This window comes from Xenopus laevis, chromosome 3L (assembly GCF_017654675.1).
Source record: "Xenopus laevis strain J_2021 chromosome 3L, Xenopus_laevis_v10.1, whole genome shotgun sequence".
Classification (NCBI taxonomy): Eukaryota; Metazoa; Chordata; class Amphibia; order Anura; family Pipidae; genus Xenopus; species Xenopus laevis.
This window is the reverse complement of record NC_054375.1, coordinates 150856422-151144779: the sequence shown is the minus strand read 5'-3', so window position 1 is coordinate 151144779 and position 288358 is coordinate 150856422. Positions and strand designations below refer to the sequence as shown.

The following is a 288358-nucleotide window of genomic DNA, read 5'->3' as shown; positions in this document are numbered from 1 at the left end:
TATTACTGAGTATGTGTCTTGCGCATGTTACATTGAAATGATAGAAATGGGAGAGGACTATAATGAATAGTCTTTTTTTTACGCAAAACTGAGCTGGAAATAACCAAGATATCAAAAACAGAAATAATGAACTCTGTATAAACAACGTCCTCCCTTCCGTCCTTTGGCTTATGTTCCATGGTGACACTGAGTGCTATTTGTCCAAAATCTGTTGGGCAGGCAATAACAGGCAGATGCCATTTAAGTCACTTACAGTTATCATGAACAGGACCACTATTGGCATTTCCTTCACATGTGCCATCAGCCATGGTTATGCCTGGTATACACATTAGCACAGTGTTGGACGGGGTTGGATGCCAACTGAAAACTTCACCACAAGGGCCCCTCACACCATCATTGAGACCCCATTGCCCCATCACTACCCCCTCTTGCCCAACAGGATTTTTCCCAGTGTCTCAGTGGGCCAGTTCAGCCCTGGATGGGCAAGAATTCATTATGCATGGGTTTATCTGTATAATCTGTTTAACTACCTTCTGTTCATCCAACAATTGCTCATAAAAACCAAATGGAAAGCGCTTTGGTTTTCCTGTTTAGCCAAAGAAATAGCAAAAAAAAACTATAGATTTGTATTCAAGACAACTAAGAGCAACCTTTATTTGTTGCACTCATATTCGGAAAATACTGTCCCTGTATTAGCTGAAACTAAACTATAGAGTCGAAGAACTTTGGTGTGTGGCTGGTTGCTCAAGGTTGTATGAAGAGATTGCAGTTGGAACCTTTGTGAGTGATTTGTACTGTCTACCAGTCAGATCTGCAGTATTTAGTCATTTTAGTATGTCAAGTAAAGATATAGTCAATGCTCACCCGATCTTTGAGCTGTATTGATACCAAAGGAGGTCTGTAGAGCAAGCCCAGCGTCAGAAAAGACCCCCTCGCTGTTTGCACCGCTTCCAGGAGTGCAGCCAATGTCTGACTTCTCCACTGAATCCCATACCTGAACAATGGGTTTATATCAATATGAGGCAAAAAAACAACTAGGAAGGTTATATTGTGTGAGATTGTTAAAGGAAGCATACTGCAACATGGGGCATTTTTAGCAGGATAATTCAGATATCTGTGTTACCCCATATGTAACCATGCATGGACTCTTACCTTCTTTTGTGTGATCTTAAATTTACTGTTCAGCACATAGACACCCTTATCCACAGCCACCAATCCCACATAGGCCTTGTGGTCTGCTCTCAGCTTCAGCTTCATTGGAGAACCAGGAGTTTGTATGGCATTGTCCCTGTCCTTATCTCCAGTCACCGTCAACTACACAGGAACATCATCAACATGTTAGTAAATACATCATACAGAAAAGTAACCACGCTCTTAACGGGGCATTTATCTTTATTAATATATGTTTCTTACATTTTAGAATACATTGTATAATTCCAATAAATCCAAACAATCAAGACATGATTGATCCTCTTTAAATGTACAGACCCTTCTCCACTCCTATTTACCATGTGGTAGAGACTAGTCAACGAAGCCTTGCCATTTAACAAACTCATGTATTGTACATAAGGAAAGGGTTCCCCTACCTAGAGAAACATGGCACATGGCAAATTTAGGATCAGTGCTCTCCTATGTGTGCCTTTTTCTGTCCATCTTACTCAAATAACCCCCTCCCCTTTGTTCCAAAAATTTGCCTTGAGATCCAACATTGGGTGGGTTTTGTATGGATGTTTCTATGTATCTGATACCTAAAATGTAGTTCAATAAAGCACTGTTAGCTCTGGAGGAAATACAGAAGATGTCACCTTCTCTGTATAAGAGACCCAGTGGTCTAAAACCTGAAATTAATCATTTTATTTATTGAGGGATACTTTCTCTATCATGCCACACTTACTGTGCCCATGCAGTCATCAACCACATCCACCCAAAGAGAGTCAGATACAACATCACGTGATCCACCAACATTGACAATGTAATATGCCACAATACGGAAAGATGGTATCAAGGTATCGGTAACAGGTAGAGACATTGTGACAAAAGGCTGACCAGGCTGCCGTTGCTGCCTTCCCACCTTTAGAATCCTTCCCCTACTCATGATCTGCAACAGAGACAATACACTTAGTTAAAGGAACACCTGGGAAGGGCAAACTCCATAATTCTCCCAGAGATGCCAGTGGCATCAAGATCAAAATGTAATTTGAAGACCACACCCCTCAATCATGGTGGGCTTTTAAAAGTTGATAACTTTGGTTACCAGATATGTAAAATGTTGTATTTGGTTCTGGACGCCCGCATCAGTGTTTCGGATATTAAAGTTCACAGGGATGTTTTCTCCAGGTTTTATATCTGACCCAGCAATGCTGATATGCAGGTAATTCCCATGCGCTTTTGAGGGTCGGTAAGCTGTAGCAGTCATGGTGGCAGTTGCTTGCCGCAAGGGAGGCAAAGTTGGGTCCCTTGTTTTCACCTGAAAACAGAAGAAAAAAATATAATGAGACAACTATCTTTGGCCTCCTTGATATACATGTTTGGCACAAGTTGTTCCTGCATTTAAATAGAGGTGCATATACTTTAATACGTAACCAAGTGTATGTCTTTGGGGAACTGTATCATTAGTCCTGGTTCCTCTAAAAGCCAGAATGCATTTTTAGCTTACAGCTGTCCTACCCCACATCTTCACACAAAATTACAATTCAGTTGGGCTTATTAACTGTAACTTGTAGCTCTAGTCGAGTCAAACTCTTGACCAAAGGTAAAACATTTTATCATAGATATTTACTAATAGTGATGTGCGGGTCGAGAATTCCTCAACCCACACCCGACCCTAACCCGCCCCATCACAATCCACACTCGGGCCGGACCCGCTGCTGCCCCTCTATTTATAGACCTTTGCCGACCTGCCCCGCAGTCATGTCCCAAAAGGGACGGGGCAAGTTCCACGACGGAAGCCGGAAAAGCTAGGTCGCAGGAGAAGAGCACAACCCGGCCCCACCCGTGACTGAAAGATTTTGTGCAGTAGTGTTGTGCGGGTCGGGGTTAACCCGACCAGCACCGGCCCGCCACACGGCTTCCTTCCACATGCGCCCGCTCGACTTCCGGGTTCCTTTTATAGACCTGCCCCACCGATGATGTCACAAAAGGGGCGGGGCCAGCTGAAGCAGCATCTATAAAAGAAGAACCCGGAAGTCGGAAGCCAACATTTAAAGGTGGCCACAAACGAAGAGGAGTGCAAGGTCGGCCCGAACCCGCCTGACCCGCGGGTATCAGGCCGGCCAGCACATTACTAGTTACTAATACTCACAGTTATGGGCAAAACGTTTATATTTGCGGGTGTGTTCATTGTCAGCCTTGTGGTTCCATCTCCTTGAGTGGTCCCTTCAACATTTCCTGGCTCAACCACCACAGGGATACGACGAGCGGGAGAACCATCGGGATTGGTTACATAGACCTAAAGCCAAAAAAAAATTAATATCTGTAACTGAGAAGGATCTCGGTTTTGAGAGGAAGACATTCCACCATGGCAAAATCCCACTTATATTTATGGTTCCTAAGTATCAGCCATGGACCTAACACAAACATGTGTAAAATAGGGATTCAATTATACAACGGACCTTATTGGACATATTTCCCTATATCAACCGTGGAGCCGTCCCTCTTTGGGTGGACCAAAGGAGGAAAGGGGCGTCCAAGCTAGGGAGTCCAGCTAGGATTGAGAATTTATTCTTATTCTCTCGGATATCTGGCTCTCTAAAGGGTAACTTTGAAACCCTAATTTTATTATCTCTACTACCTTTCTGTTAAAAAATAGTGTGGCATTGAACCCAACATGCAAGCAGTCAATGGCATATGAAAACAGGTACACCCAGGGTGCTTAAGTAGGTTATTACCATCATATCAAAAGGCATTCCAGGCTTGAAATATTTGGAGGTTTTGGTAAAGAGGATTTTGTATGGCGTCGTCACAATACTGATATGCTCTATCTCAGCCTCCACCATGTCGCTACCTGCAATAGACATGAATGTTATATGGAGAAGAGCAAACATACTCAATATACAGTAAACCAGACACCTTCTAGCCTAGCACCAGGCATTTATTTATTATTTTCTAGGTAGAATTCTATAATAATAATAATAATAATAATAATAAGAGCTGAATGTGTAATTAGTTTCCTTAGTATAAAGGAAATTATATGCTCAACCTGCCATTTCAACCATGCCTTAGCAGCCATCATCTCTTAGTATGTCTGGCCAAAAGACTTGGCATCTTCTTGGTATATGACTAGTCATCCTCTGGGTCTGTTGGCATCATATTGGGCCACTTGTTCACACACATTATACATGAATGTCAAATTTGAAGTGATCTCCATCTCCATCTGTCATCATTGAAGTTGGGCCTCATATACTTATATTTACTTATGAGCTACTGGGCTTCATTGGCCACTCTGATTTTCTATATTACCTGATGGACTATAGTTCAGTCATGTTAGTGTCAGTAGGAAGAATTTACTGGCCTGGTGTTTGAAAGCAAACATTTGATTTGTTGCTACTGGTTACTAGACCTGTTATTACATTCCATGAAATGTTCTTTTTTTTTTGATTCTTGATAGGAGCATTATAGTATATTGCAGTATGCTGATATGGCAGACTGCTTCTCAAACTGACATTCCATTATGCTTCAGTGCCCTCCAACTAGAAGGACCCAACTGTCCCCTGCTCACCTGTTTCCGTGACAACAGAGACAGTCACATACAAGCCGAATTGTAGCATGTCCTCTGGTTTCTCAAAGTACTTCACTAGGTCTTTCCTTTTCAGCTCAGCACGACCTTCTCCATCATCAATCTGTGCGAGAAGAATGGGTACAGAGGAGCAAAATGTCAAGTCAAAGTCTAGTAACATAGGAGAAAAAAAATAGTCCAGTAATTGTCCAATAAAAATGTAAGAGACCGATAAAGGAAGAAGAGCTGAGTAAGTAGAACATTGTTATATTATACCCTGACTCTTGTCAGCGACTCTGGGATTCCTTTCTTTACATTGTCCTTCCTTATGCCAAAGAGCACAAACGCGTATCCATCCACGTGTTTCCCATACAGATACCTGGCGATGAGAACATAGGGATATGAGATACAGTGTACCACTAATGAATGCTGCAGGCACCAAATCTACAGAAATAAATGTGTTATTTGAAGATCTGCCACTCCCACAAAAACCAACGAGGATGGAAAGGTCATTTTAATTTCACTATTCTACACAAACCAGTGCAAGAATGGTAAGAAAGTAAAAGAAGTCAAACTGCAAACTGTTTCAGAATACCAACTTCCCCAGCATAATAAAAGTTTATTCATGAGTTGATCCCCAGTTACTCACTGGGCCTGAATATCCACTCCGAAAGATTCTGCATCAGCATAGAAGTAGTTAGTGTCTGGCTTCAGAATAATTTCTATTGAGGGTAGCACTGCAGAAGGAAATAAAACAGACACAACCAGATAATTAGAATGGTCACTACAATCTGATACAATATACTGATATTGATTATCAAAGGATGGACATTTAAGTGAGACAAATGATTTCAGAACATGGGTCCCCAACCTTTTTTTACCCATGAGCCACTTTTGATGTAAAAAAAGTTGGAATGCAACATGAGCATGCAAAAAGTTCTTGGGGTGCCAAATATGGGCTGTAATTGGCTATGGTAGCTCTTATGTGGGCTGGCAGCCTACAGAAGGTTCTCTTTGGCCATACACCTGATTTGTTTTGTTTTTTTGCAACCAAAACTTGGCTTTAAGTCAGAAACTTAAAAATAAGCACCTTCTTTGAGGCCACTGAGAGCAACATCCAAAGGGTTGGGGAGCGGCAAGCGCCACTGGTTGGGGATCACTGCTTTAGAATGACTAGCCATGAAAGTTCTACCATTCATAGAAACCCACAACAAACTCAAAGGATTTTGTGTATTCCACCAAACTGGTGACTGGGTAAGAGGTTCCATTTTAATCTGAGATACTTGCAGCAGACCAAGAAGTTCTATGTATAGCAGGTCCCATGAATTCTACATTCATTCTTTTCTCATGGCATGGCCATGTACAGTAGCTTGTATGTCTTACCATATTCTTTCACCTCAAAGTTGATGGTGTAATTCTGTTGAGGGGTGTCTTCATACTTTGCTGAGATAGTCCACACTCCAAGGCTGTAAGTGTAAATGTGGTAAAGGTGTATTAGGTACTACAAACTATAATGTATAATCCCATGATCGATGATGTAAAAATGATTATAATGACTAATATGAGAAATTTGGATGGCACAAAAGAGTCTCATATTTGAATGGAGGTCAAGGTCCAAGTAATTTTTATAAACCCCACAAGTGTGGGGTTAGGGCCCCCAAATGTCTTTCTTCTGGACATGTGGTATGTTGACTAAATGGCTTCACTAGATGTCATAAATCATCAAGTGCCTTGGAAGCAAATTAAGCAATTAGACTAATAACTGCTGCATGACTTTATTTATCTTCATGATCATCAGATGTCATGACAAAAGGGTGACCGTAAAGGCCGATGTTTGATATATGATCAATTGTCATTTGTAAACGTATATACCTATGTCTATCATCAATAAATCTGATCCATAAAAATGTGTAGGGTTGACTGCCTCTTGGCGTTCCTCAGTAAACCAACTGATGAACAAGCAGTTGGCGATAGTTTGAAAACACAGGAAGATGTTTCCTCTTATTTGGTATGGGAACCCATATGATGGACATTCATGGCTATTAAGAGTGTTAATATTGGACACAGGTGTGACTTACCTCAAAAGTTCTGGCAGTTTGTGGGACTGTGAGATGATACCAGATTTGCTGTCTTGGAGGATGGTATCTCTCTTCACGATAATACCATCTGGGGTCTGAAAGATAATAAGACTTAAATTCAAGCTCAATGGTCATCTTGACTTTAACCAGACAACAAAAACACTCTCCAATTCATTAGCGCAGAGGTCCAAATTTTGGTCAGTGCCCCTATAGCTCATGGTAAAATTAAAGATATACAAATCCTGTTGTAACAGCCATGCAGCTGTTGGCTTGAGGATATTTAGCACAGTGTCACCTCAGTGCTTTGGCTAATTGACATTCATGCTGGACTTCCAGGAATAACAAGGGGAGCCTAGAACTGTCCTTCATACTGGGCCCATCAGCAATTGGACTGGGCTCTCCTTGTTGGCAGAAAGCCCTGCAGTTTGACAACCACTGCTTTAAAGGCTGAATAAAACGTAATATACTGTAATCTTATAAAATACTAACGCAATATGGAAACATTGCAGAGCTGGCAGGATATCTAACTCTAGTTCCAAAGAGAAAGCTGTATTAATAACCAGTTTAATATGTATCTAATAACTATTTCTGGTTTCTTCTGGCATTGCCCCAAATTCTGCTGACCTTCCCTTTACCCTCTTCTTTTTTGGGTAAAATTCAAGGCTGCCATGCAAAACAAGGAGCAGTTGTGAGCAAAAGGGCAAACAGTCAAACAGAAAATGGGAATCATAGACTTACCAAAAATTCAATGATGAGCGTTTTGGAAATAGGCTGCATCTTGTAGTTCATGGAGTAAATTCGGTACAAAACTGTGGAGTTATAAATAAGGAGTAAGTCAAGGGGGTTTGGACAGAAGGGACAGGTGGATAAGGCAAAGTACAAGATGGACAGAGAGGCATCAGAAGAGGCATGACTTGGCCTAGATATGGCTTTTTCCAAAAAGGAGATGACGAAGTGCAGGGAGAAGGGAGTGTTCAGTAATATTTCTCTGCTTTCCTTCTGATTACAGCCTGGGACAAGACTGCTTATATACCCCAAAATACAATTCTGTGTGTATTGGACAGTTCATGACAACCCACACATGTGTTGCTGACCAGCTACAAAATTACCCAGTTCTGTTAAATGACCCTCAGTGTCTGTACCTGTAGATCCTGGTGTGTAGATAGTCTTGTCAGTCTGAAGGAAGATGTAGCCACTGTGGTACGACAGCAGCACGACTTTCTCCAGGGCACACACATTTGATTTCACGCTGACATACACATACTGCTTGCTTTTTGTATCTTTGGATAAATCTCCAGAGGGAATCTGACGGGAGAACAGGGCATGAATATGATATAGGCCTCAAACAAACAAAAGGTCCCACAAAAAGTTGTGTGCTTTATTATGCAAAATATAGAGCATGGGCACAAGCGAACGCTCAAATTACTGGCAGCCTGGTAATGGTGGTAATTCCATAACCAAATGACTTGCACCAAGAGAAGTGGATGCTAATACACTGGCACACAACTGGAATAAGCAAAATATGTCTTAATGAGAATGACGCCACTTCCAGCAGGTCAGTATCCGTGACATTGATTGAGCGTCATTAGCTTGGGGGAATGTAGTTCTTCCACAATGGCATTCTACCCCTACTTGATGAGCTCCCAAACTGTGTCAAGGGTAGTCAATGCATCGGCCAACTATAGGGGCATTTTTAAAAAATTCCATCTCACCTTTAACGTGGCCGTCCCAAGGAAGCCATTGTTAACATTCAGGGGGACTTTGGTGCTGACTAGATTGAGTTTCTTCTGAGGGAAGTCCTGGATGATGACCTCAGCTTCAAATGGGGCATTTTGCCCTTGAGCATCTATCACAATGGTCTCCTCACTCTCCACACGCAGCAAGTTGGGTGTTATGAGCGTACATCTGTAGGAAGAGTCACAAATGAGGACACCTTCATTACTGTATATCCAAAATGAAGCTAGGCCCTCCATATATGCACATTGATTGAACTCAATTATGAAAAGGATGGTTGGCGGTATGTATTTCCTGTTATTTTAAGCATCTTAACTTTTTCTCTTTTTTATATACGTGGGAGCTACCATAATGCTAACTCTGCAGAGGTAACATGAATATCATTCAGAAAGTTCAAAGAGACAGCGCTACCTAGTGGCCAGATATGCAGGTACAACTGAATGGCTCGTCCCAAACAATTACCTTGATGTGAATATCCTTATAATACACAGGAGCCATGAATATCCTGTAAATTTCATCCTTATAAACGGTGACTAGTGATGTCATCAGTTATAAACGGTGAGTAGTGATGTCATTTTTGTCACATGACTCCTAAAACTTGTGTATTATAATAAATAAAGTACCCCTTGTTGGAAAATATGAGGATATTAGAAGTAACCTTGGAGTTCCCTGCCCTGGAACCCCTGGGTGACTTATAATATCCTTATATTTTACAATGGGGGGTACTTTATTCACTATATTACATGAGGCAGGGAATTGACATATATACTCTCCGCAAAACATATTGCCAGTCATTAAGCACATGACAGAGCTCCGTTAAGGGGAAACTCCACCCAAAAATGTACAAATAACTTTAAGGGTTAGGCCACACTGGGCGTTTTGGGGAGATTTGGTCGCCGAACTTCGGGCGACTTTGGAAAACGAATTGCCGAATGTGATTAGCGCCGGCGTTTTTTCATTTTAGCCGGCGCAGAGTGAGGGAAAGCGTTTGGGGAGATTGGTCGCCGCAAAAACGAGGTGATTAGTCGCCAGGCGACCAAATCTCCCCAAAACGCCCAGTGTGGCCTGACCCTTAAACCACTTGGAAGGACATTTTCTTTCATTATGCGGCACACAGTTTTTGGCTGGTGTTGCTTCCTAAAAAGGAAGAGGCATAAGAAGGTTGCTGTCTATGCTTCTACAATAGGTGACCTCCTTATGAAGAGAACATGGAGAAAACATTGTGAGAGAGAAGGCAGCACAGATGGGGAGCCAGGGAAGAGGTCCCAAGGAGTTATGAGATGCTCTGGTGGAGGAATATTTCTGTGCCATCCTGAGACGTGCCATTGTGCACAAAATAAAGCAGTGAGTTCTATTTAATTCTTCATAAAAGAGCATTGCACAATGTGGGAGCCGGGGGATGCACAAGTCCTGAATATATTCTGAGCTGTTGGCACAAATCCTGGGGCTAGAGGTGGGGGGGGCAAGGTGCAAAGTGCTAAAAACGTGGCACTTTGCTCCTGTTTTTTTGCCCTTTGCACTTTAGCACAACATTTTAGAATCTCATCATCAGAAGAAGGGACCTTCCCATCCCGTGTCCTAGAACAAGAGGAAAAACTCACAGAGATAGCAGGCTGAAGTGATGCTAGAATAGGACACTGGGCAAAGGAGCTTACCATCCAATACTGCCGATAGCAAAGAGAACCAGGTAATCTACATCTGACCGGCAGGGTTATGGGAGACTGACACTGCTGCATTTAATAATGTTGCACCTCTACAAATCTAAGCCCACTAATTCTTAACCTATGGGTCAGAAGCAGCAGCTGTTTACGGTGGGTTCCCACGCCACGATTCCATCTAATACAGTCAATTATTTTCCCCAAAAACAGAGAATAGCAATAAAAACAAGGTGCAAAGACTGATTCTAAAGCAATTCACAGAACAAGAATATTTGGGAGAGGGGGGTCAGTACTCACGGCGTTTGGGCGTAGGACCCAGAGACCAGTAGCAGGAGAGACAGGGAGAGAAGTCCGCACCCCATGATGCAGACTGGAGAATGTGCAGACAAGGGCTGGACAGGGGATTTAAATGAAATGCATCTGGGAGGGCAAGAGCCTTCAGCAAACAGCCCTATCAGTGACGGGGAGGAGCCGCAGGGATTTCCAAACTCACTCATTTCCAGTAAATGCAACAATTGTGCAAAAACAACACACACAAGGTGCAAATGTGTGACCTTCGGGGGACAGGTACACAGAGTCCAAATACAAACATATAATCCATTGATTATTAAAAGCAGTGAATTTTGGGCAATTTCAGAAACAGAGGGGAAAATTCACTAAAGGACGAAGCGCCTAACGCTACCGTTAATTCGCTAGTGTAGCCCATTTTCGCTAATTCGCCGATTCACTAACGGACACTGTCTTAAATTCGCTAGTGTTACTTCGCACCCTTACGCCTGGCGAATTTGAGCAACGGACGTAACTACGCAAATTCATTGAAGCGTGCATTTTTCTGAACGCTACCTTTTACGCACTTCGCCACCTCAGACCAGGCGAAGTGCAATGGAGTAGATAGGGATTGCTTCAAAAAAAGATAAAAAAATTTCTAAGTCCCAAAAAACGCTGGTGTTTTTTCTTTTTTTATGGGTGATAGGCTGAGAAAAATCGAAAAAAAATTTGCGGCTACCCTCCTTCCCCCTACATTTCCTAACTCATGGCAACTTAACTATATGTTATTTGCTGTTTTGAAGGTTTCCCCGGCTTGTGTAGTGATGCTTCATATACCTCCATTGTAACTTTAATTTGGCGCCGTATGCAAATTAAGCATCGCTAGCGTAACTTCGCTTTGCTTGGCGAATTAACGCTAGTGCAACTTTGCAACCGTACGCTTCCCCTGAGCGCAACTTCGGATTGTAGTGAATTTGCTTAGCGCTGGAAAAAATACGCCTGGCGAAGCAGACGCTGGCGCAACTACGAATCTTAGTGAATTTGCCCCAGAGAGTGGCCCCGCTCTGCTAAACTGTGGGCACCGTGGCTCTTCTTGATGTTACTAAATCCTTTGTCAATTTGTGACATAGTGTGGTCACCATTGTCCTGAACAAGACACATTTGGTTATTTTAGCAGATGCGGTGGGTGATGTGCTACTTAAAAGCCAGCTCTGGAGGAAGCCATGTTTGTTTTATTCGAATGCAAGTGAGTAGTGATGGGCGAATTTCACCCGCTTCGCCGAAAAATTCAAGAATTTCGGTGAGAAATTTCCGAAAATTTTATGAGACTCGAAAATTGACACCCACGCAATTCCGTATAGTGTTAATGCACTTCGATTTTGAAGAGATCGACTTTTTGGACGCAGGTGTTTTGCGCATTTATTCGCCGGCGGTGAAGCATGGAAATTCACAGCAAAGTAGCGCCAGGCCAATTTATTCGCTCATCACTACAAGTGAGCAATGATTATTGTTTTGCACAGTAGCATGAAGTTATTGACTCGGGTGTATTAGGTGCCTGGTATGGTTAGAAGTTGACTCGCGGGTCCTTAGTGGAAGACTCCATTAGGAAAGAAGGGGGAAATCTGCCTAAGGGCCACCTTTGGTGAGAAGCAGCAGGAGTTGGGGTGGTTGTAGAGGACACAGTGTTAGGTCCCAGCAGGAGGGTCACAATAGGTATTGTGTAGTAGGAACATTTTTATTTATCTCTATAGAACTTACTGGTTAAACAATAGTCCGCCCCACCCCCAGTTTGACAACTTCCACCATTGCAAATGTAGAACTACAACTCCCAGTATCCTGGAGGAAAGATGCAGCAGCCGGAGACCAAGCCAACAAGCCCAGATACATAATGTGGCCTATATTATTGGCAAATTTCCAGAAAGGATCATTCACTACGTGGTGTAATATTCAAAGTGCATAATTTCAACGCAGACTTCCATGGTTTTTTTTTTTTTTACTCAGAATGCAGCATTTTTCTCCAGAATTGGAGTTTTAGGTCTTAATTGGATGAGCTGGGGGGAGTGATAGGAAATTACAAATCCCAGCTTTGGCTGGCGTAACCTTAGGGTAAGTCCACACAGGGCATTTGGGGAGATTTGGTCGTCTGGAGACTAATCGCCTCGTTTTTACGGCCTTCCCTGATATTTGGCAGTTTATGGCATCTTAACAGCAGCCTTTATGGCATTTGCCAAGATCTAAAGAATAAATACATAAGCAAGATGGCTGACATAATAATTATGAACCCAAACACCAAATAATTAGAGTTTTGATATGCATTAAAAATAAATCATTGCTTTTGAAACTTTCCTATAGTTTACATAAAAAAGCGACTGTGTAAGCATGGGGGCACCCATTCAAGTTGAAATAAGGCACTAGGGCTCATATTTATACAGCAGATAACAGATAAGCTCTGTAGAATACTATGGGGTTTAGTTCTTACACAGGGAGCAGAGATTCACAAGTGAAGGAGATTATTCTTCCACTGTACAGAGCACTGGTAAGGCTCATCTAGAATATGCCGTACAGTTTTGGTCTCCATCACTCAAACAGGACATTATTGTATTAGAGAGGGTACAGAAAAGGGCAACTAAGCTGGTAAAAGGTATTGAAAATCTTAGCTATGAGGAAAGACTGGCCAAATTGGGGATGTTCACTCTGGAGAAGAGGCGCTTAAGGGGTGATATGATAACTATGTATAAATATATAAGGGGATCATATAATAATCTCTCTAATGATTTATTTACCAGTAGGTCTTTCCAGCGGACACAAGGTCACCCATTCCGATTAGAAGAAAAGAGGTTCCAGCTAAATATTGGGAAGGGGTTTGTTACAGTGAGAGCTGTGAAGATGTGGAATTGTCTCCCTGAATCAGTGGTACAGGCTGATACATTAGATAGGTATAAGAAGGGGTTGGATGGTGTTTAGCAAGTGAGGGAATACAGGGATATGGGAGATAGCTCATAGTACAAGTTGATCCAGGGACTGGTCATCTTGGAGTCAGGAAGGATTTTTTCCCCCTCTGAGGCAAATTGGAGAGTCTTCAAATGTTTTTTTTTTCTTTTCTCTGGATCAACTGGCAGTTAGACAGGTTATATATAGACTTAAGGTTGAATTTGATGGACGTGTGTCTTTTTTCAACCTCATGGGAATTGGAACAAATTCACTGGCACACAGGGAATGATGTTAGGAGGGTGAACCCTTGTAAAGTTTATTGTGGGATGCAGGCCCGGACTGGCATTCTGTGGGATCTGGCAAATGCCAGAGTGGCTGCTATATGTTCCCATAGAAAGTCAGTATTTAGTGGGCTGGTGGAGGCTGTTTGGGCCTCTGTGTGGGCTGATTGGGCCTCTGTGTACCTGAAATGCCAGGGCCTATTTTAATTCTCAGTCCAGACCTGGTGGGATGTAACGTTTTTGGGGCAAAAAGCCCTTTTGTCATGCATTGACATTGAGGATTTTTCCTCAAAATATTGCAACACTGCAATAAACTGCAATAAACCAGTCAATTTGTCCCAATTCCATGTGGTTGTGAGGTGGCCGATACCTCTCTCACTATGTACCAGGGGTTCATGTCTTCGGAGCACCAAGGTGTGCTTTCTTTTTTCAACCTAACTTACTATATTACTATGTTACTAGATAAATGCAATTCATGTCTCCCTACAGGACTATGGAATGAAACCTTCTCTCGTTTCTAATGGGACATTCGTTGCCAAGAAATAGTTTCACTTTATGGTGTTACTGATCCTTTAAAAAGAGTCAATATTTGTTGTTTGTGTTCAGCAGAAATGGACTAAGGGGGGTCAGGGACCTGAAGTTGGGCTAAAAGATTAAATTGGAACCAAGAGAAGTAAATGATTTATAATGGATGTCGGAGAGCAAAGAAAAAGACATCAAGAAATAACAGAAAGAGGAGGCCAATATAATTATATGCAAAACAGTTTTTGTGGCAATTATGGAACCCTTACATGTCCCACACCCTGCAGTGTATCCCACATTTTCAGTCACATGCAATTGGCTTAGAAGGCTGGTGAGATAACCGGTGATTGGTAATTGGGTTTGATGACGTTCTTTACAAATTTTTCCAAAGACAAAAAAGCTGAATAATCTGCGTATTATACACCATCTCACTAGAGCAGAGGTCCCCGACCTTTTTTACTCGCCACATTCAAGTGTAAAATAATGAGCAACATAAGCATGCAAATGTTCTTGAAGCTTCCAAATAAGGGTTGTGCTTGGGTATTGGTAGCTCCTATGTGGGCTTAAATACAACAGGAGGGTCTGTTTGGCAGAAAATCTGGTTTTTATGGAATTAAAGCTTGCCTTTAAGCCAGGAATTTAATAAGAAGCACCTTCTTTGTGGCCACTGGGAACAACATCCAAGGGGTCGGAGGGCAACATGTTGCTCATGAGCCACTGGTTGGGGATCACTGCGCTTGACAGTTATAGTAGAACTTGTAGAAGTATAAGAAAGGCACCTGGGAATAGACAAAACATCACTAAATTCCCAAAGGGAAAGGGCGCAAGAGACACTGTATATAGCCTAGATCAGTGATCCTCAACCAGTGGCTCACAAGCAACATGTTACTCGCTAATCCCTTGGATGTTGCTCCCAGTGACCTCAAAGCAGGTGCTTATTTTTGAATTTCTGGGTTGGAGGCAAGTTTTGCATAAAAACCAGGTGTTCTGCCAAAGAGAACCTCCTGTAGGCTGCCAGTTCACATAGGGGCTACCAATAGCCAGTCGCAATCCTTATTTGGTTCCCCAGGTAAAGTTTGTATGTTTTTGTTGCTCCTCAACTCTTTTTACATGTGATTGTGACTCATGGACTATTAAATGTCAATTGCTTGTTACAGTGACCCAAGTGAATGAACCTTCCTTGGTCCTTACCTGCTGATTCTCCACTCCATTTCACCACGTTACCAGCTTACTTCTCTTGGTCATCTCCTAACTTTAGCATGTTCTACAGGCATGGACCCCTTACTGTCTTCTAGACTGATTAACTAATGACTTGTCCATAAGGAGCTGTACATATAGACAGGCCCGGACTGGCAATCTGTGGGTTCTGACAAATGCCAGAGGGGCTGCTGTAAGACGCCATAGACAGCCATTATTTATTTGGCCGGTGGGGGCCTCTTTGAACCTGAAATGCTAAGGCCTTTTTTGATTCTCAGTCCAGACCTGCCTACAGACCATTTGTTCTGCACATGTGAAAATCCATTCTAATATTTCTAGAATCCAACATAGAATGTTGCCATGTTCCTCCCCAGAATATCTTGCATTTTGGTACATAAATAACATAAACCAGAAACCATTAGGGTAATGGGCCAAGGGGCAATTCCTAACCCAAAAGGAGACATAAAAACAGTTCACACATTGACAGTAGCCTTTGAGAAGATATGTCATGTTCTTTAACATCACAGTTTTGTACTACTTACACTCACAGTCCTCAAACATCAATACCCATAGAGGCCAGAATACCATTATATGATTAGGTTAATTTGTTCACCAAAACTATACATCAGAACATTTGCAAAAGCCAAAGAGAAGTTTGTCAGTAGGACTATAGTAGAGACTATATAGACCTTCTAAAGGTCATGCCTCACAAAAAGGCAAACACAACACTGTCACGGAGTCTGAGATCTCTATTTCAGATGTGTTGCTTCCTCGCGCCAAGGGATGATCAATAAGTTCCCGTTTGGAAGCACCAGTAGTTACTGGAAGTGTGTAGGGTGCTGGGCATTGGCCTAGAAAAGAGCTGATACGCAGTCGGTCATTTCAGAACGACTTGCACTCTGACTTATAAACTGTTTGTTCATGAAGAATCAGGGATGCACTGATTTCACAATTTAAAGATTTGGCTGAATCCACCACAAACCAAATCCTAGGCATGGATATGGAAAATAAAAATAAGCAAAAAAAATGTCACATTCTGGGCTCAAGTCATGTGATAACAAAAAACAATTACCTTATAATTAGGGTTCAGTTTATGTTTGGCAAGACACTCAGATTCAGTAGAATCCAAATGCTAAAATTGGCCGTATCCCAAACCAAATCGGAGGTTAGTATAATATAACCTGGGTCAGAAATATCCAGGTGTAACATAAGCCTAAAGGTGATCCAAACATGCCTAGATATGGTGCTTTATTGGGGTTCTTTTGAGGTAGCTCATACATGCACTGATAAAATCACACCTATAGAATCCTGGAAAACAATGTTCTGTAGGACTATTAGGGGCTGATGCACTATGGGTCGAATATCGAGGGTTAATTAACCCTTGATATTCGACTAGGAATTGAAATCCTTCGACTTCGAATATCGAAGTCGAAGGATTTAGCGCAGAAAATTCGATCGAACGATCGAAGGATTATTCCTTCGATCGAACGATTAAATCCTTCGAATCTGACGATTCGAAGGATTTTAATCCAACGATCGAAGGAATATCCTTCGATCAAAAAAACTTAGGCAAGCCTATGGCGACCTTCCTCATAGACTAACATTGAGCTCGGTAGCTTTTATCTGCCGAAATGGGGGGTCGAAGTTGTTTTTTTAAAGAGACAGTACTTCGACTATCGAATGGTCGAATAGTCGAACGATTTTTACTTCAAATCCTTCGATTCGTATTAGTAGTCGAAGGTCGAAGTAGCCCATTCGATGGTTGAAGTAGCCCAAAAAATACTTCGAAATTCGAAGTTTTTTTACTTCGAATCCTTCACTCGAATTTAGGGAATCGGCCCCTACGTATTAGTATATCAGTGTATGGTGGCCCGTTGATACTGGCTGATAATCATGTACTATGGATATCAGTTGGTTGAAGGGTTGGCCAATGTTGGGCAGTGGATGATGTTTTGGCAGATGAAGAAGTGAAGAGGGGCCACAGCACCCCTCAATTCATTTATGAACACTGCTGCAAGTTATTAAGGTACTTCTGTCCAAACACACATTTTTTGACATGGTTGTAAGTATGTCCATCCTTGGTGGTGTCACTAAGGGGGAGTAGGGGGTGTGATTACACTTGGGCCAACACCCCTTGAGGCCAGAGGTGCAATAAGGCTTATCATGTGGACTGGGGAGCAGGAATCCAGAGGAAGGGGGGCAGGTTGTACATCCAGCACCCGGCCCAGCCACCCCTAGTTACTCCACTGTCCACCCTGTCTCTTCTGATGCTCAACTGTAACATCCATCTTCTCCATTTTGGAATGCTGGGAAATCAGGATTAGCAAACTCAAATTGGCACACACTGTAAATATTTTATGAAACATATGGGGAAATATAGAGCAGAAAGTACAAAATGCGTGTAACACACGAGAGAGGAAATCATTTTATTTAGCCTTAATCCTTTAGTGACTCTGTTCTTTTATTAACATAAGCAATGGTAATGTTTTTCAACCATTTAGATTGTAAGCTTTTGTGACCTTCCGATCCTATTTTTATTCTGTAACCCCTGTCTGTTAAATAATTCAGCCCCCCCCCCGTTTGTTATATATCCATGTAAAGTGCTGGCATTATATCAATAAATGATTATGCTGTTGTTATCTTAATTTATATAGTTCTACTCGTCTACACAACACTGTACATATTGACTTTGCATTTATAGTGCAGACAGGTGGAACAAACATTGCATTAAATAAATATAAATATACACACGGATTTAACAGACACAGCAGGAAAGAGATCACTGCCCCACAGAGCTTACATTCTATAACAGTTTGGCATCTTTCTTTTGGCCGCATAAATGCCTGGGATTCTGTAGTCCCTGGGTAGTTACGGAGTTAACTCGGGCTTTACTGGAAGGGGAGTTTCTGGCAGCTAGTTAGGATTTATGTGAAGGATTAGTGCTGGTGAAATTGCCCAATGTTGCTCAATGTTTGCCTGAGAATAAGATAAACAGAGATAAGGAGATATCAGAGCTACAGAGAAGAGAACTTTTGCCAAACTCCCCCATCTCCTGTGTATTTGATACAGGGGTGAGAGATGGAGGGGCGAGAAGGGGGATATGGCTCTTCAGTGAGTTTGTGGCTACAACAAACATAAAATATGAATATAAAGAAACATTTGTATAAACAGTGAAGTTACATGCCTCGATGCAGAGGTTTAAGCCTCTGCCTGTACATGTCCTAAATAAATCACTTTTTTCACATTAGGAACCAGTACTGGGTTGGACTGGGCCAGTGGGAAAAAACCCGGGGGGCCCCAGCTCTTTTGGGCCCTGCCGACCCAGACCCGCTCCCTGCAACTTCCTCTCTTTACCTCCCTGATGCTGACGCTCGCTATAAACAGCTGCGCACAGGAGGGGAGGAGTGCGGAGGCTACTGGGGGGCCCAGGGGATGGTGTGGGGGGCCCCTGAGGCTGCAGGCCCGGTGGTCCCTGGGACCCAATCTGACACTGGTCACAAGCGGGTGGGCGGGTGGTGAGAGAACCAGGTATGGGCTGCTGGGCTCCACCAAAGATCTTTTCTTTTGCAGGAGGGCCTAATGCACTTTTATTATGCTACTGAATTGCCCGTTGTGCTATAGGCAGGGGTGTAACTACAGAGGAAGCAGACCCTGCAGCTGCGGGGGGGGGGGGGCAGGGTGTAAAGGGGCCCCATGAGGCCCTAATTCATATACAATTTTAAAGAAAATTGGTCAACACATTTTGGGGACCTGAAAAATAATTTGCTGTGGGGCCCAGTAAAACCTAATTATGACACCGGCTATAGGCTCTTTATAATAGAGAATTAACACACAATTGCTACTGATCTGAATCCCATTGTTAGCAGCAGTACCATCTTGCTTTATGGCTGAGATTCCACAGATGAATGTAATGTACAGTGCAACTGTGGTTTGGGTCTCTCCCTGTGCCATAACTATGGAGGAAGTGGAGGGGATGTTTTCTCTGTATAGGGGGCCCACATGTGACCCCCAAAGCTTGCAATGGTCCCAGGTCACCCACTATTTTATGTGCATCGTAGGTGATATTTTGTGTGCCTTGGGTTACCGACGATTTCGTCACATGTAGGGGGAGGGCCTGGAAAAAATCTACCAGGGGGCTCAGGATCCAAAATTGCACCACTGGTCTCTCTAAAGGGTCTTTTTACTAAAGCGCAGTCAATTTGACAATATGTTTCCAACATGTTATCGCTGCAAATATTCAGATTTCCCCCAATCAAACATGTAGGCATCATATAAATCCACATTTCAATACATCCAGTCACAAGACTTACCCCCTGCCAATAGAATCATGTAAATAAAATTCATAAACAAGTTTTACCAATAAATCTGTGTGCATCATAGAAATGTAGTTTAATGTAGGCTGACGAAGCCTTTGGTCCCTCCCAGCCATAATAAATCCTCTTTCAGCTAAAAAAGCTGCAGTAACATCACACAAAAGAATAATCCAAAACATCTTTGATTATCCTGTCCCTTCTCTCTTCTCCTGTCAGGAATGGCAACAGGAACAGCATGATGGGTAAAACAAGGTGTTATGGGATATTTCCTGTCCCCTTGAGAATTTTCTGGCGAGAAAATTAATTATCGCCACTATATAGATGGCGGTAAAATTTTGTGAATATTCCGGCATTAATTTTGTCTTTCACTGTTTAGTAAACCAGGCATTAATGTGTACGTAGAGTTGTTTTCAGCAAATGCGATAACTGGCGAAAACATATTCTGGAGCAAGAAAATTCTCAAATTTATATTTACTGCAGGTTAGTTAACTGGCGAAAACATATTCGGCGACAAATTTGTCTATATTTTGTGCGCAGTGTCGTCATGTGTCTGACATATACATAGGGCTGCCACATGGACGGTGTTTTACTGGCCTGGGCGGTAAAAATGATGGTTGATCCCAATGTTATTAATAGGGAATAAAGATAAATATATAGGAAGGTCAGTGATCCCAATGTTATTAATAGGGAATAAAGATAAATATATAGGAAGGTCAGTGATCCCAATGTTATTAATAGGGAATAAAGATAAATATATAGGAAGGTCAGTGATCCCAATGTTATTAATAGGGAATAAAGATAAATATATAGGAAGGTCAGTGATCCCAATGTTATTAATAGGGAATAAAGATAAATATATAGGAAGGTCAGTGATCCCAATGTTATTAATAGGGAATAAAGATAAATATACTGTATAGGAAGGTCAGTGATCCCAATGTTAATAATAGGGAATAAAGATAAATATAAAGGAAGGCCAGTGAACCTAATGTTATCAATAGGGAATAAAGATAAATATATAGGAAGGTCAGTGATCCCAATGTTATTAATAGGGAATAAAGATAAATATACTGTATAGGAAGGTCAGTGATCCCAATGTTAATAATAGGGAATAAAGATAAATATAAAGGAAGGCCAGTGAACCTAATGTTATCAATAGGGAATAAAGATAAATATATAGGAAGGTCAGTGATCCCAATGTTATTAATAGGGAATAAAGAGAAATATATAGGAAGGTCAGTGATCCCAATGTTATTAATAGGGAATAAAGATAAATATATAGGAAGGTCAGTGATCCCAATGTTATTAATAGGGAATAAAGATAAATATATAGGAAGGTCAGTGATCCCAATGTTATTAATAGGGAAATAAAGATAAATATATAGGAAGGTCAGTGATCCAAATGTTATTAATAGGGAAAAAAGATAAATATATAGGAAGGTCAGTGATCCCAATGTTATTAATAGGGAATAAAGATAAATATATAGGAAGGTCAGTGATCCCAATGTTATTAATAGGGAATAAAGATAAATATACTGTATAGGAAGGTCAGTGATCCCAATGTTAATAATAGGGAATAAAGATAAATATAAAGGAAGGCCAGTGAACCTAATGTTATCAATAGGGAATAAAGATAAATATATAGGAAGGTCAGTGATCCCAATGTTATTAATAGGGAATAAAGATAAATATATAGGAAGGTCAGTGATCCCAATGTTATTAATAGGGAATAAAGATAAATATGGGAAGGCCAGTGATCCCAATGTTATTAATAGGGGATAAAGATAAATATATAGGAAGGTCAGTGATCCCAATGTTATTAATAGGGAATAAAGATAAATATATAGGAAGGTCAGTGATCCCAATGTTATTAATAGGGAATAAAGATAAATATATAGGAAGGTCAGTGATCCCAATGTTAATAATAGGGAATAAAGATAAATATATAGGAAGGTCAGTGATCCCAATGTTATTAATAGGGAATAAAGATAAATATATAGGAAGGTCAGTGATCCCAATGTTATTAATAGGGAATAAAGATAAATATATGGGAAGGTCAGTGATCCCAATGTTATTAATAGGGAATAAAGATAAATATATAGGAAGGTCAGTGATCCCAATGTTATTAATAGGGTCAAAGAGATAAATATATAGGAAGGTCAGTGATATGATCCCAATTTTATTAATAGGGTCAAAGAGATAAATATATATGTAGAGAGGGGTGTGTGTATGGATGCTGGGTTTTCATTTGGAGGGGTTGGACTTGATGGACTTTGTCTTTTTTCAACCAGATTTAACTATGTAACTATATATAGGAAGGCCGGTATTTTTTTCCAGAAAACGTGGAAACCCTACGTGTACACTGAAGCTGTGACTTTAGGCCAACATTGGCTATTGCCCAGCCTTTATCTACCAACGCCCACCAACCACAGTTAACTCCATAAAGCAAATGAGAAAAGCCAGGATATTGCCAAGGTTGGAGCTGGCAGCCTTTGAGTATACCAGGAGAATAAGACAACACAGACAGTAGGTAAGAAAGGTCAGGGCACAACTTGGACACGGGATTATTAGATCAAAGCACTCCTAGGCTGACATCACTAAACAGGTAACATCTTGTACAAGATATTCATAGCCAGACTCTCTTTTGTTTGCCTGCAGATGTAATTGCCGCAATAAAGTAATAGAAAAGACTAGAAACTAGAGGCCAAATATCTATTGAGCTTGTAGTAAGGTGGCACTTTGCTGTTAGGGCTTGGGTTGCCACCTTTTCTGGAAAAAAATACCAGCCTTCCTATATAATTATCTTCTTTTCCTATTAATAACATTGGGATCAACCATCATTTTTACCGGCCAAGCCAAGAAAAAATACCGGCCAGGTGGCAACCTTAGTTAGGGCTGATACTGATGGTAAGGCAGAAATATGAATGTAATGGTATTCTTGTCTATCAACATGCCTGTGGCTTAGCTGCATAAGTCTTGCCCCTTCTCACACCACCTTCCTTCTCTGGCATAAATCCTGTGTTGCTTTGTTGTCCATAATTTCAGGCAGAACGCCAGCATGAGAAACTTGATCGGCTTGTGTGTATCAAATTCACTTACTCAATAGTAATTATCCAATGTTCTTTTTTCTATGGAGCGTGTTTTTTTTTTAAGAATGTGGGATGTTATATCTTAATTATGTCTGTCCATAAGGTCAGTTGGATTTGGAAGAGGTAATAAGAGGATAATGTGGAGCAACACAACCCCCAGAGAGCTAGGAGAGAAGCTCCACAGAGATATTGTATCATTTAAGGTAAGGACCTACAGTATGTACTTGGTTAAGAGTCAAGACAAGTCATTAGCCATTGGCCAGTTAATATGTCTCGGGAGGAATGACTGAATAAAGTCACATCTATAACTCTTTGTGAAGGCAAAAATTTACCTACCGCCCACATCAGTCCTGAAACATCCAAAAGAAATTCCACACCCCTCATTTAAATCTATTGGAAACCTCCCTCTCATGTAATTATTTTGTTTCCACTCCCATGACTGTTGGTTCTGGTGGTCTGCTCACTTGTGCTTTAGTAAGTACAGACCATTTTTTTTTCTTAATTCCCTACTGTTTTACAGTCAAGTTTATCTGCTCTAGGGTAGTACTATGTCACATTTATATTTCCTAGAAATATTTATGCTGGTCCTGGAAGAAGGGTTTAGCAAAAATACAGGGAAAGGAAAGATCCCTGAAGAAACTTTTAGAAGCTTGGTACATTATTGTGCCCCGTCGTCTACCAGTTTGATGAGGAACTCAGAACTGGAATATTTTACTTGGAATTTTAATAAAATGCCTGGGCATGCAATATCTGCATTCTTTGTATGTTCTATCTGCCAGTCATTGGTGTTGCTTCCCATTCTCCACCCACTTTTAAAGACCTTTTCATGGGTCTTCCTCATATTCTGGATGATTCTGGATTATTATGGAAATTCTGGATTCTATTGCTGAAGGAAATCTAAGGCATTTAGCAAACTGGACAGTCCTGCTTCAAAATGTGAGGGTTTCTTCGTTCTTCATTCTTCATTCTGTGATTTAGAGGTTTATCATGTAGGATAGTCAAGAAATACTGACTGGTTAACCAGTACCACTCTCCCCAGTAGCACCCTGGGAGACTAATCTATAAAGTGTAACTCATTGGTATAGTCAGTTATAAACACAATGGAGTTGAATGGACATGCCTTTCAGATGCAAATTCCTCAGCCTTTGGTGCAACCAGGAACTTTCAACATCAGTAGCTTTTTGGGAATTAGTGGCTCCAGGGCCAAACTATTCATTGAAATTGGAAGATATCTATTCTGGGATTTCCCACTACAAAAGAAAATAAAAAAGCCTTAAGGGGTAAGAAAGCTAAAGGATCACATCAAAGGTTCCATGAAGACCTAGTAATTAAAGGGCAATTTCAATGGGGCAGTTAAGCTGCTTCCCATAAACTGAGTCTTTTCTAACTGAGCTTTATCATTATTGGTGTCCCCAGGGGTGCTTCGCCAATGGGGCGAGTTGAGGCTGTCGCCTCAGGCAGCAGGGCCCCACTAGGTACCAAGGGCAGCAATTTCTGGAGGAGGGGGGGCAGCAGCAACTGCTGCTGCCTCAGGCGGCCGAGGGGCCAGGATGTCCCCTGGGTGTCCCTGGGGGTCAGTGACATGTGGAACCTAGAAATATCTCTGCAGGGACAGTAATTAGTGGATTGAAGAGCTGATTTAGTCATTAGCCTGAAAATGGGCAGTAAAGCAGAAGGGGGATTCTGGGAATTGTTGAAACAAAGAGAAAAACCATGGAAAACAAAGTCATGGTCAGAAAGTCCCTATTTGCCCATCTCTGCTGCCCATGGGAATCACACTAAGGGTTAGTCCACACAAGGAGATTCGGGGAGATTTTGTCGCCTGGTGACTAATCGCCTCGTGTGCATAAGCGCAGGCGACTTTTCATTATAGCCTATGGGAAAACACGCTGAGGCAGTTCGGGGAGATAGTCGCTCAGAAGATGAAAAGATTGGTCACCAGGCGACAAAATCTCCCCGAATCTCCTTGTGTGGCCTTACCCTATGGCAGATGTGGTGGTGATCTGGTGGTGGAGCTACTTGGGGTGTGATTGCACCTGGACCTCCAAATCTTGGAGCCTCCTGAAGCCTTGTGTGCATGGTTCAAATCTGGTCCAAAATTCCTGTCTGAAGGAGGGGGTCCCAGCTACAGGTCCTGCACCCAATGATAATTCCATTACTAAAACAAATAGGTTTGTACCAGTAGCGCATAGGATGCCTGTTCCACTGCTTCTGTCCCAACTTGAAGCGCATGTCAATATACATAAAAGAAGTGTGTGGAAGGCAGGCTCAGAAACCTCAGATACTGTGCTGCAAGGTTTATTTTAACACAACATGTTTCGAGCAAGGTGGCTCTTTATCAAGTGTTAGTCAGTGCACATGTTACAATAGGTATTTGTAGCCCTTTGATGCCACCCCCATATTGTGATAGGTTACGAGATAATTGGGAAATGAAGGTCAATGCAAAGGGGATATTCAAGCCTGACCTCCCAAAGTGAACATTTAAAGCAAAACATTTGTGAGTCCATGATGTCCATAGTGGTCACCAGTCCATTTTTTTATCCAGTATCAAGTCCATGAAAATAAACCTTGCTGAACAGTGTCTGCGGTTTCTGAGCCGGCTTTCCACACACTTCTTTTCTGTATAATTCCATTACTATGGTGATCATTAATGGAAGTGGTGGAGTGATCAACTGATAACATCAGTGCTCCCCATGCCCTTGGAGACTGTGCCAAGGCTGATTTGCCATTTAGATGGTGCTTTAGCCTTGACTTCTTCTGACCCAAACATCTCAGGGACGTCCTTGTGCCCAAATAATTTTGGTTCAAACAACTACTGGCCCAGTATATGTTTGTAAGATACAAATGGTTTTGGTCCTCACGCACCCTGCCCTCTTGGCTGAACAAAGATGCCTGGTGCTCACAGGTGGAGGTCCGGCCACCTCCCAATGTTATAGCAAACAAAAGAATCCAATGGCACACAGGACTAGTGCAACACCTTAAGGGGCCCATTTATTAAGTTCGAGTGAAGGAATAGAAGAAAAAAAACTTCGAATTTCTAAGTGTTTTTTGGCTACTTCGACCATCGAATGGGCTACTTTGACCTTCGACTACGACTTCGAATCGAACGATTCGAACTAAAAATCGTTTGACTATTCGACCATTTAACCATTCGATAGTCGAAGTACTGTCTCTTTAAGAAAAAACTTCGACCCCCTAGTTCGCCACCTAAAAGCTACTGAGCTCAATGTTAGCCTATGGGGAAGGTCCCCATAGGCTTGCCTAGATTTTTTTGGTCGAAGGATAATCCTTCAATCGTTGTATTAAAATCCTTTGAATCGTTCGATTCGAAGGATTTAATCGTTGTATTCGAAGGATTTAATAGTTCGATCGAACGATTATTCCTTCGATCGTTCGATCAAAGTATTTGCGCAAAATCCTTCGACTTCGATATTCGAAGTCGAAGGACTTTCATTCTCCAGTCGAATATCGAGGGTTCATTAACCCTCTATATTCGACCCTTGATGAATTTGCCCCTATGGGGCCGATTCACTAACTTCGACCATTGAATGGGCTACTACGACCTTCGACTACGACTACGACTTTGAATCGAAGGATTCGAACTTAAAATCGTTCGACTATTCGACCATTCGATGGTCGAAGTCTCTTTAAGAAAAAACTTCGACCCCCTAGTTCGCCATCTAAAAGCTACCGAAGTCAATGTTAGCCTATGGGGAAGGTCCGCATAGGCTTTCCTAAATTTTTTTGATCAAAGGATATTCCTTCGATCGTTGGATTTAAATCCTTCGATTCGAAGGATTTTATCATTCGATCGAAGGAATAATCCTTTGATCGTTCGATCGCACTATTTGCGCTAAAATCCTTCGACTTCTATTGTCGAAGTCGAAGGATTTTAATTCCCAGTCGAATATTGAGGGTTAATTAACCCTCGATATTCGACCCTTTGTGAATCGGCCCCTAAGTGTCAAGCAAAGGGGTCTGCCCAAAACGTTGCACCAGACTCGGCAATAAACACTTAAGGTGTTGCATTAGTCCTGATTGCCATTGGATTCTTTCGTCCAGTATATCTTTGGGCACCTTCTCATGTGTTATTTCTTCTAACCACAAATCATTAAATAGGACTCATAATGAAAGCAAACTTGTCAGGGGCTATCACTGACTACTTTTGGTTCACAAAACATTCTCCCTTGTGAAAAATGAGCCCCCGTTCTATCTGACCAATCAGATTTCAGCATTCCATAGGGTTCAACCGAATGCAACAAAACATGTGCTGGTTTTTAAAGGTGCTGAGGTCTAATTTGCCATCCCTTTTACCCCAAAATCCCGCACCTGCCTGCTGGATAAATCCGATTGTGACATTTTATTGTATTGTAGAACTGCTCAAGGAAAAGGCGATGGCTTAATTCTGCTATCTGTTCACGCCAAAATCACATGCTTCCTTTCTGACCAATCACTTGCTCTGTTTCATAATGTTGCAGAACTACTCATTAGTACATTGTGACAAAGGACAAATCATATAACTAGAGGAGCTGAGCTTCTGTCATGCCTTTACCTCCAAATCCCCACCTGCCCATCAGGTCAATCCAATTGCTCCATCATACAAAGTACCTTTGTGTGATGGTTCAAAGAAGCTGAGCTTCAGCCTTGCCATCCATTCAGCCCAAGATCTCGTGCCCCCCATCGGACCAATCAGGTTGAGCCATTCCATAGAACTTAAGAAATACTTAGAAGATTGTGGCAAATGACAAAATATGCACCAAGATTATGTGTCAAACTTGATGGTCAAGTGGTCAATCAAGTGGTCTTCAATGATTTTCCCCCAAATCAAATTCTTTCCCATGTAACCAGTGAGAAAAAGCTCAGGTTCAATTGTATCAAACAGGAGAGAAAGTTTTCTAATACAATCCAGGAGCCAGAGTGGGTTACCAACATTATTATACCAATGTGGTTTGAGATACATTACCTGCCTGTGAGGTACCAGCTCCAGCATTTCTCCTGGATAAACACAAAGATTCATAAATGAAAACAACTATTCTGAGGTTGGGCAACAACTGCTATAATTATGCTGCCTGATTTATTTGGTGCTTCTGTGGAACAGCAGGAAAATCTTTCACAGGCTTCTGCCTCCTTCCTCGCTGCATTCTTTGCATTAAATTATTTATTGGCACAAAATCATTTCCTTCTCCTGAGACAGGTTCAAATACAACACCTGAATTTGCATTGGCACTTCTTCTACTCTTGTTCCACTCAAAGCCGGTTCCATTCATTATAATGATATTTGTACAGTGTAATTATTCTTCCATGGAGCAGTTCTCACGGGAGACTTAGAGTTCATGGATTCGTTTCAATAGACACCCCCATATTTCCTAGTAAAAGGGACAAAGGGATAGAGTATTGGACAGGGTAACTAATATAGTGAATAAAGTACCCCCTCTTGTAAAATATAAGGATATTATAAGTTATCGAGGAGTTTCATGACCATATAAAAACACGAGGCCGAAGGCCGAGTGTTTTTATACAGGTCATGGAACTCCGAGTTAACTTCTAATATCCTCATATTTTACAACTGGGGGTACTTTATTTATTATAATACACAAGTTTCAGTGAGTCATGTGACAGAAATGACATCAGAACTCACCGTTTATAACTGATGACATCAGAACTCACCGTTTATAAGGATATTATTTACAAGATATTCATGGCTTTTGTGTATTATAAATGTATACGAATAATGTACCATTGTTGTAAGATATAAGGATATTAGAAGTCACTGAGGGGTCGTTCTGTGACCATATAAAGGCACAAGGCTGCAGGCTGAGTTATACAGGGAACTCTGAGTATCACTCATGTATTATAAGGGATAATGTACCCCCTACTGTAAATGATAAGGATATTAGAAGTCACTGAGGGGTTGTTCTGTGACCATATAAAGGCACAAGGCTGCAGGCTGAGTTATACAGAGAACTCTGAGTATCACTCATGTATTATAAGGGATAATGTACCCCCTACTGTAAATGATAAGGATATTAGAAGTCACTGAGGGGTTGTTCTGTGACCATATAAAGGCACAAGGCTGCAGGCTGAGTTATACAGAGAACTCTGAGTATCACTCATGTATTATAAGGGATAATGTACCCCCTACTGTAAATGATAAGGATATTAGAAGTCACTGAGGGGTTGTTCTGTGACCATATAAAGGCACAAGGCTGCAGGCTGAGTTATACAGGGAACTCTGAGTATCACTCATGTATTATAAGGGATAATGTACCCCCTACTGTAAATGATAAGGATATTAGAAGTCACTGAGGGGTTGTTCTGTGACCATATAAAGGCATAAGGCTGCAGGCTGAGTTATACAGGGAACTCTGAGTATCACTCATGTATTATAAGGGATAATGTACCCCCTACTGTAAATGATAAGGATATCAGAAGTCACTGAGGGGTTGTTCTGTGACCATATAAAGACACAAGGCTGCAGGCTGAGTTATACAGGGAACTCTGAGCATCACTCATGTATTATAAGGGATAATGTACCCCCTACTGTAAATGATAAGGATATTAGAAGTCACTGAGGGGTTGTTCTGTGACCATATAAAGGCACAAGGCTGCAGGCTGAGTTATACAGGGAACTCTGAGTATCACTCATGTATTATAAGGGATAATGTACCCCCTACTGTAAATGATAAGGATATTAGAAGTCACTGAGGGGTTGTTCTGTGACCATATAAAGGCATAAGGCTGCAGGCTGAGTTATACAGGGAACTCTGAGTATCACTCATGTATTATAAGGGATAATGTACCCCCTACTGTAAATGATAAGGATATCAGAAGTCACTGAGGGGTTGTTCTGTGACCATATAAAGACACAAGGCTGCAGGCTGAGTTATACAGGGAACTCTGAGCATCACTCATGTATTATAAGGGATAATGTACCCCCTACTGTAAATGATAAGGATATTAGAAGTCACTGAGGGGTTGTTCTGTGACCATATAAAGGCACAAGGCTGCAGACTGAGTTATATAGGGAACTCTGAGTATCACTCATGTATTATAAGGGAGAATGTACTGGAAAAGTTGGCAACCCTTCATCCAATACAGAAGAATAATGAGCTGTTGTGGGGGAGAACTCCTTTACTTTACATATTTGTTAGATATTACTGTACTGTAGAATATTCTGGACATAGAGCCTCGGTTATTTGAATATTTCTGTTTATTCATTTGAGAGGGAAAAAAAATTGTTTCCTTATTCCTGTAAATTCCTGTAAAGCAGCCCTCTGGTGGCCACTGTACTATACAACATATAGAATTCATTATTATCTTTATAAAGCAATTTTCTGGAATAATAAGGCGGTAACTTCTGTTAATCATAATATTTTTTTAATGTTTCAGTCCCTATTTAGCTCCACATCACAGAAATACCTTGTATCTGGAAAATGCATGTATTCCAGATAATAGATCTTAATAGGTATGTTCTGCTCACTAACTTTGATTTACTTTTTCTTGTTCCTTTTTAAGTGAAATGAAACCATCATCTTCAGAGGAAGGTTAAATGTTGCACTTTGAACACGTGTGTAAACAGTGTGCGGGTCTGTCTGACTCACTGGCCAAGTGGATTGGGCCTTGACACCCCGTCCATATCCAACGTGCAAAACAGCAGAAGAATAGGAGGCTATTTTTCACCATTTACGGTCATTCTTGTTGACTATCATGGGAAGGGGGGGGTGGGTGTGATGAAAACTGGATTAATGATACACCAAAGTTGTAACCCAAGGCAAACACTCCGCAGATAGCGCTGGACAGTAAACTTCAGCAAGAATAACAAATGCAAAATTCTGGGAGGTACATTTTATCCAGGTTCTGAAGGGTTCATATCAGACTCAACTGAGATACACTAAGCAGGGTTCTGGGTGAGGAGGAAAAATAGATTGCAGACCTTCTTTTTAACAAAAGACTCTGGGGAATTTGCCTTGGGGAGGGTCAGTGGCACGTCTGGAATTTCATTTTACTTAGAAACCTCAACAGGGGACCAGGAGCTGGTAATGTCCTCTCCTGAGTTTAGCATCAAAGAAGGCTAAGGGTTTTTCTTTGTTTTTCTTTGTTCATTTGGGACATGTGGACCTGAAAAATTTCCTTCTGAGGAACTGTCTCCCTGGCTCCCTGATTACTGTTGGTGGAGGTACACTGTGCCCCAATTTTACTTGGAGGCAAAGAAGCTATTTTAAGGGACAGACAAGCAAGCTACATCTATGCATCAAGAAGCTACCAGAGACCATCAAGAGGACATAGCTAATGAAGAAGAAACCAACAGCCTTCTAACTGCACGAATAAATGCATGTTAGGTCACATGAGCCAATTAACAGACAGAGTTCTGTATTTTTCTTCCACGCTTCTTCCTGTTACAGTTAGAGCTGCAGTATTTCTGGTCAGGTGATCTCTTCCTGTTACAGTTAGAGCTGCAGTATTTCTGGTCAGGTGATCTTTTCCTGTTACAGTTAGAACTGCAGTATTTCTGGTCAGGTGATCTCTGAGGCAACACACAGACCATCACAAAATGGTGGCTCAAGGCAAGAGATGTAAAAGGGCAATATTTACTTAAATATATATTCCAGTTTGGTAAGATTCTTTAATATGCCACTTAATTTGATATAAACTATCTGTTCATAAATATTAATTTTGGGGTATAGTTTTCCTTTAAATTAAAAGCATTATTAGTTTGTTTTGTCCATACACAATTATGCATAAATAGCCTTACGCATTTTGTGCCACAAGGAGCACTGAACTCAAACATCAAACACTCACTATTTAAAGGAACATAAGCAAATGACAATTCAGAATAGAATGACCAATCAGAGCTGGAAAAAATCTTTTCTGATTGGTTTTTCTAAAACCTGCATGCCTATTGGTTACTACTAGAACAAAGTTAATTGTGTAAGATAACAAAACTTGAATCGATTTAGCATTTTCCAAAAAAGTACAATTCAAAGTCAAACATAACAAGAGGTTCAATCCTTCTGGTCACCTAGTACCTAAAAAGAAAGCCATCTGGTTTCTTTTTTAACTAATAAAAGAAAGATATCGGCTGGAATTGGGCCAACCTGTATCACGTTTCTTTGTCCTGGTTTAGCTTCCAAAGATAAAGGTCTGGTGCTTGAAAACCCTGAAACACCGTAGTAAAGGGTAAGCAGTCAACTCACATCACCACAAGACTTGGTTTATTTTCAATTGTGCTTAACATTAACAATATTAGCTCCAGGGCAATACTTTATGGATTAATGCATGAGAGACCCCTAGTGACCAACAGAGTTAATGTACACACTATAAAGAAGAAATACTCATGGAACTACAAGTAAAAGATCACATTTATTATGTCCGGTAACAGTTTTCTAACAGACAATTATTAGCACCCAGATTATACAATATCCATATTTTAGGATGAACTAAAAAGAGCCAAAATTATTTGATGATGGCTTGTATGATTTAGGAAATAGGAAGCTTCTGTCAGGCGCCCAAAGCAGGTCCTTCAGTTGTTGCAACCATATATCTCCAGGGTATGAGAAAGGATGTCAAAGTCATCACAGAGATCCTTGTTCTCTTCTTGCTCACACTCCTTCTCATTGGGCCACCACTCAATCCATGTGTCCTTCCCGATGGTGTAGGAATATCTACAAAAAAAATACTCAATAAATGAAGCACCCCCTAAACACTACCTACATTAGGAACCTTAACTAATCTTAATCTGCTAAATATTCTCATCCAATCACTGGAATGCTATGGGGGGGAATTCACAATAGTGGAGAGAGCCCAGTGGAGAGAGCCCATTTTTGGAGTAAAAGTGGTGGTAAACTGGAGTAAAATACTTTCTCCAAATTCACAAAATCTGCCTAAATTCCGACTCAACTGCCACTTTTAATTTTTTTAGTGAAAGAAAGAGTTTACAGACACTTTTATGAATGTCTTTCACAGACATAAAAATGGTGCAAAAACGTCATTTTAAACGTCATTTTCTCCCGACATTTTAAAAATGAATTAAAGATCAGTGTAACTCTTCCCCATGTGTCAATTCTAAAATAATCTGTTCTGCTCTGGTTCGTTCATTTCACACCTCTTGTAGGCGCCCCATTGGGGAGTTATTAGCATATTAATAGGGATTAACATTTTATAACCAGGGCACAAGTTTCTGTCTAACTAGGTGTAAAAGTCTCATTAACAAAACAAGTAAAACACTGATTAAAGGGAAAAAAAAGTGTGTTTTGTACAATTTGACATGTTCAAAGTTTTTAAACTCACACTTGCATTATTTTACTAGTTTTAAATGAATGAATGAGGCAATATTAGCAATTTAAATGAATATATTATCCAAAGGAAAAGTAAAGCTTTCCAGGCAATTTTATTTTTAGCAGACACTTGCCCTAAGATAATAAGGGGCAGATTTACTAAGGTTCGAGTGAATTTTCGAAGTTTAAAAACTTCGAATTTCAAAGTAATTTTTTTGGGTACTTCGACCATCGAATAGGCTACTACGACTTCGACGTTCGTTTCGAAGTAAAATCGTTCAACTATTCGACCATTAGATAATCGAAGTCTCTTTAAAAAACTTCGACTTCAATACTTTGCCAACTTAATCCTGCCTAAGTGCTATGTTAGCCTATGGGGACCTTCTACAACATTTTTAAAGTCTTTACACATCGAAGGAAAATCGTTCGATCGTTCCTTTGATCGCAGGATGGCCAAATTTGGTGAAAAATGCTTCGAAGTCGAAGTATTTCAATTCGATGGTCGAATTTCGAAGTATTTTCAACTTCGAAATTCGACACTTGATAAATCTGCCCCTAAAACATATTTCTGATACAAATCCCTATATTATGCAAAATAGCATTTATTGTATTTAGACCCTTATATCGTGTTACAGAATTGGAATTACACAAACGTAAACAGATTTAGAAAGCCCAGGTAATCCTGAAAAAATGATGTATAATATTCCTACGTAAAATAAACCCCTTCCCCCAGAAATTCCAGTTTTATAGTTGACTGACGGTTTAGTAAGAGCTAAAGACAAATTCAAAAGAAAATTTGTAGTGCAAATGACAAAATATGAAAAGTGTCTGTTTAAAAGGCAAATTCACAAAAGTGTAGATAGGGGTTTGTGAATTTGTTGGGAAATCCGACTTTCTTATTTCCACTTTTATTTTGTCAATGTCAGAATTTTTGTTAATTTTCCCATGATCAAAAAGGCACCAAAAGATACCCGTGGTAATAGATTGAAGTTTTTTATCCTTTAGATTAAACTGAGGTCTGACCTAGGTCAGTGTAATATATTTCACAATGTTGATAAGGAGATAAATCTAATTAACTCAAACAGGTCACTCCCATAGGTTATTAATATAACTTTATCAACAGATTAAGATTAAAGGGATACTGTCATGGGAAAAAAAAAAAATTTTCAAAATGAATCAGTTAATAGTGCTGCTCCAGCAGAATTGAACTGAAATCCATTTCTCAAAAGTGCAAACAAATTTTTTTATATTCAGTTTTGAAATCTGACATGGGGCAATTTCCTAGCTGCCCCCAGTCATGTGACTTGTGCTCTGATAAACTTCAATCACTCTTTACTGCTGTACTGCAAGTTGGAGTTATATCACCCCCTCCCCCCCCAGCAGCCTAACAACAGAACAATGGGAAGGCAACCAGATAACAGCTCCCTAACACAAGATAACAGCTGCCTGGTAGATCTAAGAACAGCACTCAATAGTAAAAACCCATGTCCCACTGAGACACATTCAGTTACATTGAGAAGGAAAAACAGCAGCCTGCCAGAAAGCATTTCTCTCCTAAAGTGCAGGCACAAGTCACATGACCAGGGGCAGCTGGGAAATTGACAATATGACTAGCCCCATGTCAGATTTCAAAATTGAATATAAAAAAATCTGTTTGCTCTTTTGAGAAATGGATTTCAGTGCATAATTCTGCTGGAGCAACACTATTAACTGATTCATTTTGAAAAAAATGTTTTTTCCCATGACAGTATCCCTTTAAAGAAATATTTATATAAAACCCATCAAATATAAACTTAATACTATCAATCACTTAATGAAGTCATTGTTTTATTTTAAAGTGCAGGGCAGAAAATGAATTCATCCCAATGAATTGATTCAAATAATGAATTAGAAAATCCCACAATTTTAAAGGTTAAAAAGGTCCCCTTAATGGGTTCTGTCTTCCTTTAGTGGTGCAACAAACTTCCTCCGATCAATAATTACAAATCAATTCGTTGATTACAACACTGAGGACAACTTTAAACAATAATTAGAGATAAGTGATTCATTAATAATATACTAATGATATAAAGTGCAGTGCTCAGAAATAGAAATTAATAATTTTCCAAGTTGATTATGATGGTATGATTAGTACATAGTGACCATTAATTAAATAGGATTAAATGCCCCACTGCTCGATTTCATAAAGTAGGAAAATGGAAAAATAGTAGGTGGCGTTGTCCCGATTTCTACAGCTTGATAATTTCTATCCCTGGGACACCACAAAGATGGAGGAGGCAGAGTAACTGGGACTGTGGTCTCAAATTTTAAAATAAGCCCTAAATTTGTGGAATCTCAAAGATCAATAAATAAAGCTTACCCTGGAGAACCTTAAAACCATTGTCTTGTTTTTATTTCAATTCACACAACATGTTTCGAGTCCAAGGACTCTTCATCAGGTGCTTAGAAGAGTCCTTGGACTCGAAACATGTTGTGTGAATTGAAATAAAAACAAGACAATGGTTTTAAGGTTCTCCAGGGTAAGCTTTATTTATTGATCTTTGAGATTCTATGACTGGACGGAGTCATATACCCTGTTTGAGAGCTAATACGTATTTATACAACGTTGCAAGGATATCACCTAAAGCATTGTGATTCATTCCTAAATTTGTGGAAGGCTGTTCTAATCTACAAAACCACAAATCCACGGCCTCTTGAGATTGTAATAGAAGGAAGAGTAAAGACAAATAATATGAGCCGAGCAGCAGGCTAAAAGTTCAACCACCCCCCTATGAATTAGGATTTTCAGATTGCTTTAATAAAAAATTACCGTCTAAAAAGTTTTTAAATTAGTAAAGGCAGAGTAACGCCGACGCATCTTACGCAATATGAGCTTTGTCAAAGACCACCCGGCATTCTCACAGAATCAAGAAGGAGTCTTTCTGGGTTACCTTTGGGCTTCTCTGTTTTCTATGACACTCCAAAAACATAGTTAATGGGCTCCTCATGGATTTATCCCTAGGGTATGTGAATGTGATAGGAACATTATATTATAAACTCCACTGAACTAAACTAAAGTTAATGACTCAGTTCAAGCTAACGTTTCAAAATATATCAAACGTTGTACAATGTGAATCTGTCACTGGCCTGAAGCACAGTATAAAGGAGGTCCCTGTTCTATTGAGCTCACACAGTTTATTCCCCACTTTCTCACTTACCTAGTCCTAGATGGTGTGTGCCAAAAGTCACTAGTTGGACCAAAGATCAGGTAATCTTGGGCAGTCTTTAGATCTAAAGCTTTCTGACATACGATGGGACTGATAAAGGTCCGTGTCTCACCCAGAGGAGCTTCATCACCCCCTCAATAAAAAAAACATAGAAAATCTTGTTATAGGGGCAGAAAACAAAGCCAGTATTTCTTCATTTTAATGCTCATCCACCTTCCCCTTTTCTGTAATAACAACATAACTCACCTTCCTTCATAACCTTTTTAATTGTCATTTTGTAATAGTCAGCCTTCTCACCATGCTGTATGTCCACGAGAGAAGCCTTGTACACTGTGGAGAAGAACCATCCAAGTCAAGAATAGACATCCCAGACACCATCTGTTTCACTTTCATAAGCACAACAATCAAGGAAATAATCCTTTGCAAAGACCTAGTCAACATTATTGTCAAAAGTATGTGGGCCGTTGTTCTATTTATTCAAATTAGTTATTTAAGTCCCCATCATTGCCAACCCAGTAGGCACTAAATCATACAATTCCTGATAATTCTGGACTTTCTTGTTTACATAACAGTTTGGAGAAAGCTCTTTTCTGTTTCAGCACTATATTGCCCCACGCACAAAGCCAGGTCTTTACATAATGGGTTTACTGAGATGGGAATTACATAGTTACATAGTTAAATTGGATTGAAAAAAGACAAAGTCCATCAAGTTCAACCCCTCCAAATGAAAACCCAGCATCCATACACACACCCCTCCCTACTTTTAATTAAATTCTATATACCCATATCTATACTAACTATAGAGTTTAGTATCACAATAGCCTTTGTATTATGTCTGTCCAAGAAATCATCCAAGTCCCTCTTATAGTCATTAACTGAATCAGCATCACAACATCACCCGGCAGTGCATTCCACAACCTCACTGTCCTGACTGTGAAGAACCCCCTACGTTGCTTCAAATGAAAGTTCTTTTCTTCTAGTCTGAAGGGGAGGCCTCTGGTACAGTGATCCACTTTATGGGTAAAAAGGTCCCCTGCTATTTGTCTATAATGTCCTCTAATGTACTTGTAAAGTCTAATCATGTCCCCTCGCAAGCGCCTTTTTTCCAGAGAAAACAACCCCAACCTTGACAGTCTCCCCTCATAATTTAACTCTTCCCTCCCTCTAACCAGTTTAGTTGCACTTAGTCTCTGCACTCTCTCCAGCTCATTTATATCCCTCTTAAGGACTGGAGTCCAAAACTGCCCCCATACTCCAGACGAGGCCTCACCAGGGACCTATAAAGAGGCATAATTATGTTTTCATCCCTTGAGTTAATGCCACAGAATGACACTGCCCAGAATTAGACAACGTGTTATCTATAAAGACCCCTAGATCCTTCTCATTTAAGGAAACTCCCAACACACTGCCATTTAGTGTATAACTTGCAGTAGTAAGTAGTAAGGGAGTAGAATACTTGACTGGCCTGCACAGAGCTCAGTGGCCTCTTTTACAAAATGCAAAGATGGTGGAAAGTGCAGAACAAATTGCTATTTTTTTGTACTCTGTCCTGTACTTTGCAGAATAGCAAAAGGGACTGCAAAGATCCACACCTGCCTCATGAAGTTTTTTATTAAACATGAAAATTGGCAAATTGGAGAGGCTTCAGATGTTATTTTTTTTTTGCCTTCCTGTTTATCAACTGGCAGTTAGGCAGGTTAAAAAAAGTTAAAAGGTTGAACTTGATGGAAGTTTGTCTTTTTTCAACTTAACTTACTATGTTACTATGAAATAAAGAATTTAAAAAAAAGTTTTTCAAAAACTTAGAATGCTCTGTTCCCTTGCTTTTGATCAAGAACATTGAGCTGTCTGTATTCAACAGCACTATATTCATGAGTGACATCAAAGTAAATCCCATCAACAATGTCCAACATCAAACGTTAATTAACCCTCGATATTCGACCATCGAAGTTAAATCCTACGACTTCATATATCGAAGTAGAAGGATTTACCGCAATTCGTTTGTTCGAGCGATCGAAGGAAAAATCATTCAATCAAACGATTAAATCCTTCGAATCGAACGATTCCAAGGATTTTAATTCGTCGATCGAACGATTTCCCTTCAATCCCAAATTGCTAGGAAAGCCTATGGGGACCCTGGTAGGTTTTAGGTGGCGAAGTAGGTGGTCGAAGTTTATTTAAAGAGACAGTACTTCGACTATCGAATGGTCGAATAGTCGAACGATTTTTAGTTCAAATCATTCGATTCGAAGTCGTAGTCGAAGGTCGAAGTAGTCAATTCGATGGTCGAAGTAGCCAAAAAAAACTTCAAAATTCGAAGTATTTTTTATTGTAATCCTTCACTCGAGCTTAGTAAATGTGCCCCCAAGTGAAATGCCTCCTCAGTAGAATAGAGTGTAATGGCTGTTTCATCAGCCGAGAGAAGGACAACTTCAAATTTATACCCTTAGATTTGAAATAAGTTGTTGGACAGTCAGGTGTCTCAATACTTTTGTTCATGTAATGCATAACAATGTGAAACGTTTTTAAATGTATGAGATGTTGCTCTGCGTCAACGCAAACTACTGCATGCAGCGAATAATTGCCATACATAGTGCCCTATGGGAACATCTTCCTCACCAAACTCCAAAACCCAGATTTTCATCATCAAAAAAAGGGAAATAGCACAACTACAAAGTCCTTCCCTGGGAGAGACCTTATTGACCCCCTCAATGAAGCTTTAGAATTTTTGACTGTTTTTAAAGTTTTTTTTTTAAATTTTCATGAGCAAGTCAATTACAAAGCAAAACAAGGTGAAAAACAATCCAACAGACCCTGATAAAATGAAAAAAGAAATATTTCCAGAAAGAGTTTTGACTGTTATCCTACTAACTGTTGTAAGTGATATGTTGGGAATGATGATGTTTATGTGTGTTTTTACACCAGTGTTAAACTAGTAAACCTTTAGCTCCAGGGAAAATGTATGTTGCTGCAGCAAATACGACTGTTTTGTCTAACGGCTCAGGAAAAGCTGGATAAATGGGTCCCTGGAGGGTATGGAGGAGAGCAGGGTTCTTACTCCACTTAGGGTTTTGCAGATGCCCAGCTATTTGATTAGGCTGCAGATAAAAGAGGTGTGGAACTACACCTCAGTGCCCCCTGGAGACCTCCTTGTGCTGAAGTTGTGTTTGAGTAGCTGGGAAGGAGATTGGGGACTGTTATACTTTGTCAGCTTGAGAAAGAAACCGGATGGTCAGAATCGTTGCTGGAGTTGCCGTATGAAATAATAAAGGCAGTTTTATCTTTACAAGATGGGAGTCCTGCTATCTTTTGACTGAGCTATAAGGAGACTGTGTTTCCCCTCTGAGCTGAACAACAAGTGACTGGAGAGAGGAACCCCTCCTAAGAGACTTGGTTAAGAGAAAGTCTAATAGAGGAATCTGGGACTACAGAGTTGTCCCCCACTGTTGCTCTTCATCTATGTAACAAAGGCTCGAAAGGAGAAAGGGAACCACTTCTTGCATTTAACAAATATTTCTAGTCTGTATCAGGTTGTTCCAACTTTGAATTGTATTGTATAAGCATAGGGGCTTATATCTAATTATTTGTGGTCATGTAACTAAATGATACTCACCATAATCCACTCTTTTGTCACAAGCCTTATACACTCGGAAATAAGATGTTATTTCATGCTTATTTTGTTGCTGCTTGAAACAGTTCTCTGAAGATGAGGAGAGTGAAAAGTTTTAGGTCAGGTATTTGAAAAAAACAGTCGCTCGGTATCTTTAGAATAACATGATACTACCCGTTAATGCCTCCTATTGTTCCATCTAACACCCCCCTATCCTCCTATTTGTCCATATAATTCTCATATTATTCCATATAACCTTTGCAATAACTCACAATAACACTTTATGACTTCTCTTGTAACGTCCATTGTTGAATAAAACCCTCCCTACAAACTCATTCATAACCCTTCTGTGCCACAAAATGATAGCAATATCTTGACTGCTTAGTCCGTTTACATAGGGGCCGATTCATCAAGAGTCGAATATCGAGGGTTAATTAACCCTCGATATTCGACTAGGAACTAAAATCGTTCGACTTCGAATATCGAAGTCGAACGATTTAGCGCAAATCCTACGATCGAACGATCCGAAGGATTTTAATCCAACGATCGAAGGAATATCCTTCGATCAAAAAAAAACTCAGGCAAGCCTATGGGGACCTTCCCTATAGGCTAACATTGAGTTCGGTAGCTTTTAGCTGCCGAACTAGGGGGTCGAAGTTTTTCTTAAAGAGACAGTACTTCGACTATCGAATGGTCGAATAGTCGAACAATTTTTAGTTTGAATCGTTCGATTCGTAGTCGAAGTCGTAGTCGAAGGTCGAAGTAGCCCATTCGATGGTCGAAGTAGCCCAAAAAACACTTCGAAATTCGAAGTTTTTTTAATTCGAATCCTTCACTCGAGCTTTGTAAATGTGCCCCATAGTGTTTACAATGAAAATGTGGTGTTAAATGTCCTGACTAAAATATGATAATATATAATTTATCACTAAAATGATAAATTAAAACCAATTTAGACCTGGTTGTATAAGTTTGAGCATATTGGTATGTGGATGAACTGCCTTAATACAATGTATTATCCATAGATTAATGGCCTATAGAAGAACTGTCTTTTGACTATCTCAGATATGAGTATGGTCTGAGGCTTCAATAACTTAACCATGGAGAATGCTAAGGTGCTTGCTGGAAAGATCTCTGTTAGTAATCTTGTTTATCAACTCATACCCAAATCAGAACAGGAGTGGTGACTAAATATAACATGTGTAAGTATTTAGAGGAGCTGGAACATCATGCAGAGGGTACATTCCCTTTAGGTTACAGAATTTAATTTTATAATTCAACAGTAACAACTCTGGACTCACCAACTGCACAACGGCATACATGTCCTTGGCAAATTGTGGTCAACAAGTCACTGCCCTTATTCATATGGTAGAATTTAGTACTGTGGTTTGCTATTAGGGAAGAATATGAGATAAAGGAGATTATGGAGGTCAAGGAGTCTGCTGTCCCTATGGTTCTTCAACTGACATTATACTGTTATACTCACCTCATCAGTTTGCCCTGTATCCTTGGTCCGCTCCAGTTGAAATATAGATTTTCCAAGCCAGGACCAGTTCCTAGACCAGATAATATCTAGTACTAGGCCCGGGATTCTACAGTTCCAGCATTTCTACTGATGGTCATCACAGCTGCAACTAAATTTCACTCTCCCCATTGTGACTAACCTAAACTTTATCACCTAATTCATTGCTAATGACACTAACGGTTCCTATCATCTGATGTGACCTGGTCAGGGAAAGATGGATAATTCAAGAGCACACTAGACCATGGGTTCCAAAAGCCCACTAGATCATGGATACAAAGAGCCCCTTCTGTGGCCCCCCAGATGCTGTGTCTGTTTAACATATGTAAAATTTAAAATGTATCACTACAGAGATTAACTGGCCCCTGCATTGTTTAAACCTCAAATTTAGACTAATCCCCTGTATTGTTCACACCTGTGATCCCCCTGTATTATTCACACTTGTGACACCTCTATTGTTTATATCCTAAAACCCTGTACTGTTCTACCTGAGACCCAGACTGAAACTGCCCACATTGTTCACCTGTTCACACTTTATTCAAAATGCTAATGGGGCACCAGCACTGTGTCACTGTATGTAGTACATATTAGACTGATAGGTTTCCTTGTCGCCTGCTCTGTTCTGCCTTCCCTCCCTGCAGGGCCAGAACTAGGGGCAGGCAGAGAAGGCACCCGCATAGGGCACATTCATGGGGGGCACACTTTAATGGGGAATTTTCTTTCTTTGTTTTTTAAACCCTGATTTGCTTGGCCTTTAATAGTTTTTCAACTTTATAAATCTCCTGTTCCAGACAGAATCACTCCCAGCTCCCTTTTGGCAGCTGCTGGCACAGGTACATATTTGTGGGCAATATCTTGGCTGCACAGGTAAACAGATGATATGATGGATATTTGGCTGCTGCTGGCACAAGTACATATATGGAGGCAATAGTGTGGATTTCTTGGCTGATGCTGGCACAGGTACAGATTGGGGACAATATAAGGGATTGACTCAGGTACATGGGGCAATATGTTTGAGGGAAATATGATGGATTCTTTTGGTTGCCGCTGGTATAGGTACAGATTGGGGGTAAAAATATGATGGATGTTTTGGCTTATGCTGGCACAGGTAAAGATTGGGGCCTGGGGGCAATATGAGGGATTGACTGCCATTGGCATACGTACAAATGGAGGCAATATGATAGGTGCTGGCACAGGTACAGGGGCTATATGACTGGTAAGGTGGGAAATGGTAATGTAGGACTGGGGGGGGGGGCACTGATTGAAGCCCTTGCCTATGGTGCAAAAATACCTTGGCCCGGCCCTGTCTCCCTGTGTGTGCCATTCTCTGCTTGCCCAGTACTGCTTGTGTTTTCATTCTCTGCTTGCCCAGTGCTGCTTGTGTGTTCATTCTCTGCTTGCCCAGTGCTGCCTGTGGAATGTAAGCAGTGTCAAACTGGGACACCAGGGGCCCACCAAAAAACCTTTGACTAGGGGCCCACCAGTTAATCTTAGACCAGGGGCCCACTCTCAGTACTATTATCCTTCCTCTCCTCATTCAGCCTCTATTCTCCTAATCTCTTTTCTTTACATACTATAATATATTATTCCATCTATTTAGCCTCTTTTTCTCATAGAAATAGGGAATAACCATGAAATAGGCCAAATGTTTAGCAGCATGAGGGCCCACTGACACCTTGGCCCACCGGGACCTTTCCTGGTATCCCGGTGGGCCAGTCCGACACTGAATGTAAGCCTGTTAGGGGTTTGTTCTTGGGGTTTGTTAGCATTTGGAAATTGTTGTTAAGGGCCCCTAAGGTGTTTAATCATGTGTTGGGGGGTTGTTGTATTATCCACAGGGGAGGATGAGGCATATGGATTTAAGGGTATGTTTTTAACATGACTTCAATTTTTCACATATGAGTGATGAGGGATTTCCCTGCAGTGAGCACCAGCCATTTGGTTTTTTGGTGTGTTACCACCGTTAATGTGGATATGATCTTAAAAGTTCTTGTGGTAACATGGGTGTGGTTTAAAAGGGGGAATGGCCACCACTGACTTCCATTATAGGCCCATCTCCACATAGGCCAGTAAAATATTGGCCCTCGGTACCACAGAACTTGGACAGCACTCCTCTAGATCATGGATTCCAAGAGCACACTAGATCATGGATTCTAATCTCCCCCACCACCTCTGCATATATCTCTGTGGACTTTAGTTGATTGCCAAGAGAAAAGCATTAAGATCAGCTCAACTAAACTTATTGAGCATGATCGTTTTCTATTTGGCCATATCTTTTTCAGCATAACCTCTAACATTCCAATTCTTTGCTACTTGACTGGTTAAAACAGAAAGAAGTTCTTACCTGGAGAGTTAGAATCGTACACTGTTACAGAGGCTGGCTGGATGAGACCCACTCTGAAGAACTGGTGAGCATAAAATTTGAAACATGCTTGTTTTGTGTGTGAGATCTAAATGTTGAAGAAGAAAGATATATCTAAGTTGTATAAAATAATTTGAACAAAACAAAAAAAAGTTAAATACTAAGGGGGTTTTAGAGTTATTAGACCTCTACTCAAATAAACTGACAACTCGAATGGTTTCTAATTTAAGAAAAAACTCGAATGGGATAAACTCGAATTGGGGTTAACAACCCAAAAACTGAAATTGATCGCGTTTTCGGCAGGAAAATCTTAAATTGCTCTAATTGATTTAGTTCTTTGGCAATACCCTCCAAAGAAAACTTGAACATCATGAATGCTATTGAGTAATGATGCACTGAATCCAGGATTTGGTTCGGGATTCGGCCAGGATTCGGCCTTTTTCAGCAGGATTCGGATTCGGCCGAATCCTTCTGCCAGGCCGAAACGAATCCTGACCCTAATTTGCATATGCAAATTAGGGGCGGGGAGGGAATTCGGGGTATTCGGCCGAATCTTTCACGATGGATTCGGGGGTTCAGCTGAATCCAAAATAGTGGATTCGGTGCATCCCTACTATTGAGATCCTCAAATGGTTTAAGAGACTTCTTCCATTGCCTCTTACATGACCTCGACAGGTTTTAGATGGTGTATTTTCAGATTCAAGCTATTTCCAGGGCAGGCCCGGACTGGCAATCTGTGGGTTCTGGCAAATGCCAGAGGGGCTGCTATAAGGTCCCATAGAAAGTCAGTATTTAGTGGGCTGGTGGGGGCTGTTTGGGCCTCTGTGTGGACTGATTGGGCCTCTGTGTACCTGAAATGCCAGGGCCTATTTTAATTCTCAGTCCGGACCTGTTCCAGGGTCTGGGTATATTAAATCTCTAAAAGTTTTTTTTAACACAAAAAAACTATTTTTGACTCTTAAAATAACCTCGAAAACTCAAACCTTAATAAATCTGCCCCTAAGTCTTTTTATGGAAGACTAATGACTTAATTCACACTACTATTTTATACCACCTGAGACTGATTAAAGTCACTGGGACAAAGTTCAGGCAGCAAAACATTTTGGTTTAGGTGAATTTTCAAGAGAACACGTTTTTTTTCGTGTGACTTCCCTCAAGATAACACATTAGTGTCTAGGTGAGCTGTTTTTCTAGAGAATGGTTGGCTATTTATTAACATTCACATTTTTTCTGCAATTTGATTCTTTTATGTACTGAATATCATAAATGTGAATAATGGTTTCAAAAACATGAATTTTTTGATATTTATGTAGAAAAAAAACCCACAAACAACTCAAATGTAAAACTTGGGAGGTCATGTTGAATCCAATGGGAGCTGTCCTAGCCAAAATTTAAATCCTTTATCCATTTTGTGAGTTTGTGAACTCAATAAAAATGATGAGTAAAACATGAATTTGAGGTATTTCAGATCATAAGGTAACTTTTTTTTATATTGTGAGTTTATTCAACGTAGAAAAAACATCTTAAATTACATTAGTGAATTTTGATAAGCAGGCCTCCCAGGGTTAGATGTTTTTTTGTCGAGAGAACACAGTGTTTATGTGGCTATTCTCAAGAGAACATGTTTTAGTGGGCTAAACACATTGGTTTTATGTGGCTTTTTCCAAAGAGAATATGTTGGTCTTTAGGTGGCTTTTTCCCAAGACATTGTTTGTTAGGTGACTTTTCTCAAGAGGACACAGCATTTAGCTGGCTCTTTGTGATGCTTGGAATAAAAGTGAACAGGGTTTTTAGGTTAATTACCTCAAGTGAACATCATTTTTAGGATTTTAATCCAAGAATTCTACACATTTCCACATGGGGGAATTTACATGGAACCCGTTTTTATGTTGTTTGGCATATTTTATTACATGGCTTATCTTTTTACAGCAGTTGAGCCGACTTGAGCAGTTGGGTGAAGACAAAGCATGGCGGCAGTAGTTGGCAGAACTACCAGGATAAATCTGTTCATTCATATAGAATGGCTTAGTAGTGGGTCAGTATCAATACAGTATAGGTGTGGTATAACAAACATGGAACGTGGAACTCACTTTGTCTAAGATAATGATAAGGTTTGTTTTTTCCTTGGCTCCTTTGTTGATTTCATACTTAGAGATGTACTTGTCCACCCCTTGCATTAGCTGCAGGTAACAGTAAGAAGCAATTATCATGTGTCAGAATAAATCCATAGAATAGTCTTAACAGTTTCTGTATGACGCTATTTTAAAAAATTAAAGTATCAAAATCGAGCAATATTTTGAGTTTCACCAATCTACCTTAGAAGAAGATCTACTCTAGATGCTTAGGGATGAAAGCATTCAGTATTTATTTGGCACTTACTTTCTCAAGCGAATCAACATCTGGGAAGAAACCAGTCATCAAGGATACGTCAACAATGGGCATGGTGACATCACCATTTCTGAGATACCTGGTATGAGTACACTAATGAATGTCTATCTAATATTACGTTTTAGAGAGAATGAAACCCCTTAAAACCTGAAGTAAACATGCAGCTGTTTCTCTCTCGCATCTCATATTACAGAAGTATTGGTGGTGGGCACAGGCCAAAGGTTAACATCAGAAATAATGGCCCCACATATTACTTAGTTAGCAGGACCCTACACATTCAGGGCTGCCATGGCCCATACAACACAAATCTACTCTGGCAATGCCTTAATACACACAGAACACAACCATGATCTGACAAAGCCCACCCACAAGCCCTAATCCCTTGCAGATTTGTTCATTTCTTAGGCCACCATCTGGTATGGCACTGACTGGAATTCACCGTCTCCCTCAGATCATGAACCTAATTCCCTATTTTGGAACCTTTTTCAAATCAGAAATCTTCCTGCATAGGGTTTTTTCTGTCCCTTAGCTGTTATGCCATTGGACTGAGAAGCTTCAACACTGCTATCTCCCTTCAGACCCCAGAGCAGTGGCATAATATTCATGGGGAAGAAGGAACCCAAGGCAGAATGGTTTCCGGCCGAACACCTACATTGAGAAATAACCTCATGATTGTGCGCTATCCTGTGTTCCCTGATCTCATACAAGGTCATTTCTAGTATCCCTGGTCAGAAGTGTGGGGGTTGCAAAAACACATCTGTTAGTGCTCATGCACAGAGTAGTTCTGCCTATGGACTGGCTGCACTCTGGTATAGTGTAGCATTGGTGGTCAAATACCAGCCTTGCCCTTACCCTTTGCCATATGGTAAGTACAGGGCCCAGATGGAACCTGCATTTGCTGCTGACCCCTGACTTGTGCATATTAATGTCCCCTCCATATGGGATGGCAACAGGTCTCTGTGCTCTGAAGCACAAAAACCTGTGGGAATTCTTTCAAACAAGAAGGCAGCAAGCAAAGTAAAAAAATGGTGGATTTCGCCCATGTTTTGCTCTTTTCACACTACCTTCCCTTTAGTAAAGCACCCCTTAAATATAAAGAGGTTATTTAGCTACTTCAGATATTTTATGTGTTGCCCTCGTCACTAGGAATCTGCAACCTTGTGGGCCATCTTCTTCTTTTGAGCTTCCCTCTGCAATACTAGTAGTGATGTGTTGAAAGGAAACTTTCGTTTCCCCTATTTAAAGGAATGTGGTGGAAGCAAGGAGAAGTACTGGAGATGCTTTTCCATGTGCAAAGATGAACAGTATTATCTTGTTCTGAAGAATGGTCATCAAGCTCCCAAAGTACAGTGACAAATCAGAAATGCAAGCATCATGGTTTCCTTCATTGTGGAATTGGTCAGAAGTGGAGCACCATACCTGGCACAGACTTCAACAGAAATTGTAGCCTTGGCACCTTCAGGGTGCTGAACTGTTTGAAATGCAAAAAAAAGGCAGAGTCAGAAAGAACAACTAAAAAAACTGTAAAAATGACTAAGACTAACAACAGTTTGGTGGAACGGTATATGGGATAGTATTTTAATGAAATCCTGACAACTCTGACATACCATGGATACACAATATATTCTTCATACCATGGTCATGTCATTAAAAAGATAGTTGACAGCTCCGCCCTATTGCAGTCATATGATAACATGACTGGCTTATTGCTGGGTGACCACTCAACAGGGAACTGGGGGCAGGTAGAGTAGACAGTAACCAGGGCACATACCTTCTCTGCCTCCTACCCCATGTCTGGTCCCCTCTCTTCTGCCTGGCCATGGATAGTGCACTTGTGCCTATTCGCATGTGCGCCTATTTAGTGTAGTGACCAGCCACTTTGCCTAGGGAGCCTGGCCAGCCTGACCCAGCCACTCAATTCTAAATCCACATTCCTTGAAAAAGCCCAAACTTGAATTTAACAGGACCAGACAATGAGTAGCGCCATGAAAGTACTGCACAGCCTAACTATTTTAATGGATAATGCACTCTCTACTACAGCTTACAAGAATGCCATCTCGTCATCTTGTCTGTAAAATTCCCCAAAACTCTGATGATTGTTCCACTAGTTTTGCAGGACAAGCCCTCAGCCACAAGTGGTTGGGTATTCTTGTAAGAGACACTATAATGGCAGTGTGAGTACTATAGAAAGGACATTAAATAAGTACACTTTGATGGTTAAAGAGTTTCTTGGTGATAATTCTGGGACAGATTCACAAAAATGTTTGCCATTGGTGAATTTCACCAATTGTGGCAGTTGTAAAACATAAGTACTATACTGTCACTAGAAACTATGGAGGACCTTTGTTGGCTGGTGGTGATGTATGTATGTATGGTAATTTCTATTTACAGTTATTGGAAGGGATCCAGTGATCTGGAAAGGGATCTGTTTTGGGATACTCTCTGGCTATAGTACTCCCTGTGTAATGTTAGTATGAAGGAAAAAGCTCACTCACTCAGTTTCTCTTCCTTTACATTCACAGACATGTCGAAGTCACTGCTTGACCTCTCATTCTCCGATACAAAAGCGTAATATATATATACCACCTGCGCAAGGAATAACATCATCAGGATATCAGACAGATGAAAAGATATGCAAGATTAGGGGAGTTAAGATTAGTTATAAATGTAAATTAAAATAGTGAATAATATGTTTATAAAAAGTGTTTGGTATGACTAATGTGAAAGACTCAAAGTAACATTATCGGATGCGACATATGATATATTTAGTTTGTAGTAAACTTACCTTTAACGTACACTTTCCCTTGCCTGTAGCTTTTACTACAAAGTCTTTGTCTGTGCGTGTCTATAAAAAAAATGGACTCATCATTAATGTGCAGTATAAGGAAGGTTAATGGTTTTCTAGAAATGTCAATACTAACGAGCATTCTTCTTGCCATCACAGATAACTGAATTCGGTATAGCTGTCTAAATATCCCATGCAAAGTCCTGCTTCCAGATGATTCCAGAATGATGATGATGATGATGATGGTTGTTATTATTATTATTATCACTGTTATCATCATTATAATAGCATTATATCATCATCATTGTCATCATCATCATCATCATTATTATAGTATCATTATAGCATCATCATCATTATAACATCATTATATCATCATCATCATTATGGTATCATCAGCATCATAATATCATCAGCATCATAGTATTATCATCATCATCATCATCATCATCATCATCATTATAGTATCATTACATCATCTTCATCATCATCTTTTTAATACCATCATCATCATCATCATCATCATCATCTTCATTATATTATTATTATCATCACCATCATGTTATTCTTATTTATTTTTATCGCTGTAGTCAAACCCTCTCCTATTTGACTAAAGAGCTAGAATTCCAAATTCCAAGACCAAAAAATGGGCACCAACTGAATGAATGTTTTTTAAAGTATGCTCATACTTACTTCATGGACACGAGACACCATAGCATTGGAGGGGTTGAGCCTATACGTTATGAGCGGTCTCTTGTCTAAAAAGTCAATGGTGACATCCATGTCAAGCTCATTGAGATGTTGGGTGTCTGTGTGATACTGAGCCAGAGCTTGGAACATTATCATGGTGGCCTGGAAAATGGAAACAATGGAAAATACCAGTCATACCAATAAAATCACACACTCTTTATCAGCCCATGGCCCCATGAGAGACTTATAAATAATATGTTTGTGTCCACCACTGGTTATACACCAGCCCCATATAGCAATACACTACACCAAAAACCTCAGAAATCAGTGAACTTGCTGACCTGGAAGAAGCCTACATGGTTGTACAAGAGCATGTACATAATACGGGACATGTGACATGAACTGTCCATGAGTTCACTATTTTGGGCATATCTTTCATGAGCAGATTTGTCACCACACCCCTTCAAAATACTGAATCGATAATGAGCAGTTTGGAATCACTGCTGCTCTTGGCTTGACTGAAACAGGGTTATTTACTAAACTCTAAATTTTTGTCACTTTTTTTTTTTATTAAACCAAGCTTAACCAAACTCCCTCCACAATTTTACCTTACGTATCATTAAAATAACTTGAAAAAATCAGATTGCGGAAAGACTCGATAAAATCGTGTGAAAACCTGAATTTTGGGATTATTGACCGAGTCCCAAATTTTTCAGATTATCGGACTAAACCCTATGTTCAAAATTGGAATAGGGACATCTGCCATTGACTTCTGAATGACCTCGACAGGGTTGAGATGGCGGATTTTCGGTTTCTGACTTTTAGCATTCCCTGGGTATAATAAATCTCGAAAATTTTAAGTTTTCCCCTTTAAAAGCCTCACCAGAAAAAATTGTGGTTTAATAAATAGTCCCCCTTTATTGTTAAATGGAATACTTAGACAGGCAGCTCCTGCTCCAAGCACTATATGGATTAACAACACAGCCTAAATGTTCTAGTTGCACTACATTTAATTGGCAGCAAACTAGGAATTTTGATGAGAGGGGAGAGAGCTGACCAATAAGGCTCCTGTGATGAGATGGGAAAGCCAGGTGAAAAGGTAATGAGAACAAATAAGAAGACTCATCAACTTGAAGTTTCTGGCTCAATTTCCAACAGAGCCTTATAGAGATGTCCAAGGCCTACACAATTTTAGAAGGAGGAATAACTTAATGGTATATACAACTACACAATGCACAACTCACCTGAGTGGCTCTGAAATTTTCTCCCTTATATTTCTGTCCCTTGAGCCAACGGACAATATCATGGGCTGGCTGGTATTTCTTCATTTTAAGGAGGGCTAGAAGAGCATATGATGTGGCCTCCACAGAGGTTAAAGGTGAGTCTGATTCCACCCAACGGCTCACATCTACATGATAAAAGAGAATAATGTATAACAGTAATGACCTTGGTACACAAAAAGATTTCAGTGGCAAAGCCGCTGGGGGGTTCTCTGACCATATAAAGGCACAAGGCTGAGTTATACAGGGAACTCTGAGTATCACTCGTGTATTATAAGTGATAATGTACCCCCTACTGTAAATGATAAGGATATTAGAAGTCACTGAGGGTTTGTTCTGTGACCATATAAAGACACAAGGCTGCAGGCTGAGTTATACAGGGAACTCTGAGTATCACTCGTGTATTATAAGGGATAATGTACCCCCTAATGTAAATGATAAGGATATTAGAAGTCTCTGATGGCTTCAGTGACCATATAAAGGCGCAAGGCTGCAGGCTGAGTTATACAGGAAACTCTGAGTATCACTCATGTATTATAAGGGATAATGTACCCCCTACTGTAAATGATAAGGATATTAGAAGTCACTGAGGGGTTGTTCTGTGACCATATAAAGGCACAAGGCTGCAGGCTGAGTTATACAGGGAACTCTGAGTATCACTCATGTATTATAAGGGATAATGTACCCCCTACTGTAAATGATAAGGATATTAGAAGTCACTGAGGGGTTGTTCTGTGACCATATAAAGACACAAGGCTGCAGGCTGAGTTATACAGGGAACTCTGAGTATCACTCGTGTATTATAAGGGATAATGTACCCCCTACTGTAAATGATAAGGATATTAGAAGTCACTGAGGGTTTGTTCTGTGACCATATAAAGACACAAGGCTGCAGGCTGAGTTATACGGGGAACTCTGAGTATCACTCATGTATTATAAGGGATAATGTACCCCCTACTGTAAATGATAAGGATATTAGAAGTCACTGAGGGGTTGTTCTGTGACCATATAAAGGCACAAGGCTGCAGGCTGAGTTATACAGGGAACTCTGAGTATCACTCGTGTATTATAAGGGATAATGTACCCCCTACTGTAAATGATAAGGATATTAGAAGTCACTGAGGGGTTGTTCTGTGACCATATAAAGACACAAGGCTGCAGGCTGAGTTATACAGGGAACTCTGAGTATCACTCATGTATTATAAGGGATAATGTACCCCCTACTGTAAATGATAAGGATATTAGAAGTCACTGAGGGGTTGTTCTGTGACCATATAAAGACACAAGGCTGCAGGCTGAGTTATACAGGGAACTCTGAGTATCACTCATGTATTATACAGGATAATGTACCCTCTACTGTAAATGATAAGGATAGAGAATAGGTGATAGTTAAGCCTTATTGTTAAGTGCTTTATAAATCTATAAGTGTGAGTTTAGGAGGCCCAGTAAAACTTGTAAAGTGTATTATTGAAGTCTTAGTCGCACAAATCACATTGCCACATTGATTAGAAAACAGTTTCAAAGAAGAAAAGAACTGACTGTCAGCATGGCGAGTGTTCTTTTGGTTTGCTTTTCTCACATTTTCTCTAATTTCCTGTACCTCCAGCTATTAGAACGAGCCTGATTAGGTGTGTTAGTAACCAGTGACAACCAGTTGTTTAGTGTTGAAGGGCCTTCCTGTCATAGAATAATGGGTTTCCGTATCTATTTTTGGCATGATTTGTTGAAATGAGCTCATTTCATTCCATTTGCCATAGTTATGCATGAATTAAATGGTATGGTGGCCATGAGACACTTCTAAGATTGCTGTAAGAATCAGGTTAATGGCATTTATATTATATTATTATCATTATATTATTATTAGGGCATTTGTATTTATATTAGGATGTTACATGTAAGCTTGCACATGGGTAGGAGCTGTGCAATAGATATTAAAAGTTCCGTACCTGTGGCAGCAGACATTAATTTAGTTGTGTCCTGGAGCTTCCCCGCCAGTACAAGTGCATAGGAAGTTATTGCAATGGAATATGGTTTGCGTAGGGCAGAGTATTGATTCATCAGGAAGTCTGTAGCTTTGTAGGAACTAATAAGCAAGCTCTAGAGAAGAGAATCAGAGATTAGGTTACATTACTCTGAATGTTAAGAAAATAATGATGTACCTGAGTGTATAGCTTTTTTTGTAATGGGGTGGATGACACTTCAGCTTAAGAGCCTCAACCCTTAGAAATGGAGCAATGTAGAGACCAGTGTTACTATGCAGTACCAGTACATGACTACAGCTTGGTCACTATGGATTACTAGTGCTTGAGCAAATAGCAGACCAGTAGATGTTACTGCTAATAGGCTGATATAGGTTACTAAAACTGGAGCAAATAGCAAACGAGTGCATGATACCTACCAATTGGCTGGTGTAGGTTACTTAAACTGGAGCAAATAGCAAACGAGTGCATGTTACCTGCCGATTGGCTGGTATGGGTTACTTAAACTTGAGAAATTAGCAAACGAGTGCATGATACCTACCGATTGGCTGGTATAGTTTACTTAAACTGGAGCAAATAGCAAACGAGTGCATGATACCTACCGATTGGCTAGTATAGGTTACTTATACTGGAGCAAATAGCTAGAGTGCATGTTACCTGCCGATTGGCTGGTATGGGTTACTTAAACTGGAGAAATTAGCAAACGAGTGCATGATACCTACCGATTGGCTAGTATAGGTTACTTAATCTGGAGCAAATAGCAAACGAGTGCATGATACCTACCGATTGGCTGGTATAGGTTACTTAAACTAGAGCAAATAGCAAACGAGTGCATGTTACCTACCAATTGGCTGGTATAGGTTACTTAAACTGGAGAAATTAGCAAACGAGTGCATGATACCTACCGATTGGCTAGTATAGGTTACTTAAACTGGAGCAAATAGCAAACGAGTGCATGATACCTACCGATTGGCTAGTATAGGTTACTTAAACTAGAGCAAATAGCAAACTAGTGCATGATACCTACCGATTGGCTGGTATGGGTTACTTAAACTGGAGAAATTAGCAAACGAGTGCATGATACCTACCGATTGGCTAGTATAGGTTACTTAAACTGGAGCAAATAGCAAACTAGTGCATGATACCTACCAATTGGCTAGTATAGGTTACTTAAACTGGAAAAATTAGCAAACGAGTGCATGATACCTACCGATTGGCTAGTATAGGTTACTTAAACTGGAGCAAATAGCAAACTAGTGCATGATACCTACCGATTGGCTAGTATAGGTTACTTAAACTGGAAAAATTAGCAAACGAGTGCATGATACCTACCGATTGGCTAGTATAGGTTACTTAAACTGGAGCAAATAGCAAACGAGTGCATGATACCTACCGATTTCATGGTCATTTCTGATTTTCCTTTATGGGAACAAAGAGGCTTAATAATGGAAGAATAGAATATAGTATGTAGAGAAAAGAGACTAGGAGAATAAAGAAGGTTGAGTAATGAGAGGAGGTATAGTAGTTTGGAAAGTTGGCCCTCAGTCTAAGGTTTTCTGGTGGGCCCTTTGCTCCCAGTCCAGATTATTAAATACTACCTGCATCTTGGTAACTATGGGTTACTGGGCCTGGAGAAAATATCAGACCAATAGTTGGCACTCACTAATAGTAACTGAGCCTCTTGAAGTTTAATTTCCCTGTAAGAGGTGAGATGGCAGCTGGGTTGGTTCTGCATGGTAAATATGGAAGACACCAGGAAGACATTATTCAAGTGAATGAGAAGATACAGTGTTAGGTTGAGGGTCCCTTGACAGCCAATTGCAAAAAGAACTAATGCTGAGTGGTATGTGTGACTGCCCATAATAGCAAGTTGAAGCTGTATTCCAGGCATGCACATCAGGAGAGCTTGGAGTACTCACGTTGACCACAGGAAGGCAAGTTCTCTCACTTTCAAGCATAGCAATTAGTACGAAGGCTGTGAGGGCTGCATCTGCCTCTGCTTCTCCCAGTTTGATTCCTCCCTGGGTAAGACAGAAATAAATGTTCACAATGGGCAATGAGTAAGCAGTAGCTTCAGATAATAATAGTACTACTAGCTAGTAAAAGTATTTTATGCATAATTTTTGCCTGACTGAAACCTCTTGACAAGCTCTTTAATGGATCCACCACATCAAGGCAGCATTTACAATAAGTGAACCTTTTCTCTTTAGGGATTTCATTTGGTTCAGATTAGAATCTGGAAACCACCCCAGAAAGGTTTCCCCAGTGGAACTTCATGGTTAAACTGTAGCCAATAATACTTAGGGCACCTAACCCTCTATCACATGGAGCTACAACTGTAATCCTCCCTGCATTGTTCACACTTGTGACACCTCTATTGTTCACATCCTAAAACCCTGTACTTTCCACACCTCATACAAAGACTGAAACTGGCCACATTGTTCACCTGTTCCACCTCATACAAATTGCTGGAGGAGCACCAGCACTGTGTCACTGTATGTAGTATATCTCAGAGTGGTCCTTATAGGTTTCCCTGTCTCCTACTGTATTCTACCTGCACTGTGCTCCCTGTGTGTGTCATACTCTGCCTGCCCTATGCTCTTTCCCTGTCTCCTACTGTATTCTACCTGCCCTGTGCTCCCTGTGTGTGCCATACTCTGCCTGCCCTATGTTCCCTGTGTGTGCCATATACTTTGCATTCATATGCTCCCTGTGTGTGTGTCATACTCTGTCTTCCTTATGCTCTCTGTGTGTGTCATACTCTGCCTGCCCTATGCTCCCTTTGTATTGCATACTCTGCCTGCCCTATGCTCCCTGTGTGTGCCATATAATTTGCATGTCGTCTGCTCCCTGTGTGTGCCATACTCTGCCTGCCCTATGCTCTCTGTGTGTGTCATACTCTGCCTGCCCTATGCTCCCTGTGTATTGCATACTCTGCCTGCCCTATGCTCCCTGTGTGTGCCATATAATTTGCATGTCGTCTGCTCCCTGTGTGTGCCATACTCTGCCTGCCCTATGCTCTCTGTGTGTGCCATACTCTGCCTGCCCTATGCTCCCTGTTTGTGCCATACTCTGCCTGCCCTCTACCCCCTGTCAGTGTTTGTCATACTCTGCCTGCTCTATGCTATACTGTGTGTGCTATACTCTATAACAAACAAGGGAAAATTGTGCTCACCGCTAATTTTAAAACCATTAGGCGGGGGTGCAATGAGGGTGTGACCACAAAATACATATAGAAAAATTCAAGAGTCCTCTGCACTCAACCCATTATCAATATATTTAAGACAGAGACATTTTGTGCATACTGCTACTGAAAAATGCCTTACCCTTTAAACAAAACAGGGATTGTTCGTCCATATATTGTAATATCTTGTGCTATACTCTGCCTGCTCTATGCTGCCTGTATGTGCCATATTCTGCCTATTCACATATGATTGATGAGTAATATCCCTGCAGTGAGCACCAACCATTTGGTTTTTCGTTTGCTACCACCATTAATATGGATTATAAATTGTAGAAAAATTCTAACCCTAGGTACCACATACAGCACTGTTCTATGGTATGGGCTCCATGCTTTCTCTCTGTCTTCTCTCTTTTACTCCCATTGGGTACACATAGTTGACATGGTATTTACCCTTTCCAAGTGCACATGTGATCTGTTCAATCATATTTATATTTGCAATGCAATTCACATTTTAATGTAGAATAAAATTTGGGCTTCTAAAATAAAATTAAAAAGAGAAGACTTTTGAAAACTTTGAGCCCCCCCACCAAAAAATAAACTCCACTATCACCTTTCAGTTTCATTTCTTATGGTGGCCCATCTCCAAAATAACAATCCAATACATGTTTATTGGTATCCCCAATACATACCATCATCTCTGTAAGGACAACAGGAGCATTTTCCTGGAACTGCCCGTTGGGCAGCTGTTCCACCAATATAAGCCACTTGATTGCACCACAGAGTACGTGGTGGTTAATGGTTATTAAATCCGTAGCCATGGAAAACCCTTTTATAATATAACCATTGAGCCTAAATAGGAAATGAGGATGCGGCAAAAAGAACATTAGCAAAAAACTGTAGAGTCTTTAATCACAAATACAGCAAGATCTAATGCATAGTAAGAAATATAAGAAGAGGTACAAAGGAAGACAGTATATGTAGATATCATTACAGACACAGGGGGAGAAGAGTCTATGAAAGTGGGCAAATTTGCAGCTGGGCAGTAACCTATAGCAACCAATCAGGGATTAGCTTTATTCAACCAGTTGCAGGTTGAGCAATGAAAGCAATCATCTGATTGGTTGCCATGGGTTACTGCCCAGGTGCATATTTGCCCACTGTTTATAAATGAGCCCCAGTAAGTGCAGAAAAAAACACGTAGATAGCTCCCATTTTTTTTGCAGTTTGCACCCTGCCCTGCACATAGTAAGTAAGCTCTACATTCAGTGCAGGGAGATGGCACTTACCATACACTGGCTGATGGAGGCGCAAAGGATTTGTCAACTTTACGATAAGAAAGTTGTTGAACATAACCTGCAAGTAGAGTGAAAGTAACAATCAGATAAATATCCGGGAACTTTCTCGCCTACGAGACCCATCTGGGCTAGTGTAATACTTTACATCAATAGCATCCCAAGAGGGTCATCAAAGATTTAGTAGACACATGCTCTAAAAAAAAAACATGCCCTTAAAGGGGACCTGTCACCCAGACATAAAAAGCTGTATAATAAAAGTCCCTTTGAAATTAAACATGGAACCCATATTAATTTTTTTGTGAAAATATCCAAACCTGTTTAAAAAATCTCAGCTATCAATCATATTTTGCCTGCCCCTCCTCTATGCCTTAGGCATAGAGGCGGGGCAGGCAATTACTTTCACTTTCCACTTTGCACTTACTAGATATCACTGCCCTCCTCGCATTCCCCCTCCCTTCTCACCATCTGTGTAGCCAGAGTATGGGCATGAGCATCAGGTCCCCCATTCTGGCACATAAATAAGATTTTGGCATGACGCAAAGCTTGTCTTATTAACAGATCCCACAAAATGGCTGCTGCCTGCTTGTTGTGATTATGAATTCCGAGACTAAAAAAAAACAAGATTTAAATAATTTTGTAAGTAAAGTTTATTTTGCTTGACTTACATCATAAAATAGGATTTGATATTATTTCTTAAGGTGACAGGTCCCCTTTAAAGTGGGAAGAATGATTGTATTTTCTTGGATCAATGTGTTTCTCCAGATACAGTGTCGGACTGGCCCGGCGGGATACCAGGAAAAAGCCCGGTGGGCCCCGACCCTTAATGGGCCCCCGCCGGGCCAGTCCCCTCTCCCGATCAGATTCGGTGGGAAAATAAATTTTCAGGCGCTGCGATAAGAGCGGCGCAGTGCCTTCATGCAGACGCGACAAGCGGCGCCTGCATCATATAGGGGCGAGGGGTCGGCGGGGGGTCGGATGGGGCCCTGGACATTAGTCCCGGTGGGCCCAGGGCCCCCCAGTCCGACCCTGTCCAGATATAACTATATACAGACTTTACCGCATGCCATTGGGAAGGTGGAAAAATGTAAATTCCAAGAGCAGCCAAATTGGGGAACATCCCACAAGCATAATTGTCTGGATGACACTATAGAGGTCATAAGCCCTAAGGCCTTCCAAAGTCTCTTCACAAAGAGCAGTTACCCCGAGTCATTACATTCTGTTTATTCACCTTGTTCAATGTTCTTGATGGTTTCTTCTCTGCGTTGCAGCCCAACTCGCTCCCATTGGTTGGTGGCATCCAGGTAGTGGGCAGCAATTACATTAGATGTCATTGTCGCTATGTTCTGCTCTACAGAGCCAGCCGGCACCACAATCAAATGGCTGAGAGTGGCACCATCGATGGAACCTTCACGCGTATGATCGTCTAAGATTCCTAAATGTAAAAGGAAAGAAAGGGCATTATAGTTGTTTTATACTATATTCTTTATGAAATGTACCCAGTGACTAGGACCATACAAAGTGAAGAAGGTAAAACACTGAGCAGTCCCTATACAGTATAGGGAACAAGGGGGAGTATTTCTTAGAGTGAAACTAGAACTCACCAAACTCTGCCAGTAAATTCTGCTGCTCTTTATCCATTTCTATGGGATTTTGAGGGCCTGCTTATTATTAATTATTGATGAATGTGCCCCTCTTTAACATAGCGGTGTTTATTCTCAGTAAAGCCTGCCTCTATCCTGCCTGCTGAGTTTCCCCTCTATATAGTATTTTGTATACTAAACATAAACATGCACCACAAGCCTAATCAAACAAATGATTTATGCTTTCAAAGTTGGCCACAGGGGGTCACTATCTTGTAACTTTGTTATGCATCTTTGCAAGACCAAGACTGTGCACATGCTCAGTGTGGTCTGGGCTGCTTAGGGATCGTCATAAATGATCAAATCAGCCCAAGTCAAATAATATCTGCCAGATGTCGATACAACAAGACTGATTAATAATCAGAATATACAGACTGCACTGGCTCCTGTGTTGTCATGTAATCTAATGTGGATTTTATAGTTTTTGTATTGTTTAATAAAAACTTTCTCCAACTCTGCAGAACCAGTGGCTTCAGCAAAATAATCCTCCAAATAGAATCCCAGTTTATCTGTTTAAATCTGGCTCCATGATCTTTGTCCCTGCAGCTGGAGTTGGAAACAGTAAATGGGATGTAAAGACAAAAATAAAATCCAATACAAATCTCTACACCGTCGCTGACTGCTCTACAGGGAAACAAACAAAGCTGCTTGAGTTCTGCATGGCTGGGAAGTAAGGTGGGGGCTCCCCCTGCTGTTCATAAGTATGATTGTTTCCCTGCAGAGCAGTTAGGGACCGTCTGACAATTCCTATCCACAGCAGTAAATGAAGGGAGAAGGTCACTGCATACAGTGAGGTTTCTTATAAAAACGCTACACATTTTTTAATTCAAGTATATTGGAGATAGATTTCTTTTTCAGTAAAGAAAGTAAAAATTGGATTTTATTTTTTTGCCTTAACAAGCCCTTTAAAGACTATTGTACAAACACATCTATGTATAGTTGATCTACAATAGATGTGAATGTTGTGCTTACTGATACCATTCATTAATGGTAGTTTTGATGAAATGCACTCTAGCATAAGTGTGCTGTCTACCATTGTACTTTCCCACCTATTCTGCAGAATCATGTGCATGTGTTCCTATAAATGCTGGAGAACCATGGAGGTGCCACCATCTTAAACATGGAAGTGATTAAAGGGTTCTCAGACTATTTTCTGCTAAGAGAAATTTACTAGTCTTAGTTAAAGACTTATTTGATCCACATAAGAAAACTTTATTGTCTTGGTCAAAACTCAAAAATGAGTACAAGCTTAATGAATCTGATTATTATATGAATCATATGAATCTTATATGAATCAGCTTAGTTGGCAAGAAGCCTTAATAACTAAAACTAAAGGAAGTATTTCCAAAGATTCTTTTAGGCTGGTTTGGTCTCCTTATTTTGAAATCTGTAACTCCAATACTGGCGATCAAATAATGCGCTTTCTTCAATAGTTAGATGACCTATCTGACACTCCAGATGATAAATGGGCTTTTTCTTTCTTTTATTACTTGTGCATCCACTGGCTTAGTTAATTTTTAGTTCGTTTTTTGTTATTTTTCATGAATGATATAGTTTTGATACTATCATGTCATTGTCTCCTTTGCAACATATTTTCTTCATCTGCATAACATTTGTTGTCATTTTGATTTCATTTGTTTAATATGAAAATCAAATAAAATATTTTAAACATGAAAAAAAAAAAAAAAAAAAAAAAAGGGTTCTCAGAAGGGGGTGTATCAATAGGTGCAACAGATTTAGGCCAAAAAAATCTTATTGTGCCAGAAGTAAGCCTAACTATTGACACACTTTCTGTTGGAACCTTGGGTGATGGTAGCTCCAGAATTCCCCAGCATCAATAGGCACACTTATACAGGATTCTGTGGAAGAGGCATGATGGAGGCACAAAAGCTTTGAATAGTGATTATATCTACAAATAACTAAATCCACTGAAATGTGTTATGAATTTCTATTGCAAAGTGGTTTTTAATCGCATTTTCTTTACTTTCTGTCCCCTTTATGTTAAGTTGTATGGATGATGAGGAATTTATTCACCTTGTACAATGATTCTGATATCAGTATCTGTGTAGGGAATGATGTTGTTCTGGTTCGGTACTTCAATCTTTATTTCCTGCAACCCATCTATAGAGAAAAGAAAGCGATTCAATGAGTATATATATCTATAAATATATATATATATATATATATATATATATAAATATATATATATATATATATATATATATATATATATCCGCAAAGTGAATTAATTTCTCATAAGTAACCCATTAAAAATATTATGAAATCAGATAATACTTGCCTTTTCCTTCAACCTCTGGGTTCAAAGTCATAGACGTCAAAGTTTGGGTCATGTGTCTTCCTTCAGGCTGGAGTAGGCAGGAAAGGTGTAAGTTAATGCTGGACTTCAGACATATTCATTGAATAAAAATACCGGTCACATAGCTACACAGTATGATCACAGAACTCCTCAGTGACTAATATCCTTATCATTTACATTAGGGGGTACATTATCCCTTATAATACATGAGTGATACTCAGAGTTCCCTGTATAACTCAGCCTGCAGCCTTGTGCCTTTATATGGTCACAGAACAACCCCTCAGTGACTTCTAATATCCTTATCATTTACAGTAGGGGGTACATTATCCCTTATAATACATGAGTGACACTCAGAGTTCCCTGTATAACTCAGCCTGCAGCCTTGTGTCTTTATATAGTCACAGAACAACCCCTCAGTGACTTCTAATATCCTTATCATTTACAGTAGGGGGTACATTATCCCTTATAATACATGAGTGATACTCAGAGTTCCCTGTATAACTCAGCCTGCAGCCTTGTGCCTTTATATGGTCACAGAACAACCCCTCAGTGACTTCTAATATCCTTATCATTTACAGTAGGGGGTACATTATCCCTTATAATACATGAGTGACACTCAGAGTTCCCTGTATAACTCAGCCTGCAGCCTTGTGTCTTTATATAGTCACAGAACAACCCCTCAGTGACTTCTAATATCCTTATCATTTACAGTAGGGGGTACATTATCCCTTATAATACATGAGTGATACTCAGAGTTCCCTGTATAACTCAGCCTGCAGCCTTGTGCCCTTATATAGAGTCATTTGTGAATTTAGACAAAGGTGAAGGGAAGCAGGGAGGTGCAGTGAGAGTTCCAGATGAGATCTGATATAATAATGTACAGCACCTTCGTTATGCCAGGGTGTGATGGCATCTGATCATTGTGCTGTGTTTAAGTATTCATTAGATTAAGCTATATGAAGTTATATAATATTCATATTGTTACTCCAGACCTATGTGTATAGAATTTAGGACATAGCCCACAAGTATTGGAATTTATTACCAAGCTTTTACTCACCAGAACAGTCAGCCTTTTACGGACACTGTCATGGTCAAACCTTCTGGAGACAGCTGCCCTCACCTCTATATTATGCCAGCCGAGAGTTAGTGGCACAATAACAAAAGGGACAGCCACAGAGGACATGCCATCAACCCAAACAACCTGCCGGAAATCCTTCTCATCCGTGGACAGACTGCAATATTCTGAATTGTGGACCAGCTTCACTTGCACCTGTGTAGCCAATGGAAGAATAGACAATATTCACCCCAAATTCACAGTAACGGGGCATCAGAACAGTACCAGGTGACACCGTTTGATGATCATCCTTTGTAGCAAGATTTTTATATAACTATGTTCTCAGTTCTCTCAATTTAATTTCTGTTTCCTACTTTATCAAATAAATGTTCATACTTTGAGCGGAAATCCCCGGAAATATTTGCTGCCCAATTTCCAGCCCAAAATCCACAGCACTTTGACTTTTTCAATGATTCCAATATTTTATAATCAGACAATTCTTATTATTATATATATTCCTTCTTTAACTACCTTCATTTTATCTTTGTTCTGGTTGTAGATAATGGCTCGTATCTCAACCTGTTCATTCCTTACAACAGAATGCGGCAGTTTCAAGTCAATATAAAAATCATTTGAGACCTTAATCTCATAGGGCGGAGCTACACACAGTCCTGTGTATGAAAGAGAATTAAAATGTAAATTAAAATTGACATTATTGGGGTTATGTAGACAAGTCAAAAACTAAACATGGAAGGAAGATATGATGATAGTCTGCAACAAACGGGAGGGGGGGTGGTCGGTTTGCGCCGACTAGGTTTCCTTCCCCTTTAAGGCAGTGACAGAAGGGACATTGTGATGCATGTGCTGTCTGTCTTTACCCATAGGCTCACAGTGACATGTAACCCCTCCTTCATCTTGTACAATTGGGAAGTGATGGATTCTAGGGCTTGAAGTCCCTCTGCTTTCCATAGTGGGTGGTGCTGAGTTTCAAAAGGCATTTTTATGCTTAGGCATTAAGAGAATAAAGGATAAGTTACCTTTAGTTTCAGATAAACTCACAGCCAAAACTTCCCAGGTGGTAATTGAATCTTTTAAAAACATATTTAGGACCTTGGTTGAGATGCTGTGGGGATAAAAGACCAGCCAGATATTTTATTGGGAGAGGAAATAAAACAACAGGGTAGAATGCATGATTTTACATGGATTTGGCTATAACAAAAGACAAATGTAAAAAAATATGGTTGTGCCAACCAGGGCCGCCATCAGGGGGGGACAGGGGGGACAAGTGTCCCGGGCCCGGGCATGAAGGGGGACCCGGCAGTGCTGCAGTTTTGAAAACAGCCGGGCCCCCCTTCAGAGCGCCGAAGCCGTGTAGCCATGCTGAACAGCCACACCAGCACCTTCTCACGTCACTCTAGCGGCGGCTCTTTAACAGCGAACAAACCCCATGAACAAGAGATTGAACCCGCCCGGCTCCCGTCCTCAGCCTCCAATTGGCTAGGGAGTGAGGGTCCATATTACGTGGCTACGAAATGCAGTGGGCGGGGAGAAAACAAACTTTCACTGAGCCGAGGAGATGCGTCTCAATATCTGTCGAATTGAGCTGAAATGACTTGTCTTCACCTAGCCATGGAAACGCTTATGTTTCGCACTGGTAATCACAATGGCTTTGTGCCAAAGGTACCTTTCATTAAAGTCGGGTCTGATACTCCTCTCTTCAGCAAACTGGGGTGTAATTGGTTATTCCTATAGGGCAGTATGAATAAAACTCCTTTATTTATTTATTTATAGCAGCGCATGAGGAGCATTTGCTTATTATTTCACCAGCCTTTCCATATCTCTATCATCCACCTTTCAGTTAACTTTTAGTATGTTATACAATAGCCAATTCTAACCAACATTTCAATTGGCCATCGTTTTTTTCTTTTTATAGTTTATGAATTACATGCCTCCTCTAGTGTGAATAATGTAGTTTTTATTGACGCACTACGTGTTTCGGACTTGCACCAGAGGAAGGACATAAGGGGTCCGAAACATGCAGTGCGTCAATAAAAACTACATTATTCAAATTTGAAGACTCTCCAGTTTCTTTCATACTTCATGTTACTGCTGTGGAGATCTCTACTCATCTGTTAAAGAGTCTGACTATTAAGTCATTTGGAGGATCGCTTGGGAATAAAAATCTGTGTACATGCCTCCTCTCCAGCTTTCAAATGGGGGAGGTCGCTGACCCCATCTAAAATCTACTGGCTCTGTAATGCTACAAATGTATTGTTATTGCTACTTTTCATTACTTATCTTTCTATTTAGATCCTCTCCTATTTATATTCCAGTCTCTTATTCAAATCAATGCATGGTTGTTAGGGGAATTTTGACCCTAGCAACCACATTGCTAAAAATTGCAAACTGGAGAGCTGCTGAATAAAAAGTTAAATAACTCAAAACCAATTGCAGATTGTTTCAGAATATCTGCAGAATATCAGATCAGGGGGTATGGCTTGGGCGCTAGTGTGGGTGGGGCCCAGGCGGCCCCAAAAATTTTGTTGTACGGGGCCCCGTGATTTCTAATGGTGGCCCTGGTGCCAACTATTGACAGAATAGGCGTTACTGGATAAGCATGGAAGGAGGGAAGCTTTGACCGGGTTAGGCAAGTTAGAGGAAACAAGTGGTTAAGATCTGGCAGGAGGAGAAAGGGAGTAGGAACAAGAGTCGGAACTTCTCAGTCTGCATTAAGCAGTGGTGGGAGCAGCATCCCGTCCTCCTGCCCTTGTTTCATGGTAAAGCCCAGAAGGTTTTGGCCAGTTGGTAAGTATGCTATGGCAGCTGAGCAGGTGGGGAATGCTTGCCAAAGTGGGGCAAGGGCTAGCATTCTATTATCTGTAGAGTGTGCTGGTACCTCTATGGGTAAGGGTTCAGAGAGGTAAGGTTTTGGTTTTTAGTTCCTACTTGCCCATCCAGGTGTCATGCATTTGGGTTGCCAGCATGGCGTTGGTACATTTTAAACAAGCATTCCCATCTGGTAATGTTACACTACAGTTATATCTTGTTAATATTGAGGTTGTTAATAAAGCGGTGACCTTTAAACTCCATCCTAGGTTCCAAGTGTCTTTATTTATAATCATTAGGTCACATATTGGGTTAAGTGAGGTGGACCAGTGGCCTTGACGCTGCCCAGGTTAATAAAGATGTCACTAGGCTTGAGTTTCTCCATGAAAGTGAAAGAAATTACTATCTTGGGTTCGCCATTTCGGTTATATACGTGTGATATGTTATACATTAGGGGGCAGCTTTATCAAAGGTCGAAGTGAAAATTTGATTTAAAAAATTAGAATTTCGAGCTAATTTTTGTGTACTTTCGACTAGGGAATAGTCCAAATTGATAAATTTTGAAATGTATCATGTACTGTCTCTTTAAAAATTAGACTGTGACAATTCGCCATCTAAAACCTGCTGTTTTAGCCTATGGGGTACCTCCTAGAATCTATTTGGAGTCGATTGGTGGACTTTGAAAAATCAAATTCTATCAAAGCGCTTCGAAAACGGACCTATTCGCTCAAGAACGGACCTAATTGGCCAAAAAAAACTTTTTAAAGAAATGTTGGTTGGTCTTTTTGAATTCGAATTTCGAAGTTTTTCAAATTCGAAATTTGACCCTTGATAAATCTGCCCCTGTGTGTGAGTGCTTTTTGTGATGATTATAGAACCAGGAGATACTTTACCCAAGAAGTCTCTCCTTACTCAGGTTCTGGTAGGGATAAGCTGAAGTGCGAACCAACTGACTAGCACAGGTAGAGGGTGAGGACAAGGAAGGGTTTCTAGGGACTAGAGAAGTATGAACACATACCCATTTTTGTCTGGCGTTTCTGACATTTGTTCCACTTTCCAAAACCAGCTCTCTGGAAATTCCGTTCTGGTCAAAAATTCATCTATATAATATAGATCATCATCCTCCTCATCTGGAAAAACAAACTGTAATCATTTGTTCTGTTTAAAGTGGACCCGTCACCCAAAAAAATTATTCAAAATCCTATTTTATCACATTAGTCAAGCAAAATGAACTTTAATTACACTATATAAATTATTTGAATCTTGTTTCCTTCAGAGTGGAAACTCACAATTATTACAAGCAGGCAGGAGCCATTTTGTGGACACTGTTATTAAGACAAGTCTTGTATCATCTCAGAATCTTGTTTGTGCACCAGAATGGGGGACCCAATGTCCATCCCCATGTCCTGGATACACAATTAAACGGTGAAGAGAACGGGGGAATGTGGGGAGAGCAGCGACGTCTAGGAAGTGCTGAATGGAAAGTGAAAGTAATTGTCTGCCCCGCCTCTATGCCTAGGCATAGAGGCGGGCAGACAATATTTGATTGACTGCTGAGATTTTTAAATAAGTTTACAACAGCTATGAACGCTTTAATAAAAAATAGAAATTGGATTTCATGTTTAATTTGAAAAGGATTTTTATTATAGAGATTTTTGTATCTGGGTGACGGGTCCACTTTAAAATTAATGATCTTTGATGATTATTGATGAATGTATGCTGAAAAGTATTGTTTCCCTAAAAACTATTTTATTGCACAAAAACACTGCGTATAATTACTTGTGTGTCAATTTCTTGCATTCTGCTGATTTTGTTCACTGTTCTGCTTTGTTGATTGCTTGTGTTTGCCTGTAATCCATTCAGTGCGCTGTGAATTTGACCATTTAGCTCACTATTTTAGTCGTTGTATTGCATTGTGCATTGGTTTTTTGACTCAAAAACTTTTGTGTGCACTATTATGCCCCATAATTTGATTAATCGTGTACAATAATTAGTAAACCAGCGCAAACTGAAATCAAATTGCCCACAATGTCCCTGGAATTGTTTTATCTACAAAAGTACACATGGGCGATAAGAGGCTGTAAACTACAAGTTTTGAGTTAATTTTCAGAAATTTTCCGAAACCCACCAACTTATACGATTTTTAAGTCTTTAACAGAAAGATATTTATCTACTGAATTCTTCAGAAAGCTAAAATCCAAATATGTATGGTTTTCTGGGGTAAACTTACTGTTAGGGGACTTTTGGGATTTGCAATTCAAAATATATTTATATCTGGTGTGAAAGAAGTAAAGAATTGTTTTTTTTTACCATTGTGGACTTTTGATCTATGCAAGTCATGGTTCTAAAATAAAATTCTATATGTTTGCTATTGGCACTCGTGGTAGTTATTAGGATTTTAAAAACTTGTAACAGAAGCAGAATTGCATAGCACTTTATTAATTAGAAAGCAAGATATATTTTTCAAAGATACATTAGGGAGCACATTTACTTAGCTCGAGTGAAGGATTAGAATAAAAAATACTTAGAATTTCGAAGTATTATTTTGGCTACTTCGACCATTGAATTGGCTGCTTCGACCTTCGACTACGACTTCGACTTCGAATCGAACGTTTCGAACTAAAAATCGTTCGACTATTCGAACATTCGATAGTCGAAGTACTGTCTCTTTAAAAAAACTTCGACCCCCTACTTCGCCACATAAAACCTACCGTGCATCAATGTTAGCCTATGGGGAAGGTCCCCCATAGGCTTTCCTAGCAATTTGGGATCGAAAGAAAATCGTATGATCGATGGATTAAAACCCTTCTAATCGTTCGATTCGAAGGATTTAATCTTTCGATTGAACGATTTTTCCTTTGATTGTTCGATCTAAGGAATTGCAGTAAATCCTTCGACTTCGATATTCGAAGTCGAAGGATTTAACTTCGAGGGTCGAATATCGAGGGTTAATTAACCCTCGATATTTGACCAATAGTAAATGTGCCCCTCGAAGTCTTCCCCAAAGGCAATATCACGAAAAAAAACAATGAGGGCGTTTTACTAAAACTCAATTTTTTTTAGTTTTTCAGCAGAGATGAACTTGATCCCTACTTTTTCCCAATTTTCAGCATATTTACAAAAATCCTGTATAAGAAAAAGCTGATTACTATAAACTACAGGACTGATCACACTAAAATCACATTCTACTGTAAATCTTCAATGAGTCTGTCAAATTTATTTTCCAAAACTTAAACTTAGATTGAAGTTTGAAAATAAGCACCATATTGTCATGTGGAGAATCTCCCCAGCTTTTAGCTGCTATTTTTTTAATTAATTAATTAAGTATTCAAGATCTCTTTCATATGAAAAAACGCTAAAATTCAAGATTGGAAATGGAAACTCAAATTAAAAAAAATTCAAAATCAACTCAAATTGTGTAAAAAAATAAAATTCAAATCGCCTGTACCAAGCTCACCAACATTTAGGGGCGTATTTATCATAGGTCGAAGGTCGAATTTAAAAAAACTTCGAACTTCGAATTCAAAAAGAGCAATCGAATGGAGGTCGAAGTTTTTTTGGGGTCGAAGTGGGCCGAATTCGGCCTACTTCGAATCGTACAATCGTACTTCGATTCGAAGTTTTTTTAACTTCGACCTTCGATCTCCCAAACTCCCCCAAGTTAGGCGAATGGTCTAAGTCGAAGTTTTAAAGAGACAGTACCTTCGAATTCCCTAGTCGAAGTACACAAAAATTAGCTCGTAATTCAAAGTTTTTCAATTTGAAACTTCACCTCGACCTTTGATAAATCTGCCCCTTAGTCAGGTCGAGACTTCAACACTTTTTTTTTCTTTTGATAATTCTTGAAATCTCGAATCGGACAAAAATGTAAGTTTTTTAACCTGAAAAATTCAAATCATATACAAAGCAAAAATTTGACCTTCCAGTACTTTCAGAACATCTTACCATATTCTACAGAGCGTCGTCTGCGTTGTGCATGAGTTCTGCACTTCCACTCTAAGGGAAAAAAGAAATCTATTAAGTTACATCTCTAGTGGCTACAAGAGACTGCTCACATACAGGCAAGACAGAGACTGACCAGACTGGTATGATGCTATAAAAAGTAAAGGGACAAATCAAATAAATATATATATTTTTAGTTTCCATATATTCAGTTGAAGCTGCCTTTTATATCTAGGAGTCGAATTCTAGGCATACCTAACTCTGTGGGGGTTAATTACTAAATAAAATCGGACTTTTAAAAATTCACGAATTTTTCGGAATTTATTAAACCCCGAGGATGGAAAAGTCAGAATCAGAAAATCCGGGTTCTCAGACCTGTCAAGGTTGCATATAAGTCAATGGGAGAAGTCCTAATGATCTTTTTGATGTGCGCTGGGTTTTGTGCAATACCCCGAAGTTTTTGGGCAAAACTCGGAGTTTTCAGATGAAAAAAACTAAAAAATCATGAAAATCAGATGAAAAATCCAGAAAAAACGTGAAAATCTGATTTTTTTTCTCGCAAAGCAAATCTTCAGGAAAATAAGCGTAAGAAACCCGAGCAGATTTGATCGGAGTTTGTAGCAGAAAATATTGAGATAAATTCGGACTTTAATAAATAACCCCCTGCGTTATTAACAAGCAATGCCACAAAATTACATCAGAATGCCATTCTAATGTCTGTCCGTGCAGCTAGCAGAAAAGGGAAAGTTGTGCTTCATTTTACACCATTAGGCACATCAAGGCTGTGAACACGAAATTCATGCTCACTCAACCCATTATCAAGATATAAAAGGGATTCTGTTATGATATTTATGGTGTGATTTTTATTTCTAAATTACACTGTTTACACTGCAAATAATTCACTCTACTATATAAAAATGTTATTCCTGAACCAACAATTGTATTTTTTTAGTTGTAATATTGGTGTGTAGGTGCATCTCAGGTCATTTTTGCCTCATCCTGTGCTTTCAGAAAGAGCCAGCACTTCACAGTGAAGCTGCTTTCAGATAAGCTATTCTTTCTCCTACTCAATATAACTGGATGAGTTGCAGTGGGACTTTGATTTTTACTATTGAGTACTATTCTCATATCTACCACTCTACAATATAAAATTGAATTCCTAACTCAAAAAGTGTGTTTGTTCCATCTCAGGTCATTTTGCCTGGTCATGTGCTTTCAGAAAGAGCCAGCACTTTAGGATGGAACTGCTTTCTGGCAGGCTGTTGTTTCTCCTACTCAATGTAACAGAATGTGTCTCAGTGGGACCTGGATGTTTACTGAGTGTTGTTCTTATATCTATCAGGGAGCTGCTATCTGGTTACCTTCCCATTGTTCAACTGATGGGCTACTGAGGGGGAAAGGGAGGGGGATGATATCACTCCAACTTGCAGTACAGCAGTAAAGAGTTACTAAAGTTAATAAGAGCACAAGTCACATGACTGGGGGCAGCTGGGAAACTGATAATATGCCTAGCCCCATATCAGATTTAAAATGAAATGCTCTTTGGAAAAACAGATTTCAGTGCAGAAGTCTTCTGGAGCAGCACTATTAACTGATGTGTTTTGAAAAAAACATGTTTTCGCATGACCGTGTCCCTTTAAACAATTATTCTTGTTGTACATAAGAGCCACTCATCAAACCAGTACACACTGTTACCTTTACAGAGAATAGTGGCAATGACCAAATCTACTGGCAGATCTTCATCATGAATATAAACCTTGCTTTTAATATGTTTTATTATATATATATATTTATGTATATATTAAAAAATACATTTTATATATATCTATATATATATATATATATATATATACTGTTCAACAAATAATAAAGCTGTTGTGTACCTTTAACATGGAATGTTTATTCTACAAATATATAGTTGTAGGGTAAACAGACAGAGGCATTTAATAGTCACCTGATCTTTGAGGGGTAGTAAATCTGTCACTTGTTTGTACAGTGAGCCCAGCATCAAAGAAAACCCCTGCACTGTCAGCGCCACCTCCAGGAGTGCAACCAATATCCCCCTTCTCCACTGTATCCCATACCTGCACCATGGGTTGAATGGAAAGGGAATCAATATCCAGATATGCTGCTTCAGATAAAAATAATGGATATAGTGGGTGTAACATACAGGCACAAACAGTAGGAAGGCGAAACTGGACAGATGGTAGAACCTAACTGCCAGGGAGTAGAAAAAAGTCCATTAAACATCCAAAAAGTCTGAATGCCATGCAAACTGTAACTAAGAGACAATGAATGGAACTAAGCACGGGTCAAGTAAACAATAGAGGGGTAAGGGCAGCACCAAAGAATTTTGGAGTCCTGAATTCCCGTCATTGGGGCACAATGGTGCACAACATAATTTACAGGGCTTTAGACATTATTCATGTTTTCTTACCTTACTCTGAGTGATCGCATGATTCTTGTTCCCCACAAAGACGCCTTTATCCACAGCCACCAACGCAACTTTGGCCTTGTGCTCAGCTCTGAGTTTCAGCTTCATCTGAAGACCAGGTCTTTGGACCTTATTATCTTTATACTTGTAGCCTGTCACCTCCAACTAAGTAAATGAAATTGGAACATTGTAGGTCAGGGAACCCCTTTTAAACCCGTGAGCAACATTCAGACGTAAAAGGAGTTCTTTGGGTGCCAAATAAGGGCTGTGATTAGCCATTTGGTAGCCCCTGTGTGGACTGTCAACCTACATGAGGCTCCGTTTGAAAGTACACATGGTTTTTATGCAACAAAAACTTGCCTCCAAATCAGTAATTCAAAAATAAGCACTTGGTCCGAGGCCACTGGGAGCAACATCCAAGGGGTTGGAGAGCAACATGTTACTCACGAGCTACTGGTTTGGGATCACTGGTGGTAAGTAAATATATTGCTGATGGGTAAAACTATTGCAAAGTTGTGCTGCTCAAAACTGACCAGAGAAGTGCCAGTAAAAAGAAGCTTATTATGTGACTCAATGTTTGGTTGCTGACAATTAGCTTTCAAGCATGACCAGCGAACATGAGTGGGTCTAACTGGGGCAGAAGCATATCTTGATTGACACTTGTTTTAAATCTTACCGTGCCCATGCAGGTATCTACCACATCCACCGAGACAGAGTCAGACACAATGTCACGCCCTCCAGGTGTCATCACCATGTAATATGCCACAACACGGAAAGATGGCATGTAGTCCCCAGTGACCGGCACAGTCATGACGACAGTAGCCTGACCAGGTTGCCGTGCCTGTCTGCCCACTTTTATAATTCTCCCCCTGCTCATGATCTGGAAGAAAAGTGATATAAATGAAGTTAAATAAAAACAATGGGATAGGGATCAAATGTTTTGCTTTATACAAAACTGGAAATACATAGGCTGGCTGTTACGAACGGAGTCCCAAACCCAGAGCAAACTCCAAGGTCCCGGTCACAGCTTACTCTTCTGCCTTTAGCAACCACCGGGAGGAGCCCTCCACTACTCGGTGCCGACAGGTCTTAAAGGGGAGCATTTGGCCGGTATGATCTACTGCGCATGCGCCAAAAGTACATTGTGACTTTTGGCGCATGCGCAGTAGATCCGTACCGGCGAAATGCTCCTACAGCGCATGCGCCAAAACACCGTTCAAAGCAGGAAGATGATCGCGTGGAAGAAGATGTCGTCTTTGAACTCCCTGGACTGGACCTGCGCAGAAGGGTAAGTAACAAGTTAGGGGCATTTGCCCAGCGGGACGGGTAGGCCAGGGGGGAGGAGGGAGGGGGGGCAACACACGGGAGGGGGGGAGGGTTTTTGCGCCAACTAGGTTTCCTTCCCCTTTAATATGAGTGAAGCAGGGAGAGAACTCTAGGCAGGCAAGGGAACCGAATGTGGTACTGAAGTGGAGAACTAGAAGCGTGGTCAAGGTACCAATCGGGCAGTGCAGTACAGAATCAATAGACAAAGCAGAGTTGACGCCACAGGCCGGGTCAAACAGCAAAATGCAGTACAAAATCAGAATTCGGAAGAATTGTCAATGGACAAGCAAAATCGGGGCAGGCAGCAGACTGAATAAAATCAGGGACAGGCAGAGTCAAAACAGAACAGGAATCACTTGAAAAACACACCAAGGAACTAAGTAAATAGACCCTTACGTTGGGCAATGATTTCAACACAGAGAGCCCTTTAAATATTTGAATTTCGTGCCAACCTATGACGCCACGTTCGGCACTTTCCGGATATAGGCAGAAATAGCCAAACGTGCAACCCGGAAGATATGTGCATTTACAACAACGGTGCCTAAGGAGACGGACTCGGCGTGCGTCCCCGCCGAGGGTGTGACCGGCATCCTCGTCGCACCGCCACTAGACCATAAAGGTGAGTTATTACACTGGCATTGGCTGGCAAATCTGCCATTCTTGAACAAAAAGGGCAACATATTGACTCATGTCCCATTGGATCACAATGGCAGCATCAGCCCCGATTATAAAGCAATTAAGGAGCACAGGGACTAATTTGGAACAAGCTGCTTTGGCCCACCTTGATGGTGAAAAGGCCAGGTGAATTGTTTCAGATATAAAGAGGTTGAAATTGGTTGTCTACTTACCAGATAGGTGAAATATTGTATTTGGTTCTGAAGAATTGGGTCACTGTTTCGGACATTGAAAATGATGAGGATATTTTCTCCGGGTTCTATGACAGACCCAAAAATGCTGATGTGAAGATAGTTCCCTGAGCCATAAGAAGGACGGTAAGGCTTAGCAATCATGGTTGCAGATGATTGGTACCGGGCTGGCAAATCTTCCTGGTTTGTTCTCACCTTTGACATGAATTTAAAAAAAAATGTTAAGTACATATTTATAGCATCTACTGCTAGGAAATGAAAAGAAATGAAAGACCTGTTTAATGTTATGTATGAAAATAATTACTGGTATTTTCAGATCAAAATATATGCCTGACATTGAGCCAGTGCCCTATTTTATAGGCATTCAGCTTATAAGTCCAAAATGCACCTTGTTTAGGCTTGACCCCAGTGAGCAAAATTTGTGATGCAATCGCTATGTCTTTTTCCCCATAATGCAGTTTTTTCCTCAGAATTTTAGCATCATTTTGGGCACACAAGGACATTGAATCTAACACAATTTGGCACAATTTGCCAAAATGAACACAACTGTGCGTGCACTTTGTCGCAAATCGAGTGCAGTTGTGCCAAATATTTTTGAAGTCTGTCTGAATAATTTCCAGTGATTGGCATATAAATGACTTTTGGCACAACTCGTGCTGCGGAGATTGACACAGGGCGCGCTTGATACTCACAGTTATGGGCAATTGCTCTATATGTGAGTCTGTGTTCAATAATATCTGTGTTGTTCCATCTGTTTGGGTTACCCAATCAAATCTTCCTGGCTCAGCCACCACAGGGATATTACGAGCAGGAGAACCATCTGGATAAGTTACAGACACCTGAAATAACAATATGTGCATCTATGAGCCATAAAGAAAAGATAAAGGAAAAAGGAGACCATAAAGAAAATGCACATTCAACCAACTTGTTGTAATTGTTGTTCAGACACTGGTCAGGAACTAGGAGACAATGATAAAAACCAGGGGAAAATTCCCAGATGAGTCATTACCTTAACATTAAATGGAAGTCCAGGCTGGAAATATTTGGAGGTTTTGGTAAGGAAAACTCTATACGGTGAGGTCACAATAGGGAAATCTTCTGAATGAGCCTCTTCTATATCACTGCCTAAAAGAGAGACATTTTAGTACAGTAGCATTTAGAAGTTACTTACTAGCACTATGGTCTTGAACATACTTGAATGTCAACCTATAAACCAAAGTAGACACTACAAGCAGACCAAGATGTATCTTTCCGAAAGTATCTCCTCATGGCAACTCTTCTTCTCTTTGAGCATTAATTGTTCCTAGAGATTCGGTTGGAGGTAAGCACATGAGTGCCTAGTAGAACAAGCAGGCCGTCAACCACATCATAGATTCTAAATTTTTTTGTGAATCTGGAATACAACAGAATTCAGAATAGAAAAGGTACAGGGGGCAGAAACAGAAGTTAAATGTTGTACAGTATACCACTAGTGATGGGCTGATTTCTCCTGTTTCGCTTCGGTGAAAAATTCGCGAATTTCCAGCGAAATTCGCAAACAAATTCTCAATTCTGACGCTGGAGTTAAAGTTAATGGGTGGCCGAATAGTGTTGACGCGCAGTGATTTTGATGCGAGCGACATGCGTACAACATTTTTTGACAGGAGGCAAATTTTCGCAGGAGTTTTGCGAATTTATTTGTCGGTAGCGGATTTGCGCCCTTTTTTTTTTTCCATTTCTTTTCATTTCTGCCAGGTGAATTTATTCGCCCATCACTATATACCACTGTATCTGTGCAAAACCCACAAATTTGTGGTTGCCAAAACCAGTGTTTTTTTAAAATTTCTCTACGTCTACCTATGAGGGTACTAATTGTGCCTGTTTAGCCTCTAGCATTCGATAGATTGCTAGTAAAAAAAATTAAGAATAGTGTTGTGCAATAGAGTCACATACATGTCATGTGGCTAGTAGACCTCTTCATGAGAAGAACCAGTTGAGTATAACTCTTTTCCCTATCTAATTACTTGACCACCCTCTTGGTGAGTAGTCTATGGAGAAGGAGGGGATGTTGACAGCTATGGCACCCTAAGTCACTTTTATATGCAAAAAGTTAATATTTTGTGTTGAGATATGAAGGAAGGAAGGTAAAAATGGGGTAGGTAAAATTGGAGGAAGAAAAGTCAAGGAATGAAAGTAGATAAACAAACAAAACGGGAATGAATTGAAACAGAAGCGAAAGGGGATATGGGGAAGAGATAAATAAGTAAGGAGAAAGGGGTTGTATAAGAAATAGATAATCATTAGTATCTGCATCCCTCAACCTGAGTTCTCACCGGTTTCTGAGAGAAAAGTGGCCCTCACATACAATCTGTATTGGACCATTTCTTCAGGTTTGGAAACATGCTTCACAAGTTGCTCCCTTTTCATTTCTGCATGACCCTCACCTTGACTGATCTGAGTGACAAAGGGAGAAACACAAAGTAAGTCAACACAGAGAGAGGACACATAGAGAAAAATGCACATCCAGTTAAAATAGCCATTAACGTTGTAGTTAACCTTGAATGTAACTTTTAGTATATTATAGTGAATGCCCTAGATAATATGTTGGCACTTTATAAATACTTATTATTAATATTATTATTATTATTATTATTATTATTATTATTATTATTATTATTATTATTAAAAGAAGAAGAATAACTTCATTTTAATATGAGTAGGACAGTTTACAGCAATAAATCAAATGACAATGACATGAAAGCTTATGGTATAACACCATTAAAAAGAATATATAGGTTGTCTTACCTTTACCCTTGTCTTAGACTCTGAAATTTCTTTCATTACATTGTCTTTCTTAATTCCAAAGAGCACAAATGCATATCCCTCAGCAGGCCTCCCATGTAGATGCCTGGGTAGAGAGAAAAGGGATTGATCCTACAGTGGCAGACTGGGGTATCCTGGGCCCACTGAAGAACACTAAGGCCACTATGTCTATCCCACTGCCTTCTCCACCAAACCCCAGTAACACCTACCCTCCCCCATTGGCATTGTACACCATGGCCTTCAATGATGACAGCTCAGCAGGTAGGATACGGGTCCAATTAGCCCTTAGGAAAGAGTAGTTTTATGACCACCACTGTTTTAAGTATGACATCTGGTTATTTTGACTAGGGCAGAGGTTTCTACTGCAGTCTGTGAATTTCTGTGGGAGTTGATGAAGGCCATTATATTTTGTACTCTGCTATGATTTGAAAAGTCATGAGATAGTAAAGTTTCTTATATATTAGCACATGAATTATGCAGTTGCGCAAGCTGTGAAGACATATAGTACTATGAATTTCAAACTCAAGTGCACCAGGGGGCAATCCTCTTCTTGCTTCTTCTGTCTTAGCATGTTTGTGCTTTCGTAGTAGAGTAAAAAAACGAACTCTACTGCACATGCATCAGCCCAGGATAGCGAAGAAAGAAGTGGAAGAAGTTACCTGGGGTATAAGGTAAGCGAATACAATCACTGGGAGGGGCTGCCTAACTTATGGCATCCCCCAGTGCTTGTGACTTTCCTAGGGTTTAACCATTACATCCTTCACACATACTTACCACACCTGAATTTTCACTCTGAAAGTTTCAGTATCAACATAAAAATAGTTCCTTTCTGGTTTTATAATGACTTCCACTGTAGGCAGCACTGCAAACAGAAAGAGTGTGTTAAAAGATGGTAAGCGATATCAACGTAGGGAAATCCTAGAAGAAAAAGGAAAGGTTAAAACTAAGTAAGCCTTATCAGAAAGTTCTATATAAATATACCAGTAAATCCTCAAAGTAATGCTGCTCTGAGTCCCCTTTCAAAAGAAACACCACATTTCTTTCCTTCTATTGTGTACTCATGGGCTTCTGTATCAGACTTCCTGTTTTCAGCTTAAACCTCCAGGGCTAGGGCTTGAGCATGCTCAGTTTGTTCCTCTTTCCCTCCCTCCTCCCCTCCTTGCTGTAATCTGAGACCAGAGCTATGAGTGAGCAGGGAGAGACTCAGGCAGGAAGTGATGTCACACCAAGCTAATACTGCAGCTGCTATCCTAAACTAACAGAGAGCTTCCTGAGCTTTTTACTCAGGTATGGTAAAACATTCTACAGAATAAATATAGTATTCTAGCTTGTACTATTGCAGCTAATCTAAAGACGATCATCTTACTGTATTCCTTCACATCAAATTTGGTGGTGTAATTTTGTTGAGGGGTGTCTTCATACTTTACTGAGATAGTCCATTCCCCAAGGCTACAATGACAGAGAAATGTTTGTATAATGCCCTGATCGTAAGGACAAACATTGTAAGAACTTTTGGGTTAAGGCCCTGTTTAGCTTTCGAAGGTATCGCCAGGGGCCCTTTATCACATAACCAAGTTACAGATGTATTAAAATGTGGCCTAACCTAGTGATGGGCGAATAAATTTGCCAGGCGCGAATTTTCGATTTTCGCCGCCGGCGGATACATTCACGAAACTACAGCGAAAATTTGCTGTGGAAGAAAAAAAAATTGGATGCGCATCGGAATAATCGCTCAACATTATTTGGACGTCCATTGACTTTAACGCCGGCGTCAAAAGTGACGCAAATTGAAGAGAGAATCAAAATTAATGTTTTGGCAATTTTCCGCTGTTTCGCAAATTGCGCGGGAAATTCGCAAATTTTTCGGTAAAGAGAAATGGGACAAATTCACCCATCGCTGGCCTAAACAAACTCTCTTCTCTAGTTTCAGGGATATCCAAAACTGTGAAAAACCATGAGATAACCTTTTCTCAATGAATTGAATCTGGCCCTATGTTTGCCCAGGAGCAGCAACCCTTAGCAACCAATCAGCGGGTAGCATTTACTGGACTCTTGTTTTTAAAACAAACATCTTATTGGTTACTATATGGGTTACTGCTCCTGGGCACGATTAGGGGCAGATTTATTAAGGTTTGAGTTTTAGTCAAAAATAATTTTTTCGGGTGAAAAAAAACTTTAGTTTTTTGAGATTTATTATACCCTGATGCTAGAAATAGCTTGAATCCTAAAATACACCATATAAAACCTGTGTAGGTCTTGTAGGAGTCAATAGCAGAGGTCCCTTGATCCATTTGAAGTAGTTAATAGCCTTTATGATGTTTGAGTTTTTTTGCAAAGGGGTTTTGCCCAAAAACTTGATCAATTTGAGTGATGTAAGTTTTTTCCCGACAAAATCACTCAAATTGATTTTAGTTTTCGTGTTGTTAATCCCGAACTCGCTGATTCAAGTTTTTTCCATTCAAGTTTTTTCCATTCAAGTTTTTTCCATTCAAGTTTTTTCCATTCAAGTTTTTTCCATTCAAGTTTTTTTCCATTCGAGTTTTTTCCATTCAAGTTTTATTTTAAATTCGAAACCATTCGAGTTGCAAATTCATTCGAGTTCATTTAAGGTATTAAAAAAATCTAAAATTTGACCTTTCAGAAATAACCCAGTGCCTTTTATTAGATATGTGGGAAAAAGAAAATCACATAGATTTTCTTTCAAAATTACCAGTGTATAACTTGGGGGGGTATCATAATGCATATATTGGGGAGTTGTTTATCGAGCTGTTAATAACGGGAGCATTTCTGTATGTTGTTTTCACCTTGCAAATTGCGGAAGTCGAAGTGACTTGACGATGAAATCAGATGTGGAACCTACGAAGCTCTCTCTCTTTACAATGACGCCATCTGGGTCCTGCAAATGAAAGAAACAACCATATTATAAGTGCTTTATGGCTACGATGGTGTAGAGGTGGTGTAAAATAATATCACATTTATTCTTAATTAATACAATACATAGCCCTCATGGAAATCATCCTTTACAAGAGCTAATTGTATTACAAAGGTGCGTAAATATATATTGTAACTGCAGACTAACGACTACGATGGCTCCTTTCTTTTACACCAACTTTGACCCATAATAACCCAGTGAAGTCAAATGGACAAGTGGTGTGAGCAAAAGTGTAAAAAGCTTTTGTTCGAGGTTATAGAATTTATCCAATGAGTCCCCAGAACCCAGAGGTCCTATAAAAGAGAATTAGGATGTGTAGTTCTCTTCTGGAGAATTTATGTAGAATTTGTGCTTTTTTGTTTACAGGTAAACACTTAAAGGGAAAGTAAAGTCTAAAATAGAATAATACTACAAATGCCTTGTTTTCTATACTAAACATAAACATGAACTTACTGCACCACAAGACTAATCAAACAAATGATTTATGCTTTCAAAGTTGGCCACAGGGGGTCACCATCTTGTAACTTTGTTATACATCTTTGCAAGACCAAGACTGTGCACATGCTCAGTGTGATCTGGGCTGCTTAGGGATCGTCATAAATGATCAAAACAGCACAAGTCAAATAATATCTGCCAGAAGCTGATACAGCAAGACTGATTAATAATCAGAATATACAGACTGCACTGGCTCCTGCGTTGTCATGTAATCTAATGTGGATTTTATAGTTTTTGTATTGTTTAATACAAACTTTCTCCAACTCTGCAGAACCAGTGGCTACAGCAAAATAATCCTCCAAATAGAATCCCAGTTTATCTGTTTAAATCTGGCCCCATGATCTTTGTCCCTGCAGCTGGAGTTGGAAACAGTAAATGGGATGTAAAGGCAAAAATAAAATCCAATACAAATCTCTACACAGTCGCCGGCTGCTCTACAGGGAAACAAACAAAGCTGCTTGAGTTCTGCATGGCTGGGAAGTAAGGAGGGGGCTCCCCCTGCTGTTCATAAGTATGATTGTTTCCCTGCAGAGCAGTTAGGGACCGTCTGACAAATCCTATCCACAGCAGTAAATGAAGGGAGAATTTCACTGCATACAGACAGGTTTATTATAAAAACGGTAGACATTTTTTAATTAAAGTATATTGGAGATCGGTTTCTTTTTCATTAAAGAAAGTAAAAATGGGATTTTATTTTTTTGCCTTTACGTATGCTTTAAATCTTGGCATGTATGATCTACTTTAGCAATGTCATATCCCCATCCTCCAACTGTTTCTTTCAGGTAGAAGATCGGAACATTATTCTTACCACAAAATCAATGATTAAAGGTTTTCTGATTGGCTGCATATTGTAGCTTGTGCTGTAAATCCGGTAGAGAACTGTGGAGAAATACATTGGGTTAGTAAGTTTGGGGTACAGGGGTTGGGCTCATAATGGAGGAAACTGAAGGACAGAAACATGACAGAAGGGAAGTGGTTGTGGATTCCAAGTTAAATATTATACCATTCACTTTTCTGAACTGTAATAATCCGCTTTAGTGTCTGACTAGTTGTTTTTAGAGTGTTTAGGGTTTAAGGAAAGGACAAGTTGTCATTCAGATAAAAACAATGCACCATGCACAAAATGTGCACATCCGACCACTGCTCGAAACTGTAATGATAAATAAATATAGTCTTTAATTATCAGATCATAGAATGCTAGGTTGTCTGAGCAGTATTTATCACATAGTCTCTCTGTAGATGGTAGGCAAACACTCTTGTTAAAGGAACAGTAACATCAAAAAAATATTTTAAAAAATTCGTTACTATACAGCGAAAAAAAAACACCAACACAAATTAAACTTTAAAATCACAGTCTTTATTAAGAAATAACTTACAGAAACTCCACTTCCTGTCCTCTTCAGAAAAGGCGACAGGGCAACCATCGATACAGGAAGTCGAGTTTCTGTAAATTGTTTCTTAATTAAGACTTTGTGATTTTAAAGTTTAATTTGTCTTGGTGTTTTTTTTTTCGTTGCATAGTAACAAATTTTTTTTGATGTTACTGTTCCTTTAAAGAAAATTTTAGAAAAAGTATGACAATCCTTGAAAGTTCTGGAACAGAAAAGGAAATTTACCTGTAGATCCTGGGGTGTAGATGTTCTTATCAGTCTGAATGAAGATATAGCCACTGCTTTGTGACAGCAACACAACTTTCTCTAGTGTGCATGAGGTGGAATTCACATTGACATATACAAACTGCTTCTTTCTTTTTGGTGGGAGTGAAGAAGAGTCAATCTGAAAAATATTTAAAAATAAGAAATATAGGTCCCATAACCCAGGTGACTTATATTGTCTTTATTATGCTATTGTAGCGCTATAGTAAACTGCTTATGTGAGGGCAGTTTTAGCTACTTTCCTTTGTGGGCTGATACCACAGATGAGCTCTCTTTCTCAGGGGTAAGCCCTCGAAACGCGGTGGAGGCAGGGTGTAGTGTAACTGCAACCAGGTGCGATAGCACAATGATGGGCGCCAGTAGTTATTTAACGGTTGAACATAGAACTGTATTTATTGAACAATAGCACATCGATCATTCAGCACATTGATCCACAATGGAGCATAGAACATACACAGCAGCATAAAGGAAGCATATACTCCCAGCACGAATAGGCTGAATCCCCACAGGCTAGGGAATATACAGCAGAGAGTAAGTTGGCAGCGTGTGAGGGGTATTGCCCAGTTTTCAGGATATCTTCCAGTGGCAGACTAGGGGAATTCCTATCATCCCTATCTCAACACTTAAATCCTTAGTCCGGGTCAGTAATACCCTGGGATCTTAATCCCTCTTATCTCCTCGGCGGAGCCTTGAGCTGCTCAACTAAATAACCTCTCTATCACTCCTAGAGTGATCTATAGTTGAGTATAGCTGTCTAATTACTAGGGCCAAGGCGCCTAGGGTCGACACTACCCATTCCCTTCCAGCCTGCTTGGTTGGGCTAAAGCAATGGACCCAGACCTCATGGTTCCTAAACCTTTTATACTCTGGCACAGTGCCATCTGGTGTACACTGTGAGAACTACAGGGGTTACATAAGCACAAGGTCCCCATTAGGACCCACTGAGGTGTCCATATTACTAGGGATGTGCCTGTCTGTAATGTGTAAGGGTGTCTAAGATTTTCACATCCCTACACTATCAAAACCTCAACTCCAGTTCCAATTAATGTAGGGGTGTTGTAATGCTCTCTACTTGGTCCATTGTTGGTCTTCCTGTACTCTCTGTCTTTGGGAGGTCTCATCTGCTCATTTGGCTTTTATTATCATCTGTATGCTCAAACTCAACATATCCACTTAAAGGAGAACTAAAGCTTGACCAAATAAGTAGACTAGAAATTTGTACATTATGTTTTGGGCTTATGTACCAGCCCAAGGCAACCACAGCCCTTTAGCAGTAAAGATCTGTGTCTCCAAAGATGCCCCAGTAGCTCCCCATCTTCTTTTCTGCTGATTCACTGCACATGCTCTGTGCTGCGGTCACTTACTGAGCTTAGGGACCCACTTACAATATACAGAACACATAGAATAGAAATGTCACAATATAAGGCTGATTAGTAATTAATACACATAATTACTACATGGCAGCACAGAAACCAGTGCAATTAGCATCAGAATTGAATAATCAGCAAACCTGTAGCATCAGCTTATATTACAGCCAGGGAAGCTCATTTTCCGCTGGATAATTTGTGACGAGCCCTAAGCTTAGCTTCTCAACAGCCAATCAGAGCCCACTGAGCATGTGAGTGTCACAGACACTTTCCAAGATGGTGACCCCCTGTGACAAGTTTGAAGTCCTGGATCATTGCTGCTATTGACAAGCTCAAACTTTAGCCTCGTGCAATAAGTTCACTATATTAAATATGACATTTTAGCCAGCCATATTCATTTTTAGGTTTTAGTTCTCCTTTAAGCCTGGACTTACTTTCCCATTTACTGTATAGATGGCATACTCATTAACCCAAACCCTGCCAACTCGGCACGCTGTCTGGGGGTAATCATTAAGTATACTCTCTCCTTCTCTGACCATATTAACTGTCACAACCTGTCACTTTTTATTATGCAATATTGCCGAAATCCATCCCTTACTTTCACCTGCTTTAGCTAGGACACTCATGCATGCTCCCATCCTGTCCCAACTAGACTACTGTAACCTTCTACTAACTGGCCTCCCTAACTCCCATCTCTCCTCACCACAGTCTGCATTAAATACTGCTGCCAGAATTCTCCTCCTCTCTTCCAAGAAGATACACACCCCCCATATTGGCTTCCCGTAAAACAAAGAATAACTTACAAACTCCTCCTCATACCATTCAAAGCTTTTAATTCCTCGGAACCTCCCTACATCAAATTTTGGTCAAATTCCCTTTTTTTGGGTAAAACCTCAAGGTTTAGCTAAACTAAACTGATAGCCTTGTGGACTTCTTAGGACTTTATTGCTTCGGACACTTGAATAGAAGTAAAGAAGTTGACATTGTCTCAGTCATGGGTAACTTTTAACCTTTAAGGGCAACTTTGCTAAAGCCCTGCACTGCCCTTTACTGTACTATAAATACTTATTGGAACACTAATTTGTTTTTTCATCATACCTTTACTGTGGCTGTACCAAGGAACTCATTGTTACTATTCAGAGAAACTTTGGCTGAGGCAAGATAGAGTTCCCTTCGAGGAAAGTCATGAATACTGATATCAACATCAAATGGAACGTTGTGTCCTTGAGCATCTACCACAATGGTCTCCTCGCCATTCACATGTAGTAAACTTGGTGTTATAAGTGCGCATCTGGAAGGAAGAGTTGCAGACACAACACACATAATAAGCCTTAATGATATAAAGAGTTTTGATGGACCAACCTAATTATTTGAATCAATGAACTGCATTTAATTTGAATGTTACAAAAAGCCTTCCAAATAAACAATGACTAGATGGCACTGAAATTCTATGGAAACCCTTTCTACATAAGTGGAAAGAAAAAAAATAGTAAACTGTGGACTGATTTTCGAGATGGCAATGCCTGGAAACCTCTAACATCTTATGGAAGTTGATACCCACTTAAGCCAAAGAGAGAATAATAAATATATATCCAACAGGGGCAAAATAACCAAATACCTTATGTTCAACATCCTCAAAGATGACTGGGATTTGGATTTTGGCAACAGTGGAAAAGCTGCATGTCATGAATCCAACATAACAGACTTTCCATAGACCCAAAAATAGGGTCACCTGGCCATTATATATTATAATTGATGCCAATATTATAAATAGGTAATAATGATAAAAATATAGAAAGGCTCGTATTTGTTTTCGTGAAAAGGAGGCAACCCTAATCAGAATATGGTGTTCAATGGGGCTTTAAAAAGTTTATTTTGCCCATGACTATGAAGATTTTCATTCATCCAGGTCATGGTATATCTAGTATAGGTAAATCTGAAAACAACTGGACTTGCTGAGTAATCAATGAAGACGTTTCACTACTCATCCGAGCAGCTTCTTCAGTTCAACTGCCTGGTGTGGGAAGTTCTCGGCATATAAACTCTTCAGATGTCACCTCTTTGAAGAGTTACAATGTGCCTTTGTGATTGGATTAGTGGAAGAGTTTATATGCCGAGAATTTCCCACACCAGTCAGTTTAACTGAAGAAGCTGCTCGGATGAGTAGTGAAACGTCTTCATTGATTACTCAGCAAGTCCAGTTGTTTTCAGATTTACCTATACTAGATATTTTGCCCATGCAATTAATTTTTTATAATTGAAAATGGTCAAAAAAAACATTTCCCTACCAATCTGAATGTCTAATAGATTTCTTAAGCAGTGTGTGCTTGTTTCATGATCATGAGGAGCAACTTCCATATACTGTTTTAAAACAATGAAAAAAAGAATAGAAAGACCATTGACTATTTTTGGAGTCAGAGGGAAAAAACGTATTTGGATCTGGAAAAGAAATGTGGTCTATAAGCTTCATGAGGCTTTGCCAAAGAGAAGTCCAGTCTAGACTAAAGCTCTGAAGTCCAAACTACTGGTCAAATAATCGTAACATAAATATTACAATGCTAATTATAATCTCTTTGCCCCCCAAATGTTTTTAGAATAATGAACGAAAAATAACCCTGTGGAATCATGGAGCTGCCACCGCACTGGACATAGCTAAGGCTGTATCTTTAGTCTTTGCTGATCTGAACCTGAAGCCTCCTCTTTAGTAATCAGCATATGCACAGTATAGTTTGTGTTTTGTGCATGCACTAGTCACTTGCCTCTGAGGAACCCCCCAAGCTTCACTACCAGATTTGACAGCAATATCCAGCAAAGGACACTTTTTTATTTTTAGCAGTTCTTTTTTAAATATATTTGGCCCCATGGTGCACCCTCCTAAAAATGCCAATCTAGACATGGAGCCATAGGTTCTAATATATAAATATGGTCATGGATGTGCCAGTAATTTGAGGGTTCCCAAAGGTTTGCATGAATAGGCACCACAGTTGTGCACCCAGTAGATCATACCTGGAGTGAAGCAATCCCCACTCTGAAAATTTAAGCTGTAAATTGCACCCCATTTAACTCGTGCACAATAGTGTCTGTTTTGGCAAAGCACGTGGCAGTAGCAGCAGTTGTTGCCACAATTAATTTGGAATTATATATAAGAAAAATGCATTTTGGGAAATGCATAAAAAAATGATACTTTATACATTGCTCTGTGTTCATTCCTACTCTTAACTTGGCACTTGCAAACACATATATACAGTACAAGAGAAGGGTAATGACCCAGACATCATGAAGCTCAAATCATCTAAACAGATAAACTGATTGAGATAATTTGGAGAGATGATACTTACTGCTGTTGGGCATACGCTCCGCCAATGAGAAAAAAGACTGACAAACAGAGAGTTGTGCACCCCATGATCTACACCAGGTAATGTGCAGACTCTTCTGGGTTGACAACTTTATAAGAAATAATTCCGGAAAGGTCAAAAGCTTCAGTCAACAGTCCTATCAGTAAATGGGCAGAGCTGACATGATCTGGCTTTATAATGATCCAGTGCACAAACCAGAGAAATATGCAACGTGTCATGAACTCTCAGACAAAGTTTCAATGTTTATAGAGAATTTATTGAGCAATATCAGATACCAAAAATGCAAACTGTGCTCCTGTGGTTTCAGGACTTTTGTGTTATATGTTAAGGGAAAATATGTCCTGCTTATCATCGTCATTATTTATTTATATAGCGCCGACAAGATACGCAGTGCTTTTATAAAGATTTTAAATTCAATTTTACCCCTTGTAACTTTCCAGTAACACATGGAATGAAGTAAGCCAAAACCATCTCTGTTATGAGCTTACTTTCAAATATATTTGTGCCACGGATGAGTAGAGATGTCGCGAACTGTTCGCCGGCGAACTTGTTCGCGCGAACATCGGGTGTTCGCGCTCGCCGGAAGTTCGCGAACGTCGCGCGACGTTCGCCATTTTGGGTTCGCCATTGTTGGCGCTTTTTTTTGCCCTCTCACCCCAGACCAGCAGGTACATGGCAGCCAATCAGGAAGCTCTCCCCTGGACCACTCCCCTTCCCTATAAAAACCGAAGCCCTGCAGCGTTTTTTCACTCTGCCTGTGTGTGCTGAAGAGATAGTGTAGGGAGAGAGCTGCTGCCTGTTAGTGATTTCAGGGACAGTTGAAAGTTTGCTGGCTAGTAATCGTTTTGATACTGCTCTGTTATTGGAGGGACAGAAGTCTGCAGGGGTTTGAGGGACATTTTAGCTTAGGTAGCTTTGCTGGCTAGTAATCTACCTTCTACTGCAGTGCTCTGTATGTAGCTGCAGTGGGCAGCTGTCCTGCTTCTGATCTCATCTGCTGACTGCTGCAATAACAGTAGTCCTTGTAAGGACTGCTTTTATTTATTTTTTTGTTGTTTTACTACTACTACTACTACTACTATAAGAGCCCAGTGCTATTAGTCTAGCAGTGTTGGGGAGTGGGACTGGTGTGCTAATCTGCTGCTCCTAGTAGTTCAGCAGCACCAACTTTAATTTTTTTTTTTAATATTCATTTTTTTTTATTTTACTTTTTTTTATTTTACTACCGCTGTAGTAGTGTATAAGTTGACCTTTTAGGCATTATTTGCCCTGTAGGCATTATTTGCACAGTGTTTTCTTCAACCCGCCATCTAGCTGTGTGACCTTGTTCACATTCTGTCTAAATATCCATAATATTACCGTCTCCAGAAAAAACACCGGAGTGACTTTTTTCAAGCAGCCATAATATATTTTACGTAATCCGTATCCACCGCTGTAGTAGTGTATACGTTGACCTTGTAGGCATTATTTGCACACTGTTTTCTTCAACCCGCCATCTAGCTGTGTGACCTTGTTCACATTCTGTCTAAATATCCATAATATTACCGTCTCCAGAAAAAACACCGGAGTGACTTTTTTCAAGCAGCCATAATATATTTTACGTAATCCGTATCCACCGCTGTAGTAGTGTATACGTTGACCTTGTAGGCATTATTTGCACACTGTTTTCTTCAACCCGCCATCTAGCTGTGTGACCTTGTTCACATTCTGTCTAAATATCCATAATATTACCGTCTCCAGAAAAAACACCGGAGTGACTTTTTTCAAGCAGCCATAATATATTTTACGTAATCCGTATCCACCGCTGTAGTAGTGTATACGTTGACCTTGTAGGCATTATTTGCACAGTGTTTTCTTCAACCCGCCATCTAGCTGTGTGACCTTGTTCACATTCTGTCTAAATATCCATAATATTACCGTCTCCAGAAAAAACACCGGAGTGACTTTTTTCAAGCAGCCATAATATATTTTACGTAATCCGTATCCACCGCTGTAGTAGTGTATACGTTGACCTTGTAGGCATTATTTGCACACTGTTTTCTTCAACCCGCCATCTAGCTGTGTGACCTTGTTCACATTCTGTCTAAATATCCATAATATTACCGTCTCCAGAAAAAACACCGGAGTGACTTTTTTCAAGCAGCCATAATATATTTTACGTAATCCGTATCCACCGCTGTAGTAGTGTATACGTTGACCTTGTAGGCATTATTTGCACACTGTTTTCTTCAACCTGCCATCTAGCTGTGTGACCTTGTTCACATTCTGTCTAAATATCCATAATATTACCGTCTCCAGAAAAAACACCGGAGTGACTTTTTTCAAGCAGCCATAATATATTTTACGTAATCCGTATCCACCGCTGTAGTAGTGTATACGTTGACCTTGTAGGCATTATTTGCACACTGTTTTCTTCAACCCGCCATCTAGCTGTGTGTATTATCGTTTCCAGAAAAACCAACTGAGTTTTTGTTGTTGTTGTTGTTTTTTAAAAAATAATGCCAGGCAAAGGCAGGCCGCCACGCAGAGGCCGTGCTAGGGGCCGTGCTGCTATGCAATCCTGTGGCCCTAGCAAATTGCCCAGTTTTAAAAAGCCAATGACCCTGAACTCCCAAAATGCTGAAGAGGTAGTTGACTGGCTTACACAGCACACCCCATCCTCTACCGTTTCTAACTTTACCACAACATCCTCCTCATCCTCCACTGCTATGGCCACCCCACGTAACACTTCCTCCACCACCGGTGCCCCTTCTTCACTGGGGTCAGAGGAGTTATTTTCCCATGAGTTTCTTGAACTGAGTAATGCGCAACCATTATTGCCAGAAGAAGATGAAGGAGATGAGGACCTTACACCAGATTTAATTCTGGCAGAGAACACGACAGAGATGGACATAATGAGTGATGAGGAGGAGGTCCCCGCTGCTGCTTCCTTCTGTGATGTGTCAGAAGAAATTGATGCATCTGAGGAGAATGATGATGAGGAGATTGATGTTTTGTGGGTGCCTAGTAGAAGAGAGCAAGAGGAGGGTAGTTCAGATGGAGAGACGGAGAGTCAGAGAGGCAGTAGGAGAATAAGACTTAGAAGAAGCAGGGAGGACAGCCCGCAGGGATCAGTAGGGCAACAACATGTATCGGCACCTGTGTTCAGCCGGCCAACGCACCCGCCATTGCCGCCAATGCCGCCAACTTCTACTGTTACCGCCAGATCGCACACTTCCAAAAAGTCAGCAGTGTGGGATTTTTTTAATGTGTGTGCCTCTGACAAAAGCATTGTAATTTGCAATGAGTGCAGTCAGAAACTGAGCCTTGGTAAGCCCAACAGCCACATAGGTACAACTTCTATGCGAAGGCACATGAGCGGCAAGCACAAAGCACTTTGGGAGCAACACCTCAAAGGCAACAGGCAAACTAAAAGCCACACTCCTTCTGGTCCAGCATCTTACTGCTCTACCTCTGCTCTCCTTGACCCGTCTGAACCACCCTCCACTCCGCCTTCCACCTTGACCACCTGTTCCCATTCCCAGTCATCTGCCACCAGCCAAGTTTCTGTGAAGGCCATGTTTGAGCGTAAGAAGCCAATGTCTGACTGTCACCCCCTTGCCCGGCGTCTGACAGCTGGCTTGTCTGCACTCTTAGCCCGCCAGCTTTTACCATACCAGCTGGTGGACTCTGAGGCCTTCCGCAAATTTGTAGCAATTGGGACACCGCAGTGGAAGGTACCCAGCCGCAATTTTTTTCTAAAAAGGGAATACCACACCTGTACCAACATGTGCAGAGCCAAGTTACCGCATCTCTGTCACTTAGTGTTGGGCCAAAGGTCCATATGACTACTGACGCATGGTCCTCCAAGCATGGTCAGGGCAGGTATGTCACCTACACTGCCCACTGGGTGAACTTGGTAATGGCTGGGAAGCAGGGAATGGGTAGCTCAACAACAACAGTGGAGTTGGTGTCACCGCCACGGATTGCACGCGGTTCTGCCACCACCTCTACTCCTCCATCGCTCTCTACCTCGTCTTCTTCTTCTTCTTACTCTGCTGCTGGGTCCTCCTTCTCCTCCTCCACACCTGTGCACCCCCAGCTCCCCCTAGGCTATTCGACGTGCCAGGTACGCCGTTGTCACGCTGTCTTGGGGATGACGTGCCTGGAAAGCAAAAACCATACCGGATCTGTACTCCTGTCATCTCTGCAGTCACAGGCCGATCGGTGGCTGACCCCACACCAACTGCAGATCGGAAAAGTGGTGTGTGACAATGGAAGCAATCTGTTGGCAGCGTTGAGACTAGGCAATTTAACACATGTGCCCTGCATGGCACATGTGTTAAATTTAATAGTCCAACGTTTTGTCTCCAAGTACCCAGGATTCCAGGACGTTCTCACCCAGTCCAGAAAGGTGTCGGCCCATTTCAGACGTTCCTACACAGCCATGGCACGCCTTGCTGACATTCAGCAGCGCTACAACATGCCAGTCAGGCGTTTGATTTCTGACAGCCAGACTCGCTGGAATTCAACGCTCCTTATGTTGGAACGTCTGCTGCAACAACAAAGGGCCGTCAACGAGTACCTTTTTGAACTGGGTGGTAGGACTGGATCTGCACAGCTGGGGATTTTTTTCCCCCGTTACTGGGTGCTTATGCGCGATGCCTGCAGGCTCATGCGACCTTTTGAAGAGGTGACAAATATGGTCAGTCGCACCGAAGGCACCATCAGCGACCTAATACCCTTCGCTTTATTCCTGGAGCGTGCCGTGCGACGAGTGACAGATGAGGCTGTAGACCAGCGTGACGAGGAGCTGGAAGCGCACGATTTCTGGTCGGAATCACCAGAACGAACCCAGGCACCTGCTGCAACGCAGGGAGAGGTGCCAGAAGTGGAGTCAGAGGAGGAAGGTGGCTTTGTGGAGGAGGAGGAGGAGGACCAACAGGAGCAGGCTTCCCAGGGGGCTAGTGGTGACCTTTTGGGGACCCCTGGTCTTGTACGTGGCTGGGGGGAGGAGACCGTGGATGATGCAGTCCTTGATAATGAGGAAGCGGAGATGGATAGCTCTGCATCCAACCTTGTGAGAATGGGGTCTTTCATGCTGTCATGCCTGTTGAAGGACCCCCGTATCAAGAGGCTTAAGGAGAAGGACCTGTACTGGGTCGCAACGCTACTAGACCCTCGGTACAAGCATAAAGTGTCAGAAATGTTACCAACATACCACAAGTCCGAAAAGATGCGGCATTTACAAACCAGCCTGCAAAACATGTTGTACAATGCTTTTAAGGGTGATGTCACTTCAGGAACTCATCAACATTCCAGGGGCAGAGGTGCCAGTAATCCTGCCACGAGCACACCTGCAAGGACAAAGCCCTTTGGCCAGTCTGTAACGTCAGACATGCAAATGTTTTTCTGTCCAAGGCAGCGCCACAACCCTTCTGGATCCACCCTCAAAGAACGCCTCGACCGGCAGGTAGCGGACTACCTGGCATTAACTGCAGATATCGACACTCTGAGGAGCGATGAACCCCTGGACTACTGGGTGCGCAGGCTTGATCTGTGGCCAGAGCTGTCACAATTTGCCATGAACCTCTTGTCTTGCCCAGCCTCAAGTGTGCTCTCAGAAAGGACCTTCAGTGCAGCAGGAGGGATTGTAACTGAGAAGAGAACTCGCCTAGGTCACAAAAGTGTCGATTACCTGACCTTTATTAAAATGAATGAGGGGTGGATCTCGGAGGGTTACTGCACGCCGGAAGACTTGTTCTGACTTCTATGCAGCTGTCCTTCTCTTCAAGCCTCATGACTCCACACACAGCTGTCCTTTAGCGTCCTCCTCCTCCCTCCGCCACCGTTACAAACTAGGGTGCAAACCCTACTGGTTTAATTTTTTCTGGCCTCTGTGCTTCAGTGGCTGCAACCAAAAAAACTGGGCAAACAATGTCTACAAGGTCAACGTATGGCAAAAAATGACTATTTTCAGCATTTATATGGCATATTTTTTCTGGCAACTGTGCTTCAGTGGCTGCGTCCAAAAAAATGCATATTTTCTGCATTTATATGGCATAATTTTTCTGGCCTCTGTGCTTCAGTGGCTGCAACCAAAAAAATGCATATTTTCAGCATTTATATGGCATAATTTTTCTGGCCTCTGTGCTTCAGTGGCTGCAACCAAAAAAATTTATATTTTCAGCATTTATATGGCATAATTTTTCTGGCCTCTGTGCTTCAGTGGCTGCAACCCAAAAAATGCATATTTTCAGCATTTATATGGCATAATTTTTCTGGCAACTGTGCTTCAGTGGCTGCGACCAAAAAAATGACTATTTTCAGCATTTATATGGCATATTTTTTCTGGCCTCTGTGCTTCAGTGGCTGCGACCAAAAAAACTGGGCAAACAATGCCTACAAGGTCAACGTATGGCAAAAAATGACTATTTTCAGCATTTATATGGCATATTTTTTCTGGCAACTGTGCTTCAGTGGCTGCAACCAAAAAAACTGGGCAAACAATGTCTACAAGGTCAACGTATGGCGAAAAATGACTATTTTCAGCATTTATATGGCATATTTTTTCTGGCAACTGTGCTTCAGTGGCTGCGTCCAAAAAAACTGGGCAAACAATGCCTACAAGGTCAACGTATGGCAGTTGTTTAAAGAGAACAGTAGATTACTAGCCAGCAAAGCTACCTAAGCTAAAATGTCCCTCAAATCCCTGCAGACTTCTGTCCCTCCAATACAGAGCAGTATCAAGCAGATTACTAGCCAGCAAACTTACTATCATCTGTCCCTGAAATCACTAACAGCTCACAGGCAGATTTTTCAGATACATTTTTGCCCTTGATCCCCCTCTGGCATGCCACTGTCCAGGTCGTTGCACCCTTTAAACAACTTTAAAATCATTTTTCTGGCCAGAAATTTTTTTTTTAGATGTTAAAGTTCGCCTTCCCATTGAAGTCTATGGGGTTCGCGAACCGTTCGCGAACCGCTCGCGTTTTTGCGCAAGTTCGCGAATATGTTCGCGAACTTTTTTTCCGACGTTCGCTACATCCCTACGGATGAGACCTTTTTCTCAGATGTAAGCCCTTGCAACGGTGTGGAGGCAGGGTGTAGTGCAAATGTAACAAAGTGCTTATGCACAAAAACTGGCGGCCAGTGGTTCTTTTATGCTTAAACAGGAACTGAGTTCATTTACACAACAATCCACAATGGAGTTCATAGGACATATAGCATAAAGGATAGCACATATACTCACAGCACGAAAGAACAGCTTGATCCCTGCAGCCAAGGGAACAGTTACAGCAGTAGTTAAGCAGCAATTGAGAAGGTACCCCAGCTTTCAGCCTGTGCCATAAGTGGAACCTAGGGTTGTTTCTACCATCCCTAAGACTATGCACTTAGTCCCTACTTCTGGGTTATTAGTACCCGGGATATTTATCCCTCTGACTCTCCTCGTCAGAGCCTTGAGCTGCTCAACTATATAACCTATCACTCCTAGAGTGACCTATGAAAGAGTATAGCTATCCACTTTACTAGGGCTGAAGCACCTAGGTTCCACTACCCATTCCCTTCCTGCAAGCTTGGTAAGGGCTAAAGCAATAGACCCAGACTGCATGGTTACCTAGATCTTTATACTATAGCACAGTGCCATCTACAGTACACTGTGAGAACAACAGGGGCGCTGACACGCAAGGACCCATTTAGGAGTTTAAAACCTCTAGGATGTGCCTGCCAATATTATGTGAGGGTGTCTAAATTGTCACATCCCTACATTACCTTATCATGGAACATAATAAAATGTGCGGTAATTTATGTAACAGAAAAAAAGCATTTTCTTAAAGCCCCATTTTTTTTGCACTTGTTCGTATAGGTTGAATATTTGAGTGCAGCCCTGCACATTTATAATTAACACAATGCTTCCAACTCTGTATGCATGAGAGTGGGGTAAAATGTGATACATGGGTCAGTAAAAACTCAACCCTATCCCACAATGGTGGCCAAATTTTCAACCGAAACGTATCCATCTGGCACTAAATTGCTGGTTCCAGGACAACCCACACATCTCTTATGAGTGAATATTCCTCATTGACCAAATGAGTTTATGACAACTTTCTGTTAAACTTTAATTTAGTGATTGGGAAGCCCTGGATCTTCCTCTTTTACCTCCATCTGTCTTAGCGTTTGGATGTCAGCTGGGGAGCCTGGGACAAGGCCTCAAAAGGACAATTCCTTTAGAAAAGTTGGGGAACAGGGACCCTATGAATGAGGTTTAGGCAGCAATAGGATAGCTATTGTCATTGTACATTCTAGGAACATGAGTTAGACAGCTAGCAAAAGCAGCCTTAGTATTGATAACTGGAAGTAGCTCTCTTAGGCAAAACTGCTCTTAAAGTGATGGGACCTAAGTGTGAAAAGGAATTTAGCCTAGCATTCTACTCACTGAACATTTATACTGGAGGACATCCAGATCATTAGCTGATTCATAAAGGTGTATCTTACAACCTGCCAATGGGTGGAAAGGAGATCTTTTTTTGCCTTGAAAATACTTTTGATCACATATGATTTAGGGATGCACTAAATCCAAGATTCAGTTTGGGATCTGGAATCATGAACCATGATCACAAAGGATTCAGGGTTCGCCAAATCCAAACCCCTGTATTTGAATATTGCCTTAATCTTTCTACCTAATCGATCTGCTGTGAGTATAACCCTGAGGCTTTTTGTAGATAAACATCAGTTAATCAGTTCAAGAACCTCAAGTGTCCTACCTATCTATACTCCAGCAGCTCACAGGTGTAAAACAGCATCAATCCCTTCCTCTAACATCACAAAGGCCCAGCTGGGAAAAGGAGTCCAATGCAACTAAAGTTCTTCCTCACTAAGCTTAAACTGATTTTCTAGGCCAAGAGAGGGTACCAATAACTTCTAAATAGATTGCCTAAAATAATCTTAAATTCCACACAAAATTGGAGTGCTCACCTCAGACAATATCTCCTTTCGGATCAGGTGCTTCTAGCAGTATTCGATCACACCTGCCACGGATCCAAACTTCAATTGTAGAAATCCAATATACTGCAGCACACTATAACTTGTGTAAAATTTGAAGGTGTACTTTATTTGGCTCAAATATGAGCAGACATGTGGCAACGTTTCGGGCCTCGCAGGACCAATAACTTCTAAATAGATTGCCTAAAATAATCTTAAAGACAGAAGTTTCTTGTTCTCAGTTCAAGAAGTTATGTAAAGCGTTTTTGGGATGCACCGAATTTACTATTTTGGATTTGGCCAAACCCCGAATCATACGTGATCTTGGTTACACATGTATATATCCAATTTCTGCCAATATATTGCACATTTCATGTTTAGATATTTATTGTGTATTTTTAAGTACCTTTTTGTGATATGTACTAGATGGCACATCATCTTCTCTCACTGTGTATTCGTATACTGCTGAGATGACAATAAAGTTTACTTTGACTTCATGATTCAAGATACCAAACTGAATCCTGGATTTAGTGCATCCCTAAATCACATGTGATCCAAAGTATTTTCAAGGCAAAAAAGATCTCCTTTTAAAGCACAGAATATCGTACTTACACTATGATGAAAGAAGGTCAAGAAAGTGGTTTTAGACTCTTCTTGGTATAGTTCTTCCAATTTCAATTAGAAAACAAGATCTCTATATGTGCACTGGATTATAGAAAGAAAAGTAAAGTTTAAAACTATGTGATTAAGGAAGATATGCCAGCATTAGAGAGACCATATCTAAAACAGAGAAGAAAATCCCAAAACGACCTGAAAACAGTTAGACAGTTAGGCAGTTAGTTCTCAGATCCTTGAGGACAAACTAGGTATATAGGATGGGCAACATCTGTCATTTTGACCTGTGGAAATTGGCAGAGGATGTTTCTTGCTTCCTAGGGAATTGAATTGGACATGATATTAAGATGAGAGATAAAAAGTGTAGGATCTGAAAGTCCATCAGCTGAGATGAGTATGAACAAATACAGCAAGGAAACCAAATGTAAAATCAGAAGAAAACTTTACAGGCCCATCTCAGCAACTCCTTTCTAGCTATTAGGACCATGCTTTTGTCCAAGTGAATGGCATTATGAGCAGCAATCAGCATGGCTTTATGAAGGATAGGTCATGTCAGACAAATTTGATTGCTTTTTATGATGAGGTAAGTAAGATGCTGGATAGTGGGGGGGCAGTAGATTTGATCTATTTGGATGTTGCCAAACTTGTGTTTGATACTATGCCCCACAAACGACTGCTTTCTAAACTACACTATATTGGAATTACACTATCCTTGTACGGGTCTGAGGGAGAACAGACATCTTCGTGAACCAGCAGAGGGAGTGGACTACCGGAACCTTTGATATCCTTTTACTTAGGTGGAAAGATGATAAGTTCAGATTTTGTTAGGTTGAGTTTGAGGTGGCGCTGGTTCATCCAATTTGAGATAGCCAGGAGGCAGTTAGAGATCTGAGCCTCTGTTTCAGCTGTTAATGAAGGGGTGGATAAATATATTTGGTTATCATCAGCATACAGATGATAATTAAAGCCGAATGATCGGATGAGATCTCCCAAAGACAGAGTGTACAGGGAGAACAACAGCGGACCAAGTACACATTAAGTGGAACTGGAGATGAGGTTTTGTTATCATAGGAGACAGTGAATGATCGGTTAGAGAGGTAAGACGAGAGCCAAGATGCAGCCTGGATACGGATGCCAAGCGAATAGAGAATCTGCATCAGGTGAGAGTGGTCAACCATATCTAATACAGATTATAGGTCAAGGAGGAGAAGGATGGAGAAGTGACCTTTGGCTTTGGCAAACTGAAGATCGTTTGTAACTCTGCATAAAGCAGTCTCAGTAGAGTGACCAGATTGCAGAGGGTCCAACAGATCATGGGTGCATAGAAAGTTAGTAATACGGGAGAACACACTCTAGGAGTTTAGAGGCAAGTGGTAGGAGGGAGACAGGACAGTAATTTGATAGACAGGATGGGTCAAGCGTGGCCTTTTTAAGAATAGACTTTACACGGGTCTGTTTGAAAGGAGAAGGGAAGATTCCAGAAGTTAGAGAAGAATTGAAGATGTGAGTAAGTGGTGGTGCAAGCTCTGCAACACAGTGTTTGAGCAGAGAAGAAGGCATAGGGTCAAGGGGGCAAGTTGTGAGTGGGGAGGACAATAGAAGCTTGGAGACTTCAGACATTGTTACTGGAGGGAAGGAATTAAGACATGCAGAAGGGGCTTAGGAAGGAGGAGCTGGTTTACATTAGTAGAGGTAGGGATCTGATTGCGGGTGGACTCTACTTTGTCTTTAAAGAAATCAGCAAAGTCCTGAGGAGAGTATGTCTGGTTGACTGATACTGTTGATGAGGAAAAGAGTATTGAATAGAGAAAACAGGCGTCGTGGGTTGGATTTGTGATTGTTTATAAGGGGACTGTAAGACTCTTGCTTGGACTTTGACAAGGCAGAATTGAGGCAGGACAATAGAAATTTATAGTGAATAAAGTCTGCTTGCGTACGGGATTTCTTCCACATACGTTCAGCAGATCTTGTACAGGAGCAGAAGAATCTGGTTTGTGAACCGACAGCGAGAGGAGAGAAGAATTCAAACTCCTCCACCTCGTCCAATGGTTCAAGGGGTGTGAGAGAAAGAGAGACCACCATGAGAAATTGCAGCCTTAATGGCAGAATCATTCTGTGAGAGCCAGGTTTCTGTTAGTGCAAGAAGACTAAGTGAATTAGAGCAAAAAAGATCATGGATTAATGTGGATTTGTTGGTTAAAGAGCGGGTGTTAAGAAGGGCACAAGAGAAGGGAAGACAGGAAGAAGGAAGAGTCGGAATCTGAATAAGGTTAGAGAAACTAAAGGAAAGGACAATATTTGTGCAAGTTGGCAGGAAAACGAGTAAATAAATATATGTTGTTATGGAGCAGGGTCCAGGGTTTAGAGAGATATCCCCTGCAGCCAGCAAAAGTATGGAAAAAAGGGAAAAGATATGGGAAGAGGATTTGAAGTTAGTTAGTGAGAGTTGAAATGTGAGCATATTATGACAAGAGAGGGGAAATGGTGAGTTAGTAAAATTGAAGATTGAACAGAGTCTGGTAAATATAAGATCCAGAGTGTTACCATTGGAGTGAGAGGGGAGTCTGAGCACAAAGATAAGCCTAGGGAGGAAGTTAGCAAAAGAAGTTTAGAGACAGTAGTGTTTAAATTGTTAACGGGTATATTAAAGTCACCTAATATGATGGATGGGGCGTCAGATAAAAGGAAATAAGGAAGCCAGGCAGCAAAGTTGTAAAATTGGGAAGTCCAGGAGGTCGATAAAGTGATAAAGGAGAAAAAAACCTAATGCAGTGAGACTTACATGAGGAAAATGAGAGAGAAGGTGGAGAACTTCAAAAGTACAGCAGGGAGAGAGAAGTAATCCCCATCCCCAGCTCTGTTTCCAGGTCTAGGAGTATGAGTAAAGACTTTCTCTAGAGCGAGCACCGGCCGTTCTCTGTACAAGACAAAGAAGGAGATGATTGAAATTTTAGTAACGCTCTTTCTGCGCAAGGATGTGACCAAGAAAGCCAAAAAGCTTGCTCAGAATGCCACATGCCATCACATGGGAGGGTTTGTTTGATGCTTCCTTTTTTATGGTTCATAATCCAGTCACTACACCACATGTGGCTCATAAGCCAGTAGCAGAGAGGTACAGGGTGCTGTGTCTATAACCCAGAGGTAGATGAGTTAAAACCATTCACTGCTAAAAAAAATTTGCCGGGCAGTGGAATGACCCAGAATCTGGGTTTAAATCCATTGTCAATATAAAGTAAGGGAGGGTGTTATTTCTCCTGCAGCCCTCGAAAAATGTGTGATTCACCAAGGATTGTCTCTACAAAGCAGGCATCTAGTTTTATCTCCAAAAAAGTTATTTTGGCTATAGGGAATAAGAAACAGTCTTAATTACACAAAGCATGACAGAGACATCTAGTGAACAAACAGAGGTAATGCATATAAAGTCCAAAAAATCCTCTGTAGTCATGCTGTATTAAAAATATATAATTTTTTTAATTTTTAATTTATTGAGACATCTAAAATACAACATTGCCCCACATGGGCCCATAACCTAGAGGTCGATGGATCGAAACCATTCTCTTCTAGAGGGTGTTTTTTTTTGCCTGGCAAAAAAACCAACCTAGAAAATAGATTTAATACTGGTGTCTAGATCAAATAAAGGAGGTTATTCTTCCGAATGGTTGCAGGTCAACTATTATTTTCCAGGACAATATTCCTTAACTTAACCAACAACCTGCTGGCACTGTTTCAAATGCTTTAGCAAAGTCTGAGTAGATCACATCCACTGCCATCCCAGAGTCGATGTTCCTGCTCAGCCCCTTATAAAAAGCAATTAAATTATTCTGGCAAGATATGTTATGCATAAACTCAACCAAGTCAAGGATCTTATCCTTTAACGACCCTTTGAAAAGCTTTCCTACCACTGATGTCAGACTAACTGGCCTATTGTTTTGAAGCTGAGAACGGGATGCTTTTTCTATATAGCGGCATCACATTTGCAATTTGAAAAATCAAGAAAGCAGGTTTGGCAATCACAGAGCTAAGCTTGTTTAGTAGATTAGTATATGGCACGCAATAGTTAATTTTAGGAGCACCACTTTCCCCCGAAAACCTTGCCAGCAACTGCATTGTAGGGGCTCTATGACTTAGATGGTTAAAGAGCCTGTTTAGTAAACAGGAGTTCCTTAGTTCAATTCTCAGCAGTGCCTTTGTTTAAGTGTTTGGACCTACATCCCTCACCAGGTTGGAAGCAGCCATCCTAAATAAGTGCCTTTGTTTAAGTTATTGGGCCTACAAGCCCAGCTACTCTTGCAGATACAAGCGGCTTCACAGCTGGGTCAAGTTGTTGCTATGGGTGACTTCAATTATCCAGACATTGACTGGGGTAATGGGGTTGCCAAGACAGAAAAAGCTAGTAGGTTTGTAAATATGCTGAATGACAACTTTTTATTCCAGCTTGTTAAAAAACCTACTAGGAATAACTCACTTTTGTCCTTGTAATAACTAATACTGAACTCATCTCTAACATTTGTGTGGGTGAGCATTTAGGGAATAGTGATCATAACATGGTCTCCTTTGAGATTCTGTTGCAGAAGCAATTCTATAAGGGAGGAACTAAAACACTAAATTTCTGACGTGCAAACTTTGACAGTATAAGGACATCTCTGCAACATATTAAGTGGGAAATGCTTTTCATAGGGTTAAACACAGAACAAAAATGGGAAGTCTTTAAAATGCTGCTTAGTAAATATACTTGTCAGTATATTCCAACGTCGTTGCAAAGCAAAACCTTTTTGGTTTAATAGAAGTGTTGGTGTTGAAGTGGGTAAGAAAATACGTGCTTTTAAGGCTTTCAAGTTAGCTGGGACAGCGGAATCATTTATAAGGTACAAGGAGGCCAATAAATCATGCAAAGAAGCTATAAGGCAAGCTAAAATTGCTATAGAAAAGGATATTGCAGCAAGCAGTAAAAAAAAATCCAAAATTATTTTTTAAATATGTTAATAGTAAAAAAATGAAGCAGAGGGGTCAGCTGGTTGATGAAAACAAAATAAAAGCGCAGATTCTGAACTCATTTTTCATCTGTCTGCACAAATGAGGAACCAGTAAGTGAAGGTTTCCTTCTTAATAGTCCCAATTCTAGTAATACAACTAATGATGCATGGTTCACACATATGGAAATTCAAAAGAGACTAGAACATTAACAAAGGTGCGGGGGCCAAATGGTATTCATCCCAGGGTACTTAGCAAGCTTAGCTCTGTGATTGCCAAACCTCTTTACTTAGTTTTTCAGGATTCATAGATCTGGCATAGTGCAGAGAGACTGGCGATTTGCTAATGTGGTGCCTCTATTCAAAAAAGGATCCCGTTCTCAGCCTCAAAACTATAGGCCAGTTAGTCTGACGTCAGTGGTAGGAAAGTTTTCGAAGGGTTAATAAAGGATAAGATACTAGACTTCATAGCAAATTATAATACTATGAGTTTGTGCCAGCATGGTTTTATGTGTAATAGATCTTGCCAGACTAACTTAATTTCTTTTTATGAGAAGGTAAGTAGAGACCTCGATTCTGGGATGGCAGTGGATGTGATTTACTTAGACTTAGATTTGATACAGTGCCACACAAAAGGTTACTGGTTAAATTAAGGAATGTTGGCCTGGAACATAGTATTTGTACCTGGATAGAGAACTGGCTAAAAGATAGACTACAAAGAGTGGTGGTAAATGGAACATTTTCTAATTGGACCAGTGTTGTTAGTGGAGTACCGCAGGGCTCTGTACTAGGTCCCTTGCTTTTCAACTTGTTTATTAATGACCTGGAGGTGGCCATTGAAAGTACTGTTTCTATTTTTGCAGATGATACTAAATTGTGCAGAACTATAGGTTCCATGCAGGATGCTGCCACTTTGCACAGTGATTTGTCTAAGTTGGAAAACTGGGCAGCAAACTGGAAAATGAGGTTCAATGTTGATAAATGCAGGTTATGCACTTTGGCAAAAATAATATAAATGCAAGTTATACACTAAATGGCAGTGTGTTGGGTGTTTCCTTAAATGAGAAGGATCTAGGGGTTTTTGTAGATAACAAGTTGTCTAATTCTGGGCAGTGTCATTCTGTGGCTACTAAAGCAAATAAAGTTCTGTCTTGTATAAAAAAGGGCATTAATTCAAGGGATGAAAACATAATTATGCCTCTTTATATGTCCCTGGTGAGGCCTCATCTGGAGTATGCAGTGCAGTTTTGGACTCCAGTCCTTAAGATGGATATAAATGAGCTGGAGAGAGTGCAGAGACTAAGTGTAACTAAACTGGTTAGAGGGATGGAAGACTTAAATTATGAGGGGAGACTGTCAAGGTTGGGGTTGTTTTCTCTGGAAAAAAGGCGCTTGCGAGGGGACATGATTAGACTTTACAAGTACATTAGAGGACATTATAGACAAATAGCAGGGGACCTTTTTACCCATAAAGTGGATCACGTACCAGAGGCCTCCCCTTTAGACTAGAAGAAAAGAACTTTCATTTGAAGCAACGTAGGGGGTTCTTCACAGTCAGGACAGTGAGGTTGTGGAATGCACTGCCGGGTGATGTTGTGATGCTGATTCAGTTAATGACTATAAGAGGGACTTGGATGATTTTTTTGGACAGACATAATATCAAAGGCTATTGTGATACTAAGCTCTATAGTTAGTATATATATGGATATATAGAATTTATGTGAAAGTAGGGAGGGGTGTGTGTATGGATGTTGGGTTTTTATTTTTTCAACCCAATTTAACTACTGTATGTAACTATGTACATAATAAACTTTCCTAAACACATAAGGGGTTGTAACACTATTTTGGCTTAATTAGACCAAACGGGGTTAATGACCATTAGATTCTAACACTTACGGCAGGGCCTTCGCTAAGTGGAAGAACTGAAGGTGTGGTTTAGTGCAACTACAACTACCAGATGTTACTGTAGAGTTCTGCAGCGGATTGTGTGGGTAACCTGCGGGTTGCGGGTAGAAGTTTAGGGTGCAGGTATAGACTCCTTTTTTCTGATCACACCTACACTTCTTGTTTACAATGACAGCACTTCCTGTTTCTTGATGTTCAGTGGGTTGCAGACCGGGTTGCGGATAAGGTACTTGCGGGTCGGGTAGCGGTCCAAGCTGTTAAGAATGTGGGTTGCGGGTCCGGGTCAGGGGTTGGGTTCAGGTTAAAAAAATTGGTTAGCAGGACTCTAGGCTACTGTGCAATAAATAGGTAAAAGAATGGACGCCAGGAGGTTCTTGCAGTAAAACAGATTGGTAACAGTTTATTTGTCAGAGACAAATGACTAACAGGGTCACTCACAGTACAAAGAGGCATATGCAGAATAGAAAATCAGCAGGCTAGGACAGGCTGATGAGACACCCTGACACCCTATCCACTGTGTCCCTTCACTGTAGGCAAATCTTACAGCCTGGAAAGCTACTCCCTGCTATACCTCCTTGATAGAGGACAAATCTGCTCTTTCTCTCTTCCCTCACTATCTTACTCTCCTAGAGAGTACTATGACAGATCCTGTAATCATACAAAAAACTTGGCTACAGAACACTATATTAATGGTGTAAATACACACTATAGCATGATAGAAAGCACAAGTCACGTGACTTGGGGCAGCTGGGAAATTGACAATATGTCTAGCCCCATGATTTCAAAATATAAAAAAATCTGTTTGCTCTTTTGAGAAATAGATTTCAGTGCAGAATTCTGCTGGAGCAGTACTATTAACTGATTCATTTAGAAAAAATTTTTTTTTCCCATGACAGTATCCATTTAAACTGTATAGAAAGTACTGTGTATGCACAGTATAACTATTGTGTACAGTGACACATACAGGCCATTTGTATAAACACCACACATACATCAATGAGAAAGCATGCCAATGAAGAGGTCAAATACAAAAGGGTCCTATTCTGGGAAATCATGAGTGGGACACATAAATATTTACAGTATTTGTAAAGAGCACTTCTACTACTACTAAACTCTTTGCTAGGAGTATAAAGATGTGTAGGAAACTACATTCTGCACAGTTTGCATTCATTTTAATTTTCCATAAATGTTCAATGACATGACATGTCTAGGGGTGTCTATCGGCATATTTGTGTCTATGATGGAAAGCAGCCATGTAATCCCCATTACAGCCACCAGATATTAATCCAGGGATGAGGTTACTTTTGAGACTGGATTGCCCTTGTGTAGTAGGTAAGCATTTAAATACAATGACACAAATTACTGTTTGGTATACAAATGTGGGAACTCTGAACTACATTCTTATGTGGGCTTTTACTACATCATTGCTACAGAGACACTAGGAGGAGTTAATACCTGGCTGTGTCCTCACTATTTTTGCCACCTGTCTATAGTTAGCAGCATACACGTGCACGTACACTGAAAAAAGCACCATTTTTTTAAAAAATTATATACGAGGATGGGCATTTTCCAACCATTTATAAGGGGGGACCACAGCTCTTTATTAGCATACTTTCCCTTAAATACCTGTCCTGTCCCGCCATTACTTTGCTTCCTGCTTCCTTCCTTTAAACTCCAGTCCATTAAAACATAAGAAGTGCACTGCATCAGATTGCTGGGGTCCTAGATTTGCAAGTACTTTACCCCAGAACAACAACTGCCAGTGGAACCTAGGAGCAGTGGCAGCTCCGGGGCTGCTACCGCCTGAGGCAGGGTTCTCACCTTGCCGCATGGCAGGAGCGGCCCTGCCTAGGAGTTAAGTTATAGCTGTAATGGGCACTGCCCACATCCTCAGGGGACTTTAAGTGGTACAATGTAGGGGAGCCCATTACTGCTAGGGCATTGAGACTCTTTTGCTATGCTCAAGAGCAGGGGCGATCCTACCCAATTTGCCGCCCGAGTCGACCTTCGTTTTTGCCACCCCCCGCCTCCCCACGGCACTCACCTTCATCGCCAGATGGGGGTCGGCGGAGGGTCCACCTTGCTAGTGCAGAGAGCGCAATTTTAAAACCGGAAATTCGGCTCTTAGTTACCAGGAGCAGCATTTTTGCCACCCCTGGCAACCAGGGGGCGCTGCCGCCTGAGGCGAGTGCCTCAACTCGCCTCATTGGCGGAGCGCCCCTGCTCAAGAGGATCCAAATGTTTTTCTTATATAGGCCCTGAGACAAAATTAATTTGCCGAATTAGGACTGTGTTCAAATAAGTGACACACATAGTGGGTGTACCAATAAGTGACACACATATGGGTGTACCATCATCAGTATAAAATGGCTTTACTTTTGCTTGAAGTCAGCATGTTATATTTGGCAAAACAGGAAAATGTTTTAAAAATATGATTAACAGGACACAAAAGAATACCAGAAGTAAGAGAACATAGACTGAAGAGATCATCCGACTGATGATTAGTTCTATGCAAAATGAATGCAAAACTTATAAACAGAAATTGCTTCCTTCTCCGGCTCCTACTAAACCCACAAACTTCACTCCACTCACTCCTTCATTATATTATAGGCATGTGCAGAAAATATTTCTCTGTCAATACACGCTCCTTGGCACAGTGCACCATTCAGTCCTGTAGCCCACATGTGTTTTTGACTGGGGCTTGGTGGAGGAGCCAGAAGAGTCATTGTAAACTTCAGAAGCTTTGAATTGTACTGGTCAGCAATGGGAAGCGGAATCCCCTCTTTACAGTGATCTGTTGCTTCGGGTATTATCTCAAGCAAAAGTGTATAGACTATCAAGGCCACAGAGCATCAGGGGCATAACTACAGAGGAAGCAGACCCTGCAGCTGCAGGGGGGCCCAGGAGGTATAGGGGGCCCCATAATTCCCTAATTAATGAGCAATTTCAACATATATTGATAAAAAGGACAACCTATGGATATGTTGGGGGCCCTAAAATTATTTTGCTGTGGGCCCCAGTAACATCTAGTTACACCACTGCAGAGCATCACTTTTTATTGGACCTATAGGGTATGTTTGGGCATCTGAACAGACAGCCATATTACCTCCGGAAATAGAATGGACAGAGCTCAGTAACTTTTAGTGGGGCAACTTCAGAGGATGTCACCAAGTTGGTTGCAGGCAGGAGGGATCATCAATAATGTAAAGATAAGCAAAGACACCAGGGAACAGTGTGATGATGTATGGGGGCTAAACGATAATGTACGGAAGCAGGTCAGTGACATAATGGACAGCTGTGGGTGGATTCTGGACAGATTAGGGCAGGGAAAGACAGGCCAGGGTCAGGACAAGAAGTATTACTAATTCACTGGAAACTACAGTGGTGAAATACCGGCCAGGTGGCAGAAGTCAAGAGTTTTTCAAGTGGGGAGAAGAAGGCAAAAAGAGTGCAGAACAGAAATCTGGGTAGGGAGTAAAGGAAAAAGAGATATAAAAAGGGCTAGGGGAGAAAGTATAGTTAAATGTATCTAGAAATGCTTCTGGGGCACAGAGGCCAAGAACAAGAATAGGAAAGACAGGTTTTGTTATTCTTTAGGGTACTAGCCAGACGGACTTATTTTTCAGGGACATGAAAGGTAGCAAAGCTCAAAGGGAGTATCTGTGCTTCTGGGACACTGTTGACACTGCTGTTTGAATACTTGGGGCTTTTTATCTACTCTGCTGGTACTTTGTGGGCTCCAATAATTTACTGCTTTGACATTGTGGGCTCTGTGTCTTTTTTTTTTTTTTTTAGAGGTAGATTTTATTTATTTTCAAAACAAACAAAATGATATTAATAACAAAAAAAAACACAACAATTAAAACAAACTCAAAGCAGTTATCGAAAAGGAATATACAGTTCCTAGGTCACATGTGGGCTCTGTATCTTTACTACAGGTATACAAAGGCTCTGGATCAGCACTGCTATGGGCTCTCAGTACTGCTGGGACTCTTGGGCCTCTCCATCTCTATATCTGCAAGACTGTAGCCTCTGTGTCTGTAGTGCTGCCACACTGTTTAATATTCTGCATCCTGTTATGCAGAAACAATTGGGCTAAACAAACAGCTCCAACAGGCTCAGTACATAATCATTTATGAATTTTAAAAGGCTTTTCAATATGCTTCTGTTTGAAGTTTTAAATGTAAAACCACAACCCAAGTCTTAAAGGAAAACTATACCCCCAAAATGAACACTTAAGCAACAGATAGTTTATATCAAATTGAATGACATATTAAAGAATCTTACCAAACTGGAATATATATTTACATAAATATTGCCCTTTTACATCTCTTCCCTTGAACCACCATTTCGTGACTCTATCTGTGCTGCCTCAGAGATCACCTGACCAGAAATACTACAACATTAACTGTAACAGGAAGAAGTGAGGAAGCAAAAGGCAGAACTCTGTCTGTTAATTGGCTCATGTGACCTTACATGTGGTTTGTATGTGTGCACAGTGAATCTTACGATCTCAGGGGAAAGCCCTTATTTTTTAAAATGGCAATTTTCTATTTATGATTACCCAATAGCACATACTACTAATAAAGTATATTATTATGATAATGGTTCGTTTACATGAAGCAGGGTTTTACACATGAGCTGTTTTACTCAGTATCTTTTAATAGAGACCTACATTGTTTGGGGGGTATAGTTTTCCTTTAAGGCGGCCACACATACACAGATAAAGTTTTGTACTATGGATATGAGTGTGTAAAATTTTATCTGTAGATACCCCTCAGAAGAATAGAAAGATGCCCAGACTGTGGGTTGCCCCTCATACACTCTCTGTCCATTTGGCTCATTATGGCCACCTTTACAGGCCACATTCACTCCACTTTTCGTCACTCTCACAATCTTTTATAGCCTTCGTTTTTATCTTTAAGGGCTGATGTCAGCAGGTTTGTCCCATCTGGCTGATAATTTAATGACGTGATGAGTAAGAATTATACTTGCTGCCGAAGTTAAAAGATGACGCTTTTAACAATGCTGTTAAAAAGTACCAACCCTTGCCGTGTACAATAGCCGAGTGGCCAGTACAAAACAACCCACAATCAATATTGATAACTGTCTTGTATTTTCCATGAGACTCTGGCATTTATATACCAGGCTCAGGCATATCTGGGGCGTTGTCAGGGTATAACAGGTGTGGTCACAACTAAACCCAAGTCATTAGGTCGATAAAATTAGTTTGTCTCGTCTGGCTGATATCTTAACAACATAATGAGTAAAAATTATACTTGCTGACAAAGTTATAAATAAGGAAGAAACGTTTATCAATGCTGGTAGTTTGTTACCAAAAAAATACCCGCCCTTCCCTTGTTGAGTAGCCAAGTGGCCGATACAAACAACCCCTGATGTCAATATTGACAACTGTCCTGTATTTTCCATGAGGCATTTATATACCAGGTTAGGCAGATCTGGGGTGTAGTCAGAGTATAACAGGTGTGGTCACAATTAACCCCAAGTCATTAGGTTGATAAAATCAGTTTGTCTCGTCTGGCTAATATTTTTCTGACTAATGAGTATAAATGATACTTGCTGCCAAAGTTATAAATAAGGAAGAAACGTTTATCAATGCTGGTAATTTATTACTAAAAAAAGTACCAGCCCTTCTAGTGTAGAGTAGCCGAGTGGCAAAACAAAGCAACCCTCAATGTCAATATTAACAACAACAGTCTTGTATTTTCCATGATTCTCAGTCATTTATATACCAGCCTCAGGCAGAGCTGTGACATAGATGGGTTATAACAGATGTGGTGACAATTAACCCCAAGTCATTACATCAATAAAAAATCGGGTTGTCTCGTCTGGCTGCTATTTTTGGACATAATGAGTAAAAATTACACGTACTGCCAAAGTTATTAATAAGGAAGAAACAATTATCAATGCTGGGAGTTTACCAAAAAAAGTACCAGCCATTCCTGTATAGAGTAGCCGGTACATACCTTGATGTCAATATTGACAACTGTCCATAGAGAATCTGGCATTTATATACCAGGCTCAGGAAGAGTTGGGGCATAGTCAGGGTATAACAGGTGTGGTGCCAACAAACCCCAAGTCATAAGGTCGATAAGAATCGGCTCTGTACACAGTGCTGGGCCAAGCTTGAAAGGCGCCCTGGAAAGGCTCTGACTTGCCATGGCCCAGACTCTTCCCTTCTCTCACCCAGGGCCCAGCAGACAAAAAAAGGCACATGCCCAGGGCCCCCCACCATTTTGGCCCACACGTGTCTCTTTACCCAACCCTTGGATATCGATCGTGGGAAGTTTGATTTTTCTGGTGATCTTGGACTGTATGGCTAGTTGATGCGGTCCTACAACTAGGGTTACCACCTTTTCTATAAAAAAAATACCAGCCTAAGATCCGCCCCATGTTCTGCCTAAAGCCACACCCCCAAAGATTTGCCTAGCAAAATATGATTTTTTTTGTTAAGATACCAAAAGCTTTCTCTCTTTTTATTTGCATGTGTTGCATTCTGAAGTTCAAAGATGTAACCTTGTGAGCGACTAGGGCTTCAATATTAAAGGGGAAGGAAACCGAAACCTAGTCAGCGCAAAAACCCTCCCCCCCTCCCATGTGTTGCCCACCCTCCCTCCCCCCCTGGCCTACCTGTCCTGCTGGGCAAATGCCCCTAACTTGTTACTTACCCTTCTGCGCAGGTCCAGTCCAGGGAGTTCACAGGCGACATCTTCTTCCACGCTGAGAGGCGCCTGGCGTGTTTATACAAAGACACTGTTGTTTTTGTTCCCGTTCCATATTGCCTGATGAAGCAGGAAATGCGTTGCAATACTGTTTTGTGAATAAACTATTATTGAAAATTACCACTTTCGTTGGTGTCTGCTTGGAGGAGGTAAGTTCATTACTACCTCCTCTGAATTACCCATTGGGTTTTTAAGTGCTTTTAGCTATTTTTATCCTTTTGGCGCCTCTGTTTTGTCTTACTACCATATCGAGTCCACCCCGAGTGGAGGGGTATCATCCCCGTTTTCTTCTTCTACAGAGAGCGACGTCTTATTCCTGAGTGGGGTCAGGATAATCTCCCCACCTGCCTATACAGTGGTTGCCTATTGGTAACCCTGGTTTGTGAGTATTAACTTGTTTACTCTACCATTACTCCTTGTAAAAACATATTACACTATTGGGGCTCTTGGTGTTCCTTTTTGTCTCATCTTCTTCCACGCGATCTTCTTCCTGCTTTGACCGGCGTTTTGGCGCATGCGCAGTAGGAGCATTTCGCCGGTACGGATCTACTGCGCACGCATGCGCCAAAAGTCATGAAGTTTTCCGATTTCACTTTGTGACTTTTGGCGCATGCGCAGTAGATCCGTACCGGCGAAATGCTCCTACTGCGCATGCGCCGGTCAAAGCAGGAAGAAGATCGCGTGGAAGATGATGTCGCCTGTGAACTCCCTGGACTGGACCTGCGCAGAAGGGTAAGTAACAAGTTAGGGGCATTTGCCCCGCAGGACGGGTAGGCCAGGGGGGAGGAGGGAGGGTGGGCAACACACGGGAGGGGCACATTTGTCCTGGTGCAGTGACCCCTAGCAACCGAGCAATATTATTTTAGCTCTCACTGTTTTATTTGGTATGGGTTAATGCAGCTCTGTATATTTACCCTTTATGCTAGTAAATGAGCGGAATGTGTGCACTAACAGTGATCTGAAATGAGTCCCAAGCTACACCTTCCATTCGGCAACGGATTTGGTAACCAAACCGCCACCATCCGCTTCCTCTCCACACAGCTGTTTACGCAAGCAGACTCCTGCACTCCCGTCTTTAAGGGCGCCAGTCACGAGGCAAATCACTGTGACGTCAAGACGTCACATAAGCGCCATAGCAGGAGGGAGCAGCGAAGCTGCTAGAAAATGGCAGTTCTTCCCCTCACATAATTTTACCGGCAGTGTAATGGTAACTTTTGGTAACTTTTTAATACCGGCACCGGCCTTGAGACCCGTTTTTCCAGCTAGGCCGGTTAAATACCGGCTGGGTGGCAACTACAACTAGGGTTGCCACCTTTTCTGGAAAAAAATACCGGCCTTCCTATATTCTTGCAGTTTTTTCCTATTAATAACATTGGCATATATCAGGCTGTCCGGGTCAATACAGGTCATGTGTGGCAATCCTATAGTTTAGCCCTAGGGCCTTACATTAAGATTAACTGGATATCGCCCTGCCATTAGTGGGCATACCACAAAAGATCTTATCGTATATGGCCACAGACACCTGGTAATAGGCAAGCAACATGGCAACTGGTCCACACAAACTAGTCATTTGCCATTTACCTGAGAGGATGTCAACTACCTCACAATATATTTATAGTCAAAACATCAGTCAGTAATTTCAACATTGATTCTAATAATCAAAACCAGGAATTTAACAGGGCCCCTGCCCCCTCACGTTTTGTTCGCTAGTGATTATTAAATCCTATCATAAGATGGCGGACAGGAAAGGGAACCTTATCTGCCCATATCCAAAATGGCCGTTATCCCTTCTCAATGAATTTCGTGTGGAAAGAATCGCTAGAAACTTATCAAGCCCTGCCCAATCGATGACGACACGGGCTCGCATGTTATATAAGCGGCTGACAGGCGGGCGGGAACGCGCAGAAGCTTCGGGATTGGGACCTGTCATTTGTTTTGTGGCGCGAAGAAACGGACGATAAGAGGCCAAAAACATGAGGGAAATCGTGCACCTGCAGGCGGGCCAATGCGGAAACCAGATAGGAGCAAAGGTGAAGGCAACTTTGGCATAATGTGACAGGAGAAGGGCTTTGTATTGCTTCTATAGAGACTATATATTCCTTCCAAGGGGACAGTTTTTTTCCCCAGCAGAGTTCCAAGTTTATTCATAGGGTTGAAGGGGAAACCCCCTTTGAAGGGCAATTTTTCTCACCACAGAGACAAACAGCAGCCATATTGGGATTGCAGACCCATTGTGAGAAGGGAGTCCTGCTTTTCAGCTTATTGGGTTGTAATAGCCACATTGCCATGGGGTAACCCAGCTGGTTGAAGGGTAGTGTCCGCAAGAGCTTACAATCTTTACCTAGGGGCCTTAGATGTAGCGGAATGTAGAACAGGAAAGGCATTAAGAATGTTGCTGGGTTTAAGGTCTTTATCAACGTGGTTTTTGGTTATTTGTGGCCCTTCGGATGTTCTTCGATTATAACTTCAACATTTGGATCATCTACTGGTAGAGATAACTAGCAGCAATGCTGTGATAGTTAATCCAAGGCAGAGGAAGAAATCCTGCGCCACAGAGCTTACATTTTATAAAAGCCTAATCCTAAAGAGGAGAGATTACAAGATATACAGAGCCTTCTAGAAATAATAAGAAGGGAGATCGGAACCCTGAGAGACAGAGCTGACAATCTTTTGCAATGGAAACGGAAGACATTTATGGAGACAGCCCCCCCCAGTGGGATAAAATGAGTGTTCAGAAGAGCTCTGCTATAGATGGACAGTGTTTCAGAGCCTACGGCCTTTATAAAGGGGGCATATTCGCCATAAATGATGAAGAAACTCAAAGGGTGAAAAGGAAATTCAGTTCTGTGCAGTTTATGCTTGTATAGAAGTACAAATCATATATAGTGATATAGGAAAGAGGATTGGTGATCAAAAGATAGCTTCCTGAAATTTATATATATATATATATATATATAAAACACACAATGTTCATACTGTAGGAGGAAATACAGTGGTGCACATGCTATACAGGAAGAGGAAAAGCCATTCGGGAAGAGAAATAAAGCACTTCGGAGCGTAGTCTATATAGGGAGACGCGGCAGCCATAATGGGAGGGTTGAGCGAATGGAATCCTGCACTGCAGACCTTTTCACAGCAATAACCAGACACAGCTATACAGTCTAGAAAGGATTAGCCGAGCAGAAAGAGCCTTCCTCTTAATGAAATTTCACGCTACTATACGATTAAAAAGGTTGTGGAGGAGGTAGAAAGATTTGGGGGAAAGGATTACCCATCGAGGAAGTGTGCCTCCCACTGAGATTTTTTTGATGTGAGTCAGAAAAACACTGATGGGTTTATAATTGGACAAAGAAGGATAGAATAAACCAAATGTGTTTGCCATTGTTGAGATTTTACACTACAGAAAAGTGAAATTCCATTACAGGCAGCCAAATGGTTGCATGGAAGGATTTCTGCCCTGCAATATATGGAGTATAATAGACATATGGGAATCTCTGCAGTACAGCAAAGGGTGGAGGCTTTGCAGGAATATAATCTGGCTCTGATAGGCATTTCACTATAGTATTATTAGAGCAAGTCATTGAGAGCAAATACTGCCCTGTAGATACATACGTACCTATGTACATTTTAATTTTGGTGAATGTGATGGTCGTATTCAGTTAGGAAAATGCTGCAATGCAGAGATTTTATTTTAAAATATAGGTATGGGACCTGTTATCCAGAATTCTCGGGACCAGGGGTTTTACGGATAAAGGATCTTTATGTAATTTTGATCTTCATACCTTAAGTTTTCTAGAAAATCATGTTAACATTAAATAAACCCAATAGGCTGGTTTTGCTTCCAATATGGATTAAATATATCTTAGTATGGATCAAGTATATGGTACTGTTTAAATATTACAGAGAAAAAGGAAATCCTTTTTAAAAGTTTTGATTATTGGGAAAAAATGGAATCTATGGGAAGACAGCCATTCCAGAATTCACATTCTGGATAACTGGTTTCCAGATAACTAATCCCGTAACTGTCTCACAAGCCGTGCTGTGAATAAAATATGGACAGTCTGAATGGAAGTTTCCACAGGCTATCTTACAATTTGCAAGACATATGGTGGAAAGATCTAGTTGCCATAATATATGCCAAAATGTGTTTTACTGTGCAGAGTTGTAGAAAAGTGAGCTACAGCTGTTGCACCTCATTATGTAAACACTGTGTCACAGATTAGAAATTTAAGGCTGTTGCGTGTATAGAGAGCATTAAGACATGGAGGCTTTCCTTTCACTACTGCATGGATTTAGTTTGGGTGTGGCGGTATCTGTCTGCATGCGTTGAAGATGTTCTTTCACGGATAGACTGTACAGCTTCTCTGTAATGTACATGGCAATTTCATAGTGATATTTAAAATGCATTTTGCTACGTATCCTTCATGTGAGCATTGAAAGGGTGTAGAATTGCTATGTTTGTTCTTGGTAATCGTCTTGTATTTGTGTCAGTGTTTAATAAGCCTCACCCAGTCGCACCCCTCCCAGCCGGATTTGAGGTGTCAGGTGATGCACACGGAGCAGAAATGAGTTGGTCTTCTGTGTGAGTAACAAGACCCGGAATAGGAGTGTTACAGGTTCAGTGCCAGTTCCCTGTAATTCGTTCACAGAACAGATAAGCGTTTACACCCACACCATAATTAGGTTTTATTGCTTGAAAGATGAAAGTTCTCTGTATAGAACTGCATTAGTTAAAGGGACAGAGTTCATGTTCTAACTTTTAATGTGGTTGGCAACTGTGTCCTTTCTTAAAAATAAAAAGGTAAAACATCTTGTTTTGCCATAAACTGTCATCTTTCATACACAAGCAGATTCTGTTTTCTCCTTTTTCAAATAAGGGGGCTGCTATTAATATCTGTGTGGTGTGATTCTGATAATTAACTTTAAGTATGATATACAATGTAGTTAGTATTTCAAAACAACTTGGTCTCCGTTTCTTGTGCATTATCAAAAGAATTTCTGCAACTCTCAGTCTTGGAATTTCAATTGCTATCTTGTTGCTAGGGGTTTCCCTAGCAACAGGGTGCAGTTTGGAAGGCAGTCAATAGGAAAAGGCCAGAGAAGAAAGATAAAATATAAAAAGAAACCAAACTCTCACAATCAATCTGGGTTTTTTTTTTGCAGTATTTGTGGTCCGCCATAATAGCAAACTAACATGTTCATTTGTAGGCTAGAAATAGTCAGACGAGGAATATAAAAAAAACAAGTAAATAAAAAAAAAAAAGACTGACTGAAAGATTGTTTAGAATAGATCCATACATAACATACATAAAGGGGAACACAGACAGCATGTTGCAAGCTTATTATCGAGACTAATAACAGATGATCTGGTGTCTTTCCATTGTCCAGTGTTCTAATGGCACCCTTCTATTTCTAAGCAGCTCTTCAGCTGGGGGTGGGGGGAAGATGGAAAAGAACCAGCTTTAAGCTGGTCATAGACACAAAGTCGAACGATCGGACTTCTCCACCTCGAGACCTGCCACTAACCTTCAGTTTAAATAAAGTAGTAAAAGAACAGATCAGCCAACGTTCCTAACAGCAATCGTACGAAAGTTTTGTCAGACAAAGCTGGTGACAGTCTCCCACTGAAAATCGTCAGATCGGCAATACATGCAGAGATATTATCGGCAGCTGACAAAAAATCTTCTAACCTGTCCGATCGACTGAGCGCCATGGCTCTAAAAAAGGCGGGACACTCCACACACGGTCTGAAAATCGTACAAATCGAGGATTCGTACAATCGGATCTTTGCGTCTATGGCCAGCTTTACAGGTGATAAATTATTCATAATTGCTAATAATGGGCGTTCTGTGCAGTTCCAGGTCAAAGAGCGACTTCCAAACACTTGCCAAATCAAGACATTTTTTGGTCTGTTGTTGACTTAAACATTGTGGCTCATGAGGCAAATTGCCATTAGAATCATACAGCTCATATGTAAATGATCTGTTTGTGTGACTACCTTAAAGGAGAACTAAAGCTTAACTAAAAAAGTAGGCTTGCAATGTTGTACATTATGTTTTGGGCTTCTGTACCAGCCCAAGGCAACCACAGCCCTTTAGCAGTAAAGATCTGTGTCTCCAAAGATGCCCCAGTAGCTCCCCATCTTCTTTTCTGCTGATTCACTGCACATGCTCTGTGCTGCTGTCACTTACTGAGCTTAGGGACCCACTCACAATATACAGTACACATAGAATAGAAATGTCACAATATAAGGCTGATTAGTAATTAATACAGATAATTACTACATGGCAGCACAGAAACCAGTGCAATTAGCATCAGAATTGAATAATCAGCAAACCTGTAGCATCAGCTTATATTACAGCCAGGGAAGCTCATTTTCTGCTGGATAATTAGTGACGAGCCCTAAGCTTAGCTTCTCAACAGCCAATCAGAGCCCACTGAGCATGTGAGTGTCACAGACACTTTCCAAGATGGTGACCCCCTGTGACAAGTTTGAAGTCCTGGATCATTGCTGCTATTGACAAGCTCAAACTTTAGCCTCGTGCAATAAGTCCACTATATAAAATATTATATATCATATTTATTTTTAGAGGTTAGTTCTCTTTTAAGGGCAAAATGCTTACTTATATTTGTGAATTTGATTATTCAATGGGGAAACATTCATGCCCAAGCTCCAGATAGCTATGCTTTACAAAGCGAGCAGGGGAATGGTTTAGTAAAGGATTTATGGGTTTTATATCTTGCATGTATAGATATTTGGACTTGTGCATGTTTAGTCTGGGAGTCCTTCAAGTCTGTGATGTTTTTGATGTGTGTATTTGTGGCATGTAGGCATTTCTGCATCATTTCTGCATTTTCTGTCTTGAGTATAGAGTGACATCTGTCCTCGGAGCATAAACGAGTCATTGTGCAGTGAGGGGAGTTCCCTAGTCATAAAGCCTCTGCGCACTTCATCAAATTCCATGATTGTCTGCAGTGGGGGGAGACGAGGCAGCCGCCGAAGGCAGGCATTTACTTCTCATGGGAATTGTTGCTTTACAGATATCACAGTGTACCTACAAGGGGCTTGTTATTGTTTCTTGTTTAATAATTTAATGCTGATCTTTTTCCAAGGTGCCATTTGCCTGCATTTGCAGAAACTTATGCAGGTTATTGCATGTATAATGCTGTTGTGATGCAGGGACTGAACAGTGTGGGCATTATTCAATAATTGAATCTAGAGCCTCTTAGTAGTGAGATTCAGCCCTCTAAATATCCTCCAAATGGGTTTCACACCACTGATAAAATAAGTTTAGCTCTGTCACTTATCTGTTATCAGCCCTACAGCGTCTATGAACATACCTGTATTTGAGAAAGGATATCTGGAAGCCGAGTTGCTTTTGAAACCAAGACATGAGCTCTTATACAGAGACTGCAACCGTGTAAATGTTGAGGGACCATAAAATGACTTTGTGTTTCTGCTCTAAATAACTGCATTTCATGGGTTCCTAGTTTGACAAGTATCCCTATTTGGGATTTGCCCGAATCCTTCATGAAAGATTTGGCCGAACACCGAACCAAATCCTAATTGTATATGCAAATTAGGAATGGGAAGGGAAAAATACATTTTTACTTGTTTTGTGACAAAAAGGGACATCATTTCCCTTCCCATCCCTAATATGCATATGCAAATTAGGATTTGGCCGAATCCTGAACAGATTCCTGAATTCGGTGCATCCCTACTTGTTTAAGGTCCTCATAGACGCAAAGATTTTTCTATGCCGAACAACCGATTTTATCGAAATCCAACCAATCGGTAAAATTATCGTGAAGTTAGTGGGATTCGAACGATCGTACATCTTACGATTTTTCGTCCGACATCTGTCAGAAAATTGATCGGCCAGGTTAAAAAATCTTTATTGGTCCCAGTGCAATGTATCTATGTTTGCAGGGCCAAGCAGGCAGCTACCTTCAGTTTTGCTGGCAACATCGCCTGAAATGGTCTTTTTAGTTGATGGACACATCGTACATTTAAACAATCGTTTCGAGATAATCGTGGTCTCACGATAAAGAAAAGATATTGTAAAGATTTTTACATCTATGGCCATCTTACGTCATATTGTGTAGCTGTGTGCACTTTTTTTGGTTTTTTAGATATGAATGCCCTGCCAGCTAACCCTATCTCCCTTTCTCTACAGTTCTGGGAAGTTATCAGTGATGAGCATGGAATTGATCCTACAGGGGCTTACCAAGGAGACAGTCATCTGCAGCTGGAAAGAATTAATGTCTACTATAATGAAGCTTCAGGTACAGCCTATGAAGGATTTTACCTAACCAGTGCTTGGGTATTTACTGTAAACAGTGTAGTAGTAACTTAAAACTGAGTGTTTTAGAGTTTCCTATTATATTGTCACCTGATACTTTGACTAATTTCACAAGTTTGCTGATACAGGTATGGGACCTGTTATCCAGAATCCTTGGGTTTTCCGGATAACCGATATTTTCGTAATTTGGATCTTCATACCTCAATTCTATTAGAAAATCATGTAAACATTAAATAAACCCAATAACCTGGTTTTGCTTCCAATAAAGATTAATTAAATCTTAGTCGGGATCAAGTACAAGCTACTGTTTTTAAAAAGTGTGGATTATTTGATTATAATACACAAAAGCCATGAATATCTCTAAATTATATCCTTATAAACGGTGAGTTCTGATGTCATCAGTTATAAACAGTGAGTTCTGTCGTCATTTCTGTCACATGACTCACTGAAACTTGTGTATTATAATAAATAAAGTACCCCCAGTTGTAAAATATGAGGATATTCGGCCTCGTGTTTTTATATGGTCATGAAACTCCTCGGTAACTTATAATATCCTTATATTTTACAAGAGGGGGTACTTTATTCACTATATAATGTAGTCTATGGGAGATGGTCTTTCCATAATTTGGAGCTTTCTGGATAATGGGTTTCCGGATAACGAATACTGCCTATACTATTAACCTATAAATAGTATGTTTGGTCATAATTTATATGGAAAAGTAGTAATATTCACGTTTATTTTTATTGCTTGCATCTATTAATGACATTGATTTTCTCCTGAGATGACAGAAGCATGCACATTGGCTGAGCTTTCATAAAGTACTGTTTTACAGTATCCTGTTAAACCTGCCCGTGATCTGGCTTTACAAAAGGTTGTATGTTTCTGTTCTACAGGTGGAAAGTATGTTCCCAGGGCAATTCTTGTGGACCTGGAGCCTGGTACAATGGATTCTGTTCGTTCCGGCCCTTTTGGGCAAATCTTTAGACCTGACAACTTTGTTTTTGGTGAGTGGCAGAATTTTATCCTGGATAGAAGGAAAAGTAAGATATTAGCTTGAAAGCTTTAATGGAATTGAAGGATAGGCAACTATATCTAATGTCATTCAGCATGAAACCCTTGTTTGGACAGGCTGATATCTGTTATAACTGTGGTTGACATCAAGATGAAAACAGTAGGGCCAAAACTCTCCTTATCTGAGACAGTGGCATACGATAATGAGCTAGGGCCCTCCTACAGAAAATCCCTTACCCACAGCAAGAAAGCAAGCAGCATTTCTGTTAGGGATGCACCGAATCCACTATTTTGGATTCGACCGAATCCTTCGTGAAAGATTCAGCTGAATACCGAATCTAAATTTGCTTCCGCAAATTAGGGGTGCGAAGGGGAAACATTTTTTACTTCGTTGTTTTGTGACAAAAAGTCACGCGATTTCCCTCCCCACCCCTAATTTGCATATGCAAATTAGGATTCAGATTCAGTTCAGCCGGGCAGAGGGATTCAGCCAAATCCTGCTGAAAAAGGCCGAATCCCGAACCGAATCATTGATTTGGTGCATCCCTAATTTCTGTTCAGAGATCTGCCTATCACTACTCTGTTTGCTTCAGGAACAGCATTTCACCTTGATTTATATGGGAAGCTGTGACAGACAGAGTGGGGCATTTTGAAGCCCATTGTTTTCGTCCTGATGACAGTGGTAGTGAAAGCCCCCGCTTGGGCATTAGCCGTAAAGGGATACTGTCATGGAAAAAACGTGTTTTTTTTCAAAACACATCAGTTAATAGTGCTGCTCCAGCAGAATTCTGCACTGAAATCCAATTCTCAAAAGAGCAAACAGATTTTTTTTTTTGTATTCCATTTTGAAGTCTGACATGGGGCTAAAGATATTGTCAGTTCCAGCTGCCCCCAGTCATGTGACTTGTGCCTACACTTTAGGATGGAACTAGTTTCTATTTGCTCTTTTGAGAAATGGATTTCAGTGCAGACTTCTGGTGGAGCAGCACTATCAACTCATGCGTTTTGAGAAAAACATGTTTTTCCATGACAGTATCCAGTATTAAGGATGTAATACCACCTGTGTTCGTCCATCTCCAGTACAATACACAGGTCAGAGTTATTCCAACCGATTTTTAGTCTTATTCGAATGCTCCAGTTCATATGATGAAAGACTGGTTGCATATGCAGTTGGATACAGAGAAAGTCACCTGGTGTAATCAGTTATAGATAATGCCGGCTTGCTATCTAAAATAGAACAACAAATGTGGGGAGTGCAAGCAGCTCCCCTCTTGATAACTTGTGAACCACCTGTAATTAGGGTTTCATGGATTTATAAAGTGGTAATAATTAGCAAACATCACTTTCCATCAAAAACAAGTTCTACTGGAGATGGAAAAAAAATGATAAACCTTGTTAAATATAAGGTAATGCAGCTAACGTTAGTATACGGAGCAAATGAGTGAGGTCAGACTGGAGCAGCTGTTTTTCAAACACAAAGTTGCCACTCCTCATTCTGAAATGAATACACATACTTGGGCAAGGCCTGGCGTTACAAACCACAAACTTTTTATGCTAAGTCCACCCAACTGCAAAGCATTGTTCTAACATAGAACATTATTCTAAGGCAAACAGATTACGTAAACAAGAGGAAAGTACTTCTGCAGAAACATCTGTGTCAGTCTGTCTTGCCAGTGATGGATTCAAATGTTTTATCCACAGAGGCGTAAATATAGGTGATTTTTTTTTTTTTTTTTTTAGTCGAGTTAGGCAAGCATTCCAAGCCAAGTAATATTGAAAACTCGCTGATTTACTAGTTAGGAGATATCTGTTTCAGTCCAAATTTACACTGTGGGTCAATAATAAAGTGTTTGAAATGGTCTGTGCACACAACTGTAGACAAAGCAATGTGTCTGGCCCTTGATGCCTGCCATTTGCAAATACAGCAGTAGGTATCTGATAACTTTGGACTGGGTATCAACCTTGACTAACTTTTTGTTTTGACATCCTCTCCTGTGCAGGTCAGAGCGGTGCTGGGAACAACTGGGCCAAGGGTCACTACACAGAAGGTGCAGAGTTAGTGGACTCTGTTATGGATGTTGTAAGGAAGGAGTCTGAAAGCTGTGACTGTCTGCAGGGTTTCCAGCTCACCCACTCATTAGGAGGGGGCACTGGTTCTGGAATGGGAACCCTGTTAATTAGCAAGATCCGCGAAGAGTACCCCGATCGAATTATGAACACCTTTAGTGTAGTGCCCTCCCCTAAAGTATCTGACACTGTAGTAGAACCATACAATGCCACACTTTCTGTACACCAGTTGGTAGAAAACACTGACGAAACCTACTGCATAGACAATGAGGCCCTTTATGATATCTGCTTCCGCACTCTCAAGCTCACCACTCCAACCTACGGTGACCTCAATCACCTGGTTAGTGCCACCATGAGTGGTGTCACCACCTGCCTTCGCTTCCCAGGGCAGCTTAATGCTGACCTTCGTAAGCTGGCTGTTAACATGGTTCCCTTCCCACGTCTCCACTTCTTCATGCCAGGGTTTGCCCCCTTAACCAGCCGAGGCAGTCAGCAGTATCGTTCCCTGACAGTACCAGAGCTAACCCAGCAGATGTTTGACTCCAAGAATATGATGGCTGCCTGTGACCCAAGACACGGGCGATACCTGACAGTGGCTGCAGTGTTCCGTGGCCGCATGTCTATGAAGGAAGTCGATGAGCAGATGCTTAATGTCCAGAACAAGAACAGCAGCTACTTTGTAGAGTGGATACCCAACAATGTCAAAACAGCAGTGTGTGACATCCCACCCCGAGGTCTGAAAATGGCAGCCACCTTTATCGGCAACAGCACTGCCATCCAGGAGTTGTTTAAGCGCATATCTGAGCAGTTCACAGCCATGTTCCGACGTAAGGCCTTTTTGCATTGGTACACAGGAGAGGGGATGGATGAGATGGAGTTTACAGAAGCTGAAAGTAATATGAATGACCTGGTATCCGAATACCAACAGTACCAAGATGCCACAGCTGAGGAGGGAGAATTTGAAGAAGAGGGAGAGGAAGAAGTTGCCTAAAACCTTATTTACAGAGTGTATCATTTTGCCAACCCCCCTCCCATTTCCCTTCTTTTTTTAATATCTTCATCAGACATGTCACTCCATTTCTGTGAGAAACAGCAGAGTCTCGGAATATGCAATGAAGAGTTGAACGGTTACAACTGTCTGACCAATTACAATTACTGTAATGATCATTGTTAGGGAAGTAGCTTGTTCTTAGGAATAACATAAATGGTATTGCCCCACAATGGGCATTTCACTGCCCGATAGCCAATTTTTTTGTTATACAGAATGTCAGAGGGACTGTTAGCGCGCAGCACCAGTAGGGGATGCCATGTAGTACTGTTTCTAGCACCCATTCCCAATTTCCAATTGTATTTTACATTTATATTAAGCTGCTTCAGAAAAAGGCTCTGCTGCCAACATTTCTCATTGCCAGCGTCCCCGAGACCATCCCCCTGCTGTGCTGTAGCTTTTTGCAACCTTTTCTGCTCCTAGTTTCAGCACTGCTGGGGTTAACTGAAAGCACTTGCCTCTTGTGGTCTCCGTGCAAATAGTAATGTCACACCTTTAGCTCATGAGCATAACTTTTCCTATTTCTAACACTTGCGCTGCTGCCACTTTTTAATTTTGCTGGTTACTGAGGGCTGACCAGAATTGAGAGGAACAGGGTTTCCACTACACTGCCTTTTGCAGCCACTAGAAATAAACATGTCAGGGAAGAGGTTAAGATGATAGCCCTATGTGCTGTTTAACACAGATGTGGAATATACTGAGAGGGCAGAACTTTTTTCCAAGATGCAGATCAGACGGTTGTGCTGTCCAGAAAGCTTCATCCTCTCTTACCTCTCTGTGTTCTGTACAGTTTGGTTCTGTGAGTACATACATGTGATTTGTGAATCTGTGGCCCGAGTCATTGGACGTGTTGCACATGGTGGAAGCACTTGCTCTAGCAAAGTAATCATGTTTGTACATTACACAACTGAATAAACGCCTGTGCTCAATCAAATCCTGTGTGTTGTGTACAAATAAGAAGTCGTGAATGTTTCATCTGATGCTTTGGATTTGGGTATGGGGTCGTTTCTGTGTATTGAATAATCGGATTGCTTTCCCACATAGCTAACTGCACTCGCATTCTTTTAATACAATTCCTTACTGACAGAAGTGTAAGGTCCTCGATCACTTATTAAACTCTCTTCTCATTTCTTCAATGTTGATTGGACTGATCAAATTACAGGGCTAACTGATGACCATTATCGTATTGGGAATACAGGCTCCTCTGGCACTCATTGAGATGCTCGCTGCTATCTACAGTACATGTGTTGGTGAAATGTACTTATTGGTCAGATAGCTTGACTGGTGGCCAGGGTAAAGTTGCCGGCTCATTGAATAGTATTATTGGGTAGTGCGTCCAGCTTCAGCAGATTTGCCAGGCAGGAGTTTTATATGACAAAAAAAAAATCGGATCCCATTAGAAGTCACACTGGATAAAAAAAGTGTTGATGTTGACTTGTGCAAAATCATTTGCTAAACATGAATTAAAAGGGTATACTGCAGCCGTAATGAGCTGACCTTCTATGCAAACAGGCCGAGAACATGCAAGGAGCCACCTGGTATAGCCAGCTTTCTCTTCTTTCAGTGGTTCCTTCAAAATGCTTGTCCAAACAGGACATAAACGGTCACATTATAGGCCTACGTGAGCTGACTTCCTAAGCTCTTGATGCCAGACAGACCGATAATGTATAAAGAGCAACACGGTATGGCCACCTCACTTGTTCCAATCGTTTATGCGAAATACTTGGCTGCACACTAAGGGGCCCATTTACTTAGCTCGAGTGAAGGAATAGAATAAAAAAAACTTCGAATTTTGAATAATTTTTTTGGCTACTTCGACTTCAAATCTAACTAAAAATCGTTCGACCATCCGATAGTCGAAGTACTGTCGCTTTAAAAAAAACTTCGACCCCTAGTTCGCCACCTAAAAACTACCGAGGTGCCACGTTAGCCTATGGGGAAGGTCCCCCATTGGCTTTGTAACAATTTTCTGATCGAAGAAAAAACGTTTGATTGATGGATTAAAATCCTTCGAATCGAACGATTCAAAGGATTTAATCGTTTGCGGTAAATCCTTCGACTTCGATATTCGAAGTCGAAGGATTTACATTAGGCAGTCAAATATCGAGGGTTAATTAACCCTCGATATTCGACCCTATGTAAATCTGCCCCAAAGTAAAAGGTCACACCACGGCCATACGGAAGCTGACCTCATAAGCTCTTCAGGCTGAGAACGTACGAGGAGCCACATGGTATGGCCACCTTTCTATTGTTCCAATCATTCGTCCAAAATACTTGGCCAAACACAAAGTAAAAGGTCAAATCTTTATTTTTGCAGTTTTCCCTAAAGATGGCCATACACGTGCTGTCTTCTACTTTCTGGGCCATTGTGCAATGACTCCTCACCACTTCCTCCTCTGACGATGCACCATGTGACATGCGTAACCCAGAACTCTTATGTTTCTCTAAAAATATCTCTACACACCCTTGCTTTTGCATAACATCTCAGTCATGCTTTGTTCAAATCAAATAATCTCTGTTTAACGCTTTGTTTTGGCTGTTTTGTTGGCTGATAGTAATGCTGCACACTCTATCTCTGCACTCTTAGCATTCATTATGTGCTTGCCTTTCTCACATGTCTGCTTTCCTTTAAAGACTAATCATAAGTTTGGCCTTTCCTGTGTTGCTGTGACAGGACATTCTTTGCAGGCTTTGGTCACTTGTGCTGGCTGGGGACATTCCCACAAAGACAGCTGCAAGCTGTAGATTGAGGTGGAAATGTCATGTGTTAGACAAGAGCATCCTCTGGTGGATATTTAAGTAATATGGCATACTTTAAAGTGGATTTTCCCACATAACGGCCTTTGTATTAAAGCTGTTCAAAGTAGATTTTACACCTGAGAAAATAGAGTGGTAAAAAAAGCTGTGCAAAAATATAATGATCTTACTCCGAAACGCTCGATGATAATATAAGCTGAAGGAAACTCCAAAATAAAGCATTCCTGGGAACAATTGAGATACATCTGAAACACCAGATCTACAACAAGCAGAAGAACTCTGTACATAGTGGAAGCGCCAGGACAAAAAGTGCTTGAGGACAAATGTGCAGAAAAGAACAAATAATAATAAATAATATATCTTCTGAGCATCTTCAGCCTTCATGAACATTAGCACTTCAGTTGGAAGTTGGATCTCCCTTAGGTTAGTTGTATCAGGCTAGCCTCGTCAAATCATGGTTCCCAGAGACAGTAACATGAGTTTGGTATTTTTTGGGGATCCCGGCTAAATAAGTAGAAGGATGCCCTGGAAGTGGATGTTTGATTTCCAGATGCTATTCTTCAGTGGATCCAGCTGGACCTTTTATATTTCTACCATTACACACTTGGTAAAATAACATTAATTATCACTTTTTATATGAAATATGTCTTCACAAATATAGTTTTAAGTGTTGTGTGGTTTGATATCTGAAGATTTTGGAACATATATAACAACAGCCAAACAGGTCATGTTTTATTACCAAACCTGTACATACATATGTACAAGGTCCTCTTACCTTGTCTGTGATATTTGGTTCCAAAAGCTACAGGTACTTATAATCCGAATAATCTTCAGTGATGCTGCCCATACTTTGGTCAATTAGCAATTGCTTCCTGGCAAAGAACATACTGGATTTTTGAGCTGAGGCAAATTCCAGAATGACACCATGAGATCACTGTAAGAACTTTCAATATCATGTCTTCCACATAAACTCCAGCCACAGTGGTGGTCTTCATTGCAGAGAATCCTGAAAGGTGACAGTTTGACAATCTCAAAGTAATTGGTTTGTGGCCATACATTTTTTAAATTGTTGATACTTGGCGGTAGAACATGGCTGTTATGTGTCCAACAAAATAAGTCATCGTGCATTCTAAACTGGATGAAGTATAGAAAACAAAGTTATCTCCAACTACATACAATGGAGTAAGCCTTCGGCCTCGTGTTTTTAAATGGTCATGAAACTCCTCGGTAACTTATAACATCATTATAATTTACAAGAGGGGGTACTTTATTCACTATATATATATATATATGTATATTTTTATGTGTAAAGCACTCCTCGAGAGCAATAAATTAGTAGTAACAAACAAGGGGTCATTGGAATAAAAAGTAACAATAAGTGCATTATTAGAAATACAATTCACATAAATATAAAAAATATAATTACAATACAGATGAAGTGCTCAGTGTCCAGGAAACAAAAGGCTAGAAGACCCTACCCCGTAGAGCTTACAGTCTAAATGGGAGGGTAACATCCAGACACAATTCAGAGGGGTATTAAGGTGCTGTAGGTTACAGTTTGTTAAACTGTTATATAAGTGCCAGTTCAGCTGTTATCCAGGTGCTCCCAGAGGGAGTCTTTGAGTTTTGTTTTAAAAACACTGAAGGAGGATTCTCTCCTGAGAGATTCAGGAATGGCATTCCAAATATAAGGAGTCGCAAGAGAGAAGGGTTTGATACGGGAAACAGCAGTAGTAGTGGGGGTACAACCAAGCGGTTGCTCTGAGAGGAGCGGAGGTTTCGGCCAGGAACATATAGAGAAACAAGAGATGAGATGTAGTTAGGTGCAGAGGAATGAAGGGCTTTGACGGTTATTAGGAGGAGTTTATGTTATTCTTTGTTTTATAGGAAGCCATGATAAGGACTTCAGCAGCGGAGGGGCCTGTACCCTTTTGGATGAGAGGAGGATAATTCTTGCAGCAGTGTTTAATACAGACTGTAGAGGGGAGTTAGGGAGGCCAGTTAGTAGAAGGTTACAGTAATCTAGTCGGGATAGGATGACAGCATGCATGAGCGTCTTGGATGTATCAGGTGAAAGGTAGGGACGGATTTTGGCAATATTGCTTAAGAATAAGTGACAGGTTTTGACAGTAGTGTTAATATGATCAGAGAAGGAGAGAGAGGAGTCAAAGATTACCCCCAGACAGCGAGCTGAGTTGACAGGATTAATGAGCCATCAATAGAGACAGTAAATAGGGGAGTAGGACCAGGCTTAGGTGGAAAGATGATAAGTTCAGTTTTTGTTAGGTTGAGTTTGAGGTGGCGCTGGTTCATCCAATTTGAGATAGTCAGGAGGCAGTTAGAGATCTGAGCCTCTGTTTCAGCTGTTAATGAAGGGGTGGATAAATATATTTGGGTATCATCAGCATACAGATGATAATTAAAGACAGAGAGTAGCTACTCTTGCAGATACAAGCGGCTTCACAGCTGGGTCAAGTTGTTGCTATGGGTGACTTCAATTATCCAGACATTGACTGGGGTAATGGGGTTGCTAAGACAGAAAAAGCTAGTAGGTTTGTAAATATGCTGAATGACAACTTTTTATTCCAGCTTGTTCAAGAACCTACTAGAAATAACTCTCTTTTGGACCTTGTAATAACTAACAATACTGAACTCATCTCTAACATTTGTGTGGGTGAGCATTTAGGGAATAGTGATCATAACATGGTCTCCTTTTAGATTCTGTTGCAGAAGCAATTCTATAAGGGAGTAACTAAAACACTTAATTTCAGATGTGCAAACTTTGACAGTATAAGGGTATCTCTGCAACATATTAAGTGGGAAATGCTTTTCACAGGGTTAAACACAGAACAAAAATGGGAAGTCTTTAAAATGCTGCTTAATAAATATACTTGTCAGTATATTCCACTTTTAAGCAAGGAACGTCGTTGCAAAGCAAAACCTTTTTGGTTCAATAGAAGCGTTGGTGTTGAGGTGGGTAAGAAAAGACGTGCTTTTAAGGCTTTCAAGTTAGCTGGTACAGCCGAAACATTTATAAGGTACAAGGAGGCCAATAAATCATGCAAAGAAGCTATAAGGCAAGCTAAAATTGCTATAGAAAAGGATATTGCAGCAAGCAGTAAAAAAAATCCAAAATTATTTTTTAAATATGTTAATAGCAAAAAAATGAAGCAGGAAGGGGTGGGACCCTTACTATCAGAGGGGGGTCAGCTGGTTGATGAAAACAAAATAAAAGCGCAGATTCTGAACTCATATTTTTCATCTGTCTACACAAATGAGGAACCAGTAAGTGAAGGTTTCCTTCTTAACAGTCCCAATTCTAGTAATACAACTAATGATACATGGTTCAAACATGAAGAAATTCAAAAGAGACTAGAACATGTTAAGATTAACAAAGGTCCAGGGCCAGATGGTATTCATCCCAGGGTAATTAGCGAGCTTAGCTCTGTGATTGCCAAACCTCTTTACTTAATTTTTCAGGATTCATTGAGATCTGGCATAGTGCCGAGAGACTGGCGAATTGCTAATGTGGTGCCTCTATTCAAAAAAGGATCCCGTTCTCAGCCTCAAAACTATAGGCCGGTTAGTCTGACGTCAGCGGTAGGAAAGCTTTTCGAAGGGCTTAATAAAGGATAAGATACTGGACTTCATAGCAAATCATAATACTATGAGTTTGTGCCAGCATGGTTTTATGTGTAATAGATCTTGCCAGACTAACTGAATTTCTTTTTATGAGAATGTAAGTAGAGACCTCGATTCTGGATGGCAGTGGATGTGATTTACTTAGACTTTGCTAAAGCATTTGATACAGTGTCACACATAAGGTTACTGGTTAATTTAAGGAATGTTGGCCTGGAAAATAGTATTTGTACCTGGATAGAGAACTGGCTAAAAGATAGACTACAAAGAGTGGTGGTAAATGGAACATTTTCTAATTGGACCAGTGTTGTTAGTGGAGTACCCCAGGGCTCTGTACTAGGTCCTTTGCTTTTCAACTTGTTTATTAATGACCTGGAGGTGGCCATTGAAAGTACTGTTTCTATTTTTGCAGATGAGACTAAATTGTGCAGAACTATAGGTTCCATGCAGGATGCTGCCACAATTGGTTCAATGTCGATAAATGCAGGTTATGCACTTTGGCAAAAATAATATAAATGCAAGTTATACACTAAATGGCAGTGTGTTGGGAGTTTCCTCAAATGAGAGGGATCTTGGGGTCTTTGTAGATAACAAGTTGTCTAATTCTGGGCAGTGTCATTCTGTGACTACTAAAGCCAATAAAGTTCTGTCTTGTATAAAAAAGGACATTAACTCAAGGGATGAAAACATAATTCTGCCTCTTTATAGGTCATCTGGAGTATGGGGGCAGTTTTGGACTCCAGTCCTTAAGAGGGATATAAATGAGCTGGAGAGAGTGCAGAGACTAAGTGCAACTAAACTGGTTAGGGGAGGAAAGAGTTAAATTATGAGGGTAGACTGTCAAGGTTGGGGTTGTTTTCTCTGGAAAAAAGGCGCTTGCGAGGGGACATGATTACACTTTACAAGTACATTAGAGGACATTATAGACAAATAGCAGGGGACCTTTTTACCCATAAAGTGGATCACCGTACCAGAGGCCACCCCTTCAGACTAGAAGAAAAGAACTTTCATTTGAATCAACGTAGGGGGTTCATCACAGTCAGGACAGTGAGGTTGGGGAATGCACTGCCGGGTGATGTTGTGATGCTGATTCAGTTAATGACTATAAGAGGGACTTGGATGATTTTTTGGACAGACATAATATCAAAGGCCATTGTGATACTAAACTCTATAGTTAGTATAGATATGGGTATATAGAATTTAATTAAAAGTAGGGAGGGGTGTGTGTATGGATGCTGGGTTTTCATTTGGAGGGGTTGGACTTGATGGACTTTATCTTTTTTCAACTCAATTTAACTATGTAACTATGTAACAACAGTGGACCAATACAGAGCCTTGCGACACCCCCACATTAAGTGGAACTGGAGATGAGGTTTTGTTATCATAGGAGACAGTGAATGATCGGTTAGAGAGGTTAGAAGAAAGCCAAGATGCAGCCTGGTTACGGGTGCCAAGTGAATAGAGAATCTGCATCAGGAGAGAGTGATTAACTGTATCAAATACAGATTATAGGTCAAGGAGGAGAAGGATGCAGAAGTGACCTTTGGCTTTGGCACCTAAAGATCATTTGTAACTCTGCACAAAGCAGTCTCAGTAGAGTGACCAGGCTGGAAACCAGATTGCAGAGGGTCCAACAGATCATGGGTGTGTAGAAAGTTAGTAACATGGGAGAACATAATACTTTCTAGGAGTTTAGAGGCAAGAGGTAGAAGGGAGACAGGATGGTAATTTGATAGACAGACTGGGTCAAGCGTGGCCTTTACACAGGTGTCCCACTGGTGTCTAATAAAAGGGCAGCCAAGTTTGGGAGTTTTACTTTGAAAGCAGCTAGTAAGTTGCAGGTAAAACTTAGTCCCTGTGTAAAATGTATAATGAAGCAATAGAATTCTTAATGAATCAGATGAAAATTAAGCATAGGACTGGCCAGATATGGGATGACTTTGACGTAGTTGTTCAGCTTAAATATATTGCAATATATGGACAAACAATCCCTGTTTTGTTGAAAGGGTAAGGCATTTTTCAGTAGCAGTATGCACAAAATGTCTCTGTCTTAAATATATTGATAATGGGTTGAGTGCAGAGGACTCTTGTATTTGTCTATATATATATATATATATATATATATATATATATATATATATATATATATATACTATATATATATATATATATCTATATTGTTTGCATTTATGTATGTTTATATATTTCAGGACTACGAGGTTGTCAGGACCAGGAAATCCAGGAAATGGGGACTATGGAAGAAGCGAGACACTTGGGATGGCAAAACACAGTCCAATAAGTGAGGTAGCAGAGGGTCAGACAGGAGACCTGAAGAAGATTCAATATCTGAAGACCAGAGCCCGCTTTGTCGGAGAAGCACTTCGATAAATAAATACACAAAAATGATATATCCATCTGTTGAACAGCACTGCAGAGTATGTAAATATGTGTTAATAATGTTAAAAAACACAGGAGGAAGGAGGTCCTTGCCAGTAGCGTCACTTGAGGGGGGCGGGCCCTGGTGCGTGACGCGCAGCTGGGCCCCGCCCCCTCCATTTGGCCGCATTTGCCCGTTATTTTCAGTGGAGGGTGAGCTGCCGGGGGCCCTGAGGGGGTGCGGGCCCTGGCCCACTCGCACCCCCTGCTCCCCCGGTAGTTCCGCCACTGGTCCTTGCAAATACAAGCCATGTAAATATTTTTTTTCTGCATTACCACATTAGAAGCCAAAAGATCTGCTTTTTATTAAATGGGCACAAGGGAAACAGGCAGCACATTGGTGAGAAACGTGGAGCACCTGTAAGTTGCAACACTCAAAATGAATCCTATACTTACCATCACGTTGTGTGAGCATCTTAATGTGTGCAATCTCTACACTAGCTCTATATCTAGCAATCATCAATGAGCCATCTAGTGTCTTGGGAGGGAGGTGCGTTCCCTGAAGAGTTTTCAGAAAGAGCATAATGAACATTTTTTATGCTAAACGGATTCTTTGCTATTTTCTTTTCCCTGCCACACAGCATGTTTTTAGGGAGCTTAGGGTTAGGGTCCTTAGAATGCTAAAACCTATATATAATCTAGTGAATAATGTACCTCCCTTTTGCAGCAGCAGTTGCTTACCTTTTTGTACCTGAAGGGCAGGGCCGGAACTAGGGGTAGGCAGAGTAGGCACGTGCCTAGGGCGCAAAGCTTGGGGGGCGCCAGGCACGTACCTTCTAATACTGCCTACCCCAGTCCGGGCCTCTGAATCTGGCTTGTTCCTGTGCGAATATGAGGTGGATGAGTAACCCGTGTCAGCACGCGTTCACTCACGTAGGCATGCATGCGCGCGCTCATGTAGTGGCGTTCGGCAGAGGGGCGATGTGGCTGGCTGGGTTGCCTGGGGCACCCAGTTGGTCTGGCCCGGCCCTGCTGAAGGGGGTCCACCAGGGCGGCAGAGAGGTTCAGTACGCTAGTGCAGAGAGCCTAACTACACTCTCTGTGCTAGCAGAGCCAAATTTGGCTCTTAAAGTACCAGGAGCGGCATTTTTGCCGCACATGGTACCTAGTGGGGTGCTGCCGTCTGAGCCAACAGCCTCAAGTCGCCTCATTGGCAAAGCCCCCTGCTCTTTTGACACTGAGGTCTGAGGTCACATCCTCATATTTTACAACAGGTTTCGTTTAGTTGTGCAGCACAGTCACTGAGCACCGATTTAAACTGTTGAAATCATTAGGCAACAATTATAAGAATGTTTTACAGATTATTCATGCCGGTGCATTAAATTAATATAAGAATTAATTAGTCCAACTGCATAGTTATCCATCGTACTGAGTCCTCCCTGTGAAACAAAAGAGGATACTAGAACATACTAGTGCCACTGGGATAAAAAAAATTTGGAAACATAATTCAATAAGCAGGGCACAGCCTCTGCATGACTTGAAAAGCTCCCCCGGGATTGGTTGGAATGCAAATGGGAAAGCAACATATATCAGTATATAATGAAAAGCTCTATACAAAAACACACAAAATTGCTTGACTTGCTGAAATTGTATGAAACATGGAAAGCTTAGCGAGTTCTCTGAATTCACAGTACATAAAGCTAAGGTGGCTATAGACACTGTACAAAACAATGTTTCATGAGATTATATCTGTGCATGTATTGGGCCCTGCACTTTCAACTGATATCGGATGGTTCACGGATCAGGATTTGAAAATTGTGTCTGCCGTTGCGCCATATTGGCCAGTTCATGGTTTATCGTCAGAGGAGAAAGTTAAAGGGATACTGTCATCGGAAAACGTGTTTTTTTTCAAAACGCATCAGTTAATAGTGCTACTCCAGCAGAATTCTGCACTGAAATCAGATTTTTTAATATTCAATTTTGAAATCTGACATGGGGCTAGACATTTTGTCAATTTCCCAGCTGCCCCTGGTCATGTGACTTGTGCCTGCACTTTAGGAGAGAAATGCTTTCTGGCAGGCTGCTGTTTTTCCTTCTCAATGTAACTGAATGTGTCTCAGTGGGACCTGGATTTTACTATTGAGTGCTGTTCTTAGATCTACCAGGCAGCTGTTATCTTGTATTAGGGAGCTGCTATCTGGTTACCTTCCCATTGTTCTATTGTTTGGCTGCTGGGGGGGAAAAGGGAGGGGGTGATATCACTCCAACTTGCAGTACAGCAGTAAAGAGTGATTGAAGTTTACCAGAGCACAAGTCACATGACTTGGGGCAGCTGGGAAATTGACAATATGTCTAGCCCCATGTCAGATTTCAAATTTGAATATAGAAAAATCTGTTTGCTCTTTTGAGAAATGGATTTCAGTGCAGAATTCTGCTGGAGCAGCACTATTAACTGATTCATTTTGGGGAAAAAAAAAAATTCCTATGACAGTATCCCTTTAAGAGGAGCAGCAGTTTCCCTCACTACGCTTCTGATCATACGTGTTTTTTGCACAAACGATAGGAACAGAAGAAAGGCGGTCATGCAGTGTGTGGTCATTTGTATAGTCTCCGTCCGTTAGGCCTATGGTCAGAGAGTGCACTGGATCAGCCTGTATTTAGCTGAATTAACAGACCACTTGCATTCGCTTATTGGGTCGGTTTTTTGTTATGACAGGAATTTTTGGAATTAATAAAATGAAAATGTATGTCATTTCACTGGATTACACATAACGATTCAGCTGTAGCAATCCCAAGGTTTTTTTGTTTTTATTTTTTTTAGATCCTGTTTTGAGCGTGAAAAAAAATGCTGGCCAATCCGTCACTTAGCAATTATGTCTGGCTGAAAAACAGGTATATATGTTTGTCTTGGTGCCTGATCATTTTTTCAAGCTATTTCATAGAACTGAACTTCCTCTACAAACCCACACAGGAAATTTAAGTTCTGTCTCACCATCACCCCATCTCAAACCTCGCAGACGTACAACGCTGATCGGGCAGCAGTGACAGAATATGGGGACTCTATAAACACAAGGGTAAAACGCTGTGTGACCACCTTGGAATAAAGGCAACGTGAGTCAGTAAGATAACCGAGCCTGCGGAGAGCATTACAATCCAAACTTTGCAATTGGATGTTAAAGCAGGTTGGCGACAGATGCCTCGACTGTGCAATTGAGATGCCCAAGTCCTTTAGGGGTGACACACCAGCACATCATGGGTTCCCGAATTAAGTAAGAAAATGATCTTGATACTTCTTCGAAAACATACATTTTTCTTCGTTGTTTCCTCTAAACTTCCCCCTTCGTCTTCGGTTGCAACTTCAGCTTTTCAAAACTCTGGGCTGCATGAAAGCTTTGCGTATAAGCAGGGCCGGCTACTTTCATTTCCTTTGTGTGTGTTTATGTATATATTGTAATATTTAGTTAATGGGTCATATAACAGTTTGTTATTATTGAATTTTTGTTGCAGCCACTGGGGTCGGCTGACAGTGCTTCCAGTTCTGTATGTTTAAATGCTCTGAGATGAGAGTTATTAGAGCCCAGCCTCCAGGATCCATCCTAGCACTTTGTGCATGAGTGAGATTTGGATGAATCCTTAGGGGGTTATTTATCAAGCTCCGAATTTATCTCAGTATTTCTCAGATAAAAATCAGAGCAACTCCGAATTCTCAAATGGACCTTATTTAACATTCAAAAAAATAGGTTCGGGCAAAAACCCGAGAACTTCGGACCTTTGCCTGAAAAGTCAGAAGTTTTTTGGACTTTTCTGCAAAAACAACAAATTCCCCGAAATCATTGGATATCGGTACTGACAGCAGCGCAGACACTGGGACCTTCCCCATTGACTAATACAGGACCCCGAGAGCTTTGAGATGCCGGGATTTTAGATTCTGAGTTTTCATACCATTGGACTTTAATAAATCCCGAAAAAGTTGGATTTTTGTTCGGAGCTTAATAAATAACCACCTAGGTGTTCAACTGAACTGAATCCTAACCCTGGGCTGCCAGAGTTCCAAAGAAGGCCCAGCCACTAATGGTCCAAGGAGGCCCAGCACACTGCACTCAACAACTGAAGACGACAATGTTTGTTTGTAGATTCAGCAATATATCATATTACCAAATACACTTTTTTGGACAAAGGCATTTGAGAGCTTGGATCCCCAGGCACACTAAAAACATGGCTGATGTGTAACAATTACTGCCTGTGTAAAGGTGCAATAAACAATGAAGCGCCAAAATAAATCCTAATACAGTAAATAGGGACAAAAACATCTTGAGTCAGCTCTTGTTGCAAAAGAATAAGGCTACGTGCCAGCCCAGCAAACCTGTTGGCTCTGCATTAGCTTTACCTCTTGCACTGGTAGAACATCCGGACTTGCAAAGTGGTTTTAGTGATTGTCACTGTTGTGCTATGAATCATGTTTTCTAAATACAGACCCATTAGCATTTCCTGGCCCAACACAGAGCAAGATGGGGAGTAAATTCAGCAGGTTAATGAACAGTGCTACCTGTATGGGCCTCTTTGGCTATTTTGCCTATTCCATTTACTCGTGAGCCACATTTAAATGTAAAAAAGAGTCGGAGAGCAACACAAGCATGAAAATGTCCATGGGGATGTCAAATAAGTGTGTATAATGAAAAGGTCTGTGCCACTGCCACATAGAACCAATATATATATACGGCTCTACTCAAAAAATAGTAAATCAAAAAAACAAAATCTAATATTAAATTAATCAAAGGGGATTTACTCACAGTTCACCCCAGTCCCAGGGTGCAAATCCAAAAACAGTATTTCAAAAGAGATGTGAGGACCTCCAATAATAAAAAAGCAACAGTTAATTAAAAAATATTAGAAAATGTTATTAGGACATAGAAACCTAAAGTGTTTCGTGCCTATTAGGGCACTTACTCATAGGCTCAAATAAGGGCTTTGATTGGCTGTTTCGTAGCCCATATATGGACTGGTAGCCTACAGGAGGCTTTGTTTGGCAGTACATCTGGTTTTTATACAACCAAAACTTGCATCTAAGCCTGGAATTCAAAAATAAACATCTGCTTTGAGGCCACTGGGAGCAACATCCGAGGGGTTGATGAACAACATGTTGCTCGCGAGCTACTGGTTGGGGATCACTACATTAGACAGAAAATCACAATGGACCCCAGAGGGACTGGCCAAAATTCCCAATACCCCTATGATCAGCTCTTTTTAGTTTAATGGTCCAAGGATCTTATAGTACAGATTACCTTAGCCTTAAAAGAGATCCACGATCAAGTGTTAGAGGCCCATTTATTAATGGTTGAAATTAAGTGGGATTTAAGCTTTTTGAAACCAGGATTAAACTCATTTTCTGTAAAACCACAAATGCCATGAAGGTTATTCAAAATACAGTTACTGTATCATCATGTATTCCAGTATATTTTGAGATTGGAATTTGTTATGCATTTTACACTTTCAGCCAAAAAAAAGGTGTTCACATGAAGGTGGGGTTTAAGGAAACCACTTTTAATGTGGAATTACAGAGGAAATGAAATTGGAATATTTCTATTAATTTGTTAGAGAAAATGTTCTAATTTTAGACGTGTTATTATTAAATCTGTAAAGCTACATCCTGGCAGCAAATGCTACATTGGGAGGCACTTGAACTAAAATTTAGCTTTTTACGTTTTTAAAAAAAAACTTGAACTGAGACCCCACTCTACTGATCTGTGCTTCTGACCGACAAAATATATCTTTCTGCAGGGAAAATCCAGACAAGATATTTGATGGCTTCTTTGAAGTTTTGCGGCCAACAGCTTTGGACCAAGGTTTGTACCAGTTGAAGAACTAAACCTTAATCCCTAAAAATGAATATTGTTAGAAATGCCATATTTTATATAGTGAACTTATTGCACGAGGCTAAAGTGTCAGTTTGTCAATAGCAGCAATGATCCAGGACTTCAAACTTGTCACAGGGGGTCACCATCTTGGAAAGTGTCTGTGACACTCACATGCTCAGTGGGCTCTGATTGGCTGTTGAGAAGCTTAGCTTAGGGCCCGTCACTAATTATCCAGCAGAAAATGAGCTTCCCTGGCTGTAATATAAGCTGATGCTACAGGTTTGCTGATTATTAAATTCTGATGCTAATTGCACTGGTTTCTGTGCTGCCATGTAGTAATTATGTGTATTAATTACTAATCAGCCTTATATTGTGACAGTTCTATTCTATGTGTACTGTATATTGTGAGTGGCTCCCTAAGCTCAGTAAGTGACAGCAGCACAGAGCATGTGCAGTGAATCAGCAGAAAAGATGGGGAGCTACTGGGGCATCTTTGGAGACACAGATCTTTACTGCTAAAGGGCTGTGGTTGCCTTGGGCTGGTACAGAATCCCAAAATAATAATGTACAACATTTCTGTCCACTTCTTTAGTTAGGCTTTAGTTCTAAAACATGACACAAGACTTACATTTCAGTGGTTTGAATGACATGCTGTATGGGTGGGTACCGACACATAGATTTCATAATCCTATCCTGCAAGAGAAGAAAGCAGAAGGAGAAATAACCTATTTCTTTTAAGCTACTGGCACACTGGGCTGTTTCGCAGCCTGTGTATATAAGCGTTGGCTGAGAAACAGCCCCTTTTGCTGGTATCCACACACTCTGGTGTCTGACCCAAAAACACTGCGTCGGCCTGGATCAGGGTTGGACTGGGCCAGTGGGACACTGGGAAAAAACCTGGTGGGCCCAGCAGGCGCAGACCCGCTCCTGCACTACCTCTTCAATCCACTGCAGCGTCGGAAAAACGTACGCTAGCGCTTGAGTGCAGGAGGAGCAGGAGATATCCACGGAATAGTTTGCAGCTGGGGGGCCGAGGGGATGGTGTGGGGGGACCCATGAAGCTGCAGGCCCAGTGAGCCCCCCAGTCTGACACTGGCCTCGATACAAACATAGAGGGGCTCATTTATCAACAATGGGCAAATTTGCAGCTGGGCAGTAACCCATAGTAACCAGTCAGTAATCATTTTATAGCAGCCATATGCAGGTAGAACAAATAATTTGATTTGGTTTCTGCAGGTAACTGCCTAGGTGCAAATTTGCTCAGTGTTGATAAATGACCCCCCAGCTAATGGAATTTGGCACAGAAACACGTGTGCATTTTAGCAACAAATCTGCTCTGTGGGTTTCCAGTGCCTTTAGGTCAGAGCTTTTCCCAGTGGCAGAACTACCGGGGGAGCAGGGGGTGCGAGCGGGCCAGGGCCCGCACCCCCTCAGGGCCCCCCAGCAGTCCGTTCACCTCTGAAAATGTCGGCAAATGTGGCCGTATGGAGGGGGCGGGGCCCCGCTGCACGTCATGCACCAGGGCCCCGTCCCCCTCTAGGATCGCCACTGCCTTTTCTCATTGTCCCGCTGGCCCAGTCCGACCCAGACAGCCATTATGCTGGGCAGAAGCAATCCCTGCATGCACACTGAGGGACACACTCTGCTCCTTTAGTGCATTTATACTTCTTCCCAGGGGCATAGTAATATAGTCATCTACAAGAAGACTCCACCGTGTAATAACATGTGAAAAATACAGTTCTGATCTTGAAAAATCATCCCTTCCACTATTAACAAATGAAAATGCACCTTTAGCCCCCATTTCCGTTCCTTACAAGAGCTTTCAGTTGTGCATTAAAACAAAAACAATTCAAAATGTAAGGCCCTAACCACAAAAGCATTTAAATCACTGCATTTCAGTAGGGAACACGCCCAGGAAATCATTGCTGCAATACCATTTATATGTTAATCGATAAATGTAAAAATGTAACAATTGTTTCAAATTTGTACCATTCTCAACACAGAAATATTTTATAATTTTAATAATAAATCTGAATTTTCTCCCAGTCTTTTGTTGGGTGATTGTGACCAACATTCTTCTCCAACAAACCACACCGGGGTTGTGCCTAGGCCTAACTGGTTTCATTAGTTCATCTTGTTGTACAACTTTATACTGTTTCCAGTTTGTGTAGAAGTTTAATGTAGGGGTGGCAGAACCTACTATATCCTATTCTCAGAGTGTGGCTTATCCACTCCATAAAGGCAGATTTTTTTTTAATTGGATAATATGTCCCAGAATGTGGTTACTAAACGTGTCATCTACTATTATTTTATACTCCTTAATCCCTCACATTTTTCTACTGTAAAGCTCATCTACCACTTTATTGCTCAGACTCCCATGGAGTCCAAATCTTTCCACTGAAGGAACAAATTCAGCTCAGATTTAATAAATGTACTCAACCCAGTGGGCATGCGTTCTATTCCAATAAAGTAGACTGAAAATAATTTACTGATCTCTGTAAAAATGTATAATACACAAGAGCCATGAATATCCTGTAAATTATATCCTTATAAACGGTGAGTTCTGATGTCATTTCAGTCACATGACTCACTGAGATTTGTGTATTATAATAAATAAAGTACCCCCAGTTGTAAAATATAAGGATATTAGAAGTCACCTCGGAGTTCCATGACCTGTATAAAAACACTCGGCCTTCGGCCTCGTGTTTTTATATGGTCATGAAACTCCTCGGTAACTTATAATATCCTTATATTTTACAAGAGGGGGTACTTTATTCACTATATAAACAGTGCTTAGTGATGTCATCGGTTATAATCGGAGCTTAGTGATGTCATTTCTGTCACATGACTCACTGAACTTATTTATAATAAATAAAGTACCCCAAGTTGCAAAATATGAGGATATTAGAAGTCACCTTGGAGTTTCATGACCTGTATAAAAACACTCGGCCTTCGGCATCATGTTTTTATATGGTCATGGAAATCCTCTGTAACTTAAAATATCCTTATATTTTACAAGAGGGGGTACTTTATTCACTATATAATCTTAGCTCTTAGTCCAATCAGAACATGTTCCCATTTTTGCCAATTATGTCTTCCGCCCACAGATCCAGTCTTGCAAATGCAATTTCCTGAACATTTTGATGACCAGGTGAGATCTCTTCAGTTCCATCACAATTAATTTACCATTACTCCCTCCAGTCAGATACTAATCATACTAATTACCTGCTGGTAACTACTGTTTTACTCCATTATTAATTACATTTAGGAGCATTGCCTAGAGGCTGAGATACTAAAGTGCAGGATCAACATTTGCTGAATTTTTCTATTTTTTCTACTATTTTACAATCTTGACTTTTCAAGATTATCCAAAAAGATACTCCCAAACTTGAATTTTAAAAATTTGGACGCCAACTGCTAGCAAGCTTCTTTATAAGTCAACGGGAAGTGTATTTTCCAATTGCAATCTATTTTGTTCAGGTTTTTCAAGATTTGTCAAGATAACGAACATGAATTGAACAATTTTATTTTTATTGCACTTTTTTTCCAAGACATGTAATGTTATCGAGTTCTTTGCAAACTTGCTTGCAATCGAGGAAAATAATCTAAAAAAATAACTTTTTTTAAAATATCGGAGAAAAGCCAAAAATTCCAAATTACTCCATTGGGAAAGTCCCCATAGGCTTAGCAATCTTTTTTAGGTCGAACAAAAATCGTTCGATCGATGGATTAAAATCCTTTGAATCGAACGAATAGCGCTAAATCCTTCGAATTTCGGTCTTCGAAGTCAAAGGATTTGACTTCGACAGTGGAATATTGAGGGTTAATTAACCCTCGATATTCGACCTTAAGTAAATTTGCCCCATGATGTATCCTGAAACTTCAGCTAGTTTTCATTTATACTCAAAATCTTCTTGTTCAAACAAATTAAAACTACAGACCTATGTCTGCTTATTATTATTATATTACAGTTATGGGACCTGTTATCCAGAATGCTCCGGACCTGGAGTTTTCTGGATAAGGGATCTTTCCGTAATTTGAATCTTCATGCCTTATGTCTACTAGAAAATCATGTAAATAAACCCAATAGGCTGGTTTTACCACCAATAAGGATTAGTTTTATCTTAGTTGTGATCAAGTACAAGTTACTGTTTTATTATTACACAGAAAAAGTAAATCATTTTTAAAAATGTGGATTATTTGGAAAAAATGGAGCCTATGGGAGCCGGGCATTCGAAATTTTGGCACTTTCTAGATAATGGTTTTCCGGATAACGGATCCCATACCTGTATCATTATTATGGAAAGTGAAAATATCAAATATCTAAGTTAATAAAACTCGTACTTTTTTTTGTGTAAATGTTATTCTTTCTTACTTATTTTTCTGAAAGGACATTCTTCAGTCTATCATAGTAAATAATGATGCGGAGAACAGAACATAACCAGCATTTTTGTTTAAAAAACGGCTTATTTCATACATAAATGTGTTGGGAATTTAGCATTTACCTTGTGAAAGGACATTTGTAGAATATGATTTTATAAATAGCCAAAACTGGTTAATTTGAGCAAAATTTTTTCTTTTAGCCTTAAAGGAATAGTTCAGTGTGAAAATAAAAACTGGGTAAATAGATAGTCTGTGCAAAATAAATAATGTTTCTAATATAGTTATTTAGCCAAAAATGTAATGTATAAAGGCTGGAGTGACTGGATGTGTAACATAATAGCCAGAACACTACTTCCTGCTTTTCAGCTCTCTAACTCTGAGTTAGTCAGTGACTTTAAGGGGGGCCACATGGGACATAACTGTTCAGTGAGTTTGCAATTGATCCTCAGCATTCAGCTCAGATTCAAAAGCAACAGATATGACCCATGTGCCCCCCCCCCTCAAGTCTCTGATTGGTTAATGCCTGGTAACCAATCAGTGGAAATCAAGAGAGCTGAAAAGCAGAATGTAGTGTTCTGGCTATTATGTTACACATCCAGTCACTCCAGCCTTCATACATTACATTTTTGCCTAACTAACTATATTAGAAACAATTTTTATTTTGCACAGCCTATCTATTTACCCAGTTTTTATTTTTATACTGAACAATTCCTTTAAAGAGGGCCCCAGATGTGCTTCAATGTAGACCCTTTTCATGGGGGGGGGCATGTACCTATTATTATGTTTCTGCCACTGTTCTGTGATATATTCATCAGTATATTTATATGGAATTATGTTTTGTTAATATATTTGGATATGTCTTTTGCTTTTTATATTCGGGGAAGGCAGGGCTCGGTTCAGGGAACAAACAACAGCAAGTTTTGATCATTCTAGATCACTTATGAAGCCAAATAGTTGATGTGTTAATGTGGAACCAAACCTGCACATACAGTACAAATAAGGTCATATCTACCATATAGACACCCATGGGCGCCACACTTAGCCGTAATGTTCAGACATCAGACAGACATCCAGGGAACAAGATAACCACTAGAAATTCTGAATAAATGGAGTGCAGGTTTCTTCTACAGATCATCATCTGCCTATAACATCCTCAACATATTCGTACCTGTCTTTTCCATTCTCCTTTTCCCTTCATGCCTATCATTATCCACGGGTGGTTTAAACTTAAGTCTCTGATCTTTTCTCAGGATTCTGTAACAACGCTAACAAGATTCTGTTTTCCATTTGATGTTGAGAGGTAAGATGTGTATGTCCTACTCCATATAATGTGTTCTGTGTTCTCCAGGCCATTTCCTTTCCTGAGTTTACTTTCTTTCATTTCCTCCCATCAATATATGGTTTATATATATGTAATACACAAAAGCCATGAATATCCTGTAAATGATATCCTTATAAACGGTGAGTTCTGATGTCATTTCTGTCACATGACTCACTAAAATGTATTATAATAGATAAAGTACCCCCAGTTGCAAAATATAAGGATATTAGAAGTAACCTCGGATTTCCATGACCTGTATAAAAACAGTGGTTCATGAAAACTCCTCGGTAACTTATAATATCCTTATATTTTACAAGAGGGGGTACTTTATTCACTATATATTATTTGATATCAGATTGCAACCTGAAATTTCTAACATTTGGGACATGTCCTGAGATTTGGTGGCCATACACATACAAATCTTGTGGAGTACCCAATAAAGACTTCTGTCTTGGAGTTATAATCGATTGATGAAAGCTCGGTGGTCAAACAGCCATGGACACAAAGACATGAGTAAGAGATTTGGCTACGCCAATGATTAAGGGCGCAACCTGAAACGCATAAGGTTTGATTGCCCAACGTTCCTGTTTCTACTGAATTCAATAGAAATCCCTGTCCGGCTTGCCTCTCAACTTTTTCTTCTTTGAGACTTTTGGTGAGGATGTCATCATCTGGAAAGATCAGGCTACTGTTATACACGTAGAGATATTGGGGCAAATTCACTAAAGGGCGAATCTTCGCCCCACACATTGAACCACACTTTGCCAGGCTTAAATTTGTTACCACTACGCTAATTCACTAAAATGCAAATTTGCGTCCCTGTAGCCGAACGCTGGAAGAGTTTCGCTAGCGTTAATTCGTCAGCGCGAGAATTTCATAGTAAACGTTCGCAAGCATTCATTTCTGCCTAGTGAAACTTCATTAGTACACTTACGCTTAGGTTAATTTGAATAGGACGGGTACATATCGGTCATATAGACGTCTTTATTAGAGATGTTGGTGCAAATGCTTGAAGTGGCCACTTATTATTACAAATATCCAAGGAAGCAAAATAAAGACAAAATAGATCCTCTAATGCCCTAGACATGAGCCCACCCTAAAACTAATGTGGCATGCCCCTCAAATGGTTGGAAAAAATGTTAACACAAACATTTTTAATAGTTAGGACTTTTGAAGACAATCTCACTTTAAAAGATGAAAAACACCAGCGTTTTATACGTCTTTTCAACATACAGGATATGATGTCACTGACATAAGATTGAGGAGGATGTAGCTTCATTTTATCAGTTCCCCAGGTCTAAGGTGGCGAAGGGAACTCTGGGGAAAGAGGTAACGTTCTGTAAAATTCGCACTTTAGTGAATTTGTGGATAAACGATTGTTTGCCTGAGTGAAAATTCACCTGCCGATAGGGTGTGAAACTACGCTAGCAATGGTCTCTTTTGCTTGCGAATTGTCCTCTACGCCTGTTAGTAAATTGGCGATGTCACTTAGAATGAGATTTCTGGCGAGTTTTCCGCTAGCGACGTCCACTTCGCTCTTTAGTAAATCTGCCCCAATGTGTATATATATATATATATACATGCATTTGTATGTGTGTGTTTCTTTATTTTATCAGGTTTTTGCTCTTGTTTTTTCATTTCCTCATCTCATCATTTTCTTGCTTTTAGATGGGAGAATCCATCAGTCCAGCATTTCAGCTTTACATTGACAGATCTTCTGGGCTTTCAACGCTTTGGGTTCTGCCGTCTGTCTGTTGCCTCCAGAAGTTGCCTCTGCATTCTCAGGTGACTCTTATGGGTAGGAGGCCTGTTTTAGGAGGAGATTCTATGTCTTGGTGGGTGAGAATATAAACTGAGCATTGTCTTAGAAATACCCAAGCAAACAGATTTATCCACCAAGCATGGAATTCCATCCATCTTCCTTTATGTTATAGAAACCCTTGTTGGCAAGAAGCCGAACATAAAATTCAGTCAAGAGTAACCAGGGGTGCTCCGCCAATGAGGCAAGTTGAGGCTGTTGCCTCAGGCGGCAGCGCCCCACTAGGTACCAGGGGCAGCAAAAATGCTGCTCCTGGTACTTTAAGAGCGAATTTCTGGGGGAGCGGGGGCCAGGATAGCCCCTGCGAGTAACAGTAAATTATGGATCCCATATAACAAAGCTGGGTATCTGTCATCCAAGATATCTTCTCAGTATAATGTAACAGCTCACCCAAATGTGATGCAGATACTCTGATGTATTAACTCATGTCCGCATCTGTTGATTCGGGAGTTTGATTAGAATTCATATTTACCTTAATTTCCTGTTGAACATGTGGTTATAGAATCAGGCATGGTACCATTTTCACTTTAAAAAAAGGTCCGGTCTTAAAACATGTCCGGTAGGCCTATAGCTTTAGGCCAGTTTACAGAAGGTACCACCCCCTGGAGCTGTGCTACACTGTGGTGGAGCTGGCAACAATGACAAGACCCAATAAGGTCATGTGTAGTCTGGTCTGCCCCAACTTCAGGACCCAGTGGGTCAGCTTTAGCCTATAGGGCAGGGATCCCTAACCTTTACAACCCGTGAGCAACATTCAGAAGTAAAAGGAGTTTGAGAGCAACACTAGCATGAAAAATTTTCCTGGGGTGCCAAATAAGGGCTGTGATTGGCCATTTAGTAGCTCCTGTGGATTGTCAACCTACATTGAGGCTTTGTTTGGCAGTGAACCTGGTTTTTACGCAGCCACTGGAATTTAAAAATAATCTCCTGCTTTGAGGCCACTGTGAGCAACATCCAAGGGGTTGAAGAGCAACATGTTACTCACGAGCTACTGGTTGGGGATCACTGCTATTTGGTATTCCATTTTCTTTCACAGGATTCCTTCTGCTTTGCATGAAAATGAGGAAACAATCTCCTCGCTCTAAATGTTGTCCATGCGGATACCTTTAAAAACACACAACAAAAAATAATCTCCTGCTTTGAGGCCACTGTGAGCAACATCCAAGGGGTTGAAGAGCAACATGTTACTCACGAGCTACTGGTTGGGGATCACTGCTATTTGGTATTCCATTTTCTTTCACAGGATTCCTTCTGCTTTGCATGAAAATGAGGAAACAATCTCCTCGCTCTAAATGTTGTCCATGCGGATACCTTTAAAAACACACAACAATAAACTGCTCTTGCCCATAACCTGGTCTTTGTTTTGCAGCTGTCTCCCCTGGTTTGAGCATTTCTACAAACTTCTCAACAACATTGCAGAATATCTAGCAAAGGATCAGGTGAGACAGACGGCCATACGTCCATCTTGTGGTGACTCCTGTGTCTGTCCTGAAGCTCTCACTTTTTCACACTATCCTTTTTTCTTCATCTCTTGTATATGATGCTCTTTGTAGGCTCATCCTTTTGTGCATTTTTCTTTTATCCTAATCTCATTTTCAGATGGTGAAGACCAAATCTTTGAATCAAAAGGTTATTTTGGCCCTCTACACGTATGGACAAATGGATCACAGATACACTTAAAGGGGAAGGAAACCTCGTCGGCGCTAACCCCCCTCCCCCCCTCCCGTGTATTGCCCCCCCTCCCTCCTCCCCCCTGGCCTACCCGTCCCGCTGGGCAAATGCCCCTAACTTGTTACTTACCCTTCTGCGCAGGTCCAGTCCAGGGAGTTCACAGGCGACATCTTCTTCCACGCGATCTTCTTCCTCCTTTGACCGGCGCATGCGCAATAGGATCATTTCGCCAGTACGATCTACTGCGCATGCACGTGACTTTTGGCGCATGCGCAGTAGATCCGTACCGGCGAAACGATCCTACTGCGCATGCGCAAAAACGCCGGTCAAAGGAGGAAGAAGATCGCGTGGAAGAAGATGTCGCCTGTGAACTCCCTGGACTGGACCTGCGCAGAAAGGTAAGTAACAAGTTAGGGGCATTTGCCCAGCGGGAGGGGTAGGCCAGGGGGGAGGAGGGAGGGGGGGCAATACACGGGAGGGGGGAGGGGGGTTAGCGCCGACGAGGTTTCCTTCCCCTTTAAGGGTGGATTTATTAAGGGTCAAGTTGTGTTTTCCACGAAAATTCGAGTTTTGATTTTATATCATACCCCGACCTCAAATCTGAAAATATACCATCTAAAACATGTCCAGATCATGTAGGAGTCAATGGAAGAGGTCCTTTGAACCATTTGAAGATGTTAATAGCCTTCATGAATCATAATGTTCAATTTTTTTTCAGAGGGTTTTGCCTGAAAATTTGAGCGATTCAGATTTTTTTATTTGACAAAAACGTGATCAATTCATACTCGAACTCGCTGAATCAAGTTTTTCCATTTGAGTTTTTTCTTAAATAAGAAATCATCATTTCATTTAAGTTCATTGGAGGTATCGAAAAAACTCTTAACACTCGACCTATATTAAATAACCCCCTTATCTAGATCCAAGAGCCTCCTCTTTTGGTGTGTAGGAATAATTAGTGTAGCCATGTTTCTGGCTTTGTAAGAATTGATCAGTATTTCATTGTGTTCTCTCCTCACTTTCCTTGCCTTGTTCCGCAGTCTGTTGAGATATGCGATTTATTACAAACTGTGTATCACCATCCTGTGCCCCAAGAAAACACAGCACTTAGCCTGGAAATGGTACGTTCTTTGTTTATCTTTAGTCTATAAGTATAAATAGTATGTTTACTAAAGAACCTGAACAAAAAAAAAGCCCTTCTTATTCCTTAGTCTTCTAAGAATCACTTGATCTTGCGTCTACATAGTTTTATGCTTGGTCTGAAGGTGTCTTGTGACTGGAATCATAGGACACCAGGGGACATTAAACTATTTGTATAGAACTGCAGACTGGAACAATCGATTGACATTGGGCAACCTTGCCTGGACCAAATATAGATGCTGAACCTTACCGGTGCGCTTCCAACTGTTACAAAGTGATTTGGGTAGAAACACTGAAACCAGGGAGCACATACTCATACATAGAGGGTTGTATGTACAGTGCAAAATGCAGTGATTGAGTAACAAAGCTGGGCACTTAGTTCTTTATATGATATATTATCAATCTGATACAGTTTTGTCCCTTACACAATTTGTATATTGATTGATTGGTCCAAAAGGTTGGGCATCGCTAGAGATTCTTTGCTTCTTTATTCCCACAGCTTTCATATTTCATTGCTCCTGACCCTACACGACTTCCATCAGTACCAGAGAATGTAAGTTCTTCAGTGTTCTCTCTCTTGCATTGGGGATCTTTCTATCTCTGGTGGGTTCCATTTTCTCTTGTTTTATCATTCTTCCACTATTTCTTTCTGAGAGTTTCTAACTCATGCCCTGTTGGTTTCTAATTCTCCTTCACCAGTGGACAGTGTTCCTCCTTCCTTGGTCAGCTCACGTGTTTTCTGTTTGCTCTGTTTGGCTTTTTTGGTGACTGCAAGAGGTCTCATACTGAGACTCATTGGTGGTCATTTGTCTTAGAGAAATCTTACAGAGTTCCTGGTAGCAGTTCAAGTGGACACCATGCTGCATTTATATTCCAGCCTATTGTGTGAGAGAAGGATCCTCATTACCTCCAGCAAGCTCAGCACAGTGAGTTTTTAAGTTGTCACCTGTTTTTGCACCAATGGTTTTCCTATTCTGTATCATATTGAAGCACACGTTATCACATTTATGGCAATAAAATGACTAAACCTGTGCTTAGAACCAAAATAATGTTGATGTTCTCTATATATTTCTATGGTAGCTCACAGCCTGTGTTCATGCCTCTGCGGCCCTCCTGTACCCGATGTACTGGCAGCACATCTACATCCCCACACTACCGCCCCATCTGTTGGACTACTGCAGGTTAGAGGCTGGGAACTTGGGCTTTCTACTCTTTCACTCTATGCCCACTAGTGTTGGACTGGCCCACTGGGATACCAGAAAAACTCCTGGTGGGCCCAGGTGTCAGTGGACCCTCATGCAGCGAAACATTTGGCCTATTTCATGGTCATTCCCTGTTTCTATGAGAACAAAGAGGCTAAATAGATGGAATAATAGATTATTGTATGTAAAGAAAAGAGACTAGGGGAATAGGGGCAAGAATAATAATAGTGGGCCCTGCTGTAAGGTTTTTGGGTGGGCTCCTGGTGTACCAGTCCAAAAATGCAGATACAATGCAGGGAGAGGGAACCGATGGGAGAAGGGAATCCTGCCCTGCAGAGCTTACACTCCAATATACAGAAAGACACAGATACAATACAGGGAGAAGGAACTATTGGGGGAAGTGAACCCCCACCCTGCAGAGCTTATATGTTAATATACAGAGGGACACAAATATACAGTGTCAGACTGACCCACCAGGATACCAGGTAAACCCATCGGATCAAGGACCTTATTGGTCCATTAATGCAGTCCTCACTGTGACAGCCTGCATTCCCGACATTGTAAGCCAATCGTTGGGCCCCATGATCTGATCAGCCCGATATCGCCCACTCAAGGTGGGCAAATCGGGGCAAGATCCGCTTGTTTGGTGACCTCTCCAAATGAGCGGATCTGCCCATGTATGGCCACCTTGAGTTAGTTAGTCTCTATATATCCAATTCCCTTTTTTTTACTCAACTTAGACCTGCCTGTCTTCTCATTCCATATTTTGAGTCTGAAGCAGAATAATATACTGTTTGTTTATTAAGTTTATGTTACACTTTTTTCCTTCTCATCTCAGTGCCCCTATGCCTTACCTGATCGGAGTTCACAGTAGTCTGATGGAGGTGAGTTTATCCCTTCAACAAATCACAGGTCAAATAACAGTTTTTACGAAGAGAGGTCATGGATAATAATGACGATCGGATCTAGTTTTTCCAAATCCTGTGAGTGGAGGTTGGAATGCCCAGTGCCCATTCTCTATATGTTGGTTCTTTTGCAGAAAGTGAACATTAAGAGCCTGGAAGATGTAGTGATATTTAATATGGACACGAACAACTTGGAGACTCCATTCAAGGACTTGGATAATCTCCCTCCTCATGTGGTAGGATAACTTCTCCCTTATACTTCTGAGAACTACAATTCCCTACTGTCTCAGCCGTTCTATGAACTATGCTCAACATCAGATTTATTAGCTGGAAACTGTCTTAAATCTCTGAATACAGTACTTTATTGTTCGTCTCCTTGATTTGGCTCAAATGCTCCTTAATTATTAAATACAACAGAAGTACATATTAAATGCATCAGAGATGACTGGGTTGTACTATTTCTATTTCAGGTTTCTCTACTAAAGCTCCGACTCAAAAAGCCGTGTGCAGTAATGGGCGATGGGGTGTCTCATGTGTTTCTCAAGGCACAGGCACTGCTGTTTGGGGGATACAGGGATGCCCTCATCTATACTCCGGTAGGCACGCTTTTCTCTTCTTCTATATCTTTATTTGGAGGCTAATTATTGTCTGCTTTGCTCTTATTGTCTATATTTGAATGCCATATTTTTATCTGAATATTGACTATATATATATATACTGTATAGTGTAATAATTGTTAGAACTCCATTTTATGTTTAAGCTGTAGCACTCCAGGGTTGAGGGTTAGGCATCAGTTGTTTGCCCATCTCTGAATTATGTTGTTCTCCCCTATTCAGCTGGGTGCCCTAGCCTTCCTGCAGGGACACGGAATGTTCTTTTCTATTACGAACCCTTATTACATATTGTAATGGGAAAACATGTTTTTTTCAAATAGCTGGAAAACTGACAATATGTCTAGCCCCATGTCAGATTTTAAAATTAAATATAAAAAAATCTGTTTGCTCTTTTGAAAAACAGATTTCAGTGCAGAATTCTGCTGGAGCAGCACTATTAACTAAGGAGCTTTGAAAAAAAACATGTTTTCCCAAGACAGTATCCCGTTAGGATGCAATTAACAGCAATCCATGTAATAAGGGTTCGTAATAGAAAAGAACATTCCGTGTCCCTGCAGGAAGGCTAGGGCACCCAGCTGAATAGGGGAGAACAACATAATTCAGAGATGGGCAAATACTGGAGAGCTACGGCTTGAACATTTAAGCACCAATAGAACTTTATCTGGCACTGCTGGCCAACAGCTCTTGAACTATTTCTATTTGATTCCTTTGGTTTCCTCCACTTTGATATTTAAATCTCCTCTGTACAGGGCCAGGCAATATGTTTCTGCCAGGAGTCCTTTCTGAATCACAAGTGCAGCGCCATGAGAAGCTTCCTGCAGAACGCCATTCACCTCCAGCTCTTCACTCAGGTCTGACAATCAGAAATGGACTGTGGCCAATATGGGCCCATGGGCTTATGTTCCCATTTATTTGCCTGTGGTCAAAGGGTATATGAAAAATTTGACTATTTCTTTACAGGTATGGGACCTGTTATCCAGACTGGTCGGGACCTGAGGTTTGGGATCTTTCTGTAATTTGGATCTTCAAACCTTAAGGCTGGTTTTGCTTCCAATAAGGATTAATTATATCTTAGTTGGGATCAAGTATTATTACACAGAAAAAGGAAATCATTTTTTAAAACTTGTATTATTTAGATAAAATGGAGTCTTTGGGAGACAGCCTTTCTGCAATTCTGAGGGTTTCCGGATAATGGATCCCATACCTACACATTTACACTTTATTGCACATTGTTTGCAGGTACACTAGGGGGCCGATTCACTAACTTCGAGTGAAGGATTTGAAGTAAAAAAACGTATAGTTTTTTGGGCTACTTCGACCATCGAATGGGCTACTACGACCTTCGACTACGACTTCGAATCGAAGGATTCGAACTAAAAATCGTTCGACCATTCGATAGTCGAAGTACTGTCTCTTTAAGAAAAAACTTCGACCCCCTAGTTCGCCATCTAAAAGCTACCGAACTCAATGTTAGCCTATGGGGAAGATCCCCATAGGCTTGGCTAACTTTTTTTGATCGAAGGATATTCCTTCGATCGTTGGATTAAAATCGATATTCGACCCTTGGTGAATCGGCCCCTAGGTGAACATTTTTGTGTTTTTTAGGAAGCAGCAGTCCAACAGTCACAACATCCAATCAGCAGTTTGCTTTTAGTAACATAACTGCAGCAGATTGACGAGAACTCACTGCTGATTGGTTGTTAGTTTACCATTAAAAAAAATGGCACCTCTTTTTGAGAACTTGGCTTGTACGTTAGCTTCTAATGTTTCATTACCCCCCTTGTTTTACACTTGCCTCTCACAACCACGTGTTATTAAAAAAAAAGAAATATTTTCACAGTTTATAGACAGTCGCCTGGAGAAGTTAAACGCTGGGGTCGGATTTACGGATGCATTTGAACAGGAGATTACCAACTGCGGCCTCTCCGGTGAGTCATTATTAGGGACAAAGGGAGGCATTTATAAACACTGCTCCAGGGCAGTAACCCATGGCAACCAATCACACGTTTGATTTTTAAGGATGCACCAAATCCAGCATTCGGTCAGGATACGGCCTTTTTCAGCAGGATTCGGATTTGCCGGAATCCTTCTGCCTGGCCAAATCGAATCCGAATACTAATTTGCATATGTAATTTAGGGGCTGGGTGGGAAATCACGTGACTTTTTGTCACAAAACAAGGAAGTAAAAAATGTTTTTCCCTCCCTACCCGTTTTGCATATGCAAATTAGGATTCAGATTTGCGAAGGATTTGAGGGGTTCGGCCGAATCCAAAATAGTGGATTCGGTGCATGCCGACTGATTTCATTGTTCATCCTGCAGCTGTATGAAAAATGCTAATCCCTGATTGGTTGCTGTGGGTTACTGGTTGCAAAGTTTTCCGGTTTTTATAAATGGGCCCCCAAAGTGTCACCTACTGAGGTATGTAACAAGCACTGTTCCACCATATGATCATTCCCCAGCAGAGGGCGATATACAAACACTGCTGTACTTAGCCCTTTCTCTGACATTAATCCCTGAGAGATGGGCGCGCAATAGTCTCTGCCACTCTCAGCACTCAAGCTCCTTTAGGATCATACATCCCTCTATACAGCTGCTTTATGTTGAACAGCATCGTCGGACTGGGGGGGTGGTCTGTGCCCACGGGGGCTGCCACACGGGCCCCGTTACAAATCCAAGTCTGTCCCCCTCTCCTGCGCCAACTCATACCTTCTTTAACAAACGTTATTTCTTCATGCGTCGGGGGAGAGGTCGGGCTCTGCCAGCAGCTGCAAGTGGGTCCAGGCCGGCAGGGCCCACGAGAAATGGGGGCCCACTAGGCTTTTTCCCAGTGTCCCGTCGGGCCAGTCCAACCCTGTTAAACAGTCAGATATGAAAGGCAAAAGTGCCCCCTACTATTAATAGTAAACAACATTTCTTTGCATAAAACATTTCATTCTAAAGCAAATTGGGAAGGAAATTGTATGTTTTATTCATCACTCTATGAGACGATATAAAGATACATTTACTTTATTTCTGTTGGCTGTACTTGTCATATAAGCAGGACCGCCATCAGAAATCGCAGGGCCCCATACGACAACATTACCTGGGCTGCGCCCACCGCAAGCCCCGTCTACAGGCCGGCTCTCCCCACCACACAGTAAAAAAACAAAAAAAATATTGGTGGCTAGGGTTCCCACATGTTAATAAAAAATTGGTGTATAGGACCCCACATGAGAAAAAAATTGGTGGCCAGGCCCCCCCATTATAAGAAAATTGGTGGCCAGGGCCCCTTAAACGTCCATGCTTTCCCGAAGTCAGCAGCTCTCAGAAAGATGGGGGGCCCGGCTAATCAAGTAAGTGTGGCGTGGCCAGGCCCCCCTTAACCTCGGGCCCCCTACAACTCTCCCCCCTGTCCCCCCCTGATGGCTGCCCTGGATATAAGCCCCTAGGACAGGGGACACAGTGCCCAACAAGAATAATTCATGGGAATCTCGTGTATTAGTACAAAAGTCAAGCACTTAAACGACTCCTATTTGACTTGCAGGAAACTCAAAATCCTATCAGATGTGGCTGGAACACCTCAAGGTACGGATTCCATCTTTGCCAAAGGAAAACTTCATCTTTATTTATTTACATACCCCCCCCCCCTACATTTGCTGTAAAATATGGGAAATGCTGCAGCGCTGACACTAACCGGAGCTCCCAATTTATTCCTAGGCCGGCTACAGGCAGAGAATGGGTTCCATTCAGAAACCCAGAGAGAGAGTTTTTGTCTACTATGCCACCAGGTTACTAACGTTTCTTCCAAGCCCGACTGGTGCATAATGCTATTTGGATAACAAGCCCTAACTGTCTATTGGTCCAAGAGCAACTTGCTTTACTCATCTAGCCTTGCCGTAGCTGCTGCCCACTAGCTAAGTATCCCCCTTGTACCCCTGGGAAAACATGATCCCTCAAGCACACCCTCCAGCACTAAGTGAATCGAAATGATGGTCCTTTTAATAAAAGTGACAGTAGCGTAACCAGATGTTACTGGGCCCCAAAGCAAATTAATTTTAGGGCCCGCATCATATCCATTGTCCTGTTTTACCAATATATGTTGAAAATGCTCTTTATTTGGGCCTCATGGCGACCCCTATACCTCCTGGGCCCCCCTGCATTCACAGGAACTGTTTCATCTATAATTATACCCCTGAAAGTCTATGAAGGTTTTCCTTCATTCATCCAGGTCATGGTATATCTAAGTAATTCTAAAACAACTGGACTTGCTGAGTAATCATAGAAGACTTTTCACTACTCATCTGAGCAGCCAAACATCTTTAATGATTACTCAGCAAGTCCAGTTGCTCTAGATATACTTCTTCTAGATACGACCCTGAAAGGCATATGCCCAGGGCCCACCAAGAAAAGGAAGCCCACTATGGTCCATTTGTTCTCCAATATGATTATTGGAAAAAACATTCAATAGAAATGACTTTCCTTGTTGTGCCCCATACAGAGGTGGACTGTGAGGTTCTTCTTAAGGAATTCAGTGGGCTGTTTGCTCTCCCTATTGTATTAGGTGTCCATTCAACAGAGCTTTGTTATAAATTGGGGTGTACAGTTCTTTTAATATTATAGCAGTAAGGGGAACGGGATACACATGGTTCCATCTAGAAGCAGGCCAGGTAATGTTCTTAACTCTATAAAAGTCACAGTAAGCAGTACAGGGTTGTAGAGTGCTAAAGAGATATTTGGTGGTGGCCATGTTGAGGAACACATCATATTGAGATAGGACAGGAAGGTTGGCTTTGAAACTTTTGCAGTGGCTTAGGGTAAAATAAGGAGAGCTATGGTTCCATCTGACCCATGTAGACTAGAGGTACAACAAGAACCTCCATTTGGGCAGTGTGACCATGTTCACATGATATGCAGCTCAATGGTCATTGACTAAAATAGTTGAAACCCTTAAATGAAGAGCAACCAGTTGGCGTTGGCTCTACCCTTTATGCATCATCCTTGTACTGTCCTTGTACGTCATTCTTGTTCTGTTGTGTAGTGTTGTAATTAATTACTGTTGCGCATTGTTGTACTAAAGCAATGACTTGAATCTCTGTGTATTTCATCTAGAAAGGAGGTGGCTCCCTCATAAACAATGTTAAGAGTCGCACACACCCAGCTGTCAGGAACATGCTGAGATATGTGAGTATCTGACAGTCCCATTGGGATCTGAGGATATAAGTGTAGGATCTGAGCAGATGTGGTAACACCTTATTGTCTATCCTCCTGTCTATGTCATACTTGGGCTGCTTTCCAATGGATCCCTCAGGCCAAAGGACAGGCAAAGACAGGTTTACAGGGAATGAGATCCCGCATCAAACAAAAGGTAAGAGCCAATGAGGAAGCATTCTCTGGGGTGAAGGTAAAATACATGCAGTGTATCTAGTGCATTTACTATTAGTTCATAAGCCACTAGTACAGTTATCTTCAATGTACCAGTTGTAAGATATTCTTATGGACAATATCAACATCGATGTGAAATATTAATATTAGTCCATAATAATACAATAACTGTGGGTTCTAACTGAAAAGATGATTTATGTATAAAATCAAACACACTGACACAATTACAGAAAATAAGAAGCCATAATATCTCCTCCTTGTCTCCACCTTGAGGTGGACAATATCGGGCTGATCCGATCGTGGGCCCTAGGGCCCAACGATCGGATCCTAACGATGCCTAACGGGCGGTCGGATCGCGGGACCGAATCAACGAATAGATGTGGCCGCGATCCGACGGGATTTTTTGTCCCATCCGATCGAGATATGGCCGACTTTCGGCCAGATCTCGATCGGTGAAGCCCGTCGGGGGGTCCCATACACGGGCCAATAAGCTGCCGACACGATCTGTCTGCAGCTTTTATCGGCCCTTGTATGGCCACCTTAACTTAAACAAGAATCAACATCCACAGTATGTAGAACAAGGAGAAAAAGGTTACAACAACTATACTAAACAGAATGCTCTAAACCCCTATAACCACACACATAAGTAATAACTGTCAATGATAAAGAGACACTGAGTTACCAGTCCTTGGAGAGCACGTCAGTCTCTGGGCCTGCAGAGTTCATGTTCAGAGGTGGACCCCTGTACACAAGGTCTGTTCCCCAAAACAGAACTCCAGACTGTACTTTGGACTCATCTTTTATACTGTTTTTAGAGTCGCACCCCACAAGACAACTGGCTAAACAGAAGCTCAAATGGACTCTTGTTTCTTGTTGGATGACATAACTTTCCCGCACAATATGTAAAGGAAGGCTTTTGAGATCCTGTAATCGCTTTTATGATAGGCTCTTGGCCTACTATAACGAGAACCTGTAGTTAGCCTTTATTTACACATTATGATGAAACTATTAAGTCACATATCACCACCTCAGGGCCAAATGTTTATCCCGAATACCCTGACACCTGGGTCTGTCTTTGTCTATGACTATTCTTTAGAGCCCAGAGACTGCAGATAACTGTTATGGCAACTCCCTGTCCCAGCATGTGTCCTTTTACCTGTCTCTTTGACATTAATATTTGACATTGATATTCACACCTAAAATATTATATACATATAAAATGTTCCTAGTGAGGCTTATTCCTAACACAGTGACCTGCATTGATCAGTCCGGGACCTTTTTTGTTTGCCATTCAGGACCAGTTTCAGCTCCAGCGTGGAGGCTCACTCCGTGGAGATGAAGGATCAACACATAATCACGAGAGGCTACAGAACAGATTGCCCATCACACAGCACTTTGGTCACGTAAGTCAAGGCCACATATTTTATGGCCACCATGGTCAATACACATACTTCATTGTCTAAGCTAGGCAAGATGATCATGGGTTCCATTGTTGGACCAGTTTCTTTCCACATCATCAGCTATATGCCAAGGTCCCTGAGTACACCAAACCAGTTTCCATCTGTTTTTTCTCATTGTTTCAGTCACGTCCTAGGAGACCAGGAAAGAAGTATTCAGACAGCAATTTATGGGACAGCGAGAGGTATGAGGATCATCTTTGTCTTTATTTTACAGGGCCACAGATAAAATGGATAGACTTTTCAAAGACTTTCTGCCACCTGAGCAAGCATCACCCAGCTGCTCCTTTAGTGTACACCATCATCATTGGCCTGTTACAGGGGTAACCCAAAAGTTCAAAATGTATATCTATATATTCTGAATGCCCCTAACAATGATGGACACCCAAACAGTTGTAAACTCCTGATGGCTGCCCTGGGGAGCCCTGTACTACCACTGGCCTTGACCTTGAGGAAATGACAGGGCTCCCTTTGTATGCTTTGGGACTACTGGTACTCTCTGTAATTGAAGGGAGCCATTGTCTTATTGCAGTAGTTGCTGTTCAAAAATTGTGGATTAGCAAAAATAATCCTTACTGCCCCGTGGATGTGACTGTCTTTTCTTCCCAGTTACCCCCAGGCTGAGAGAAAGGAGGAGAGCACAGCCATGCCTGCTGCTGAAGATGACTTCCCGCTGCTCCAGGAAAAGGGCATGGACTTGCTGGAGGAAATCTTTGAGACACTGAACACAAGAGCACCTGGCGAGGAACGTGCACTGTATGGGACCCACAGCCTGGACTTCTTCAATCTAGACGACAGCCAATACTTCACACGGGTGAGCGAGACAGGTCACATTGGGAACAACAGACCATGTTAGGGCAGCTTAAAGAAGTGACAGTTGTCTTTGTCGACGCTCTCTAAAAATGAGAAGGATTAGGTTCATTCAGAATGGCCTCTGTCTCTTGCCATGAACCTTTCTAGCCAGTGTGAGGGACATGTTATCCATATAGGCATTCATAGGCCACTGTTTGGGGAGCAGTTTCAGGGAGGGCAGCACACAGTGCAGCGCAGGGGTAGATGACTGGTTCATAAGAAGGCAGGAGTTCTACATTAAAGGAGAAGTAAAGTCATCCTGCACTTGGGGGTGCCAAATGTTAGGCTCCCCAAGTGATTGTATTGACTTACCTGAAACCCCGGGCTGGTGCTCCTATCAGCAGAAAACTGCACCGTTCAGGGGTTATCCCAGTGAGCACCATGGAGCGATCTTCTTCTGGCTTCTTCTTTCTTCTAATTTCCCAGGGTAAACGCATGCGCAGTTGAACAAAATAGTCGACTTTTTAGTTAAAGTTCGGATTTTTGTTCTACTGAGCGTGCAAAACCGCGCAAAGAAAGTGGAAGACGGAAGAGGATGCTCCGTGGTGCTCACTGGTATAACCCCGGGCCGGTGCAGTTTTCCGCTGATAGGAGCACCGGCCCAGGGTTTCAGGTAAGTCAATACAATCACTTGGGGGTGCCTAACATATGGCACCCCAAGTGCAGAATGACTTTCCTTCTCCTTCAACCTATGGAATGGCCAACCTATATTCTCTATACCTGAAAACTCCCTGTACCCCCAGATATCCTGTATTTGTTTAGCCCAGATGAAACCCGGCAACTTCCTGGTATGTGAATAGTTTCCTCATACCCTGACGATCAATGGATATGCCCCCCCCCCAGGCAGGATTGTATTCTAAGTTTAAAGACTATTTAAGGAGCTTAATTCTGCAATCAGCTATTGTTCATGCAGTTGTGCGATGGGGGGAAGGTTATATTTTGTTGATATTGCCTGTACCAGGGTATTTCCAAAACAAGCCTACCAGCTCTTCCAGAGCAGTGTAAATACAGAAACAGACGACAGGAAATTCTCATCAGTGATTAAATTAAATAGTAAGAGAGTGTTGCCTATACATAGACAAAGGATAACCCACATTCATGTTCGGGCAGGTCCCCATGCAGACACAGACACTAGATATAGTCGTACTGCTGGAACAGAATGTCACGCCTGTTGGGGCAGATCTCCAAGTAGAAAGTATGCAGTGTGTACATATCTATACATATCTAACATAAACCTCTCTTAGTTTCAGTCAATAAACCCCACAAGTGATGAAGACCTGAGTATGAGTCAACCCAGAGACTCCAGCCTTTGGTACCTGCAGGAAGAAGACGAGGAGCCTCCAGGCTTCTACAGTGAGTCCCCAGAAGTCACTTCACTATCTTCAGAGCCTCAAACTCCAGATATTGTCTCACTCAACACAGAAGACCCATCACTAACTGCTGAGGACACTTTGGTGACCTCACAGTTGACATCAATTACCAGTGATACTAAACCCTCTACCAGAGTGGCTACAGCACCCATCCTGGACTCCCTAACCACAAATTACATATCTCCAACTGCAGCACAAGCACCCGTAACCTCAGACGTCAAATCACAATTAACAGATAGAAGTTTACCAACAGTAAATGTATGTCCGTCAAACCTAGAGGTAACCACCAAGGAGACTACCATACCATCACCAGAGTCTGAAATTCCACCCACCACAAAAGAAGAAAGCAAGCCTGTATCTGGCCTACCAACTGGGCAACTGAGTGGGCGCTGTAAGGAGGAAAGGGAAACAAGTGGTGGCATCTCATCCAGTGCGTCAGGCCCCTGCGTTCGTGCAGCAATATCTCGTTTCCAGGCATTGGATTTGGACCCCAGGATGACATGGAAAGGAAATAGAAAGGAGGAAAATCAAACCCAAAGAGCGAAACGTTGGAATGACCAACAGCTTTGCAACATGCAACAAGCCAACAACCCAAATTCTATCAGCATGAATAGCACCCTAAAGCTCAACTTCCAGTCAAATAACATCCCCACATCCAGCACACAAAGAGGAGCCAATACCCCAAATGCTCATTCAGATAATATAATAACCCAAGAACCAGATGGTGTTTCGTCTTCCAAGCCTAAGGTCTCTGAGCTGAAGAAAAGATTTGAGACCTAAGAAATCGGCAATCTGTCATAATAAAACCCAGTACCCCTTCTCCACTTGCAGCCCTATTGCATTACATAATTTAGTACAATATATTTTATAGGGGCATTGGGAATGACAAGGACCTTCTACACTTTAAATTCCCTGATTTTACATTCTCTGAACTGTCTGCAATCAAATAAACATACAGCCCATTGTCTATAGCAGTGATCCCCAACCAGTGGCCCATGAGTAACATGTTGCTCTCCAACCCCTTGGATGTTGCTCCCAGTGGCCTCAAAGCAGGTGCTTATTTTTGAATTTTAGTCTTGGAAACATGTTTTGGTTGTATAGAGACCAGGGGTACTGCCAAACAGAGCCTCCGTAGGCTGCCAATCCACATAGGGGCTACCAAATGGCCAATCACAGCACCCAAGAACATTTTTCGTGCTAGTGTTGCTCTCCAACTCCTTTTACTTCTGAATGTTGCTCACAGGCTCAAAAGGTTGGGGATCCCTGGTCTATAGCCACAGCATTTCATGGCAATTTATAATATAAAGTACAAGCAGTGGATTACTGACAAAAGCCTATTGTATGTAAAGAACAATATTAAATTACACAGATATGCTTGTGTACAGTATTCGGCAATCATAAAAGCTTTAGACAAAAAAAAAATTGTATTGTAATATGATCCATATAAGGATATTTTCACAAAAAAATTCCTAAAGATGAAAGTAAAAGTTTTATATTTTTCTGAAAGCTCCTTTCTATTACAGTTATATTAAGTGCAGCTCCTCTGGGGAGGGATCCAGTAATATTTGTGTATTTATACAACTCCTTTCTATTACAGTTATACACAGTGCAGCTCCTCTGGGGAGGGATCCAGTAATATCTGTGTATTTATACAGCTCCTTTCTATTACAGTTATACACAGTGCAGCTCCTCTGGGGAGGGATCCAGTAATATCTGTGTATTTATACAACTCCTTTCTATTACAGTTATACACAGTGCAGCTCCTCTGGGAAAGGATCCAGTAATATCTGTGTATTTATACAGTTCCTTTCTATTAGTTATACACAGTGCAGCTCCTCTGGGGAGGGATCCAGTAATATCTGTGTATTTATACAGTTCCTTTCTATTACAGTTATACACAGTGCAGCTCCTCTGGGGAGGGATCCAGTAATATCTGTGTATTTATACAGTTCCTTTCTATTAGTTATACACAGTGCAGCTCCTCTGGGGAGGGATCCAGTAATATCTGTGTATTTATACGACTCCTTTCTATTACAGTTATACACAGTGCAGCTCCTCTGGGGAGGGATCCAGTAATATCTGTGTATTTATACAGTTCCTTTCTATTAGTTATACACAGTGCAGCTCCTCTGGGGAGGGATCCAGTAATATCTGTGTATTTATACAGTTCCTTTCTATTACAGTTATACACAGTGCAGCTCCTCTGGGGAGGGATCCAGTAATATCTGTGTATTTATACAGCTCCTTTCTATTAGTTATACACAGTGCAGCTCCTCTGGGGAGGGATCCAGTAATATCTGTGTATTTATACGACTCCTTTCTATTACAGTTATACACAGTGCAGCTCCTCTGGGGAGGGATCCAGTAATATCTGTGTATTTATACAGTTCCTTTCTATTACAGTTATACACAGTGCAGCTCCTCTGGGGAGGGATCCAGTAATATCTGTGTATTTATACAGTTCCTTTCTATTAGTTATACACAGTGCAGCTCCTCTGGGGAGGGATCCAGTAATATCTGTGTATTTATAAAGCTCCTTTCTATTACAGTTATACACAGTGCAGCTCCTCTGGGGAGGGATCCAGTAATATCTGTGTATTTATACAACTCCTTTCTATTACAGTTATACACAGTGCAGCTCCTCTGGCGAGGGATCCCAGTAATATCTGTGTATTTATACAACTCCTTTCTATTACAGTTATATACACAGTGCAGCTCCTCTGGGGAGGGATCCAGTAATATCTGTGTATTTATAAAGCTCCTTTCTATTACAGTTATACACAGTGCAGCTCCTCTGGGGAGGGATCCCAGTAATATCTGTGTATTTATACAACTCCTTTCTATTACAGTTATACACAGTGCAGCTCCTCTGGGGAGGGATCCAGTAATATCTGTGTATTTATACAACTCCTTTCTATTACAGTTATACACAGTGCAGCTCCTCTGGGGAGGGATCCAGTAATATCTGTGTATTTATACAACTCCTTTCTATACAGTTATATACACAGTGCAGCTCCTCTGGGGAGGGATCCAGTAATATCTGTGTATTTATACAGCTCCTTTCTATTACAGTTATACACAGTGCAGCTCCTCTGGGGAGGGATCCCAGTAATATCTGTGTATTTATACAACTCCTTTCTATTACAGTTATACACAGTGCAGCTCCTCTGGGGAGGGATCCCAGTATTATCTGTGTATTTATACAACTCATTTCTATTACAGTTATACACAGTGCAGCTCCTCTGGGAGGGATCCAGTATATCTGTGTATTTATACAGCTTCTTTCTATTACAGTTATACACAGTGCAGCTCCTCTGGGAGGGATCCAGTAATATCTGTGTATTTATACAGCTCCTTTCTATTACAGTTATACACAGTAACACTCCTTCTATTACAGTTATACACAGTGCAGCTCCTCTGGGGGGGATCCAGTAATATCTGTGTATTTATACACTCCTTTCTATTACAGTTATACACAGTGCAGCTCCTCTGGGGGGATCCAGTAATATCTGTGTATTTATACACTCCTTTCTATTACAGTTATACACAGTGCAGCTCCTCTGGGAGGGATCCAGTAATATCTGTGTATTTATACAGCTCCTTTCTATTACAGTTATACACAGTGCAGCTCCTCTGGGGAGGGATCCAGTAATATCTGTGTATTTATACAACTCCTTTCTATTACAGTTATACACAGTGCAGCTCCTCTGGGGGGGATCCAGTAATATCTGTGATTTATACAACTCCTTTCTATATAGTTATACACAGTGCAGCTCCTCTGGGGAGGGATCCAGTAATATCTGTGTATTTATACAGCTCCTTTCTATTACAGTTATACACAGTGCAGCTCCTCTGGGGAGGGATCCCAGTAATATCTGTGTATTTATACAACTCCTTTCTATTACAGTTATACACAGTGCAGCTCCTCTGGGGAGGGATCCAGTAATATCTGTGTATTTATACAAGCTCCTTTCTATTACAGTTATACACAGTGCAGCTCCTCTGGGGAGGGATCCAGTAAATTATCTGTGTATATTACAACTCCTTTCTATTACAGTTATACACAGTGCAGCTCCTCTGGGGAGGGATCCAGTAATATCTGTGTATTTATACAGCTCCTTTCTATTACAGTTATACACAGAGCAGCTCCTCTGGTGAGGGATCCAGTAATATCTGTGCATTTATACACCTCCTTTCTATTAGTTATACACAGTGCAGCTCCTCTGGGGAGGGATCCAGTAATATCTGTGTATTTATACACCTCCTTTCTATTACAGTTATACACAGTGCAGCTCCTCTGGGGAGGGATCCAGTAATATCTGTGTATTTATAAAGCTCCTTTCTATTACAGTTATACACAGTGCAGCTCCTCTGGGGAGGGATCCAGTAATATCTGTGTATTTATACAACTCCTTTCTATTACAGTTATACACAGTGCAGCTCCTCTGGGGAGGGATCCCAGTAATATCTGTGTATTTATACAACTCCTTTCTATAACAGTTATACACAGTGCAGCTCCTCTGGGGAGGGATCCAGTAATATCTGTGCCTTTATACATCTCCTTTCTATTAGTTATACACAGTGCAGCTCCTCTGGGGAGGGATCCATTAATATCTGTGCATTTATACAACTCCTTTCTATTACAGTTATACACAGTGCAGCTCCTCTGGGGAGGGATCCAGTAATATCTGTGTATTTATACAACTCCTTTCTATTACAGTTATACACAGTGCAGCTCCTCTGGGGAGGGATCCAGTAATATCTGTGTATTTATACAACTCCTTTCTATTACAGTTATATACAGTGCAGCTCCTCTGGGGAGGGATCCAGTAATATCTGTGTATTTATACAGCTCCTTTCATTACAGTTATACATAGTGCAGCTCCTCTGGGGAGGGATCCATAATTATCGTGTATTTATACGGCTCCTTTCTATTACAGTTATACACAGTGCGCTCCTCTGGGGAGGGATCCCAGTATTATCTGTGTATTTATACAACTCATTTCTATTACAGTTTATACACAGTGCAGCTCCTCTGGGAGGGATCCAGTGATATCTGTGTTTTATACAGTTCCTTTCTATTACAGTTATACACAGTGCAGCTCCTCTGCGGAGGATCCAGTAATATCTGTGTATTTATACAGTTCCTTTCTATTACAGTTTACACAGTGCAGCTCCTTGGGGAGGGATCCAGTAATATCTGTGTATTTTACAACTCCTTTCTATTACAGTTATACACAGTGCAGCTCCTCTGGAGAGGGATCCAGTAATATTGTGTTTTATAAATCCTTTCTATTACAGTTTACACGTGAGCTCCTCTGGGGGGGATCCAGTAATATCTGTGTATTTATACAGCTCCTTTCTATTACAGTTATACACAGAGCAGCTCCTCTGGGTGGGATCCAGTAATATCTGTGCATCTATACATCTCCTTTCTATTAGTTATACACAGTGCAGCTCCTTGGGAGGGATCAGTAATATCTGTGTATTTATACAGCTCCTTTCTATTACAGTTATACACAGTGCAGCTCCTCTGGGAGGGATCCAGTAATATTGTGTATTTATAAAGCTCCTTTCTATTACAGTTATACACGTGCAGCTCCTCTGGGGAGGGATCCAGTATATCTGTGTATTTATAAGCTCCTTTCTATTCATTATACACAGTGCAGCTCCTCTGGGGAGGATCCAGTAATATCTGTGTATTTATACAACTCTTTCTATTACAGTTTACACAGTGCAGCTCCTCTGGGGAGGGATCCAGTATATCTGGTATTTTAAGCTCCTTTCTATTACAGTTATACAAGTGCAGCTCCTCTGGGGAGGGATCCAGTAATTCTGTGTATTTATACAATCCTTTCTATTACAGTTATACACAGTGCAGCTCCTCTGGGGAGGGATCCAGTAATATCTGTGTTTTATACAGCTCCTTTCTATTACAGTTATACACAGAGCAGCTCTCTGGGAGGGATCCAGTAATATCTGTGCATTAAAACACCTCCTTTCTATTAGTTTAACAGTGCAGCTCTCTGGGAGGATCAGTAATATCTGTGTATTTATACACTCCTTTCTATTACAGTTATACACAGTGCAGCTCCTCTGGGGAGGGATCCAGTAATATCTGTGTATTATAAAGCTCCTTTCTATACAGTTATACACAGTGCAGCTCTCTGGGAGGGATCCAGTAATATCTGTGTATTTATACAACTCCTTTCTATTACAGTTATACACGTGCAGCTCCTCTGGGGAGGGATCCAGTAATATCTGTGTATTTATACAACTCCTTTCTATAACAGTTATACACAGTGCAGCTCCTCTGGGGAGGGATCCAGTAATATCTGTGCATTTATACATCTCCTTTCTATTAGTTATACACAGTGCGCTCCTCTGGGGAGGGATCCAGTAATATCTGTGTATTTATACAGCTCCTTTCTATTACAGTTATACACAGTGCAGCTCCTCTGGGAGGGATCCAGTAATATCTGTGTATTTATACAGCTCCTTTCTATTACAGTTATACACAGTGCAGCTCCTTGGGGAGGGATCCAGTAATATCTGTGTATTTATACAATCCTTTCTATTACAGTTATACACAGTGCAGCTCCTCTGGGAGGGATCCAGTAATATCTGTGTATTTATACAACTCCTTTCTATTACAGTTATACACAGTGCAGCTCCTCTGGGGAGGGATCCAGTAATATCTGTGTATTTATACAACTCCTTTCTATTACAGTTATACACAGTGCAGCTCCTCTGGGGAGGGATCCAGTAATATCTGTGTATTTATACAGCTCCTTTCTATTAGTTATACACAGTGCAGCTCCTCTGGGGAGGGATCCAGTGATATCTGTGTATTTATACAGCTCCTTTCTATTACAGTTATACACAGTGCAGCTCCTCTGGGGAGGGATCCCAGTAATATCTGTGTATTTATACAACTCCTTTCTATTACAGTTATACACAGTGCAGCTCCTCTGGGAGGGATCCCAGTAATATCTGTGTATTTATACAGCTCCTTTCTATTACAGTTATACACAGTGCAGCTCCTCTGGGGAGGGATCCAGTAATATCTGTGTATTTATACAGCTCCTTTCTATTACAGTTATACACAGTGCAGCTCCTCTGGGGAGGGATCCAGTAATATCTGTGTATTTATACAGCTCCTTTCTATTACAGTTATACACAGTGCAGCTCCTCTGGGGAGGGATCCAGTAATATCTGTGTATTTATACAACTCCTTTCTATAACAGTTATACACAGTGCAGCTCCTCTGGGGAGGGATCCAGTAATATCTGTGTATTTATACAGCTCCTTTCTATTACAGTTATACACAGTGCAGCTCCTCTGGGGAGGGATCCCAGTAATATCTGTGTATTTATACAACTCCTTTCTATTACAGTTATACACAGTGCAGCTCCTCTGGGGAGGGATCCCAGTATTATCTGTGTATTTATACAACTCATTTCTATTACAGTTATACACAGTGCAGCTCCTCTGGGGAGGGATCCCAGTATTATCTGTGTATTTATACAACTCATTTCTATTACAGTTATACACAGTGCAACTCCTCTGGGGAGGGATCCAGTAATATCAGTGTATTTATACAGCTCCTTTCTATTACAGTTATACACAGTGCAGCTCCTCTGGGGAGGGATCCAGTGATATCTGTGTATTTATACAGCTCCTTTCTATTACAGTTATACACAGTGCAGCTCCTCTGGGGAGGGATCCAGTAATATCTGTGTATTTATACAACTCCTTTCTATTACAGTTATACACAGTGCAGCTCCTCTGGGGAGGGATCCAGTAATATCTGTGTATTTATACAGCTCCTTTCTATTAGTTATACACAGTGCAGCTCCTCTGGGGAGGGATCCAGTAATATCTGTGTATTTATACAACTCCTTTCTATTACAGTTATACACAGTGCAGCTCCTCTGGGGAGGGATCCAGTAATATCTCTGTATTTATACAACTCCTTTCTATTACAGTTATACACAGTGCAGCTCCTCTGGGGAGGGATCCAGTGATATCTGTGTATTTATACAGCTCCTTTCTATTACAGTTATACACAGTGCAGCTCCTCTGGGGAGGGATCCAGTGATATCTGTGTATTTATACAGCTCCTTTCTATTACAGTTATACACAGTGCAGCTCCTCTGGGAGGGATCCCAGTAATATCTGTGTATTTATACAACTCCTTTCTATTTACAGTTATACACAGTGCAGCTCCTCTGGGGAGGGATCCCAGTAATATCTGTGTATTTATACAGCTCCTTTCTATTACAGTTATACACAGTGCAGCTCCTCTGGGGAGGGATCCAGTAATATCTGTGTATTTATACAGCTCCTTTCTATTACAGTTATACAGAATATTTATTGTCATATCTCCTTAGGAATGAAGTAGGGGGACAATTACATGTGAGTGATACGTTCCTTTATCTTTTCTTGTGTTTGTGATCTAACTGGCAAGCGAAACACAAAGAAAGCAAAAAAACAAAGAATTTTCTGATAAAATATTTTTATTATCTTAGCAATAAGATGTAAAGTTGAGTGGTATAAAATACGATGCCAAGTTGAAACAAGATCCATTGGCGGAGATGCAATAAAAAAGGCGGGGCACGTAACTGACATAAAATCAATAAGGAACCGGGTCTGGGGTTGATCCCTGCTGCTATTTCAGGGGCGCATGAGATTGAAATCTAAACTGCAAGTGACGAGGCAGACAATATACATGTGGCCTTTAAGCAACTCCACCTCAACCCCAAAAAAAGAAGGGGGGAGGGTTCTTCCTAAAACGACGACTAAGATAAAAATACTGCAGGCCTGAGGCTATTTTCGGTGGCTTGAGTATCATAATGCCTTAGTGCTCAGACCATTTATACTTTAGACATTGCAATCAGTTCAGGCAATGTATATCAACTTTCGGCCAGATCTCGTTCGGGGAAGCCCGTCGAGGGGCCCCATACACGGGCCAATAAGCTGCTTTTATCGGCCCGTGTATGGCCACCTTTAGTCCCCACTATAGTCCCAGAGTGCAGTACAATGGCCAAGGACCTATATATGTATATCGATGGGCTGGAGGGATCGGAAGGCAGGGATTGGTCAGCTTTGTCTTTACACAAACTGCCGCCTGTGCGAAGAACATGTCCGCATCACGACAGAAACAACTAAAAAAATATACATAGATCACACGTAGAAAGTAAATACATAGAGATTACACGCTGTGACATTCATTGAAGGGATACGGTCATGTTTTTTTCAAAACACATCAGTTAATAGAGCTGCTCCAGCAGAATTCTGCACTGAAATCCATTTCTCAAAAGAGCAAACAGATTTTTTTTATCTTTAATTTTGAAATCTGACATGGGGCTAGATACATTGTCAGTTTCCCAGCTGCCCCCAGTCATGAGCTTTCAGAAAGAGCCAGCACTTTAGGATGGAACTACTTTCTGGCAGGCTGTTGTTTCTCCTACTCAATGTAACTTAATGTGTCTAAGTGGGACCTGGATTTTACTATTGAGTGTTGTTCTTAGATCTACCAGGCAGCTGTTATCTTGTTTAAGGGAGATGCTATCTGGTTACCTTCCCATTGTTCTGTTGTTAGGCTGCTGGGGGGGGAAAAGGGAGGGGGGTGATATCCCTCCAACTTGCAGTACAGCAGTAAAGAGTGACTGAAGTTTATCAGAGCACAAGTTACATGACTGGGGGCAGCTGGGAAACTGACAAAATGTCTAGCCCCATGTCAGATTTCAAAATTAAATATAAAAAAATCTGTTTGCTTTTTTGAGAAATGGATTTCAATGCAGAATTTTGCTGGAGCAGCACTATTAACTGATGCCTTTTGAAAAAAACATGTTTTCCCATGACAGTATCCCTTTAAGAACCCCTGGGAGTGTCCACAAGCATCCCCTGCTAGTTATTTAGCCGAGTTAAAAATAAAAACAGTTTCCCTTTAAGTGTTGAATTTAAACCATTAGCCCCAAAACATCCCTTGAGACGACTGCTACAGAACTGTCGGCGTTTGTAGGGTAACGTAATAAAAGCATCGCCTACCAGTGACTCAAAGCAACCAATCAGCGCTTGTATAAAAGCATGCACCTGATAGGTTGCTAAGGGTTACTAAACCTGGAGCAAACTGTCAGTTTTATTATGTTACCCCATGTGGCATTTAGCAGCGGGACTGTCTACCCATGCGCTAGCTCTATGATAAGGCTGAGATGTATCCACCGTTTACCGCCATCCCCAGGGCTATAAAATATATTAAACATTTTGTGATTATTTAATAAAAGTCCCGATTCTGTAGAGCTCCGCAAAGCTGGATGGACAGACAGACATGTGCCTCTGGAGAATAAATTCTTTGGATAATATATATATATATATATAAATACATTTACGCACGCTCATTGTTCTTCACAGTTCCGTTGCATTATCAGAGCCTTTATGTGATCACCAGGCGGCCCTGCAACTGGATAACACGAGCCCAGTCCGGGAATATAGTGGCATTTCTAGGTTTCCTGCACTCGATAGGCCTCCAATACTGTTGGTGTGATACACACCAGGCCTGCTCCGGGCCCCTGTACCATACGGCAAAGGAAGGCAAAAATAGTGGAAGGAAAAGCTACATAATTGGATAATACTGAAACTATATATAAACAGGCATTTAGTGGTGGGGCAGGCAACTGCCATATAGGTGGGTATCCTGTATATACCCTTCCCCTGTAACCCAGGTCTCATGTGGGAGGAGAAGATAAAGCAGCTGATTACAGTCTGGGGACCTCGCGAGTCACATGAGACCTTTGCTTGGTGTGTAAGGCGCAGTTTTGACCCCCGTCAGCTGTGAACCAATAAACTGGATGGAATCGCACCTGGAGTTCATCATATCAACCTCTCCTCGGGGGGCAGTTTCAGAGCCATGTTGGGCTCCACGCGGGGTTCCTTGTGCTCCTCGCTGCTTGGTCGGTAGGTTCCTTCCGTCCGCCGTCTCTCTCTTATTTTGATAAAAATGAAGGCAACGATGCCGATGAGAATGATGCCGCCTACCACACAGGGAACAATGATGGCGGCTAGTCGCGCCGACTCCTGGAAGTAAGATGAAAGGGTACACACTAAAGGCTGATATAATACTATAACCCCCTCTACCCTCCCATTGTTCATTTAACCTTTCTGCATGACTAATGGAAATATTAAAGGGGAAGCTCTACTTACAATTAAAATTTGTTATGAGTTAAAGGGGCTGTTCACCTTTAAATGAACTGTTAGTATGATGTAGAGAGGGATATTCTGAGACAATTTGTAATTGGTTTTCATTTTTTATTATTTGTGGTTTTTGAGTTATTTAGCTTTTTAGTCAGCAGCTCTCCAGTTTGCAGTTTCAGCAGTCTGGTTGCTAGGGTCCAAATTCCCCTAGCAACCATGTACTGATTTGAATAAGAGACTGGAATATGAATGGGGGAGGGACTGAATAGAAAACTGAGTAAGTAAAAGTAGCAATAGAAATACATTTGTAGCTTTGCAGCGAATTTGTATTTTTTAGATGGGGGTCAGTGACTCTCATTTGAAAGCTGGAAAGAGTCAGAAAAATAATTGTAAAAAAAGAAGACCAATTGAAAAGTTGCTTAGAATGAGCCATTCTATAACATAATAAAAGTTAACTTAAAGGTGAACCACCCTTTTAACCTTTAGATTAACCTTAAGAATGTTATAGAATAGCAAATTCCAAGCAACCTTTCAATTGGTCTTCATTATTTATTTTGTAGAGTTTTTTGTTTTTTTTTAATTTTATTTGCCTTCTTCTCTTTCCAGCTTTCAAATGGGGAGTCACTGACCCCATCTAAAATTAAATGTTCTGTATGGCAACAGATGTATTGTTACTTTTTCTTACGCCTCTTTCTATTCAAGCCTCTCCTATTCATATTCCAGTCTCTTATTTAAATCAATGCATGGTTGCTAGGGGAATTTGGACCCTAGCGACGAGACTGCTGAAATTGCAAATAAAAAGCTAAATAAGTAAAAAACCACAAATAATAAAAAATGAAAACCAATTACAAATTGTCTCAGAATATCCCTCTCTACATCCTACTAAGAGTTAATTTAAAGGTGAACAACCCCTTTACGTACCATGAGAGAAACAAGAGGTAAATGAGAGGAGTGAGGGTGTGCGTGTTTCACTCACCGAGAGCCTGTCTGGGGCTGAAGTGGTGACATTCTGAGCTATGGAGAGAACACAGACAGTCACACACAGGAATAGGCAAAGTAGAATTAAAAGTTAATTGAACTATAACTCTATACTATGCTATATATGCAGGCTGCATAGATTACATTCCTATTCCACAATAGACACATATAAATCAACAGATAAGGTCCTCTGCACACAATAACCTCATCCATATGTTTTATAATACAGTTAAACTCTTTCCAGCATTCAAATAGGGGTCATCTAAAAAAAAAAAAAGCTTTATAAAGCTACACATAATAAACCCTCAAATTCGACCCTCGAAGTAAAATCCTTCTAATTCGAATATCGAATTCGAAGGATTTAGCTCAAATGCTTCGATCAAACGATTGAATAGAAATCGCTCGATCAAACGATAAAATCATTCATTCGAATCGTTCGATTAGATCGAATTCGATCTAATTTGACCCATTTGATGGTCGAAGTGCCCAAAAAAATACTGCGAAATTCTAATTTTTTTTCATCAGAATTCTTCACTCGAGCTTAGTAAATCTGCCCCTTATTGTTATCTTTACTTTTTATTACTATTCTTTCTACTCAGGCCTCTCCCATTCATATTCCAGTCTCTTATTCAAATCAATGCATGGTTGCTAGGGGAATTTGGACACTAGTAACCAGACTGTCAAAATTGCAAACTGGAGAGCTGCTGAATAAAAAGCTAAATAAGTCAAAAACCACAAATAATAAAAATGAAAACCAATTGCAAATTGTCTCAGAATATCCCTCTCTACATCATACTAACAGTTAATTTAAAACAACCTCTTTAAAGGGGTGGTTCACCTTTAGGGTAACTTTTATTATGAACAGCCAATTCCAAGCAACTTTTCAATTGGTTTTCATTATTTATTTTTTAGCGTTTTATAGTTATTTGCCTTTTTCTTCTGACTCTTTGCAGCTTTGAAATGGGCGTCGCTGACCCCTTCTAAAAAACAAATGCTCTGTAAGGCTACACATGTATTGTTATTGTTACTTTTTATTACTGACCCTTCTATTCAGGCCTCTCCTATTCATATTCCAGTCTCTTATTCAAATCAGTGCATGGTTGCTAGGGGAATTTGGACCCTTACCAGATTGGTTAATATGCAAATTGACGAGCTGCTGAATAAAAAGCTAAATAAGTAAAAAACCACAAATAATAAAAAACTAAAACCAATTGCAAATTGTCTCAGAATATCCCTCTCTACATCATACTAACAGTTCATTTAAAGGTGAACAACCTCTTTAAGGTAGAAACGTAGAAAAATCAGGTACACCCGACTGTCCACAACCTTCCCGATCTCCTCCCATAGCTTCCCTGTTGTGTTATAAACCCCAAGGAGGAGGTGTGCTACTAGATGACCAGGAATTAGCCACATTATTATTTTATCTAAGGAAAAACATTAGCAGTCACAAGCCATCTGTTTGCTCATAACTTGTATAATGATAGATACCATAAATGAGGCAATTGTGCACAGGTATTCCCCTGTAAACCACTCCTCTTGTGTTTACTCATCCGGAGAGGAAAGTGTTAATGTACCAAGGCAGATTCCTATGCAGATCTGGACAAGTTACAATCTTCCCCCCTTCATAAAAAAAAAAGAAGCTGTAGATTTCCATTTGCCTGACAGTTACTTCCCTATTGTTCTTTCAGCTCTGGCAACTGCCACTTGGCCCAGGGCAGCCAGGGTGTGCGCACCTTCAGCTGAAATACAACACAAACTGCCAACCTGAAATGGCAGCAGCAGCCCATGGAACAATGAACAAGGAGGTAATGGTGAACAATGTGCGTGTCACAAGCACTAGTGAAAGTTACTAATGATACGAGACCCCCATGGGCTGCAAGTGCTTCTGCTGCTGAGAAATCGTCTGCAGTGAAATGTACAGTGAAGTTGCACAGAAACAAAGCAGCTGCAGGGACGTGCAGTTGTACATCCCCCTCTCCCCTGGCTATGGAGCTTGTGTAGATTCTATTACAATATGAGTCACATTGTCCAACCGGCTAGGACTGCCTTATATAACACTGTCCTTAATTCATTCCCGTGAGCGCTCCTTAGGGCAGAGACACACGCGAAGATTCGGGGAGATTTAGTCGCCCGGCCATAAATCAACTCTTCTTCAGGTGACTAATCTCCCGAAAAGCCTTCCCACCGGCTAGAATGTAATTCGCCTACGGGATGGCACTCGGATCGCTTCATTTTCCGAAGTCGCCCGCTAGAATCTAAATCGCAGACGGGATGGCACTCTGAGAGCTTAATTTTCCGAAGTCGCCCACTAGAATCTAAATCGCCGGCGGGATGGCACTCGGAGAGCTTCGTTTTCCAAAGTCGCCCACTAGAATCTAAATTGCCGGCAGGATGGCACTCGGATCACTTCATTTTCCAAAGTCGCACGCTAGAATCTAAATTGCTGGCGGGATGGCACTCGGATCGCTTCATTTTCCGAAGTCGCCCGATAGAATCTAAATCGCAAACGGGATGGCACTCTGAGAGCTTAATTTTCCAAAGTCGCCCACTAGAATCTAAATCGCCGACGGGATGGCACTCGGAGCACTTCGTTTTCCGAAGTCGCCCACTAGAATCTAAATTGCCGGTGGGATGGCACTCGGAGAGCTTCATTTTCCAAAGTCGCCCTCTAGAATCAAAATCGCCGGTGGGATGGCACTCGGAGCTCTTCGTTTTCCGAAGTCGCCCGCTAGAATCTAAATTGCCGGCGGGATGGTACTCGGAGCGCTTCGTTTTCCGAAGACGCTTCCTGGCTGTTTTCCTGAATCGCTCAGTTTTTTCGAGTTTTGTCCAAAAAAGTTGGATCTTCGGGCTTAACCCAGCGCAGACCACAAAAACTACAAATTGAGATGGGTGCCTCTCCCATTGACTTATACAGGACCTCGACAGGTTTGAGATGGCAGATTTTCGGATTATGGATTTTTGCAGCATCGGAGTATAAGAAAAAATTTAGGATTTTTTGTAAATTGAGTTTTTGCCCGACCAGATAAATTTGAGGTTTAGTTAAAAAAAAACCCTAGGTATGATGTAGAGAGGGATATTCTGAAACAATTTGTAATTGGTTTTAATTTTTCATGGTTTCTGAGTTATTTACATTTTCATTAAGCAGCTCTCCAGTTTGCAATTTCAGCAATCTGGTTACTAGGGAACAAATTACCATAGCAACCTTGCACTGATTTGAATAAGAGACTGGAATATGAATAGGAGAGAACTAGTAGTGTGCAGGTCAAGAAATCCTTGACCTGCACCAGACCCTAACCTTCCCCCTTTTCTAGATCTGCGCCCGTCGTGCAGTGAAATCACGAAAGGGGTGGGGCTAGTCTATAAATTTAAGGGCCCGAAGCCTGCAGTGAGGGGAGAGCAGGAGAAGAGCTCAACCCGGACCAGCCCGCGACCACAAGATTTTGTGCAGGAGCCAGCCTGAACTGTCTGACCCGCAGGTTTCAGTCATCAAAAGTACCAGCATCAGAAATGGCCATCTATAACATACTAAACGTTTTGGTGCACTGGCCCTTTAATACAGAACCTCCATTTCTAGCCAGCGCTGCAATGTCAAACACAGGATAACATCTTAGATCTTTGATACAGTCCTTTGATACAATGTAGTTATGTTTGAAAGGCTCCTTTATGTGTACAGTAGCAAGGTTGTGTCCTCCAATCTCCTGCCCTTGGTTTTCTCCTCATTTGTCCCTTCCCTCCCGATTATCCATGTGCAAAGGAACTGTACAGCGGGGCAACTGTACAGCGGGGCAACTGTACAGCGGGGGAACTGTACAGCGGGGGAACAGTACAGCGGGGCAACTGTACAGCGGGGCAACTGTACAGCGGGGCAACTGTACAGCGGGGGAACAGTACAGCGGGGCAACTGTACAGCGGGGCAACTGTACAGCGGGGGAACTGTACAGCGGGGGAACTGTACAGCGGGGGAACAGTACAGCGGGGCAACTGTACAGCGGGGCAACTGTACAGCGGGGGAACTGTACAGCGGAGGAACTGTACAGCGGAGGAACTGTACAGCGGAGGAACTGTACAGCGGAGGAACTGTACATCGGGGGAACTGTACATCGGGGGAACTGTACATCGGGGGAACTGTACAGCGGGGGAACTGTACAGCGGGGGAACTGTACAGCGGGGGAACTGTACAGCGGGGCAACTGTACAGCGGAGGAACTGTACATCGGGGGAACTGTACATCGGGGGAACTGTACATCGGGGGAACTGTACATCGGGGGAACTGTACATCGGGGGAACTGTACATCGGGGGAACTGTACATCGGGGGAACTGTACATCGGGGGAACTGTACATCGGGGGAACTGTACATCGGAGGGACTGTACATCGGGGGAACTGTACAGCGGGGGAACTGTACATCGGGGGAACTGTACATCGGGGGGAACTGTACAGCGGGGCAACTGTACAGCGGGGCAACTGTACAGCGGGGCAACTGTACAGCGGGGCAACTGTACAGCGGGGGAACTGTACAGCGGGGGAACTGTACAGCGGGGGAACTGTACAGCGGGGGAACTGTACAGCGGGGGAACTGTACAGCGGGGGAACAGTACAGCGGGGGAACAGTACAGCGGGGGAACAGTACAGCTGGGGAACTGTACAGCGGGGGAACTGTACAGCGGGGGAACAGTACAGCTGGGGAACAGTACAGCTGGGGACCTTTAAATACAGATCTCACCATCTGTGAACTTATACAGCTTTATAGAGAATAAACGACTTGCTTAAAAGCAAACGAATGCCTAAAAACAGATTTGGCCGGAAATACTGTATTTTATACACTGAACTTACTGTGCCAGCAGCCCTATAACAGTAATGGGACAGCCCTTCAATGATGTTCCCATCTCAGACCATGGCACTGCACATGCTCAGTGAGCTCTGGGCCGCTGCTAAAAAACTAAGCTTAGGGGTCATGGGAATCATCAAGCAGAAACTGAAGTGCGTCAGTCATAGATGTGAATGCTACAGGCCTGTTATATTCTGATGCAGAATGTGCTGGCCCTGAGCTGCCATGCAATGTGAATCTGAATTAATCATTAATCAGCATTGCGTCTGTTATACTGTATATATACTGTACATTGTGAGGATCCCCCTTAAACTCTGGAAACTGAGTTTTGGGAGGCACAGTTTGGGCCTTGGGCTGATTAAAAAAAAAAGTCCAAAATGCAATTTGCAGCATTCTTAGTCTGGTTCTTTGTTAAAGGAACAGTAACAATAAATTAAAGTGGCTTAAAGTAATTAAAATATAACGCAGTGCTGCTCTACACTGGTGCATTTGCTTCAGCAGCTTGTTTATATAAACTATAGTAGTACTTATCTGTTATCTACTGTGTATCCTGTGCTTGAATGGCTGCCCCCATGGCTACACAGCAGCTTGTTTATATAAACTATAGTAGTACTTATCTGTTATCTACTGTGTATCCTGTGCTTGAATGGCTGTCCCCATTGCTACACAGCAGCTTGTTTATATAAACTATAGTAGTACTTATCTGTTATCTACTGTGTATCCTGTGCTTGAATGGCTGCCCTCATGGCTACACAGCAGCTTGTTTATATAAACTATAGTAGTACTTACCCGTTATCTCCTGTGTATCCTGTGCTTGAATGGCTGTCCCCATTGCTACACAGCAGCTTGTTTATATAAACTATAGTAGTACTTACCCGTTATCTCCTGTGTATCCTGTGCTTGAATGGCTGCCCTCATGGCTACACAGCAGCTTGTTTATATAAACTATAGTAGTACTTATCTGTTATCTACTGTGTATCCTGTGCTTGAATGGCTGCCCCCATGGCTACACAGCAGCTTGTTTATATAAACTATAGTAGTACTTATCTGTTATCTACTGTGTATCCTGTGCTTGAATGGCTGCCCCCATGGCTACACAGCAGCTTGTTTATATAAACTATAGTAGTACTTATCTGTTATCTACTGTGTATCCTGTGCTTGAATGGCTGCCCCCATGGCTACACAGCAGCTTGTTTATATAAACTATAGTAGTACTTATCTGTTATCTACTGTGTATCCTGTGCTTGAATGGCTGCCCCCATGGCTACACAGCAGCTTGTTTATATAAACTATAGTAGTACTTATCTGTTATCTACTGTGTATCCTGTGGTTGAATGGCTGCCCCAATGGCCGTTATATAAGTTGGTTGGTGGCCGGGCTACAGTTTGGATCACTGAATTACATACATTTGCTTCTATGCCCAGTGCCCCCCCAAAGTCCAGGGGGGCACTGTCCTTTTCTAGAGCCAATCGTAAGAGAGTGCGTTTAAGCACAGCTCCTCACCCATGTGTCATTTCCCTAACTTACTGAGCTAATGTAAACTGAATATTTTCCAAAGCGTTGAATAGGAAAAAATGAGTAATCAGAAAGTGCCTTGAGTGATGACCTGTCTCCGCAAAGAAAAAACGTGGCACAAAATAGGGACAACGGAGTCAGTGGCCAAAAGGCAGAACAGGAGTATAGTGGACCCGGTAAATTATGGAAAACATGTCAATGTTCCTCGAGTTTTGGTGATAGGGGAGCAAAGTATATATACATGTATGGGATACTTTATCCGGAAACCTGTTATCCATAAAGCTCCGAATTATGGAAAGGCTGTCTCCCAGACTCCATTTTATCCAAATAATCCAAATTTTTCTGTGTAATAATAAAACAGTAGCTTGTACTTGATCCCAACTAAGATATTATTAATCCTTATTGGAAGCAAAACCAGCCTATTGGGTTTATTTAATGTTTACATGATTTTCTAGGAGACTTAAGGTATGAAGATCCAAATTACAGAAAGATCTGTTATCCAGAAAACCCCAGGACCCAAGCATTCTGTATAAAAGGTCCCATACCTGTATATGTGTGGGCCCATTATCTTTTAATGGCTTATACTGCGAGGATCATTGTTTTAATTTACCAGCTCAACAGGAAGTATATTGTGCTAGTCCCAATTACATCTAATTACTTGGAAAGTAGTATCTGTCTGTTTATAGTTCCTGCTCTTCTAGTTCTCACTCCTGTCTTACACCATTGGAGAAAACCCAATCGGCTGCCTCTGCACCTCCAACATGGATCGGCCTGTTAGCAGATATCACCACAAAATGCACAATTTAACATTTTCATGCCAATATCAGCTCTGTGTGCTCACTAATAATACAAGTAGGAGATGCAGAAGGATCAGCTTTTCGCCACTGGTATAAATATGCAATGGGAGAAAATGACCAATTTGTTATTGGCCCTAACAAATACTCCTTTCAAGCATAATTATATTTATAAATAGTAACTAAATGAAAAGTGATAATATGCAATGGATGTATCCTGAGAAGGTGCTTAGAATTCCATTATGCAAAAGGTTATTTTTGAGTTTACTTCCCCTTTAAACATGGGCTCAATGGGTAGCATCTGCTGGTTTGTGAAGTAGACCTAAAGCAAACTTTGCAACTGTTATCATATTACTTGCCCGGGTTAATCATTTTCTTCCTCCCAAGCTCTGAACAAAGCAACAGGCACAAGTAAGAGCAGGAATAGCTGCAGGAGGTGACTGCTAATAAATCTATTGCTTCAAGGACACCATTATCAGGGCATATAGAGTGTGGGGGGGTAAGGGGTCAGGTTTGATGTACCATCCATGGAATGAGAAGTTGCATCAGCAGATTACATTTTCAGTCAAAACTGGTAAAGGAGTTAGCAGAGTGTGTCCCTCCCACCCGTGGCAACTCATACCGAGACTAATGACATAGATGAACCGATAATATTGTGTATGGTCGGGAGACGAGCCGGTAGAAGACCTGGATATCGGTCGGCTCATTGATCGGCCCAGGTGGAAAATTTTGATTGGGTGCCTGAACATCGGCCATTGTTAGTGCTGAATCGTCTCTACACGTGTGTATTTAAACCAACAATCTTTCTTGGAAACATCTTTTCCTGGAAAGATCGTAATTGTAACGTCAATGGCCACCTTAAAGGAGGAGGATAAATTAAAAAAACCTTTTTCCTTTAAAAATAGCCCCTTTATTGGAGCTCCCTATAGATATTCTCTGGTCCCTGTCTGTGTTTCAAATGAGGGGTGGGTGTATCCTAACGGTCCCTGCCAGAAGCACAGTAGGAGGGGGACAGCCAATCACAGCCCTGCAGTCACACAAGCACAGACAGGCTTCAGTTCCCTATCAGGTCCTGCTAGCTGCTGATTGGTTCCTGTGCTACAGTGCAGTGAGCTGAGAGCCGCCGCCCCCCCTGCACAGCCTGGGAATTCAGGGAGCAGCAAGTGGAAGAGAAGGGAGGGATTATTAGGGCTTTTGCAGAAATATTCAATAAATCAGCCTAAAATACCAAATTTTTACGCACAAAGCACAATTCTTCTATATCTAAATGAGTATAATGCACTAGTACGTTGTTATTTTTTACACAATATGCCTTTAAGACTGGACCTAGAGGGTAAAGCCCAAGACTTGAGGCTTATGGGCCGGGCCCTGCACAGTAACAATCACCACTGATTGGTATTGGCCTCTTTAAATGCCTGGTTGCTATGGGTTACTGCTGAAGGACCAATCGTCTGTATTACTGCATATTCCTGTATAATAGTGATGATAAAAATCGACCAGCACCAGACCCCAAGCCACAGCCAACACGTTGATTTATTTACAGGTATGGGAGCTGTTATCCAAAAAAATCGGGACCTGGGGCTTTCTGGATATGGATCAATCCATAATTTGGATCTTCATACCTTAAATCTACTAGAAAATCATGTAAACATTAAATAAACCCACTAGGTTGGTTTTGCCTCCAATAAGGATTAATTATATCTTAGTTGGGATCAAGTACAAGCTGCTGTTTTATTATTACAGAGAAAATAAAATATTTGGATAAAATGGAGTCTATGGGAGATGGCCTGTCCATAATTCAGAGCTTTCTGGATAACGGGTTTCTGGATAACTGATCCCATACCTGTACCAGCCCCCGACTCTTCTCTGATGTCATGGTGAGTGTGAGTATACAAAACAATGCCGTCCATCGCTTGAGTGGCTTGGCACATTGCAGAGATAATAAGAGGCTCCCTGTTGCAGAAATAAAGGGTTAATGATTCCAGAATACATTCAGGCCTGTGTTTTTGACACTTACCTTTCACTAATGACAGGTTAGACACGGCAATAAACATCAGAAGAAGTTTGTACTCGTCCATCGTTAGTAGATAATCGAGCATGTCGACAGTAACAGGGTAGGGACGCAGAGCTCTGCCTGTGCAGGAAATGAAAAAGGACACAAAATATGAGAATTATAAATACACAGTTATGGATAATCTTTATATGACTTCATACTGGCTTTTGAATAAAGTGATAACGATTGCTTCATATACATAATATAATGTCTGGCAGCCTACAGGAGGCTCTGTGTGGCAGTACACATGATATTTATGTAACCAGAACTTGCCTCCAAGCCTGGGATACTAATATAAGCACCTGCTTTGAGGCCACTGGGAGCAACATCCAAGGGGTCGGTGAGTAACATGTTGCCCACAAGCTACTGGTTGGGGATCACTGGCCTAGATATACAGTACAGACATATTTACAAAGAATCATTATCCTTAATAAATGAGCGATGCTGGGGAAAGATTATCAGCAGCCAAGTCACTTTTACATCATGACTATATCAATACACAGAGGTTGAAAAATGAGCAAACAAACCCCAAACATATACAGCCTGGGGTCTTACAGCTACTGTATAACCAGCAGCTTTCCTTTCAGATGCCAAAGTGATGCTATTGTATATATAGTACCCTTCTCTTTTACAGTAGGAGGTACATTATCCCTTATAATACATGAGTGATACTCAGAGTTCCCTGTATAACTCAGCCTGCAGCCTTGTGCCTTTATATGGTCACAGAACAACCCCTCAGTGACTTCTAATATCCTTATCATTTACAGTAGGGGGTACATTATCCCTTATAATACACGAGTGATACTCAGAGATCCCTGTATAACTCAGCCTGCAGCCTTGTGTCTTTATATGGTCACAGAACAACCCCTCAGTGACTTCTAATATCCTTATCATTTACAGTAGGGGGTACATTATCCCTTATAATACATGAGTGATACTCAGAGTTTCCTGTATAACTCAGCCTGCAGCCTTGTGCCTTTATATGGTCACAGAACAACCCCTCAGTGACTTCTAATATCCTTATCATTTACAGTAGGGGGTACATTATCCCTTATAATACATGAGTGATACTCAAAGTTCCCTGTATAACTCAGCCTGCAGCCTTGTGCCTTTATATGGTCACAGAACAACCCCTCAGTGATTTCTAATATCCTTATCATTTACAGTAGGAGGTACATTATCCCTTATAATACATGAGTGATACTCAGAGTTCCCTGTATAACTCAGCCTGCAGCTTTGTGCCTTTATATGGTCACAGAACAACCCCTCAGTGACTTCTAATATCCTTATCATTTACAGTAGGGGGTACATTATCCCTTATAATACATGAGTGATACTCAGAGTTCCCTGTATAACTCAGCCTGCAGCCTTGTGTCTTTATATGGTCACAGAACAACCCCTCAGTGACTTCTAATATCCTTATCATTTACAGTAGGGGGTACATTATCCCTTATAATACATGAGTGATACTCAGAGTTCCCTGTATAACTCAGCCTGCAGCCTTGTGCCTTTATATGGTCACAGAACAACCCCTCAGTGACTTCTAATATCCTTATCATTTACAGTAGGAGGTACATTATCCCTTATAATACACGAGTGATACTCAGAGTTCCCTGTATAACTCAGCCTGCAGCCTTGTGTCTTTATATGGTCACAGAACAACCCCTCAGTGACTTCTAATATCCTTATCATTTACAGTAGGGGGTACATTATCCCTTATAATACATGAGTGATACTCAGAGTTCCCTGTATAACTCAGCCTGCAGCCTTGTGCCTTTATATGGTCACAGAACAACCCCTCAGTGACTTCTAATATCCTTATCATTTACAGTAGGGGGTACATTATCCCTTATAATACACGAGTGATACTCAGAGTTCCCTGTATAACTCAGCCTGCAGCCTTGTGCCTTTATATGGTCACAGAACCCCTCAGTGACTTCTAATATCCTTATCATTTACATTAGGGGGTACATTATCCCTTATAATACATGAGTGATACTCAGAGTTCCCTGTATAACTCAGCCTGCAGCCTTGTGCCTTTATATGGTCACAGAACAACCCCTCAGTGACTTCTAATATCCTTATCATTTACAGTAGGGGGTACATTATCACTTATAATACATGAGTGATACTCAGAGTTCCCTGTATAACTCAGCCTGCAGCCTTGTGCCTTTATATGGTCACAGAACAACCCCTCAGTGACTTCTAATATCCTTATCATTTACAGTAGGGGGTACATTATCCCTTATAATACATGAGTGATACTCAGAGTTCCCTGTATAACTCAGCCTGCAGCCTTGTGCCTTTATATGGTCACAGAACAGCCCCTCAGTGACTTCTAATATCCTTATCATTTACAGTAGGGGGTACATTATCCCTTATAATACATGAGTGATACTCAGAGTTCCCTGTATAACTCAGCCTGCAGCCTTGTGCCTTTATATGGTCACAGAACAACCCCTCAGTGACTTCTAATATCCTTATCATTTACAGTAGGGGGTACATTATCCCTTATAATACACGAGTGATACTCAGAGTTCCCTGAATAACTCAGCCTTGTTGTGGGACACCCTATAGACCCTAGACAACATATAAAATACAATTACACCCAAGTGCATGCTTTTACAACTCTATATCAGTATATATAATATATAACACATAAAATATAACAGTAGCTCGAGTTCCTTCCTGTCTGTACAGGTAAATGTAGGGGCACAGACTGGTGGATCTGCGCATGTCTGACTGAAAATATACCAATGAAGAGAAGAGAATTTCACACTCACATACCAGCCCCCCACTGCGCCAATAAATGGGGGATATAGAAACCTGCCGCTCTGTAGCGATAAGCCTGCCACTCACCTGTCCGGAACGTACTGGCCCCGCCCTCACTTTCGGTCATGTGACCCGCTCCCGCACACCTGAGACGCATCCGGGAACACACCCAGCGAAGCCTTTGCATCACTTCCGGAGTTACCTGGGCAAAACATTGAGCGTTTCCGGGTTTCACCTGGCTGGAATGAAGCGTCACTTCCGGAATGTACCTGCACTGCCTCCCAAGCCAGGAGATTGTAAACAGTGCAGAGCCAGAGTGCTGTTGTGAGGAAAGTTTATAAGACATGGAGTGTGAGTGGCAGCAGGAATCATTAGTAATGTCACTGCAAGGCTTAGTTTTTAGTCCCTCTGGGATACACACACAGCACCCTGGAATGTGAAGGGTTAGTCTGGAACTGCTCTGTTTTTAACCCTTTTCCTTACTTTATTAAAGGGGTTCTTTCTTTGCAGTTGTTCTTCACTATTTGTTTGCTGTGTTTTTTGTTTTTTTTAATGACTTAACTTTTTGCCCAGCAGACCTCCAGGAATTTCAGCAGGTATCTGTTGCTAGGGTCCAAAGTACCCTGACAACCACTCGGGGGGGTCATTTATCAACAGTGGGCAAATTTGCCCATGGGCAGTAACCCATGGCAACCAATCGGATTGCTGCATTTATTGTTCTACTTGCAGCTGGTTTCAAAAATCGAATCAAGGATTGGTTGCTATAGGCAACTGCCCGTGGGCAAATTTGCCCGGTGTTGATAAATGAGCCCCAGTGGGTTAGATGAGAGAGACTGGAATATGAATGGGAGAGGGGCTGAATAGAAAGAGAAGTTATAAAAAGCAGTGTAGCCTCACAGAGCCGTTGTTTTGGAAGCTGGAAAGAGTCAGAAGAAAACGAGGAATAATTAAAACAATATATAAGAAATAAAAAAAGAATCAATTGAAAATGTTAACTTAAAGGAAAACTAAACCCCCCATACCAAAAAAGCCCCCCCTTAACTGCGCATTGCTCCCCCTTTCAACGATTTGCGTGTGTGCAGATTTCTGACTTGGCCCAACTCTCCTGCAGGCTTTATATCGCCTGAAAGAATACAAAGCGGTGGAAGATGGTGCCCTGGAGCTCCGCTGCTCTGCATTTTCGGGTCAGATTTTTTTTTTATTATTAATCCACAGTGTGAGGGGCAATGTCAGGCAGTTACGGTGGGATTTTTTTGTTAAGGGGGGTTTTGTTCTCCTTTAAAGGTAACCCACCCATATAATTACAAATATCATTGGCAGTCAGCAGGGTATGTGACAAGACATAGGGGGTCATTTATAAACACTGGGCAAATTTGCACTTGGGCAGTAACCCATGGCAACCAAAAAGCTAATCACTGATTGGTTGCCATGGATAACTGCCCAGGTGCAAATTTGTCAAGTGTTTATAAATGAGCCCCCCAGTGTCTTGCATTTCTGGGTATTAGGTTGCCCTCTAGGCAAAACCCCAATGTTTGTTTCCTAAAGTGCAGATCACCAGCAGATTAAAGAAACAAAGGCATGCATGTAAATGGGATGTCAAATACCAATCACTGGTGCTGACTGGGAGATCGGTATTTCTGCGCATGTGCAGTTGGAACAGTTTGCCGGTTTGCGACAAATGCGCATGCGCGAAATTACACGGAAACTGCCAATCTCTCAGTCAGTTTACGGAGATCGCAGATGATTGATGCGTGCAACTACGCTGGAAGAATCTGCGCCGAGGGGTAAGTATGGAGTATGGGACATCTCCCCGGGGGGGGGGTAGTTAGCCTGGGGGAGGAGTGGGGGTCTACCTGGGATGAGGGGTACAGGTTTTTTTACGAACAGGTTGAATTTTCCTTTAATGCATTTACAAACATGCAGAGTGCAAAAAAATAAATAAAATAAATATATATATATGAAGAAGCTTGCACTCTCATATCATATCAAATCATATAAAGGTGTTTATTTAAAAAACAAAAACGACTAACGTTTCGGCTAACACTCAAGCCTTTCTCAAAGTGCAAATACAAACAAGCACCAACCTTTTAATCCCCCAGTGGCGGGAAAATGAAGGTAGTGACGTCACAGTGATGTGTGTGGGGAGTAAATAAACATAAAACAATAAAGAAAACAAAAAAGATAAAAAAAGGAGGACTATATACAAATGTATACATGCAGAGGAATAAATTTGTGTCTTATCAAAGTGCCACAGTGAAATTGTGTCAAAAAAGCAATAAACTTTGCAACCAGGTATGGTAATATCATAGAGGTAACAATAACAGGACAGAATCAATTGCCAACATAAGTTCATAGTGTTATGCGCTTAGCGTTTAGAGCTTACATCAACACATTTCGTTTCAGCCAATACGGAAGCGCTTATTCACATATTTTTGCAAACAATACAAATATAAGATTATAATAAATATATATATATATATATATATATATATATATATATATATATATATATATATATATATATATAAATATAAATTAGACATTTTGTGCTACTGAAAAATGCCTTACCCTTTAAACAAAACAGGGATTGTTTGTCCATATATTGCAATATATTTAAGCTGAACAACTATGTCAAAGTCATCCCATATCTGGCCAGTCCTACGCTTAATTTTCATCTGATTCATTAAGAATTCTATTGCTTCATTATACATTTTATAAAGGGACGACTATGTTTATATATATATATAGTGAATAAAGTACCCCCTTTTGTAAAATATAAGGATATTATAAGTTACCGAGGAGTTTCATGACCATATAAAAGTACAAGGCCGAAGGCCGAGTGTTTTTATACAGGTCATGGAACTCCGAGGTAACTTCTAATATCCTCATATTTTACAACTGGGGGTACTTTATTTATTATAATACACAAATTTCAATGAGTCATGTGACAGAAATGACATCAGAACTCACCGTTTATAACTGATGACATCAGAACTCACCGTTTATAAGGATATAATTTACAGGATATTCATGGCTTTTGTGTATTATATATAAATAAAGCATGTAGATGTAGAAGAAGCTAATGGTGAGAAAGCACTCACAAGTCTTTGGGTAAAGTAAAGTAAATTTATTGTGAGCGCTACAGAGGGCGCAGCTAACGTTTCGGCTGAGACCACAGCCTTTGTCAAAGTGTAATGTCAAGTAAAAAAGACCATTTTAAATACAGATGGTGGGGGAACTCGACGCCACACATCGTAAGGAGTGACGTATTATCGGTGAAGTCAAAATTCAAAGTAAATTTTATTGTCATCTCAGCAGTATACGAATACACAGTGAGACAAGACGACGTGGCTCCAGCTAGTACATATCACAAAAAGGCATTTATAAAAATAAATAAAATACACAATAAATATGTAAAGATGAAATGTGCAATATATTGGCAGAAATTGGATATATACATGTGTAAACCTTTAGAATTGCTACAAACAAAATGTTCCCTCTACCGATGTGCACATATACTATATACAAGACGGTCAAATAAAAATTAACAAAGTTCAATGTACATGTTGTATAATATTCAAGCTATCGGCATTCATTTTTGTAAAATAGACAGGAAAAAGAACAATAATACATTTAAGAAACACAGGGGATTACACACATAAATAGATTGAGGGTCCAGCTGCTTACTGTCATAGAGAGACCGCAGTCCCTTGACTTAAAGGAACAGTAATGTCAAAAAATTAAAGTGTTTTAAAGTAATGAAAATATAATGCAGTGTTGTCCTGCACTAGTAAAACTGGTGTGTTTGCTTCAGAAACACTACTATTGTTTATATAAATAAGCTGCTGTGTAGCGATGGGGGCAGCCATTCAAGCACAGGATACACAGTAGATAACAGATAAGTACTACTATAGTTTATATAAACTAGCTGCTGTGTAGCCATGGGGGCAGCCATTCAAGCACAGGATACACAGTAGATAACAGATAAGTACTACTATAGTTTATATAAACAAGCTGCTGTGTAGCCATGGGGGCAGCCATTCAAGCACAGGATACACAGTAGATAACAGATAAGTACTACTATAGTTTATATAAACAAGCTGCTGTGTAGCCATGGGGGCAGCCATTCAAGCACAGGATACACAGTAGATAACAGATAAGTACTACTATAGTTTATATAAACTAGCTGCTGTGTAGCCATGGGGGCAGCCATTCAAGCACAGGATACACAGTAGATAACAGATAAGTACTACTATAGTTTATATAAACAAGCTGCTGTGTAGCCATGGGGGCAGCCATTCAAGCACAGGATACACAGTAGATAACAGATAAGTACTACTATAGTTTATATAAACAAGCTGCTGTGTAGCCATGGGGGCAGCCATTCAAGCACAGGATACACAGTAGATAACAGATAAGTACTACTATAGTTTATATAAACAAGCTGCTGTGTAGCCATGGGGGCAGCCATTCAAGCACAGGATACACAGTAGATAACAGATAAGTACTACTATAGTTTATATAAATAAGCTGCTGTGTAGCCATGGGGGCAGCCATTCAAGTACAGGATACACAGTAGATAACAGATAAGTACTACTATAGTTTATATAAATAAGCTGCTGTGTAGCAATGGGGGCAGCCATTCAAATGAGAAAAGGCTCAGGTTACACAGCAGATACAAATAAGCTCTGTCTGTCTAATGTCTGTCTGTCTGTTATCTTTTATCCATTATTTATCCTATGCCATATAGCCGTTTTTCAATTGCCGCCATTGCTCCCCAGCAGCTTGTTTATATAAACTATAGTAGTGTTTCTGAAGCAAACACATCAGTTTTACCAGTGCAGGGCAACAGTACATTATATTTTCATTACTTTAACAAACTTACATTTTTTGGTGTTACTGTTCCTTTAAGCTTTACCAACAAATACGAGCTCACTGGGACTGCGGTCCATATAGTATACGTGCACATTGTCTATCGGTAGAGGGAACATTTTGTTTGTAGCACTATGTGTGGCATCAGGTTCCCGCCACAATCTGTATTTAAAATGGTGTTTTTTACTTGACATTACACTTTGACAAAGGCTGTGGTCTCAGCCGAAACATTTACATTGACGCTCTAAAAATACATGTTAATAATAATAAAATGAGAAAATCTTTCCCTTATTTGCTCAATTTTAGATCAGTGATATTGGGCTGACACATCGGGCTCACAATTAACTTATTGCACTGCACTTTATAATTTATTGCACAGCACTTTATAAATTATAATAAGGGTTATATTAATGCACTTATCAGTGGGTTTTTTTTAGCGCTTACTATTTAATCGACGATTAATAAGTGTGTCAAAAATACTTTGTGACTGCCTTAGTTTAGATTGTTCAAGTGGGGGTTCTTTTCTATTCCTTTGGATATTGTGTGTGTTTATGTGTTATTACAGTTTTGCTAATGAAGGGTGAATTGCCCTTTAAGCCGTGAGTCTAAGTTCTACCAATAGGTAAAAAATCACTGGCACTCAAAAGGGCAGGTGCAAGCAGGGACAAGCCCTTGCGTTTATTCACTGAAAAAGCAACGTTTCGGGGTCAGACCCCTTTATCAAGCATAACATTTTGTTGTGAGAGAAAGCTATTTAACACCCTCCTACATGACATCATACACTCATCATCAAAATTAGCATAAATAATGCAAAATTTAACCCCATAAATGACATTAAAAAACAGGTGAATTACAAAAATTGGCATAAAATTTACATAGAAAGCTTGCATATTAATTTCCGTTTATGGTGAAATAATCCCATAAAAATTATTTAATAGGCATAAAAATTACATAGAAAATGTACATAGAAAATAGTAGTCTGCATTTAACCCAAAGTGGAAAAATCCCATAGAACATCATTTATTAACTGGATAAAATCAATTGTAGAAAAACTCGATAGAAAATAGTACAAAAATGTACAGAAAAACTGTACAGAAAAACTTTGCCAAAAAAACTCCACAGAAATGGAGTTTATGATAATGTCCAAACCGAACATTTACAGAGCAGCCACGATTGTCCAATATACTGCCACAGTGTATCCAAGGTAGCTCGTCTTAGCAACATGTTAACACCTTTATCAGATTCAAGGGAAAAGAACTCGAAATTTCTTAACAAGATACACTGAAGGTCACATGGCAGAAACCATAATACACAATGTAACATTCGAAATTCATAGTAGCAATAGGCTAGATGCAATGTGTCTAATGATATCTTACCCTACTTGAGTTCTACCAAGACACCTGCTTATCTTAAATTGTTACAAAAGTATCTATTCTGGGCTCTCTGCCAAAAGCCAATTAAGTTAGAAAGTTTGCAAATTTTTTCAGTGCAGGAGATCAAAGAGAAAGTGGGGACAATTCAGTAACAAACCTGGGACTGTGGGCTGAGATGTCAAAATCGGGACTGTCCCGCGAAAAACGGGACAGTTGGGAGGTCTGGAATAGGAGCACTGGATTGCTCAGATGCCCACACGATATAATGCAACAGGGCCCCCTAGTGGACTGAATATGAGGAGAAATGATAAAATCCTTGCCCAGTATGTATGGACCAGGCAGAAAAAGGCATTTTATAAAAATATATTTATTATGTCCCTTTAAGGTTAATAATGTCATTACATTCATGTTGCCAGCTGATCCCTTTAAATTAAAGACATTTTCCTACAACCAATTGGCTTTAGAGACCCCCAACTAGATGTGATTCACACGCACACACTTTCACCAATAGCAGAGCAATATATCATGTCTGGAGCAGCTGATCCCCTGCTATACTGGATACTTGTCTGGCATTGTCACATTTAGCTGTGGGAGGGGACACAAAGCTCCTTCTCCAATCAGCGCTCACCAGGAAGTGCCTGTAGTCTCAATCTCCTGTTCTGCTCTCAGCTGTAATCAGTAAAGTGGCGTGGGAGGGCAAGATGGTATTGTAAATCTTGCTTCATATATTTTCTGGCAGAATTAGATGAAAATAGAGATATTTATGCTCAAAAAGGCGGCGATGATAATGATATAACCGGCTGGCTGATAAGATAATGACATAGGGACGTGATGCACAGGCTTTGGTAAGACATTGTTAGGGAGAATGTTCTGGCAGACAGTTGGTGAGTTAGGAAATATGGAAGTATCGTATAGCCTGTGTCTGGCACATAGAGGGGTCACGTCAGGACAGCGAGTACATTACTGGTGTGTGGAGCACGTAGCCCCTGCATTATACTATTGTGTGCACACTCACGTTACTATACATCTGTCATCATGTTTTATTACATTTTAAGGGCATAAATATACATTAGAAATCAAACATAACGAGGCTGAGTCCCCTAACAACCTTAAAATGGTCTGGGGTGGCAAAGTATTCATTAGAACAGGACATATATATATATTATGGCAACATCCATCATATGTCTCCCTCCTCTCCCACTTAGAATGTAAGTTCTTCCGATCATATTACAGATATATATAGAAACATTGGGGTGTCACCCTGCTATAGTTCCAGGGGTACCCAGGGTACAAATAATCACTCACCCCAAATCTCCCCCTAACTGGCCTTCAGACTGGGCCCCCTTAGCTCATAACAAGGTTACAGATATATAGAAACATTGGGGTAACAGTCACCCTGCTATAGTTCCAGGGGTACCCAGGGCACAAATAAGCACTCACCCCAAATCTCCCCCTAACTGACCTTCAGGCTGGGCCCCCTTAGCTCATAACAAGGTTACAGATATATAGAGACATTGGGGTGTCACCCTGCTATAGTTCCAGGGGTACCCAGGGTACAAATAAGCACTCACCCCAAATCTCCCCCTAACTGACCTTCAGGCTGGGCCCCCTTAGCTCATAACAAGGTTACAGATATATAGAAACATTGGGGTAACAGTCACCCTACTATAGTCCCAATAATATTGAAGATAGATTAAATTTTCTGACCCTCCTTTTCTATGAAGTTTGCCGACCAGGTAATGGGTCTGACTGAGACACAAGGAAAGATTCCCAGTGGCCCATTTGTACCTGGCTCATTGGTGTGGGGGGTAGAGCAGAGGTAGATTGGGGTGCAATAGTGAGATGAAAGATAGACACAAAGGTGGGGAGGGGGTCCTCAGGTTGGTGAGGCCTTATTCCCTGTGGGCCCACATACCCCAGTCAGACACAGTTCAGGAGTATCCACGAGAGGACACGGGCATTGTTATGAACTCTTAGGCTAAATGAACACTCTCTTACATAGTTACATAGTTACATAGTTACATAGTTAAATTGGGTTGAAAAAAGACAAAGTCCATCAAGTTCAACCCCTCCAAATGAAAACCCAGCATCCATACACACACCCCTCCCTACTTTTAATTAAATTCTATATACCCATATCTATACTAACTATAGAGCTTAGTATCACAATAGCCTTTAATATTATGTCTGTCCAAGAAATCATCCAAGTCCCTCTTATAGTCATTAACTGAATCAGCATCACAACATCACCCGGCAGTGCATTCCCCAACCTCACTGTCCTGACTGTGAAGAACCCCCTACGTTGCTTCAAATGAAAGTTCTTTTCTTCTAGTCTGAAGGGGTGGCCTCTGGTACGGTGATCCACTTTATGGGTAAAAAGGTCCCCTGCTATTTGTCTATAATGTCCTCTAATGTACTTGTAAAGTCTAATCATGTCCCCTCGCAAGTGCCTTTTTTCCAGAGAAAACAACCCCAACCTTGACAGTCTACCCTGTCTTGAGTTGCTGGCACATAGTATGAGGACAGACGGATGAATAGGAAAGGGCCAAACAGAAAGATCAGCAATTCTTGCACCCCACTAATACTGCTCAGTGAGGCTGCTGGGACACAGTTTCCAAGAGAAGAGAAAGGCAAAGAATAAATAAACGATGAGGTGCAGCTGCAACGTTACTTCCATTACTTCCTCAGGCCTGGGGTGTCAGGTAAGTAAATATAACCACTCGGGGGGTGCCTAACTTTTGGCACCCCCAATATAAATTAACTTTCCTTTTCCTTTAACCACTTTTGCTCCCCCTTATCTATATCTTGTCTCCTGTGGGTGCCAGAGCCATCTCTTTATACTGTATATTGTCTCTAATCTCTCCCATGCTTCTTACTGTCTCCTCTCATTTCACTATATCAGACTTCTTCCCTACTTGGCCCATTCTTCACATTTCCTCCCTTGCCTCTAACACTGGTCCCCAAATTATTAAAAATCCCATGAAAGTCATTATTTTCAGTAAGGCCTATCAGCTTCCCCATATCCCCGCATGTAATAATAATATTCCCCTGCTCATCTCTCTTTGTCCCCACCCCAATTAATATTCCACCACCCCTACTTTCTCCGATTCACAACCCCGTGCAGATCACACACTTCCAATGCTGTGACCCATTCGCCCATAGAGCTTAAACTCGGAGAGGCCCGTTTATCAAAGTCTGAATTTATCTCATTATTTTCTGAACACTACTCTGACCAAATCCACACAGGGGTTTCCCCCTTATTTATCAATACATGTTCCCAAAAATTTCCTGTGCAGGAAAAAACCTGAAAAATAAGTGAAAAATTCGGATCGTATGAATTTTTCGGATTTTCCGCACGAAAACCATGAAATCTTCGGATAATTGCATGAAACCCAGCACAGGTCAAGATAACTTCAGGACTTCTCCCATTGACTTATATGCAACCTTGGCAGGTCTGAGATGCCGGATTTTCGGATTCTGACTTTTTCCATCCTCGGGGTAAAATAAATCCAGAAGAATTCGAGTTTTCGAGTTTTTGGCATTCAGACTTTAATAAATAACCCCCTGAGTGAGTGGGTAACTTGCAGACACCAATAGGGAGATAGTGCTGCAATTTACAGTTGTATCTATAAAACACCCTCCAGAGCCGAGCCAAAAAGTTGGGGTGCCCCTCCTTGTGGAAGATATGGAAGGGCTGGAGCTAGTAGTAGAAGAGGTCTGTGGCTTGTCAGTCACTATTTATTCTCTGGGGGGCTGTTTGGCCTTTTGTGCACTTGAAATGCCCTGCTCTGACAATACAGAATAAAAAGTCAGAGAATGGCAATCAAAATTAACCAAGGGAATAGCTGATATAACAGTTAAGGAATGGAAATGAGATTGAATGTAACAACATGCAACATGTACAACTATAGAGAGAGAGAGAGAGAGAGAGAGAGAGAGAGAGAGAGAGAGAGAGAGAGAGAGAGAGAGAGAGAGAGAGAGAGAGAGAGAATCTGATCCCAAAGGTGGTTTTGGCATCAGAAGGAAGAGTTCATTTAACATGAAGCGCTGATTTGTTTGTTTGTTTGTCAGTGTGCATTTGTCTTCCTCTTCATCAACATCGAGAGTAAGTGAGGAATTCTGGTCACATGAACTAACCTCCTTTCTTCAAATAAACACAGTGTATAGCTTGCCCTCTTTCCTTCTATATACTCACCCACTCTTGATGGAGATCCAGTGCTCCGTATACATATATTGTGCCTGCATTATAATTCTGAAATAAATACCTATAAATAAATACCTATAAATAAATACCTATAAATAAATACCTATAAATAAATACCTATAAATAAATACCTATAAATAAATACCTATAGGGTGCCACCTGCTGATGCCAAGTGGAGTAGCAGCTGACATAAATCTTATATAGTATTTATTTAGTATTTTTGGCCTTAGTTGCCGACAGTGACTGTTCAATCACATCTTTAATGAGGGGGGCACTAGAATTCTGTAGAGGGGAATGATTAGCATTTGATCCATTTATGTCCATTTTATTCAATACAGTTTGTTTTGTGTAATGGGAGACTTAGTATAAAGGCAGGATAACCGCTCCCTGCCTAAACTGCCCTTTACTGCCTCCTGCTGCTCAATGAAGCCTGTGGCACTGCAGCTGCCTGTGTGTTTAACCCTCCCTGCACATAACACTGACACCGACTGTGCTCTAACACACCTGTGCTCTAACACACCTGTGCTCTAACACACTGAGCTCACCGTGGCTTTATATGGTGCTGTGTGCCACAATAGCCCTGTCTTCTATCCATAGCTCCTGCCCTGCTCACAATCCTAAGGACATTATATATATATATAGTATGCACAAACACTTTCCCACCAAGGTCACTGCAGCTGGCAGACTACTGGCACAAGTACTGGGCCAACACCACACTGGGCAGAGATTGGCCAGATATTTAAATTACAAGTTTAAAGCTGGCCATACACCATAAGATCGGTGGATCTTTCCTCCAATAGGCCAACCTCAGATGGGCAATATCAGGGTTAATACAGTCGTGGGCCCTAGGGCCAAACAATCAGATTAACATGGCGGGAATAGGACCTGTTGGAGCTAGGACAGTATCAACTAGCCAACGTGATCCTCAAATCCGTCAGGAAAATTAAACCTGCCGAATGACATGTGCCCAATTTTCAGCCAGTTATTAGGTGGGCCCATTGGAGGTCCCCACACACAGGCAAATCAATCTAATGGGCCTGAATCAGCAGATCAAACTTGCCCATGTACAGCCACCTTAACTAGTGATGGGCAAATCTGTGCGAATAATTTTGACGCAAGTGACAATTTTTTATGTGCGCTGTTTTGTCCTATTTTGTCCAAACGCATTACAGTCAATGGGTGTCCGAATAATTTTGACGTGTGACGATTCTGACGCGCGTCAATGTTTTCTTTGTTGTGGCGGATTTTTCACCAGCAAATGTATTCGCTGGTGGCGAAACGCGGAAATTTGACGCAAATCCATGCCTGGTGAATTTATTTGCCTTAACCCCTTGTCTGCTGTACATTGTATTCAGGGTGTAGGGGCCTATTTATTAAACCATGATTTTTTCTGGTCGAGTTTTTAAAGGGGAAAACTAAAAATTTTTAGCGAAAAAAATGTACCTTCCTAGGGTGCAAAGCTGGGGGGTCGCCAGGCACGTAACTTACCTGCCATCGACCCCCTAGTCCGGTCCCCTCTCTCCTAGCCAATTTACGCTTCCGTGCATGCGAGCATCAATTCGTACATGTGCGCTCCCAGCTTGTGCAGCGACTGGCCAGGTTGCCTAGGGCTCCTGGCCAGTCTGGCCCTTCTCTGGCGCTGGTTTTTCAGTAGACAACTCATGAAATCAGGCGTCAATTCGTACAATGTGAATTATCACGCAATTTTATTCCTGCACTGACCTTTTCCATCTTATTTCTATATAAATGAGTTAAATTGGTGGAGGGGAGTTGGGTCCACTTTGTTTTAATTAAAGACATGGGATAAATTGGCGTTTTAGGGGGTTATTTATCAAGGTCCGAATTTATCTCAATATCGGCTGCTACAAACTCCGATCTAACCCGCTAAGGTTTTTAACGCTTATTCATTTTCCAAAAAATTTGCTTTGCAGGAAAAGCTCAGATGTTTTCTCGAATTTTCCCCGAAATCTCCGTTTTTTTCGGAGTTTTCACCCGAAAGCTCAGAAAACATAGTGAAATTGCCCGAAACCCCCGACACAACCAAAAATCAATGGGACTGTTCCCATTGACTTTTATGCAACCTCAACAGGTTTGAGATGCCGTGTTTTTATATTCAGGCTTTTTAGCCCTCGGGGTTTAATAAATTCCGAAAAATTCGTGATTTTTTTAAAAGTCAGATTTTATAAAAAAAAAAAACATCACAAATTTTTTGAATTTCGGGGGAATTTCGGGTATTCGGTGCTTAGTAAATAACCCCCTTAGTGTGTGTGCCCCTGGGGTTGGTTAGGGGTGAGTGTGGGTGGGGGTACTGTGCCAGTGCTATACAATAATAATATACAATAATAATCCAGTGTGAGTAACACATGCCCTTGTTGTATGGGTGGGTACCTGTGAATGGCAGTTCCGCACTGTGAGACAACAAGATATTGCAAGTGCCGGTGGGGGTGACAGTCAGTAGAGATGACAGTTAGTGCAGATGACAGTCAGTAGAGATGACAGTTAGTGTAGATAACAGTTAGTGTAGATGACAGTTAGTGTAGATGACAGTTAGTGTAGATGACAGTCAGTAGAGATGACAGTCAATAGAGATGACAGTCAGTGTAGATGACAGTCAGTAGAGATGACAGTTAGTGGAGATGACAGTAGAGATGACAGTCAGTAGAGAAGGCAGTCAGTAGAGATGACAGTCAGTGTAGGTGACAGTCAGTAGAGATGACAGTCAGTGTAGGTGACAGTCAGTATAGATGACAGTCAGTAAAGGTGACAGTCAGTGTAGATGACAGTTAGTGTAGATGACAGTCAGTAGAGATGACAGACAGTGTAGATGACAGTCAGTACAGATGACAGTCAGTACAGATGACAGTCAGTACAGATGACAGTCAGTGTAAATGACAGTTAGTGTAGATGACAGTCAGTAGAGATGACAGACAGTAGAGATGACAGTTAGTGTACATGACAGTTAGTGTAGATGTCAGTTAGTGTAGATGACAGTCAGTAGAGATGACGGTTAGTGTACATGACAGTCAGTGTAGATAACAGTCAGTGTAGATTACAGTCAGTACAGGTGACAGTTAGTGTAGATGACAGTCAGTACAGATGACAGTCAGTGTAGATGACAGTCAGTACAGATGACAGTCAGTACAGATGACAGTCAGTACAGATGACAGTCAGTGTAAATGACAGTTAGTGTAGATGACAGTCAGTAGAGATGACAGACAGCAGAGATGACAGTTAGTGTACATGACAGTTAGTGTAGATGTCAGTTAGTGTAGATGACAGTCAGTAGAGATGACGGTTAGTGTACATGACAGTCAGTGTAGATAACAGTTAGTGTAGATGACAGTTAGTGTAGATGACAGTCAGTAAAGATGACAGTCAGTGTAGATAACAGTTAGTGTAGATGACAGTCAGTAGAGATGACAGTCAGTAAAGATGACAGTCAGTGTAGATGACAGTCAGTGTAGATGACAGTCAGTAGAGATGACAGTTAGTGTAGATGACAGTAGAGATGACAGTCAGTAGGGATGACAGTCAGTGTAGGTGACAGTCAGTAGAGATGACAGTCCGTATAGATGACAGTCAGTACAGATGACAGTCAGTACAGATGACAGTCAGTGTAAATGACATTTAGTGTAGATGACAGTCAGTACAGATGACAGTCAGTACAGATGACAGTCAGTGTAGATGACAGTCAGTACAGATGACAGTTAGTGTAGATGACAGTCAGTAGAGAGGACAGTTAGTGTAGATGACAGTCAGTGTAGATGACAGTTAGTGTAGATGACAGTTAGTGTAGATGACAGTCAGTACAGAGGACAGTTAGTGTAGATGACAGTCAGTAGAGATGACAGTCAGTAGAGATGACAGTCAGTTAGTGTAGATGACAGTCTGTAGAGATCAGCGTAGATGACAGTCAGTGTAGATGACAGTTAGTGTAGATGACAGTCAGTGTAGATGACAGTCAGTACAGAGGAAAGTTAGTGTAGATGACAGTCAGTAGAGATGACAGTCAGTTAGCGTAGATGACAGTCAGTGTAGATGACAGTTAGTGTAGATGACAGTCTGTAGAGATGACAGTCAGTTAGCGTAGATGACAGTCAGTGTAGATGACAGTTAGTGTAGATGACAGTCAGTGTAGATGACAGTTAGTGTAGATGACAGTCTGTAGAGATGACAGTCAGTTAGCGTAGATGACAGTCAGTGTAGATGACAGTTAGTGTAGATGACAGTCAGTACAGAGGACAGTTAGTGTAGATGACAGTGAGTAGAGATGACAGTCAGTTAGCGTAGATGACAGTCAGTGTAGATGACAGTTAGTGTAGATGACAGTCTGTAGAGATGACAGTCAGTTAGCGTAGATGACAGTCAGTGTAGATGACAGTTAGTGTAGATGACAGTCAGTACAGAGGACAGTTAGTGTAGATGACAGTGAGTAGAGATGACAGTCAGTTAGCGTAGATGACAGTCAGTGTAGATGACAGTTAGTGTAGATGACAGTCTGTAGAGATGACAGTCAGTTAGCGTAGATGACAGTCAGTGTAGATGACAGTTAGTGTAGATGACAGTCCGTACAGAGGACAGTTAGTGTAGATGACAGTCAGTAGAGATGACAGCTGCGGGTATCTCGGGCGCAGAGAGCGGAAGGTTGTGTTTCCCGAGTGAAAGCGGCGCAGGAGGGCCCGGCACACACACAATTAGCGCTATTAGTCAGTGCGCGTGTACCAGGCTGCGGAGAGAGGGGCCACAGGGTGTCACATATCAGACATGCAGCAGCCCGACCCCTTGGAGCCGGACAGGGAGAAGAGATACGCGCTGCTCTTCAGCCAACTGGACTCCAACCGGGACGGGAGAGTTGATATCCACGAGCTGAGAGACGGACTCCGAGCCTTGGGCTTCACTCCCTGTCATAATGCTGAGCAGGTGCGGATATACCCGGGGCCTCTCCCTCCCTCTATATGTCTGTGTGTCATACCCACTACTGCTCTATATGTACCGATACTGATGGGCTGTCATACCCACTACTGCTCTATATGTACTGATACATCTCTATATACTGATACTGATACATCTCTATATACTGATACATCTCTATATACTGATACTGATACATCTCTATATACTGATACATCTCTATATACTGATACATCTCTATATACTGATACTGCTCTATATACTGATACTGATACATCTCTATATACTGATACATCTCTATATACTGATACATCTCTATATACTGATACATCTCTATATACTGATACATCTCTATATACTGATACATCTCTATATACTGATACATCTCTATATACTGATACATCTCTATATACTGATACATCTCTATATACTGATACATCTCTATATACTGATACATCTCTATATACTGATACTGATACATCAGTGCACAGATTTACCCCGTTTCACGGCGCAGATCGAAGGAATCACAAGAGACGGTATTGCTCAATTTTCTTGCGGCTTTATTTGGCGCATCTAGTGAGTTTCTAGCAGTGGGTTGGTGAGGAAAACCTACGCGTTTCGTGCCCTCTTTCCAGGCACTTCGTCAGGTTTTAGGGCCTTGATAAAGGGCCCAGTGGGGTCCGAAACGTTGCCCTTTCCTTGTATGTATGTGGGCTAAATAAACAATTTATTACTTATCACACCATAATAAGTGTGCTACTGGATTATTCTCTATAATTAGTGAGCTGGACAGCATTAGTGAGTGGGACAGTACTAGTGAGTGGGACAGTACTAGTGAGTAATGCTCTTAGTGAATGTGAGATGTGCATAGTGACTTAGGTTGGAAGAAAGGCATACGAGTATGGCACATACATAGACTGTAGCCACACGGCAGCACCTGTGGATAAGATGAGTCTGATTTGTTGGAGAGATTTACTGAGCTGCGTGTGATTGGCTGGGAGTTGTTAATCACATCCGAGCTGCTGGGCATTAGTGATCACACACACTGGCATAACCCTGAGGGTGGAAGTCTTAATCTGGGGAGCAAATCCACCTCCGCTTTTATATCTCTATCTGTATATCACACACACGTGCCTTCAATACATACCGTGAGAATTCCCTCACCCAAAGAGCTTACAATCTAAACCATTCATTTGTGACAACCAATCATTATTAACCATTTCTTGCTAAATAAATATATAAATACACATATGATCCAATGTCTGTCTCTATATACAGGAGATCCTGCGCGTCGGGGACACTGACCAGGACGGCCAATTGGATTTCGAGGAGTTCACCCGTTATCTGGTGGAGAGAGAGAGGCGCCTGCTGATCATGTTTAACAGCCTGGACCGCAACAACGATGGTGTGTGTGTGTATATATATATGTGTGTGTGTATATATGTGTGTGTGTGTATATATGTGTGTGTGTTGTTGTTACTTAGTGCAACCAATGGCTCATACTGCAAGCCTGGGGCTCACATCATGAGCAAGTTGTTTGCCTTTGCCTTGGGTAGGGGAGGTGGGAGTAGGGAGAACCAATCCTTAACAACCTACTCCATCATGTTTTGTTTTTCTAGAGTGGTCTGGCAAGTCTGACAGGTCTTCAGGATTGGATGAGGGACACTGTAAATTCCCAAAATATTGTAACCATAACAGAACTGGTTGTGTTTTAAAAAAGTGGGTGGTCCTAGGGTTTTCTCTTAATTAGGGGCATGAGTTAGAGTCCTGCGCAGGTCCATGTTTTGGTACCCGCAACCTGCAATCCGCAACCCGGACCCGCAACCTGCATTCTTACTCGCTTGGACTCGCTACTAGACCCAACCCGCAAGTAACTTATCCGCAACCCGGACCCGCTGACCATCAAGAATCAGGAAGTGCTGTCATTGTAAACCGGAAGTGACCTCATCAGAAGTAGGCGTGATCAGAAAAAAGGAGTAAACAGGAAGTGCTGTCATTGTAAACCAGAAGTGACATCATTGGAAGTAGACGTGATCAGAAAAAAAGGAGTAAACAGGAAGTGCTGTCATTGTAAACCGGAAGTGACATCATCTGAACTAGGCTGATCAGAACAAAGGAGTAAACAGGAGTGCTGTCATTGTAAACTGAAAGTGACATCATTGGAAGTAGGCGTGGTCAGGGAAAAAAGGAGTAAACAGGAAGTGCTTTCATTGTAAACCGGAAGTGGCCTCATCTGAAGTAGGCGTGATCAGAAAAAAGGAGTAAAAATCGCTACTGAGAAGACCCGCGACCCGCAAACCCATAGAACTGCCAACCAGCGTCTATACCCGCACCTGGAACTTCTACCCGCAACTAGGGTTGCCACCTTTTCTGGAAAAAAATACCGTCCTTCCTAAATATTTAGCTTTTTTCCCTATTAATAACATTGGGATCAACCATCATTTTTATCGGTCAGGCCTGTAAAATACCGGCCAGATGGCAACCCTACCCGCAACTGCAGGGTACTGAAGGTTTTTGAGGGGAACCCGCGGGTACCCGACCCGCTGCATGAGTATAGAGGGTGCAGACCCTGCCACTGCTGGGGTCTCCAGAAAGTATAGGGGGGCCCAGTGATTATCATTAAAGTCAATGAAGGGTCGAGTTATCTCCAAGTAGCAGCTGCCACTAAGGATGCTGGGAATGTTAGTTTAGAACAACTGGAGAGCATTGGGGTTGGACGTGCCAACTGAGGGAATGTTTATGTTGATAGAGAAGGCAATGGCAGGATGCCCGGCAGCCAACTGACGTAGCGCCCTCTCCTGTGCCCTTTATTTTTTTTCTGCCACAAAGACCGCTCCTTTTGTTTGTTGGGTTTCACGCGCCGTCCTTCTCTCACACAGGTCACATCGACATCTCAGAGATCCAGGAATGTTTCCACGGCCTTGGCATTAATATCACATTGGCACAGGCCAAGAAGGTTCTGCAGAGGTGAGACGTCATGTGTGGAAAAGAATATCATTATGTGCAGCTAATGTAGTGTACTGGTCCAGTGCAAGCACTATGGCAGCTCCCATGCACTGCAAATAAGGGGAGCATGCAATTTACAGTCACCCCCAGATGCAAAAGCACCCCCCTTAGTGCTTGATTATAAAATGCAGGGTGGCTGTTACCCTAATGTTTCTATATATCTGTAACTTTTTTATGAGCTAAGGGGGCCCAGTCTGAAGGTCAGTTAGGGGGAGATTTGTGGTGAGTGCTTATTTGTACCCTGGGTACCCCTGGAACTATAGCAGGGTGACTGTTACCCCAATGTTTCTATATATCTGTAACCTTGTTATGAGCTAAGGGGGCCCAGTCTGAAGGTCAGTTGGGGGAGATTTGTGGTGAGTGTTTATTTGTGCCCTGGGTACCCCTGGAACTATAGCAGGGTGACACCCCAATGTTTCTATATATCTGTAACCTTGTTATGAGCTAAGGGGCCCAGTCTGAAGGTCAGTTAGGGGGAGATTTGGGGTGAGTGCTTATTTGTACCCTGGGTACCCCTGGAACTATAGCAGGGTGACACCCCAATGTTTCTATATATCTGTAACCTTGTTATGAGCTAAGGGGGCCCAGCCTGAAGGTCAGTTAGGGGGAGATTTGGGGTGAGTGTTTATTTGTGCCCTGGGTACCCCTGGAACTATAGCAGGATGACTGTTACCCCAATGTTTCTATATATCTGTAACCTTGTTATGAGTTAAGGGGGCCCAGTCTGAAGGTCAGTTAAGGGGAGATTTGGGGTGGGAGCTTATTTGTGCCCTGGGTACCCCTGGAACTATAGCAGGGTGACACCCCAATGTTTCTATATATCTGTAACCTTGTTATGAGCTAAGGGGGCCCAGTCTGAAGGTCAGTTAAGGGGAGATTTGGGATGAGAGCTTATTTGTGCCCTGGGTACCCCTGGAACTATAGCAGGGTGACTGTTACCCCAATGTTTCTATATATCTGTAACCTTGTTATGAGCTAAGGGACCCAGCCTGACCTGACATATCATAGTTATAATTTTTTTAGTAACCCACTAAACGTATTTGTTTACAGTATGGACCGCGACGGAACCCTCACCATCGATTGGCTGGAATGGAGAGATCACTTCCTGCTCAACCCCCTGCACAACATGGAGGATGTTATCACTTACTGGAAGCATTCCTCTGTATGTATTCCTACCCCTTGTACAAGGAGGTTCCAGTGTTGTTCCCTGTAGCAGCCAATCAGATTTGTGCTTACATTCTCTAACTTGCTGGCACCAATAGATCAGTAACAGTCTCTTCTATTGGCTGCTGTGGGTTTCTAGGTTTAGCTGTCATAAAAGCTGATGCAACAGGGTTGATTGTTAATCAGTTGTGATGCAGACTGCACTGATTTCTATGCTGCCATATAACGTTAATCTGAATGGACTGCAAATGTGAATATTATATTGAATACATTTTGGGTTGGTCCCTAAGCTCAGGGACTAAGAATCAGCAGAAGAAAAGATGGGGAGCTACTGGGGGCACCTACAGACTCACAGATCTTCCCAATTTAAGGATTGTGGTTGTCTTGGCTGGTGCAGAACCCAAAAAAATACTGTACAGCATTTCTACCCTAAACCTATGTTGATTTTATACCCAAAGATGCTGGATATCGGGGAATCACTGGCAGTTCCAGATGAATTCTCCAAAAAAGAGATCCGCTCTGGAATGTGGTGGAAACAGCTGCTTGCAGGTGGGGTGGCTGGAGCCGTATCAAGAACTGGGACAGCACCCCTGGACCGGCTTAAAGTCCTTATGCAGGTGACTAATATGAACTGTTTTATATGAATGGGAGCACCTGTAATTCCACGTGTCACTGTATTAATGTTGGCTTTACTCACTTCTGTTCTTGTTCAGTGAATTGTAACTAAAGTTAAATCCCAGTATTTTCCTTTCCAAATCAGCAGTCCTGCCCTGCTTTATGGCAGCTGAGATTCTAGCTATCTGTATAACAAAACATTCTGTCCCAGTGGCTGCACAGATCCTATCTGATCCCCATTGTAAGCAGCAGTCCTGTCCTGCTTTATGGCAGCTGAGATTCTAGCTATCTGTATAACAGAGCATTCTGTCCCAGTGGCTGCACAGATCCTATCTGATCCCCATTGTAAGCAGCAGTACTGCCCTGCTTTATGGCAGCTGAGATTCTAGCTATCTGTATAACAGAACATTCTGTCCCAGTGGCTGCACAGATCCTATCTGATCCCCATTGTAAGCAGCAGTCCTGTCCTGCTTTATGGCAGCTGAGATTCTAGCTATCTGTATAACAGAACATTCTGTCCCAGTGGCTGCACAGATCTATCTGATCCCCATTGTAAGCAACAGTCCTGTCCTGCTTTATGGCAGCTGAGATTCTAGCTATCTGTATAACAGAGCATGCAGTACCAGTGACAAATAGTCTAAATAACACTCCTAAGTCAAAATATTTTTTTTTCTTGATTTTAGCAGTTTTGTATTATTAATATTATAACTATGCAATAGGAGTGTCCTCTGCTGTTCAAAGCACAAAAAGCTTTATGTTTCTGATGCAGGACACATCTCCTGATGCTTCTCTGCTCATTTCTATTACTCTATGTGATAGGAGAGAGGAACTGAGCAGAGGAACATCAGATGGGATACTGTCATGGGGAAAAAAAAATTCATGGGAGTTTATGGGAGTTTTAAAAAAACCTCACATGAATTCGAATGATGACCTTTGATAAATGTGCCTCCCCGGGATTTATAAAGGGTCGAATTGAAAATTCAAATTTTCAAATTTTTTTTTACGGTCAAAACTCTCAAATTTAAATTGTGAATTATCCAAACTTGATTAGAGTTTTAATTAAAATTCAAATTTTGAGGTTAAACACACTCTGGCCCTTTAAGAACTCGAATTAGACTATTTACCATCTAAAACCTTTAATTCTAATTAAAATTTCGCGATTTAACACACTCTGGGGCCCTTTAAGAACTCGAATTAGACTATTTACCACCTAAAACCATTAATTCAAATTTCGAGATTTAACACAATCTGGCCCTTTAAGAACTTGAATTAGACTATTTACCACCTAAAACCTTTAATTCAAATTCCGAGATTTAAAACACTCTGGCAGTTGAGCAATTCATAAAATTAGCGGTGTAAAATTGGTGATATCATGAAAACTATATGAATAAATTATTTGACTATGCTTACATATGTTCTCTTCTTCTTTAAAGGTTCATGGCTCACAAGGTTTATCCATATTTCGGGGTCTGCGAGTGATGATAGAGGAGGGAGGTGTGCGTTCGCTCTGGCGTGGGAATGGGATTAATGTGCTGAAGATCGCCCCTGAATCTGCTATTAAATTCATGGCATATGAGCAGGTAAAAGAGAGAGAGCTCAGAGCTACTTGCTGATTGGCTGTCTGGGTTTCTGATGCAGGCGGGCAAATAAACACTGGGAATTGCCCCTCCACTGACTTTAATGGGGGTCAGGTGACCTTGTGAATCGTTATGTTACATAATAAGCCCCCAACATGACTCTCGATGCTTCTATCCCTCAGATAAAGAAGCTGATTCGCGGACAGCAGGAGAATCTGCGAGTCAGAGAGAGGTTTGTCGCTGGTTCATTGGCCGGGGCCATTGCTCAGACTGCAATCTATCCAATGGAGGTGAGGGGTGGAGACTGGGTCAGAGTTACAGGGGAACTTCCCTCAAATTTTACTTTTACTATGACACAGACCGTTGTATTCTAAGCCTATTTCCAACTAGTCTTCTTTTTTTTAATTTTCATGATTTTTATTATTTCTGATTTTTGTTGTGCTGTCAGGAATTTCAACTGCTGTCTGGTCGCTAGGGGCTTAATTACCCTAACAACCAGGCAGCGGTTGCGCAGTCAGAATAGAAATTGCATGGAAGAGGGTCTGAAAAGAAAGACAAGCCATATAAAACAAAACAAACCATAAAATGGAACCCTCTCCTTCTATGTTTTTATTGGTTGCCAGGGGCAACCAGACCGCACTTGCAGTTGCGGGCTCAAGAGAAAGCAAAATAGGAAAGTTAATGATTGCAGTGAATAGGATCCTCTGTTCATCTTAGGTGTTAAAGACGAGGATGGCTCTTCGGCGGACCGGCCAATACTCGGGGATGTCAGACTGCGCCCGTCAGATCCTGAAGACTGAGGGCATCAGAGCATTCTTCAAGGGCTACATTCCCAATCTGCTGGGCATTGTGCCCTATGCGGGCATTGACCTGGCAGTATATGAGGTGAGGCCACTGATTCCCTCTAAGTAAATATTGCCCTTTTACATCTCTTGCCTTGAGCCACCATTTAGAGATGGTCTGTGTGCTGCCTCAGAGATCACCTGACCAGAAATACTGCAGCTCTAACTGTAACAGGAAGAGATCACCTGACCAGAAATACTGCAGCTCTAGCTGTAACAGGAAGAGATCACCTGACCAGAAATACTGCAGCTCTAACTGTAACAGGAAGAGATCACCTGACCAGAAATACTGCAGCTCTAACTATAAGAGGAAGAAGTGTGGAAGCAAAAAACAGAACTCTGTCTGTTAATTGGCTCATGTGACCTAACATGTATGGTTTGTTGGTTTGTTTGTGTGCACCGTAAATCATACGATCCCAGGGGGCGGCCCTTATTTTTTAAAATGGCAATTTTCTATTTATGATTACCCAATGTCACATACTACTAGAAAAGTATATTATTATCAGGGGTACTTCGCCAATGAGGCAAGTTGAGGTTGTCGTCTCAGGTGGCAGCGCCCCACTAGGTACCATGGGGCAGCAAAAATGCTGCTCCTGGTACTTTAAGAGCAACTGCTGCTGCCTCAGGCGGCAATGGGGCCAGGTTCGCCCCTGATTATTATGAAAATGGTTTATTTATATGAAGCAGGATTTTACATATGAGCTGTTTTATGCAATATCTTTTTATAGAGACCTACATTGTTTGAGGGGTATAGTTTTCCCTTAAAGGTCGAATTTCAAATTCATGTGAGTTTTGTAAAACTCTATTAAATTTGAATATACTCGAAATTCGACTGGTAGGTTATTTCTAAAAAAAATCGAATATCTAAAACTCGGACGAATTTTACTGAATCAAAAACGCTATTCGAATTTGAATCAAATTTGAAAAAACTCAATTCAAATTTTTTCTCGGAAAAAAATAATTGAATGTCAGGAAGGTTACTAAAGTCTAAATTGGTCCCTATACCTCTCCCATTGACTTATACATGAACTCAGCAGTTTTGTGGTAAATAGTCGAATTTGAGTTCTTAAAGAGCCAGAGTGTGTTAAATCTCAAAATTTGAATTTGAATTAAAGGTTTTAGGTGGTAAATAGTCTAATTTGAGTTCTTAAAGGGCCAGTGTGTGTTAAATCGCGAAATTTGAATTTGAATTAAAGGTTTTAGGTGGTAAATAGTCTAATTCGAGTTCTTAAAGAGCCAGAGTGTGTTAAATCTCGAAATTTGAATTAAAGGTATAGGGTGGTAAATAGTCTAATTCGAGTTCTTAAAGGGCCGTAGGGTGTTTAATCTCGAAATTTGAATTCGAATTAAAACTCGAATCAAGTTTGGATAATTCACAATTCAAATTTGAGAGTTTTAACCGTAAAAAAAAATTAGAAAATTTGAATTTTCAATTCGACCCTTTATAAATCTGCCCCAGCGAGGCACATTTATCAAGGGTCATAATTTGAATTCATGTGAGTTTTTTTTAAAACTCCCATGAACTCGAAATTCATTCAAATTTATTATAAAAATCTAATTTTTATAATCGAAAACTCTAATTGAATTTGAATCGAATTCGATTCAAATTTTAAAAACTTGATTCTAGTTTATTTCTCCGAAAAACTTGAATGTCCGGAAGGCCGCAAACATCACCAAATTGATACCTGGACATCTCCCATTGACTTAAACTGCAATTCGGCAGGTTTTAGTTGGCAAACCGTCGGATTTGAGTTCTTAAAGGGCCAGAGTATGATACAGTAAATCTTGAAAATGATTTTTTGAAAAACTCGAATCGAATATGAATAACTCCCTAGTAGAATTTGACATTTTGACCCTTGATAAATCTACCCATTGATGTCATTGCATACCAGACACTGCATAAACATGCCCACAATCTCTTCTGTCCTGCCCACTGTTGTGCCCATTTGCTCCTCTTTTAACAATATCCCCTCCATACCAACTGCCAGTAATTGGCACTTTTGTCTCCGCTGCCCAGACACTGAAGAACACCTGGTTACAGAGGTACAGAGCCAGCATCAGTGCTGATCCTGGAATCCTAGTGTTGCTGGCGTGTGGCACAATATCCAGCACGTGTGGCCAGATCGCTAGTTACCCGCTGGCACTGGTCAGGACGCGAATGCAGGCACAGGGTAAGTAGTTACATAGTCACATAGTTAAATTGGGTTGAAAAAAGACAAAGTCCATCAAGTTCAACCCCTCCAATAGGAAACCCAGCCCCATACACACACCCCTCCCTACTTTCACATAAATTCTATATACCCATATCTATACTAACTATAGAGCTTAGTATCACAATAGCCTTTGTATTATGTCTGTCCAAAAAATCATCCAAGTCCCTCTTATAGTCATTAACTGAATCAGCCATCACAACATCACCCGGCAGTGCATTCCACAACCTCACTGTCCTGACTGTGAAGAACCCCCTACGTTGCTTCAAATGAAAGTTCTTTTCTTCTAGTCTAAAGGGGAGGCCTCTGGTACGGTGATCCACTTTATGGGTAAAAAGGTCCCCTGCTATTTGTCTATAATGTCCTCTAATGTACTTGTAAAATGTAATTATGTCCCCTCGCAAGCGCCTTTTTTCCAGAGAAAACAACCCCAACCTTGACAGTCTCCCCTCATAATTTAACTCTTCCCTCCCTCTAACCAGTTTAGTTGCACTTAGTCTCTGCACTCTCTCCAGCTCATTTATATCCCTCTTAAGGACTGGAGTCCAAAACTGAACTGCATACTCCAGATGAGGCCTCACCAGGGACCTATAAAGAGGCATAATTATGTTTTCATCCCTTGAGTTAATGCCCTTTTTTATACAAGACAGAACTTTATTTGCTTTAGTAGCCAAAGAATGACACTGCCCAGAATTAGACAACGTGTTATCTACAAAGACCCCTAGATCCTTCTCATTTAATGAAACTCCCAACACACTGCCATTTAGTGTATAACTTGCATTTATATTATTTTTGCCAAAGTGCATAATCTGCATTTATCAACATTGAACCTCATTTTCCAGTTTGCTGCCCAGTTTTCCAGTTTAGACAAATCACTGTGCAAAGTGGCAGCGTCCTGCATGGAACCTATAGTTCTGCACAATTTAGTATCATCTGCAAAAATAGAAACAGTACTTTCAATGGCCACCTCCAGGTCATTAATAAACAAGTTGAAAAGCAAGGGACCTAGTACAGAGCCCTGCGGTACTCCACTAACAACACTGGTCCAATTAGAAAATGTTCCATTTACCACCACTCTTTGTAGTCTATCTTTTAGCCAGTTCTCTATCCAGGTACAAATACTATGTTCCAGGTCAACATTCCTTAATTTAAACAGTAACCTTATGTATGGCACTGCATCAAATGCTTTAGCAAAGTCTAAGTAAATCACATCCACTGCCATCCCAGAATCGAGGTCTCTACTTACATTCTCGTAAAAAGAAATTAAGTTAGTCTGGCAAGATCTATTACGCATAAAATCATGCTGGCACAAACTCATAGTATTATGATTTGCAATGAAGTCCAGTATCTTATCCTTTATTAACCCTTCGAAAAGCTTTCCTACCACTGACGTCAGATTAACTGGCCTATAGTTTTGAGGCTGAGAACGGGATCCTTTTTTGAATAGAGGCACCACATTAGCAATTCGCCAGTCTCTCGGCACTATGCCAGATCTCAATGAATCCTTAAAAATTAAGTAAAGAGGTTTGGCAATCACAGAGCTAAGCTCGCTAATTACCCTGGGATGAATACCATCTGGCCCTGGACCTTTGTTAATATTAACATGTTCAAGTCTCTTTTGAATTTCTTCATGTGTGAACCATGCATCATTATTTTTATTACTAGAATTGGGAGTGTTAAGAAGGAAACCTTCACTTACTGGTTCCTCATTTGTGTAGACAGATGAAAAATATGAGTTCAGAATCTGCGCTTTTATTTTGTTTTCATCAACCAGCTGACCCCCCTCTGATAGTAAGGGTCCCACCCCTTCCTGCTTCATTTTTTTACTATTAACATATTTAAAAAATAATTTTGGATTTTTTTTACTGCTTGCTGCAATATCCTTTTCTATAGCAATTTTAGCTTGCCTTATAGCTTCTTTGCATGATTTATTGGACTCCTTGTACCTTATAAATGTTTCGGCTGTCCCAGCTGACTTGAAAGCCTTAAAAGCAGGTCTTTTCTTACCCACCTCAACACCAACGCTTCTATTGAACCAAAAAGGTTTTGCTTTGCAACGACGTTCCTTGCTTACAAGTGGAATATACTGACAAGTATATTTATTAAGCAGCATTTTAAAGACTTCCCATTTTTGTTCTGTGTTTAACCCTGTGAAAAGCATTTCCCACTTAATATGTTGCAGAGATGCCCTTATACTGTCAAAGTTTGCACGTCTGAAATTTAGTGTTTTAGTTACTCCCTTATAGAATTGCTTCTGCAACAGAATCTCAAAGGAGACCATGTTATGATCACTGTTCCCTAAATGCCCCTCACCCACACAAATGTTAGAGATGAGTTCAGTATTATTAGTTATTACAAGGTCCAAAAGAGAGTTATTCCTAGTAGGTTCTTGAACGAGCTGGAATAAAAAGTTGTCATTCAGCATATTTAAAAACCTACTAGCTTTTTCTGTCTTAGCAACCCCATCATGCTACAGTTTCTGTCTTAGCAAGTACATCATGCTACAGTTTCACTATTAGAGGCAGATTTATCAAGGGTCGAATTTCAAGTTCATGGGAGTTTTTTGTTTTTTTTTTAAAACTCCCATGAACTAGAAATTCGACCAATTGAAATTTATTAAAAAAATCAAATTTTTCGGATAGGATCAAGCTGAACACTCGAATCAAATTCGAATCGAATTTGATTTGAGTTTTTCCAATTCGATTCAGGAAGACTGCAAACAACTCCAAAAATGATCCCAGGACGTCTTCCATAGGCTAAATTCGGCAGGTTTAAAGTAGTCAAATTCGAGTTCTTAAAGGGCCAGTGTATGATAAATCTCAAAAATCAAATTTGAATTTTTTTTTTAAAAACTCAAATCGAATTTTAACTAGGGATGCACCGAATCCACTTTTTCGGATTCGGCCGCACCCCCGAATCCTTTGTGAAAGATTTGGCTGAATACCGAACCGAATCCGAACCCTAATTTGCATATGCAAATTAGGGGTGGGAAGGGGGAAACATTTTTTACTTCCTTGTTATCTGACAAAAAGTCACACAATTTCCCTCCCCGCCCCTAATTTGCATATGCGGATTTGGTTGAATCCGAATCCTGCTGAAAAAGGCCGAATCCTGGCCGAATCCCAAACTGAATCCTGGATTTGGTGCATCCCTAATTTTAACAAATCCCTAGTCGAATCTGGCCATTTACAAAACTCGAAAATTCTAATTTTTACTTCAGATCTTGATAAATCTGCCCCTTAATGTATTATGTCATAGGGCGCTGACTGTCCCTTTGTCCTTCTGCTCCAGCCTTTGTGCAGGGGTCCCTGCAGCTCCCATGAACTCGGAATTTGACCAATTGAAATTAATTTAAAAAAAATCGAATTTTTCAAAGTTGGGTGAATAGGATCGACCCGAAAACTCAAATCGAATTCAATTTTTTTTTCAAACTCGATTCGAGTTTTTTGCTGCGCAAAAAACTTGAATGTCAGGAAGGCTGCAAACAACTCCAAATTCATCCATAGACTAAAACAGCAATTCGGCAGGTTTAAGGTGGCAAATAGTCAAATTTTGAGTTCTTAAAGGGCCAGTGTATTATAAATCTCAAAAATTTAATTAGATTTTTTTTTTAAAAAAAAAAATAACCTTGAATCGAATCTTATCAATTCCCTAGTCGAATTTGACAGTTTTGGCCAGTTTATAAAAACTCCCACCAACTCCCATAAACTCGAAATTCAACATAAAAACGACCAATCGAAATGTATTTAAAAAATCTAATTTATTAGAAACAGGTGAATAGGATCGAGCTGCAAATTCTAGGTTTTTCACCCAGAAAAAACAATATTTATTTATTTATTTTTTTCAAAAGTCCACCAAATTACTCCAAATTGATTGTAGGAGGTCCCATAGGCTAAAACACCAATTCAGCAGATTTTAGATGTCGAATTCGAATTCTTAAAGGGACAGTACATGATAAATTTTAAAATTCTAATTTCAATTTTTTTTTTCGAATTTTCAAATCGACCCTTGATAAATCTTAATGTATTATGTCATAGGGTGCTGACTGTCCCTTTGTTCTTCTGCTCCAGCCTCTGTGCAGGGGTCCCCGCAGCTCTCCATGGTGGCCTTATTCCGTCACATTGTGGCAAGGGAGGGCTTCCTGGGCCTTTATCGAGGCATCGCCCCAAATTTCATGAAGGTGATACCCGCCGTCAGCATCAGCTACGTGGTCTACGAGAACATGAAGAGATTGTTGGGGGTAACGAGTCGGTGAGAGAACAAGCTGCCTACTGACCCCCCCCGCAACATTCATGGATAATCACCCCCTGAATCCCTCGTGCCCAGTAACAGGCACCCTGAATCATCCTAATTTCCCAGGAACACTCCAAAAGAGCAAGTCAGCCCCAAATGGGACTATTAACCAATCCAGTTCCACCATTCCCTTCCTCATGGCTGAGCCGCAGATCAAACCTTAATTCAGGGTGTTTGGGGGAGTTTTTTGCTCTTTGCACAGACTTTCTCATGCCACAGGTCACTGATATTAGAGAGTGGGGGGGCTACATTATCTGCCCAAGTCCCCCCACCTCATCCGCATTGGATCGCAATGTGAAACTAGAAAATGATTGTATATTTTGCATGGCTTCCTACGTTTATCCAAAGCACAGGGACCAAACTTGCTGCCCTCCGGCCCTTTGTGGAATAGGCAAAGGATGCTGGGAGTTGCAGCCTGCAAAAGCCGAGGGCTCGCAAATTGGACACCTGTTTTTTTTTTTTTAAAATCACTGCTGAATGAGAGATGATGTTGTAATACATTTACAGGCAAAATTCAATGTCTTCTTAAAGGATAAGTAAACCTTAAAAATAAGTGAATGTAAAATTGATGAGGGGGCTATTCTAAGCACGTTTGCGATATACATTCATTATTTATTTATTTTAAATTCCAAGATATGAATGAATTTTGTTACAACAGCGCCACCCGCTGGTCATTTCCCACCAGTCTGACCACCAAGTAGTCAAGGAAGTTGTCAGGAGAAAGAAAGAGACTGCTCTGATGTTCTTCTGCTTAGGAAAGATGTGAGAGAGGTTTCTATTTTTTCTCCTAAGCAGAAGAACATCAGAGCAGCCTCTTTCTTTCTCCTGACAACTTCCTTGACTACTTGGTGGTCAGACTGGTGGGGAAATGACCAGCAGGTGGCGCTGTTGTAACAACATTCGTTCATATGTTGGAATTTAAAATAAATAATGAATGTATATTGCAAACATGCTTAGAATAGCCCCCTCATCAATTTTACATTCACTTATTTTTAAGGTTTACTTATCCTTTAAGAAGACATTGAATTTTGCCTGTAAATGTATGGTGGTTCTACTGTATATATATATATATATATATATATATATATATATATATATATATATATATATATAAACCAATTGTTATACAAAAAACCGTACTCTCAGGTCTTCTCAAAGGTGAAAAAAAGAAAATATTTATTTCGACGATTCGGCTTCTATACTGAAGCCTTTCTCAAGTGGTGTCTCAGTATAGAAGCCGAAACGTCGAAATAAATATTTTCTTTTTTTTCACCTTTGAGAAGACCTGAGAGTGCGGTTTTTTGTATAATAATTGGTTTACATAATTTTTGAATACTGCACCCAGGCAGCTGCTTTTGCATACATGAGTGCTCCAGTCTTGTGAATATATATATATATATATATATATATATATATATATATATATATATATATATATATATATATATATATATATATATATATATATATATATATGTAGATAGTGTTTTCTGACTTGTGCATGTGAATATTACAACACACCTTCATTGCACAGTCACAAACATTGATTTAGCATGTTGATTAATGTGATTTAATAGGTCCTAATGGTGTCTCGCTGGGGCGAGTGAATTTATATGCACTAGGGTTTTGTCTCTCATTTATTTCCCCTTACATTAATAGTTAAGTGTAGGGGCGAACCTTATTGTGGGTACAGAACAATTGAAGTGGAAGCACTGCTGAGACAATTCTGAGAAATATCTATTGCCACTAGGGTTGGGTTGGAGGCAGTATGGCAGCCCCTAAAACACGTCGCTATGCTCACATGCTTTTTTTTTTGTAAATAGAAAGAAAAGATAATTCTAAGCAACTTGATGTAAATGTTATTAACACTTATAGCCGTGTTTGCTTATCCCTTGCTGTTCTCTAGTTCTGACTCTTGAAACAAATTAGCAGAAGCCAGCAAGACTTCCCACAATGCCTTTGTCACAGGCCTGCTTCTAGCTGCCCACTGTTGCATCGTTTCAGTAGTCAGAACAGCACTGCAGACAATCCGATCCAGACTGAGATAGCATTTCAGGTACACGGAGCCCAAACACTCCAACACAGGCTTTGGCATTTTCCAGAATTTACAGATTGCCAGTCCGGGCCTAGAAAGGTACAAATTGCATTTACAAATACCGTCACTTTAAAAAAAAAAAACAGTGAAAGTGAGTTATTAATGTATATTGCTTAGAATTACATTTTCTGTCATTGTACAAAAAAACTTCGTTTGGGGAGAGTTCCCCTTTAAAAAAAATGGCAGAAAATCACTGATTATAAATATTTCACATTTTTATCCTAAAAGGGTTTAACGTGAGGCCCTTGCCGCTGAATGTATTACTTTCTGTGCTATGAATGTAAAGGATTGTCCTGCTGCTGCACTGCATTCTGGGTCTTACAGTTTTAAAGGGGCAGTGCAACTTGAACGTCATATTTATTAGGAGGCAGAGAGCGCCAGTCTAATGCCTTTGCAGCTGGTATTTATTTTGTATTCTTTTAAAACAGTTTGCTAGTGTCCCAGTTACCCTAGTTAATTTGGATTATGGTTGCTGGGGTCAGTGAATCCCCTACAATACACAGCATGTTACGTTTCACCTATGAGAGGGGCAGACTATAAAGACAGTAGGGTCATTTATTATTTTTATGGGCTGTTGCAGAATGTATTTTAGTCAAATTGGAGGTAGAAGCCAGTAAACATTAATTGTAAGCATGCCGGAGACCTCTAGTGATCAAACAGAGGTATAACCATATACTTAATAAATTCTCCAAGGCATGCTAATAAGTAAAAAATATACTTTATTTACATCAGTTGAAATTAGAAATTCATTAGAAATAACCCCTCTAGCGCCTAACGCGTTTCATGCTTACCCAGGCAGATTCTGAGTCATAGGGATTCTGCCTATGACTAAGTGCTGGGTAAGCATGAAACGCGTTAGGCGCTAGAGGGGTTATTTCTTATGTATTTTAATAACTGATGTAAATAAAGTATATTTTTTACTTATTAGCATGCCTTGGAGAATTTATTAAGTATATTGTTGCAGTATGGCCACAGGCCCAGGCCCAGATTTGTGGAAAGGCCCCCTAGGCCCGGGTCTAGGGCGGCAGGATTTTAGGGGGGCGGCATGCTGCCCAACCACACCTACATTGGTTCAAAAACACTGGGGATGCGCTGGTATTATAATAATTTTTTTAAATTTCCCATGCGACAATCCCCATTGAACCTGTCCCACTGGAGGGGACGGCAGTGGGTTTAGGGGCCCCCACTATGTAAATCCGGCCCTGCACGGGCCTCTATCTATGCTCCTAGAATAGAGTGCGATGGGCATTACTCCATCCAAGAGGGGCAAGGGGGACCACATAGGCGCCCCCCCTACCCTTCCAATAACATTTCAGACCCACAAATTAGGGAGCAGTAGAATCTAAATCTAATCTAATCTGAAGATCAGTCGCTAAGTGTCCCAGAATGTTGCCATGGACATTGTACTAAATGTTCACTAGTGCTCCGTGTTATAACAGGCGGCCCTGGAACCCTGCAATTAGTAAAGCACTGCCATTGTATTTTGTACTCTTCAGGTGTCTGTTTAATGCACAGAACAAAGAACGAGTTGTGCAGCATTTTAACCAGTGGGGATGGCGTCAAGGGAGGGGAACCGAATACCCAAAAGAGAAGAGTGTGTGCGTGTGTATTTATTCTGATGTTGAGTGAGAGAGGATCACTAATGACTGCTGAGGCTGAAGAACAAACTGTATTTATTTATAGTTCAGTTCTGGTGTGCGGCACTGACCTGTGCCGACCATGCTCTACTTACTGACTAACTGACAGAGCTTTTATTTTAACACAATACGGGTCACATGTTACGTTGTTGGAATGTTTAGCTGGGCCACTGACTAGCAAATTATTTGGCTGGGACAGGGGGATCCTGTCATTGAAAGGCTGGGGCCTTCATCAAAATGGAGGCAATTGCAGGAATTAAGGGATGTACATCTCCAAAGGGGCCCCTGTGTGTGATACTGGGAGTCGAGATCAAGAGTCCTCTTTGGCCTGTGCTTAAACCGGCCCAGGGTCCCAGTCCAGATCAAAAACACACAGAATTGTGGTTGATTTTGACAGTATTTGCAGTGCTGCCATGTCTATGGAAGCTGTAAGTCATTTTACTGTAGCATTTGAACAAATTTGGTTTGCTGCCTGTGTGTTGCCCCATGGACCTCCGAAAAGGGTTAGAACCTTCTTGTGTCTCAGGTAGCAGTTTGAAATGTAAAGGGAAAGCATGTCCATATCATTTGAGAATGTGATGTTTGTTATGCAGAACTGTACTTTTTCACTTTGTATTTGTGTAGAATAGAGACATCCATTTTGTTTTTGGCATGGGATGTTTTAAGAGCCGCTATGCAGTCAAAATATATTGGCTGTCACTATTTCCCAAAATATGGAGAGCACTGCCGATGGCAGACCAAGTTGCCCATATAACTGTGGTGCCTACTAATAGAATGTGAGTGGGATCAGGAAGTGGATATATTTGTCCCCTTTTTAATATTCAAAGTAAAGCTTCGTCCTATGGCAACTAACAACTAAGGCTGCCGTATTTTAAAAGGGGAACTAATGGCCAAGATGCGCTGGGCGGGCCGTGACATAGAGGTTAGGGTGGAGCAATGACATGGGTGGGCCACTACTACCAGCCAGGTGGCACCTTACTTTTGTCAGAATATCCAGATTGCTTGGGCTGTCCCTCCCTCTTATACTTTGCTCTGGGAAATGGTGACAGGCGATAGTGGTCAAAAACACCACCTGGGCCATAAGAAAGCCTCTGTGATACAGCGTGACTCCCTCTCTGTCTGAACATCATGCCGTTTTCAAGCGATTAGTAACACTGCACATGTGGGAAATAATATTGTATTATTTATGACTAGCTTATTTATCTTGACCGTAATTTCCCTTTATGAGTTTCTGAGAATAGAAAGCTGCTTGGAGAGCTGTTACCACAGAGGACTGTTAGTAACTAATACTGTACCATGGAGTCTGAGCAGTTCATCAGACAGACGGCTATAGGGAACACAGCCACTGGTTCTGCATGTTCCGGTGGATTCTAGCGCTATTAGCCGTGTAACATGGAGTACGTATTGCCATTCAATCTCATGTTGTTGTACCTATGACCACAGCTGTGGGTACAGGGCCATGAGGTTAAATGTCAGGCCCGTGGGCAAGGGCACAATCCGTACACCTGAAGTGAATGACACTGAGTACTCTGCACTATCCAGTACTGTAATGTAGAGATAAGCCTGTTTGGCCGGTCACAGGTGAGGGCCCCACGTACTGTGTTGTTGCCTCCTTTGCTGTTTCCACTATTGTGTGGGGGCAGCCGGGGGTCTCAGCGGCTCAGATTTTTATGTTAGTTCACTGAATAAACACCATTTCAATGGAGGCGTCTTTCTGTTCTTTTTTTTTATTCTTGATTGGGAAGGCACATCTGTCTGAGGAACATATATATTACTTGTTACAGGCCCCTCCCACTTACCCATCATTCTGTGTGTGTGTGTGTCACATGATATAAGTGTATCTGTGAGGTGAAACCCACCTAGATATGAGGAACATCTCATATAAACTACTTGTTACAGGCCCCTCCCACTTACCCATCATTCTGTGTGTGCGTGTGACATGGTATAAGTGTATCTGTGAGGTGAAACCCACCTAGATATGAGGAACATCTCATATAAATTACTTGTTACTGGCCCCTCCCACTTACCCATCATTCTGTGTGTGTGTGTCACATGGTATAAGTGTATCTGTGAGGTGAGACCCACCTAGATATGAGGAACATCTCATATAAACTACTTGTTACAGGCCCCTCCCACTTACCCATCATTCTCTGTGTGTGTGTCACATGGTATAAGTGTATCTGTGAGGTGAAACCCACCTAGATATGAGTAACATCTCACATAAACTACTTGTTACTGGCCCCTCCCACTTACCCATCATTCTGTGTATCTGTCACATGGTATAAGTGTATCTGTGAGGTGAAACTAAGGTTGCCATCTGGCCAGTATTTTACCAGCCTGGCCAGTAAAAATTATGGTTGATCCCAATTTTATTAATAGGGAAAAAAGATACATATATAGGAAGGCCGGTATTTTTTCCAGAAAAGGTGGCAACCTTAGGCAGGGCCGCCATTAGAAATCATGGGGCCCGTACAACAAAATCTTTGGGGCCCCCTGGGCCCCGCCCACCCAGGCCCCACCCCAGATCCCGCCCACTCCACACAACAGTTAAAAGACCCCACAGACATCAGCGCTAAAAAAGATAACCCCCCCCCCCACACAAGGTATAAAAAGCTATTGATGGTCTGGGCTCCCTTATAAGTATAAAAATTGTGGTGCCAGGGCCCCCCTTAAAAGTTTTTTTAAAAAATTGGTGACCAGGGCCCCCCCTATAAGTTAAAACAAAACATTGGCGCCAGGTCCCCCATAAAAGTTTTTCTTACAAAAACATTGGTGCCAGGGCCCCCTTACAAGTTAAAAGGTTTGGGGCCCCAAGAATATTTTTTAAAAAAAACCTTGGCGACAGGGCCCCCTTACAAGTTAAAAAAATTGGGGGCCCATAACATTTTTTTTTTAAAAAAAATATAGATTATTAAAATAAAACAATTGGTGGCCAGGGGATTAAATATAAAAAAAAAACCCACAATGGTGTCAGTAAAATTGAACTCGTGGCTTCAGGACTTCAATTATAGCTGTTTTCGTGACTTCGGGTCTTTTCGCCACTTCAGGACTTCGTCTGTTCGGCACTTCCACATTCGGATGTTCGGGACTTCGATCGGGTGGCACGGCTTCGGAGCTGTCAAGGGGGGCCCGGCTCTTTGAAAAGTGCAGCACTGCCGGGCCCCCCCTTCAGGCCCGGGCCACTTGTCCCCCCTGATGGCGGCCCTGACCTTAGGTAAAACCCACCTAGATATGAGAATATCAACAGCTGTTTTGTTGAATGCTATAAGCAACTAGGGATGCACCAAATCCAGTATTCGTTTCGGGATTCGGCAGAATCTTTTACAAAGGATTTTGGCCAAATCCTAAAAAAAGTGGATTTGGTGCATCCCTACAAGCAACCATTTGACTGTTTGCTGTGGATCCCTGGCCCAAACTCCTGTTTATTTAGCCCATAGGATTAAATGGTCTGCTGTTACCCATGATTTCACAGGGCCAATGCCATAAAGTGTATTTATGCATCCAAAAATTGCAGCAGCCGTCCATGGCGAGATGGAGACAGTATGGCAAGATGCCAGTAGTACAATATGTTGAAAGTAGAAAACAATATGACAATAGTAGGGAAAGATCAACCCAGCAGTGCAAGATGGTGACAGTAGGGGCCCAAACACAGGAACTCAATAATTCCCCAATAATTAGGGACCTTTGGGCCCCAAGGAAAATTTTGCAATTGCCCCCACCATTATTTGTTTAGAGGAGAAGGAAAAGTCCAATCTCGGGTGCTGCTCCCATAACCCATAGCTTGGGGTGGAGGCAGGTCCGGACTGAGAATTAAAATAGGCACTGGCATTTCAGGTACCAAGAACCCACATAGAGGCCCAAACAGCCCCCACCAGCCCACTAAATACTGACTTTCTATGGGACCTTATAGCAGCCCCTTTGGCATTTGCCGAACACACAGATTGCCAGTCCAGGGCCTGGGTGGAGATGCAGAAATAGACTGAATGAGCCCGCACTCCTGATTCAGTCGGTGAAGATTTTATTCGATATTACTAAAACTGCATGTTTCGTATCTACTGATACATAATCATAGGCCTATCAGAATATACGATCCTCGGTCAGACATTAACAAAACCGGCTTTTCCGCTCTACTGCAAACGTGTTGGCCATGTTTGAAGAAGGGACGAAGAGGATTGCTCGCTTACAAGTACCGCAGACCGGTGCACTTTTCTGCTAACAGGAGCATACCCAGGGTATCAGGGAAGTGATAGCAATCCTTGAGGGTGCCCTAACATTTGACACCCCCATAAATTGGACTTTTCCTTCTCCTTTAAAAAGGTAGCTTCCCAGTCACAGTGGGCCCCTTCATTATCAAGCAATATAACATCCACCATACACTACAAAGAGGGGAACAGGCCCCATCCACTGAAAGGCCCACAAGGAGGAAAAAAAGCCCAGCATGCCTGGAAGTTACTGCCATTGTCACCACAAGCAGCAAAGCACAATCCACATGCTACTGGGCACAAGAGACTGCCAGCCACAAAGGGAGGCCAAGATCTGTGGTTTACCTACCCCATGCCGCCCTCCCCTATGGTTGCCACCATTTCTAAAAAATGTTACCGGCTGGTGGGGTGCGGGAACAAAAGGGAGCGGTCTGTGGTGCAAAAGTGGCGGAGCCATGCACAGTGATATCAGCAGATGGCTCAGGTGCTGCACCCAGAACCCGCAGTTGAGGTGGAGATGCAGAAATAGACTAAATGAGCATGCACTCCTGAACCAGTCGGTGAAGATTAAACCGCATATTACTAAAACCGCATTTCCTGACGCGTTTCATATCTACTGATATGTAATCATAGGCCTATCAGTAGATATGAAACGCGTCAGGACATGCGGTTTTAGTAATATGGAATGAAATCAAGTTTTATCTTCACCGACTGGTTCAGGAGTGCATGCTCATTTCATCCATTTCTGAATATTTTTTTATAGCAGAAGTAAATACCGTGGTCTGGGTCCCCAACAATTTGGTTTACAGCATGGCATAACACTAAATAACCATCGGCCTCCACTGTGGCCAGTTTTTGAACACATGTACATTCTAATAACGGGGGCCCCAGGGGAGGTCAACATTGTACTCACCTGGGCACAAATACATGATTAGGGTCATTTCAAGCATGTTTGTCAACCTGAGCATTTTGCAGCTCCATTATTAATTTTTGAAACCAGCCAAAGTCAGCTACAAAACCAGCCCAAAGCTAGCCAAAAGGCATTTCAAAAGTAGCCAAATAATAGTACAATACATGCAGAGAATTTTATTTTTAAATTTATGTGAAAATACGCCTTTATAAAATTTTCACTGTTTCACAAATTTTCCCGTGAAGCAAAATGGGACAGATTTGCCCCCCTCACTAGTGGCGTAACTACAGAGCGGGGCCCAGGAGGTATAGGGGTCCCATAAGGCCCTAATACATATACAATTTCAATAAATATTGGTAAAACCGGTCAACTTGTAGACATTTTGGTGACCTGTAGATTTTTGCCACAAATTTTTCTGAAATTGAGGAAAGTCACCAAAAAACGCAACAATGCTTAAGAGTGACAGGAGACGGGGGTACAGAGCCTAAATTCTGATAACTCCAGACTTCTACATATTGCATGCTGGGTATTGTAGTCTTACATTAAACTTGGCAGTTGGCAAATTGTTAAACAAAAACTACATTTCCCAACAAGCATTGGGAGACGCAGGCTTGGCACATTAGGGCACAGAAAAAAACTTTGGCTGGTTTCCAAATTACAAACCAGCCAAAGGTCCAAAAAGTAGCCCAAAGTCGTACCTTGGCTAGTTTGTACTTTCAAAACCCGCCTGGGCTTTAATTTAGTAGCCAAATTTGGATGGAAACCTGCCAACCTGGCAACCCTACCGAGGCCATACCACCCAGTTGTCCTTTTTTTGTGAGACAGTCCTGATTTTGGCTCATACTCGTACTGAAATGTCTGGCATTTCTCTTTGATCGCCTGCACTGAGGCCAGAAAAAGATACAAAGTTTATGAAACTGATTTGGCTTTTGGCAGAAAGCCCAGAATACCCAGTGCCTTTACTTAGATACAATTGTAACTAAAATAAGCAAAGATACAATTGTAACTAAGATAAACAAAGATACAATTGTAACTAATAAGATAAGCAAAGATACAATTGTAACTAATAAGATAAGCAAAGATACAATTGTAACTAAGATAAACAAAGATACAATTGTAACTAATAAGATAAGCAAAGATACAATTGTAACTAATAAGATAAGCAAAGATACAATTGTAACTAAGATAAACAAAGATACAATTGTAACTAATAAGATAAGCAAAGATACAATTGTAACTAATAAGATAAGTAAAGATACAATTGTAAGTAACAAGATAAGCAGCTCTCTTGGGAGAACTCTGACTTGCAGCTTAAAAGCAATTTCGCCTTCATTTGCAAAACTGTAACAACACATAAAACATGTCTCTAAAACCCCCAGAAAGTTCAAACTTTCCATAACCTGCCAGATTTAGTCAAATTGACCAATTTAAAGGGTGTCATAAAAAGGCTGTATTGTCAGATATTTTTGTCCTTCTTTCCATTTTTAAAATATTGGGAGGCAGCCCCATCTACACTCACTGCCCAGGGGTCCCAGATGAGCAAGATTTAGTGTTTATTCTTATCTGCTGGATCGGCCATATTGGTTGCCATAGTAACGTGGCACAATGAGACACCGCCCACGGACAGCAATGAGAAAGCGGTCTAATAGTCTTTGAATCCGGTAAAATGCTTAGATTACCGCTAAACACGAAAGCCCGGTATTATAAGGCGACTACAAATACCGCTGTATTACGGTACTTTGCCAATGTAAAGGCAGCAGCTGCGAGTGGAGGCCTGTGGTGCCAGTTTGTTCTTTGCAGCCAATCCAGTGAATAAAACAAATAATAGCTCCGCCTTTTGGCACTTACACACAAAGGATTGGTCTTACGGCACGCCAATTACCACCGTGTTCTGCACTGAATGGCTAGTGCGAGTCTCAATCAGCGCCTTCCCACCCACTTGTCTTTGTTCCCTACGACGCAGTGCTTCCTCTTGTTCTAGGCCTCCGGTGGGTGTCAGTCAGTTTTGCCCAAGCACCGCCCCGACTCTGCAGTTGGCTGGCTGCAAAACATCTCGGCGCCGTGGTTGGTTTTTACCATTGTCGCTCAGCGCTCTTCGTTCTCCTCCTTCTTTTCCCAGGGTGCTTTGCTTGCCGCGGCCTTGTTCGCGCCTTCAGCCCGCGGAGGAGCCGCTGCCGCCATGTCAGACTATCCCGGAGCCCAGTCCGGGAACCGCAAGGACGCGTTTGCCGATGCTGTACAGAGGGCCCGCCAGGTAAGAACAAAAACAGAAGGAGCGTCTGGAAAGGAGAGCGGAACCCTCAGTAAAAGTGCGGCCCGTGTGTGCAACGCCTGCTTGAGTTCCCGGCACTTGTGGGGCTTGTGTTTTGTGCCGGCAATTGGTCGCGCGTATCCAGCCCGGGGCCCTTCATCTGCTCCTCAGCCGGCGGTGCCTGGAACTCGGGAGCGGTGGCTGCTGGGAATTGTAGTTTCATAGCAGCTGGAGAGTAGGGAGGTGCTGATCATATACTGGTGTGTTTAGTAGCGGCTCATGTCTCGCTACAGTGCAGGGAGCTCGGGGAGGGCCCATGGCTTTGTGTACAGTGACTTTTAATAGGGGCTTATTCTCTTGTACACTGGAGGCTGGGCTTGTGTTCTGCAGGGGCACAGAGCTTGGCTATTATAGGGGGCCCAGGGCTTGGCTATTATAGGCGGCCCAGGGCTTGGCTATTATAGGGGGCCCAGGGCTTGGCTATTATAGGGGGCCCGGGGCTTGGCTATTATAGGGGGCCCAGGGCTTGGCTATTATAGGGGGCCCGGGGCTTGGCTATTATAGGGGGCCCGGGGCTTGGCTATTATAGGGGGCCCGGGGCTTGGCTATTATAGGGGGCCCGGGGCTTGGCTATTATAGGGGGCCCGGGGCTTGGCTATTATAGGGGGCCCGGGGCTTGGCTATTATAGGGGGCCCGGGGCTTGGCTATTATAGGGGGCCCGGGGCTTGGCTATTATAGGGGGCCCGGGGCTTGGCTATTATAGGGGGCCCGGGGCTTGGCTATTATAGGGGGCCGGGGCTTGGCTATTATAGGGGGCCCGGGGCTTGGCTATTATAGGGGGCCCAGGGCTTGGCTATTATAGGGGGCCCAGGGCTTGGCTATTATAGGGGGCCCGGGGCTTGGCTATTATAGGGGCCGAAAGAGAAATTTGCCAGTGCTCGATTTGCCTTTAAAAAATAATTACAAAAAATGAGATGTTAGTACCATACTTTGGCCAAAATATGTAAGCTCACGTGCCACGTCAAGGCCCCTCAATGTATGATCAAATTGAGCGCTGGCAAACTTTCTCTTTGTTTACAAATATTGGCTTTTTATCGTTTTTGACAGCTGGTCAACTCCAGAATGTGGGTCAGTCCGAGCGCTTGGACAATGTTGTCTACGGCAGCTGGTCAACACCACAGCGTGAATTAGACCGAGTGCTGGCGATTTCTTTCTGTGTTTTGTTTACATATTATAGGGGCCCGCGGCTTGGCTATTATAGGGGCCCGCGGCTTGGCTATTATAGGGGCCCGCGGCTTGGCTATTATAGGGGCCCGCGCTTGGCTATTATAGGGGCCCGCGGCTTGGCTATTATAGGGGCCCGCGGCTTGGCTATTATAGGGGCCCGCGGCTTGGCTATTATAGGGGCCCGCGGCTTGGCTATTATAGGGGCCCGCGGCTTGGCTATTATAGGGGCCCGCGGCTTGGCTATTATAGGGGGCCCAGGGCTTGGCTATTATAGGGGGCCCAGGGCTTGGCTATTATAGGGGGCCCAGGGCTTGGCTATTATAGGGGGCCCAGGGCTTGGCTATTATAGGGGGCCCGCGGCTTGGCTATTATAGGGGGCCCGCGGCTTGGCTATTATAGGGGGCCCAGGGCTTGGCTATTATAGGGGGCCCGCGGCTTGGCTATTATAGGGGGCCCGCGGCTTGGCTATTATAGGGGGCCCGCGGCTTGGCTATTATAGGGGCCCGCGGCTTGGCTATTATAGGGGCCCGCGGCTTGGCTATTATAGGGGCCCGCGGCTTGGCTATTATAGGGGCCCGCGGCTTGGCTATTATAGGGGCCCGCGGCTTGGCTATTATAGGGGTGTGGCTATGGACCTCTGGCTTTTATTCTGCACGAGGCTTGGGTGGGAAGCTATGGTTGTGTACATTGCAGGGGGTGCGGATATGGGGGCTTTTTGCTTTATATGGAGTGGGGGGGTTGGGTGTTGGTATAGAAGAGTGCAGTGGACTGCATAGTGGGCCATGTTTTTGTACAGGGCATGGGGTTTAGGTCTGAGGGGTAACTTTTGATGTGGGTAGTTGGCTTCTAAGTGAATCCTTATTTTGTGGCATTTTTAACCCCCTTCTGGTGACCTACAAGAATGTTTTGGTGCAAACCCCTAATCCTTGAAGGGCTGGTCAGCAAGTGAACAATAGCGCCCCCTCAGTGATCCCTGCATGTTCCCTGGCCTGAGAGCTGAAACCTTTCTGAAGGGGTTGTGTAAATGTTCCTTTATCTGAAGTAGTTGCCCAACAACCTGTAGATCTCTGGAGCTTTGTTTTGTGCTGCTTCAGACCTTCGATTAGCAGCTTTGCTATATCCCGTATACATTACCCCTGCTAACGTGTTCGCACTCGGGAATTGTCTTGGGCAGGAGCGGAAATATTGGGCAGGAATAAAAGCTGCTCAGTTTGGGTTTCCTGCATTGAGTCCTGTCCCAGGAGAGTTCTGGAACACAGGTGAGACAGTTGGTACAGTTATTCTGAGCAAGTTCTATTTTAACTGCCAACGGGAGCTCCTATTGGTGGATATTTTCCTTATTGCATAGAGTTGCTTTACATTCTCACTATTCGTCCGCAGACTTGCTGCTCCGTCCTGGGAGTATTAATGAGGGTGTGAGGCCCTATGCTGGCTCTCATGGTGCCTTGCTCTAATGTAAATCCCAGGATAGAGGTGCCTGATAATCACTAAAGCGGTCTGTCTATTTATTGTATATGATGCCTGGTGTGTACTGAGGGGCAATCCACCTTTCCAAGTGCCCCTGCGTGAGTATTTCCACTCAAAAGATATTGCATAAAACAGCTCATATGTAAAACCCTGCTTCATGTAAATAAACCATTTTCATAATAATATGCTTTTCTAGTAGTATGTGTCATTGGGTAATCCTAAATAGAAAACTGCATTTTTTTTTAAAAAAAAAAAAAGGGCCTCCCCCTGGGATCCTACAATTCACGGTGCACACAAACAAACTAAACATGTTAGGTCACATGAGCCAATTAACAGACAGAGTTGTCTTTTGCTTCCACACTTCTTCATGTTACAGTTAGTGCTGCAGTATTTCTGGTCAGGTGATCTCTTCCTGTTACAGTTAGTGCTGCAGTATTTCTGGTCAGGTGATCTCTTCCTGTTCCAGTTAGAGCTGCAGTATTTCTGGTCAGGTGATCTCTTCCTGTTAGAGTTGCAGTATTTCTGGTCAGGTGATCTCTTCCTGTTACAGTTAGAGCTGCAGTATTTCTGGTCAGGTGATCTCTGAGGCAGCACACAGACCATCACGAAATGGGGGTTCAAGGCAAGAGATGTAAAAAGGCAAGATTTACTTAAATATATATTCCAGTTTAAGATTCTTTAATATGCTGCTTAGTTTGATATGAACTGTTGCTCAAGTATTTATTATGGGGGTATAGCTCTCCTTTAAACATTTAGGTCCACTGTTCATATTTACACCCTGAAACTATATATTTATACACATATATACACACACACACACACACACTGAACCCCCATTTTAAATTTTTCAGGGGACCAGAAAAAATTGAGCTTTCGGGGTTGGCTCAACGTTTCTTAGCCACACAGGGCTCTATGTCAGGAGAGAATAACAAACTATAATAAATATATATATATATTCGTTTTTATTCCCGCCACACTGTGTATTTATATCCGTGTTTGAGTTATTTTTGTCACTTTGAGAAAGGCTGTTGTCTCAGCCGAACGTCAGCATCTATTCACAATAAATCTTCTTTGTTAAAGAATAAGTCCTGCGGGTGCGATCTTTTCTATACCTAATATATATATATATATATATATATATATATATATATATATATATATATATATATATATATATATATATATATATATATATATATATATAATACACAAAAGCCATGAATATCATGTAAATTATATCCTTATAAACGGTGAGTAGTGATGTCATCAGTTATAAACGGTGAGTAGTGATGTCATTTCTGTCACATGACTCACTAAAATTTGTGTATTATAATAAATAAAGTACCCCCGGTTGTAAAATATGAGGATATTAGAAGTTACCTCGGAGTTCCATGACCTGTATAAAAACACTCGGCCTTCGGCCTCGTACTTTTATATGGTCATGAAACTCCTCGGTAACTTATAATATCCTTATATTTTACAAGAGGGGCTACTTTATTCACTATATATATATACACTTTGCCCTGTTGCAGCAGCTAAGGGTAACAAATGGAACACCATCAGTGTTCCACCTATAAAGGCTTGTCTTGTTGCCCTTTTTCTTTGCATCAAGCTCTACAGTTCGTAGTGAATTATAAGAGAAAATAGGTGCCTGTGTATAAAGATGATCGTAAATAACATTGACCATCTGTCTGGTTGCTGTGGTCAGGCCACATAGCAACCATGAGGCTGAATAGAAATGCTAATGATGTGCAAAATACAATTTTGAGGCCTGCTGCATAAACATGTTCAGTAGAATAAAACAGACAAGTTTCCCTTTTAGGCTAATGTCACCCGGGGCTAATTGACTTCCATTGCAGACAGATGTAGTCAACCCCCCCCTCTCTTAATTGCATCTTATCACTTTACAGCGATCCTTGGGGACCATATTGAGTAAAGCAGGCAGCTAGACAAAGGGATTAGTGCAGAAATGTTGCCGGATATATTTTGGCATTCTGTACCCACCCTGGCCAAACACAGCCCTCCTATCACAAGGCTTGGAATATTGCTCTTCTAGAGAAGCTCAAGTGTTAAGCTCCCCATAGACGCAAAGATTTTTCTTGCCGAACGACCGTTTAGCGAAGTCCGATCAATCCTTCGAAATTATCGTGAAGTTAGTGGGATTCGAATGATCGTACATCTAAGGGTAAGGTCACACTGGGCCTTTTGGGGAGATTTGGTCGCCTGGCGACTAATTGCCTCATCTTTGCAGCGACAAATCTTCCCAAACACCTTCCCTGACTCTGCGCCGACTAAAATGGAAAACCGCCGACGCTAATAACACGGATGATTCGTTTTGCGAAGTTTCCCCGTGAGGCAACTTCGGAAAACGAGGGTTTGTGATTAGCGCCAGCGTTTTTTCATTTTAGCCGGCGAAGGTGTTTGGGGAGATTGGTCGCCGCAAAGACGAGGCGATTAGTCACCAGGCGACCAAATCTCCCCAAAACGCCCTGTGTGACCTTACCCTTACGATTTTTCGTCCGACATCTGTCAGAAAATTGATCGGCCTGGTTAAAAAATCTTTATCGGTCCCAGTGCAATCTATCTATGTTTGCAGGGCCAACCCTTTGTTTTCCTGGCAAATGGTCTTTTTAGTTGATGGACAATTCGAACGATCGTTTAGAGATAATCGTTGTTTCACGATGACGATCGGATCTTTTAAAAAAAATCTTTACAATCTATGGCCAGCTTTAGGCTGCTTCAGTAAGTTCAGTATGAGGCAAATGTAGTTTTTAGGGTTTCATTTCTCTTTTAAATGGTGGCTTGGGTCGTCGCTCTTGTTGTGTGATCTATGAACAGCTGGGGAGGGTTTATGTGATTGTGCCACACTCATGCAAGATCGGATCCACAGCCATTTGATATCGCCGTTTCGCTTTTCCCTACAGATTGCCGCAAAGATCGGAGGCGATGCCACCGGTGGTGTGAACAACACCCCAGATTTCAACTACGGAGGGCAGAAAAGGCAGTTAGATGATGGGGGTAAGCTGTGCAAGATCATGTGCATCGGTCCTATATGGGATCCGTTATCCAGAAAGCTCCAAATTACAGGAAGGCCGTCTCCCATTGACTCCATTTTATCCAAATAATCCAAATTAAAAATGATTCCCCTTTTCTCTGTAATAATAAAACAGTAGTTTGTACTTAATCCCAACGAAGTTATAATTTGATTTTAATTTAAAGCACACCCAGCCTATTTAGTGTTTACATCATTTTCTAGTAGACTTATGGTATAGAGATCCAAATTACGGAATCCATTATCCGGCAACCCTAAGTCCCAAACATTCTGGATAACAGGTCCCATACCTGTATAACATTCCGTGGTGCAACTAGATCACGTGCGATTCCCTTATTCTGGCGCCCCAATGGCTTACCATGCAGTGCACCAATGCAGCATTGCACTCGTGCATCGCCCACTGCAAAAAACGAGCTCTGCTTAAAGGAACAGTAACACCACAAAATGAAAGTTTTAAAGTAATGAAAATATAATGCAGTGTTGTCCTGCACTGGTAAAACTGATCTGTTCAGAAACTACTATAGTTCATATAAACAAGCTGCTGAGTAGCCATGTTGGAAATTGAAAAAAGGCTATATGGCACAGGTTAAATATTGGATAACAGATAACACCATTATGTTCTACAGAGCTTATCTGCTGTGTAACCTGAGCCTTTTCTTCTTTGAATGGCTGCCCCCATTGCTACACAGCAGCTTGTTTATATAAACTATAGTAGTACTTATCTGTTATCTACTGTGTATCCTGTGCTTGAATGGCTGCCCCCATGGCTACACAGCAGCTTGTTTATATAAACTATAGTAGTACTTATCTGTTATCTACTGTGTATCCTGTGCTTGAATGGCTGCCCCCATGGCTACACAGCAGCTTGTTTATATAAACTATAGTAGTACTTATCTGTTATCTACTGTGTATCCTGTGCTTGAATGACTGCCCCCATGGCTACACAGCAGCTTGTTTATATAAACTATAGTAGTGTTTCTGAAGCAAACACATCAGTTTTACCAGTGCAGGGCAACACTGCATTATATTGATATTACTTTAAAACATTTATTTGTTGATGTTCCTTTAATGTGTCACTGCACTGTTGCACATTCACCCCTGTAATCGGTAAATGAAGGTGTCTTTGTCTTCGGCTTCATATTATAAGTCATTACTTATTTATTCTAGATGTGTTTGGTTTTCCTTCTCCAGACCAGCCAGAGTGTAAGAAACTGGCAACCCAACCCGACCGTAAGTAGCCAAAGCTTGCTTTTTAGGATATTATTACATGCTAGTAGCACTTAAAGGGGTGCTTCACCTTTAAGTTAACTTTTAGTATGTGATAGAAATAGGGATGCACTAAATCCACTATTTTGGATTCGGCTAAACCTTCAAACCATTTGCGAAAGAATTGGCCAAATACCGAATTCTAATTTGCAAAGGGGAAGGGAAAACATTTTTTACTTCCTTGTTTTGCGACAGTCATGTCATTTCCCTCCCGCTCCTAATTTGCATATACAATTGGCAATTGGATTGGCCAGGCAGAAGGATTCAGCTGAATCGGAATTCTACTGAAAAAGGCAGAATCCCGAACTGAATCCTGGATTCTGTGCATCTCTAGATAGAATAAACAATTCTAAGCAACTTTTCAATTGGTCTTGGTTATTTTTTTATTTTTTTTTTCAAGTTTATACATCGCCTTCTTTTGACTCTTTCCAGCTTTCAAATAGGGGTCACCGACCTCATTTAAAAAACAAATGCTCTGCAAGTCTACTAATTTATTGTTATTGCAAATTTTTATTACTCCTCTTTCAATTCAGGCTTGTCCTATTCATATTCTAGTGTCTCGTTCAAATCAATGCATGGTTGCTAGGGTAATTTGGATCCTAGCAACCAGATTGGTGAAATTGCAAACTGGAGAGCCGCTGAATAAACGGCTAAATAACTCAAAAAACACAAATAGTAAAAAATGGAAACCTAATGCAAATTGTCTCTGAATATCACGCTCTACATGATACTAAATGTTAGTTTAGAAAGGTGTGCAAGCAACTATACACCTTTGCTCAGCAGGGCCCGTCAAAAATACTGTAGAACCCTGATTTTATGTTTTCCAGATGACCTCCGAATGAGGTAACATAGGCAAAAGAGAAAAATGCATGGGACTGGGAGAATATTCCATCCTTTCCGGGGAAATGTCAAATTGGGTTTCTACTATATGTATTGCTGGTTCTTTTAATAAAAAAAATGTAGCTGCATAGTATTGGGTTGAAAAGGCTCAGTGCTGCCTGTGATATTCTGCTGCTGTTGAGAAGCACGCTTTAGGGTAGGACCGGCGCAATCTGAAACGCTGCGACAACGCATGCGACGGAAATAAGGTAAGTGAATGCATTGTTGGATGACGTAGCAATGTGGATCCGACGTGAGATGACGTCGGATCAACGTTGCGACTTCATCCGACAATGCATTCACTTACCTTATTTCCATTGCAGCGCGTCGGATCGTTCCAAAAACATCCATGTAGTCCTACGCTTTGGGTCAGGGCACACGCTCAGATTCTGGGATATCAGTCTCCCGACGACAAATCTCCTTTGGTGCGACTAATCTCCCCGAACTGCCTCGCCGGCTAGAATGTAAATCGCCGGCGGGATGTCACTCGAATTGCTTCATTTTCTGAGTTTCCTCGCAGTTCAAAGAGATTAATCGCCCCGAAGAAGAGATTTGTCGCCAGACGACTAATCTCCCCGAATCTGCCCTGACCCTTAGGGGTTGTACGAAATACTCAAGCAGATCACACAAAGGGAGTCCTTTATCAACACTGGGCAAATTTGACCATGGGCAGTAACCCGTAGCAACCAGTGACTGACAGTTATCAGCCAGCTGCTGATAACTAAGTGAATGCAACAAATTGCCATGAGTTACTGCCCATGGGCAAATTTCCCCAATATTGCTAAATGACCCCCTCCTCAATCTGATCTTACAGGGCTGATTTAATTCTGTTGCTAAATGTGCTGCTATGTGAGCTGCCGTTTATTTCAATTCAAACCCAAAATAAAAATGTGCCTAATAAGAAAAAAAAAAAACTAAGCTACTTTCCAACATTTATTACAAATTTTCAGAGTTATTTGTAAAAACAATTGCTGTTGAAAGCAGCTGGCTGTTACTTATTAATTAGTCGCAAAAGTCTTTGTTCTCCAGGTCTGTTAAAGGGGTTGTTCACCTTCCAACACTTTTTGGTCTCAAATAGATCACCAGAAATAAAGACTTTTTCCAATGACTTTCTAGTTTCTATGTCTGACCGTTTTTCTTATATTGAAGTGTAAAGTCTAATTTTTCACCTTCTAAAGCAGCTCTGGGGGGGGGTCACCGACCCTCTAAACTGTTCTCAATGGATACATGTAGTTGATACATTTCTTATCTTTGTCCCTGCTGAGCAGAATCTCTGGGTTTCATTACAGACAGCTGTTAGACTTGATACAATAGTTGCTGATACTCCAGAGATGCTGCTGAGAAATGGATCAGCTTAGGCTAAGATTACGACACGCTGCGACAAAACGCACCCTATTTTTGACAAGTCGCAAGCGTTTTGTCGCAGCGTGTCTGATCGCAACACAATCACTACTGTAGTCCTAGCCTAAATGTATCGGAATTAGAGTCTGCACCTGAATTACTGAGCTGCCCGACTCAGACATCAGAGGGATTTTAAACTTAGATTTTGTAAAAATGATAAATGGAAAGTATTTGAAAAAAATTTTTATTTCTGGGAAACAATCTGAAAACAACTGAACTGAAAGTGTTTGGAAGCTGAACAACCCCTTTAAAGGGGTTGTTCACCTACAAGCACTTTTTTTTCTGTTCAATTGTTTTCAGAGTTTTCACCATTCACCATTGGGTTTTTTTCAATTACTTTTACACTTTATTAACTTTTTCTTAAGTTTACAGTTTAATGTTAGTGTCTGGTGTTTGAGCCTGGAAGCTCAGTAATTCAGGTGTGGATTCTGAGCTGTTACAATTTTTGTAACATTTAGTTGACACATTTAGTTGATTTCTCAGCAGCATCTCTGCAACTATTGTATCAAGTCTAACAGCTGCCTGTAATGAAACTCAGAGATTCTGCTCAGCAGGGACAAAGATAAGAAATGGATCAACTAAATGTATCAATTTAGATCAGTTATAGGGTCGGCGACCCCCCCCCAGCTGCTTTACAAGGTGAAAAATTCTTTATGGAAAAGGGTCACACGTAGAAAATAGAAAGTACCCAGTGATCTATCTGAAACCAACCCAACTGAAAAAAGTGTTGGACGGTGAACAATCCCTTTAATCAGCTGCTTGTCTTACATTGTATCAGTCTGAGCCACCAGGGCAGAGAATAGATCAAACACTGCTTTCAGTGGCAATACTTGTAGAAATAACTTAGAAACCATTTTGTAATAAACATATATTGCAAAGTTGCTTAAAATTGTGTTTTATTACAAAATTGTTTGGGTTGATGTTCCCTTTAATTATATATTGGGCGTATATCTGTCCCTTAGCTCTGGTAATTGACAGCAGCCCAGAGTGTGTGCTGTGCATCAACAGGGGAACATTTTTTGGGCAACTACTGGGGGCATCTTTAGGAACACAGATCTTCCCCCTTGATCAAGTGCTGTGGTGGCCATGGGCTACTACAGGAACCCTGAAACATAATTGTGTAGCTTTCCTAGCTGCATTCTAGCCTCTAAACTTTCATTTTAATGTTTTAGAGAGTGAGCCATATTTTGCTCTCCCATGTGGATAGATACATGTTACCTAAATTGAAGATAAATGTTGTTTACTAAGGCGTTGAAGCATAGGAGAAGTCTTACCTATGTGTATTTCCTCTTTTTATAGCAAACCCCCCTCAGCTTGCTCCAGTCCACCCTCCAAGGTAAGTACTTAAAGGGATTCTTTGATGGTTTTTTTTATTTTTAGTTCTAAATTACGCTGCAAATAATTCACTTTACCATATAAAATTTAATTCCTGAACCAGCAAGTGTGGTTTTTTTTTTTTTTTTTTTTTAGTTGTAATATTGGTGTGTAGGTGCATCTCGGGTCATGTGTTTTCAGAAAGAGCCAGCACTTTAGGATGGAACTGCTTTCTGGCAGGCTGTTTCTCCTACTCAATGTAACTGAATGTGTCACAGTGGGACCTGGATTTTACTATTGAGTGCTGTTCTAAAGGTGGCCATAGACCGAGATTCGCTTGTATGGCCACTTTGAAGTGGGCAATATTGGGCTGATCCGATTATGGGCCCTACGGCCCAATGATTGGATCATAATGCATCCGATATGGGTGGTCGGATCGTGGGACCGCATACACACACAGATACGCCCGCGATCCAACTGGGTTTTTTAACCTGCCGGATCGAGATCTTTTGGTTAGATATAGATCGGCAAAGCCCGTTGGATGGCCCCACACATGGGCCAATAAGCTTCCGACTCAGTTTGTCAGCACCTTTTTATCAGCCCGTGTATGAGGGGCCTTTAGATCTAACAGGCAGCTGTTATTTTGGGTTAGGGAGCTGTTATCTGCTTGCCTTCCCCTTGTTCTGTTGTTAGGCTGCTGGGGGGCAAAGGGAGGGGTGATAACAATCCAACTTGCAGTAACGAGTGACTGAGGTTTATCAGAGCACAAGTCACATGACTGGGGCAGCTGGGAAACTGACAATATGTCTAGCCCCATGTCAGATTTCAAAATTAAACAAAAAAAAAATCTGTTTGCTCTTTTGAGAAATGGATTTCAGTGCAGAATTCTGCTGGAGCAGCACTATTAACTGATGAATTTTTAAAACAAACAAAATATTTTTTCCCCATGACAGTATCCCAATACGTGTTTTATATCCACTGTGTGTTTCACCCTCAAATAAACTTGTTTTAATCCCACGGACGTGCCATTTTCCAGGTCGTCTTCCATGACAGAGGAGTATCGCGTTCCAGATGGCATGGTGGGACTCAGTAAGTAGACTCTTAATACATATTGCTCACAATGAGTGCTGATCAGGTGGCATTTTTGGTCAACATTTCCTTTCTTTTCAGTTATTGGTCGCGGAGGAGAACAGATCAACAAGATTCAGCAGGAGTCTGGGTGCAAAGTACAGATATCTCCAGGTGAGAAGTTGTGCTGTTACACGCTACATGTTTAATACAGGGTATAAAAGAGTGTTTTGGGAGGTTCGACCTCCTAAGAGTGGATTTTGATAGCGATTCTTCGGAAAGGAGCGAAAACATTGACCTCTTCTTGCCTTTGATTTGCAGACAGTGGTGGGATGCCTGAGCGGGTCGTTTCCTTGACTGGATCTCCTGATGCTGTACAGTGAGTATCTCTTTAGGCCAACACAAGTGTAAGCATAAAGCCTAAAGTTTCAGCTTGTCAATAGCAGCAATGATCCAGGACTTCAAACTTGTCACAGGGGGTCACCATCTTGGAAAGTGTCTGTGACACTCACATGCTCAGTGGGCTCTGATTGGCTGTTGAGAAGCTAAGCTTAGGGCTCGTCACTAATTATCCAGCAGAAAATGAGCTTCCCTGGCTGTAATATAAGCTGATGCTACAGGTTTGCTGATTATTCAATTCTGATGCTAATTGCACTGGTTTCTGTGCTGCCATGTAGTAATTATCTGTATTAATTACTAATCAGCCTTATATTGTGACATTTCTATTCTATGTGTACTGTATATTGTGAGTGGGTCCCTAAGCTCAGTAAGTGACAGCAGCACTGAGCATGTGCAGTGAATCAGCAGAAAAGAAGATGGGGAGCTACTGGGGCATCTTTGGAGTCACAGATCTTAACTGCTAAAGGGCTGTAGTTGCCTTGGGCTGGTACAGAAACCCAAAACATAATGTACAAAATCTCTAGCTATTTCTTTAGTTAGGCTTTAGTTCTCCTTTAAGTGTCTTTTTCTGAGTAGTTCTCTTTATGTCTAGGAATGCTAAGATGCTGCTGGACGACATTGTTGCCAGAGGTCGAGGGGGTCCTCCTAGCCAATTCCACGACAGCTCCAATGGGCAAAATGGTTCCTTACAGGAGATCATGATCCCTGCTGGCAAAGCTGGACTGATCATTGGGAAAGGTGGAGAAACCATAAAACAGTTACAGGTGAGTTGAAAGGGCAAGACACTATACGCCCTTGGGTGTTGCTTCCTCTAAAATTAATATAGTTATAACAGCATTCTAACATGAAAACCTAAAGTAGCCCACCGGTCCGGTTTTTACCCAGACAGCCTGGTTTTTGGAAGGGCTGCCAAGGAAATCTGAACAGGACATTGACGTGAATGACATGGCGATCGGCCAATCGCCATGTCATCAGTCCCGCCCCTGATGTCACCTGCCCCGCCTCCCCATGTCAACAACCTGGCCGGTTTCGCAAGAAAACAAAAAAGGTGGCAACCCTAACCTAAAGCCCTCTTGCATCACCTTCACTTCTTTGTGACTTCACTTTGTGGCGTGCACTGCCCTATTCATTACTGGTATGTCTAGATCAAATATATCTGTTGAATAAGTAGTGGTATGGCACTTCCCAGTCTAGTGTATGCTTGAAAATAATTCATGTAAGTAAAGTGCCCTGCATTATAGAGTGCAAGCTCTGATGGCAGGTCCCTCTGACCTCATGTTTGTTTCTATCGTCACACTGTTTGTATTATCCCCAGTGCAATGTACAGTGCTTCCTAAATTATGTATAATAGGTGTGGCGGCTTCATACTTTGCCTTTTTTTTCACAGGAAAGAGCTGGCGTCAAAATGATTCTGATACAGGATGGATCACAAAATACCAACATGGATAAGCCACTTCGTATAGTGGGAGAACCTTTCAAAGTGCAGGTAATTAGGGTTTCTCTGGTCCCTGTTTTAAATGAGGGGTGGGCATGTCGTAACAGTACCTGCCAGAAGCACAATAGGAGGTGGACAGCCAATCACAACCCTGCAGTCACACAAGCACACAGGCTTCAGTTCCCTATCAGGTCCTGCTAGCTGCTGATTGGTTCCTGTCCTACAGTGCAGTGAGCTGAGAGCCGCGACTCCTCTGCACAGCCTAGGAAAGGAGGAAGCAGGAAGTTGAACAGATGGGCAGGGCTAGTAGGGTTTTTGCAAAAATGTTCAATAAAGTAACCAGAAACTCTATTTTTCAAGAACATTCCTTCTATATCTAAATGTTAAATGCACCGACACATTCTTTTTTTTTTACATATGTCTCCTTTAAACGGGTTGTGCACCTTTAAAGGAACAGCAGTGTAAAAATTAAAAACTGGGTAAATAGGCTGTGCAAAATAAAAAATGTATGTAATATAGTTAGTTAGGCAAAAATGTAATGTATAAAGGCTGGAGTGACTGGATGTGTAACATAATAGCCAGAACACTACTTCCTGCTTTTCAGCTCTCTAACTCTGAGTTAGTCAGTGACTATAAGGGGAGCCACATGGGACATAACTGTTCAGTGAGTTTGTAATTGATCCTCAGCATTCAGCCCAGATTCAAAAGCAACAGTTATGACCCATGTGGCCCTCCTCAAGTCTCTGATTGGTTAATGCCTGTTAACCAATCAGTGGAAACCAAGAGAGCTGAAAAGCAGGAAGTAGTGTTCTGGCTATTATGTTACACATCCAGTCACTCCAGCCTTTATACATTATATTTTTGGCTGACTAACTATTAGAAACATTTTTTATTTTGCACAGCCTATCTATTTACCTAGTTTTGATTTTTACACTGAACAATTCCTTTAAATTAACACTTAGTATAATGTAGAGAGTGAAATTTTAAATTTTGTGTTTTTTGTTTAGTTTTTTATTCAGCAGCTCTCCAGTTTGCAATTTCAGCCATCTGGTTGCTAGGGTCCAAATTACCCTAGCAACCATGCATTGTTTTGAATAAGAGACTGGAATTATTAATAGGGGAGGCCTGAATAGAAAGAAGAGTAATAACAAGAGCAGATTTATCAAAGGTCGGATTTCCAATTCATGTGAATTTCTTTTTACTCTAACAAATTCGAATATACTCGAAAATTCGAACGAGAGGTTGTTTAAGAAAAAAATTGAACGTCCAAAACTCAAATCGAATTCAACTAAACTTCTCTGAAAAAAACCAGCTATTGCCAGCTTCAAATGAGACACTCGACCCTTTCCATTGACTTCTACATGAACTCGGCAGGTTTTAGTTGTCGAATTGTTCCCAGGGTCAAGGTTTGATAAATCTGAAAACTTGAATTTTCGATAATTCGAATTTACTATTTGACTTTTAATCTGCCCCAGAGAAGTTATTAGATGGGCTCAATGGACCCCCCCCCCCCCAATTTGAAAGCTGGAAAGAGTGAGACGATAAAGGCAAATTCATAAACTATAAAAAGTAAAATGAAGGCAAATCGAAAAGTTGCTTAGAAATAACCATTCTGTAACATACTGAAGGTTAATTTAAAGTGAACCACCCCAACAAAACAAAATTCCTGTATCACGTGCATTTTATAGTCCTGGTAATGTTATATGGTTCTGTTAAAGTGAATTAAAACAGAATTGATCCTATACATGAAGGAAAGAAGCGGTTTGTCCCAGTGTCACATCTTGCACTGGGCACATTGATTAACTTATTTTAACCTTCCTTTTTTTTCTGGTACAACAGCAAGCCTGTGAAATGGTGATGGATCTTCTAAAGGAGAGGGACCAGGCTAACTTTGACAGAAATGAGTATGGTTCACGCGGTGGAGGAGGAGGAGGAGGTGGTGGTGGTATTGATGTAAGTAGAAGACTTTCTTGCTCTATGTAATGGCCAGGGGAGGCTGAATGTTTCATTCTTAGAAAATTAAAGCCACGCTAACACCAAAAATAGAAGAGGTTTTACTTCTTACGTAGGAAGATAAGGAGGTATAAAAATATTCATTGATTTTTACAGAACTGTAGAATAAAAACCTTACATGAGACAAATATACTTGTTGGTGCCAAGGCTTATGCAAGTCCAGGTTAAAGGGGTTCACCTTCCAAACACTTTTTTTTTTTTTTTTTCCAGTTTTTAGATTGTTGACCAGAAATTAAGGCACCCAATCCACTATTTTGGATTCAGCCGAACCCCCGAATTCTTTGAGAAAGATTTGGTCGAATACCTAACCAAATATAAATTTGCATAGGCAAATTGGGGGTGGGAAGGGGAAAACATTTTCTGCTTCCTTGTTTTGTGACACAGAATTTCGTTCCTCATCCCTAATTTGCATATGCAGTTTCGGCCGGGCTGAATCCTGCTGAAAAATGCAGAATCTCGAACCAAATACTGGAATTGGTGCATCCCTACCAGAAATAAATAATATATATTTTTAAACTTTCTATTTTGTGACTATCCTCTAATACTGAAGTTTAAACTTTCATTTTTCACCTTCTTCTGTCTTCCTAAAGCAGCTCTGGGAGGGGGGGGTCGCCAACTCTGTAAACTGATCTAATCTGATACATTTAGTTGATACATTTCTTATCTTTGTCCCTGCTGAGCAGAATCCCTGGGTTTCATTAAAGGCAGATGTTAGACTTGATACAATAGTTACTAATGATCCCCCCACACAGGCTGCTGAGAAATGTAGCAAATTGTATTAATTAGTTGCCAAACCTCAGACCGGAACATTAAAGGGGAACTCCACACAAACATAACTTAAGCTTTTTGAAAAGTGAACATAATTTTCAAGCAACTTTGCAATGTACATTAATTAAAAAAAACATGCAGACTTTTTCAAGATTTTTAATGGTTTCTGACCGTTCCATAAGCTTAGCCCCCATGCGCTCTTTCTGACCTGGCTGACTACGTTGCTGAGCTGTCTGACTACTGTTACTTTGTATCAACAGCCATCTGTCCTCAGCCTGCATCCTCCAAATCCCACAATTCCCTGCACATGTGATTTCAATAAGGAAAGGAACATCCCAGTGCAATGCATTGTGGGTTATGTAGTTCCTGCATGCTGTCTGTAAGCTGTGGAGAAGTTGTTACAATTTGTAAGTGTTTAGTCCCTCCTTCCCTGCCAGGATTTCAAATGATGCAGAAAGAGAAGAACTGTTAAACAGCTGGATTTCAGCATAAAAATGGCATTTATTCATACTTTTTGAAGAAACAGGTAACTGTGATGGGTAAATTTGGGGTTTCTGTGTTAAGTGGGCCTCTTTATCAAAGTTTGGAAGTCGGAGTTCCCCTTTAAACTTATCTTTAGGATAAACGGTATGGCAATTGAAAAAAAGTCTATTTCTGGTGAACAATCTGAAAACCACTGAACTGAAAAAAGTGTTTGGAAGCTGAACCACTCCCTTTAAACAGATAAAAACTTTAAATGGAAAAACCATATTAATTTTATGGACTTTGTGGTCTTTCTTTTAAAATCGTATGTTACTTGTTCCTGCAGGTACCTGTCCCCCGACACTCGGTTGGAGTTGTTATAGGACGCAGTGGGGATATGATTAAGAAGATTCAGAATGATGCTGGTGTCAGGATACAGTTCAAACAAGGTAAGGATCAGATATCTGGCAGCTCGGAGCTGTATGCTGATGACTCCACAATCTATTAGGGAGACCCCATTAAGAGGATGGTTTACCTTTTAGGTAACTTTTAGTATGTTAAAATTCAGTTCTAGGCAGCTTTTCAATTTTTCATTATTTTTTAGTTATTTGCATTTCTCTTTTGACTCTTTGCAGCTTTTAAATGGGCGTCGCTGACCCCATCTAAAAAATAAATAAGGCTACAAATTTATTGTTATTTTTAATTAGTCCTCTTTATATTCAGGCCTCTCCTATTCATATTCCAGTCTCTTATTCAAATCAATGCATGGTTGCTAGGGCAATGTGGACCCTAGCAACCGGATTGATGAAATTACAAACTCTAGAGCTGCTGCATAAAAAGCTAAATTACTTGAAAACCAATTACAAATTGTCGCTGAATCACTCTCTCCATCATCCTAAAAGTTCTCAAAGGTGAACAAACCCTTTAAATCTTCTGTCTTTGACCGATAGATTTGATTATTTTTCAGGACTGGCTGCTAAGCAATGTTCCCTCTAGTTTCCTCTAGGCTGTGTGCGCAAAATTTAATTATTTTTTAACCATGTCCAAAAAAAAGTGTGGTCATATAAAAATAAGTACAACATATTTGAGTGCTGACATCAAAAAGCCAAGAGTCGTTAGTGCCAAGTAATTTTAATAGTTGACACCGACTTGGGGCCCCTCTGGTTCAATTTAAAGATCATTCCCAGTAGTAGATCAGTTAACCTCTTAGGAACTGGGAGTAAAAAAAAAAAAAAACACTAACTGATTTAACTTTTGAATTGAAAGCTTTTATTAAGAAATTACTTACCAATTCTCTGCATGCGACAGGGCGACGATCCATCGTGCGGCGCTCAATTTTTCCTCCCTGGCTATCTCATATAGAAGCCAGGGAGGAGAAACCGAGCGCCGCACAATGGATCGTCACTGTTTCTGAGCGCATGCAGAGAATCGGTAAGTCATTTCTTTTTAAAAAGCTTTCAATTTAAAAGTTAAAACTGTTGGTGTTTTTTATTTATTTAAAAAAAAATGTTACTGGTCCTTTAAGCCCATTGAGTAGAATACAACTTATAAAGAGGATACCCCTTCCCAAACGAACATATATTCTCCTCCAAGCTCCCCTTATAATTAAACATTTTTCCTTACTTAACTAGATACAATGTTTAGGGCTCTTACCCTTGACTGAGTCCAAATACCCTTATCCCGAAGTAGTGCCCGGGAGTAGTAGTTTTCCCTAGGATATTCTTAAGGTGGCCATACACGGGCCGATAAAAGCTGCCGACAGACCGTGTCGGCAGCTTATTGGCCCGTGTATGGGGCCCCCGACGGGCTTCCCCGATCGAGATCTGGCCGAAAGTCGGCCAGATCTCGATCGGATGGGATTAAAAATCCCGTCGGATCGCGGCCGCATCTGTTCGTTGATGCGGTCCCGCGATCCGACCGCCCGTTTGGCGAACGCTAGGATCCGATCGTTGGGCCCTAGGGCCCACGATCGGATCAGCCCGATATTGCCCACCTCAAGGTGGGCATATCGGAGGGAGATCCGCTCGTTTGGCGACATCGCCAAACGAGCGGATCTATCCGTGTATGGCCACCTTTATACAGATATGGGACCTGTTATCCAGCATGGTCAGGGCCTGGGGTGTTCCAGATAACTGATACTTCCGTAATTTAGATCTCCATACCTTGTCTACCCGAACATCATGTAAACATTAAATAAACCCAATAGGCTGGTTTTGCTTCCAATAAGGATTAATTATATCTTAGTTGGGATCAAGTACAAGCTACTGTTTTATTATTACACAGAAAAAGGAAATCATTTTTAAGAATTTGGATAATTTACGTGATTGGAAATTTCTGGATAATGGGTTTCCGGAAAACTGATCCAATACCTGTACTGTATTTTAGCCCAACTAAGATTGTTGCTGTACTCGAATGTGTTCATGCAGGGTATTGTATTATTGTATTATAACTTTCTCACCTTCAGATGACGGGACAGGTCCTGACAAAATTGCTCACATCATGGGCCCCCCAGACAGGTGTGAGCACGCAGCAAGGATTATCGGCGATCTCCTTCAGAGTTTAAGGGTAAGTGCAGTAGGACTTCATATGGTTGTGTTTGTGAGAATGACCCGCATTAGTTCTTCTAGGTCAGACCCTATGCGGGCCGTATGGTTTTTAAACTTGTATCTTATTGTCTTCAGACTGGTCCCCCTGGTCCTCCGGGTCCTGGAATGCCTCCAGGTGGCAGAGGAAGGGGTCGAGGGCAGGGTCCTTGGGGTCCTCCTGGTGGTGAAATGACATTCTCTATACCCACTCACAAGTGTGGACTGGTGATTGGAAGAGGTAAGCCCCCCCCCTCTTTATTGGCTATTTAAAGAACTATGAAATCGGAAAAAGGGGTCCTCTGTTTAACTGTTAAAATATGTCAGGTGGGGAAAATGTGAAGGCAATTAATCAGCAAACTGGAGCATTTGTCGAGATCTCCAGGCAGCCGCCGCCGAACGGAGACCCCAATTTCAAGATGTTTACCATTAGAGGCAACCCCCAGCAGATCGACCACGCCAAGCAGCTGATTGAGGAGAAGATTGAGGTAATGAGAGCAGCGGCATTTTATTTGCCTTCCGAGATGGGTTTCGAATTGTGCTTTGGGTGTAGGTTCTGTTTGTTCCAAAATAAATCTTTGCCATTTCAACGGCTTGCTCAGCTCGCTGGCCCAAGTATATTTGCAAAGACTGAGGTGATGAGACATACAGCTGCAGGAGACTGGACACGAGTAGGGATTCTGTCATGATTTTTATGGTGTTTTTATTTTTAAATGACACTGTTTACACTGCAAATAATCCACTCTACAATATAAAATTTCATTCCTGACTCAACAAGTGTATTTAGTTGTAATATTGGTGTGTAGGTGCATCTCAGGTCATTTTGCCTCTTCATGTGCTTTCAGAAAGAGTGTCTCAGTGGGACCTGGATTTTTACTTTTGAGTGTTGTTCTTAGATCTACCAGGCAGCTGTTATCTTGTGTTAGGGAGCTGCTATCTGGTTACCTTCCCATTGTTCTGTTGTTAGGCTGCTGGGGGGAGGGCGGTGATATCACTCCAACTTGCAGTAAAGAGTGACTGAAGTTGCAAAGTCTGAGGTGATTATCAGGTGCAGGAGACCAGACAAGGAGTAGGGTGAACCCCCCTTAAAGTGACAAGGGGAGAGCACTGTGTCAATTATTAGTGTGGAATTATTAGGGCAGACCTCTTCCGTTATTCCTGTATAATGGGCATTATTTGTGCACTGATGCTATACTAAATGGCAACTTTATTTCTTTACAGGGCCCTCTTTGTCCAATTGGACCCGGCCCACCCGGTCCAGGCCCAGCAGGTCCCATGGGACCATATAACCCCGGCCCCTACCAGCCTGGACCTCCAGGAGCCCCTCCACAGTAAGTATAGGCTTACAAACTGCTGTGTAGGAAGATTCTCATACTGGAAGCTGTAGTTCTGCTACATGTTGCTGATACCCTCAGACTGACTTTAATTGCTTATCTTTCAGCCAAGGACCCCCTCCTCCTCCTCCACCTCATCAGTACCCTCCTCAAGGCTGGGGAAGCACATACCCCCAGTGGGGCCAACCTCCAGCACCTCACGACCCCTGTAAGTGTTGTTTTCTCTGTGTGCGACTGTATGTTTATTATAGGCCCTTTGTCTCTCTTAGGTTTTCATTGTACTTCTCTGATTTCCCCTTTGCAGCAAAACCACCTGCTCCCACAGATCCCAGTGCTGCATGGGCTGCTTACTACTCTCACTACTACCAGCAGCCCCCTGCTCCAGTCCCAGGGCAGCCCCCTGCTGTTCCTGTACCTCCACCTCAAGGAGAACCCCCAATACAGCCCCCGCCGGCCAGCCAGCCTGACTACACAAAGGCCTGGGAAGAATATTACAAGAAAATGGGTGAGTTTCTTATAGGTGCAGCTATACGAAATGCTTCTGCATATCTCTTAAAGGGGATCTTTCGCAAAATTTAAAAACTTAATATACAGTCAAGATTTCCATCAGAGCTGGTTATTAAGAGAGAGCACCTAGGTTAAGGGTTAACCCCCTACAGGATGTATTAGACCTAACAGTCAATCAAAAACTGACTCCACCTACTGAAGGAAGACAGAATGAATCAGGTTGCTCAGAGGGGGAGAGTGTATAGTAACTATTATTTCATAAATGGTACAGAATATTTGATTGTATTTAGAAAGTTTCTTATTCCAGCAAGATGAGTCTTATATTCAATTTTCATTTTCACGATAGATCCCCTTTAAGGACCGGTATCCTAAAAAAATGAAAGCATTTTCTATGCATTTAAATTAGATCTATTGTTATCCTTTACTAGTACAAACTCGAATATAGTGCTCACATGTATATTGCTGATACGATTCTGTAAAATACAAAGAATTTAATAGGTAACTAGGGATACACGGGAGCAGGTGTCATCTATGGATTTCCATAATGATAGAATAAAAACTATTTTCAGTTCACGGTTATTGCTGCTCCTTTAGTCATTTCGAATATCTGAAGGCCTTGTGTTTCCAGTCTAATGTGAATATTCAGAGGGCCGACAGAGAAGACCCTGATCTTGTATCCTCTTTTATAATAGGTCAGCAAACTCCACAGCCAGCGGGACAGCCAGACTACACAAAAGCCTGGGAGGAATATTACAAGAAGCAAGGTGAGCTCAGAGGGGGGTGTTGGGTGGGTGGGCTTTGTTATGCACAGTTCTACACAAATGTAATGCTTTAAAGGAACAGTTCAGTATAAAAATAAAAACTGGGGAAATAGATAGGCTGTGCAAAATAAAAAATGTATCTAATATAGTTAGTTAGGCAAAAATGTAATGTATAAAGGCTGTAGTGATTGGATGTCTAACATAATAGCCAGAACACTACTTCCTGCTTTTCAGCTCTCTAACTCTGAGTTAGTCGGTGACTATACGGGGGGGGGGCACATGGGACATAACTGTTCAGTGAGTTTGTAATTGATCCTCAGCATTCAGCTCAGATTCAAAAGTAACAGTTATGACCCATGTGCCCCCCTCAAGTCTCTGATTGGTTAATGCCTGGTAACCAATCGGTGGAAACAAAGAGAGCTGAAAAGCAGGAAGTAGTGTTCTGGCTATTATGTAGGAATGCACCGAATCCACAATTCTGGATTCAGCCGAACACTTGAATCCTTCACGAAAGATTCAGCTGAATACCGAACCGAATCCGCATATGCAAATTAGGAGTGGGAAGGGGAAAACATTTTTACTTCCTTGTTTTGTGACAGTCCTGTGGTCTCCCTCCCCGACCGTAATTTGCACATGCAAAATTGGATTTGTTCCGGCTGGGCAGAAGGATTCCGGAACCGAATCCTGGATTTGGTGCATCCCTACAACCTACTTCGGTTACACATCCAGTCACTCCAGCCTTTATACATTACATTTTTGGCTAACTAACTATACTAGAAACTTTTTTATTTTGCACACCTATTTATTTACCTAGTTTTTATTTTTACACTGAACTGTTCCTTTAAATATGAATCTTGGTCTGTGGGTTCAAGGGGTCTCTGACCTGTTCTTGGTTCTCTTCATATAGTTTAAATGCTTTTATTTTGTCCTCTTTCCTTTGCACTGATGTAACCTGTAGAAGCATAACACAGTTAAATAGGAGAAGCGCAGAAGGTGCAGTTGTTGTCATTGTTTGGCATTGGTCCTTCAACACACGGAGAGACATCAGCCGTCTTCTCTTTACACTTTAGTCTGGTGCAATCGGATTGTCCCATTGTAGAAATGCCCAAAGCAACCCTTGCTGCCTCCAACTCACTGACCTAAATAGGTTCACTCCTGGGAGAGAGAGAGAGAGACTAATCTCCCCCAACTGCCTTCCAGACGGCTAGAATGTAAAATCGAGTGGGCGACTTCAGAAAACTAAGCTCTCAGAGTGCCAACCCGCCGGTGATTTTACATTCTAGCCGCCTCGAAGGCAATTCACACAGATTAGCCGCCTTGAAGAGATTTGTCGCCGGGCGACTAATCTCCCAGAATCTGACAGTGTCTCTCTGCCCTTATAGTGAGCATGCAAATTCCTGTTGCACGGAGCAATGCTTTGGGGTGGTGGCTGGGCGGAGCAATGCTTTGGGGTGGTGGCTGGGCGGAGCAATGCTTTGGGGTGGTGGCTGGGCGGAGCAATGCTTTGGGGTGGTGGCTGGGCGGAGCAATGCTTTGGGGTGGTGGCTGGGTGGAGCAATGCTTTGGGGTGGTGGCGGCAGCTGGGCGGAGCAATGTTTAGTTTATAAAAGGAGAAAGTCGCTGAATGCTTCAGCAGCAGAACTTTACCGTTTTGTCTCATTTACAGCAGTCGCTCAGGCAGTAGCCAATCCAGGAGCACCAGCAGTGGTGGCAGCAGCAGCAACGGCGGCTCCACCTGCAGCACAGCCAGATTATAGCGCAGCATGGGCAGAATATTACCGACAACAAGCAGCATATTACGGACAGGCACCAGGAGCTCCTCCCACACAGCCCCCACCCGCACAGCCGGGGCCGCAGGTACTCAATAGCGGTTTGTGCCATAGCCATTAACATAGCCAAGTTATGCAAAGCTTCTCACACTGCAGACTTTCCTGGTGAGCTGCATGTAGTCAGAACCAACAGTGCAGAAAGTTTGAGCTTGTGTCTTGTTTCCTCATTCTGATCTGGTTTCCTCTTGCAGGCCCAATGAATGTCGCTCTCCCCTCACCCGCTGCCAGTCTGATGAAGAGAGTCCCTCTGCTGCTGCCCATCTAACAGTGGGGAGAAGTCGTTTGAAGAGTCGTCTAGTCGTTTTTATTTTTTTAGGACCCGCCCTCTCCTCCACTTCACCCAGGATGTCCTCTTCCAAAAACAATACACAAGCCCCTCCCCCCGGAGGCCTGTTCTGTGCAAAAGCAGGTGTAGCAATTAGGACTAATCTTGAGAGCAACCCCCAAAACTCTTGCCTCAATTTTCTCTCCCCCAGCAAAGACACGGTTTAATTCACTGGGACCGTCCTGTGAGTAATATATATTATTTTTTTTTTACGTAAAGGTTACCTCCCATTGTCCCTGTGCTTTTAGTTGAACATTCCCTGGTATCGCCCCCCCATGCTGCCTGCTGCTCCCTCCCCTATGGCTGGGGATCCATGAAGGCTGCAGCTCCCTCCCCAGTGGCTTTGGAGGGGGGGGGTGATGGAGTCAGCTGGTCCGTCTCACAGCTGGGGGGGTCGTGATGTGTTTTTTGTCTGTTCAGAGACATGGAAACTGTACGCCGAGTTTTTACTTTTTATTGCCTGTTTTTAACTTCACAATAAACCAATGAGAAAACTCCCAGCTTCCATGTTACTTTTCTCTCCAGGTTTTAATTTATTTTTTTTAATTTTTTTTTTGATGCTCTTTTTAAATCCCTTTTTATTTAATTTTTTTTTTTTTTGTGATAAATACCTGTTAATAAAGTTTCTCGTGATGAATACTTTGCCATGTGTGTTTCGGAAAAATCTAGGGGGAATCATGCGTTCTCCAGTCTATAGAATTAGTCCCTCCTTCCCTGCCAGGATTTCAAAGGATGCAGAAAGAGAAGAACTGTTACACAGCTGGATTTCAGTATAGAAAATGCCATGTATTCATACTTATTGGAGAATCGGGTAACTCTGATGGGATTATTAGGGGTTTCTGTGTTATGTGGCCTCTTTATCAAATTTTGGTTCCCCTTTAATGTATTCCTTAATATCTTGGAATTAAAATAAATAATAAATGTACATTGCAAAATGTTTAGAATAGCCCCCTTGTCCATTTTACATTTACTTATTTTTAAGGTTTACTTATCCTTTAAGCCCAGGGATCATAAGCTTTGAACTTGAAGTCCCCTCCACTTTGCCATGAATCTGTACCTTGCCCACCAGATGGAAGTGATGGATCCTAGGACTGGGAATTCCCACTGCTTCAACATGAACAGGGGGGCAAGGGAGGGTGTTCGATTATTCTCAGCCTTGGAAACGTTCCCTGTGACTGTCATGGGTTTTCTACAATCTGTGTCTTTGCCAGGGAAAGCCTTGCATTTTTTAATGTTCAAAAACACAGATGGCCTAGTTGCCCTTTAACTTTCTTCCATCCATATTAAATGGGGGGGCGGGGTTTATTTCAACCAATGTACAATCAGAATTCACTACCAGTGCTGCTGCATTTTCTACATGACAATGAGGGGATGTAGAATTTAGTTTCCAATGTATGTGGCTGCTGAGTCCAACACTTTAATGACAGTATAAATAGTAGGAGGGACTGAATAGAAAGATGAGAAAAAAGGAATAAATTTGAGCCAACACTGAGCTGCGGAGGTCTGGCCCTCATTTGAGAGCTGAAAGGAGGCAAAACAGAAACTTTTTTTTTTTAATGAAGACCAATTGAAATGTTGCCAAGAATAGGCAATTGTATTACAAAGTTAAAGCTGGTGTTCACTTTTAAACAACTTTAAAGGAGAAGGAAAGGTTAAAACTAAGTAAGCCTTATCAGAAAGGTCCATCTAAATATACCAGTAAACCCCCCAAGTAATGTTGCTCTGAGTCCTCTGTCAAAAGAAATACTGCATTTCTTTCCTTCTATTGTGTACTCATGGGCTTCTGTATCAGACTTCCTGTTTTCATCTTAAACCTCATTGCCCTGGGCAAGAGCATGCTCAGTTTGCTCCTCTTCCCCCCCTCCCTTCTCTACTGTAATCTGAGCCCAGAGCAGGGAGAGACTCGGGCAGGAAGTGATGTCACACCATGTTAATACTGCAGCTCCTATCCTAAACAAACAGAGTTTATAGAGCTTTTTTCTCAGGTATGGTAAAACATTCTACAGAATAAATATAGCATTCTAGCTTGCACTATTGCAGCTAATCTATTGGCAATAAAATGCCTCCGTAGCTTTCCTTCTCCTTTAAACTGTAAGTATGGTGTAGAGTGTGATATTTGGAGATGGTTTGCAAATATGTTTTTACTTTAGCTTTCTTCAGTAGCTCTCCAGTTTGCAATATTGGTGATCTGGTTGCTAGGGTCCAAACTACCCTAGCAACCATGCATTGATTTGTATAAGGGACAGGAATATGGATAGGAGAGGCCTGAATAGAAAGAGTAATAAAAAGTAACAATACATCTGTAGTCTTACAGAGGATTTGTTTTTTCGATGGGGTCAGTGACCCCCATTTGAAAGCTGGAAAAAAGGACAAGACAAAAGGAAATAACTAAAAAAAAAATGAAGACCAATTAAAATGTACTTAGAATTCTATAACGTACTAAACTAACTTAATTGTGAACCACCCCTTTATCATAAAGGTGAGCAGCCGCTTTAAAATGAATGCAAGGGGAATAATTGTACATCCATTAGTTGTGAGGGTTTCCATTCCCTTGATGACTGCTGCTCCTGTGTAATGTATGTACTAACACTGCAGCGAGCTGGGACAGCAGCATTCTGGGAAACATTGACTATATTAATTATCATACATACATACATGAGAGCAGGCAATTCCCTCTGCACTGCTGAGCACGACTCTTTTTCCCCTATTAATAACATTGGGATCACTGACCTTCCTATATATTTATCTTTATTCCCTATTAATAACATTGGGATCACTGACCTTCCTATATATTTATCTTTATTCCCTATTAATAACATTGGGATCACTGACCTTCCTATATATTTATCTTTATTCCCTATTAATAACATTGGGATCACTGACCTTCCTATATATTTATCTTTATTCCCTATTAATAACATTGGGATCACTGACCTTCCTATATATTTATCTTTATTCCCTATTAATAACATTGGGATCACTGACCTTCCTATATATTTATCTTTATTCCCTATTAATAACATTGGGATCACTGACCTTCCTATATATTTATCTTTATTCCCTATTAATAACATTGGGATCACTGACCTTCCTATATATTTATCTTTATTCCCTATTAATAACATTGGGATCACTGACCTTCCTATATATTTATCTTTATTCCCTATTAATAACATTGGGGATCAATCATCATTTTCACCGGCCAGGTGGCAACCCTACCTGTTACACGTGTCCCATAGGCCTTTATTACAAGGGCTGCTAGGAGACATGTCTGTGTGTCTAAATGAATTACTTTGCAGTTCTTTTGTGGGACTGTTAGAGACATATAGGATAAATGAAAAAAATATATATTTTTGTAGGCAATTATGAGTAATATATGGTGGTGCTTTTACAAGGTGCTAAAAATGTATATTATTTTTAAAAATACCCCCTTTATTGGAGCTCCCTATAGATGTTCTCTGCTCCCCGTTTGTGTTTCAAATGAGGAGTGGGTGTGTCCAAGGGGGACAGCCAATCACAGCCCTGCAATCACACATGCAGTCAAGCTTCAGTTCCCTATCAGGTCCTGCTAGCTGCTGATTGGTTCTTGTCCAACAGTGCAGTGAGCTGAGTGCACAGCCTTGGAATTCAGGGAGGTGGAAGTGGAAGGGAGTGATTGTTAGTTTTTTTTTTTTGCAGAAATATTCAATAAATCAGCCTGAAACACTACTTTTTTAAGCACAATTTTTCTATATCTAAATGAGTATAATGCACTGGTACATTCTTATTTTGTGCACAAAATGTCTCCTTTAAATGATTTGGCTCTCTGCAGCCTGAAGAGTAACCAGCTAGCTAGATATTATACTAGGAAGCAAAATACACATTTATTCTAAGGCTTGGTTTCTATTCAGGGATCTCGCTGACATACAGTCTTGCAGTACAACTGGTTGCTAGGATAAATTCAATGTACCTAGCAACCATACCGCTCGCCTTCCGAACAGGAGAGGTGCAGAGGGAATTGTTACTATACTCAAGCAATAACAACACACTGGGGCTCATCTATAAACACTGGGCAAATTTGCTCCTGGCCAGTAACTCATGGCAACCAATCAGATGATTGATTTCAGTGTTCAACCTGTGGAATAAAAAGCTGATCACTGATTGGTTGTTTGGGGTTACTGCCCAGGAGCAAATGTGTCCAGTGTTTATTATAAATGAGCCCCACTAACACTAGAAACCTGCAGCCGGGCCCACGACCACGTGCCTCACGTTCTTCCGGGTCTCCCTGCCCGCCTCCCCTATCACACAACCTTCCCCCTTGAGCAGCAGTGGGCTTCCTCTGTAACCCCACCCCCGGTAGTGACGTCGCCATCATGTCTCTGGAATCGGTGCGGTATAGCCGCGGCTCCCTGCAGGTGTTGAACCAATTGCTTCTCCCGCACAAGAGCGAGTATGAGCCCGTCACGGGGGTACAGCAGGGAGCCGACGCCATCCGAACAATGAAGGCAAGGGAAAAGCGAGCAGAAGTTCTAGTCTAGTGCGCATGCGTACTATGGGCGTGCTTAGGATTCCCGTGTGGGCGTGGCTTTCCATTTGACGCTGTATGAGGGCAAAGGGCGGGAACGCGGTGCATGCTGGGAAGTTGTTAGTGTTTTAGTTGAGATTTCTTCCTCACAAACATTTTCTGAGCTGGTTTTATACTATAAGGGTACAGCATCACAGCCTGTTATGTACTCACTATATGACCCTCAGTGTTTTGTCTTTTATAAAGAGAACTCAGCTAAAATGGCACATCCCAGACCACTCTGAGGAGACTATTGGGCTCTTGCTCTGAACTTGGTTTTGTGCTCGAGCCGATGCAATGCATGACTAAGGAGCCGTTGTTTTTGAAGGGATAAATTAGTAGTATCGGTGGAATATATTTCTCAGAAAGCCACCTGAATGGGCCACTTACCCCTCAATAAAGTGGCGTAACTAGAATTTACTGGGCCCCACAGAGTGTCTACAGGTTCATCTGTTTTACTGTTATTTATAGAAATTGTGTATCATATAGGGCCCCTATGCCTCCTGGCAGGGCCGGATTGAGAATTAAAATAAACTGGCATTTCAGGTGCTTTCTATGGGACCTTATAGCAGCCCTTCTGGCATTTGCCAGAACCCACAGATTGCCAGTCCAGGCCTGTCTCCTGGGCCCCTCTGCAGCCTCAGGGTCTGTTTTTTCTGTAATTACACTCCTGCCAGGGATTGCAGGGAACATCAGCTCAGTCCTTATCCCCAAGTGACTGCTTGCACCCACATCCTTACGCTTGGCACCATGAATACTATCACTGCCAGGGAACGCTCAATCTTTAACCCCAAGTGACTGCTTTGCACCCACATCCTTGCGCTTGGCACCCATGAATACTATCACTGCCAGGGAACGCTCAATCTTTATCCCCAAGTGACTGCTTGCACCCACATCCTTACGCTTGGCACCCATGAATACTATCACTGCCAGGGAACGCTCAATCTTTATCCCCAAGTGACTGCTTGCACCCACATCCTTGCGCTTGGCACCCATGAATACTATCACTGCCCACTGCTTTACTGTAGTTATAATACATAGTTGCGCACCCATACCCTTATGATTCAGGCATGTCTGATTCTGGTTTGCCTTTAGGTTCGTGGGGCTCCAGCTATCGCCATTGTTGGGGTGCTAAGCTTGGCAGTGGAACTGACCACCAAACCATGCCAGGATGTGCCCAGCCTCATCACATTTGTCCGCGAGTCTCTACATCACTTGGTGAGTGCCCGCCCCACGGCCGTTAATATGAAGAAGGCAGCGGATGAACTCAATGCATTCCTGGCCGAGGAGGCTGACAAACCAGGAGCCACTAGCCAACGGCTGACTGAAAGGTTCGTCAGGAATTGGCCCTACACCAGGGATGGGCAGTGTAATTCTTAAAATTCCTACATATCCCATTTTTCCCTCTGTCTCTCAGTGTGGTTCAATGGGCAGAATCTCTCCTGAAGAAGGACGTGGAGGACAATCAGATGATTGGGGACTTTGGCGCTAAGCACATACTGGAGAAGGCAGGACCAACAGAGAAAGTCTGTATGCTGACTCACTGCAATACTGGCTCGCTGGCCACCGCAGGCTATGGCACTGCACTTGGTGAGACTCCGATAAGCAAAGGGTTTATCTGTTTTGAAGCGTATGGCTGGCCGTTTATAAACCTTGACTTCTTTTCCCTCTGCATTGCAAAGTGTAATAACCTATAGCCATGGCCAATCAGATAGTAGATTTCATTAGTCAGATTGCAATGGACTAGTAAAAGCTTATTCTTATTGGTGGATGTGTGTAAAAGGGATTGTTCACCTTTAGATTAAGTTTTAGTATGATGAAGAGCATAATATTCTGAGACAATTTGCAATTTGTTTTCACTTTTTATTATTTGTGGTTTTTTAGTTATTCAGCTTTTTATTCAGCAGCTTGCAGTTTCAGCAATACGGTCGCTAGGGTCCAAATTACCCCAGCAACCATGCGTTGATTTAAATAAGAGACTGGAATAAGAATGAGAGGCCTGAATAGAAAGATGAGTAATAAAAATGCATTCAGATTTTAAAGGGGCTGTTCACCTGCCAAAACTTTTTTCAGTTCAGTTGGTTTCAGATAGTTAACCAGAAATAAAGACTTTTTCCAATGACTTTCTATTTTCTATGTGTAACAGTTTTCTAATATGTGGTGGGCTCACTGACACTATAAACTGATACTTTTCATGTTTGTCCCTGCTGAACAGAATCTCTGAGCTTCATTACAGACAGCTGTTAGAATTGATACAATAGTTACTAATACTCCAGAGATGCCACTGAGAAATGGATCAACTAAATGTTGCAAAATTGTAGAATCTGCACCTGAATTACTGAGCTGTCAGACTCAAACACCATAGACAGGGACATTCAACTTTAAACTTAGATTTTTGAAAAAAACTGTAAATAATAAAATTTAGAAAGCAATTTAAAAGGTTTTTATTTCTGGGGAACAATCTGAAAACAATTGAACTGAAAAAAAGTGTTTGGAAGGTGAACAGCCCCTTCTAATAAATAACCAGCCAAATGTGTAGCCTTACAGAGCATTTGTTTTTTTTAGATGGGGTCAGTGACCCCCCCCATTTGAAAGCTGGAAAGAGTCAGAAGAAAAAGGCAAATAATTAAAATAATTAAAAATATATAATGAAGACCAATTGAAAAGTTTTTATAACATACTAAAAGTAATCTTTCACACCTCTAATTTAGTGTGTGGGAAAGTCATGCTGTTATACATGGCTCCTTTCTCTCGCTCTTAAAGGAATTGTTCAGTGTAAAAATAAAAACTGGGTAAATAGATAGGCTGTGCAAAATAAAAAATGTTTCTAATATAGTTCGTTAGCCAAAAATGTAATGTATAATGGCTGGAGTGATTTGATGTATAACTTGTCTGTCAGAACCCAACTTCCTGCTTTTCAGCTCTCTTGGTTTACACTAACTGGTTACCCTGGTTACCAGGCAGTAACCAATCAGAGACTTGAGGGTGGGCCACATGGGTCATATCTGTTGCTTTTGAATCTGAGCTGAATGCTGAGGATCAATTACAAACTCACTGAACAGAAATGTACCATGTGGCCCCCCTTCAAGTCGCTGACTAACTCAGAGTTATAGAGCTGAAAAGCAGGAAGTTGGATTCTGGCTGTTTTATTAGACATCTGTTCACTCCAGTCTTTATATATTACATTTTTGGCTAACTAACTATATTAGAAACATTTTTTATTTTGCACAGCCTATCTATTTACCCAGTTTTTATTTTCACACTGAACTATTCCTTTAAAGCTGACTTTCCTATATCGGCAGACAACTCGCTTTCTTACCCTGTTCCTCCCGCACTGGTGTAGGTGTGGTGCGCTCCCTCCATGCACTTGGTCGCCTCTCTCACGTTTTCTGTACAGAGACCCGTCCGTACAACCAGGGCTCCAGACTCACGGCTTATGAACTGGTGTATGAGAAGATCCCAGCCACTCTCATCACAGACAGCATGGCCTCTGTCACTATGAGGGAACGCAAGGTTACTGGTACGTATATCCCGACCACCTCTGATTCTGATCTGCACATTGTATGGTTATGTCTTCTACCTGTTTTTATTCTATCCTCAGCTGTTGTGGTGGGCGCAGACCGGGTGGTTGCAAATGGAGATACAGCCAATAAAATTGGCACATACCAGTTGGCCATCATTGCCAAATATCACGGAATCCCTTTCTATGTGGCTGCACCCAGCACTTCATGTGACCTCAGCCTGCCAACAGGAGGCAGCATTGTGATAGAGGAGAGGCCCAGCCATGAGCTAACAGATATCAATGGCATCAGAATAGCAGCACCAGGTGAGTGAATAATGTAACTAGGGATGCACTGAATCCAAAATTCAACCTGTTTCAGCAGGATTCGGCCGCATCCTTGTGCATGGCCGAACCGAATCCTAATTTGCGTGTGTAAATTAGGTGTGAGAAGGAAAATCACATGACTTTTTGTCACAAAACAAGGAAGTAAAAAACATTTTCCCCACCTTTTCCTTCTCCGTCCCTAATTTGCATATGCAAATTCGGATTCAGTATTCGGCCAAATCGTTCACGAAGGATTCGGCCGAATCCCAAAAAGTGAATTCGGTGCATCCCTAAATGTAACCACCCTCAGCAAGTAATGAGCGCATCTCATGTCAGACTAATATCCTCCCTTTATACATCATAGGAAAGTTATGCACACTTATAAAAATATAAAATACAGTTTTGATAGGGAATGATATACCCTCTTTGAAAAATATAAGGATATTAGAAGTCACTGAGTGGTTCTGTGACCATATAAAGGCACAAGGCTGCAGGCTGAGTTATACAGGGAACTCTGAGTATCACTCATGTATTATAAGGGATAATGTACCCCCTACTGTAAATGATAAGGATATTAGAAGTCACTGAGGGGTTGTTCTGTGACCATATAAAGACACAAGGCTGCAGGCTGAGTTATACAGGGAACTCTGAGTATCACTCATGTATTATAAGGGATAATGTACCCCCTACTGTAAATGATAAGGATATTAGAAGTCACTGAGGGGTTGTTCTGTGACCATATAAAGACACAAGGCTGCAGGCTGAGTTATACAGGGAATTCTGAGTATCACTCATGTATTATAAGGGATAATGTACCCCCTACTGTAAATGATAAGGATATTAGAAGTCACTGAGGGTTGTTCTGTGACCATATAAAGGCACAAGGCTGCAGGCTGAGTTATACAGGGAACTCTGAGTATCACTCATGTATTATAAGGGATAATGTACCCCCTACTGTAAATGATAAGGATATTAGAAGTCACTGAGGGGTTGTTCTGTGACCATATAAAGGCACAAGGCTGCAGGCTGAGTTATACAGGGAACTCTGAGTATCACTCATGTATTATAAGGGATAATGTACCCCCTACTGTAAATGATAAGGATATTAGAAGTCACTGAGGGGTTGTTCTGTGACCATATAAAGGCACAAGGCTGCAGGCTGAGTTATACGGGGAACTCTGAGTATCACTCATGTATTATAAGGGATAATGTACCTTCTACTGTAAATTATAAGGATTTCACAGTTCTGGGTTAATATTAAGCACAATAATTGTCCTGGATTTCTTCCTATTACAGTCAGTGTCAATCACATGTGAGTATGATGTCGGTGTTATTTAATTTCTATGAGAGATTAAACCCAGACCAGGTGACATTACAGTGTCCCAGGGAGGCAATTTAATAGAGATAGTCTGTCCTCACAGTTATAGGACAGGCTACAGGTTTCTGAGCAGACAATGATTTTGGCTCTGCCATTCCTTATTCTTTCCTTTTGTTCCTGCAGGAATTGATGTGTGGAATCCTGCTTTTGATGTCACCCCCCATGAGCTGATCACTGGGATAATAACAGAGCGTGGGGTCTTTAAACCAGAGGAGCTGAAAGACGGACTAACAAAGGGACAGTGAGAATCAGGGGAAGGTACAAGTTGGTTTAGTCAGCCTGGAACTGACCCAACGAAATGACCAAGAACAGGAGAGGGAATCTGTACCTGCACTTAACTGCCTGTTCTTCTGTCACTCTTAAAGGGCCAATGTTTTGTAATAAAATCATTTCGATCTGCCACTGTGAAGGCGACGTTTTGTTCTGTGTCCTTTATGTTTCTTTATGTTCTTTATTAATAGATACAAATGGAGCCCATGACGTGTAGTGATGACATATTTGCTCCTCTGTTTTGGCCATTATTGCCCTTTTCTTCCCTACTTTACTCACTAAGGGGTCAAAGTTTGAGGTGGAAATATTCACAAGCAGAATACACAAAACCAATGAATATTATCTAACAGATTACCTTCTACACGGTGATGTCATCAGTTGTAATCAGTGTTTAGTGATGTCATTTACGTGACATATTGAAATGTGTGTATTATAGTAGAACCCCGATTTTAAGTTTCCCAGGGGACGGTTTCGAATTGGAGTAAATTCTGGGTAAACGTAAAATTTGAGAAAACATTACTCCCTTTGTCTATATGAGACTGCAAAAAACATGTCAAATCCAAATGCATCAGGTTCTACTTCATAATAAATAATATGTATTGTATCATGTCACTTGGTTTTGGCCTTGTGCCTTTAAATTATCACAGAACCCCTCAGTGACTCCTAATATCCTTATCATTTACAGTAGGGGGTACATTATCCCTTTTAATACATGAGTGATACTCAGAGTTCCCTGTATAACTCAGCCTGCAGACTTGTGCTTTTATATGGTCACAGAAAAACCCCTCAGTGACTTCTAATATCCTTATCATTTACAGTAGGGGGTACATTATCCCTTTTAATACATGAGTGATACTCAGAGTTCCCTGTATAACTCAGCCTGCAGCCTTGTGCCTTTATATGGTCACAGAACAACCCCTCAGTGACTTCTAATATCCTTATCATTTACAGTAGGGGGTACATTATCCCTTATAATACACAAGTGATACAGTCTCAGTTCCATGTATAACTCAGCCTGCAGCCTTGTGCCTTTATATGGTCACAGAACCCCTCAGTGACTTCTAATATCCTTATCATTTACAGTAGGGGGTACATTATCCCTTATAATACATGAGTGATACTCCGAGTTCCCTGTATAACTCAGCCTGCAGCCTTGTGTCTTTATATGGTCACAGAACAACCCCTCAGTGACTTCTAATATCCTTATCATTTACAGTAGGGGGTGCATTATCCCTTATAATACATGAGTGATACTCAGAGTTCCCTGTATAACTCAGCCTGCAGCCTTGTGCCTTTATATGGTCACAGAACAACCCCTCAGTGACTTCTAATATCCTTATCATTTACAGTAGGGGGTACATTATCCCTTATAATACATGAGTGATACTCAGAGTTCCCTGTATAACTCAGCCTGCAGCCTTGTGCCTTTATATGGTCACAGAACAACCCCTCAGTGACTTCTAATATCCTTATCATTTACAGTAGGGGGTACATTATCCCTTATAATACACGAGTGATACTCAAAGTTCCCTGTATAACTCAGCCTGCAGCCTTGTGTCTTTATATGTTATAGGCTCAGCCTGAGCACTGGCTAGTGAAGAACCCTCCCTGTCTGTTAGTAAAACTGACCACGTGGTGCAGCTGTACTCAATCAGTACAAGGCAGAACTTTTATATTTAGGGCTCCAACAGTTACATCTGTCCCTGAAGTGAATACTGGGAACAGCAAACAGCTACAGGGTCAGGGATGATATCTTATTTGCTTTAACGCCATTACTTTAACGCCATTAATTTAGTACTTGCGCCTGCACCAAGATGGAGAGCAAAGGAATCGGCTCCTCTCCAGCAAAATGGCGCATTTGCATCCGTAAATGACGTGCTCGACAGGAAGTTCGAGCGGATGTTGATTTCCCTTACCAATATGGCTGCCGTCTCGCGTGTCACTTCCGTGCAACTGTGTTCAGCTTTCAATACGGCGGAGAGAATTACAGTTACACTCCTCGATATCTAAGTGTCCTAAGTCTCCTCACCGGGGTCTCAGCATGGCACAGGGGGCTGTAAAAGGCAAAGCCAAACCCAAGAAACCTGCCAAAAAGCCCGTGCCCATGAGGAAGGGAGGTGAGAAGAACTTGTTTTCTAGACAAAAAACTGGCCTCATGTTCATGTACTGTTAACTTTATTTCTGCTCCTTTATAATAACATTGATCAGATGATAGGATCTGTGCAGCCACTGGGACAGAATGTTCTGTTATACAGATGGCTCAAATCTCAGCCATAAAGCAGGACAGGACTGCTGCTTACAATGGGGATCAGATCTGTGCAGCCACTGGGACAGAATGTTCTGTTATACAGATGGCTCAAATCTCAGCCATAAAGCAGGGCAGTACTGCTGCTTACAATGGGGATCAGATTGCTCTGTTATACAGATGGCTCAAATCTCAGCCATAAAGCAGGGCAGTACTGCTGCAAAATAAACTTAGCTGTATGATGACATTGTCCCTTGAACATATGAACTCTCATGCTCTTCTCTGCCCCCTACAGGCCGAGTTATTGCACCAAAGAAATCCCGCCTTATCCACCAACAGAAGCTAAAGAAGGTACAGTGAGAGGAGACATGAGAGCACCCATAGGTGTCCGTATCTTCATGCAGAGACGGGGGAATGCTGGGAAGTTGTGAAGAAGAGAATCGCCTCATACATTGTGGTTGTCCGTGTGTAGCATTGTCCCATGTCAGTGACAGTATAGGAGAGCCGGGACACACCCACTAAACAATATTTCCTGCACTAGATTGTGATTTAAAATAATAAAGGGGCCCTTTAACCCCTTGTTTCCCTCCTTGTGTGAGTGACGTTACTGCCTGCTCTGTACGAACAATTGTGTCTAATCATATGTTCTTTATCCAACCATTAAGGGGCAGACTGGAACAATCCCCCCCCCAGGTGCTGATATGACTCTACTGTCCCCCGCAATTGTTTGTCACTGGCCCCTGTAAGGTCCCCCATGTGTTAGGGCCACAGAATAATGTTGTTTTCCTTATGTTTGGCAGAACCTGGAAGTAGAGATCCGGAAGAAGATTGAGCATGACGTGACCCAGAAAGCCAGCTCCAACATGCCCAAGAAACTGGCGCTGCTCAAGGCTCCGGACCAGGGCAAGAAGGATAAAGGGGGCGTGGCCGGAGGAAGCAAGGCTTGAGGGGCTCCTCTTAATACGGACTGGGGCGGGACCCTATAATGGAATGTATTTTGGTTATTATCCAGTAAAAGATTTTTACCTATTTGCTTAATGTTTTCCATAGCTACTTAATATCCTCATGTGTAGGGGAGTGTATTTCCTGTTACTCGTCACTTCCTTTCTGGCAGAAAACAACACTTCTACCTTGCTTGATGGCAGCCATTCCTGTCATCCCATCCTGAGATGTTCCAGCTCTGCGTAATAAACACTGAAGGGCAGGCTTTCTCCCTCTCCACTTGTTGCTGATGGACAATTCCCCACATAATGTTGTTGGTGGACAGCTGTTAAAGGAACAGTAACAACAAAAAATGAAATTGTGATGAAAATACTATGTACTGTTGTGCTGCTCTGATACAACTGGTGTGTTTGTTTCAGAAACTCTACTATAGTTTATGTAAACAAGCTGCTGTGTAGCCATGGGGGCAGCCATTCAAGCACAGGATACACAGTAGATAACAGATAAGTACTACTATAGTTTATATAAACAAGCTGCTGTGTAGCCATGGGGACAGCCATTCAACCACAGGATACCCAGTAGATAACAGATAAGTACTACTATAGTTTATATAAACAAGCTGCTGTGTAGCCATGGGGACAGCCATTCAAGCACAGGATACACAGTAGATAACAGATAAGCACTACTATAGTTTATGTAAACAAGCTGCTGTGTAGCCATGGGGGCAGCCATTCAAGCACAGGCTACACAGTAGATAACAGATAAGTACTACTATAGTTTATGTAAACAAGCTGCTGTGTAGCCATGGGGGCAGCCATTTAAGCACAGGATACACAGTAGATAACAGATAAGTACTACTATAGTTTATATAAACAAGCTGCTGTGTAGCCATGGGGGCAGCCGTTCAAAGCTGATAAAGGAGAAAAGGTACAGATAAGCTCTGTACTATACAATGGGATTCTTCAGAACTTCTCTGTTATCTACTGTGTATCCTGTGCTTGAACGGCTGTCTAGAAAAAGCATAAATGTCGGGGCTGGGCACACTGGCAGACTCACGTATTGATCAGACCAGAAAAATTAAAATTGAAGCTTTATTGTATAGTCATCTCTCGCCTGACGCATTTCGTGTCACTAGGACACTTAATCATAGGCTGGTGAGTGACTCTACTACATCTGCCTTATGCTTGGAAATGTATTGCTTGAATGGCTGTCCCCATGGCTACTTGTTTATTTTAACTAAACAAGCAAACACACCAATTTTACTAGTGCAGGGTAACAATATATTATATTTCCGTCACTTTAAAAAAGTTTAATTCTTTTGGTGTTACTGTTTCATTAAAAGTGGATGGTGGGAGTTGTAGTTCACCCCCCAGCTGGGAAGGGTCAAGCTCAGTATCCCTGTTGTACGACTGGTTCAGGACTGGACTGAGATTCAAAATAGGCCCTGGCATTTCAGGTACACAGAGGCACAAACAGGCCACACCGAATATATAGTGACTGTCTATGGCAACTTACAGCAGCTCCTCTGGCATTTGCCAGAACCCACAGATTGCCAGTCCGGGCCTGGACTGGTTGCTCAGGTCGGTTCTTGATATATATTTTAGAGTAAGTATTTCACAAGTGTTAGTTGGGTCTCTGGATAGTGCTGAACTACAAATCCCAGAATCCTCCACTAAGACAGTGAGAAAGTCAAAATGAAAGGGGTGGAGGAATTGTGTGCTGTAGTGTTGTCTGGCCACTGTGTGGCGCTGTTCCCTGAGCAGCTGGCTGTACCTGTGTGTGTGCTGGGCACAATGGGTGCATTAAGTCTCCTGCAATGAGCAGCCTCAGGCTGAGATCAGCACAATCCCCCCGGAGTCCCATCATCCCCTTGGCCAGTTATTGAGGTCATTGTCTCTGTTGGACAATAGGCATTTCATGTGTATTAAATGAATGGGCGGGAGGGGTCAGGCAGCTCTTATTCTTTTCCCGCCCCCCACTTGCCCTGTGGCAAAGCTGCTTGTGTATTCATGGCCGGCTCATGGCTGTGTAAACCGAGATGGGACATATGGCCCGGCGTTGCCATTATGGCTTGGTTACAGCTAGTTCTGAGCCAATAATGCCCCCGCCGGGCCACTGGGGACATGATATTAGCCTGCCCCTTGGAATTCTGGGGATGCAAATACATAATGTCAAGCAATGGCTCCTTGTCTCTCCCTGACAGCGGCCACAGTGTTTGGGACAGGGCCAGCAGCCTGAGAAAATGACAACTCCCTACTAGAACCAACCATCAAAGTATTTGCCCTAGACATATGCATTATGTGGTTTATTATATCATATTAAAATACAACAATAACCCTACATGTAGCCCAGCGGGTTTGGGACCTATGATTAAGTGCTGGGTAAGCATGAAACGCGTTGGGCTACATGTGGTGTTATTGTTGTCATTTAATATGATATAATAAACCATTTTTTGAGCAATAGTATGATTATAGAGATAGAGTTTTATGCTTTACCTCGTTTTTGTCACTAGAGGTCTCTGGCATGCTCTGACATATTATACATTTAATATTAAGGGACTGTAGCCAATATCCTTTGTATGATATGTATATATAGCTTCACTACTAAGTAGATTGTAAGCTCTTCAGGGCAGGGAACGACCAGAGGATTCCTCTGCGACCACTTGCTCCCAACGCCATCTTTTCCATAGATGTCACTGTGTTTATGGTCATTTATCTGTAGGCCGTCTAGCCCGGGCATTACAGCTGAATGGGGCTTAAAGTGAGCCTGACAAAAGCTTTAATTGACACAGAGCTTGTGCTTTATCCCTGCCGCTTCATAGGCTAATCAGCCAAATAGGGGCCTATTGTTGCCATTGAGAAATGCCAGGTGCTGCATTGTCATGGCAACCACAATAGCTTAAGGTAAGGATGAAAGTCTTCAGGGAAGGGTGGGGTAGGGGGGTTAATGTAGACCTCCTAATGGACCCCTATAAATTTCTCCCCCTTCACAATGGGCTGCGAATGTTTCCTGAGTGTGTGAGATTTCCCCGCACATGTCTCCCTCCCCGCGTGCGTGTACACACCAGCATGTGTATTGTGTGTGATGTCTGCTCACAGATAATGTGATTAATTAGGCCGCACAAAGGAACGAGTCAGACAATGAGTTTGGGACTTTTCAGCCCTCCCTGGGGAGGTTTCTTATGCAAATACACTGGGACCCTTTTATCTCTTTTAGAGAAGCCCAGTCATATCCTGTCTGATAGTAATCCTGTCCATTCTCTCCCCCCAGAGAGACTGCTCCCCACTGTATGTAACTGTACCCCACTGTATGTTACTGTACCCCACTGTATGTTACTGTACCCCACTGTACAAGGGTCCCGTGTATATTACTGTACCCCACTGTACAAGGGTCCCGTGTATATTACTGTACCCCACTGTACAAGGGTCCCATGTATATTACTGTACCCCACTGTACAAGGGTCTTGTGTATGTTACTGTACTCCACTGTACAAGGGTCCCATGTATATTACTGTACCCCACTGTACAAGGGTCCCATGTATATTACTGTACCCCACTGTACAAGGGTCCCATGTATATTACTGTACCCCACTGTACAAGGGTCCCGTGTATATTACTGTACCCCACTGTACAAGGGTCTTGTGTATGTTACTGTACCCCACTGTACAAGGGTCCCATGTATATTACTGTACCCCACTGTACAAGGGTCCCATGTATATTACTGTACCCCACTGTACAAGGGTCCCATGTATATTACTGTACCCCACTGTACAAGGGTCTTGTGTATGTTACTGTACTCCACTGTACAAGGGTCCCATGTATATTACTGTACCCCACTGTACAAGGGTCCCATGTATATTACTGTACCCCACTGTACAAGGGTCCCATGTATATTACTGTACCCCACTGTACAAGGGTCCCATGTATATTACTGTACCCCACTGTACAAGGGTCCCGTGTATATTACTGTACCCCACTGTACAAGGGTCCCATGTATATTACTGTACCCCACTGTACAAGGGTCTTGTGTATGTTACTGTACCCCACTGTACTAGGGTCGTGTGTATATTACTGTACCCCATTGTACAAGGGTGCCGTGTATGTTACTGTCCCCCCTGTACAAGGGTCTTGTGTATGTTACTGTACCCCACTGTACTAGGGTCCCATGTATATTACTGTACCCCACTGTACTAGGGTCCCATGTATATTACTGTACCCCACTGTACAAGCGTCTTGTGTATGTTACTGTACCCCACTGTACTAGGGTCGTGTGTATATTACTGTACCCCACTGTACTAGGGTTGTGTGTATATTACTGTACCCCATTGTACAAGGGTCCCGTGTATGTTACTGTCCCCCCTGTACAAGGGTCCCGTGTATGTTACTGTATCCCACTGTCTGGCCCATGGATTGCCAAATGCTGCAGTGAAGGGAGAGAGTGACTGGTGTGGGTGCATCTGTATTTCCCTCAATCCATGGGTGGGAATTTCACATTCTGTTTGGTGCTGTATCTTTGTGTTATTCCCAGTCAGTGGGGTGCAGACACGGGGAGTCAGCTGACCTGACCCTTTGAGCTTTTCTCTCCTTGCTCTGTATTGTATCTAAACAATGGATTCTGCACTCACTTTCCTGTCTGAGAAGCTGCAACATCTTCACATCCCACAATGTTGTTATTGCTGCCCACTTGTCCTGCCACCCCACCAAATGCCCTGTATTGTGTGCCAATGGCAATCTAATGCTGTGTGTCTGGGCTGTCACAATAGGCCCTGCTATTCCAAGTACACAGAGGCCCAAACAGCCCCCTACCAGCCCACTATATGGTGACTTTCTATGGAACAATACAGCAGCCCCTCTGGCATTTGCCAGAACCCACAGATTGCCAGTCCAGGCCTGTTGTAACCTGTACTGCTTCAATATAAGCATATTGAAGTCACATATAAAGGCACAAGGCTGCAGGCTGAGTTATACAGGGAACTCTGAGTATCACTCATGTATTATAAGGGATAATGTACCCCCTACTGTAAATGATAAGGATATTAGAAGTCACTGAGGGGTTGTTCTGTGACCATATAAAGGCACAAGGCTGCAGGCTGAGTTATACAGGGAACTCTGAGTATCACTCATGTATTATAAGGGATAATGTACCCCCTACTGTAAATGATAAGGATATTAGAAGTCACTGAGGGGTTGTTCTGTGACCATATAAAGACACAAGGCTGCAGGCTGAGTTATACAGGGAACTCTGAGTATCACTCATGTATTATAAGGGATAATGTACCCCCTACTGTAAATGATAAGGATATTAGAAGTCACTGAGGGGTTGTTCTGTGACCATATAAAGACACAAGGCTGCAGGCTGAGTTATACAGGGAACTCTGAGTATCACTCATGTATTATAAGGGATAATGTACCCCCTACTGTAAATGATAAGGATATTAGAAGTCACTGAGGGGTTGTTCTGTGACCATATAAAGACACAAGGCTGCAGGCTGAGTTATAAAGGGAACTCTGAGTATCACTCATGTATTATAAGGGATAATGTACCCCCTACTGTAAATGATAAGGATATTAGAAGTCACTGAGGGGTTGTTCTGTGACCATATAAAGGCACAAGGCTGCAGGCTGAGTTATACAGGGAACTCTGAGTATCACTCATGTATTATAAGGGATAATGTAAATGATAAGGATATTAGAAGTCACTGAGGGGTTCCAGTATAAATGTATAGAAAGGAATGGGAAGCGGATAATATACAATGTGTAAATGAAGGAATAGGGAAGTAGAAATATAAAAGAACAGGGAGGTGTTGGATTAAGACACAAACCTGACTGTTTGACCCAAGGCGAACACATGAATGAGTAGATTAGTAGCCCCGCCCTTCCATTCCTAATAAGGCGCATCCGTTCAGTTAAAGAGCCCTGGCTCCTCCCACAATCGGCTGCTGCTCCCTATGAATGACAATCTATTAACTCGCTTGACCTAGACAGGGTCATGCGAAGGGCGGGTCCTCCGTTTGAGCGACAAGAGACACCGGCCAATGAGCCCTCGGAAACACGGGTTGGTGGGCGGGGCCAGGGATGCCAGGATAAAGCTCCCAAGCCCCATTGTTAGTGTGATTTAAAGGGGCCGCGGACAGGCCGGGCAGGGAGAGCGGAATTCCGGCCTTGCCCAAAGGATAACGCGGGGGCGCCGGGGGATTAGGGACGGGCCTGTGTTGGATTTACGTGCGATCGTGACTGGGGAAGGATTAGGAGTGAATCCCCGGGGCGGCCAACGATATGGAACCTCCGGCCCCCAAGAGACGATGCCCGGGCCTGAGCCCCCGATACCGACCCGACTCCCTGCTGGATCTCAGCGCTAAGAAGGTGGCCGAGTGCTGGGCCTTTGAGCAGGTAATTAGCCCTCTGCCTTTTCTACCGATATCCTCTCCTCCTCCTGCTGAACTACAACTCCCAGCAGCCCTCACCTGCGCTTCTACATCTGCCACATCCTGTGTCCTTTATATCTATTTATTTATATCTATTTATTTATATCTATTTATTTATATCTTATTTATCTCTCTCTCTCTCTATTTCTTAATTTATGTCTCTTATATCTATCTATTTATACATATCTATTTATTGATCTGTCTGCCTATTTATCTATATTTTATCTATCTATCTATCTATCTATCTATCTATCTATTATATCTATCAGTCTCTAATCAGTGTAATGAATACTAATGCTAATCCATTGAGTATGAATGTCCCCTGGGGGAGTGGGAGCTACCATGTGTCTCAGGGCTGTGGGGGGATTATGTGTGACATGTAAATGTGCCTCACATTGTGTTTGTACATTTTGCTCCCAGGGAAGGGGGGGGGGGGGGGTGTATAGCAAACACTGAATTGCAATGGATCAGGGCTGCAGGGCAAACTGTGGCCCCCAGGAGGTTATTGTGTCCCTCCAGAGCACAGAGAGGATTTCAATTGGCCCCTTTGTACAACTCCCTCATATTGGGATCGCCCATAAATAATAATATCCCCTTTATGTTGGGCCATTTGCATAACAGCTGGGGGGACCCCCGGGGGGGAGCTTAGATGTGGCCCCTCTAGAGAATGAGCAGGCCCTGGACCTTGTCTGGATAAGTGAAACTTGCTTTCATTTGGATTAGTCCCTTGCCTGCGGAGCTTGCAATCCGTTTTCTGGCTGAAGAGGAAATGGGAATTGATGGTTCAGTGACATTTGCCCTGGATTTGTGGGGAGGGTTTTGTTTCCTTTGCGCTGAGGAAGGAAATTATTTGTGCCTCACCCACGGGTGTTTTTTGTCAACTTCAACAGCTGTCTGTCTGTCTGTCTGTGTATATATAAATACATTCTACATAATAGTATATACACACACGCATATATATATATATATATACTGTATGATAGTATACAGATGCATAGGAGCTTACAGAGTATATGTGTGTGTGTGTGTGTGTGTATATAACACTCTGGTAGCTAAGGGTTAACGGGGTGACTCTCCTGGGGCAATAGAACCCCCACATGGTGACACACAAGGATCTATAAATATCAGTGAGTAGTTCTATGTGTATATGATATAAATATATATTTAAGGAGGGTACAGTTGGCGCACTGTGGTATCATTCCTGCATCATCGCTTCCTCTTTCCCTGCCCATCAATCAGCATTAAGGGCCATAATCATTACAGGTGGGGACAGGGGAGGGGCCCCGTGTCACCTGTCTCTTGTGACGTCACTGCTGGGTGCACTACCTGCATTCCTTTTCATTCTGTATGAAGTCCATTTAAATCATGAAATTGACTTTTATAACATTTAAATGTTTTGGTCGTGTCTCCTGATAGCTCAGTATATTGACTTCATACAACCAATGGGTCTTCTCTGTTCCACAGAGCTGACAATTAAATATTATGGCTCAAAAACAATCCGCTGCAGTGTCTTATTGGAACTTAATGGGGGGCTGCTAAGGGGGGAAGTTAGGGGGAGATTTGGGGTGAGTGCTTATTTGTACCCTGGGTACCCCTGGAACTATAGCAGGGTAACACCCCAATGTTTCTATATATCTGTAACCTTGTTATGAGCTAAGGGGGCCCAGTCTGAAGGCCAGTTAGGGGGAGATTTGGGGTGAGTGCTTATTTGTGCCCTGGGTACCCCTGGAACTATAGCAGGGTGACTGTTACCCCAATGTTTCTATATATCTGTAACCTTATGAGCTTAGGGGCCCAGTCTGAAGGTCAGTTAGGGGGAGATTTGAGGTGAGTGTTTATTTGTACCCTGGGTACCCCTGGAACTATAGCAGGGTGACACCCCAATGTTTCTATATATCTGTAACCTTGTTATGAGCTAAGGGGGCCCAGTCTGAAGGCCAGTTAGGGGGAGATTTGGGGTGAGTGCTTATTTGTACACTGGGTACCCCTGGAACTATAGCAGGGTGACCCCAATGTTTCTATATATCTGTAACCTTGTTATGAGCTAAGGGGGCCCAGTCTGAAGGCCAGTTAGGGGGAGATTTGGGGTGAGTGCTTATTTGTGCCCTGGGTACCCCTGGAACTATAGCAGGGTGACTGTTACCCCAATGTTTCTATATATCTGTAACCTTATGAGCTTAGGGGCCCAGTCTGAAGGTCAGTTAGGGGGAGATTTGGGGTGAGTGTTTATTTGTACCCTGGGTACCCCTGGAACTATAGCAGGGTGACAGTTACCCCAATGTTTCTATATATCTGTAACCTTGTTATGAGCTAAGGGGGCCCAGCCTGAAGGCCAGTTAGGGTGAGATTCGGGGTGAGTGCTCTATGCACCTTGTGTGACGCTACAATGGAGGCTGTGCTTATAGTTCCTTTCCGTCTCTTTCAGGTGGAAGAGCGATTTTCAAGGGTTCCGGAACCTGTGCAGAAGCGAATCATATTCTGGAGTTTCCCACGTAGTGAAAAGGAGATATGTATGTACTCATCTCTCGGTTACCACCCTCCCGAAGGAGAGAGGGACTCCCGGGTACCCTTTAACCGAGGGCTGCAGTTGATGCAATCTGGAGCTGTACAGCGGGTGCTTCAAGTGGGTAAGTGTCTTGCTAAAAGCTATAACTGTGCCCATAGATCTTCTATGCTTTTTTAATGTCACCTTCTCTGAAAAGCTTTCTTGGGGATGATGGGAGTTGTAGTCCAACAGCAACTGAAAGCAGAAAATTCTGTTTAGCTGTGTTTTGACTTGCCATTTCTGGATTGTTGCTGCTGATTCTGCCTCATTGCCGGCTGCCCACAGGCAACTTATCTGAATTGGAGTTGCCCCCGGCTTGTAGATCTGGTTTAACGGAAATTGCAAAAATGTGCTGCTTTATTGTCCTAGAGGCTGCCCTGGACTGTGCTCAGCTGCTTCTCTGTTCTGCCCTGTGTTTTCACCTGTCTTGAAGGATGCTGGGAGTTGTAGATGAACATCTGGACTCTCCCTGTCCCAAGGTGAAGCGGTTCAGCTGTAACCTGTATAGGCAGGTGCACTCACACTTTACCAAGTCCGGATTTGCCCGTGACGAGGCAGTGGTACATTCCCTGGGTGCAGGCAGTAACACGTTGACTGGGTGACAGTTGGTGACACTCCTTGTATCAGGGTGACTCTCTTCCTTGCCCCGAGCTGAGTCAGTCGCCTGCCCTGGCCTGTCTCTCTCTCGGCTGATACTGGGCAACTCCCAGCACTCCTGGGTGCCAGGGGGCCTATAGGGTTTGTAGGGGGTGCGCTGATTCGGCACATGAGATTTTGGGATTCTTCCAAGTGTAATTAGAGCTCAATTAGAATAATAACCAGAATAATCCCAGTTAATTAGTGCTGGCACTGCCTTGGCACAAGCACCCCCCCCCCCCAATCACCGTTTCCTGTTTCTCATTATTAGTATATGAAACTGCAGGGATTTGTTTAAACCCTCTCTCCATTCTCAGCACGGACAGACCCCCGGGCTGCCCCCACCCTGACATCTCTGTTTTGTACACGACAGATAAAAGTCCCATTGAGGAGCCAAGGCCCGAGGCTTGTGACTGGGACAATACGAGGCTGTCATGCGTCACAGATCCCACACATGCCCCGGCTCTGGGCCCTTCAGCCTGAATAGCTGCTCTGTACATTGTGCTATCAGTTACAGGGGACACTGACGCTACAATAGAACATTACATTGCTAACCCTTACAGGGGGCAGTGACGCTACAATAGAACATTACATTTCTAACCCGTACATTGGGCAGTGACTACAATAGAACATTACATTGCTAACCCTTACAGGGGGCAGTGACGCTACAATAGAACATTACATTTCTAACCCTTACATTGGGCAGTGACTACAATAGAACATTACATTGCTGACAGTTGCACTGGGCAGTGACTCTGCAATAGAACATTGCATTGCTAACCCTTACAGGGGCAGTGACGCTATTACATTGGTAACCCTTACATTGGGCAGTGACTACAATAGAACATTACATTGGTAACCCTTACATTGGGCAGTGACTACAATAGAACATTACATTGCGAACAGTTGCAGGGGGCAGTGACACTACAATAGAACATTACATTGCTAATGGTTACAGGGGCAGTGACTACAATAGAACATTACATTGCTAATAGTTGCAGAGGGCAGTGACGCTACAATAGAAAATTACATTGCTGACAGTTGCAGAAGGCAGTGACGCTATAATAGAACATTACATTGCTAATAGTTGGGAGAGGGCAGTGACGCTACAATAGAACATTACATTGCTAATAGTTACAGGGGGCAGTGACTACAATAGAACATTACATTGCTAATAGTTGCAGAGGGCAGTGACGCTACAATAGAAAATTACATTGCTGACAGTTGCAGAAGGCAGTGACGCTACAATAGAACATTACATTGCTGACGTTTCCTTGTCCATGCAAAGATGAACACTTGACATTCTGCAGGTTTTATTAGACTTATGTGTTATACTTCCCTTTTTATTGGTTTATGAAGGATGCTGGGAGTTGTTGTTGTTCAAAGGTTCATCATCCCTTTAAGGAGACTCACTCATTTCTAGCAGCATTTACTGGCTGGCCATAAGCACGTTTAATGAATATGCGGGTCATGTGATGCGAGGTGACTAGGCGCCATTTATAATCTTAATTTTAAAGGATATAGGTGGCAGTTTTGTTTTGCCCCAGTAAAGGCAGTCGCCCTGGATTATCGGAGGGTGCTGATGACGAGTGCTGTACTTGTGTAAAAGGCCACAACGCGTTTGGTGCTACACTGCTTGTCTGTCCCGTGGCAGCAGCAGATGGTATGATTTTTCCCTGGGCTTGGGTTATGGCTGTGTGTCCTACTAAAGCTCTGTGTTTTGGCTTTTAGTTCAGCCTGACTGATTCCATGAGCCCAAATGTCTCCCCTATTATGTGACTTTTATTGTGTTATCCCCCCACGCACTCACACCCAGCCAATGCTACAATTGGTTTTGCCCCAGTGTTCCGCATAAAGTCCCAGGCTTAGAGGGGGGGGTGGGAACTAGTCCCAAGCAGAGCCAATAATCCAGACCCGTGTCCTTAGGGTAATTGGGGGAGGGGGGCTGAAATTCTAGTAGAGCTTCCCCTGCTGTTCCCTTTTCTTATCTGCGTCTTGTTTGCGGTGAATGAGGGGGTCGGTTTGCCTGAACAGATGGATAATGGAGCTTTTCTCAAATACCCCCCGTCCAATCTTTTAATGCGAAGATGCGCGAATTATACACGAGATGGGGAGGCATCGGATTATTATCCCCCTACCCCCCTTTTCTCTCTGTATTGTAAGAAAGGGGGGGTTCCGGGGTGTCAGATGATAATTAGAGATTCCCAAATCACCCACTTTATTCACGCAATGATCGGAGATAAGGGAGGGGGGCCCAGCGACAAATCACTTCTTTTTGGTGCGACTAATCTCCCCGAAAATCCTTCCCACTGGCTACAATCTAAATCGCTGGTGGGATGGCACTCGGAGTGCTTCATTTACCAAAGTCCTCTGAAGTTGCGTCACGAGGAAACGACTTCGGAAAACGAAGCACTCTGAGTGCCATCCCGCCAGAGATTTAGATTCTAGCCGGTGGAAAGGCTTTTCAGGGAGATTAGTCGCACGGAGAATCTGCGATTAGTCACCGGGCAACTACATCTCCCCGAATCTTCGCATCTGTCTCTGCCCTTAAAGGTGGCTGGGGGTAGGAATTTTTGTTGCACTTGCTCAGACCACAGACAAGGAAGTGATATGTTCCATCATGTCTCCGTCTGAAGTAGATCTATTACTATGGACTGAGATCCAAAATAGACCTTGGTATATCAAGTACACAGAGGTCCAATAAATAGTGAGTGTCTGTGGCTTCTTAAGGCAGCCCCTCTGGCATTTGCCAGAACCCAGATTACCAGTGCATTCCTGATAGGATGCCCCATTGATGAGAATATGATTAATTTCTGCGTCTAACATCCCCGTCTCTTACCATTCAGGCTTCCACCTCAGCGGATCCGTCACAGAATCCGGAGACCCAGAGCGGACCTACCAAGTGTCCATCAGCTTCGACCGCTGCAAAATCACTTCCGTCAGCTGCGGCTGCGAGAACCGGGACATCTTCTACTGTGCCCACGTGGTGGCCCTGTCCTTGCACCGGATCCGGCGGGCACGGGGGGTGGAGCTACGGCTCCCGATTTCAGAGACCCTGTCCCAGATGAACCGAGACCAACTGCAGAAGTTTGTCCAGTACCTGATCAGCGAACATCACACGGAGGTGCTCCCCACTGCTCAGAGGCTGGCCGACGAGATCTTACAGCTGGGCTCTGAGATAAACCGGGTGCATGGTGAGATGAATAGCCTCGTTCTTAGTGGGGGGGGATGGACAACCCAGGACTGGAAGCTGTGAGTGGGTGGTGGCAGTTTTTAAATGGTGATGTTTATGATGGCTGTTGATGATGATGATGATGATGAGGATGGCTGTTGATAATGATGATGATGATGATGATGATGGGAGTTGCTTTACTCAAGTTGACTTTGTTACTCTTAGGGGCCCCAGATCCAACTGCTGGTGCTGGGCGAGAAGATGAAAACTGCTGGCACCTTGATGAGGAACAGATTCAGGAGCAGGTGAAGCTACTTCTGGCTAATGGTGGTTACTATGGCGCCAGCAAACAGTTACAGTCTATGTTCAGCAAGGTAGGTTCCCCACTCTGCCCCACGTTCTACAGGTGCTTAGACTGGGGGCGACATAACAATTGCGCTCTCTTCCCTTCCGCTCATTGCGCTACTTCTTTCCCGTGCAGGTGAGGGAGATGCTGCGCATGAGGGATTCCAATGGGGCCCGCATGCTGATCTTAATGACCGAGCAGTTCCTGGAAGACCCACGATTGGCGCTGTGGCGGCAGCAGGGGGCGGGGATGACGGACAAGTGCCGGCAGCTGTGGGACGAACTTGGTGAGACGTGATTTTGCTTATGGGTTGTTCACCTTTAAATTAACTGGTCGTATGATGTAGAGATTGATCTGGTTGCTTGGGTCCAAATTACCCTGCATTGATTTGAATAAGAGATATGAACAGGAGAGGCCTGAATAGAAAGATGAGGAATAAAAAGTAGCAACAAAATACATTTGTAGCCTTACAGAGCATTTGTTTTTAGATGGGGTCAGTGACCCACCCCTTTTAAAGGCCTATGTATTGTTGCCATACCTCTTTAAAACCACATAAGCTCATCCTTTTAATATTTTCTACACGTGGCCCCCCTATCGTGCAGTGGATAACTGGTATTTGCTTCTATCAGTCCTGGAAATGTAATTAATATCTAATATTCTATATTTTACTGATTGACGTCTGTTGTGCCCATCACAGGTGCATTGTGGGTGTGTGTGGTGCTCAGCCCTCACTGCCGGGCGGAAGAAAGGGAATCGTGGCTGGAGTTGCTTGGGAGGTGGAACGCGTTGGATATCTGCCCATTGGAGGAGGGCAACTATAGCTTGGATGGACCTGGGACACAGACTCAACCCCAGGGCTACAATTCAAATCAAGGTATGAAGAACAGGGTGACTTGGACCGAACCCCTCCCCCACTGCAGGTGATACAGACACAAAAACCCAAATATTAACATTTTCTATTTCCCCCCCAGCTCCTGCGCCACGTCAGACCGTATTTGCTCGGGCCTTGAAAGCCGGGGAGCTTCGCTGGACAGACGCGCACCTTCAGCGCGTGTTGAGCGGTGAGACGGGTGCCCCCAGCAGTGCAGTAAAGAGTAGCACGGATATGCTCTCCTACGACCCCCAAGGCCGCCCCCTGTGGTTGGGAGATCATTTTCCAGTGGCTTGTGCCCGTGTGGATGCCCTGCGGTCTCATGGATACCCACAACAAGCGCTCAGACTGTCTGTCTGTATTGTCAACACTATGAGACTGCAACGCCAGCACCAGCTTGAGAGTGTGAAGCAGCAAAGGAAAGGTGAGAAGGAGACGTGTGTAGCCGTAGGGAGTTGCACAGGGTCGGGCAGTTGGTTTGGAGAGTGGCTCGGGGTTGGAGAGTTGGTCGGGGACTTGCTTGTGAGTTTTGTGGGGGTCGGGGGGTTGCGGAATTGGTTTGGGCGTTGCGCGGGGGTCGGGCAGTTGTGCAGGGTCGAGGAGTTGCTCAGGTTGGGCAGTTGCTTAGGGAGCTGCACAGGGTCGGGCAGTTGCACAGGGTCGGGGAGAGTGGGACTGGAATCTGTGGAGTGTGGGGTGATGACGCTTTTCATTAACCCCTTTGTCCTTTTGCAGAACTGCAGCTGAAGGGAATCACTTCTCTAACTAACCTGGAGGGGTGGGTGGGGCACCCGTTGGACCCCATTGGATGTCTCTGCCGGACGTTCCTAGAAGCCAGTCTGCCTGAGGACGAGGGACTATCGCTATACCCAGGTACATACATCCTCCTGTGCCAAAAGCTTATACATATAATGGGCCAGTTGTATGTCATGGGGCAAATTGAAGGGCCAGACTGAATTAAAATGATGTCATACAGTGGAGTCTATGGAGTCTGTGAGCAGACTGGGGGCCACATCCGGCCCATGAGCCTCCAGTTGGACAGCCCTGCATTAGATAGTTGCAAGAAAGGGTCGGGTGCCGTTCTTGACAATTGAAGCTACTGGTAGTGATCACATCACTGACCCAGAGACTGGTCTGGTTGTCATTCTGGAGTCTCCTCTAGAAGCTGGACGCTAGGTACAAAGAGTTAATAGTTAACCCAGTTCTTGCTCACGTTAATTCTTTCCCTTGCAGATATTGGTGGAGAGCAGAGGAAAGTGATGTATCAGCATGTGCCCCTACCCGGTGCCACTGCCAACGGAGAGTCCTACTTGTGTCTGGCACTGGAAGTGGCTCTTATGGCCCTGGGGCAGCAGCGGGCGATGCCCGAGGGTCTCTATGCCCAGGACAAGCTGGTGAGGAGCGAGGAGCAGATTATTGGCCTGTTGGGCACGTTGGACATGGCAGAGAGACTGATCCAAGTGCTGAGGAAACAGTCCGTTCTTCTGCTGGAAGGTAGGAGCCTGCGCTGATCACATGACTTCTGTCTATTGGCTGGGAATAGTTGGCTTCAGTTGTTGGAGGGTCAATAAACAAAATATATGTCCCATAACCCGTAGCTCATAAAAATCAAAAGTTTATTCAATTAACATAGTGACAGATCAAAAGTAAGTACATACTGACCCCACATGACCCAACTTACGCGTTTTGTACTCTCCGGTACTTAATCATAGGTGTTTGTGCCAGTACATCATTAGTCCCAAAATGTAAAAGCAGGGTAGTCCCACCCAATGGTTCACCTTTAAGTTAACTTTTAGTATGTTATAGAATGGCTAATCCTAAGACACCTTTCAATTGGTCTTCATTATTTGTTTTGTAAAGGTTTTTGCCTTCTTCTTCTGACTCTTCCCAGCTTTAGAATGGGGGTCAGTGACCCCCATCTAATTTGCAAATGCTCTGTAAGGCTACACATTTATTATTCTTGCTTCTTTTTATTACTTGTCTTTCTATTTGGGCCTCTCCTATTCATATTCCAGTCTCTTTTTCAAATCCGTGCATGGTTGCTAGGGGAATAAGGATCCTAGCAACCAGATGGCTGAAATTGCAAACTGGAGAGCCGCTGAATAACTCAAAAACCACAAATAAAAAATGAAAACCAATTGCAAATTGTCTCAGAATATCCCTCTCTACTTTATATTAACCATTCATTTAAAGGTGAACAACCCCTTTTTCAGAGAGAGGTTAATCCTCTTTTTATTGTGGTCGTACGTTTCCCTACTCCCTGTAACCTGTAGAAACAATAATAGTATAGTAACTATAGTAACATGTGGAACCCAACCCATTGTAATGTTTCAGGAACACCTTGTTATAAACAAGTCAATATTACAATTATTACGCAGTGCAATCGAAAATGTAAAAATCTTACACCATTATAAACTTGGTAAAAATCAATCTTTCTTCCATCTCTTCTATCACAGAAGGGAACACTATAGATATAAATGTAAGTCTAGGTGTAGATGGACCTGCCATTGGACGGCTCCACCTTTATTAGGAATACTGGGAGTTGTAGTTCTCAGAAATGACCAATTTCCTCCCATCTCATCGTGTGTTGCATCTTTTTTTCCAAGGTGGTCCCTACAGTGGCTTCGGGGAGGTGATCTACCGTGAGAGTGTTCCCATGCACACCTTCGCACGCTTCCTTTTCACCACTCTCCTCCCACATGACACGGACCTGGCCTATCGGATAGCACTGAGAGCAATGAGGTGAGTAGTGGGGGGGATCAAGTGCCTGGAGTCGAGTTCTCCTGCCCCAGTGCCTTACTTACCCTTTATCTCTCCTTTCAGGCTCCCTGTCCTGGAGTCCATCCTCCCACCCCATGGCTCCGACATTCTGCCTCTGGACTCCATGTTAACTAGTCGCTTCCCTCGCTGGTTCATCCTGGGACATCTGGAGACTCGCCAGTGTGAGCTCGCATCTGCCATGCTGACCACCGCCAAGGGTACGTACAGGTGCTCGCATGATGACGGACAGCAGTTTTGCTTTATGATGGGCGTTAAAGACGCAAAGTAATCTCATCTTTTCTTTTTGTATATTCAGGGGACCCCAAGTGGCTCCACACCGTCCTGGCCTCCATCCAGAAGCACATTCACTCCCCCGCGCTGCTTTTTAAGTTGGCCCAAGACGCCTGCAAGACTGCGACGCCCCCTAATGCTCCCCCGGACACCACCCTACTAAATATCTCTCTAGAGCTGGGACTGCAGGTAACAACCAGTGTTATTCTCTATATCAGGGATGCACCAAATCTGCTATTTGGGATTCGGGCGAATTCTTTGTGAAAGATTCAGCCGTATAATGAACCAAATCCTAATTTGCATATACAATTTAGGGGCAGGAAAGAAAAAAAGTGAAAAAATCTTCTTTTGTAACGAAAAGTCATGTGATTTCCCTACCCACCCCAAATTGACTTATGCAAATTAGGGTTTGCATTCAGTTCGGCCAAGCACAAGGATTCGGCTGAATCCCGCTGAAAAAGGCCGAATCCTGGATTCGGTGCATCCCTACTCCATATGTTTGGATCAGTTGGGCAAGCTGGCTTCTTAGTGGTGAATGCCCATTACCCAGAAGCCTCTCCCTGCCAATGGCCCAGATGCTTGGCTTTTATAACCATGGACATAAGAAAAATGGAAAAATGCGGCTCAATCCCAGCCGTGAAAATTAAAGTTTCAAAGTCTGGCTCATCCAATGCAAAAATGAACCTGGGTGTTAAAACTCCAGGTCTGTCTCGTCCAGGCTCAAACTCCACATGTTGACAGTGTATATAAATATTGGCCAATAAATGTATCACGCTCACCGATAAGTGCAGCGCCCTGAATCCGTAGCGTAGGGAGAAATACCAATGACAATGAACACGCACTCCTGGAGCCAACCGGTCTCGATAAAACTTGATTTTATTCCAAGTAGCTAAAACAATCGGTCCTAACGCGTTTTGTATCATGGGATATGTAATCATAGGTACTATACATGCATTAAACGGCTGTTCACCTTCCAATACTTCCAACACTTTTCAGTTCAGTTGGTTTCAGATTGTTCACCAGAAATAATGACTTTTTCCAATTAGTTTCTATTTCCTATATTTGACTCTTTTTCTAATATTGAAGTGTAAAGTTTCATTCTAAAGCAGCTCTGGGAGGGGGGGTCGCCGACCCTGTAAACTGTTCTAAACTGATACATTTAGTTGATACATTTCTTATCTTTGTCCCTGCTGAGCAGAATCTCTTGAGTTTCATTACAGGCAGCTGTTAGAATTGATACAATAGTTGCTAATACTCCAGAGATGCTGCTGAGAAATGAATCAACTAAATGTTGTAAAACTGTAACAGCTCAGAGTCTGCACCTGAATTACTGAGCTGCCAGACTCAAACACCAGAGACAGGGACATTCAACTTTTTTTTTTAAAAAAAATGATAAAAAATAAAACCTAGAAAGTAATTAAAAAAAGTCTTTATTTCTGGGGAACAATCTGAAAAGTTTGAAAGCTCTGGGTCGGGCATAGGCAGCAGAAGCATTAGGTTCTCTTTCATTACCAATATTCTGCCGTTAATTCCAATCCTGTTTTGTATCTTTAACAGGTGATGAGGATGACTCTGACCACCCTGACGTGGCGACGGCGGGAGATGGTGCGATGGCTCGTGTCTTGCGCTACAGAGATTGGTAAGTGGCTGCAGTAACATCACGGACCAGCAGGGGGGGGCTGTGGGATAAGGCAAGTGGTAGCCAGGTTGGCGGGTTTCCAGCCAAGTTCTGCTGCTAATTTAAAGACAGACGGATTTTGAAAGAACAAACTAGCCAAGATACAGATTTGGGCTACTTTTTGGGCATTTGGCTTTTTTTTTTTTTTTTTTTCTTGCTCCAATGCAAAAAGCCTGCGTCTCCCAATGCATGTTGGGTTTTTGTTTACCAATTTGCCAGCTGCCAAGTTCAATGTAGGACTGCAATACCCAGCATGCAAATGGAGTTAGCAGATTTTGGGCTCTGTACCCCAGTCTCCCGTCTCTCTTAAGCATTCTCTCATTTTCTGACGACTTTCCTCAATTTCAGACAATTTGGGGCAAAAATCTGCCGGCCACCAAAAAAGGTTGGACTGTTTTACCAATATTTATTGAAATTGAATATTTATTAGGGCTTTATGGGACCTCTTTACCTCCCCTATAGTTACGCCCTGGGTGACTGGTAAATCTGTCCCATTTTGCTTCTTGGAAACACTTGAAAAAGGTGTATTTTCACATATTCATGTATTTTTTTTTTTTTTTTTTCCACTGTACATATTGTGCCATTTTTGGGCTACTTGTGAAGTGCCTCTTGGCTAGTTCTGGGCTGATTGTAACGTGCCTCTTGGCTAGTTTTGGGCTGGTTGTGTAGCTGACTTTTGAAAATTAGACCTGGCAACCCTGGTGGTGGCTGACACATTCCGCCTGTCATTTGTCCTGCCTTTATCTGGGTGACTTGGGGCAGCAATGACATTATGCACCACAATGACATTATTTTTCCTCCTAGGTGCCCAGGCTCTGATCAGCATCATGCAGAACTGGTACGCCCTCTTCACCCCCATCGAGGCTACGACCATCGTTGCCGTCACCTGCACATCCCCCGCCACCCTCTTGCGTTTCAGTCCGGACCCTCGGCAACGCGAGGAGCTGTGCTCGTGCGCCCGTGCCCTGGCTTTACAGTGCGCCATGAAGGACCCCCAGAGCTGCGCCCTACCTGCCCTCACCCTCTGTGAGAAAGACCACACCTCCTTTGAAGCGGCTTACCAGATTGTATTGGACAGTGCCAGCTCGGGCCCCGGAGCTCACTCACACCTCTTTACTGTGGCACGATACATGGAGCACCGAGGCCTCCCACTGCGGGCATTTACACTTGCCACCCTGGCTCTGTCCAACCTCAGCATCGGCTTTAGCCAGGACACTCACCCGGCCGTCAGTGATGTGCTGTGGGCCTGCTCCTTGGCACACTCTTTGGGCAAAGCAGAGTTAAGCACTGTGGTACCTCTAGTGATCAAAAGTGTGCAGTGTGCCCCTGTTCTCTCTGACATCATACGCCGGTGTAGCCTGGCACCCCCAGGACTGGCCCAGGCACTGTCCTCTTCTAGTGGAGGCCGAGGAAGGGGCTCTGGAGGACGGGCAGACAAGCCTCCTCTCTGTCAGCTGCTGGAGGCGGCAGTCGGGGCTTATATCAGCACCACCCACTCTCGCCTCACCCACATCAGCCCGCGGCACTACGGCGAGTTCATCGAGTTCCTGGCCAAAGCCCGCGACACCTTCCTGCTGGCACCCGATGGCCACCGCCAGTTCTCTCAGTTCTTGGACAACTTGAAGCAGACGTACAAAGGGAAGAAGAAGCTGATGCTGTTGGTGCGGGAGCGATTTGGCTGATGCCAACAGAGGAACCACGGGTAGAGAAGCCGGAGAGAGGGGGGGTGGAAATAGAAAACTTGCCCCCTTATACATGAGATTCTCTTCCAGAGGGGCAACAAAATCTGTTGCGTCCCCCTCACCTCACGTATCGGACACTTAATGGACTTCCAGCTGGTGACGGGAGCCATAGTGGTGGCCACTGAAGTACTGAAGAGTCTCTGCAAGGAGCTTTTAATAACTTATTTATTTATATTATTATGGATTTTTTTTATTCCCCTCTGGGGCAGACCATCCTCTTTATGCACCATGTCGGGCTGATTAGTCGGATGGAATTTGGGAACGGCTATGGGCCCCGCATGGTGCGGACTGCTTATTTATTTCTGAAGGATTAATCTGTATTAACTTATTCTTTTTGTATTCTTTCTTAATATGGTTAATTTCAGTCGGTTCTAATTTAATGGGCGCTGCCCCAAAATCATTCCTGGATGCTGCCCCGCCCTCCAAACAGAAACTGCCGGCCGACCGCGTGTAGTTCCGAAATCCTGCGCGGATCCACAAGCAGTATTGCGGCCGCCGTGACCAAGAATTGGCGGGGTGGGCTTGTGACTCGGTCTGACCAAACGTCAGTGGCCGGATGGCTGTGTATAAATATTGTATATTAATATATACTTAATATATAAATGTATATTACCAAAAAAGGGAAGAAAAATAGTTAAAAAAAAAAAAAAAAAAAAAAGAGCAAATTCTATAAGGAAGGTCGATGGGGGGCCACTGCAGTGGTGGGTTCTATATCAAATGAAGTGTTCCAGATAGGGTGGGGGTCTTATTTTCAGCTTTATACCTCAGTCTTCACCCCCCCCCCCCAAATAATTGTGATCATGTTCCAATGTCTACACTGAAATTATAACTCAGGAAGATGCCGCTCTCAGTGTCACCTTGTCACCCCCTCCCCCATTAATTCTACATGGTCCCCCCCATTATTTCCTCTCACATCTTACCAACCCCCCCCCCCAATCCACTAATCCCCCGCCCCCTTGTCTTTCCATAATTAAATGAAGGTTATGAAATCCCGAATTAATGTGTCTCGCTAGGAAATACCATTGTCTGTGCTGTGGGGGGAGGAGTCAATGATATATAAATATGTGTCACCTGTTTTTATTTATTGATCCATCTGTCACAGTTGTTTCTTAACGGAGAAAAAAAAAAATTTTAATGAGAATATATTGGTGTTTGATGATCATTCTTGGTATATGTGGGGGGCTCCTACAATCTCTCCCTCTCTTGCCTCCATTTGTCTTGTTCGCTAATGTGTCGCCTCTTTGTGTGAATTTCATAAGCTAGCTTAAATCAATATTCACCCTCCAATTTCTCCCACTCGTTAACTGGCCATTCAGAGCTCGTCCCGCTTACTCCATGAACAAGTTTACAGATATATGAAACATTGGGTGACTCATCCCTGGCATTATTTAGTCTCTCCTAGGGATGGCTTAGAATGCCCGATGCTCCCCCACTCCTAGCGCGCACGCCCCTCCGTAGAAGACGAGAGACACGACGTTGAACCTCATACTGGTGTTCCCAAGTTCCTCTCTGGAGGAGAACGCATTAGCAGTCAAGCAACGCGTCTGTCTCGTAGGAAGGGGAAGGGCCCAGCAACTATTCATATAATTACCTTGCGTGGCGCTTCCTGCCCTGCCCCAAACACCTGCCCGTCTGTTGGGAAGAAAATAGCAGCATTGCTTAGTCTCAGCCCTCCCTCGGGACAGCCTGAATACTTAGGTGCCACAGCCAGACACACGTAATTGTAGTGCAGGGCAAGGTTAGCCATGGAGGAGCCTGCAACTCCTTATTACCAGAACTCTCCCTAGGAGAACCCAAAGCAGTGGCTGGGAGGCCCAGACTGAGCGGTGGGTGAAGGACATGAAACTAAATACAATGCGCTATCCTGTGCAGTCATGTCCGGTTGGAGCAGCAAGACTGCTCCGAGGATCATCCTCCACCCACAGACTCTGCTTAGACACGAGCCGCCCCCACTCAGTCGCCAGTCGTACTACCATAACGATCGCAAGCTGGGCACCTGGAAATTACTAAACATCGGGGATTAAAAGGGCAGTTACTGGTTGCTGGAAGGAAGAGCACAGGTTGGCTGGATCTGCCCCCTCGGTGCTCAAGATCCCCCAGTCTGATGATCCCTTCCCTGGAGTATTTGGGTGGCAAGAGGAGACAACACTGATCCGTATGACACTCTGTGAACTTGGAATGGGATGTTACACTGTGTTCATGCTCTCCCCTCACGTCACTCTCGTTCAGTCTAAAAGCGAATGGCCGATCAGACATTGTCAACTTTCCCGCTTGTCTCTTCCTGGTGTGATCCGTGGCCTGTTTCCTGCTCCATTGTATCCGTGGCCTGTTTCCTGCTCCATTTGTAATCCGTGCCTGTTTCCTGCCCATTGGATCCGTGGCCTGTTTCCTGCTCCATTTGATCCGTGGCCTGTCCTGCTACCATTGCTATCCTTGGCCGTTCCTCTCCATTTGTAGTCCGATGGCCTGTTCCTGCTCCATTTGTAATCATGTGGCCTCTCCTACTGTGTTTCAGCTTGTTCTTCCTGCTACTTGACTTCACGTGGACTGTTCCCCTGCCGAACTTACTGTGTTTCAGCCAGTTTTCTTTGCTACTGATGCTGTCGTGTGTGGCTTCTCCCCTCACTTCGTGCGCGTCTTATCTCTGGCCTGTTTCTCTCGCTCTACTAAATCCATGTGTCGGCCATTTCTGTCCTATCATGTGTCTCCGTCTGTTCCTGCTCCCAACATGTCTTTGGCCAATTTCTGCTTCTCACATGTATGTGGCCTGTTTCCTGCCTCCTGAAGGGTTTGTCCTGCTACATTCCTCATTGGCTCTGTGGCCTCGTTCCTGTTACTGATGTAACTTTGGCTTTTCTTCCCTGAAGTACCTCTGGGCCTGTTCCTGTCTCTGATTGGCCTGTTTATTGCTCTAGTACCTGTGACGGTTTCCTGCTCCTGGTGTATTTGTGGCCTGTTTTCTGCTTCTGATGTAACTGTGGTTTCTACTCCTAGTAAGTCTGCAGAACTGTTTCCTACTCCTGGCTCGTGTCTGTGGATGTTCCTACTCCTACGAAGTCCTGCCAGACTGTCTTCCCTACTCCCCTGGCGTGTGTCTGTCTGGATGCTTCCCTACTCCTAGTCAACCTCCTGCGCAGCACTGTTTCCTACTCCTGGTTGTCCTCAGTGGACTGTTTCCTACTCCCTAGTACAGTTGCAGCTGTGTTTCATCTCTGATATAACAGTAGGCCCTGTTTCCTACTCCTGGTGTGTCTGTTGGACTGTTTTCCTACTCTACGTACAGCTCTGCACGACTGTTTCCTACTCCTGGCTTGTCGTCGGACCTGTTCTACCTCCTGTGCTGCCTCTTTGCTGCTCAAGGCGAGCACTACGGGCTTCTACCTCAACTCCTTGGTGCTTTTGCGCCTGTTCCTTGCAGTGTTGTGTCCACTTGGCTGGTTCAGTGGTGCAAGCCATGTTGCCTGTTCCAGTGCAGTTGCCAGGGAAAGGAAACAGTATCCATGACCACACCTGCCCCAGTTGTTGCGGCAGGCAGCATTGCTACCCAGTTTTCTCTTCTGGCGCCCCGTGTCTGCTAGAAACACCAAAAGCACCGTGTAACCTGCCTCTGCCACTTCTTCCTGGTAAATCTTTGAGAGGCCGACCTCTCCCTCCATGGCCCACCCTTGACCTTCTCTGGCTCCGCTCCTGACTTGCACTTAATGCTCACCTCAATTGTGCGTGTACTTTCCTTACCTAAGCCCAGCCATACTTCAGCTGTGTCCTCTCACCTACTTCCACACTGTTCCCACCACTGAGGTTAGCTTCTTTCTTCCTTCCTCGAGCTTCTCTCATCCCACTCTCACCCTGTCCCCATCTTGACTGTAGGTCGTTGTCCTCCGTCTCACCTGCCCAACACAGAACCAGCAAACTCCCGGCGCACCCGTCGGCCCTTCTTGGCTCGCGACCGCGGGCGGATTTCCTGGAGATGGGATTTTATTATTTGACAGCCAATAAATCACATTGCCCCAGGGATGTCAACTGTCGGCTGCCGGTCAGCGGCGCCAACTTTTTCCCCGACTGACGATCTTGCACCAGCAGAGGCCAATCAGGAGCCAGAGATCCAGCAATGTAATGGTTATTAATGGGTACACCGCATACGAGTACATAGTAGGAGGCAATACTCTATTTCGCATTGGAGACACAGGATACAGGGATGCCCCTTTCGAGCGTGGAAATAAATACTGTCCTTTCCTATATCTTGCCTTTCTTTTTCCTCATTTAATACACTTCGGCATCCCATTTTACCGCCACAGGCCTGCTAAAATTAACTGGCCCAGATGACAAACTAGACCACAGCCCATACTTATGTAAAGGGAAGTGCAAACCATTTAGGATACTGTGGAGCAACCATTGGGTCAATTCTCGTATCCCACAATCACAGCATCTTACCTTACTATACCACACACGTCCTACAGTTCCCGCCTTTATTCTGCGGCCCTACAAGGCATGGCCCGACTACCCACTATCCCCAGCACAGAGCAGGCTTCTCCTTACAGGAAAGAAAATGATTTTAATTTGCCAAAGTCACCGACTTTGCAAATCGGCTCTCCAAACGCATATAACAACTGCCGCAGTGTGTCCGAACGAACGGCGGCAGATCATAGAACCATGTCCGCCACCTCCCGGGGCCCGGAGTAAGAGGAAATTAGCATCATGCCAGCACAATTACACGCAACAATATCACACCCCTAAGGATCTTGATCGATCGACTCAGCTGCGAACACCGTCCGCGATCCCAACAACTCCTCAGAGCGTCGCCTGAGAGGCTCAGGCCCTCTACGCCTGTATTGGTGACCACTGTTCACTCTCGCACCTGTTCACAGTGCTAACGTTCTCGCCCTCTCTGGCCGCACCCTTCACTTCTGGCCCCACCTCCACTGGCAGTATAAGCGCGTGACGCGGCCTTCCCACCTCCGTACTCCTACCTGGCTGATCAACCAGTGCGTTATAACTTCCCCTGGCTCAGTTCAGCACGCACAGAGTGCAGCCCAACATCCTGCCAACCAATCCTACGTGCTGACAGGGCCCCAACCAAATTCTAGTGTGGGGGGCCGCAAATCGCCCTTATATGTCCGATACTTGCCCCTACGCTCGCCATCAACAGGATATCAAAACCAACTTCGTTACTGTGTACTCTGTCACCATTCCTCGCAATGACCCTGGTTCTGCCCCTGCACTCTAAAGTAGAACTACAACCCTCATCAATGCAATGTGGCCTCTAAAAATTCCCATACTTTCTCTACATACGTAATTATTGCACCGAGGCTAAATTTGAGCTGCAATAACGCACGCCAATGATCCAGGCACTCTCCAAACTTTGTCACGGGGTCACCATCTTGGAAAGTGTCCTCGTGACACTCATGCTCAGTGGCTCTGATTGGCTGTTGAGAAGCTAAGCCTTACGCCTCGTCACACCACTAATTATCCAGCAGACCAAATTGACTTCCCTGCCTGTATAAGCTGACTGCTACACGGTTCTGCGTGATCTAGAAATTCTGATGCCAATTCCATGGCTGTCTCTGCTCGCTCGCCATTATAATTACTGTATTAACTTATACACTCCAGCCTTATGAGTGTGTGACATTTCTATTCTATGGTCATGCTATATCTGCTGATGGTCCCTAAAGCTCATAAGACAGCAGCACGAGCATGTGAATCAATTGAATCAGCAGAAAAGAAGATGGGAGCTACTGGGGCATTTGGACACAGATCTTTACTGCAGGGCTGTGGTTCCTGGCTGGTGACAGAAGCAAACAAAACATGTACAACATTCTAGCTACTTCATTACGTTAAGCGTCGTTCTCATTTAAAGGGGAAGTAAACATCATTTTTCAGAATGTATCAGAACTTAGCCCTTTACAATTCCCATCACAACTTCAACATATTCATCTCCAGCGCCAATGTTAAATCAGGGCGGCTGACTTTGTCTATTCCGGATTGACTCAGGTCAGTCTCCCTAAGTCGGAAAGTTCTATTTTCCTGTTTAGAATGGTCGATGATAATGAACAGTCTTGCCACATCTCTCGCTTGCCACTCAATAATGGCTCGCACACGCGCCTCGCTATTCTGGACCAAGAGGGTTGTGGGCACCGAGCATGAGTCACCGGTGATCCATTTAGAGGGAGTAAGCCTTGGAGTCATTGCGTAACTGCCGGAAGCTCGGGACATCAGGAACTGGAAAACACCAGTCAATCAGTGCAAAAGACCGGAAGGAAGGGTGTCGCGGGAAGGGCATGGGAGGGGAAAAGCAGCAAGAACTAAGAGACCAAACAGTTAAATCGCACCGAACCATTGTGGTCTCTATCAGGCTGGTCGCAGTGAGACTTCACATCACAAGTCCATTTACGTGGTTCTTGCCAGCCAGCACTGCACAGTCCCCCACCCATTATCATCCAGGCCTACAAGTCCAAAATTCACAACTGCGCCCAGGGTGTGGTCTGGTCCCAAGGGTGGCCATATTGAGCCTATCTCCTAGCCTGTCAACACCATCCCTGGCACTAACGGACATCGGGCCCCTCGCGAGATCCCCTAAGCCTACCAGTACAGCAGAGCCTGTATTCTAAAGCCGTTCCACCAATTAGCGCCAATGCACCTCCTATTCCCCCATTAATAACCAGAGCAACTCGGCTGAGACTGACTCTTAATATACGTGTTGCCCAACCTGCACGCCCCAATTGCGTTGATATAACAATGCTCACGTTTTCCCAGCACTCCACAATCACCAAAGACTTTGTCAACGGCGACGGGATTTGTCCTATCACCTGCCATCTCAAGAGGAAGACGGCCGGGACAGTTAACAGATATCAGTTCTGCTCCAGGGAGCTGAAACCCTTAAAACCCATGATGCAACATCTCACCAAATAAAAGGAGAACATTTTTAGGTAACTGGACAGACACTTAATATTGCCCTGCGGTGGCACCATACAATCTCAACTGGGAGGAACCAAAACATAAACAACCTGCCCATGTGGCCGTGCTACATCCCCCTCGGCAACCCTCCTACCTATTACATCTCGTGAGGTGAATTAAGAGCTAAGGGGGCCCAGTCTGAAGGCCAGTTAGGGGTTAGATTTGTGGTGATTGTTTATTTGTACCCTGGGTACCCTGGAACGTATGAGCAGTCATCGGCGTGTGGTGACTGTTACCCCAATGTTTCTATATATCTGTAACCTTGTTATGAGCTAAGGGCCCAAGTCTGAAGGTCAGTTAGGGGGAGGATTGGGGTGAGTGTTATTTGTACCCTGGAGTACCCCTGAACTATAGCAGCTGGTGACACGACCCAATGTTTCTATATAACTGTAACCTGTTAATAGCTTAAGTGGGGCCCAGCCTTGAAGGCCAGTTAGGGGAAAATTTGGGTGTGATATAATATGCGCTGGAAACCAACAAGCAGAATAATGGGATGTGGTGCGACGGGGGTAACAAATAAACCACTCACCCCAAATCTCCCCCTAACTGACCTTCAGGACTGGGCCCCTTAGCTCATAACAAGGTTACAGATATATAGAAACATTGGGGTAACAGTCACCCTGCTATAGTTCCAGGGGTA

At 42.0% G+C, this 288358-nt stretch overlaps 10 protein-coding genes and 1 long non-coding RNA gene across 14 annotated transcripts in view; 8 read left to right on the top strand and 3 right to left on the bottom strand.

The window, feature by feature from the left end:
- c3.L (complement C3 L homeolog) overlaps positions 1 to 10632 on the bottom strand; it is a 26024-nt gene extending 15392 nt beyond the window's left edge. The window contains exons 1-15 of the mRNA XM_018253729.2: positions 10482 to 10632; positions 8505 to 8697; positions 7935 to 8097; positions 7531 to 7601; positions 6793 to 6887; positions 6098 to 6180; positions 5364 to 5451; positions 4991 to 5093; positions 4718 to 4838; positions 3888 to 4003; positions 3302 to 3448; positions 2255 to 2467; positions 1895 to 2098; positions 1153 to 1314; positions 865 to 994 (exon numbers count right to left, since the gene is read on the bottom strand). Coding sequence (XP_018109218.1) covers positions 865 to 994; positions 1153 to 1314; positions 1895 to 2098; positions 2255 to 2467; positions 3302 to 3448; positions 3888 to 4003; positions 4718 to 4838; positions 4991 to 5093; positions 5364 to 5451; positions 6098 to 6180; positions 6793 to 6887; positions 7531 to 7601; positions 7935 to 8097; positions 8505 to 8697; positions 10482 to 10546 — 1954 coding nt within the window. The 5' untranslated portion in view covers positions 10547 to 10632. The remainder of the gene's footprint in view (positions 1 to 864; positions 995 to 1152; positions 1315 to 1894; positions 2099 to 2254; positions 2468 to 3301; positions 3449 to 3887; positions 4004 to 4717; positions 4839 to 4990; positions 5094 to 5363; positions 5452 to 6097; positions 6181 to 6792; positions 6888 to 7530; positions 7602 to 7934; positions 8098 to 8504; positions 8698 to 10481) is intronic.
- Positions 10633 to 32122: 21490 nt separating this feature from the next.
- LOC108711728 (venom factor-like) lies at positions 32123 to 86520 on the bottom strand. Of its 2 annotated transcripts, XM_041587310.1 has the most exons (40): positions 86348 to 86518; positions 84108 to 84300; positions 81604 to 81763; positions 80796 to 80866; positions 79365 to 79456; positions 77927 to 78009; positions 77335 to 77422; positions 76543 to 76645; positions 76071 to 76191; positions 74768 to 74883; positions 74451 to 74597; positions 73741 to 73953; positions 72243 to 72446; positions 71570 to 71731; positions 71087 to 71216; positions 69136 to 69186; positions 66209 to 66320; positions 63402 to 63487; positions 62896 to 63035; positions 62368 to 62580; positions 61293 to 61359; positions 61028 to 61114; positions 58582 to 58785; positions 57345 to 57411; positions 56748 to 56907; positions 54794 to 54895; positions 52842 to 52992; positions 50860 to 51023; positions 49619 to 49777; positions 48926 to 48985; positions 48636 to 48726; positions 47560 to 47611; positions 46132 to 46219; positions 45843 to 45932; positions 43735 to 43840; positions 41170 to 41259; positions 39875 to 39961; positions 36508 to 36591; positions 36253 to 36394; positions 32123 to 32443 (listed from the first exon to the last, which is right to left on the bottom strand). In XM_041587310.1, the coding sequence occupies exons 1-40, from the start codon at positions 86410 to 86412 to the stop codon at positions 32302 to 32304; spliced, it is 4743 nt and encodes a 1580-aa protein (XP_041443244.1). In that variant the 5' UTR covers positions 86413 to 86518; the 3' UTR covers positions 32123 to 32301. The 2 variants fall into 2 exon arrangements, with proteins under 2 accessions (XP_041443244.1, XP_041443245.1); XM_041587311.1 differs by lacking the exons at positions 32123 to 32443; positions 36253 to 36394; positions 36508 to 36591; ... (2 more) ...; positions 43735 to 43840; positions 46132 to 46219 and having other exon boundaries at positions 45876 to 45932; positions 86348 to 86520.
- A 24912-nt stretch (positions 86521 to 111432) lies between these two features.
- On the top strand, positions 111433 to 122923 carry tubb4a.L (tubulin beta 4A class IVa L homeolog). The gene is made up of 4 exons (XM_018253727.2): positions 111433 to 111589; positions 117737 to 117845; positions 118757 to 118867; positions 120875 to 122923. The coding sequence occupies exons 1-4, from the start codon at positions 111533 to 111535 to the stop codon at positions 121930 to 121932; spliced, it is 1335 nt and encodes a 444-aa protein (XP_018109216.1). The 5' UTR covers positions 111433 to 111532; the 3' UTR covers positions 121933 to 122923.
- Positions 122924 to 130704: 7781 nt separating this feature from the next.
- dennd1c.L (DENN/MADD domain containing 1C L homeolog) lies at positions 130705 to 160036 on the top strand. Of its 3 annotated transcripts, XM_041587308.1 has the most exons (24): positions 130705 to 130820; positions 133583 to 133653; positions 133733 to 134030; positions 136540 to 136604; positions 139724 to 139767; positions 142250 to 142299; positions 143989 to 144105; positions 145509 to 145578; positions 146848 to 146928; positions 147447 to 147500; positions 147763 to 147873; positions 148028 to 148128; positions 148988 to 149033; positions 149189 to 149290; positions 149525 to 149650; positions 150418 to 150519; positions 151509 to 151596; positions 153193 to 153233; positions 154758 to 154829; positions 154957 to 155013; positions 156326 to 156433; positions 156614 to 156672; positions 157097 to 157301; positions 158584 to 160036. In XM_041587308.1, the coding sequence occupies exons 3-24, from the start codon at positions 134014 to 134016 to the stop codon at positions 159487 to 159489; spliced, it is 2622 nt and encodes an 873-aa protein (XP_041443242.1). In that variant the 5' UTR covers positions 130705 to 130820; positions 133583 to 133653; positions 133733 to 134013; the 3' UTR covers positions 159490 to 160036. The 3 variants fall into 3 exon arrangements, with proteins under 3 accessions (XP_041443242.1, XP_018109215.1, XP_041443243.1); XM_018253726.2 differs by lacking the exon at positions 130705 to 130820 and having other exon boundaries at positions 133205 to 134030; XM_041587309.1 differs by lacking the exons at positions 130705 to 130820; positions 133583 to 133653; positions 133733 to 134030; ... (2 more) ...; positions 142250 to 142299; positions 143989 to 144105 and adding an exon at positions 144132 to 144155.
- Positions 160037 to 168458: 8422 nt separating this feature from the next.
- Positions 168459 to 183192, bottom strand: crb3.L (crumbs 3, cell polarity complex component L homeolog). Its single transcript, XM_018253724.2, has 4 exons — positions 182934 to 183192; positions 180039 to 180155; positions 170882 to 170919; positions 168459 to 169788 (listed from the first exon to the last, which is right to left on the bottom strand). The coding sequence occupies exons 1-4, from the start codon at positions 183190 to 183192 to the stop codon at positions 169585 to 169587; spliced, it is 618 nt and encodes a 205-aa protein (XP_018109213.1). The 3' UTR covers positions 168459 to 169584.
- A 14730-nt stretch (positions 183193 to 197922) lies between these two features.
- Positions 197923 to 212373, top strand: slc25a23.L (solute carrier family 25 (mitochondrial carrier; phosphate carrier), member 23 L homeolog). Its single transcript, XM_018253723.2, has 10 exons — positions 197923 to 198215; positions 199485 to 199611; positions 201086 to 201173; positions 202263 to 202374; positions 202835 to 202993; positions 204425 to 204571; positions 204751 to 204858; positions 205286 to 205453; positions 207428 to 207581; positions 211691 to 212373. Exons 1-10 carry the CDS (start codon positions 198060 to 198062, stop codon positions 211873 to 211875), a joined length of 1404 nt encoding a protein of 467 aa, XP_018109212.1. The 5' UTR covers positions 197923 to 198059; the 3' UTR covers positions 211876 to 212373.
- Positions 212374 to 221529: 9156 nt separating this feature from the next.
- On the top strand, positions 221530 to 247593 carry khsrp.L (KH-type splicing regulatory protein L homeolog; the record flags this gene model as incomplete). The annotated part of the gene is given in 22 exon segments (NM_001127858.1): positions 221530 to 221557; positions 222842 to 222850; positions 222853 to 223011; positions 228628 to 228721; positions 229923 to 229985; positions 233601 to 233637; positions 234652 to 234704; positions 234786 to 234857; positions 235005 to 235062; positions 235675 to 235846; positions 236470 to 236568; positions 238357 to 238470; positions 240107 to 240209; positions 242225 to 242325; positions 242442 to 242583; positions 242670 to 242830; positions 243564 to 243673; positions 243784 to 243884; positions 243981 to 244181; positions 244876 to 244947; positions 246611 to 246801; positions 246965 to 247593. Coding segments are annotated over 22 exon segments (2149 nt in total), but the record flags the coding sequence as incomplete, so codon positions are not given.
- LOC121401645 lies at positions 223787 to 225943 on the top strand. Its single transcript, XR_005966416.1, has 2 exons — positions 223787 to 225495; positions 225617 to 225943. It is a non-coding gene; the product is annotated as an uncharacterized LOC121401645 (long non-coding RNA).
- Positions 247594 to 251420: 3827 nt separating the features above from the next.
- Positions 251421 to 257245, top strand: mri1.L (methylthioribose-1-phosphate isomerase 1 L homeolog). Its single transcript, NM_001096607.1, is given in 6 exon segments — positions 251421 to 251582; positions 252737 to 252972; positions 253059 to 253231; positions 254985 to 255161; positions 255243 to 255467; positions 256969 to 257245. Coding segments are annotated over 6 exon segments (1065 nt in total). The 5' UTR covers positions 251421 to 251450; the 3' UTR covers positions 257091 to 257245.
- Positions 257246 to 259013: 1768 nt separating this feature from the next.
- Positions 259014 to 260389, top strand: c19orf53.L (chromosome 19 open reading frame 53 L homeolog). Its single transcript, XM_018253722.2, has 3 exons — positions 259014 to 259232; positions 259656 to 259711; positions 260161 to 260389. The coding sequence occupies exons 1-3, from the start codon at positions 259157 to 259159 to the stop codon at positions 260305 to 260307; spliced, it is 279 nt and encodes a 92-aa protein (XP_018109211.1). The 5' UTR covers positions 259014 to 259156; the 3' UTR covers positions 260308 to 260389.
- Positions 260390 to 266429: 6040 nt separating this feature from the next.
- On the top strand, positions 266430 to 281255 carry zswim4.L (zinc finger SWIM-type containing 4 L homeolog). Its single transcript, NM_001096962.1, is given in 14 exon segments — positions 266430 to 266691; positions 269152 to 269353; positions 272754 to 273101; positions 273305 to 273453; positions 273561 to 273711; positions 274123 to 274299; positions 274397 to 274720; positions 275032 to 275169; positions 275530 to 275790; positions 276903 to 277038; positions 277120 to 277274; positions 277373 to 277536; positions 278905 to 278986; positions 279830 to 281255. Coding segments are annotated over 14 exon segments (3279 nt in total). The 5' UTR covers positions 266430 to 266577; the 3' UTR covers positions 280708 to 281255.
- Positions 281256 to 288358: the final 7103 nt, after the last annotated feature.

Excerpts from the sequence above, each read along its gene's own strand:
- LOC108711728 (XM_041587310.1), bottom strand. The coding sequence starts at position 86,412 with ATGGGGTGCACAACTCTCTGTTTGTCAGTCTTTTTTCTCATTGGCGGA. Across the intron at positions 66,321-69,135 it reads ACGACGCTCTGTAGAATATG|ATGAGGAGGATGATGATCTA; the intron begins GTAAGATGTTCT and ends TTGTTTTTCCAG. Across the intron at positions 51,024-52,841 it reads ATTAATGTCTGCTGCCACAG|ATGTGAGCCGTTGGGTGGAA; the intron begins GTACGGAACTTT and ends TTTATCATGTAG.
- tubb4a.L (XM_018253727.2), top strand. The coding sequence starts at position 111,533 with ATGAGGGAAATCGTGCACCTGCAGGCGGGCCAATGCGGAAACCAGATA. Across the intron at positions 117,846-118,756 it reads CTACTATAATGAAGCTTCAG|GTGGAAAGTATGTTCCCAGG; the intron begins GTACAGCCTATG and ends TCTGTTCTACAG. Across the intron at positions 118,868-120,874 it reads ACCTGACAACTTTGTTTTTG|GTCAGAGCGGTGCTGGGAAC; the intron begins GTGAGTGGCAGA and ends TCTCCTGTGCAG.
- dennd1c.L (XM_041587308.1), top strand. Across the intron at positions 144,106-145,508 it reads AGTTGCCTCTGCATTCTCAG|CTGTCTCCCCTGGTTTGAGC; the intron begins GTGACTCTTATG and ends TTTGTTTTGCAG. Across the intron at positions 146,929-147,446 it reads CAGCACTTAGCCTGGAAATG|CTTTCATATTTCATTGCTCC; the intron begins GTACGTTCTTTG and ends TTATTCCCACAG.
- crb3.L (XM_018253724.2), bottom strand. The coding sequence starts at position 183,192 with ATGTCTTATAAACTTTCCTCACAACAGCACTCTGGCTCTGCACTGTTT. Across the intron at positions 180,156-182,933 it reads GGCCAGTACGTTCCGGACAG|GCAGAGCTCTGCGTCCCTAC; the intron begins GTGAGTGGCAGG and ends TTTCCTGCACAG. Across the intron at positions 170,920-180,038 it reads TAACCTGTCATTAGTGAAAG|CTCAGAATGTCACCACTTCA; the intron begins GTAAGTGTCAAA and ends TTCTCTCCATAG.
- slc25a23.L (XM_018253723.2), top strand. The coding sequence starts at position 198,060 with ATGCAGCAGCCCGACCCCTTGGAGCCGGACAGGGAGAAGAGATACGCG. Across the intron at positions 199,612-201,085 it reads CCTGGACCGCAACAACGATG|GTCACATCGACATCTCAGAG; the intron begins GTGTGTGTGTGT and ends TCTCTCACACAG. Across the intron at positions 202,994-204,424 it reads GGCTTAAAGTCCTTATGCAG|GTTCATGGCTCACAAGGTTT; the intron begins GTGACTAATATG and ends TCTTCTTTAAAG.
- c19orf53.L (XM_018253722.2), top strand. The coding sequence starts at position 259,157 with ATGGCACAGGGGGCTGTAAAAGGCAAAGCCAAACCCAAGAAACCTGCC. Across the intron at positions 259,233-259,655 it reads CGTGCCCATGAGGAAGGGAG|GCCGAGTTATTGCACCAAAG; the intron begins GTGAGAAGAACT and ends TGCCCCCTACAG. Across the intron at positions 259,712-260,160 it reads ACCAACAGAAGCTAAAGAAG|AACCTGGAAGTAGAGATCCG; the intron begins GTACAGTGAGAG and ends TATGTTTGGCAG.